Raw genomic sequence first — 245,084 nt, 5'->3', positions numbered from 1 at the left:
AAACCATTAGCTAGGTGTTAGTTAAGTGTTTTCAACTGCTTATTCTACGAAATATACCATAACCATACACTTCCAAATTTTGTTTAAACTTCTTCAATGTGAAAACAATTTAATCTCTTGGCCATCTTTAAATTGACTTGCCGGTCCTCACCTTTTTCACCAAGTTCTCAGGAAGTTTCTTAAAACAATGATGTTTTACCACCTGCCAAATCAATACTTACGTCAAGGTATCCATTGATAGTCCCCAAGGACTTCCAATGAATACAATATCCAAGTAGCATATTTATTCCCAGTTGCTAAATATTGTGATGAAATGTGATGAAAGATCTTTATTAAGAATATAAGAACGGCCATACTGGGACAGACCAATGGTCCACCTAGCTCATGATCCTTTCAACAGTGGCCAATACCAAGTGCTTCAGAGGGAACGAATAGTACAATCAAATGATCCATCCTAGTACCCATTCCCGGCATCTGACAATCAGCAAAATACTTTGGGTGAAGGATCTGTTTAGACCTTGAGCTCTATTAATGCAGTGAGAGAAACATGAGGGGGTGAGATTGTCACAAGTGTTCAGTGTTGGGCTACCTTGGTCCTGTGAAGTCCTGTTGACTTCAACCCAGCCAGCTGAACGCTTTCTAAGAACTCTCCTCGATGGCAGTTTTTACTGTTAAGGGGGATACTGAGTGGGGAGTAAGTGGGAAGGTTTTTTAATATTACTGTTTAACACCTGTGTGCAAGTAATGGAGGCAGACAACTCCCAATCCAGGATTGATGAACTAATTAACATTTTTTAAGTCTGCATGTGTAGTGGAGAAGAGAAACTTTCTCCCGATTTGAATTCCTTCATACCCTGACAATTTCCACCCCATTTCCAGCAGTCACACCCACATTGAAAGCAATGAGCCCACACTGAACAAAAGAGCTATCTGAGATCTGGTATCGACTAAATCCAAGAACAATGTGTATCATGAGAAAAAATTTGCCCCCTGTGGATGGAGGAGAGTGTTTTAAGGGTGAGGGCAGACGTGTTTTTGATGGAGCACGTTAACGAGATCAGAATCAGGAAACTCCTTTTTTTGATTAGTGGGCTCAAAAGCTGCAGTCCTCACTGCTTGGCTGCCTCGAAGCTGGTAGGAGATCTGCAGCTGTCTGCACTGGCCTATGGGCTGCTGGAGAAAGGAATGGCAGAGTGTTGGTGATATGACTGCCACAGAAAGGGATGGCTTTCTGGCTGATCCAAATATGCATTTAATCCTATACTCTTGGTCGCTGTTGGCATTTCATCTTCAGGTGCACCCTCCTCTGAAGGAAGTGTCTTGTACTTTTACTTGTCTCCTTCCCTCCCCACTAACCTAGTATTCTATGGAGGCAGCAACTGGTTCCAGGACTTGCTTTCTTCCTCTAGGACCAGCGATTATTACACTGCCAGCCACTAGCCTTTGATTTTGGATTACGCTTTCTTTAACCTGGAGTGTTGGGTTGGTTTGTAAAATGCCCCCAAAGTCTCCCTTCAGTTAAGGCCTCCATGCGTTCACTAGCTTCCATGCTGAGGTTGGGGAAACCTATTAACCAAAATGGTTCACAAACTCCACGCATTGGCCTTGCCAGGAGGTGACTGGACTCTAGGTACACCTTTCTCCATGTGAGCTGACATTTTTACTCCCTTGTGCTGTAGGAGGCAAGGTAACAGGCTCTGGTACCAGTGAATGCACACCACTCAGGCAGAGTATCTGCATAGGTTTTGTCCATGATGGCACTAAGGAGTCTGAGCAAAAAATAGTCTTGACCCAGGAAACTCTGAGGAATTTTGACTATTCTATGGCTTTGGGGTTTCCAATTGGTTTTGTTTTTCTTTTTAACAAGACCCAATTAACAATACAGGGTGAAGCTCTCAAGCCAGTGTCTTTTCAATGGGAGAGTAAGGGGTGTTTTTTTAATATTCTCATCCTAGGCACGTAGCTGTTCATCGTCTTTAATCTGAAAGAGACTTCTCCAGGGCCAGGAAGGCTCCCAAAATTGATCCAATTACTGGTTTGGTGAGACAGACTGGATGCTCAGGTGTAAGTCCAGTCTCTCAGCAGCTTTGGCTTTATGCTATCCTACAGGATAAATCTAAACATGCTCTCAGCCTTTAAGTTAAAGCCACTAGTTCAGAGGTTGCTAGGCGAATTGCCCTGCTAGCAAAGAGGATTACTGTTCCCACAGGGCTGAGAGACTGATGGAACGGCTGAATCTCCCGGCTTAAGTGTATTTTCTGGGGTTTCCACCAGCCTAAGGTTTACACAGTCCTGGCTTTAGTATATTGAGGACAGGAGAACTGACCCGTGAGGCCCCTTCCTGAATTTGAGCAGAGGGTTCTCTTTGTAGTATCACTTACCCTGTCACCGTTCCCATGGGACTGCCACAAATATTACAGCCTAAGGGCCAGAGACCTCTCAGGCTGCTTGTGTGGTGTTTTGCTGTGCACGTTAGTGATCGAGGATGGGGTGCCCTTGATCATAAAGTCCTGTGAGGGTGATTCTACTGAAGCCCTGCCACAGCATAAAGTACCCACCTATCACCACTAGGCCCACAGGCATTGACTGCTGTGCACGTCGTCAAAAACAGAGCCCATCCTCCCGCTCCCAGTGTTCACTTCATCATTTCCCTGCTCCAAGGGGCCCAGTAAAAGAAAGGGGAGGCCATGAAATGTTAGACCGAGGTCCTATCCTCCAAAAGACCAGCTCAGAAAAAGACCAATAATCCTAACCTGACCTAAAACAGGTTAACTCACATAGCTGAGTTCTTTCTTTCTTCCGGAAAGGTTTTTGCTTGTTAGCCATTCTATAGGCCTTCCTAACTTCTCCTGGCTACTGTAACGTGTACTGCTGTTCCACCCCCGGATGTTTCTTCACTACTTTTCTCTGGCCCATCATTGGCAAGTCAGAGCATTGCCCTTTGGGCTGGCTATAGGTCCTGTTCCTTTGGCTAAGGCAAGAGGTGTCCCAGGCCCTACAGAGGAAGGACCAGTTCATCTATACAGATCTAAACACTTGGGATTGGGTTTGGGCCTTCTTGGACGCCCATGTCTGGGCTGTAAGCCAACCCAAAATTCAGTCTCCTACTCTGGGGAACTCATCAACCCGGTGATCATAATTCCTATAATCACACCAACCACCATTTTGAATTCTGCCTGAGCAGTAACCTTGCTATCTAAGCAAGGCTTTCTAAGGGTTTAATTCACCAGGACAAATAGGGACACACGTATGGTTCCTGTCACATGATAGTTGTAGCATGCACGATGTGGGGTGTAGCCGCATAGAAAAAGGTGAAGGGAAGAAGCTCAGAAAGAAGCCAGGAGCAGATTGTAAATCACAAAAGGACTTGCAGTGTACATGGTACTGTAATAATCACTCCTATACGTACAGCGATTTGGATACTGCTAGTATCCGCTCCAGAACACACTGCGCAGACTGGACTGTCTGCTGCCCCCCTCCCCCCCCAAACACACACACACACACAAAACAGCATCCAACACAAACCCAGTGAGAGGCGATAGCACTATCTCGTGGTGGAGGTGATGGCGACATGCGTCCGCTAGTGAAATAAGCCTTTAAAATAGTAGCATGGAGGAGCCAAGGTGGCCTGCCATTCACTCAGGTGTCTCTGTGCATCTGCCGGCTCACGGTCTCTGTTTGGGCCTGGACCCCCGCCCCCTTGTAATGGGAGCCAGCGTCTCAGTGAGCACAGAAATCGTGTCCTTGGGATCAGGTCTGTGAGTTGTGAACAGACTGTCTGTTGATGACAGCAGTGTGTTTTGGGCCCGATGACACCCTGGCACTGCCTCCTCGCCCGCTGATCTCTCATGAACCACACAAACTGGCTGAGGTACCTCCAACTCCTCGCTGCTGCCCCCCTGGAATAGTTGTTGAACAGCCTCAGTGTCTCCCCGCCCGTGCTCTCAGTGACTCTTTCCACTAGTCCGTGAGGCACTACAAAGGGGTGAGCTCTTGCTTTTTGTACCAGCAGCTCTAAGTTGTTTAGTGTCGTAGTCATGGTGTAAGATTGCCCTCCAAAAAGAAGTGAGTCTATGATTCCCCCCCCCCCCCCCCCCCCCCCACACACACACACACACACACACACACACACACACTATTGTGTCCCATTGCATAACCACACCACTCGTCTTCCTGGTTGGACAGCATCTGTTGCCTTTCTTCATCAAATGTACACAATGCCCGGCAGTCTCCACACGTCTGAATGCACAGCCCTCAAAAACTTTTCCCCTCATCCTGGTGGCTCCCATGCCCTCTGCTGTTGCATGATACAGTATGCTGGGCTAAAGCGCAGCACTGCCCTTGTCCCCCGAGTTGCTTCTTACACCCCTGCTTGTCAGTAGACCTACGGTCTATTACTTTGGCAGTATCACTCGTCCTGCATCTAAACCCTTTTGGGACTAGCTGTAAATAGGATGTTTTCCTGTTCCCCATTTGGGCAGCTGTGGCCGATGCCAGGGTATGCCCCAGTCACTGGGCTTTGAGGCCTCTGTGTCAGCACAAAATCCAGCCACAGGAGCAACATGCATGACTTGTCTTAAGTGCCTGAGTAAGACTCACGTAAAAGCGTGGTGCCAAGTTTGTTGGGACTGTAAGCCAAAGACGAGCAGACGCGAGGCTGAACGTGTAGTTCTTCGCATGCGTGCTTATACCCATTCTACTTTAGGTGTGTGCACACTTCTGTGCATGGTTACCCGGAACATCTTTCCCCTTAGCAGACCCCCCCCCCCATAGGGCCAGCGCCGGTGCCCCCCAGGAGCCCCCCCCACATGCCATGGTATATGAGGCGCTGCCGGCTGTACCCCCCTCCCGCTCCCGCTCCAGTTGCTTCTCACTGCCCATGATGGTAGCTGGAACTAGCCTTGCTCGCATTGGAAGGACTAGTCCCGTTGTTTGGACTTGATTATTTCGTTTTGTAGTGTTAATAGAGTAGTTAGAGATAAGGCAAGTCCCAGCTGGGACTTCACGCGGCCAGGGCTTCAAGCTGTCTGCCTCCTGCGGGAAGGCCTTCCCGTTCAGCAACCCCCACGACAGCTGCCGTAGGTGTTTGGGGGAAGCCCACCACAAGGATAAATGTAAAATGTTCAAGGCGTTCAAACGGCAGACTAAAAGACAGAGAAAATGGGTTGAAAGCCTTTGCTTATGGAGGCAGCGCTCTGCCCGGCTGCCGAGCCGACCCGCTCTGGCTCGGTACCGAGTGTGCCGTCGGCACTATCCGGGACTCAGCACCGTGCCACTTCCCTGGTGCTGAGGATGAGGAAGAAGCAGCGCGCAGAACGCGGCCACTCCCCCACACCATTAGTACGGGTGGGGTTGAGGACTGAGCTGCACCGAGGTCGGCCCATGGAGCCCCTTTCTCTGGTGCCTGCATCTCTGGCTAGGGAGCCTCCTCCAACTCCTGAGAATGGGAGAGCCCCTCCATCTCTGCCAAGACCCTTGATGCCAGAAGCTTTTCAGGTGGCAAGAACCTTGCTGGCCTTGCCTCCGCCGCCTCCACCTGGCCCACCGCCGAGGGAGAAGGAGCTGGTGTTGCAGGGGAAACCCGCGTTGGGTTCCCCCGAATGGCGGAGGAGATCCCCAGTACGGGGAGCAGAAGCTCCTGCAGGACAGTCACCTAGGGTAGAGCACAGCCGCTCCCCTAGCAGTCGCTCCAGGGCGGAGTCGTCGCGCCAACCGGCTCCGATGTGGAATGTGGAGTCTCCCTCCCAGTGCCGACGTCAATCCCCGGCAACAGGAGAAGCTCACATTAGGAGACAGCACCAGTCGAGGTCCCCTGCCGGGCAATGCTCCAACAGCTCCTGTTCCCGCGCATCACCACCGATGAGTTCACCTGCAACGAGGCGGTGCAGAACCCGGTCATCGGAGTCTGGCTTGGTACCGAGGAATTCAAGGCGGCGCCAAACCCAGTCACCAAAAGCTGCTATGGAGCTGTGGGGCAAGCGGCGCCGGAAATCGTTGGTGCCAAGGCGACACTCTGATACTTCTAGCTCTTCGGAGTACGACCCCGCTGATCGGCACCATTCACAGTGATGAAGGCATTCCTCATCACCTTCTAGGTCAGAGGCGTTGAGGGGATGTTCTCCAGTAAGACCACGAGCCCATGACCTGGGGCACTGCGAACCAGCGGGATAGGCAGGGACAGCCCAGGTTGACGCCCAAGAACAAGGATAAGAAGAAGCTGGACTTGTTTGACAGAAAAATTTATTCAACTGCAAGCCTCCAGTTTAGACTTGCCAATCAGCAGGCTCTCCTGGGCAGGTATAATTTTAACCTGTGGGTCTTCCTGAGACACTTTGCTGAGGCCCTGCCCCAGGACTAGGCCATAGATTTTAACACTATTGTGGAGGAGGGTACCGCAATAGCTAGAGCAGCACTCCAGGCTGACTTGGCGGGCAGGGCTATAGCCTCCGCCATTTGCATGCAAAGCTGCTCGTGGCTCCAATCCTCCAGACTGGCCCAGGAGGTGCAGCCGTCCATCCAGGACCTTCCCTTTGACTGGTCGGCCTTGTTTTCGGAGCAGACCGATGCAAAGTGGCATGGTCTGAAGGAGTCAAGGGCCATGCTTTGCTCCCTGGGCCTTTACATGCCTCGGTCTTCGAGGCATCAGTCATGACCCCAGGCACAGCAGCAGTCAAAGTTTCAGCCTAGGCCATTCCAGGCCTATAGACAACAGGACAGAAACAGGGGTGTCTAGAAGACGAAATCAGCTCCCCCAGTTCATCCTCAGCCCTCCCAACAAAGGCCTCCCCCCAGGAGGTTGCACAACCAAAGGAGGCACTTTTGATGGTGTGCCCGAGAGTGATGCCCGGACTATTCTCCTGGATCCATCCCACCCCTTTTTAAATCGGATAGTGCCTGTCTATCCCGAGTGGGCCAAAATCACTTTGGGCCGCTGGGTCCTTGGGGTAGTCTTGGTCTACAGTTTACGTCTACCCGCCCCCTCCTCCCCCGCAACACCCCTTCTCCTTCCATTCCTCTTCAGGGACCCCTCGCACGAACAACTCCTCATACAGGAGGTGGACACCCTCCTCAGCCTGGGAGTGGTGGAAATGGTCCCTCAAGGCGGAAGGGGTTCTGTTTGAGGTACTTCCACATCCCCAAGGCCAAAGGGGGGGGGTCTAAGGTCCACATTAGATCTGCATCATCTAAACAAATATATCAAGAGACTCAAATTTTGCATGGTCTCCCCAGTCTCCATAATCCCTTCCTTGGAACCAGGAGACTGGTATGCCGCCCTCGACCTCAAGAACGCATACGTTCAGATATCGATCTTCCCTAGCCACAGGCGCTTCCTTTGCTTCATGTTGGCTGGCTCCCACCACCAGTTCACAGCCCTGCCCTTTGGCCTATCTTTGGCCCTGAGGATGTTTACCAAGTGCATGGTGGTAGTGGTTGCCCACCTGAGACAAAAGGGTGTACAAAGTTATCCTTACATGGACAAGTGGCTAATCAGAGGCAGGTCCATGTCCCAAATGGAGAACAGCGTGACCCTCACTTGCTCCAAGTGCCATAGGCTGGGGCCACTCATAAACGAACAGAAGTCCACACTAACCCCAGTGCAATGCATAGAATTCATTGGGGCTACCCTGGATGCTTCCCAGGCCAGACCCTTCCTGCCCCAGTCACGCTTTGAGGCGATGGTCTCCATCATCTCCCAGATGCACCGGTGCCCCACGACAACAGCCAGGCACTGCCTGCAGCTGTTAGGTCACATGGCGGCCTGCACATACGTAGTGAGACTCGCTCGTCTGAGACTCAGACTGCTTCAGGTATGACTGGCCTCGGTATATGTCCTGAGCAGACACCCACTGCACCGGGTGGTCACAGTTCCCCCACCTGTCCTAGCCTCCCTAGACTGGTGGCAGATTCCCAGGGCGGTGATGAAGGGCGTTCCGTTTGAGGACCTGGTCTCATCGGTTATCCTAATTTCCGATGCTTTGGACATAGGATTGGGGGGGGTCCCACATCAGCGCCAACCTAGGCACGCTGCTCGAGGGAGGAGAGGTACCTGCACATCAATGTGAAAGAGCTGCAGGCCATTCACCTAGCGTGCAAGGTGATCCTCTGATTCCTGACAGGCAGGGTGGTGCAGGTGCTGACGGACACCACCACAGCCATGTACAACATAAATGGTTGGGGGGGGCGGGGAGGCACACTCCTCAGCCCTCTGCAAGGAAGCTATCCATCTGTGGGACTTTGCCATGATTAGGGCGCTGACCTTGGAGCTCTCTTATAGTGTTTTATAGTGCACCCGGCTTTCTGCCCAAGGTGGTTTCCGAATTTCATTGTAATCAAGATATTTTTCTCCCTGTGTTTTTTTCCAAACTGCACGGTTCGGAAGAGGAGAGGAGATGGCATTCGCTGGATGTGAGACGAGCCCTGGCCTTCTACATCAAGTGTACAAAGTCGTTCCAGAAATCGATGCAGCTCTTCGTCGCAGTGGCTGACTGGATGAAAGGCTCACCTGACTCCACCCAGCGCATCTCCTCATGGATTACATCATGCATCAACTTCTGCTACGAGCCAGCGAGGTTGCCGCTTCCAGGAACCATCACAGCACACTCAACCAGAGCTCAAGCCTCATCTACAGTCTTCCTGGAGAGAGTGCCTCTGCAAGACAGCTGCAAAGCTGCCACCTGGTCATCGGTGCACACCTTCACGTCCCACTGCGCCATCGTCCAGCAGGCGAAAGAGGACGCGGGATTCGGCAGAGCGGTGCTGAGGGCAGCTCACTGGTAACTCCGACCCACCTCCAAGGTGTTGCTTGTTAGTCACCTAGAGTGGAATGGACATGAGCAAGCACTCGAAGAGGAAAACGAGGTTACTTACCAGTAACTGATGTTCTGTGAGTTGTGTTGCTCATGTCCATTCCACAACCCACCCGCGGCTGGAGTTGGCAGAAAGAAGGGACTGAGGGGGCGTAGGGCCGGCAGCGCCTCATATACCGCGGCATGTGCGCGGGGCTCCAGGAGGCATCAGAGCCGGCTCTATGAGTCCGCAGAGGGGAAAAAAGTTCCGGTAACCATGCACGAAGGCGTGCACTCACCTATATTGGAATGGACATGAGCAGCACATCTCACAGACCAGCAGTTACTGGTAAGTAACCTTGTTTTCCTGCTAGGGGAAGTGGCACTAAGACCACCCTAGAACTGTCCCGATCTGAGTTGATACTGTGTACTGCGGCATCAATCAGGAGCACACCTCCAAGCGTATCGGAGGCCCAGCACTGGTTTCCTTCACCAGCATCCAGAAAAGGCATAAACTTTTCAAAGGGGCCCCAAGACAAGGAAGATCTCGACCGCACAGGCTGGCTAGGCAGGGAGAAAAGGAGTTGAGGGCATTCCGCTTTGAAGCACTCCGTCATCAAGTTTGTGACGCTACGGACACTGTTGAAACTGGTGCTGGTACAGTCTGTCAAGTCCAACGCCAGATACAGTATTCTCAACGTCAGCAGCACCATGGCAATTGGCGATGATCTTGGTGCCAACTATACAAGAGGTGTTTGCTGTGATGAGAGACCTGTTGGTACTGATGGCTCCAGCAATACAGGAAATGGCTCGCCTGGTGCTGTCAGCTTGCCCGACACATTCTATACTGCACCATGCTTCAGCTTACTCGTCAGTACCATTGTGGGGATGGAAGCTAGCACTGATGGCATTTCTTCAGCAGTCACGCGCTTGGCACCAGTCGCTGTCCCTGACATGGTCGGCAGAAGGCGAGGCCTCTTCTTCGGGCTCTGAAGTGGGAGCACACAGCTCCCAGCCTCAGAGCAAGACTCGTCCCACCTTAGAGCCTCGGGTACCTCAGGAGCCTGTCTCAGGGCTTGCTGTGGAAATGTGGCCAGGAGGCCCTTTAGCAGTGGTCTTTTTGGAACCCCTGCAGATTTCCCTTAGCCTCCAGGTCATCCGCACAGTCCTTCCCACTCAGGGGCCTCATCCAGACAAAGTGACTCATAGCACTGAGTCAAACCTGCTCCTGAGGCCGGTGTGGGCACAGTACCAGCAGCTGGAAATGAGTCTTGACGAGCCTACATAGCAGCCTGAGGCAGAGATTCAGGCGCATCCTGAATCAGTTAACGTCAGTTGCATTCTCTTCCAGGCTAACATCACCCCTGCCTGATGGCTATATAAGCCATATCAGGAAATAGTAAAGAGGGGGGCTTTAGACATGGCCATTCAGGTTGAGGCATTGAGAAGCCCTCTCATCACCTCATTGATATTTTACCTACAGCGGATCCATCTCAGGTGGCCCTGCCAATCCATGAGGTGATTTTGGAGTCCTTTTGACAGACCCCATTGTTGTTGCCTCCCACATCAAAGCTTGCAGAGTGCAAATATGATGTGCCCTCACGGGGGTTTGACTACCTGTATGCCCTCGTCTAGAGTCACTAGTGACTGCAGCAGCTAACGAGTGGGAATGCCAGGGACATCAAGCTCCCACCCTGCAAATCCAAAGATGCAAAGAAGCTGGATTTACTTGGTAGAAAAGTTTATTTGGCTGGAAGGTTGCAAGTGAGAATTGTCCCAACAAGCCTTGTCGGTTGCTCTGATACAGTGTGTGGGTTTCTGTGGAGAAAGGTAAGGACCTGCTGCCTGAGAATGCGAGGCGGGTTCTCCTCACTAGTGACTGAAGGCGGGTTAGCGGTGAGGACTTTAGCTCCAGGCAGGGCTAACTGCGGCAGACTCAGTGGCTAGGTCTGTGGCGTGTGTTGTCCTTTTGAGAAGGTGCTCATGGCTGCAGTCTTGTGGTTTACCCCATGCAGTTCAGCAAACTACTTTGGATTTGCGCGTCACTGTTCTCAGAGCAAACAGATACCGCACTCCTTGGCCTCAAGGGCAAACGTTGGCTTGCATCTGTATGCCCTGGCCAGGCGGCGTAATCAGCCCCAACAGGGATACCAGTAGAAGGCTACAGCTCCTCGTCAGGACCTTGCAGGAAAGCAGGGCAGGGGTTTTAGGACTAGCTCTGCTTCTCCTGCAGCATCTGCATCAGCTCCTGGCCCTTCGAGAGACTCAGGGGCAGGCGACGCTAAGCAGACATTTTGATGGCTCGGTCCAGGATAGCATGCCGGGCGCCACCCTCCCACAGCCCGTTTCACCGGTCTTTGCAAACTGTCTCTCCCACTTCTCCAGGGCTTGGTCTGGAATTACTTCAGACCAATGGATCTTCAGCCTGTGGAAGGAGGCGACAGCCTCTAATTTGCTTCTACTTCTCCGTCCCACCCCTCCTCAGGGACAGCTCCCATGAGGCGCTCTTTCTTGAGGAAGTTCAATCTCCCCTTCAGATGGGGGCCGTAAAGGAAGTTCCACAAGGTCTCAGAGGGATAAGTTTTTATTCCTGCTACTTCCTAATTCTGAGAGCTTTGGGGGCGAGGAGGGGGGGGTGGGGCTCAGCCCCATCGCCTTTGCAACAGGTGCTTCAGAAGGCGAGCTTTGCATGGGCACTCGAGCTTCTATTAGCCCCTCCCTTTATCCTGGGGCCTGGTGCGCCACCCTGCTCGTGACAGACGCTTACGTCCATGCAGAGAGCAGTCAAGGGCACAGGCAGTAGCTCAGTTTTCCGGTAAATTAAAACCAGCTGGCTGTGCAGAGCAGTAAGAGCATTCAACGTGAACACACATGTCAGCTGGTCACCGCGGGGTAACAGCGGCATACTCAGAGGGAGGCAGGGGAGCGCCGTGCCCCTGGGCACCAGCCTGGGGGGAGGTCGCCGGCCAGGCCCGTCACAGGCAGCCAGGGGCTACCAGGCTTTAACATGGGCCTGCCAGCAGCCAAGGGCTCCCGCTCGTAGGGAGCAAATGTTCCCCCAGCCCCGCCACCCCCCACACTGGGGCACAAGGAGGGAGCTGCAGGCCCAGGCACCCAAAGGTGGGGTTCCAGGGCAGAGCCCATCTCGCGGCTCCCCTTCCCCACTGCTGGGCAGCCAGGGGCATCTTCCCCATCACTCCCACTGCCTGCCACACCCACCGCCCCGACAGTGGGGGGCGGAGTGGAGGAGAATGGGAAATGGGCCCGCAGACCCCCCCCCGCACCTGCCACTGACGAGGAGGGTGCAAATGTAAGTATTGGCCCCCCGGGCACCGGAGACCCACGGTACAACACTGCACGATAATGGACGTTTGGTAACTAGCAGGACCGTAGCAGTTAAAAGGGGAGAGGTAATGGGTTGCTAAACTATTCTAGTGTCCCACCACTATCTGGCGTCGTGTGTAACATGCCTTACTTAAGCTCTCCGGCGCCCTTCCTGGCAATGCATTCAGAGTCTCTGATGAACTCCCAGGGTCCTCACATCTTTCTCCCATACAGGAGATCAAATGGGGAAACCCCGTGGATTCTTGGAAAAATGCCCAATAAGCAAATAATAGCTAGGGTAACATTTCACTTCAGGTACTGGTCCTCTTGTTTGCATACATTCCCAGCCTAGATTTCAGTGACCCACTGACCTGCTCAACCATACCATTTGTCTCTGAGTGATATGGGGCAGCCCACAGATATTTTGCACTCCACATCTGCCTCAATTCACTGAGTAGCTGGGACATGAGATCTGACCCATGAGCTGACAAAAATCTTAGGAAAACCTAGTCAGCTGAAAATAGTGAAAAGGACCTTTGACACCAAATCAGCTCCTGTGTTAGTTATAGCAACTGCTTCTGGCTAGCTAGTGGCATACTCCAGCACCATTAAAACGTGTGTCTGTCTCATCTGGGTTGGCTGGGCCATAGGGCCCACACTAGCCATTGCCGCCTTAATAAAATGACTCCTGGATTTTAGGTAAGGGTTGGAGGGGAGCTTTGTGGGGCCCTCCTGGTCTCTTCTGCTTCTGATGTAAGTCACAAGCCCCACAGTCGCCTCCCACCCTGTTCTGAATATCTAGCCAGTAAACGTGCTTTTTTAATCCTTCGTAATTCCGCTGAGTCCCCATCTGACCTGCAAAAGCACAGCATGGGCTGACATCATTGCGTGCTACAATGCTTCTCGGGCAAAACCAGCTGCTTGTAAGGCTGGCCAGGATTTTCGTTTATGCCATAGGAGCATCTCTGTACATCCTTCTCCGCACACGCTTTCTAGCGACTAAAACTGAATGTTAGCATGGTACCAGCTTTGTCTAAGCTAGTTTCTTACTTACATGACGTTACCAGCATCTTTAGTTCTCCAGACTAGGAGTTTCAACTGTCACAGGCTCAGAGGATGCAGTACTGTGTCCCCTAAGTGATGGAGCACTAAAATGTCCTTTTTCTCTGCCTCAAGCACTGGGGTGAAGAGTCTGCCCAGCGTGATCACTAAACTGTCTTTGCCCCAGCTTGTTAGAAGGTAAATAAAGCCAAGTTATGTAAATGTACCTCCATTGTCCTCTGCCTAGAATCAAGCCAGTCAGAGAGGTAAATACACATTCCTTTGTCTAAGGCAGGCTGGGTTTATGCACTGCCCCCCAAAACACTTTTTAAGGACATATTCCCGGCACACATCTATAACTCTTTGTACACAACCCCCACACAATAGTTTTCAGAGCCAGTGTGTCACCAGTTTACATAAGATTGTTATATGACACCGCTCCGAGACATATTATGACAAAGGTGTAGTGAGCATGTCAGGACTGAGGCGAGTGAGTTACTATACGGTGTATCCTCTATCAGTTCATAGTGAGGGGCTACCAGAGACATGTGTGGATTGTCTCTCTGGGAAGAAAGCTCTGTAGCCAGTCCATATCTGGTACAGGAGCCTGACCTGCTAGTAGCAGCCCTGGAACCTACCGTATACAAAGAGTCTGGGTCCAATATCTTTTCCATGGCTGTTGTAAGGCTTGGACTTGTTTTCAGCTAACAAGTTGTGGGTTGAAACTCATGTAAATGGCTAGCGAGCATACCTGATCCTCAAGGACGATGGCTAGAGTAAATACTTGATAACTCAGAAGGCCAGATGCCCAATTAGTGATTCTGCCTCTCAATGAGAACAGCACATTCCTTACCTCGCCCCCTCCCCCCCCCCCCCGCCCGCAAGATGTACCCTCTTATCTGTAAGGAATCTCCCCCCCCAGAGTAGTCAAAGATCCTTTGATGTAATTACAGTGTCTCTGCATGTATGCTAAGTGATAAAAAAATCGTATATAAGTAACCTTTGCAACACCATGAATTTGAAGCTGATTTATCAGACATCCCAGTATCATGAATAAACCTCTTCAGTATTGTTTGTGCTGCCTAATTCTTGGAGAAAGAATCCTTTGTACTTTACAATTTGGCGCAGCGAGCAGGGTGCAACTGGGATTCTCGGAGTACTTCCCATGACCAAAGACAGAGGTGAGTATGCCCAATTAGTGATTCTGCCTCACAATGAGAACAGCACATTCTACTTTGAGTGTTTGCTCATGTCCATTCCAATATAGGTGAGTGCACGCCACCATGCACTGGTTCCCGGAACCTTTTTCCCCTTAGAGACTCTGTAGGGTTGGCTCAGGCGCCCCCTGGAGTACAGTGCTCATAGAATCATAGAGTTGGACGGGACCTCAGGAGGTGTCTAGGCCAACCCCCTGCTCAGAGCAGGACTAACCTCAGCTAAATAATCCCAGCCAGGATTTTGTCAAGCCGCAGCTTAAAAACCGCTAAAGATGGAGATTCCACCACCTCCCTAGGTAACCCATTCCAGTGCTTCCTAGTGAAAAACTTTTTCCTAATGTCCAACCTAGACCTCCCCAACTGCAACTTGAGACCATTGCTCCTTGTTCTGTCATCTGCCACCACCGAGAACAGCCTAGCCCCATCCTCCCTGGAACCCCCTTTCAGGTAGTTGAAGGCTGCTATCAAATCCCCCCTCACTCTTCTCTTCTGCAGACTAAACAAGCCTAGCTCCTTCAGCCTCTCCTCGTACATCTTGTGCTCCAGCCCCCTCATCATTTTTGTTGCCCTCCACTGGACTCTCTCCAATTCGTCCACATCCTTTTTGTAGTGGGGGGCCCAAAACTGGACACAATATTCTAAATGCGGCCTCACCAATGCCGAATAGAGGGGAATAATCACTTCCCGTGATCTGCTGGCAATGCTCCTCCTAATGCAGCCCAATATGCTATTAGCCTTCTTGGCAACCAGGGCACACTGCTGACTCATATCCAGCTTTTTATCCACTGTTACCCCCAGGTCCTTTTCTGCAGAACTGCTGCCTAGCTCGTCGGTCCCCAGTCTGTAGCTGTGCATGGGATTCTTCCGTCCTAAGTGGAGGACTCTGCACTTGGCCTTGTTGAACCGCATCAGATTTCTTTTGGCCCAATCCTCCAGTTTGTTTAGGTTCTTCTGTACCCTATCCCTACCTTCCAGGGTATCTACCACTCCCCCCAGCTTAGTGTCATCCGCAAACTTGCTGAGGGTGCAATCTACCCCATCCTCCAGATCATTAATGAAAATGTTGAACAAAACCGGCCCCAGGACCGACCCCTGGGGAACTCTGCTTGTGACCGGTTGCCAGCTAGACATGGAGCCATGATCACTACTCGTTGAGCCCTATGCTCTAGCCAGTTCTCCATCCATTTTATAGTCCATTCATCCGACCCATATCTCTTTAACTTTCTGTAGGGGCCATGATAGAAACGGGTTTGGGTGCCGCGACCGACCGGAATCTTCTGCGGCCCTCCCAGAAAGGGCCCTCTAAGGGTCCAAACTCCAAAAAACATTTTTGAGGGTGCGTCTGAGGGTGGCACTGATACCCTTCTCCTGGATCCATACCTCCCGTTTGCAGAGAGGCTCAGACCCTACTACACCGAGTGGCAAGCTATTACATCAGACCGTTGGGTCCTTGATGTAGTCTGCAGGGGATATGCCCTCCAATTTACGGCTTTTCCCCCACAGTCCCCCCCACCCCGTTCATCTTCAGAGACCCCCCCTCTCAAGAGCAACTCCTTTCGCAGGTGGTTGTTTCCCTCCTCCACCTCAGGGCGGTGGAAGCGGTTCCTCCACAGAAAATAGGGAGGGGATTTTACTCCAGGTATTTTCTCATTCCCAAAGCAAAAGGGGGCCTGAGACCCATATTAGATCTCCACCAACTAATCAAGTTCATCAGGCGTCTCAGGTTTCACATGGTCTCTTTAGCGTCCATTATCCCTGCTCTGGATCCAGGAGATTGGTATGTCATCCTCGACCTGAAGAATGTGTACTTCCACATTTCCATCCTTCCCAGCCACAGGCGCTTCCTCAGATTTATGGTAGCTGGCTGCCATTACCAGTTCTCGTCCGCCCCCAGGGTCTTTACAAAATGCATGGCGGTGGTAGTGGCCCACTTGCACCGCAGAGAGGGGCAGATCTTCCCCTACCTGGATAACTGGCTGATCTGGGGCAGGTCCAGGGCCCATGTTCGGAACAGCCTATCCCTCACCTGCGCTATATGCACCAGGCTGGGGCTGCTCATAAACGAGCAGAAGTCCACTCTCACCCCGGTGCAGCGCATAGATTTCATCGGGGCCACCCTGGCTGCCACTCAGGCCAGAGCCTTTCTCCCACAGCTTCACTTCGAGGCGATGGCCGCCATAATCGACCAACTCCACAGGTCCCCCACAACAACAGCCAGGCACTGCCTACAGCTGTTGGGACACATGGCGGCATATACGTACATGGTGAGGCTGGCTCGCCTGAAACTCAGGCCTCTCCAGGCATGGTTAGCCTCGGTGTATGCTCCAGCCCGCCATTCCTTAAACAGGGTGGTCATGGTTCCCCCACGGGTCCTGAGCTCCCTGAACTGGTGGAGGATCCCCGGGGAAGTACTGAGAGGGGTCCCGTTCCGGGATCTGGCCCCATCTGTCACCCTAATCACGGACGCTTCGGATGTAGGGTGGGGGGCCCACATCAGCACCGACCTGAGCACCAAGGGGCTCTGGTTGGAGGAGGAAAAGAGTCTCCATATCAACGTCCGGGAACTCAGGGCAGTACAGCTGGCCTGCAAAGTGTTCCTCAGGTTCTTGAGGGGCAGAATGGTGCAGGTCCTCACGGACAACACAGCGGCCATGTTCTATGTGAACAGGCGCTGGGGGGGGGTGGGCGGTGGGGGCGAGGCGGGCTCCTCGGCCCTTTGCCAGGAGGCCATTCGACTTTGGGACCTTGCGGTGAGGCTCGACTTTCATATATCTGCCTCTCACTTCCCGGGGGTCAGGAACGACGAGGCGGACCGCCTCAGCAATTCATTTCTACTCCGACACGACTGGTCGCTAAACCCGGAGGTGATAACCTTGATTTTCCGCAAGTGGGGTGTTTTCCAACTGGACCTGTTCACGTGCCCGAGGCTTTGCTCACTCCGAGGTCGCAAGCTGGGCTACATCTCCGACACGTTCCTTATACAATGGACGGGGACCCTGATGTATGCGTTTCCCCCCATTCTGCTGCCGCCCAAAGTCCTCTTGAAGGTCAAAAGGGACAAAACGGACATCATGCTGGTCTCCCCAGCATGGCCGAGACAGCACTGGTTCAGCATGTTGCTGGATATGTCCATCGTCCCGCCCGTGCCGCTCCCGAGGCATTACGACCTACTCTCCCAGGACCAGGGTTACCTGCTGCACCCGGACCTGGACTCCCTCCACCTGAATGGCCTGGTGATTCTGTGGCTGATGGAGGGAGAGAGGGCCTGCTCGGCACAGGTCTAACAGATTCTGCTGGGAAGCAGAAAACCTTCCATTCAGGTTGTGTACCAGGCCAAGTAGAAACGGTTTAACCTGTTGGGCAGAGTCCTGGGGCATCCCACCTAGCGGCTCACCTATACAGGCAATCCTGGAGTATCTGCTCCACCTGAAGCTCCAGGGTTTAGCACTGGCATCCCTGAGGGTGCACCTGGCGGCCATCTCGGCCTTCCACCAGCCAATGGAGGGACAGTCATTGTTTTCCCACCCTATGTCGGTGAGGGGCCTTAAAAGGGTGGAGAGGCTGTACCCACAGGTCTGTGACCCGGTGCCTCCCTGGGACTTGAACCTGGTCCTCGCCAGACTAATGGGACCCGCTTTCGAGCCCATGGCTACATGCCCGCTGCTCGTCCTCTCATGGAAGGTAGCCTTCCTGGTGGCCATTACATCGGCTAGGAGGGTCTCTGAGATTAGGGCTTTGACCTCGGAGCCCCCCCCATACCCTCTTTTATAAGGATAAAATGTGGTTGAGACCCTCATCCAGCTTTCCTCTCTAAGGTGGTCTCCCAGTTCCACTATAATCAAGATATCTTCCTCCCCATGTTCTTCCCAAAACCACACGGGTCGGAGGAGGAGCGGAGATGGCACTTGCTGGATGTGAGGCGGGCCCTGGCCTACTACATGGACAGGACAAAGCCATTCCGGATGTCTACGCAGCTGTTCGGATGAAGGGCTCACCTGTCTCCACCCAGCGCATCTCCACCTGGATCACCGCCTGCATCAGGACCTGTTACGAGCAGACGAATGTACCGCTTCCAGGGGCTGTTTCAGCACACTCAACCAGAGCCCAGGCCTCACCCGCAGGCTTGTGGAGAGGGTGCCCCTGCTGGACATCTGCAAAGCTGCTACCTGGTCGTCGGTACACACCTTCACGTCCCACTACACTATCGTGCAGCAGGCGAGAGAGGACGCGGGATTTGGACATGCCGTGCTGAGGACAGCTGACCGGTGACTCCTACCCGCCTCCAAGGTATGGCTGTGTAATCACCTGTATTGGAATGGACATGAGCAATCACTCCAAGTACAAAACAGGGTTACTTACCAGTAACTGATGTGCTTTGAGATGTGTTGCTCATATCCATTCCACACCCACCTTCCGTCCCCGCTGTGGGAGTCGGTAGAAAGAAGGGACTGAGGGTGTGCAGGGTCGGTGGTGCCTCATATACCGTGGCATGAGCACGGCACTCCAGGGGGCACCTGAGCAGGCCCTATGGGGGTCTGCTAAGGGGAAAAAAGTTCCGGGAACCAGTGCACGGTGGCATGCACTCACCTATATTGGAATGGACACGAGCAGCACATCTCGAAGAACAGCAGTTACTGGTAAGTAACTCTGTTTTCCATACTCTCCTCTCCCCCCTCACTCCCCTGATGTACCCTCTTACCTGTAAGGAATCTCCTTCTCCACCCATTTCCCCCCTCCCAAGTGTAGTCAAAGATCCTTTGCTGTAATTAAAGTGTCTCTGCATGTATGCTAAGTGATAAAAAAACTATATAAGTAACCTTTGCAACACCATGAATTTGAAGCTGATTTAATCAGACTTCCCGGTCTCGTGAATAAACCTCTTCAGTATTGTTTGTGCTGCCTGATTCTTGGAGAAAGAATCCTTTGTGCTTTACCCTGTCATCCCCTATCTGATGGTGCTGGTCAAGGCTCACGTGCGTCTGGTTTATGAAATGTCCTCTTCAGTGCAGGAGTGTACATCCCTAAGCAGTGGAGTGTTGCCCTGGAGTCCTGCAAAGAGCGTAATGACGTGGCCATCTTTTCACTGTGACTCAGTAGTTACCATCTCAGGGCAAGTCCTCAGCTGTAGCCTGAACAGCCCTGAAGGCTGAAGCAAGGACTCTCAGTGCTTGACAATAGCTGTCGCTACTAGTTGGCTGCATCAGCTGCAGTGAAAAGCACAGGCCACACCATTTACTTAAAGTAACTAGTTTACTTCTTTAATAAGGCAATTTTAGGTCACTATATTACCACCTTAATCCAGCATAAAGAATAAATAAAGCAGACAGAGCAGGATAGCGCAATGATCAGTCATCCAGTCCTGTTTCTATCATCATTAGATCCATGCTGGTTTGATCTGGCATGGTAGTTTGCATTTAAAAATTAAGTTTCCATAATTTAGACGTGTGTGTGACATCAAATCAGGGAATGGAGATGGTATTCTATGAGCAGAAGGCACAGTAGAGTGCTGCAGGCCCTGGTTCCTGAGTCTCCAGGATCACCTGCTTGGGTAAGGACTGATTTATTAAGATGTTTGTGCTGCAATTATTAATTAAAGGAGACAATGAACAGAAGCCTTGTAGTTTCATTAGTCTTGGTTTGATTGAACACAGAGGTGAATTGTTGCCACTTCATGTGAATCGGTATGTTGAACTTTTTCAGCTAGTTTGGTGATGGTGCTGGAATATTTTTCACCTTTGAGGGAAATTTTAAGGAATGCTTCTCGATTTTTTTTTTAAATGTAAAAAAACATGGTTGGGCCACTGAAGACCCCCTTATAGAGCTTTCTGAACTTTGGGAACTATAAACTTTCTACAACATGGGGGGAGGTACATTTCGGACATTTCTGGTAGAATTTGCCAACCATGTCTAGATAACTCGGTATTTCTGGAGGTGCTTCAAGGGGATGTTTTTGAGTTGTTTCTAAAAGACTTTGCAAAGGGTCCCAAAAACAATCCACAAAGAACTGGCCAGAGAAGGTTCCAGTCTTGTTGGAACATTTCAGAATGTTTTTCCACCTTGCAGGGGCAAGTTCAGTCCTAAATTTGGAAATACACATACCAGGAAACACTTATGCACCTGAGTGACTTTATATACATACACAAGCTGTTTAGTTAAATTCAATGAATGTTACCGCAAACGTTTGTAGGATGGGAGCCTTGAGATTTTTGGGACAAGAAACATATCTTGGTACATTCCCTGGGAAGGGCTTAGCACACTTTCAGGTAATAATATTCAGATTTTTTCAAATACTTGGGGGCATGACGAGACTTTTTTTGGACACTTCTGGGACTTCTCTCGGGGTTTCTTTGAGGACCATATCCAGATAGTCGGAACAACTCTGAGCTAGATTTTAGTCTGGTCTCGGAGTCCATTTCTAAAATAGTTTGGGTATTTCGGTGTTTGTTGTTTTTGAGGATTTTTTTGGCCTTCTCAAGCACAGTAGGGAACACACAGACATTTTTTCATACATTGCTGGAACAAATTTGGAACTATTTCCTGGCTTTTCTAGGATATTATACCAGCCATTGCTGTACCAATTATAGTCATTGTTGGGAAATTTTTGGATCATTTTCAGACTCTTCCAGGACATTTATATATTTATTTGGAGACATCTAATTTTTTTATATAAATATATATATAGAGAGGGCACCATTTTTGGTCATTTCTAGCACACACTGGATGTTTTTGCACCAAATGGACATTACTGGGGTACATGGAGGACAACCATTTTTCGAACTTTATTTATGGGCCTTTGCTTGGAATTTGACACTTTGAAACTTTTTGCACCTTCCCTGGGTTATCAGCCAATCTTTTTTGATACCTCAGGGACATCAGCTCACCAAAACACAACATCACGTCTTCTATTATGTTGCCCACAATTTGCTCCTTACTCCAAATCCCTGTTACAGTCTAAATTTTGGTAATTTCATTACAACCTCAGCTTTCTCTTCTGGCCTCCTCCTCGACCATCCCAAACTCTGCTGTTACAATCATTTCTCTTCCTTGAATGTCTGCACTGACATCTACTTTCCACATTAAATTCAAGCTTGTATTCACTGTCAATTCATTCCATCATTCTGCCTATGCTTATAGTTTTGACTTCATCACCAAATCTTCTCTTCAGGTCTCTGCTTTTTTTCTGGTTTTCTGGTATTTTTCTGCCTGCCCGTTAGCTCACTCCTCACTTTGTGCTTTTTTTCCTACTGCCTCACGTGGTTAAGCCATACTAACGTACACCAAGCCCCCTTTCCTTTCCTCTTAGCCCCTCTTCTGAAAATCTACCTGTTGTGTGAAGCATTCCAACTATGACTAATGACTACTTATCTCACTGCTTTGTATTTTACTGTGTAGTCCTGAGGGCCTGGACTTGTTAGCCAAAATTCCCCTCACCACACAAATATGGTATGAGATTCTGGAGGGTGGTGAGTACTAAAAATAAGGTCCCTGTGTGGTGGGACATAGGCCAGCTCTGAGACCCTGTAATGAGTATGTCTTAATTGGATTACATTTAATAATCTCAGTCTTAATCAAAAAATATATGGCACCACTAGCTTCTTGTTACAAAGGACAGTTTCAGATTCAACAAATGCACAATTTTAACACTAACCTGACTTTGTGCACTTTTTATAATACCGTAAAGTATAATACAGAAAAACAAGAGATAATCTTTTATATAAGCCTTTATTTACAACTTGTTTAACAACTGTACACTTTTTTTGTAGCCTTGGAAGCATTATTGTCTTTGACTGGGAAAAACATTATTAAAATGTTTTAATTCCTCTGACCATTATCTTGTATTTTTTGTCTATATACAGATATGTATATTAATACCACTACCGTGACACTCTGGTCATTACAGGACAAGAATTCATAGGTGAACTGAAAAGGGAAATTGATGTTTTGACACTCTAGAAATCCATTTGCTAACAGAAAACATATTACTGTTAATTTCACAAACAGTTATTTTGATAATTGGTCAACACCAATTAGGACAGTCAAACAAGCTGCCACTGAGAAAATAAAAGTCTCGTATGCATAACATAGCAGGTTAGTACACTGTAATCATGCTTGGGATCACTGCTAAGTGGCAACTGAAATTTGCAGTTACTGCAGGGGAGAGATGCTAGGATAACAATGAAAAGAAAGGCAGTCAGCACATTTACTTGAAGTGACCAGTTTACGCTGACATTTCTTGACTGCACTGAGTAGATTCAACAGTTATGTCAAGCTAAAAACTTTTCAGGAAGATACAAATGCCTTGGTTTCAGAACAGCTTGAATAGCAAGCTACTAATCTACACAGCCAGACTGGTGGCATGGAGAACAGCTCCAATACACCTAGAGCCACCACTCCAGAAGTTTGTGTGTCGAATCCCTCAACAGCTAAGTGGCAGTAGCAACCCACAACTACCAACTCTGGAGATTTCTATATCCAACATGGGCTGGGGAAGACTTTAATCATCGTCAGCTGCACTACAGAGCTGGAAAGCACAGCTCAAAGCCACACATCAAGTTCCCAGCAAGAAGAGAAGGCATGTTTACCCAGTATCTCTGAATACTTAGCAAGGGATCCATCGTTATTAAGACTTAGATGCCACATACCAGGCCCAGGACAGCAGAACATTCCTCTGGGAGGACAGCTGAGTGGCATTTCTGATGCCTCCTATACCCGGCCCTCCCCCGGAGGTAAAATCTGTGGCTGCACTGCCCCAGCATGCTGGGGGGTTGTTAGAGATGAGCCCCTGGCTCCCAGGTGGCAGACAGAGCACTTGGAGCCCATAAGGCTGCAGAACCTCCCACATGCCATTCAAGAGAGAGAACGTGGTGGAATGAGTCACCCTAGCCCAGAGAGTGGATAAGGAACACAGTTTGGGATTCCATCCTGGTCCTTATTTTCTCCCTACCTCCTGCAGAAACCCCCACTCCTCTCTCTCTTGGCCCCTGCAGAAGAGTCAGTGATTGCTGCAGGACACAGAGGGATGGGGCAGTGAGCAAGCTACATGCTCTCCTGAGTCACTCCTCACATCACTACCTCCAGATCAGGTGCAGATTCCCTTAGGGCTGATCATACCCAGTGTGTATTTGGCTGGGAGGGCTGCCTGGCACTTACACATGACAATTAAGGGCAGAGTGAGATCCCAGGCCCTAGCTTGATGGACCTCCCTCCAGGTTCTGAAGTGGCTGAGGAGGCTATGGGGGTCCAATATTCCTCCAGCCCTGTCCCACCCACCCCTGTGAACTGATGTGAAAGGAGGGTGCACAAAGCGGGCCTCTAACAAGCAAGGGATGTGCTGCCCTTACCCAGCCTTCTAAGTCCTTTGCAGGCACAAAGACAGAATCAATTTGCCTCTAAGGCCCTGATGCTGCAAAGCACAGAGATACTCAAGTTTGCTTATGAGTAAAGTTAAGGAGGTGCTTAAGTTTGTGCAGGATTGAGATCTAGGTAAGTGTGGAGTTTCTCTAGAACTGGACTTCTAATCAAACTGAACAAGGTACAGTACTAATGATTTCAGATTCTCTTGAGGCTTTTTAGCGAATACTATGGCTTAGAAGGTCTCACCTTTGCCCCAGCCGTTAAAATAACAGTATCTATACAATAAACACATTAACTCAGAATACTATAAAACAGCATTTCCTCATGTCTTGTGTCTTGCCAATACTTTCTGTCCAAGTACAAAATGAAAATACAGTAATACAAATGTGTGGATATTTAAGAATTTAAAATTTTAAATAAGCAGCTTTTTAAATTAGTCAATATAGGCAGCACCAAAGCATTCTGAGTTATACTGGCTACATACTGCAAATCTTATAGCAATACTTCATAATACAAAGAAACAGGCATGCTAGTGCAATTGAAAATGAAATAACTAAAACTGGAATAAGAAAAAGACAACGAAAATCGTACAAGTAAAATATAAACAAAAGCTGGCAAGGACATTTTGCATAATACTGTAAGTCAAGAAGTGTAGACTGCTTGTATACTAGTTATCTCCATTCATGTTCCTTTCTAGAATTGTTTAACATTTGTACAGAGAGAAAAAATTGTCACTGAAAAAAACTGACAAGGCAGCTAAATGTATAGAGAAAAAAGTAACAGTCACAAACTACTGTGTATATACATTTAAAGAAAGTAGGCAATGTTTGTAAATAAAATATTGCATGGTAGCTTGTCCAGGCTTGGAGTCTATCAGATGTATGTTGCTTATTTTTTAAGGAACATGGGATGGTCAAACAGCAATTCATAATCGTTTTCTGCTGCAAGAAAAGTTTCTTGGCTTCACTTTAAATATTAAACACCTGATCAAAACAGAGCCTTTAAAGGGTGCAGGTGCTTTAAAATATGAGTAATCAAAAAGGTACATTTATGACCTCATTAAGAATAGATGTTATCTTGCTTAGTAAATGAAAGTGTTGCAGAAGGTTGTGTGTTAATAATCAGAATGAAGACGTTAAAGTGGACAGACAGAAAGTAAAATGGAGCACTGAAAGGGAAATACGTTAATTTACCAAATGCCTTTTCTGGAATTCTGAGTACTGAGTTTTCCCCTTCCCCAATCTCATGGGGAGACTTTTTTGGAGGGAGGGAAAAGGTGGAAGAGGGAGATGATAAAGCCACTCCCCAAGATGGCAAGCTTCTTTTCAAGTGGATATCTCTCTTTGAAATCAGATGCCATGAGTCTGAAGTGGTAGAACTGGTTAAGTTTTGAGTTATGCAGTCTGGACAGAAAAGCAAGTCATGCATTGAACAATCCCTGCTTGATAAATAATGCTGCAGGTCATGCAACCACATCACTGCAAATAAAAAATAAAGAAGAAAGTTAAAAAGAAGCCAACATTTCATTACTGTTAAAAATGAAAACAGAACAGGTATTTTTCTAAGCAGTTTAGTAAAGCTGTGTCTAGTTACAGTTCAGCTAGGTCAAGTGGAAATGTTCTTGAAGGCTTCAACTGTTATTTTATTAAGGCGCCTAAAAGCATTCACAAGATGATTAATGTGCTAACGGCTGAATGGTGGAACCAAAGCTAGTCTTGATTTAGACCAGCGCTGCCACCTGGGGGGAGGAGGACTGTGAGGAGGGGTGCTTGCCCTTCCACTTTTCCTAAGGTTTTTGCACTTGATCAAAGATCCAGAAGCCACGGAGCTGGGCATGGCCATGGCCTGACCACTTTTAAACACTGGTCCTAAACTCAATCAGTACAGCTGCTGCCGGAGTAGGCCAGAGTTTTAACCACTGAAAAAGGCAATGGAGGTATACTTCCAACAACTGTCAGGTGTGAGAAATTCCACATACTGGTTACAAGATGAAATTTGAATAATTAAGAATTAATTTTGATTAGCTGCACCAAAGCAAGGCTGTGTGTGATGCCTAAAAAGCACATCAGTTTGTTGCGTTCATTTTACATTGACAAGCTTTAGTCATCTGATGTAAAATAAGTTTTTAATCAAAAGCAAATTTTAGGGACTACCGCAGAAATGTGCAGTATAGGAGAGACTTGTTTCCAATGTCTGCTCATGCTGTTTTTCAATAATTCCATCACAATGTAAACAGGAAATGCTTTCTTATGATGGAATACGTGCTCTGTGAATTTGTATTTTTCTTCCCTTTATAAACTGCCCTGATCAGTAGCTGATTCTGAAAATGCTTCCTGTGGCAAGAAAATCTGGATTGAATTTATTAGAGAAAACATTTGTATGACTAAATCTCAAGATATTTCTTTCAAAAGTTGTAACTACACTCCTGTACTGATGATTTAGTTCCGTGGAAGCCAAAAGAATTCAGTAACTCAAGTTTGCTGCACATAATACAAGTGCACTCTTTCAAATTTCTGTAACAACAAAATAGTCTTAGTGTGCTCCTCCATTCTCATCCTTGTTCCCCTACCGGAGTACTTTCTATTTAGGAAAGTCAGGAAGCACAAACATGGAGAGAACAGACTATAACAATTAAGTGAAATAAAATCAAGAATGCATTAAATGAACACATTCAAAGCAGAATCCTGATAAAGTGTGTTTTGAATAACATATCCCTTGGACGAAATGTATTGTTACCCACTCAAGCACTGCTAAATGAGCATGCAAGTGGTGTGTGGATGATTGGAAGAAATAAAATGAAAAATTAATTTTAGTAATGCCATAAAAAGTTAAAATGTTAAAAGCTATGTGAGATCCCATACAGTCTACTTGTTGAAATGAAAAATCCTGTTCTTTACTCTTATCAGAGTAAGATAATGCAAATCTGCTTGTACACCAGGACTAAGTGAAATATGAGGGTACCCAGCTAACACACATGAATAGAATGGAGGCAACAATGTACTCTTCCAGGTGTTGGAGATCTTCCAAAAAGAGGTGAAGTCTGGCCCACACTCCTTCAAGGATGTTACAGAACACCCCATAGGTCTACAGAAGGAAAGATGTTATTGCCCTTCCTGCTAGAATAGTGTATGTTTTATTATTAGAAAAGAATCTGCTAACAACTTCTCCTAGGAAACATTTCAACTGCAGCAATTTTTCAATCATTTTAACAGCAGCTTATTTTTGCAGCACCTTTTTATAGGACTGGAGAGATCCAAGATATACGGGCAGATCCTCAGTTGATGGAAAGTGTTATGGCTCCAGTGAGGAAGGACCTGTGATGGTTTCCAGCAGTTGAAGATGAGGAGGTTATTTACCTGTAGTTGGAGGTTCTTTGAGATGTATGATCCCCATCTGTATTCCATTGTGGGTTACACATGTGCACCACATGCCCAGAGTCGGACAATTTAATAGTAGTGTCCATTGGTCTGCACATATGCCCTGGCTTGCCTCGTGCTTCCGACTGAGTTGATGGGGTGGGTGGAGAGGGAGGTCGACTAACCACCTCTTCAGTTCCTTCTCCATGAATCAGATAGGATCTGAAGCAGAGGGTAAGGAGGGTGGGTAGTGGAATATGGAGGCACCAGACACCTCTAGTTACAGGTAAGTAACCTCCTCTTCTTCGAGTGATGGTCCCTATTGTATTTCCCTGTGGGTGATTGACAAGTAGTACCTAAGTAGGTGGAGGGTGCAAGGATGAAGATGGTGGAGTTGAGCCAAATGAGGCCTCAGCAGCTGATTCTTGTACCAGGGTGTAATGTCTTGCAAACATGTGGATGGAGCTCCTCGTGGCTGCTTTACAAAGGTTTAGGAGGGGTACGTCCTGAAGAGATGTTGCAGTCATAGCTTGGGCTCTTGCGGAATGCACTTGTACCCCCGTTGAGGGGGAGAGAGTTCGAGTGCTGATAAGGTAGAATGCAACTAGATATCCACCTGGAAAGTCTCTGGATGGCGATGCCATGTCCTCTGAGTCTCTTCACTATAGCAACAAACAGCTTCGGGGACTTTCTGAATGGATTTGTTTTCTGCCGGTAAATGGCCAAGGCTTCTTGACCCTCCGGTCTTCTGTAGATGCGTGTAGTTTCAGGAAGAATACAAGTAATGAATGGACTGGTGAAGCTGAAATTCCAAAACCACGTTAGGGATAAATTTGGAGTGTAGGTGTAAAGAAACTTTATCTTTGTGAAATACAATGTGTGGAGGGTCTGTCATCATTGCGCTAAGTTCGCCGACACTCCTAGCTGATGTGATGACTATGAGAAAGGCGACTTTCATGGAAAGGAGGGACATGGAACAAGTCACTAAAGGCTGAAAGGGGGGCAGTGTTAGAACTGAAAGGACAAGATTAACACCCCAGTGGGACTTGATCTTTTGAGGAGGTGGGAAAGTTCTTATCAGGCCTTTCCAGAATCAAGTGGTTAGCAGGTGTGCAAAAATAGAGTAGTCCTCCATCTGGGGATGGAACACACTGATAGCCTCCAAGTGGACTTGCAGGGAACTGAGGGATAGGCCCGATGTCTTTAATAATAGGATATAGTCTAGGATGAGTGGAATACCCATAGTTTCTAGTAGAATGCCTCTCTGCTGCGTCCTAGATGAGAAGTGTTTCCATTTAGATTGTTAACTTTTCCTAGATGAGTCCTTTCTACTGCCAGAGAGGATGTCTTACATGGCTGAGAAGCACACCCAATTTAGGGTTGAGGACCATTCAAATACCGTGCTCTGAGGTGATGTGGTAGTGTATTGGGCTGTTTGATCCTGCCACTGCACTGGCTCAGGCACAGAAGGTTGGGGAACCAAAACTCTGTGGGCCAGAAAGGGGCGATCAGGATAACTGTTGCCCTGCCCTGTTGGTTCTTGTGTAACACTCGTAGCAGAGGAAGGCATAGCTGAACTGGTCGGACCAGGGAAAGAGAGCATCACTGTGGGAGTGGTAACTGAGGGCTCCTCTGGAACAATATGTGGCACTTCTTGTTGGTCTGGTAAGCAAACAGATTCCTGTTCCCCTGATTGGGGTCCCCCATCACACAAAAATGTTATGAAGCACCATGTCATGAAGTTTGCACTTGTGGTCAATTGTGAAGTGTCTGCTGAGGGAGTCTGTGAGCGTGGTCTGCATCCCCAAAAGGTAGGTCTAGATAATGTGATTTGATTGCTGAGGCACCAGGTCCAGAGATTGACTGCTTCTGCACACAGGGAGGCAGAGCTCTCTCTTCTTGTTTGCTGATGTAGAAAACGGTTGTATTTTTGTCTGACATTATGAGGACATGGTGACAGTGGGTGAAAGGAAATAAGGAATCACAGTTTCTGTACCACCCGCAGAACCAGGACATTGATATGCATTCTGGACTCTCGAGATGTCCACATTCCCTGTGCCATGTGATTGCCCATATGGGCTCCCCACCTAGTAAAGATGCATCCGTAATAACGGTCTTGTCCAGTGGGAGGGGGATGCCACACATACATGATGAGGATTTGTCCATCATAGGAGGGAAGACAGTGCCTTGGTGGGAACTATCAGAGTAAGGTTCCTGGAATGGTGGCTTGGGGAGCAAACAGACTGTAGCCATACCTGAAGGCCACGCATTTGGAGTCTTGCAAATGGAGCAACGAAGCTGCACGAGGCCATGTGGCTGAGAAGGGACTGACATGTTTTGGCCTTTACCCTAGGAATGCTCGTTACATGAACTATGGTATCGTTCATGGTTTGGAACCTGTCTGTGGGCAAATACACCCCTGCAGAGATAGAATTCAAGGTGCCCTGAGGAAATTCAAAGATTGTGTGGGTGTAAGAACAGATTTTTCGATATTCACGCTGACCCCCAGTGAGAATAGGAGTTGGAGCATCATAGAGATTGATGTAAAGGCTTCCTGGCAAGATTTGGCAGCAAGGAGCCAATCATCGAGATAAGGGAAGATGAGGAAGCCATGATGTCTGATGTGAGCTACTAGCACAGAAAAAACCTTGGTAAAGACACTGGGGGCTGTGGCTATTCTGAAGGGGTAGAACTCGGTACTGGAAATGGTCAGAGCCTACTGTAAATCTGAGACATTGTCTGTGGGTTGGATGAACAATTTCAGCTAAAATAATGTTTTTCAGAATGATGTCAGAGCTGAAGGTTGCAGTGTCAAAGTGGAAGAATTAATGGCATGCTCTCCCTTTTGGCTTCTGTATCACATTGCAATTTGTCATCTATCACCCCTACACTATGCCTTTCCCAAGTATTTGCATCCAGTGAGTATCTGCTTTGGATATATTTTCTACAGATTTATTAGTTCGCATGTTTCCATGTTGAACCACCTTTCATTATCTTCTTTGTTCCTATTTCTAACAGTTTTTCCTTCCTCACTGGTGTTTCCATCACTTCCCCATTTAGTTCTCTACAAATGTATTAATAATACTTTGCATTTATATAGCTTCTTCATTTTGAGATACTTGATCATTTTATAAATAGTCTTGCCTCATGACACATTGTTCACATCTCGTCCTAGATTCTCACTAAAGTTGACAAATGAAGCCAGGCATAACCACAATCCCAATAAAACTCCACTGGACAGCTCCTGCCCTCCCCCAAAAATACATTGATCCACTTCCCATTGCTTACTAGCCCTTCAGCTTTAGGTTTAAAAAGACAGTACTCATACATGAACTGATTAGAACTGTTTAGTTAAGCGTTTCTGGAAAACTACATAAAATGTTTTAAGTCTAAGTAAAGTAAATTGAAATTCTGTTGCTTTCCTTGGATCATATTGTAATTTCATAAATACATTTTCTGGTTTCTTTGGGCTGATATCTTTTAAACCATGCTTGCTTATTGATCATGGAGCCACTGTGATCTCAGTGCTTTGTTCTTTTAAAATGTATGCCATTACTGGGTATTCAAATTACACTTGCAGGATAGCAATTTTCAGGCAAGTGCTTGCTTTCTTTTGAAAGCTCAGTGCCACATTTAGTTTACTCATCTTTTCTATTACTGTCTATCTGCATAATTATTTCTGTCACAGCAATTCAGATCTGTGGCATTTTCGTTACCATGCCATGTTATAATAGTGACAGGTTCTTAATAGTGCTGATAAATTAGCAAGACATGGAAACACAATGGCTGAATAATAAGCAGTTTCTGAACTGTGGGCAGCACTGATTCCTCCAGGGAGAGACCGCCTGAGGGATTGTGCTGTTCAGTTTCAAAATAGCTGCAATCTGTAAGTGGGTTTTCAATGGTGGCCCTGAAACTGGCACCAGAAGAACAAAAAACATTGTCATGAGGACCCACCGCTGGAAGTAAAGGTTGAAACTGCCACTTTTTAAAAGATGAAAATAGCCATTTCTCCCTAATGGAAACCAGAGCTTCAAACTTCAGCTCCTGTTCAAAACCTGTTCCAATGCCTAAATGCAAAACATGTCAGCACCCAGCAGTAAATAAGGCTGCCACCAAATATGAATGATTTCCTGGTTGTCCCATTTCTTCCCTTATAAGCGACATTTTCATTTTGTTTTGACAGTGCTTCAACCTCCTTTGAAATCTGAGGCAACAGAACAGCACTGAGAGAGAAATAGTGATATACTTTGAATTGTGGTATCAACACGTAATACTTCAGGCTATGCCTCGCCTCCTTTGTCAGTTCTCCAAGTGGCTTCACACACACAATGAACAGCAGCAGAGAAAATCTCTAATTCTCCGCTAGCACCTACCAATATACAGAACCACTTCAGAGCAACCTCATTACCCCACCAAGTCTCTTCACACAGAAAGTGAAAACCCAGGTCCACTGAGGTCAATGGCAAAACGCCCATTGATGTCAAAAGGATCAGCCTTTCACCTAGACTCCAAAGTAGTTGTCATGAACTGTTTCTGATTCATCAGCTGTTTTTAACATCAAACAATTAGTTTGGGAAGCTGCCTTGAATCCACTGTTAGATGTTAATTTCATGTCCTGTAGGATTGTGCAGTTTGGGAAATAATGTATATTGCTTTTAGCAGAGTTTTCTAGGGCTTTCTAGTCTACTTTTATTTGTTAAATGTCACCATCTGTCCAATTCAATGAGTGAGTTATTGTTAATATGACTCTCATGTCTCAATCTACAATGAAAACATTAAAGTCAAGAATGGAAAAACAAAAGCATTCAAACTCTCCAGGTATTGTGGTGGTGCTGGCTGCAGAGTGAATCTGCAGAGATCTATTGTGCCAGATGGGAAAAATCTGCGATTGGCACGGCTGAAAAGGAAAAAAAAGCCCTGTTCTAGAGTTTCTTGTTTAGTCAGCTCCAGCTCAAAATTAACTTAAACAAACCAGTGTCAAGGGCCCAGTTGTTCAGTATTCTGCTTCATGCAGTGCGCAAATTTGTATAGAAAATCCCACAAAGGAAAACACATTGCTCCTTGGAGTTTTTAATACTCAAACAGACCCTCTTGGAATAAGTGCTTGTGTCTTCCTCCTTTTTTTCAGCTGAGGAAAAAAATCCTCTTATTTTCACCTAGCATTGGCTGCAGTCACTAACAAGTTTCTGTTGCCTTCCTGACTTCCAAAAAGGGAAGAAATGTCACCTGCTCATGCCAGAGGAGTTCCACTGCCCAGGACCCATAAGACCAAACTAGGATCTCAACTCAGATTGCTGAGAAACCTTCTAATTCCCTGAAAGTGGCAGCCGGGGGCTATATATTCCAACACTTATTGCTTGTTTTAGGGGGTTAGTGTCTTCAGTAGACATGAGGTTGGATGTTTCTGGCTCAGTCAGGATTTGCCCCTGATGTGAAGTGCTCACACATCCAAGCACACCAGATCACACCAAATTTTATTTGTTTTTAATTAGAAAAGACACTAGGTAGGAGAAGTAATTTTATTCACAACAGTGAAGTGTGCTGGGAGAACTGTGCAGGGAAGTGTGCAATGCTTACCTAGAATCAGCCTGGTTCAAACCATTACTAATCTAATTCCTCAGTTTTCTGACCATTACATTCACCTTTTCAGTTTAAAGGGAAAAATCATTCACATGCAATCTTCTTCCAAGGCAATCGTTTTAAGGAAGGGTTTTTGAATGTCATTTTGCTATCAAGTGCAAGCGAGCTCATTTAGATCTTATTGAGAACATGCTTCACCAAGAGTAACCTAGTTCTCTGAAACACTGTAGATGACACCAATCACGTGTGACTGCCTACGTCTCACAACAAGAGGAAAAACAGTTTTATAAATTTTTCCTCTCTCTCGAGACTCATTTCCCTAATATTTTTAAATGTAATAATTGTATAGCTGCTGGGAAATCCATCCTATCTGATTAGCATATAATCATTTTGGGGATGCCTAATTATTTTAATGACACAGTTATTGCAAAACATAAGGGGCCAAATTCTGTTCAGTTTATACCCCTGAAAACCTATTTGAAGTCAGATTTAAGTACTTGGCCCTATGAATGCCAATGATTTTCCTGTAAATCATCTCCAAGAGTAAAAGTAGAAAGAAAAATTCTCAATCAAAGGAGTCAAATCCAGGTGTTGTGTTAAGTATGTTTCATAGAAAATGAAAAATCGGAAATACACATTCTGGGTATTCTTCCTCAGAGTCACTGTCTAAAGTGAGTGGTAAGACAAAGCATAATATAACTACTACACCAATGCTAAAGCATCAAAGCTAATAAAAAAGAACTATTACAAATCAACCAGAAAGTTGCCAAGGGAACAATTTGATGTAGAGTAAGATTGAAAAAAATGCAGAAATAATTTTAATTCATCAAAAAGCAGGGGCCTTCAAAGTTAAGTCCTATTTTAAAATTTTCTTAGCAACTTGCACATACTACTCAATGTTGAGGAGATAGTAGAAAATGACAGGTGCAGTATTTCTAAGTAGGATTTTAAAAATTTACCCTTTGATACATTAATGAATATAAAATTGCTAAGGCAACCTGTTGGAATAGAAAACTGCTAGCAATTTGAATGCAGAAATTACTTTAGTCATCTGCTGGTGACACCAGAATTGCAAAGGATTCTTATTTGCTTAATATCAAGATGGATACAGTGAAAAACTAATTGGTAGTCAATTTCCTATTTGTATTATTTTTCATTTTAAAATGCTTACAAATATGTATTTCTATCTTAGATTTCTCTTTTGTGCTACACTTTGGCTAACTGTTAACTTTAAAAGCAGTTTGTTACTCTTTACAAAGCACTTTAAAAATGTAAAGCATTACACAAGTGCTAAGTATTATTATCAGGAAAAAAACTGGACTTTTAATATTCTTCCTTATTATGTATCTAGTTCCATGTGCATGGCACTTTACAAGCTCGAATCTCCACATGTTCTTGAATATAAAAGAAGTTCTAACCGCTTGCCAGCTCTGTAAAGCAGTAGTCTCAGACTGGAAATCTTGTGGACTTGCTTGTGTATTAGACCATTTGCTTTTATTTTATTTAATACAAAGCTTGGAGAAAAAAGGGGCTGTCTGATATTGCCACAGTTAGGAACCCCAGAAGGGCCTCATATGGACTGCTCAGCTCTTCTGTCATTATCAGCTACAAGTCTTGCAGCCCAGAAGGAATGCAAATTAGTTCCCACATCAGGGCAGTAAAATTTTTAGGTGAGCAAGGCAGTGCTGTACATACATTTTATTTAGTACTGATTTCGGGTATTAGAAATAATCATGGTAGTTTTCATATAAAGAGTCTTTGGTGCCTCATAAAAATCTCTAAGTGGTTATTCTATTTAGAAAGAATTCTGCTTTCCAATTTTTGTCTTCCTTTGTATTCTTTTCTTACTGAAGAAATGAAAGAGATATTTGGTCAGGCATGGATGGATGAACTCCTAAAGAACACAGAACCAGTTTTCATGCAAATACCTATTACAATACAGAACATATGACATAACAGAACTGTATGAGTAGAAATGGTTCTAAATAGATTGCTTTAAAGAATTTTCCGACAGATCCCAGTAGACCTTTGGAAGTTTAAATTCAGTACAGAATATGGAGAATCCCAGATTTTCTACCAATTTTGACTCCCATATGGCACGACACAGGTATTTATTCTCCTCCTGGTAATTATCCTCAGCAGCAGCAAAATATAGACTCAATGTTAGTCTCTGCTTCTCCTACCTATACAATTTCCTCTGTAAAAGTAGCATAAAACTCAACAGGATGGTACAGATTTCACTCAGAGGCTCAGAAAGAACTATGGAAAGCAGCTCAGATAATGTTTGAACTTATGGGGCAAGGAAGAGAAAGGCCAAAATAAAAAGAGTGGGGGCTCCAAAAAAACAAACAAACAGTAGACCTCAGGAAAATGAGACAAAAACTCAACAGCAACAAGCGGGGTGAGTGGAGGGGGAGAGGAGGGGCGAAGGAGCCAGAAGAGAGGGAAAATTAAAAAACAAAAGCAAGTTGTTTAAATTTTGGGATGGAGATTGTATTTGAGTTTCTTTCGGATACACATCTAATTAACATTAATCTTAAACTGAATTAGAAGACAAACTTGGAGATACAGCCTTCCCATTAAAATTTGGGCAGGTGGTAGTGTAAAGGAAGAGCCTGACAGACAAAAACAACAAAAAAGGCCTTAAATATTCTTGGGTTCTCTCCTAGGGGCTGAAAAATGATGGATGTGCTTATTCAGGATCATTGACTAACACTTGCTCCTTTACGCACAAAGTACATACAAAAAAGGTTCCTAAAGTGACGAGCCTGAACTCCATAAAAGACGTGTGTCTGAGTAATCATATTGCTAGATGGTGCTTATGAAACTTGTCCCTTTAGCATTTTGTTTCTCAACAAAATACAGCCAGGCAAATATCAGTTTGCTGAGCTAGTGAAATACTCCTAAACTGCCTTTACATTGTTAGTTTTATGCAGAGTACAGGAAATATTTTTCCTACCTAACCTAATTTTAGGCATAATACAGAGTGCAGACAACAGCTATAAAGTCTTTTAAATCACTATTCTACATATAACACTACTGAACAATTATTTCTATGTGCTGGGAATAAAATACAAATGTATATTTTGCTCATGGACTTCAGAAGATGTTCTTTGTATTGCTGGGAAAATCAGGATCAAGACAAATTCTTTCAGCATATATTAAATGACCATTTTTAACATGGATTGCGTATGAACAGTTGGATGCACTCTGGAATAAAACAGCACTTGCAAATGTCATTGTCTTTGAATCCAGGTATATTGGTCCTTTAGGGTCCTTTGACCATTTTAAACCAAAAGGTTAGATTAAAATATATCTTGGGACGCTTAAAAAAGCAAGATGAGCTACTTTTGAAGGGATTTATAGGAAAGTCCTTCACTGGGCAAGAGATTAAAATAATTTTAAAAAATTTAAACAAACTAATTTGTATGCACAACATATTAGGAACAAGATTTATGTTGAAGATGATATCACAAAACATACACATACAAAGCTCTCCTACTAGTAAATCTGTAAAGGCCAATCCTAAGATGTGCTAGGCATCTTCAACTCTTTGAGAAGTTATTGGGAGTTTAGAGCATTCAGAACACTCAGAAATACATAGCACTTTGCAGGATCTGGTCCTAAATTAATATCTACAGTGGAACTACTCACTTGTCTCACCAACCAAAGGGAAAATGCAGCTAAGATGCTACATGTAAACGGACAGGTATGTGTTAAAAGAATTAGTACTACAAACAGCCAGTTTTCAATAAAGTAAGCAACAAACTTGCCTAAAGGCATGGGTACCATTAGTAAGGCAATTGATATAATCCTCCTCCTAATTAACATATTAAAAATAAGTCTTTTAGTGATGGATGACAATCTGAATACATTAACTTCAACAATATTCAGCTGGGCTTTGATCCCTGATGTATGGTTCATCCATAATTATAAATATTTAAAATAAATGCCTTCTTTTAAATCAATGATGATGTAGCACATTAAAGTGTTCCAAATATTTCTTGATCTTTCTTTTTGGATATACTTGACCATCCAGAGTCGGGCGAACTGAAACATTTCACCTCTGACAGCAAACAATAGACGATACCAGTGGATAAATAAAAGCAGATTTGAAGCCTTTTAAGGGAAAAAAAATAAAAGAATGGTCTCCAAATCATCCTGTTTCCCTATTAAATGCCAAGAACAGGCGCAACCTCTGCACATGAAAGAAGAAACTCATTTTTGTTCTGTGAACATTCAACATCAGGCGCTACAGGATTAGCACCTATCTTAATGTCTAGGGTGCGGGTTTTTTTTTTCTTTCAGGAAACATGTTTTATAACAATTTTATGCACCAGTTTTGCATTTCCTGTAAAGGAGTTTCAACTATTTTAAACATGGATTACTATATAGTAAAATGGAGACTAGTTCCCTTTCAACAAAGAGAGTCTTATAAAGGATAGTAACATAAGTAGGTACACGCATACCATTTGGGACAGAAAATTTACGTTTGTTACATAGCCTCAGACTTTTGGTAAGAGATGACAACTTCATACAAATTAAAAAAACTCCATTATAGGGCACAGCACTCATCTGGATGTTTTCAAAATTTTGGCACATTTAAAGAGAAAGGAAGAGATCATCATAAAACCCATTCCTGAAATGAGAAATAATAGTGGTAACAAGGAACAAAGATAGAGAAAGGATGCTAGTTACATTTCCTGAAACATTGTCACATGTACAACGTATGCCTGGATCACAGGGTCGTTTCCTGTCTAAAGGCAAGGCTTCTCTACCTTGCTGTAGCAGGTTGGACATGACCAGGGTAAGATCTCCTTGCGCTGGTGGCTTGCCTTTGTCTAGCCAGGAAGGACTGTCCTGAGCCTGTACTAGCCAGTCTGTCTTCTGCTGCTTTTTTATGCAGAGTCATTCCCTGTGAAAAAAGACAAATTCATAGTGAGCACTGATGTACACTTCTCAACAGCTTCTCCATCTGCCACTTGTCTGTGCAGTCTTGTCTGCATTATCAGCACTATCTGACCTGTCTGAGTCTTTACCATCCAGTGTTACATTTGCAAGTGTGCGGGCAAGACGTTTTGCCTGAGAATTATGTAATATGTTGATGAGTTCCAGAGGGGGAGCCGTGTTAAGTCTGTTTTCAGCAAAACAGCGAGAGTTCTGTGGCACCTTAAAGACTAACACATTTATTTGGGCGTAAGCTGTCGTGGGCAGAAACCCACTTCATAGGATGCTTTTATGTAATAATAATGCTTTTTATGTATCTTTGCAGGTGTAAAAAAGGTGCTTTACTTTCAAAGTTCATAGTAATCATGCAAAACCGTTTCAAACACAGTAAGTTATGCCCTCCCATATTTGAGCATGCTTTTCTGCATGCAACCATACATTGTCTGGGCACTCTTTTCTTTTCTTTTTTTTTTAAAGTTATCTTCAAAATGAAGGTGCATCTCTCAACTTTTAGAAATGCACTCCTCACACAGAAATATCAGCATATCATAAATGGCAGGAATTTGTTCTGAGGGAAAACACAAACAATATGTTTGCTATCAATGAATGCAGCAGGGGCTAATTTGCCATGCTGTTTCCTCATTGCTGATTGACCGGGAGAGATGAAAAATTAAAATTCCTGACAGCAGTAGGTCAGGCAGTCCAAACTGAGAGAAGCAGAAGAGAGAGGCACTGTCCTGGGCAGTGGAGAAGAGCAGAGGCCTAACCCGGAAGGAAGAAGCAGCTGAAGCTATAACTACCAGTCTGAACCTGTGGAATAGTCAGGCAGCTGAACTGGTAATACTCCCACTTGGGCCTTATCTATACCAGAATTTTTTACCCATAACTGATGTGTCTAAACTATTAAAATTATATATATATAAAATAGTTTAGATACATCAGTTATGGGTAAGAATAAACAAACGACTTCTCATCTCTCATATATATATATGGATAAGAATATATATGTGTGTGTGCGCATATATACATATGGGTAAGAATAAACAAATGAGTTCTCATTATTTTTACACACACACACACACACACACACACACACACACACACACACACACACACACACACACACACACACACACACACACACACACACACACACACACACACACACACACAAATTATGAATGCCTATACGACGAAGTGTTTTCAGGTTCATGTCACACAGAAGAGAAAATTCCTGTCACAATAACCGACTGATTATTTACAGGGACACCATCAACTAGGAGAAAAAAAAATCACAGACCTGCTTGAATATATTTTACTTAGCCCTGGTCTACACTACAGTCGATGGGAGCGGGACCGGCCTGAGCCATTCTTGCGCCCCGGGCAGACATTATAATTGCGCCCATACGCGTGCGCTCCTTCAATTTCTGCGGCAGCTTGTCGGTTTCACATTAGAATTTCCTGCTGCGTTTTACCATCACTGAAAAACTGTGCGGATACCTCAGCGACAGCTTGTCAGTTTCGCCTTTGGATTTCCCCTTGCCTCTTACCCACCGCCGAAACATCACGCTGAGCCTTGCATTTTGGCGGCGGAAGGTAAAAACATTTTGGCACCCCATGCAATCAGGCGCCCTGGGCTGTTGCCCGGTCAGACCGTAGCTCGGGTCGGCCCTGGACGGGAGTTATGCAAACTACACAGAGTAGCTTGCGTAACTCCCGTCGACTGCTGAGCTTCCCTTCTGTGTGCCTACACATTGAGTGGTCTACACTGACCACTCAATCGATCTAGAAAGATCGATCAGACGCTGCCCTCAGTATACATACCCTTAGTGCAGTCAGCAGTAACATCTAAGATAGCAAACTGAAAAAAAATACAGCCTTCTCCCTCCAGTCTGTTTATTTTGATCTGAGAGCATTTGACATGCAGAGCCTCTCACTGGTCAGCTGTACTGCACTGCGGGGAGTTCACATGCACATTCTTCCCCAGGCCCTGCAAATAGGGTGTTGATGAGTCAGGGAACAAGGCAAGAGGCAGCAGGCAGGCACATGCACAGAAAAGAAGGGGAGGTGAGTGGGCTCAAGGATGTTTGATGCTATTATTCTCTACAAGAGCCTTATGAATAGTGCAGGGGAGCAGAAAAATTCTTAAAACTATACTTCAAAGGAGATTTACAAAATATCACAGACCACACTATTTATAAGATGATCTGTCAGGGACTGGAATAACACCAAATGCTGCAATTTTAAATAATTAAAGTGATAACCTCCCTTTAAATGTAAATGAGATGTTGTATGTCCAAGTGAGTAGGCATAACATTATGAAATTGTGTAAGGTCATCTGAAATTGTTTTCCAATACCAAGAGTTCAAATGACCAAGCTGGAATGTGGAAGAGCATTGTTTTCCTCTTTCCTATTAATTAACACAAGACACAGAGCATATTGGCAGGAAGGCATCTGGGAAGGGATCTGGGAGGGACCTATGCTCCATTATGGGACATCAACACGCCAGAAGGGTCAGAAAATTCTGTCTATCAGGAAGGTGGTTCTGAAGTGGCCATGTGCTCTGTCTGGGTAACTCTGGTTCACTTAGGGTGAAATATACCTCTCGTGCCAAGGACTGGCAAAAGCATGTAGCACCACTTAAGTCATATTTATCCTGTACTTTGAGAACTTAAGCGGTCCATCAGCCTTGGCTGGCCCTCTGTATGTTCCCGCTCAGGTTCCTTTTATATTCTTCAGGGGACAGCTTCACGGACCATTATTGTATTGTAAGGAGAGAGTGTTGTTTTTACCAGTGTAACCACCATTATTGCTTTCTCTCTTGTATTCTGGTTACATTCCTCTTCAGTCTTCTCAAATATGGGTCTATCTGCTATACATGGAGAAACTGTCTGTACCATTTTTTATTAAAAAAAAATTAAATTATGTATAACTTGGCTAAGTGTCATGGTAGGGGGACATAACAGTCAATAACCAATGCCTAGAGCCACTTGCAGAGACATTTTAATGAAGTATAAATAAATACACTGAAGGCTGTGAGAAATCAAGGAGGGAGCACCACCTTGACTTTTATATTGTGAACTCATGTTTAATCTGATGTGTGAAACATGATCTCTTTCAGCATTTTCTATGTCTACTTTAAGTTATGGCAAGCATAAGTAGAAAGTACAGGTACCTGCTGCTTTTTTTTTGTTTTTTTGAAGTGTTGACTTGGTTATAGATTACTGAAGCAAATGCACTAATCTGTCTGTGTGTGCACAGGACAGTTTTTTTCCAAACAACTATATTTTAAATAAATGAAAAGGACTCATTATAAATGCCACACAAACAACAACAACAAAGACTGACAAGTGTAATCCTAATACAGTTTGGAGCATCTTACCATATTGTACCAGGCACTCACAATAAATTTCTCCTCCATCTCTCTTTGTGTCTTTGTTTTCTCATATTCTTTCTGGGAGGAAAAAAGAAGGAAAAAAAAAAGATGTATAGCTATATGATAAAAGTGGATAATATTATTAGAGAGAGACTGTCTAAACCCCAAATGCCTAGATTAATCGATTCCAAGGCCAGAAGGGAGCATTGTGATAAACTAGTCTGACCACCTGTCTGACACAAGTCAGAGAATCTCCCCAAAACAATTCCTAGAGCATATCTAGCAAACGTGGAAAAATATAGAAAACCTGGAACAGTTAAGGAGAAACTTGCAGATTGTTACCTCTAGCGAATGGAACATTCGGTCCCGTTCCTGCAGTTGATTTTTCAGAGCCTGAATCTCCGGAGCTGTGCCTTGGTTTTGTTTAGGATCTAAAGTACGAATAACCTGCAAGATGCAAACACAACAGTTCTAACAGTTAACTAAACACTACAAAGTGATCTCACCAAATGCATCTAGATAAAGTAAAAGGCACCAAGTGCCAAAGGCTTATAACCATCCAAGATAGGGCTTAAGAAACATGACAGTCCTTTAAAGTAACTACCTGTAACTATGAGGGATGGTTTTAAGAAATTTAACACAACACTGCGTGAGAAGAATACAATATTCTGAGGTGCTGTGTCCTTTAATCCAATCACATCTACACTGCTAGGGCAGTCAATGGTGGTGAACATCCTGCCACTGCCTGACTTCACCATGCAGTGTGATGTAAACTGAATCCCATTTGAGAGATGCCATAGCATCTGCTCTCTGCGGTCTTTTAAAGGACTCCATCAATACAAAGCTGCTGGCAGGAGAATGAGAAAGCTCAGAGGCTTGATGTCTTGGACTCAAAAACAGAGTCAGAGAGAACCAATTTTTCTCCAGTTTCCAGTGTGACAGAGTAAGGGTGAAGGGTCTCTCTCTCTCTGAAGCCCTTCTTGTCAGTGTAAGGAATACCTTAACGAAATATTTCCCTCAACTTTCCACCCTGCATTCAAAGACTCCCTCTCACTGGAAAAAAATTATAGAAGGTGACCATGATTCAGGGACTTGGAGCACCACTGTCAGTTTCTCCTGGTAGCTGTGCTGTAGCCAATAGCAGGAATCCAAGAGGAGTGAAGGGGAAATGAAGACTTCCCATTAAGTTTGGTGGGAAGATATCTATTTAGGTTCTTATGTGGCATCTACCACCGTAGCATCTGAACACATACAAAAATTGAACCAAAGCAAGAAAGAGTCCAACAAGTGGCTTAGATTTCTAATTCCATCCAAGAGGGTGGCTGAAAACTTTTAAACAGTAAATGTGCGTATGTGTATGTACATAGTCACTTCACTTCTTCCTCCTAACTTCTACCTACTTCAGAACTCTGCACAGATAAGGAGGAGGAAGTGATGTCAGATGCAGAAAGGTCAAACAGAATATGCTGGAACAAAATCATCATTTAAGGTTTAGTAAATCTCCTTTAGTGGATAATAGTCATGCAAGAATCCTAAAGGAAATAAATAATGAAGTGGCTGAGCTACTAAGAGATTGTATACTCAGTCATTAAATCTAGCCACTACAGTGGGTATCATCACTCTATTCGTTTTTTAAAAAGGTACAAGGAAAGAATCATGGAAATATCAGCAAGCCACAAAAAGCATAAATTAGCTGAAAAATAATTAAAGCCAATGTTATATAAAACTCTTAGATTAACATGATATGAACAGGACAAATCAGTACAGTTTATGCAAAGGGAAAATCACGCCTCTCTAACCTGTTAGAATGCTTTGAGAGAGTCAGTAACATAATGGATGAAGGAGAAGAGAAGTGAAGAATATAATTTATTTGTACTTGCAAAAAGCCTTTGAAAACCTTCACAAGAGGCTATTAAGCCACAAAAGAGGAGAGGTAAAGTTCTATTATGGACTGATGGGTTCTAAATTAATTCTTCTCACTGAGGAAAAAGAGCTAGGCATCACCAAGAACAGCTCAATGAAAACATCTGTCAGTGCATGCAAAAAAGCAAACAAGATGTTAGGGTGTATTCAGAATAGGAAAGAGAACAATAGTGAAAATACCAAACTGCCATTATAAAATGGATGGCATAGCCATGCCTTAACCATGGTGGCCGAGCAATTAAAGCGCTCAATCAAAAGTTGTGGGTCTATTTCACTTGATCTCACATTGAAAGGTTGCCTCCAGTTCACTCCGCTACAAAATGGGTATCTAATCTATAGGATTAGGGAAATAAAAGGGCACATAAATCCCTTGTGTACTGCTGGCTATGGAAGCTGACGTGCCGATAAAACTGTATCAACCGGATGAGCCATCAGTGGCTTGGGGCAGACTTTGAACTTTTTTTATATCAATTTTGGTCACCCCATCTCAAAAAGGATACAGCAGAACAGAAAAGGGGTAGAGAAGGGCAAAATAAGTGATTAGAAGCATGGAACAGCTTGCATACGAGGCTGTACTAAAAATTCTTAGAGACACTATAAAGGGGTATATAATATAATCAGTAGTATAGAAAATGTCAATTGGGTGCTCCTATTTGCCCTCTCAAATAAAGAACATGGGGAGATCAAAGAAATTAAAACCAACAAATTTAAAATTGATACATTATTTTTGACACCGTGCATGTGTAATTAACCCACAGAACTCACTGCCAGAAGATATTACTGAGGCAAAAAGCTTAACAGGATTAAAAAAAAGGAGAAGCCATTTATGAATAGTAAGAATATCATCTGCAGTTATAGTCGTTATAATAAACATTTAAAAGGGAAATTAACCTTTATACTTCAGACATAAACCAACCCACTATTGATAGAGATAGAAAGAACTTTCCCCATGAGGCAAGTTATCACATAATTGTTCCCTTACTAGATGTCACCTGGTACTGGTCACTATCAAGCACAAAATCTGGTCTGGGTGAAGCAGGCATGTGAATGAATATGGTGATTCCAATGGGGGGTGGGTGGTTGAATAAAATACAGATGCATAGGAGAGCAGGGGGAAGTTGGTTGTCACAAACGTGAATTTGAAGTAGTGGCTTCTGCAGGAAGAGAAACTTAATTCTATGTACCATATTGGTATCAAACTGAAAACTACAACAAAACCCATTAATTGCCTTCCTCTCCTGTGGCGATTAATATTGTTAGGTCTGTTTTATTTATTTTTATTGCCACGGGGAGGGAGCGAGCAATGTGATCCTCAGCTCAGAGCACTATGCACTTACACTCTTGGCCTTTTCCAAGTACTTTTTGTACCGTTCCTCCATTTGCTTCATTTCTTCCTCTTTTTTCCGTAAAGCTTCTTGTAATTCTTCAATTTTGAGTGCTTCATGAAGGTAGAAACACATTTAAGAAAAAAGGTCACATTAAGAATAAACATACTTTAATACAGAGTGTTTAAATATAAATTAAACCCATAGCTAGTGCTAATTTTTTTCAGTAAAGGGGGAGCACAAGGCAGGATAGCAAAATGTTCTACTAATTCAGCAGACACAGGGGTTAAGTACTCAACAGCTCAAATGCACATGTAGGGAGAAACAGTGTATTCTACTCCACTGTATACACGAGTTCAATAGTTAACCTGTAGACAACATGCCCATCCGAATTATGGGAAATTAAAGGTTAACTAGTCCCATATGCTAATGCCACTGTTGGCCAACTCATTGTTAATCCATAAAAGTGAGGTTTATCAATGCAGTACATGTTCCAAAACACTTTGGCAGTGTAATTCACCTAAACAAAATATATATTAAAGAAATCTACAGGAGGAAAACCCCTTGTACATATTTCCCAAAGATAACATTGAAGAAGTTCATAAAAAATGTGACATAAAAGTAACCAAACAATTATTTTCAACATTTTATAAACAGCTGTAACGCTCACTCCCATTTATTTTACTTGCAAAGTCCTCTCCAAGCACTGGGCTGACATTGAGAACGTGACCAGGCAAAGTAAGATCCATGACTAGAGGCAGAAAGGTTATATTATCTATTTTTAAAATTTTGTCCTCAATCTATCCAACAAGCCTAGATCTTTTCGGTTGTTTCCACTCATGTTCTTTAAGAGAACCCATAGCATCTAATTACAGCCACACAGTTTTTACTGTGACATTGCAGAGTAGGATAACTCTCAAAGTACAAAAACTTTAGGAAGTTCCATAAATCGCATTTAGACCTATCCAAATAAAAGGTTAGGCCAAGATTTTCAAAAGCTGCTAGTGATTTTGAGCACTCAACCTGAGACACCTTAAAGAGGCCTGATTTTTCCATAAATATTTCATAAAATGCCATGTATCTGCCCTCTAAGGCCCGTTTAAGGTGTCAGATACAACAAAACTGATGTTCAGCGAGTAGGAAATTTGCTGTATCCCATATTCATTATTTCCAGACATTCTATCATTTTTAAGGTATGGAATTTTTGTAAAGTATATTATTATTTTGTGGGGTTAACTAGACGCCTCTAAAAAATATTTTTAACTTTTAACCCTTTTTGAACAAAGTTTTTCTCTTGTGTGAATATACTAAATTTGTAATATTGAACAGTTCCCAGATTGGCTTTTACACTAGAAAATCAGAGAAAACAATCCAAAAATTGTTGCTGAAATGGCAGCTTGTCTTTTCTCCGTGTGTGCGCGCACGCATGTATATATGATGGATGGAACTGGAAGGGGAAGCGGTTTAAAAATGTCACTTCCTCCTTCAGCCCCTTACTCTCATCTGCCACTCACTCCCACAGCCTCTTTTCTCTCCCATCCCCACAGATGCATAAGTGTGCCCTTCCCATCAATGTTTCCCCTCTCAAACCCAGTGGGCATAAGGATTGCATGGGCTGACATTTTTCAAAGGCCTGACTAATCGATTGTACCACAACTTTGAATTATCAGAGTCCCTAGCCATAGTCTTTATAGTATAGAAGATAAAAAATAAGGAACAATATGTCCCACTCAAACTACTACAGAACAAAATAGTATGTAGATCTTACAGGACCCTTTCATGAATAAAGCTTGTATGACACCTTCAGACAGATGCTGGCATTGTGGTTTGAAAGATGATGAGATGGGGCACTTATTTTTTCCAATCTACTCAATGTAATGGCTGTATACATTTTCCTTTTTATTGGACTATGCCATTTAGTCCTTTACAACTGGGCCTTGGTATATGGTTGTGACATCCCAAACTGGTCTAACTGTCCAAAGCCACACTCTAGTGTCCAAAGATTCACTCTAACCATTTTTCTGGACCTCCAGTTCTGTCAGCACCATTCCAGTCTACAATCAGAACACCTGTCCAAGCAACATGTAGTACGTATCTCAGCATTTTGTGGGAGAGTTAATAAGCATGGAGGAATTTTTAATATAACAGATACCAGAAGACATGACCCTATCTCATATAATAGCAGTTTTGGATAACTGAGGTTAAGATGACCAATAATGAACTGCATTAACTTGACATTCTTGTGGGTATTCAAGATTTTAATATCCTGGAGGGTAAACAGTGACCTCTGCTTCCTCTCTATAAATATTAGCAGTATCTTTTGGGTCAGTGAATCTTGATGTTCTCCTCCACAAAAATTAATCTGTTTACCATTGTCACACTTCCCTATAATTTTGTATCAATAAAACACTTAACATTTTACAATCCATTTTTCTTAAATGTTTTACAGTTTTCTCTGTTAATTATTAAATACCCTCCTTACGTACAAGCAAGCTTTTTTTATTTAAAAGACTGTGTGGTGTTAATGGAGAAAAACTCACAACTGTTGTTATATCTTGGTTCCAAATCTTCAATAATAGCTCGTTTCCTCTGTATTTCATTGTTAGCCTCATGCAGCTTCTCACTGTTACAAATTGTAAAAATATACATTATTGTTCCAACAACCTTTTCCATCTCAACCGAAAATTAAGGAACAAAAAATGCCAGGTTCTACAGTTCTGGGAGATTATAACAAAGCTGACTTTTAGCTGCAAGGCACTAGGGCAAATGGTGAGTGATATCAATGAACAAAGGATGTAACTGTTTAAAAAACAGAAGAAAACACATTACTGTATATGCACAGTTATAACATCAGAAAGCTCTATCCTCATCCACGTCTACAATTACTTTATCATTGACAATAAACTGTATAAAGCCTGCTTGAAATAAATTATTTTGATAGCTATATTATTAAAGACTGGCTAACCCTCTCCAGATAGATGCTATACACTTCTTGTAAACCAGGAAGTCATCAAATGAGGAGGTTCTTTGAAATGTGTGGCCCCTGTTTGTATTCCATACATGGGTGCGCATGTGCGCCATGCGCCTGAGTCCGGATGTGTTTCCAGCAGTGTCCGTTAACCTGCATGTGTATAGGGCATCCCCTTGTGTTCGCAGCCGAGGGTATAATAGGTTGTTTGGGTCAATGCCTTTCCAGTGTCCCTCTTGCCAGCTGTGCAGTAAAGTCCACAGCATAGGGGATGGAGGACGGGTATCGGAATACAAACAGGAACCACACATCTCAAAGAACCTCCAATTACAATTAAGTAACCTCCTCCTCTCCTTCGAGTGATGGCCCCTACATATATTCCACACCGTGCTGTGTAGAGAGCAGTCATCAGTGTGGAGGTGGATGCCAGGATACGATGGGAAATGCAGTCTTCAGTATGACATGGCCCACATCAGCGTCCCTAGCCGCTGCTTGTGCAATGGTGTGGTGGGACGCGAACATATGAACGTAGCACCACGTTGCCACACGATGTCCATGCAGCAGGCTGATTTTACTGCTTGCACTCATGCAGAGTGTGCTGTGATTCCATCAGACAGTGGTATGTTGGATAGTGTGCAGCATTTGCAGAGACCCATGTGGAGCATTTGCACCCGGAGACCCATGTGGAGATTCACTGGGAGGAGAGGACTTGGCCCTGGAATTGGTCAGCAATGGCCACAAATAGTTTCAACAATAAGCAAAAGGCGCGAGCCCTGTGGAAGTAGAATGCCAGAACATGGTGGATGTCGAGGGAACCCTATCCGCATGGGAGGCGTGTGGTTTGGGCATAAAACAGGTAGGTGGATGCACTGATCTAGGTGGAAATCCAACTCTACTTTTGGGAGGAATAAGCCATAAGGAAACTTTATCCTTGAGGAATACGGGGGAGGAGGGGAATGGGGGAAAGGCATACTGGAGGTTGCCTGTCCAGCAGAGGAGAGGAGCGTACTGTGAATCCTCTCCCATGGCTCCTCTGCAACAATAAAGGGGCAGCTTTTCGTTCTTGCAAGTGGCAAAGAGATCTCATCACGGGGTGCCCCTTCTGCGGAAGAGGTATTGGAATGTGGTGTTGTGTAACTCCCACTCATGGTTGTGAGAGAGAGTCCTGCTGAGTCTGCTGGCCAGGGCATTTTGGGTGCCTGGGAGGTGCGTGGCTTGGAGCGTCATGTGGTTCTTGATCCACCAGTTCCAAAGGCGGATGCACTTGGACCAGAGAGAAGGAGACGTGGTGTCTCTCTGCTTGTTGATGTACACAACTGCTGTGATGTTATCAGAGACCAATTAAACATGGTGGGATCGGATGAGAGGAAGAAACACCCGGCATGCGAAACAGACTGCCCTGAGTTCTTGCACATTGATAGGCATGCTGGCTTTTTGTGGAGTCCAGACCCCCTGAGCTGTGTGATGGCTGAGATGGGCTCCCCAACAGATGCGTCCATTGTGATGATAGCCTGCTGGGTGGGAGGGATGAAGGATCGGTCCACCATGTGACAGAGGCCAGACCTGTGTGGGGAAAAACGACACTGGCCTCTATATGGGGTCTGTAGATGGAGAGGAGCCACATCTGGAGACAACGCATGCACAGACGTGTGTGGTGTCACAGAAGTACAGGCTGCCCTATGTCCAAGAAGAGAGACAGTGGCGGGCCATGGTGTGTCACTTGCAGCTCAGGTCTGCAACCATGGCTGTTAGCATTGCGAAGTGGTCTGTTGGGAGAAAGGCCCATATTGTTATGGAGTTGAGCCATCTGTGTAGCTATGAGCACCGACTTGTCCTCATTGAGGCAAATACCTAGAGACACCAGGAGAGTGAAGGGTGAGGATGGCGGAGGTGAGTTCTTGCCAGGATAGCGCAATGAGGAACCAGTCATCCAGGAAGGGGTATACCGAGTACCGAAACAGCGCATTTGTGCTGCTACCACAGTGAAGACTTGTGGAATAGTTGCTATGCTGAAAGGGAGGATCCAGAATTGGTAATGGTGCTGTCCTACCTGGAAATGGAGAAGTTTCCGGTGGGCCAGATGAATGTTGACGTGGAAATAGATATCCTTAATGTTGAGAGCTGCGAATCAGGTCCCCTGGGAGAAGGATGGGATAAAATCAATGCCAGCATTGCTAAAGGTGTTCAGTAGTCAAAGGTCAAGAATGGGGTGGCACCCTCTGCCCTTCTTCAGCATAAGGAAGTATGTGGAGTAGAAGCCTCATCGCATGTAGATAGGTGGGACCAGATCTATGGCTCCCTTCAGGAGTAGAATGTCTGTTTCTTGTTGGAGAATCCATTGATAGGAAGGGTCTCCTAGAGGTCTCCCAGGGAGTGGGGCTGATACAAGGGAAAAGAAAGAAATTCTATGGTGTATCCATGGTGGATGATCTCCAGTCCCAATGGTCATGGTGATCTTGCCCCAATTGTGGGTGAATAGGGCAAGATGGCCCTCAAAGACAAGATAGGCACCGCAGGTGGCATTGGGGAAGATTTGCAGGTCTCAAACAGCACGTCAAAATTGTGGCTTTGGTTATTGGTGAGAGAGGGTCAAGGAGGTGGCCGTGGCAGAGGTGGGGAAGTGTTGCTACTGGGAACAGAATTTTCGCCCCCTTAACCGGCACAAAATACCTCCTCTCCGTCCTCCTAGGTGTGGGGACACAAGAGGCAGAGCTGTGCCACACTGCCCACGCTGGGTGGAAGATGGTGTCATTGATAGGGAGCGCCACTCTTGAAGGCCCCTGAGGTTGGAGAATGTCCAGGAGCTGGAATTGCTGGTCCTGAACCTCCTCCAATGGTATCCGTAGGTTCACTGCCACCCTTTGGAACAAGTCCTGATATTGCCAGTGGTAGTCTGGCGTAGAAAGGAAGGGAGGAAGCAGCCGGGAGGACCGGCAGAGCTGGCGGCACTGGTTCAACATCTGCCTCTTCCTCTGAGACCGATGGTGCCACTGGAGGAACCTGGGCAGAATGATAGGATGCTTGGAAGGGTGGGTACTGTTGGTGGTAAGGGTCCCAGGGCACCCAGTACGGCCAAGGAAAACAGTCCTGCAGATGCGGTAGGCTTCGTGAGTACCTGTACCAGACCCTTGCTGCGGAATCATATGCTGGTAGACATGGTGGTCGGGGATGCAAGTCCAAGCTGTGCTGAGACATTGGAGAGGAGGGCTCTGGCTCCAAAAACTCCTCGAACTCAGTGAGGGAACTGGCGGAATGGGTTGGCTGCAGTGTGGTGGCAGGAGGGGCAGGAGTGGTTTGTCTGCCAGAATGGGGACCTTGAGGACAAGCAGGGCTCCAGAGAGGATAAGAGAAGATGGACAGGGGAATATGGGCTCTGCAGCTGAAAGGAGGGGCAGCTGAAAGGGAAGCTAGGACGCTGGTGTGGCTGGATCCATGTGCCATGGAGCAGGAAGCACTGCCCTTGGTAACAGTCAGTTGTGGACTGCTGTCATGCTCGTGAGAGTGCCACTTGTCTCATGTCTGGGCTTGTCCTTCACTGACAGTAGCGCTGGATCCCTGGCATGAGAAGTGTTGGGAGAGGTGCTCACCATCGGTGACAGCTTCTGTCCTGAGGTGGTCCAATGGTCTTGGATCCAGGTAGACACGCGGTCTCATTGCTTCCTCCATGAGAAATTTTACAGAGGCGGAGCTCCCGAGCCTCCTGGTTTGGGGCAGGAAGGATTTGCAAATCGAGTAACAAGCTGCAATGTGAGCCTTGCCAAGGCAGTAGAGGCACTTCTGGTGCTCATTGTTCATGGAGTATAAGTGCGGGAAGGAGAAAATTTTTAAACCCCAGAAAGTGGGACATAGTCCCTGGAGGAATGCGGGGGGGAGGGAACGGTCCCCAAACGGAGAGAAAACTACCACTAACTAACTCTACAACTACTATATAAACCTGTCTACACTATCTTACTAAACCCGACAAAGTCACTCTCTTAGTAAAACTAAGTGTGAAGGAACAGGGAATCTGACTCAGGCCATGCAGCAATAAGAGGGAACTAGAGAGGTGGTGGCCCACATGACCTATTATTTCCTTGGCTGCAAACATGAGAAGATGCACTACACATGTGTTGGTCAACAGACACTGCTGGAAACATTGCCAGACTCAGGCACATAGTGCACATGCACACCCACATATGGAATACAAACAGGGACCATCACTCAAGGAAGAATTTTAGGTAACAACTGCAGTTCAGAAAAATGTAAAATTAAGACAAATGCGTAAGTGGTAAGACAAAATGACGACATTCACTAAGATGCTATTATTCTGTTTGCAGTGTTGTCGTAGCCCTGTTGGTCTCAAGATATGGGAGAGGTAACGTAGGTGACCTAATACCTTTTATTGGACCAACTTATATTAGTGGAAGTACAAACTTTTGAGCTACAAAGAGCTGCTCTTCCGCTCTGGGGAAGGAAGCAGAGTGTTTGAGCTAAACAGAAGTTGAGACAGATTGTTAAAGCAGAAGGGGTAATGCATTTTGGAGGTGGTCACATGAAATGAAGTAGGCAATTGGGCGTTAGATTGTTATGCATAAAGGGCAAAAGGCAGTGTAGTGTGTTATAAACTGTTGTAATGAGCCATAAAATCACTGTCCCTGTTAAATTAATGGTTTTTGGTGTCTAGCAGAATTATGATTTTAAGTTCCCAGGCTCACCTTCTGAAGTTGTGCAGGTTTCCTTTGAAAGGACAAGTATTGAAAAATCAGATATGGAGTGATCACTTTGTGAAAAGTGTATACCCATGGGTATTTTGGGTGTTTTTGGTTTTTATCGTTTTCCCCATGTGAGTCCACTGGAGAGTGTAGTAGTCTGGTTTCATCCACATACTTATTGGGTATTTGATGCACTGGATGAGGTACACCACATGTTCTGATAAGCATGTATAGGATCCATGAATCTTGAAAGGTGTGATGTGATGGTGGGGGGAGGGTGTAGGGGAGTACTGATAATCATAGCAGTGGAGATATGTCTACAGGTTTTGCATCTCTTTTTCTGGCAGTGTCTGGAGCTGCTTTTAGTTGGTGTGTCCTGGTCTGTGGGGAGCTTGCTTCTGATGATGAGCTTGGTTAGGCTGGGGGTTGTTTGAAGGTCAGAAGAGGGGGTTCGGGAAAGATTTTTTTCGGGATGTGGTCCCTATCAAATATGGGTTGTAACTGTTTGAGGATATATCATATGAGTTCCAGTGTGTGGTGGTCGGTGACAACTAGGGGGGTGTAGTCAATGTTGGGTTTTTTTTTTGCTGTACTGAAATAGGTTCCTTTGGGGTATTTGGGTGGCCAATTGCATGATGTTCTCTGCTGGAGTGTACTTGTTTAGTGAAGGCAGTTTTTAGTGTCTTTAGGTGTGTAGCCCAGACTCTCTGGAGCAAAGTCTGATATATGAATGCCTGGCTGTAGATGATAAATTTTTTTGGTATGTCTGCATGGTTGCTGGATCTGTGGAAGTAAGTGTGATGATCGGTGAGCTTCTTGCATATAGTCATTTGTAGAGTTCCATTGTTAAAACTAATCGTGGTGTCCAGAAACTCAAGGCTGATGTAGGAGTGTTCTAGAGGGTGTTTGATGGCTGGGTGGTGGTTGTTGAAGTTGTGATGGAAATCTATGAGGGAGTTTAGGACTTCTGTCCAGATGATGGAAATAATCATCAGCGTATCTCAGGTATATCATTGATTTCATGGTGCATTTTTCCAGAAATTCTTCCTCAAAGTGGCCTATGAAGAGGGTGGCATATTGGGAAGCCATTGTAGTACCCATGACTGTTCCCATGGTTTGGACAAAGTGTTCATTATTAAATGTGGAGTTATTGTGGGTGAGGATGACATGGATGAGTTTGGTAATGTGTTCTGGGTGGATTTCTGAGTGCTGTCCATTATCTTGTATGTATCTGAGGCAGGCAGCGATGCCATCATTTGAGAGATGTTGGTGTATAGGGAGGTGACATCAATGATGTTCTGGGGGAAGTTGTTAACATGGAGTTTCTGAAGGAAGTTGTTAGTGTTTTGGAGGAAACTAGCCCTTTATGTGGTGAGTGGTTAAGGAAGGTTTCTATGAGTCCTGATATTCTTTCAGTAAGACTGTCATGGCCAGATACAATAGGTCTGACTGGGTCCCTTGCTTGTGTATCTTGAGAAGCATGTAGAATGTCCCTGAGGGTGGTTCGTGGTGGATGAGGTTATAGAGTTTTTCTTGAAGTGGTCTGGGGAACAAATTTGATGGTTTCTTTAAACTCCTGTGTGAATTGTAGTTTGGGGTCTTCTTTGAGTTCTTTATAGTAGGTAGTGTCAGAGTTGTCTGTTGTCTGCGTTGGTGTAGTCATCACGATTAAGAACTACAATAGCACCCCCTTTATTTGAAGGTTTAATCATTATCTGATGGCTGGATTTCAGTGACTTTATAACTATTCTCTCAGTGGTAGAGACTCTGATGGATGTAATGATTGTTGAGGACTTCAGAGTATTTTTTTCCTGGAGCAATTAATGTAATGATCCAGTGTGTGGCTTCCATCCACTGGGGGGGGGAGGTGTTCAGTCAGATTATTTTTTCTTATGACTCTTGGTGGGGCTGTGGTGGTTGTGGGTGGTGTCATCTTTGTTGTGAAAGAATTCCTTGAGGTGGAGTCCTGGAAGAATTCTTCTAGTTCTTCACATGTTAGTATGGTATCAGGTTCAGGGAGGAGGGCGGAGGGGGCAGAAGTTCAGTCTCTTGGAGAGTAAAGATACTTCAGTTCTGGCTGGGGGTAGTCTTGAAAGGTTGATGATGATGTGGTGTCGTGTAATGTCCATATGGTGGATGTCTTGGTTTCTCCCAGAGGTGGTGTTCTGTCGGCTGTGAAGCTGATGTAGTTGGTTCCACTTTCTGTTTTTGGGTTGGATGGCTATCATCAGGTTTTTTTATAGTTTTGGGTTTCCTGCATGATCTCTAGATTGATCTTTAAAAGAAACCTGCACAACACTTTCAAAAGATGAGCCTGGGAACTTACATTCATAATTCTGCTAGACACCAAAAACCACAGACTTGACATGAACACTGGTTTTATGGCTCATTACAACAATTTGTAACACACCACACTGCCTGCTACCCTTAATTGCCCAATTCAAACTCTTTATGCATAACAGTACATCCACCAGTTGCCTACTTCATTTCAAGTGCGCCTCCAACATGCATTCCCCTTGTGCTTATCCATCTGTCCCAAACTGTATTTAGCTCAGACACTCAGCTTCCTTCCCCAGACCTAAAGAAGAGAACTGTGCTCAAAAGCTTGTATCTTCCACCAACACAAGTTGGTCCAATAAAAGCTACCTTATCTTTTATTCTATAACACATGCTAAAAAGTGAACAGATAAATATTGTTTATATTAAAGTGGTTTTTTCCAGGCAACATGAACTATTCCTCTTGATTTAAGCTTAACAAAATTTTAAATGAAATTTTCTAATACAATAAAATGATGATTCTTGCTTAAATATTTTTATTTGGCAAAGACTTTCTCTACAAGATGTAAATAATGCTTGAATAATGGCTTCCTTAGTTATTCCTGGGCTGTCTACATTTCTGTTGCTTATATATCTTCCAAATCATTAATGAGTGGTTACCTTCCCGCTACTGGCTAAGTATTCTCTAATGTACAGAAAGTCAGTATTTTTATTTCACATTACAAAAACAATACAGGAAACTTTTATTACTTACAGATGTTCTTCAAGCTTCTTTTTCAGAATAATTGACTAAAATAGAAAGTTAAATGTGTTAATTATTTTAAAACACTGTGGAACTTTAGATTATATCAGTTATGGAGAAAAAAATTTCACATTTATACCAAAAATATATTTTCATTTCATTCTGTTTATACATTTACAGCAGTTCTCTATGGTACTGTAGTAATCATCCTTCCCTTGACAGTTATATGATCATACTGAAGTTACGATACTTTACAAACATTTCTCTGAAGTTGGATCAATACTGAATAGATCCATTTATTAGAAAAAAATTCTATTTAATTTGTTTTCTTTTCTCCATGCTTTGATATATTTGCAGGTTAATCCAAATTACTTTATGTGAAACTAAAAGACAGTGCAGCAAACTAAAAGACAGTGCAGTTGCACTACTAAAGCATTAAAGAAACATCAGATTAAAAAAAAAAATCAGTCTAAAATCCTGTCCCCATCAAAATTGATATAAATTTCGCCACTGACTTCAGTCTCAACTTTTTCTTTTCTTTTTTTCCTCTGTTCTTTGTTATCATCTTTATTGTTTGACTGCAGATGCAGATGAAAAATTTACTCATCTTGTGCAGTAACGATGGTTCTTCGAGATGTGTGTCCTTATGGGGGCTCCACTGTAGGTGTTTCCCTGTGCTGATGATTGGAGAACTTTGGTAGCAGCCTGTCCTGCCCGTGCATGCGCTGCTCTCCACCCGCCATGAGGCCAGCCGGCATGCACAGGCAAGCTCTCCTTCGTTCCTTCTCTATCGCAGAGTCAACTACTAGAACTCCGAAAAAGAGAGGAGGAGGTTGGGTTGAGGAGCACCCATAGGGGGACACATCTCAAAGAACCATTGTTACTGCACTGGGTGAGTAACTTCTTCTTTAAGTAGTGTCCCCATGAGTGCTTCACTGTAGGTGATGCCCTTGCAGTGCCCACACTGGAGGCTGGGACTTTGGAGTCGAATCTGATATGGATGATAGTACAGTGGCACCAAATTTGACATCTGAAGCTGAATCCCCCAGGATGGCATAATGTTCTGTGAAGGTGTGTGCAGATGCCTAGGTAGCTGCTCTGCAGAGTTCTGATACAGGGATACCCTTGAAGAAGGTGACGGGCAAGAAGACTGACCATATAGAATGTGTGCCTACTGAAGATGGGGGTGTTATGTTACACAATTAGTAACAGAGCTTAATATAGCCCAAAACCCACTTGGAGAGTCTCTGAGCAGAAATCGCTGTACCTTCTGACCTATCTGCAATGGAAAGGAAGAGTCTCGGAGATTTCCAGAAGGCTCTTGTCCTATCCAAATAGAAAGCCAAAGGCTCTCCTCATGTCGAGCATATGGAGGATGGCTTCCCTATTATTTTGGTGGAGGTCTGGTATAAAAGGCTGGAAGCTGAACAAGCTGATAAATGTGAAATGCAGAAGTCACCTTGGGGGTGAACTGTGGATGTGGTCTAAGCTTGACTTTGTCAGGGAAGAACACTGTGAAAGGGGGATGTGCCATCAGAGCTACTATTTCCACAATCCTTACAGAGTGATGGGGATGAGGAATGCCATCTTCATGGAAAGGTGAATTAATGAACAAGTGGCCTGGGTTCAAATGGTGGCCTAGTCTGACCTTTTTAATACTAGGTTCAGGTCTCATTGGGAAGTGGGGAGCGTAGGTTGTGGAAAGAGGTTTGCTATGCCCTTAAGAAACCGCTTCGTAGTCAGGTAGGAGAAGATTGAGTATCTTTCTACTTGCTCATGGAAGGTTGCAATTGCTGCTAAATGAACTTTCAGCTAACTGATAGAGTCCCAGTTTCTTGAGAGTCAACAGGTAGTGTAGGATCACCGATATGGTGGCTGTATTAGGGATGACACCTTTGGGCTGGCACCATATCTGAAATCGCTTCTGTTTCTGTAGATAGGTATGGCGAGTAGCTCCTTTCCTACTGTGCAATAACACTTTGCACATCTCTTCAGAGCAAGATGTCTCTATGTGCTGGAACCATGAAGAAACCAGGCTTTGAGCCATGGAATCCGTAGGTTGGAATGGAGAGTGCATCTTTTGTTCTGCAACAGAAGGTAAGGCATGACTGGAAGTGTCATCAGTGGACATAGTGCCAGCAGGTAAGGGTATCATGTCTGTCTGGGAATGGGTGGAAGGCATAAATGAGGCCCTTGTTGCATGGGAGGAGGTTAGTGTCTCCCATGGAGTGTTGTCCAATCCCCGCTCTGGAGCAGTACTGTGGACATTTCTTGTCCTGGTAAGTAGAGAATAGGTCTATGACTGATGTCCCCCATTATCGGAATATATTGTGGATTCTGTCTCCTATTCGTGGTCCTGTGGGAATCTGCGGTTGAGACTATCCACAGATGTGTTGTGTATTCCTGGCAAGTAGGTTGCTGATATTAGGATATTGTGGGAGATGCAACAGTTCCATAGTTTTAGTGCTTTTACTCATATGACGTGAGACCTGGCATCTCCCTGATGGTTTACATAATACATTCAGGGCATATTGTCTGTCATGACCCTCGTGTGCACGTCTTTGATCAGCGGAGTATTGTCAGCGGTACCGATATTGATAACCTTACAGGTGGAGCCTTCCCTGAGGCGGATCTTCTATGTTCCTCACGTCCCTAGGGTATCGATGCTTCTTTGCCTGCACCCATTGGGTCTTTTAGGCATTCCGACTTGTCCTGTTGGTTTGATACCGTGTGCATGCTATGCTTAGACAGCTATGGTGCCAATGGTACCAATGATACTGACCAAGCTGGGGATCATTTTTGGCTCAATCGGAGCATGTTATGGGGACTCACTGACCTTTTCTTAGAGGCCTTATGTGAGTGGCTCGCAGGTGTGTCTCTGAGTTCACCTCCCTTCGAAGCGGAGGGTTGCAGTGAGGGCTCCTGCCAGGATTCCGGAGGCTGAAGGGCTGACTCCATGAGTAGGAGTTTGAGCCTCAGTTCACTGTCTTTCCTGGATCTGGGCTTCCGTTGCTGGCACAAGCCACACTTCTGTGAAATTTGCTTCTCTCCTAGGCAGTGAATGCATTGCAAGTGTCCATCAGTCACTGGCATAGATTCCTTGCAACTGAGGTACTTTTTGAAGCCCAGGGAGCCGGGTATACCCTTGTCCAGAAGGGTCCCCTCCCATAGGGGGCTGATGGAAGACAAAGTAATGTAGGGTCTTCAAAAAAACAAATCAACCAAAAAACACCTAAAATGAGCAATTCTAAGATAATTAATTTGTGAACAGATAGCTCTATTCTGTCTCTAGCTAGTGGTGGTTGAGAAGGAACTGAGGAGGGATTGTCCGCGCACACCAGCTAGCCTCGTGGAAGGTGGGGGAACAGCGCATGTGCACGTGGAATGGGGACTCCTATCAAAGTTCTCTGATCAGCAGTGCAGGGATGCTGACAGACCTACAGTGCAGCACTCATAGGGACGCTACTCAAAGAAGAAATATTTTACACATCTGGCATCCTAAACTATACATTGTTGTTAAGTCACAGCTGGATAAACATTTTTTAAAAAGAGCTACAAAATAACTTTTCATTTGTGTCAAAACATAACTTTACATATTTAAGCACCTCATTTTTTTTTTAAATGAAAACCATAAATGCCTAAAAGGTGACACTGTTAAGGAAACAGAAAGCCATACTCACAATAGCCTTCAGCAGAAACCCATGCCAAGAGACAGAGATAACATATTAGTATGAAGCAAAAACAGCAGCCAAGAGAAGAAACTATTTAGTAACTCATGAACAGAAAAAGTTAAAACCATTCCTTTTTTTTGTTTTGGATATGCAGTTTTCCTTCCGTTCTGTACTTGGTAGTTTCATCATTCCATCTAATTTTCTGGAGACTTTACGAAAGCTAGCACAAATTATCCATACTGCATTCAAGTGTGTGAGTATGTTTACACTGCAGTTAGACACCCATGGCTGGCCTGTCCCAGCTGCAGCCTGAGCTGGAAGTCTACCTGCAGTGAAACAGCACCACACAGCCCAAGCCTGCAAGCCTGAGTCAGCTGTCACACGCCAGCTGTGGTTTTTATTTGCCGTCTAGACCTACCATATGAATGCTTTTCTACCTCCACACTAAAAATAAACAACATAAAAGTAGCAAAGAAGCAAATATGTGAATCAGCATACTCAAATGGGCATTTCATAGGAGAATGGTTGCTGGGTTTTTTTTTAAGAGTCATTTTGAAGCAGCACTCATGTTAGTGACAAAACAGTCATATGTAGTCTGTTGGAGGGACCTGTGGGCCATTATGTAGAAATACATTTATTTTTGGGGTCGGGGTGACTTTGAACAGGGCATCTCACCTCAGATTAATCTGCTTTACTATTTTCAATTCACATTATCATTAAATACAAGCCAAACAATGTAAGGTCTTTGGGCCATAGACCGTCTTTTGGTTTCGTTTGTACAGTGCCTAGCACAATAAGGTGCTGGCCCATGACTGGGGCTACTAGCCACCACTGCAATTCAAAGAAGAAGAATCAGCAAAGGTATGATGATGAAGTCACTGCTCTACCTCCAAATTCCCCTCAACCAGGGATTAACTACAAAGCCAAATACAGAGCATTTAAGTGCAGTCCAAGAAAAACACTCAGCTGAAGCCTAAGCATTTTAAAACGCTGTTTTTATGCTCACTGTCCTCCTTGTTTCTCAGGATAGGCTTTTTGATGATTTCAGAGTGGCATTTTCTTGTTATATTTCCTACTCTGGCAGAAGGTTATGGGCAAGATGCTCAGGTGGTATAAACTGGTGAAACTCCACTGACTTCAATGGAGCTACAGCAATTTACACCAACTAAGGATCTGACCCTGTGTGGTTTTTGGTCCCTGCATCCTCGGAATTTTTCCTTTCGCAGTCTCTGTACCAGCTGTAATGGAATAGAGGCACATGGCTCTTTTGAACAACTGTTACAAACTGTTGTGTACATCACCTGGCAAAGGAGGTGTAGTAGAGACACAAGGTATTTTATCCCTGGACACTTAGGACTCATTTATTCCCATTGACTTCAAAGAGGAAGGATCAAGCCATGAGTAGTGCCCAGTCTCCTGCACATCTTGGGAGTAGAAGACTAAACTCAGATTCAAATCTGGGTGTCCCCCTTAGTGCTCTGATCAGTTATGTACAGACCACAAGTGACTGAGTTGATTTGCCTCCATGCACTTGTTTTTATTTTTATTACTTTGAAAGATGTGAATTGTGCTTTAGAAACACAATTAAGATCGGTTCCTACCCTAAAGGACATGTAATCTGACTCGGACAGATACAGTATAAACAATTAAAAGAAGAGGCACGAAGATGAGAACTGGGAGTTATAGTTTATCAGTGATGGAAGATTAGGCAAAGGGCTGCATTATGCATCCTATGCACATATTCTGCACTGTCCTGTAGTCAAGCTGATATTTATATGGCATGTTTTACTCAGCCTAGATTGCTGCTTATACCTACAGCACTATATAAAGATTTTCAGGGACAGTAACAAAAATATTTGAGTTAAATAAGTGATGTGGCACAAAAATGTATAGAAAATCCTTGTAAAGGGCATTGCCAATGTGAAAACAGGGTTACTTACCAGTAACTGTTGTTCTTCGAGATGTGTTGCTCATGTCCATTCCAATACAGTTGAGTGCACGCCACTGTGCACAGGTTCCTGGAACTTCTTCCCCTTAGCAGACCCCGTAGGGTTGGCTCTGGTGCCCCCTGAAGTCCCGCGCGCATGCCGCGGTATACGAGGCACTGCCGACCCTACGTCCCCTCAAGTCCCTTCTTTCTGCCAACTCCGACAGCGGGGACGGAGGGTGGGTTGTGGAATGGACATGAGCAACACATCTCAAAGAACAACAGTTACTGGTAAGTAACCATGTTTTCCTCTTCGAGTGATTGCTCATGTCCATTCCAATATAGGTGATTAAAAGCAATACTTTGGAGGTGGGTAGGAGTTACCGGTGAGCTGCCCTCAGCACGGCTCTGCTGAATCCCGCATCCTCTCTCACCTGCGGCACGATGGTGTAGTGGGACGTGAAGGTGTGCCCCGACAACCAGGTGGCAGCTCTGCAGATGTCCTGCAGGGGCACTTGTTCCAGGAAGGCCGCAGAAGAGGCCTGAGCTCTGGTTAAGTGTGCTGTGATGACACCCGGAAGCAGCACCTTCACCTGCTCGTAGCAGAACTTGATGCAGGATGTGATCCATGCGGAGATGTGCTGGGTGGAGACAGGTGATCTTTTCATCCAGTCCGCCACCGCGATGAAGACCTGCATCGATTTCCGGATTGGCTTTGTCCTATCGATGTAGTAGGCCAGGGCTTGTCTCACGTCCAGTGAATGACATCTTCGCTCCTCCTCCGAACCGTGTGGTTTGGGAAAAACACGGGGAGAAAAATATCTTGGTTATAATGGAATTGGGAAACCACCTTGGGCAGGAAAGCTGGATGCGGCCTCAATTGCACCTTATCCTTATAGAATACAGTATAAGGGGGATCAGTGGTCAAGGCCCTAATCTCGGCTGAAGTAATGGCCACCAGGAAGGCTACCTTCCATGAAAGGATGAGCAAGGGGCATGAAGCCATAGGTTCAAAGGGGAGCCCCGAGAGTCTTGACAGGACTAGGCTGAGATCCCAGGAAGGCACTGGGTCACAGACCTGCAGATAAAGCCTCTCCACCCCCTTGAGAAACCTGACTGACATGGGATGGGAGAACAGGGATCTCCCCTCTAGCAGCTGGTGGAAGGCCAAAATGGCCACCAAGTGGACCCTCAGGGAGGTCAGCGCCAGGCCCTGTAACTTTAACTGGAGCAGGTACTCCAGGATCGCCTGGATAGGAGAGAGGCTCGGCGGGATACCTCGAGACTCCGCCCAGCACGACCTGTGTTGAAGGTTTTCTGCGTTGATCAGGCTCTCTCCCCCTCCGTCAGCCACAGAGCCTTCAGGCTGTGAGGTGCAAGGAGTCCAGGTCCGGGTGCAGCAGGCGGCTGTGGTCCTGGGACAGAAGGTCGTGTTGTCTCGGGAACTCCATCGGCAGAGCGATCGACAGGTCCATCAGCGTGCTGAACCAATGCTGTCTCGGCCAGGCCAGGGTAATGAGAATCACAGTCCGCTCTGTCCCTCTTGATTTTCAAGAGAACTTTGGGCAGGAGCGGGATGGGGGGAAACGCAAACATAAGGGTCCCTGTCCAGTCCATGAGGAACGCATCAGATATTGATCCCGGCTCACAACCCTGGAGCGAGCAGAACCTCGGGCACTTCCTGTTCCAGGATGACGTGAACAGGTCCAGTTGGGGAACATCCCACTTGTGGAAGATCAAGGCCACCACCTCTGGGTGCAACGACCAGTTGTGGCGGGGTAAAAACCATCTGCTGAGGCAATCCGCTTTGTCGTTCCTCACACTTGGGAGGTGAGAAGCATATAAGTGGAAATTGTGCCTCACAGCAAAGTCCCACAGTTGTATGGCCTCCTGACAGATGGCTGAGGATCGCGCTCCCCCCCCGCTTGTTTATATATGGCTGCGGTGCTGTCCGTCAGCACCTGCAACACCCTGCCCATCAGGAAACGGAGGAACATCTTGCACACTAATCGAATGGCCCTGAGCTCCTTTACATTAATGTGCAGGCGTTTTTCCTCCTCCACCCAGAGCTCCTGGGTGCTCAGGTTGGCACTGATGTGGGCTCCCCATACAACATTCGAGGCGTCTGATATCAGGGTGACTGAGGGAACCAGGTCTCTGAATGGGACGCCACTCATTACCACCTCAGGAGTCTGCCACCAGTTCAGAGAGGCTAGGACAAGCGGGGGAACCGTGACCACCCTGTCCAAGGGATGTCTGCTCAGCACGTATGCCGAGGCCAACCACTCCTGAGCCGAAGCCTCAGATGAGCTAGCCTCACTACATAAGTGCAGGCTGCCATGTTGCCTAACAGCTGTAGGCAGTGCCTGGCTGTTGTTGTAGGGCACTGGTGCAGCTGGGTGATGATCGAGGCCATGGCTTTGAATCGTGGTTGAGGGAGGAAGACTCTGGCTTGGGTAGCATCCAAGGTAGCCCCTATGAACTCTATTTGCTGCACCGGGGTTAGTGTGGACTTCTTCTTGTTTATGAGCAGTCCCAACCTACTGCACGTAGTGCAAGTGAGGGTGACGCTGTCCTGCACATGGGACCTGGACCTGCCCCTGATTAACCAGTCATCCGGGTAAGGGAAAATCTGTCCACCTTTGCGCCTCAGGTGGGCCGCCACTACCGTCATGCATTTGGTGAACACCCTGGGGGCTAACGAGAGGACAAAGGGCAGGGCTGTAAATTGGTAGTGGGAAGCAGCCACCATGAAGCGAAGAAAGCGCCTGTGGCTGGGGAGGATTGATACGTGGAAGTATGCATCCTTCAGGTCGAGGGCGGCATACCAGTCTCCTGGATCCAGAGAAGGAATGATGGAGGTTAGGGAGACCATGCGAAACCTGAGACATCTGATGTATTTGTTCAGGTGACGCAGGTCATAGAATCACAGAATATTAGAGTTGGAAGGGACCTCAGGAGGTCATCTAGTCCAACCCCCTGCTCAAAGCAGGACTAACCTCAGCTATATCATCCCAGCCAGGGCTTTGTCAAGCCTCAACTTAAAAACCTCTAAGGATGGAGATTCCACCACCTCCCTAGGTAACCCATTCCAGTGCTTCACCACCCTCCTAGTAAAAAACTTTTTCCTAATGTCCAACCTAGACCTCCCCCCCTGTAACTTGAGACCATTGCTCCTTGTTCTGTCATCTGCCATTATCGAGAACAGCCTAGCCCCATCCTCCCTGGAACTCCCTTTCAGGTAGTTAAAGGCCGCTATCAAATCCCCCCTCATTCTTCTCTTTTGCAGACTAAACAAGCCCAGTTCCCTCAGCCTCTCCTCATAAGTCTTGTGCTCCAGCCTCCTAATCATTTTTTTTGCCCTCCGCTGCACTCTCTCCAACTTGTCCACATCCTTTTTGTAGTGGGGGGCCCAAAACTGGACACAATATTCTAAATGCGGCCTCACCAATGCCGAATAGAGGGGAATAATCACTTCCCGTGACCTGCTGGCAATGCTCCTCCTAATGCAGCCCAATATGCTATTAGCCTTCTTGACAACCAGGGCACACTGCTGACTCATATCCAGCTTTTTATCCACTGTTACCCACAGGTCCTTTTCTGCAGAGCTGCTGCCTAGCTCGTTGGTCTCCAGTCTATAGCTGTGCATGAGATTCTTCCTTCCTAAGTGGAGCACTCTGCACTTTTCTTTGTTGAACCTCATTAGATTTCTTTTGGCCCAATCCTCCAGTTTTAGTATGGGCCTTGGGGACGAGAAAGTACCTCGAACAGAACCCCTTTCCCCGTTTGTCTTGGGGAACCATTTCCACTGCTCCCAGCTTGAGGAGGGTAACCACCTCCTCCTGCAAGAGGAATTGCTCGTTAGAGGGGTCCCTGAAGAGGGACGGAAGGGAAGGGTTGTTGGGGGGGTAGATGTAAATTGTAGGGCGTAGCCCCAAAGGACTATCCCGAGGACCCAGTGGTCCAACGTAATGTTTGCCCATTCGGAGTAGAAGGGCCTTAGTCTGTCCTGGAAGTGGCGGGGCGAATCCAGGGAAGTGGTACGGGTGACACCCTCGGGCGCACCATCAAAATAGACGCTTGCAATTAATGGGACCCTCCTGTTGGCAGATCGAGGACAAGCTAGAGGCCTGGTTCCACCTTCTAAACCCCCAGTTTCTGCCCCTGCCCCTGTGGGGCTGGACGGGCCTAGACGGGGGCCTCAGCTGCTGCTGTGCTGGGGGCCATGACTGTCGCTTGGAAGCCTGGGGCGTATACAGGCCCAGGGAGTGAAGACTTTGAGGCTGTGCAGTTTAGCATCTGTTTTGTCTGAAAACAGGCCTGCCCAGTCGAAGGGAAGGTCCTGGATAGACTGCTGCACGTCCTGCAACAGCCCTGAAGACTGCAGCCATGAGCAGCGCCTCATGGCGATGGTGGAAGCTATTGCCCTGCTTGTTGAGTCTGCGGCATTGCTGGACTTTTGCAGGGCCGCCCTAGCCACCGTGATCCCTTCCATCTAGGCCTGTGGCGAAGTCCATGGCCTGGTTTTGGGGCAGGGGCTTAGTGAAGCGCCTGAGGGAGTCCCATAAATTAAAATTGTACCTGCCGAGCAGGCCTGGTGGTTGGCAGTCCTAAACTGTAGGGCTGCCATGGAATAAACTTTCCTCCCAAACAAGTCCAGTTTCTTATTGTCCTTGTTTTTGGGTGTAGACTCTTGATGGCCTTGTCTGTCCCTTTGGTTGGCCGCATCCACCACCAGGGTTCCCAGGGCCGGATGGGTGAATAAGAACTCCAACCCTTTGGCCGGAACATAGTACTTTTTCTCAGCCCCCTTAGATGTAGCGGCAACCGAGGCAGGGGTTTGCCACAGGGCCGTAGCAATTTTAAGGACCCTGTCATGTACGGGAAGGGCCACTCTAGCTGGGGCATCTGCTCCCAGCACATTGAAGAGGGTATCCTCTTCTTCCTCTAGTTCCTTAATCTCCAGGTTTAGGTTAGAGGCCACCCTCTTGAGCAGCTCCTGGTGCGCCCTAAAGTCTCTCAGCGGCGCCATGTGGTCCCTGGAGGCTGCTTCGTCTGGGGAGGGGGAGGAGGACTGCCAAGGCGCAATCCGGGAATCCTGACTTTTCCAGGACCCCAAACCACTAGAGTGGTGGTGCTGAGCCCCTTTCCAGTCCTTGGTGTCGCTCCGTGCCGGAGATCGCCCTCTCGATGCCGACGCCGAGGATGCCGCCGAGGACCGCCTTCGTCTCTTTGACTGGTGCTGACGAGTCGATGCACGCTCCAAAGAGCTCGATGCCGATGACCGGCGTCTCAGCACCATCGACTTCTGGTGCCGCTTGCCCCTTGGGGAGTAGGAGAAGTGCCGCCGGGAGTTTCTCAGTACCGGGTTCAGCTCCAGCTCCTAGAAGGAGACTTGTTCTTGTGCCATGAGATCCACGATGCTGGGCTCTGCAACGGCGATTGGGCGCTACGCCACCTCCCTGTGCGTGACTTTATTGGTGCCGGGGACTGGGAACGGGAGCTGTCCCGGTGCCGCCTTCTGCGCGCCCCCTCCGGCGACGGGGACCGGTCTCGGTGCCGAAGGGAAGATCTCCTTGACGAGGGAACCTCGGAGCCGCTGCTGGGGGAGCATTCCCACTCTAACCCTGGTGGCCGTCCGGCAGGAGACTCTTCCACCCCAGCCGGGGGTCTCCACTGCCCTTTGGAGGCACCCATTGTGGGCTTGCCCCGGGACACCACCATCTCTCCCTCTGCGGGGGAGGCATGGGCAAGGCCATCAAGGCTCTTGCCGCCTGGAACACCCCCGGTGTCGATGGCACTGGCAGAGGCAGTACCCCACTACCTTGAGTCGGGGTAGGCTCTCTGCCCTGAGATGCAGGCACCGGAGAGAACTCAATGGGCTGTGGCTGGTGCATCTCCCCACTCAACCCTGCCCTTTCCGGAGGCACAGGTGAATGTCCGCGCACCGTGCGCTGCTGCTTCTTTTTCTTCTGCGCCGAGACGTCCCTCAGCGCCGGTCGCAGTCGGTGTTGGAGGTGCACTATGCACCGAGGATACGCTAGGAGCCAAGGTGGAGCTGGTTGGCTCGGAGGCCGGATGGAGTGCTGCCTCCATAAGCAGGGCTTTCAACCTGATATCTCTGTCCTTTTGAGTCCTAGGTTTGAAAGCCCTGCAGATTTTACATTTCTCCTTTCTATGCTGTTTCCCCAAACAGCAAAGGCAGCGGTCATGGGGGTCGCTGATCAGGAAAGCCTTCCCGCAGGAGACGCAAGGCTTAAAGCCAGGTGACCCAGGCATGGCCTGGCACCCTAAGCCCCTCAGGGCTTCTAATCTATCTCTAAACTAACACTACTTAATGACTACTTAACTATCTATGGGTAATAACCACACAGTTCAACAAAGGGGAATGGTACTTGCAAGAGCAAGAGTCATTCCAGCAACCGTCACGGGCGGAAAGAAGGAACTGAGGAGCCATAGGGTCAGCAGTGCCTCATATACCGCGGCATGCGCACGGGACTCCAGGGGGCACCAGAGCTGACCCCACGGGATCTGTTATGGGAAAAAGTTCCAGGAACCCATGCACAGTTGCGTGCACTCACCTATATTGGAATGGACATGAGCAATCACTCGAAGAGAAAAAATATATTTCTGTCTCAAAATTTTTACCTATTGTTGTGACACATAACCCCTAAGATTACTATACTGGATAAGAGGAAAAATGTATTTTTCTCCATTTAAAAATAATTGATGTTGACAGCATCCTCTTAATTTTCTTTGCCAGTGATTCCCTATATGTATAGAGGAACAAAGGAAAAAACTCCCAGGTAATTCTGTTTTTGCCTTGCACCCTCAAATAAAACTATTTCGGTCTCCATCTGGATCACCTGTTAGAAGTGCATGTACTTGGGTTTGCAGAAGTGCTGACTTCAGAAATAAACAATGCTTTTACTGCTTTAAAGGATATGCAATGAAACTACTTAAACTTACAGCAATAACAACTAAAATACATCACATATTTCCAGATGGATTACACTACTGATCTTCCAAATTTCCAGGTTAGTTGTACTTGCATTTTTGTAACTGTACAAGAAATAAAGATTTCAAAACTTGCAGAAAAGTAGCAAAATATCAAATCTGTTACAACTTTGCTGCATGAAAACATGCATGTAACAACTCTCACAATTTATGGAGCAATTATTATTAGACCTTCATTACCCCTTTTTCATGGTATTGAAAGAGCATTTTTCTTGTAAGGAAAATCACTCTCCTCTCTTTGTTCAGTAACAGTCTATACTCAAAAGCTATTAAAATAAGCCATCAATGGTGTACCCTATGAATGATAGATAATTTGTCCCTCAAGAAAAGTGCAGTTTTCGTGGCCTAGACTCTAAGTCACTCTCAAGATTATGGTCTCACCAAAGAGGAGAGAAGATTTAAAACTATATTAAATAAAAATGAATTAAACTGAATGATTATTTACAGGACTTCTCATGTCTGAGAATAATTTTCACCAACACACATTGCTTGAAAGCTTTATATATTCACTGCTGAAAGTACTAAAAGAAATACACTTTGTAAAAGGTGAAGTTAAAAAAAATCCAAAACTACTAAGTGAACCTTGTGACAAAAATGGCAACTTCATACAGGATCTCCCAAAAATATTGCAGGAAGTTTATGGTTCATGGGCCAGAGAATGCATTTAATTCGCTGGTGGAGGGTGAGAACAGCTCCTCCAGGAACTCAGAATAGTGGGGTATGGTTAGACAAATTCACTCAGGTTGTAACACCTCCAGAGAAGTACCACAGCCTAGGGAGGCTTGCCTATACCAGTTCAAACTGGATTATCCAGGGACCAACAGACAAAGAAAGTACCTCAGGATAAATAGCTGGAGTTTAAACTGACTCAAGGTTTCTTTCTGATGCAGCAAATGGACAGAATCTTCTGTCCAAGGAACGCCCCCAATTCTTTCTGGGAAGGGTTGGAATGACTTTGGTCTACTGAGGCTTCGTAAGACTGATGGGTGGCATCTGGTAAGCTTTTAGCAGGCATATCAGGAACTTTGATTGGTTTTTATAGGTTTTCTCTGTAATGCTTTTACCTTAAGGATAAATGTGCTTGCTTATAAAGGGCTGTGTGGTAACTTATAGCTGCTGGTGATTATGGTGTTCATAAGACTTAAGAGAGACAGCAAAGCAGAGATGTTGGTCTGTTTAGGTAGTCTGGCTTGCTGGGAGTAACAGTGTAAAGAGGGAACTGTATAGCCTGAAAAAACCCTGGATCAGGAGGGAGAGCCAAGTGGGTTTCTACCCAAGAGAGGTGACAGCAGAGGAGCCAGGAGTCTAGTGAATGCCCTTGAGGGTCCATAGAGGGAAAATACAGATGCAGTTGCTCTGAACTATGATAAATCTAAATAAGTGCATTTGGCTACATGTGTTTTTAAAACACCATCATACATTTCTGTATGACAGTAAATTAAATATATTAAGTTTAAAGTTAGCAAGCAAAATTGGAGATGCATATGAAGTTTGTGTATACTCACTAGTCTTTGGTTTGGGCATTTTTTGGTGTTTTTGTTGCCTATATAGGGCGAAATCCTGACCCCACTAAAGCGAAGGGGAGTTTTTCTATTGACTTCAGTGGACCAGGATTTGGGCAAATTTCACACTAAGAAAAAACTTTGCTCAACACCAGATAGCGTTACAAGGTGAATACCCATTTACACAAACTCTTAAAAGTATGGAAATGTCAAGTTAAGGTATCCTTTAACACACCTTAGCTCCCAACATATACATTCATCACTCACTGAGTGACCCCGTTCTCGATAAATAAGTCTTACACATATACACCTCCAATACATAGTCCCACAATACATACAACACATTCCTCACATCACGCTACAGTGAACTTAAATCTAACCCCAGCAACATCAACACACATGAGGCACCAGTGAATTGTATGAATTATTATTTTTCCATGGGGAAGCATGAGATTGGAGTTAAGATTTTGCATTATAGTGCTATCACAGGTATAAAGATTGTTCTTGGCCATAGCTACCTGATAATTTCCATCCACTATGCCAAAGTGAATGAATGATCAGGTCTCACTATCAAGGAAATCCAGTTTCTTTGATGATTCTTGAAGAAGAGTGCAGAAGGAGCTGCAAAGCTTTAGATAACTTTGATGCAGCTGAGAATTGGAGGCCCCAGGGAAGTATGGGTGATAATCAGAAAACTGCAGTGGTACTTGGTAAAGATGGTCATCAATTCTTGATGCAGGAGGGTCAAAGCAGGTATGGCCACACCTTTAGCTCTGGCTCTAAAAGTCCTATTTACAGGAAAGATGATCTTTCCCTTCTCTGATTTTCAGTATGTTAAAGAGTGTGTGTAATCCTTAATGATGGCACCAGAATATCAAGGGCCTGTGCCACATAAGCTAACAAGTGCTGGAATTTTTATAGGAAGCAGGAGGAAGGGTGAAGACTAGTGCTGGATCTGACTACCTGGCTCCCTGGAGTTCTTTGGATGCTGCAGTTCTGAGACAGCCCCAGATTGTCACTGGGGTCAGATTTTTCTCAGCCTTCAGGACACAACAAATAGATCCTGAGTCAACTGGTTGGGCTTTTAAAGGCTCCTCTACCAATAGATGTTAGAGCTGCTGCTCCCACACAGGGAGGCCCCTAGGGATCCTGCTAAACTGAGCTTCCATTTGGGGACTGCCTTCCCCCAGGCATCAAAAGCTCCTGGCATGTCAGTCTATGGTGAGCATTTTGTTGCCATACGGCATACATAATTTAAATTTGGATTTTTAATCCAGGTCCACCAAGAGCTTTGACCCATGTAACTGAGGAGACAAAGTAGTCTTGGAACCACATAATGGCATAGACCTACCTTCAAAATAAATTATCTACACTACTTATTTTTAAAAAATCATCTTCTATATGAAACCTATAATTTATTATAGGTAAATATGCTTTATTTTGGTGTAGTTTAAATGGGTAAAAAACTAGATTAAGCTAAATTAAAATAAGAAACTCAAAGCAAAATAAGCAGCTACATACAAACTTATACTGGTTTAACTAATTCTGCTTTAAAACAATAACAGTGAAGAAGAAAGCTTGAAGACTTGTTGCCCATGGGTTAGAAAGGAATATAAATTCAGATATGCAAGAGAGCATACACACAACCCCAAAGGTCACAGTTTTCTAGAGAGCTCCGGAGCTTGTGGCTTTTAAGGCATGTGTTCTCAAAACTGGGGATCTGCAAAAACAATTTTCAGTGGAGAATTTTATGTTATGGCTCCAAGCACCTGCACCTTTGCCATACTTTTCATTGAAAAAGGAATTAAAGGTATTAATGTAGACACGAAGGGACAATACTGCGTTAGTACGAAGGCTGATTGTTTGAATTTCTTGGCTCTGGCATTTGTAAAATCTCAGCCCTACATTGCACTACGCAGATACATTTATAACAGCAATTCCAGGGCTTCCTTTGGACGGGAAGGACTTGGCTTCAGGAAAATAACACAAAACGAACAAAATCCATGGTATATTTTACTAAATGGCATTGAGAGTGCTGAATGTACACAATGTGGCCTTAATTTTCTAAATCTCACTAATCAATAGAGTATAAATAGAATTGTAATTAATGAATTTACCAAAGGAACAGGGCCACTGAAGGTGACAACACAGAGAACGCATTTCACTACTTTTCTACAAATGGCAATTTGTTTACATTTATTTATTCTAGACAAGAAACTCATTTTACAAGGAGCAGGCATAGTTTAATTTTAGGTCACGTTGCTGAAATCTAAACTTGGGAGAATGAAAAACTGCCAGAAATCTGCATCTGGACTATTTCTTCATGATATAACATGTAGCTGGTATCACATAAAAGGTAAGTTAGAATAACAGTGGGTACTTGAATATAAGTATGATGTACACTTCCACTTACATCTTCAGCTTTTGAACCTTGCTCCTGCAAAGACTTCTGCAACTCTTCAACCTGTGACTGCACCTCCAGAAGTCTCTGATTTGCTAGCCTGGAAAACAGATACAAATTTTACTTTTCAAAGGGAGTGAATAATTCTGTGATTTTTGTCTCTCTTTTAGAGTTTATTTTTCCAGAGAGTTTATTTAATTTTAAATATACTGACAGTTCAATACATTCACAAGTCTGACACACACATTTTGTGTCCACCGGTATTGGCCGACTTACACAAGAGAGGAAAAGGCACATTAATGTATTCAAAGTCTACAACAGCCATTACAGAGATTATTGCCATACTCCTCTGCTGTTTCCTAGAACAGTGGTTCTCAACCTTTCCAGACTACTGTCCCCCTTTCAGAAGTTTGATTTATCTTGTGTACCCCAAGTTTCACTTCACATTTACAAAATCAGACATAAAAACACAAAAGTGTCACAGCACATGATTCCTGAAAAATGGCTTGCTTTCTCATTTTCAATATAGAATTATAAAATAAATCAGTGTGAATATAAATATTGTACTTCCATTTCAGTGTGATACTTGAGTCCGTTTTTCACTTGTGAATCTTGTCTGAAGCCTGAGCCCTGCCGCCTGGGACTGAAGCATGTAACTTAGTTTTGTGGGAGCTCCTATGACATGGGGCCCTAGGCAATTGCCACACTTGCCACTCCCTAATGCCAGCTCTACACTTGCAACCCACTCCACAATCCCCAGGTTGAGAAACACTGCCTTAGATGAGTTGAGTACCCTCTGGAAGACCTCTGCGTACCCCCAGGGATATGTGTGCCCCTGCTTGAGAAACACTGCCCATGATCAGGTATTTATCTATTCCAAACATCAGCACTATGCCTCATATGAGTTTCTTTTCAGCTGGGCATCATGGGAAGCTGTTAACACTTATTATATTGGGTCAAAGATGCTAGCTCTTTCTCTTATGAAGCCATACAGTGATGACTTGCCTTCTCTTTCCTAGCCCCCAAAAAGAATAGTTTTAAGCTTAGTGTTTCTTTTTTCTTTTTTTTAAAGAAGAAAATGAACCAGAAGATTAAAATAATTCTACCACTTAGCAATTATGCAGTATATTTGGTAACTTCATGTTAACTCATGATTATGAGTAATAGCTAAAAAAAACCCAAAAAAACCTAGAGTAACTAAAACAGTTGGTTTTTCAGTGAAATACTGTGAAACTTGTGGGTGAGCCATGACTGCATAATTTATATGTCAAAAGCGGTCTTATCTTTCGGACAAAACTAAACCCTTCCCTGTATCCTGCCAATTCTTTGTAGCTTATGGGGCTGAATCCTTAGGTAGAGCATCTACATAAAGACTCTTCAAATGAATGAAGTTATGGATCTAGCTCTCGTACAATCAGACTGGAGTTCCAGTTCCAGATGGTCTCAGGACATATTCCACATGGTCCATGGCTGCTTCTGCTGGCTTGGTCAGAGATGTATCTATAGAGGCTGCTGCAGGGGGAATCAATCCATACATTTATTAAGCACCACCCTCTCATTTCTAGGACTTGATCAGATGCCTGGTCGAAAGGGCAGTTAAGTTATACAGTCTTTACTCAAAATTACTCCTCAGGCCTCCTGCTGAAATGTAATACTACCTGCTAATCTCCAACAGTGGAGAGCTGCAGAGGTAGTTCATTAAGGAGAAATTTTAGTTACCTGTAAATGGACCTCTCCAGCTGTATTATTACCTCTGCTGACCTGTACTGATCCCTCTTCTTCAAATTCCTTTATAGGATACAATGAGGTAGAGAAGAACTGAGAATGGGTAAGAGAGCAGGATTGGGGAAGCCACCTACTGGCTTTAATGCTAGCATCAATTCCATGGTTCCTGTTGTGTGAATCCAAGATTACTCATGAATAGTAAGTGTGTCCAAATATAAGTAAAGAAAGATACGTCTGTAAAATGTCATAACCTACATAGAAAACATCAGTCTTTAGGATTCTCGTAACTTGGAATCTGAGCCAACTGTGTGGAGCAGATACCAGTTTGATCAAAGGTGTCTTGGCACAACTTTTGATTTACCTGCCTAATCTAGATTCTGACCTGGCCTGGCAACTACACTTTGATGTCCATTTCACTGAATGTCTGTTCTGAGCCGGAAAACTTACAATCTCTCAGTTTGGGATTTAAGGTGTAACTCACGAATGAACAAAATGCAACACATGCCTCATTATTTAAAACAAAAGAGTCTACATTTTCTGGCTACTAATGCAGGCCTGAATGACCAGATACAAGGAAATCCAAAGACTCCAGGAACTGCCAGAATTGCCCAGCTGCAACCTCCCCAATGACCTTTCCCAAAAAGGGGAGATGGCATACTGGTCAATAGTTAGACAGGGGTGTCAAACATACGGCCCGCGGGTTGCATTTGGCCCGCGAATCTTTTTTATGTGGCCCGCGAACCTCTTTGATCCCTGCCGCCGAAAGTTAGCAGTGGAGCCGCCAAAAGTCTGCATTGCCACTTTAAGAGATGGGGCCAGCGTCTTAAAGCGGCAATACCTTTCGCTCCTGCACCCTGCCGCCGAAAAGGGGAAGTCACCCTCGTTTTTTTCGGCGGCGGGTATCACTCCTAGAAATCTCTCAAAGTGGCAATGTCAGTGTCCCCACAGGGAAAGGTCAGCGCTGAAATCTACTGATGCTGTGCCGCCGAAAACGGGCAGAGTGGCTGAAATATTCGGCGGAGAGCATTGTATGGCCCCTTCAAAGTAGAGGTTCCGTGATTTTGGCCCCTCACTTTGATCGAGTTTGACAACCCTGAGTTAGCATGTTGCATAATACAGATTGGTTTCTTGAACAGGCCTCAACAACCGTTTAAGACTCACTGGTACCCATGTCCCCCCTGCAGTGAAACAATGATGATCTCTACCAACAGTGGTCCCAGTGCAGTACTCCTCCACTGACCCTCACTAGCTGGGAATGGACCTGGGTCTATCTCCCAGGTTGTAGCCCAAAACCGCCCAGCATTTCAAAAGCTTTAGTATGGAACATGGGCTGAAACTCAGGTAGCAAAGAAAACCTAGCATTTGTCCCCTCGAGATATTGTTCTGTTTCCACCTAATAAGCAATTCAGACTGGATCCCAGTGATTTTATCCTCAAAGTAACATGAAAATTCTCCACAATGAGAAAAACAGGACTGTGCTGCTGACTGGAGGTCGCTAGCATTTACCAAGCTATCAACTGCTCAGTACACTTCCACTTAGCAGCCCTTCTTTACCTCCTACATAACAGCAGCATATAGTCTTACAAATCTGTGTCAGTATCAGATTGACTCCACATCAGACTCTGGCAACCAGCACTCTAGCCACCTCCCTGTCTTCATCAATGAACCATGGTGACTACTGAGGACAAAACTGGGACAGAGAGCGTTAGAAGCGGCTGTATTGATAGTTGAGGACAAGAGATTATTATAAAATCCTTTGTCTACTAAACTATTGAGAGCATAATCAGTTGCTAGAACAGTATTCGTCCACAAAGTCATCAGGAAACTCACTGTTTCATCAACATTGAAGAGATCCCACATCTAACCTACACTTTTATGACAAGTGTACAACCTCATAGTGAAGGTGGAAAAGGTCAGTCCATGATACTAGCGTATATTGCAATGTTTGAGCTGCAAATACAGAAGGATAATAACCAAATTCTAATAATTTTACTGGAATTATTAAAAAATCCTCATGGAAACATTTTTATTGCTCTAAACTTATGTAAAATCTTCATTTTTACAGACCTAAATCAACTTGACAGAATCTCTGACAACTGGCAACAATATTTATCTGTCTTTTCTTTTCTTCCTTTTGGAGATACTTGTAATGTCTTCAGAAGAACAAAAAGACAAATGGAAGGAGGAGATGGAAGAGTGGGTGGGAAATGAACAGGGAAAAGGAAGGGTAGTAGCAAGGACACAGGATCATCTTTTATTCTGGTACTACTACAGAAGGTAGTACTGAAGCAATACTGGCTGCCCGTTCTGACCTTGCACATGTCAATATGCTGTATGCTCTACCAACCTACAGCTGTAATACAAAAAAGAGATGGAGGTTCCAAATTCTGGAAAGATTTAGATATATTCATGTGTGGATTGAGATGCTTTCTGATAAAAAATGACTAGATTCTTTGACATGGGTAGTGTAATGCCGACAACAGACTGCACAAGACTAAGGTGTATGAATATTTAGAAAAACAGTCATTAAAACAACGAACTGTATTTTCCTACCTGTTCTCTGTCTCCAGTTCATTCTTTCGTAGATTTGCATCATCTAGCAGGCTCTGCAACAAGGCAATTTTTTCATTGTCGGAACCTTCTTGGTTAAGCTTCAGCATCTTGTTCTCATGCTGAAGACGGATGAGTTTCTCCCTGGAGAAACAAAATAAAAACTGCTATAAAAATCTTTTAGATCGCTACAAGGAGCAAATTAATTCACCACAGGAAGTATGAATATTATGTACATATCATTTTCTCTTTACCAGTTTTAGAGATGGTTAAGAGATGAAGTAACGGTTACTCACTTGAACCACCAAAATAGTAACATATAATGGGATTACTGAATCTGTTTGGAACCTGAAGTTTTAAACAGAGATTAGGTCATTTTCAGAAAATAACTGCTTGGGATTTGATTCAGTATTCATCAGCATATATGATATCACTAACATACCTTAAAGACAAATATAATACACACATAAGAAAGTTACTCACCTGTAGCTGGCATTCCTTGAGTACCTTATTAGCACAGATCCATACTCATGGAACATGTCTGTATATTGCACCAAAACCTGCATCAGTGGGGAATGAGTGGACTTTGTTTTAAGCTATAAAATGCTCCAGGGAAAGCTATATAGAGAGATCTGGACCCTCGATGTCCCTTCATTTGCTTCCATCTCACTGGAATCAAACATAGATTCAAAAGAAATGGGGATAGAAAGTACGGATGTTGATCTGTACTCAATGTACTAAAAAATTCCAGGTATTGATGAGTAACTTGGGGCAAAGATGCAGCACCACATCCTCCTTACAGAAGACAGGGGTAAACAGATCAGCCACTGAAGCCTGGAGCTCACCATTGCTGCTGGATGATATAACGGGCACAAAAAGCTTAAGGCTCAATCATAAGACATATTCTGGCATGTAAATGGATCAGAAAGCTGATGTCTCTCCCCAGCTAGGCATTCCCCTTGTGAAGAAGAACACCGGGATGGTGTAAAGCTGGCATAGCAGCTCACACTACACTACCCCCTTTCATCATCATCGGCCATCACTCATGAATGAGTAAGATTGTCTTCCAGGAATCTCAGCAGTGGCTCTGCAGGTTGCTCCATAGCCCAATTTTAGATCCACATGTCTTGTCACAATAAGGACAGGTGTTTCCAGGAGGGATAGGCACAGTGTTGCTGCACTGAATGTTCTGATGTTCTTTCCGCCTGTTCCTCTTTTCCTCTTCTACCTGTCGACGAGCTGTTTCAAAGTGTTGAGATCCCTCTGACAGAGCCTTCCTCCATTTTGGATGGTCCTGAGTGAGGGTCTCCCAAGTATTGATGTCAATGTTGCACCTCTTCATATTTGCCTTCAAAGCGTTTTTGAAGCGCTTTCTTCGCCCTCCACAACTTCGCTGACCTTCTTTTAGCTGTGAGAAAAGGGTTCTTTTGGAGAGGCAGGAGTCAGGCATGCAAACAACATGATGATGTTTGTACGTCTATCCTTCCAGCTAATCCAAAGGATCTTGCGAAGGCACGGTTGATGGTACTTTTCCAAGCTCTTGAGATGTCTTCTGTATGTGGTCCAGGTTTCCAAGCCGTACAGCAGAGTTGGGATAACAATGGCATGGTGGATCAGGAGCTTCATTTCAGCAAGGATGGCATGATTTAAGAAGACTCTCTTACTCAGATGTCCAAAGGCACTGCTCGCACATTTCAAGTGGTGTATTTCCACATCAATGTCTGCCTTTGATGAAAGATAGCTTCCAAGATAGGCAAAATGATCCACATTCTCCAGCATTTCTCCTTTAATTTGAATGGGGGAGGGGTTATTTCTCCATTTGGAGCAGGTTGATAAAAACTTGTGTTTTCGTGATGTTTAAAGTTAGGCCAATACTCTTGTAAACTTCTGAAAATGCATTGAGAATGGTTTGGAGATCTGCATACTGGAGCTCCATTAGGAATGCAATTGTAGACTTGGTTTTGGACTTGAGTCTGTTGAAGTGAAAGAGCCTTCCGTCCATCCTATACGCAATTTCAATTCCAGGAGGGAGCTTTCTGTTGATGAGATACATTAGGATGGAGGTGAAGATGGAAAATAGTGTTGGAGCGATGATGCAGCCTTGCTTCACTCCAGTTTTCACCTCAAATGGTTCTGTTTGATTCCCATTGCTGACATGTTGTCATGGAGAAGTCTCAGAACACTGATGAACTTGTTTGGGCAGCCAATTCTAGACAGGATTTAAGCCCTTTAAGCCCCCAATGGATGGGGGTATATCAGAGAAGGATGTTCTGGCTACATTTGGCTGGAAGTTGAGGACTGCCCTTGATTCTGTCAGTCGTGGATTTTTAATTGCTAAAATAAGTTGACTTTTTACAACAGTCCAGTGAAGGAAAGAGCTGAGAGGACTTATCATATCTGAAAGGTGGTGTTTCTCCTGGAAGTTCATTGTTAAAGGAACAGTTTACCTAGAATTCATTCCTTCTTCTAACAACCTACCTCTGTGGCAGATGGCTCTTTGCTGTCAATCCTTGGTGGAACCACTATGGCTACATTTTACAGAGAAGAAGTGGTTCTCTAGGGCAGTGTTTCTCAACCTTTTAAGTAGCAAGTACCCCCTAACTTCTAAAATTTTAATAAATACTCCAACACTCAATTTTCCACTCTGAGAAATACAATCTTTTTCCCCTTTACCGCTGGATGACTGTATTTGTAGTAAAGCAGGAGAGTTCTGAGTTCTGCAGTGCTGTGTGGCTGTGGCAGATCACAAAATCCCCTGCTGTTTCTCCCCTCCTTCCTTCTCCCCTTCTTCCATATAGGAGCAAAGGTCAACACCAGCCAATCACTATGACCTGATGGCAGGGTCACCTGGTGTTCTCCTCACACAGGCAGGAACTTGTGAGGTCTGAGCAGACACTAGCGGCCCACCAGAGTGGAGAGCAGTGCTACCCATGGCTATCCCTAGGGGGGTGCGGGCCTGGGGCAAATCACACTGTGTGGGCCCCTCTTAAGATTTTTATACTGGTAAAATCTGGGGCTGTCATAGTTGCTTAGCTAAAGCAGTGAAATTGACAAGTAAACCTGTGGGAAAAGCCGGCTCCAGGACTGGGCAAGTCGCTGGGCTCTCCACCTGACTTTGAGCTGGGAAGGGGAGCTGCCACCTGGGCAAGTTGCAGGCAGCTGTCACCTGGCTGCCAGCCTGGGAGGTGGGCGACTGCCACCCAATCTGAACTGAGGCGGAGGAGGCTTCCACGCAAGCTGGGACCCGGGGATGTGGGCAGGCGGCAGGAACTGCTGCCAATCTTCAAGCCAGGGTGCTGGAGGCTGTCTCTCGGCTAAGAGCTGGGGCACAGGTGGCAGCCACCCCGCTGTGAGCCTAGCTTGCAAGGCACAGGAGGCTGCTGCCGGGCTTCCACCTGGGAGCTGGGACCGGGCAGGACATGGGCAGCTGCCACACAGCTTCCCAAAAAGCCAGCGGCTGCCACCCAAGCTGGCAGCTGCTGCCCAGCTTCCCAGGACTGGAGCTGCTGCCATCTACCTCCCAGCTAGGAGGTGGGACTGGGCGGGAAGCGGGCAGCTGCCGCCTGGCTTCCCCAGAAGTTGGTGGCTGCTGCCTGCCTCCCTTCACTGTGTTTTTCCGCCGTGTACCCCCTGCCTGTGTCTTGTGTACCCCCAGAGGTATGCGTACCACAGGTTGAGAAACTATGCTCTATGGAGTGATGCCGACCTCTGGGGCACTCTGCTTGTTACTGGCTGCCAGCTAGACATGGAGCCATTGATCACTACCCATTGAGCCCAAAGATCTAGCCAGCTCTCTCTCCATTTTATAGTCCATTCATTCAACCCATACTTCAACTTGCTGATAAGAATACTGTAGGAGACTGTATCAAAAGCTTTGCATGTACATGAACTCTTTAGAAAAATGAGATTCAATAGCAGGAACTCTTTAGAGAAGTGAGATCCAATTTAAGCACTTTTTAAAAACCAAAACCAAGTATGATACAGGCTGATGGCAAGTCAAATAAACTTCATCCCAAGTGTAAGATGAACTGCTTTGTAGAAATCCAAAAGAAGAGAAAAGAACTAGTGTGAATCTTAGTGATAAACTTTAAAATACTGGGAAAAAAATGACTAATTGTGTGCATACACATCCTAAGGTCTATGTAGACAAAAAGGATAATTGGACTTACTTGATTTCAGGAGTAACAATTTCTGCTGCTAGACTGTCTGAAGACTCCTGGCCTCCCAGTGGCATCAATCCTGTTTCAGACAAAAACAAAGAAAAGGATTAACAGAAAGTACAATCATTTTTGTTTTGAAAGGCCACGGATAAATATTGTTCTACAGGATTAAATTTTAAGAGAACATTTAAAACATTATGCTTCTTATGAGTATGAGAAATAATACAGTGTCATACTATAATAGAAGGGAAAATTAACATAATTCCATTTTGAAGAAGTTTCTGTTCTTATTTTCCTCTATTTTGGACAAAGGTTTTTTATAAGTTATGATTTATTGCTTTGTTTATGTAAAAATATGAATATTTGTATGATGTGATGTATGCGATATAAGTCAATGCATATGTACCATATGTACCACATAAGTTCAGGAAACTATGTTAGGACATTAATGCTAATTTTTTTTGGAGATGAGGGGGATAGTGAGTTGGTTTCTCACTGCCATTACTTAGAAATTAAACTCTCAAAACTTTTTTAAAGTATCACATTTTGGGAGAAACCAAGCACGGAAAATTTCAGCCAGAAGTTGAAAGCTTTATGAAGCTGTTCTGAACATCTGAAAATGTGATTATAGCACAATCTGTTTTGCAACCTCAACTTAGCAGATGTGACATTGGTTAACTATAAAACAAACCTGTCTACCCTGCATCTATGAAATCTCCTTGTACACTCTTTAGAAAAAAGGTAGCTTCGGCTTCTTTTTCTCCATTACCTGAGGTGGTGAGCTGTCCTTCTTGTGCTTGTACACATCGAAGTTCTTCGATAGTTTCTTTCAGGGAATCTCTTTCCGTTCTTAACCTCTGAATGATTGGAAGGACACTAGATATTGATCTCAGCTCTACAAATCCATCTTTAACTCTAGACACATCATTAGCACTTTAACAAACAAAGATGATTAAAATGTGCATTGCTAGATGTGTGTTTCATACTAAGGAATCCCAATGCACTCCATGGGCAAGATAAAAAAAAAAGGAGCAGCTACTCACCAGTAACTGTGGACTTTGACAGTCCTGGGATCAAGACACTTGTACAAAGAACTTCCAGAAATTTAGGAAGAGCAGTATCCCCATCAGGGCCATTCACCCTGTCCTTTCTTTCCCCTTGTGCAGGGTTTCCAGGTATCAAAAGGAAGGGGGCCAGCAGACCTTCAACTCATTCCTCTGATATTGGAATTCTTAATACCATTCATAAGAAGTCAGGTGGGGAATGTGGACATGCAGAAGCAAAACACTCGAAGAACAATCATTATTTGCAATGGTTACTTTCTTCTTCAAGGGCCTCTGCATACTTCCAGTGGTAGGAGTTTAGAGAGTAGCATAACCCCTAAGAAAGTCAATGGCCTTGACATTTAGTTGGTTGAGACTGGGACATGGATGAAAACTAAGTGCTTGTGGTTCAATCTAAGTAAGACTGAGATAATGTTGGTTAGGAGGTAAAATCAGAAAACATGGCAAGAATAGTATCTGTTCCTCAGTCTGTTTTTCATCTGTTGTTCAAATTTGCAACATTCAGGAGACTGTTTAGATTGCCAGCTTCTTGATCAGGGAACAGCAACACGTAGGTTGACATTTTATTTAACAGTTCTCTAGGACTGATCAGCCATCAAACATATTTTAAAGGTACTAAGCCCTATCTCTTCCAGATAAGTGGTGTATAAAAATACTAGACTCATTGTGTCAGTGAATACATTTTAAAAACTCTAACCATTTTACTTGTCAAGACATGGCACAAGATCCTCCAGCCTAACGCTTTTTCCCATTGGCCAGTGTCATTACCTGACAGCCCAGGTTTGCATGTGTTTAAAAATATTGATGCACTTCTCAGGGACCTGATATAGACTGTCTGCCATTTTCATGGGGGAAGAAATTAAAATGGGGATTACTGAGGCCCTCTCAAATACCAGGCCCAAATGCTCAATTAGATCAGAGGAAGGTTCAGTACAAAGGATGGGAGCTATTCGGGGTGTCTGGCCTCAAAACAGGTATCACTACAACAGAAACAGCACTGATTGTACTGGCCAATCCCAGACTCCAGGACCATGGGAACTGTGGACTCTTTGGCAGTGATAGTCCTGAATAGACTCCATACTAGAGTCACACAACAACCAGATCTGCAAGAATCCCCATCCTGGATTAAAAATTGAAGCTAGTTAGACCAGTAGGTCAGTAGCCCAGAAGGTCCCCAGAAGCCAGGATGACAGGTGGAGTAGAGGATGATCTAGGGTAAAAATCCAAGCTGCAGTTTGCCTCAGAAGAAAAGACGATTACTCACCTTGTAACAGTTGTTCTTCGAGATGTCTTGCTCATGTCCATTCCATTGTAGGTGTGTGCATGCCCCCATGCATGGTTACCGGAATTTTTTTCCCCTTAGCAGTATCCATAGGGTCGGTCTTGGCGCCCCCGAGCTCTGTGCACATGCCGCGGTACATTAGGTGCCGCCGGCTTACGCCCCCTCAGTTCCTTCTTGCCGTCGACTCTGACAGCAGGGATGGCAGGGGGGATCATGGAATGGACATGAGCAACACATCTTGAAGAACAACAGTTACAAGATTAGTGACAGTTTTTGTTTCTTTGAGTGCTTGCTCATGTCGATCCAATTGTAGGTGACTCACAAGCAGTACCTTGGAGGTGGGTTCGGAGTTCATAGATGAGCTGATTGTAGCACTGTTCTGCCGAAACTGGCATTGTTCCGTGCCTGCTGAATGATGGCATAGTGGAACGTAAAGATGTGCACCGACAACCACGTAGCAGCTTGCATATGTCCTGAATAGGCACTTGCGCTAGGAATGCCACAGAAGAGGCCTGCACTCTAGTGAGGGAGCTGTTATGCTTCCCGGAAGTGGAACCTTTGCCTGCTCGTAGCAGAACCAAACACGAGAGGTTATCCAAGAGGAGATCCACTGTGAAGAGACAGGTAAGTCCTTCATCCTGTCAGCCCCCACCACAAACAGCTGCGTGGACTTACGGAACGGTTTCGTCCTCTCGATGTAAAAAGCCAGGGGTCTGCGCACATCTAGTGTGTGCCACCTCTGTTCTTCCTCTGACGCATGCGGCTTCGGGAAGAACACCGGCAGGAAGATGTCCTGACTGGCATGGAACTGGGACACCACTTTGGGGCAAAAAGGTGGGGTGGGGCCTCATCTGGACCTTATCCCTATAAAAAACTGTGTAAAGCGGCTCTGAGGTAAGTGCCCTAATCTCAGATACCCTCCTAGCCGAGGTGATGGCCAACAAGAAGGTTACTTTCCAGGATAGCAGAAAAAGGGGTCAGGTGGCCAAAGGCTTGAACGGTGCCCCCATGAGCCTGGAGAGGACTAATTTTAGGTCCCGGGGGGGTAGCGGATCCCTAACCTGGGAGTAAAGCCTCTCTATACCCTTCAGGAACCTAACTGCTATGGCGTGGGAGAAAACTGACCTCCCTTGAATCGGAGGATGGAAGGCGGAAATAGCGGCTAGATGCACTTTCAACAAGGTAGTGGCTAGGCCCTGAAGTTTAAGGTGCAGCAGTTAGTCCAGCAGTGTCTGGATTGATGCTTGGTGAGGTGTGACCGCCTGGGCTGCGGCCCAGCATGTGAACCTTTTCCACATGGCTAAGGATGATGCCCTGGTGGAAGGTTTCCTGCTACTCATTAGTATTGCCTGCACTTGGGATGAGCAAGCCCGTTCCTCTAGCTTCAGCCACTCAGTCTCCACGCCGTCAGGTGCATGCACTCCAGGTCCGGGTGCAGAAGATGCCCCCAATCCTGGGAAAGCAGGTTGTGCCAACACGGTAGCTCCAGGGGGGAAGCAATGGACAGTTCCAAGAGTGTCATGAACCAGGGCTACCTGTGCTATAAGAATGACGTTTGCTATCTTTTGATTTTTAACAGGACCCTGTGAATCAATGGAATGGGAGGGGAGGCATACAGGAGCCTCCCCGACCACGAAAGTAGGAAGGTGTCTGCAAGCGCTCCCTCTTTGAGCCCACAAATGGAGCAAAACTGACTGCACTTCTTGTTGATATTGGAGGCAGAGAGATCCACTTGGGGAAACCCCCACTTCTGGAAAATCATATCGGCTACCGATGGGTAGAGAGACCACTCGTGGCAAGGCAAGAAGGTCCTGCTGAGTTGGTCCACTGTGGTCTTCTTGATGCCAGGGAGATGTGAAGCCACAAGGTGAATGTCGTGGCCTATCACCAGGTTCTACAGACTCACCACTTCCTCACACAGGTCTGTTCCCCCCACCCTGTCTGTTGACATAATACATTGTGGTGGTGTTGTTCATCAGAACCTGGACCACATTGCCTCTCAGAAAGGGAGGGAACAGTCCACATGCCAAGCGGATCACCCTGAGCTCCCTGATGTTCATGTGCAGCTCCTGGTCCTCCCTCGACCAAGTCCCTTGATTGCTGTGGCCCGAGCTGATATGTGCCTCCCACCCTAAGTCCAAAGCATCCGAAACCAGAGTTCCTGAGGAGGCCATACCTGCAAAGGGCATCCCTTCCATCACCGATGGGGGGATCTAACCACCAACCCAGGGAGGCTAAGACTTGCGGGGACATCGTAACCACTCTGTTCAAGGGGTGCCTGCTCGGCCAGAGTCTCAGACATGCATGACGCAGCATGTAGATGCATGCTGCCATATGGCCCAGCAACTGCAGGCAAGTTTGTGCCGTCATGAGGGGAGAGGCTTGTAAGTCCCTGATCAGGTTGGACATGGCCTCGAACCGAGCTTGTGGCAGAAACGCCCTGGCCCACATGGAGTCGAGATTAGCCCCAGTTAATTCTATTCTCTGTACTGGCATCAGAGTGGATTTTTGTTCATTCACTAGCAGGCCCAGATGGCCTGAATTAAGTCCAGAATGGCTTGAACCTGGGCCTGCGACACGCCTCTGATTAGCCAGTCATCGAGATATGGGTAAATCTGAGCCCCTCAGTGCCTGAGATACGCTGCCACCACCCCATGCATTTTGTAAATACCCTCGGGGCAGACGACAGGCCAAAGGGGAGGGCTGTAAACTGGTAGTGGGAGCCTCCCACCCAAACCGGAGGAAACAACTGTGTCTGGGGAATATTGAGATGTGAAAATATGCATCCTGCAAGTCAAGGGCAGCATGCCAATCTCCTGGCTCCAATGAGGGGATGATGGAGTCCAGGAAATGATGAAGTAGCGGGAATAGAAACCTCCTCCTCTCACGTACTTTTTCTCCACTCTCTTAGTGGTCGGTGGCAGAGAGGATGGCGTTTGCCACAGGGCCTTAACCAACTTAAGAACCCTTTTGTGGACTGGCAGGGCGACCCAGGCTGGCACCACAGCTGCCAGCACATTGAAGAGGTTGTCCGATTGCTCTTGAAGTTCCTCTGCTTCCAACCCCAAGTTTGAGGCCACCCTCTAAAGGAGCTCTTAATGGTCTCAAAAGTCATCTAGGGGACCTGATGGCCCCATTGTGACTGCCTCATCTGGGGTGGAGAAGGATGACTGTCCCGGCACCGAAGGTGACAGCATTTCCACTGGCTGCGGGGGAACCGCTCTTGAAGTCCCTTCCAGCACGTCCGATTCCGCCTCCAAGGCTGAGCTGCAGATCTCCACCGGGACTGCTGGGGCTGTGGATTGTTTCCTTGATGACCAAAGAGAATAGGGCCCCATGGCCACAAGGAACCCCCAGGGATTCCAGAATGGCCACTGCACCTGCCACTGTCCTTGAGGCCAACCTGGGGCGGTCAGACAGGGACCTTGCGCCAGACCCCCAGTTCGTTGGAGCTGACCTGGGTAGGCTGTTGAGGTTCTGTCCTCCCGGGAGGAACAGAACTTGCTCCCTGGCAACCAACGATGGCTCGTGTCAGACTCCTTTCCCGCAGGGTGGTGCTGTGGAGAGCAGGAGTGGTATCTGGCCCCCTGAGCCCACTGGTGCTCCGACAATCTGCTGCTGGATATGGGGAGTGTGATGCTGGTGACTGGTGGTACAGTTCCCTAAACTGGTGAGGACCTTCAGTGGAAGGAGCCGTGGGAATGTCACCGTGCCGCAAGGGAGTATCTCAGTGCCGATGATCGATGATGGAGCTGATCATCCCTGGCCGAGTGTCCAATGTCAGCAACCAGGTTCTGAGCCGCGAACTCACGGGCAAACTCATTGGTGCTGGGGATAATGATCGGCGCCAACTCCCCGATGGTGAGCGCCTGCTCGAACTGGAGAGGGACCGGTGCTGGCCTGACAGTGCCGAGCACCGCTGAACTCCTCCGGTATCGGTGCTCTGCCTCCGGTGATCTTTCCGGTGACAGGGTCTGTACCCTCGGGGATTGATGTCTCGAGGGAGGAGACCTTCTCCATGGTAACTTGGCCCGTGGAGAGGCATGAAGTGGCTCCAGAGAGCAGTGCAGCCACTGGGGGGTCTCATTGGGGGCTTCCCCTTCGATGTCAGTGCTTTTTCCACATGCTGCATCCAGAGTAAAGGCGTAGGAAGCAAGGGCAGGGCCATCAAGTCTCTTGCCACTCGAAATGCCTCAGGCATCGATGGCACCACAAGCTGCAGAGGCCCCCTTTTGTTCCCTTGTGGTGGTCCCACACTCGATCCCGCGTCCTTGGTCTTCTTTGGCACGGGGGAGTGGCCCCTCTCTGAGCGTTGTTTCTTCTGCTTCTTCAATGGCGAAAAAAAAGTTTGATGCCAGAGTGGCACCAAGAGCGAGCGGGACAGCTCTGAAGCCAGTCTCAGAGCAGACTCCATCAGAAGGGCCTTCAGATGGCTTTCCTGCTTCTTCTGAGTCCATGGTCTGAACGCCTTATGCATTACAGATTCAGCACTTGTCTTTCCTGTGCGACTCCCCCAGACACTTCAGGCAACTGTCGGGGGGGTCGCTAAGTGGGAAGGGCTTGCCACAAGACTTACAGGGCTTGAAACCTGGAGATCGGGGCATGCCCCGCTACCGGGTGGATGTCCCAAGGGGACTAACCTTAACTACTGAACTATTTACACCTATTAACTAAAAAATACACTAACTACTCGATTAACAACTATTTAAGGGAACACTTAACACTAAATTGCTAAGAGGCACTTGCGGTAGCAAACAAGACACAGTTCCAGTAACTGTCAGTGGCAGAAAGAAGGAACTGAGGGGGCATAGGGTCGGCGGCAACTAATATACTGCACCATGTGCACGGGACTCCAGGGGACACCAAGGCCGGCCCTACGGGTACTACTAAGGGGAAAAAATTCTGGTAACCGTGCACGAGGGTGCGCATGAGCCTACAATGAAATAGACATGAGCAAGCACTAGAAGAAGAACTAGGATGAGAGTCAAGTCACCAAGAAACATAGCACAGTCTTCAACCTCCATCCAGATACACAGCTAATGCTGGTGAGCAGCTCTTTGCAGCTGATCTTGATAAATATTCTCCACCATGCCTGATTGACCAAAGGGTATCTGGGAGTCTTAGCCACTTCGGCAAGCAGTTCTCTGCTGCACTTTTGGTGGTCAGAAAGTACTGAAGGACAGTTAAGGCTTCTGCCCATTTTATGCCCTCTGACACAAGACGACAGGATGGATGAGTGGCCACAGTTGAGACTGTTCTCTAAACGATTCCAAAAATTCGAAGCACAAGCACCTTGATCCCACAAATGGGACTATATAGAGGTTACAATGAAGTTTTTTTACTTTAAAAGAAAACTTCTGAGTTAAACTCCAAAGGAATATTCTGAAAGTTTGAAACCCAGTTTAAAATTAAATATACTTTATAATTATATTTGAGATTTCTGAGCCTTCCACTGCTGGATATGCAAAGCAAAAATTTGTGATACTGTTCACATGAGGGATCTATGTAGAAGATTGGATAAACACAGAATGGGGAGGAACAGGAGAAAAGGCTAATGAGAAGAAGAGAAACAAATACGTCTTTTTGGCTCTCCATTTTTAAAATCTACTGCACACATTTTAGTAGCTACCCTGAAACAGATGATAGGTTTGTCAAACTCCATAGTTATTACATTTATAAAATAACTTTATAAGACAACAGACCATTTAAAGTGAACAAAGAGATATAATTTGGCTAAACAGGTAATATTGATGAGCAGGTCCATGGTAATAAGGATTCAAATTTGTTTTCACCACCACCACCACCACCACCACCAAAAAAAGCAACATCTAGACACTTACATCTTTTTCTTTTTGGAGGCTGTCTACTTTTTCTTTCAGCAATTTGTATTCAAATTCTAATTTATCTGCTTTCTTTGATTCTTCAGATAATCTGTTTTGTAGTTCAACTACCTGTGAGACAAAAAAGAAATTGTTTATCTATCAGTGTTGAAACATAATATGAGTGAAATATAGTAATTAAATTACCCAGCAATGTGAGATTGGTTTTTAAATGAAAGGAATATTCATCTCTAGCACATTCTAAATGGTTGTTCACCAATCTATTGTTTCAATCATCAATATCATTGAAGGGATGAGAATAGTACCACTTCAGTGCAAGTGAAATCTGAGACAACAAAACTGTGAAGAAGATGCAAACTGTTCTCAGTTTACCAACTACCCAGCTAATTATACTTGAAATTTAAATTTGAGTACATAACAAATGAATCACTAGAATTGTACAATTGTATGGATCAGAGAGATGGATCTTCCTCAAAAGTGTGGGGAAAGAAATCAGTAAAAAATAAAACAAAACAAAAAACCAAAGAACACCAGAGAAAAAAATCAGAGGTGAATTCTCCCACTTTTCCTGTCTCTCTGGTTTCCAAGTTTCATTTTGAGAAGTCAAGCCCAAACTTATGTGAATAGGTAATTTTTTGCTCATTTGTAAATTTGTTTTCTCGTGGTTTTTTAATCTCCTAATCCGGAGATTCATCTCCAAGGAATGAAGACCCAACCCTCCAATTCCCAGGAAGAGAGGCACTTTTGATTATTTAACAAGAGGAAGTAATGAGATATCGAGGTTCAGCCAAGGTTCCCATGGATACTGCCATGTAGAAGATCAATGAACAGCTATTTATAACTAGAAGAGGAGAAAACTGAATAAATCTTACAGAATGAATCAGTGGACATACAAGATATGAAAAGCAATTCAGCAAAAAGTTGTCCATTCAAAGCTTTATACCTCCACTAACAAAGGCTCAGTCCTAGGAATGGAAAAGTAGCACATAACAGGAAGAGCTTGGATAGAAGTGCACTGAAGAAAGATCAGCCTGAATGGAGACTCTGATGAAGATATATCCACTTGCAGCTTCTTGTGAAGTAATTTATAAGGAACCAATGTCTGCTTTGTTTCAGAGTTAGAGAAAGGTATGTGTGGACATAAAAACATGTTTTACAACTATAGGCTGAACAGTAGCAATACCTAAAGTTAAGGATGCCTAATGCTTTCCATGTAACCTTTTGTTTCCAATTGTTTATATCTCTGGCATAAACAATGAGATTCCCTTTGTTGTCAGTTGGCTTGTGTGTGTGTGTGGTTTTTTTTCTATGTGCTGTCCAGCTCTGCGCAGATAGCTGTTTCAGCAGGCCTCAGTAGTACTATCCCGTGTGGTTAAGTGTTGAAGGCTGGAATGTCATTGCCTCAGTAACACACTGCTCAGGCTGCCCAGTGCTTCTGTCCTTGGAGCTCCAAACGTCATCACTACTAGCAGCAGATTAGGCAGCATGCTCATTCAGCAGACCTCAATGTTACTCAAAAAGAGAGGCCAGAGGCACAGTTCGGTGGTAAAGGCACTCAGCCAGATTTATTGTCAACGAAGCATGGTAGTAGCTCCCTGGAACAATGTCCACAGTTGCACTGAAGCATGTTTGCTCGTTACAACGGACTCAGCTCAGTCAGTGGTGGGACTTTTCACTTCCCCCTAGGCTGGACAAAGGGTTAAGGCAAGATACCTGACCTTTATAGACTGAGACAAACAACTGGGATAAGGAACCTACATAACACTATGCATATTTCATGACAACTATTTGTTACTTTCACTTGTTCCTAATATCTTGGACAAAACATCCCTATCATTATTTTGTCACATCATCTTATCTTGTACTAGATTGGGATGTATCTGTACTAGCTGGAATAGATTTATGTAAATATCTAGTGACTAGTACACTAGCAGCAACTTTGCCAAGTTCACACACTGGACAGTGAATTTGTAAGCAACTGTTTGAATACATGACCCGACTTTGGGTCACAGCCTCTGGTTCAGGCGTCAGCCCAGGCCCAGTGCTCCAGGTTCTCTTTCTATACTACACTCCTTTCAAACCTCCAGGGCTCACCCTATGTCAATGGTGGTACAGGTATGAACAGGTGCAGACACTAGTGCAGGTCAATATAGAGAAGAAGCACAAGTTGCCTCAGGGAGGTATGCACCTTCCTTCCTCCCATCTTGAAATAAAGCACTCCACGTCACTGCTGGTAAACTGGAAAATGGACATGCCCTTCATTTCAGAGTGTGCTGGTAACAAGAGGGATACTTAACACCTTCCAAGGCACATAGGATGAGAAATACACATCCTCTCTTCTCTAGGTAAACTTGCCAGGGCTGGCCCTTAGGGGAAATGAAAATCATCCCCCAAGAGTCCAAACAAGACAGACTCAGAACAAACACTGCATTGGGGCCTAGAAAAACCTGGCTCCAGCTAATGGCAGGCTCCCTATCATAAACAATGAGTTTGCCAAGGTATAATCCAGCTCAAGGGGATGGAAAGAGACAAATAACTGGAAAAGGGTCACCAGGTAGGGGAAGAATCTCAATAAATCTCCTCTTACCTTCTCTCTTCTTCCTTGTAGGAAAAGGAAAAGAGACAGAAAACGCAGGCAATGCAGAGAGCTGACCTGCTTGCTCCATTGAGCAACAGGACACTAAAGATTGAGCAGAAAAGAGGTGGAACCTGTGCAGAGCAAGAATTGACACAACTGCTACTGGAATATTGTGTCCTGCTCTGGTGACTGAACTTCAACAACATTGTTGAAAAACTGGTGAGGTTCCACAGAGCCATGAGAATGATTAAAGGCTTGGGAAACATGCCTTATAGTGAGAGATTGAGCTTCTTTAATTTATTGACCTTATAAAAGATAAAGTCAAAGGGTGATTAGATCACAGTCTAAAAAGTACCTACATGGGGGACAGAAATTTAATAACGGGCTCTTCAGTCTAGTGGACAAAATTATAACAAGATCCAATAGCTGGAAGTTGAAGCTAGACAAATTCAGACTAGAAACAAGGAGCACATTTTAAAGTGAGAGTAATTAACCACTGGACCAATTTAGCAAGGGTTATGGTGGATTCTCCAACACTGGAAATTTTTTAAATAAGACTGGATGTTTTTCTAAAAGATTTGCTCTAATTTAACCACAACTATTGGACTTGAAGCAAGAATTAATTCAGGTAAGTTCTACGCTTTGCAATATGCTGGAGGTCAGACTAGATGATCACAGAGATCCCTTGTGATCTTAAAAATCTATGAGTCTATGAATTTTGTCTATCCACGAGAGACAGCTCTTGTTGACTTTTTCTTTACCTAATAGGCGGACTTACAACAGCTCTATATAATGAGCTATAAGAGCTAGGGGGAGAGGGATATTTACAATAAAGCAGTTCCTTTACACAGACCATGAATGTGTTCTTTAACAAATTCATGAATTAATTCTTTAGGTATTACCCAAATTATTATTATTAACAGAAAAAGTTATGAAATCAACAAATCAATTGCAATAAGTATTTCTGTTCTCACCTGTCTCTTGTATGTTTCCAGCTGGCTACGCGCTGCATTGGCTTTCCTTAGTTCCTCCTCCAAGCTTACAGTGTTTTGCATGTACATAGTGTTCTTCTCCTCTAAGAGTTTCACTTGTCGCCGCAGATCGCCAAGATCTTCCAGCTTCTTTTTGTATGACTCTACCTGGCTTTCTAACTTAGCCACTTTATCAGAGGAATGCCTGGATGGTAACAGAGATGGAGATGCTGCATCAAATCTGTTTACATTGTAAACTCTTTGGGGTGTGGACCATCTTTTTGTTCTTTGTCTCTACAGTGCCTAGCACAACGGGGTCCTGGTGCATGGCTAGGACTCCTGGGCACTACGGTAATACAAATAATAGTCAGAATGTTAACGTAGTAAGCATTCTGACGTCTCCTCAGTGTTACATTCAGTACAGAAATGGTTCCCAGAGACCAGGAGGAACATAAGAAAGCAAACAACTTATCTTTACTGCTAAACCACTGCTACAATTCTTGGCTTTCTCTTTGCCAGCCTCTCTACTTTTCCCCTCACCACTCTTTCTAAAATGTTGTTGTTTCCAATGATATCACTCTTCCTGCTTGAATCCATTTCCTGTCTTCTGGTTTGTTTCCATACCAAGTTCTAACGATTTTCATGCCATCCTCTGCATCAGGTAATCTCTATCTCAGACTCCAAATCCAGCCTCAAAACTCACTTCTTTTAGGCAGTTTTTCAATACTATCCCTGTTTCTGCTCTTGTTTTCATGCCTGCCAAGTGATTAATTGTTTTAAAACAAAACAAAAATCAGGAAAATTTTAACTTCTTTACTGTTAGTGAAGGAAAATAGTGTCGAACACATGAAGAGCTGTTATACCTATTTACAGGGCAGCTTGTGACATCTCCACACAGAGTTCAGTGGCAGTTTAGTAGATTTGATTAAGAATTTTAGGAAGATGGATGCAGTTTATAATGCTCACATGTGGAAAAACAGCTCTCATTGCTGGATATCACAATTTAGAAATATGGCGAAAGATAATTTTACCAAAATTTCCAGAGAAATTCACCATTTGGTTAAGAACAAGCAAAAACATTTTAGCCCAAAGGATAATTTTTACAAAAAGCTGTAAATGCCTTAAAATAGGGGCTTATAATGAAGAAGGCCACTGCAACCATAACACTGATAGCATGACAATACCACATATACAGTGCTTAATGATGTGAGATCAGGTTGCTTGACGGGCAGAAAATTCCCAACCTTTTAATTTTGATGGTAACTGGATACACTTGGTGCTTGTTGATAAACTACTTTAATGTATACAAAATTTTAAAACTATACAAATGCTAATAGGGATGCATTGATTGCACCAACTTCATTCTAGGAATAAAAAGAAATATACACCCTAATGGTTAGAGGAATATAGTTTACCTGAGTACATCCATCTCATCCTTCAAAGACTGAGCCTCTTCTGCCAAAGTGGTTAGCTCTTCATTCTGCTGTCGCAATTCTGCAATTTCTTTTTCCAGCTCTTCACAACGTATTCGATAATCATCTTTGGCTGCCTCTAGCCTACAGAATTGAAATAAAACAGTAGATGAGAAAGGGTTTGCTCTAACCACAGGCCGCTGTTATCTTACTCCTTCATAGCAACTTTTAGGGACATTAGAAAAAATAGCCAAAGAACAACATCTTTTTGCCAGTATTTTTTACATTTTTAAGGATGTGGCAGTAGCTCCAGATTTATGGGTCTCCATGCTTCCAAGTCTATGTCAGAACAACTCTGCCTTGCAATGCAGCAAGGAGATGTATGCTTTCTATCAGCAGTTTTATTTGAAAGAAAGAGAAATCCTACGGCTTTCACTGTGCTACTGAAAACCTTTGCTAAAACACTCCTCTCAGAATCCCATGGGCACAAAAATATAATCTTTTTCTGGGGCACAAAAAGTTTGACATTAACTTTTTTACCCCAGCATAAGCAGGATTATGTACAATCGTCAACATTTCCAAATGTAGGTGCCTTAAACAACATACTCTGTCCATATTTAGGCAGCCAGATAAGTGGCAGTTTTTTTTAACGGAAGCTGTGGCTGTTCAGCACCTCCAAAAAATCCCATTTTGGATGACATACAAAATGTGCTGAACAAATAACAGAGTCTCTGCCCTAAGAAATTTTACCATAAATGCATAAGGTTCCAGGACTGACAGACCAAGGAAGGTGATGATGTCAAGGACAGAGGAGTGGAGAGGAGAAGTTTTGGGTGGGAAGAGAGCAGGTTTAGATATAACTGATGCACCTGGGCTGAATTCAGGGTATCAATGAGGTTGTACCCACATTAAATCTGGTCTACTAGAGTTTGCAATAGTAATATGTCACACAGGCTTGAGAATTAGACTTGAAAGATATAATGCAGAGAAGGGGACACGGAGGGCAGAGTCCTGGAGGACAGATGGAGAGGTGGCAGAGGAACATATCTCAGAAGAAGAATTCTTTAAGGACAGGTCAGCATGCGAAAGGGAGAACCAGCAGGGGTAGGATTACAGAAGCCTGAAGAGAAGTGTGCGGAGGAGAATGAAGTGATCAACAGAGTGAAAGGAAATGCAGAAATTGAAAGACAAAAAGAAGAAGCTGATCAACATAACTAGGTTGTGGTCATTAGTGAATGTGGTATGTACAATTTCAGCAGAATTAAGACAGTGATATCCAGATTTGAGAGAGTCAAAGGACTAATTAGAAGGAATATATGTTCACTACTCATACATAGTGTAGAAGTAAGCAGGGAAAGGGACACTAGTTGGAGTAACAGATGAGATATAGTGAATTTTTTTAGGATACTGGAAAATGAGAGCAGGTTTGAACACAGAAGGAAAAGAGCCAAAGACAGAGGGACAGAGGCTAAGAGAGATGAAACAATGGGAAAAGACTGGAACAAAGGTATTGTTTCTGAAGTAAGAAAAGGATAGAAAAAAAGACTTCAGAATCAGAGATGGGGCAAACATGGAAAAGGTGGAAGTCGGATGAGAGAAAGAGTAAGAGAGGGGGCTGTCAATTTTGCCCTTACTGAAAGTGGCACGATCTTGAGCAGAGATGGTAGAAGCAGAGAAAGGAGACAGGGCAGGAGGCTTATATAGTTAAACGTGGTGAAAAGTTGCCAGATGTTAGATGCACAGAACTAGGAGAGGGAAGAGAACGAATTATTTGGAAATGAATGAAGCAGAACTGAGGCAAGAAAGAGCAAACAGGTAATGGATGAAGTACAAGTGGGAGTGGAGCTCTCTCAAGGATGGGTTTTATCTTTGAGTAAATCACCTTTTCTTTTTTTCAAACTTAGCAGAGGAAACACTGTATTATTAAGGACTCTGTCCATACCAAACTTTCAACTGGGAAATTCTTGGCTTTGAGGTAACCTTGTTCCAGAACTGTGGTAGGAAGTATCTGAAAAAAGGGTAAGTATATCTATTTTATCCTCTCTGTACTAAAAAAAATGGCCGAAGGGATTATGTGCAAATTTTTAAACTACTACTTTGGGCAGAAAGCAAGCATGGAAAATTTAAGCCTAAAAAGTGAATGTTTATAAAGTCGGAGCTTATAAAAAGATGTATCCTAATGGCAACTTATTTGTAAACTTAACTACAGTGGTCATTATGGGCACCCAGTATAATAATTCAACATAACTGCCAATAGGGACAAAATGTTTTTTAGTTAAAAAGAAATATCTTCTTTCTGGATACTGCATATGGTGTTTGTCAGTTCTAAATGAAATTTACCAATCCTGAATTGCTTTACCTAAATGTTTCCTCCTGAAGCTGTTCTAACTGGGTCTGCAGTTGCAGGTGCCTACGCCCTGCAGGGCTATTGGGATCTTCTATAGAATCAGATTGGTTCAAACGTTCCATCAGAATCTGGTTCTCAGCTAGTAAACTACTTTTCTCCTCTTGAAGTGCTGCAACCTGTTATGACAAAAGTGCAAAATTGGAATAATGGAACTGTGAGTTTAAACAGCAAAACTTGTGTGCAAATGATGGAGCTGGTATAACCCATAACTGGTGACACATGGACTCGTAATAAAGTTATTTCAGAGCAATGTGTTTTAGCCTTAATATTTATCCAATTGCTATATATGTACCCAGATATTATAACAATGATGGCATAACATTAATTTTTAAAAATATAAATATTAGTGTTCTGAATTGTATTTACTGGAGACATCTAAACCCAAACACAATTTAGCCAGTTATCAGACAAAAAGACCTTAATGCACTAAAGTCTTAGTCTAGCTTTGAAACCAAAATTCTAGTGTCCTGTAAAAAGACTCATTAAATAATGAGTGGCTATACTTTGAGAGGTGACTTTGATAAAATGGCATTTCTGAGTTCCAGGTTTATTTTCTTCATGTGTTCCAGATCAAGTTTGCTCAATTTACTCAAAAAAGGTGATCTTTCTAAGACATGTTCTACACACAATTTTTGTATTGGTGGAACTATTTTCGTTAGAGGCATGACTCTCCCCTATTTAATCATACCTTTATACTGCAATCACACTCAGGAGGATTGTACTTCTTTAATTGAGCTGGTATATTTAAAGAGGTACAACTTCTGAGTATACTTATAAAAAGACCAGTCTCTGAGCTGCGTCCTTTCTTCAGATGCCTGAGAATCACCATGCCCCTTCCTCAATCTCACTCCACAGTTTCCATAAATTTATTGTGCACATGTAATAAACTACCTACCTGCATATCTAATTCATGGCACCTCTGAGCAATTTCTTCTTTTGTTGCTAAGGCTTCATTTAATTCTTCTGTAGTTTTCTTCAACTATTTAAAATCAATATAAACATTTTTATTTTCATAACAACATTAATAAAATATATTTAATTCTCTGTAACCATAAAGGATGTTGAATTATATCATAATTGTGAAATCTGTTTTTATGTTCATATAATATTGATTTTGAAAAAAGTTATTGACTATTCTACTTTTATAAGATGACAAAGGAGCACCCATTATCATTAAGAGCTCAAATAATTTATATGGGAGAGATGAACATAGCTGAAGGTAATGCTTTGTTCCAAAACAAAGTATTAAGGCAAGCATTTTCATTCTACATGTTGAACTCAAGAACCCACACAATCTGAATGTTGGAAAGAATACCGCCTCTGTACATTTAAAAACTTGTCAACACCACTTTTCTTTACAGATGCAAAGAGTGAGTAGTTTCAGTTTTAACTATTTTTGCAAATACACAACGGACTGGGAGATGGAATACAAGGAATAGACAATTAAGGTAAAACCTATCTAGCCACTGGATGCTATTTTTGCTGCATAAAAATTGTTGTGGAAGTGGAAAAGTCTAAATCTGAACAACATCATTTAATATATACAATGCTTAAATTTATTCAGTTATGTCTCGATAAAGGATTTTATAACAACTGAAAGATGTATGTCTTCCAAGTTTCTCTATGATTGTAAATTAAAGTAAATGCAAAAAAAACCAGACAACTGCAAGAAAATCAGTCTGAGAAATATGCACAAAAATAATCTGTATTTTTGGAATAAATGTGAAGAATTCTTAGAAGCCTTACAAGGGCTTCCTACTTCTCCCGAAGATCCAATCTATTGTAGCAAATGGCATCCTTTTCACTTTTCAGGTTTGCAAGGGATAGCTGACATTTAAAAATTAACTCCATCTTTTCCACAGAGATAACCTAAGATATAATGATTCAGTAAACGCAATACCATTCTCCAAATTTTATCCCTATCATCTTAGGGCCTGTGGTTGAGGCTGTAGAATCACAACATAAGTGACAGAATGTGCTCTCAAAATGTGCACGATAGCTGACTGTACATTTGGTCCAGCATTTTTCACAAATACTTCAGCCATTGAGGCATCTTCCCAAAATTTCTCAAGCTAGGAAATTCACAGCAGTTCCCAGGACTGCTGCAAACATTTTTGAGCCTGATCTGGCCCATTAAAGCTAAGTGATGTCTATCTATTATCTACAAAGGGAATGGGCCAGGGCAAAAAAGTTTTGTCTGCGATTAATAAATATTACTAAGTCTATTTAGTTTCTTCCTGATTATCCTGTGACTTGTGTGGATTTCACTTTTGCTGTCAGAAATAATTCCTGTTTTGAGCATGATAGCTACAAACTATTCATAATACTTATAAGGAATCTTATTGTTCAAAGAAATATTTTTGTTATGAACATGCATTATGAACAATCCAATTCAGAATTATACATACTAAAGCTCTTTTATTTACTCATTTATTTATTTAAATGCAGCACATGCTACTGATGGACAAATATATGTAATTGCGACTTTTGATTAACTGTCTTCCTTTAAAAAAGATGGTGCTTTAACAAAGAAAAAAATACTACATTTAAACTTCGACTGCTGTTCCTTTGTTTGGATTTTCCCAAAAGATTTTGAAAAAGAGAGAAGGTGATGAGGCAGCCTGCTTACAACATACGACATACCAGACTGACTGCACTCTGATTTCCTATGATTAAAGAAAAAGAAACATCTAGTCTTAGGTACCTGACGATCAAGGTCAACGTAAGCATCATTTCCAACAGAGACTGGAGATTCTTTACTCATCAACTGCAATTAGATTACACTGGATTAGAAAAAGCAAAAGATTTATTTGTATATTAAAAGCTAGGTTTTCATTGAAAAAACCCCAGGTCAATCTTAATTTTAAGAAAAGTTTGTCCTGACAGTAAGACCTTATGTTTTCATGTCACATTTTTATATATAGTGTATACAGAAAGAATTATAAATCTTCAGGATTTAAACAATTTAAAGGAATATGAAAATACATCTTATCTGGTACATTTTCCTCTGTAAAAGCATGCCTGCCTATCAACCATCATGAAAGGCTGGGGATGTTTTTTGTAGAATACTGGCAGTAAATATGGCAGTAAAGATCTGCTATGGAAATTACACTCTAACTGTAGTTCTCAACCTTTTTCATACTTCGACGCCACATAACACAAAAACAAAACATTTGGGGCCTCCTCTGCTCCTCCCATTTAATTATAAAGAAAGGGGAGTTGATCATGACTCCCCTCCTGACTTGTCTGCAATTCCTAGGTTAAGAGCCAATGCTCTAGAATGAACATTTTCAAAACTGAAACACTACAGCTTGCATGATCTATTAACTGAACTATATTCCTTGGAGAAAACATAAATCTGTGGATTTTTTAAGGTTGGTGGAAAGAGCAAATCATATCTTTCTTAGTTACAGCTTTCTAGGGAGGTTCCAAATTGATTGACATACTTCTCCAGAGGAAAAAATTAGCAGGTAAGAAAAATACATCCTTTCTCTGGACACACATCCAATCTGTTACAATATCAAAATGGCTACAGGTGAGTTCAAACATAAAAAAGTACACAAGGAAATTCCCACACCAAAACCCAAAACAAAATATGTTAAAATGGAAGTTAAAATTAAGAGTACATACTAGTAATTATAAAGGTAAAAAAAAATTAGTTATGTTGTAATTAACCCAAACACAAGTACTACAGGTTTGTACAGCTGGTTTTGGGAATTATTAAAACATTTCCATTTCTTGGTTTGTTTTTTCTATTACATGAATCATAGAAATTATAAATGAAAAAGACTACCCAATCTAACCATTCACGTGACCAACCTGATTCAAGTGCAAGACTGCTCCCTTCAGTGTAATTCCTTATGTTCATCCAACCTGGTTTTACAAATCTCTCCAGAGCCCACTTACACTAGATTCTGCGGCTGACCACCCTGTAGTTTTACATCTCATTGTCAACATTTCTTCTGCTATTTAGCATTCACAGTTTTCTTTTGCTTAAATGTTATCTCCTAACTTCTAGTTACATCACGAAGTACAGTAATAAATCTCTCAACATTCATGCCATTCACATATTTGTACACTTTTGCATCCCCACCTTCTAGCTGTTATTTAGCCAACCTATAACTATTTAAGCATAGCCAATCTTTTCTCAAAAGTCTCTCCAGCCCTTGACCATTTTTGTTGCTTTTCACTAAATTCCTCCCTTCCTTTCTTCTTAGTTTATCTACAACTTTTTGGTGAAAAGCTGCTCATAAATGAAATATTCCATCTACAGAGCCCAAATTCTTATGAAGAGGGATTATAAAATCCCTGTTCTATGATTTGATGCTTCTGCAAAGCTAAGTTAATGGCCTTTTTCATTGTCATAAACCGTAGTGTTGCAAACTCGTATCTAATTTATTGTTCTAGTTTTTTAAGTTGAGTATCATTTTGTAGTCCCCTGCCAATATTTGTAACTTTGCTAGGCCCCTTAGTATTATTTCTTTCTCTCATGGGTGTTCACACCACTTCCCAATCATCTGATTTTTTTAATGGCTGTTTATACCCTCTTCCAGATCATTAATGAAAATGTTAAGACCAAACTCAACACTGACCCCTGCGGTACCCACTTAACCATCTCCCCTCCCCAGATGTCATCTATCATAACCTTTTAACAGACAAGCCATTAATATCCAGTCTCACATGACAGCATCCCTAACCAAGCCAATAAGATTTGTATACGACTTCACAAGAAGCTATATAAAATGCTTTACTAAGAATTGCAGGATCAGAGCTTTAATTTCAATTCATCATTCATGATTCAGCTTAGAGAAATCTCTCATATATTCCCCCAAATTAACTTATTTTTTGTAAATGAGAAGTAACAGATACCTGGTCTAAAAAGCATAAGTGAAACAATATGGACTACAATTTATTTTCATCAGTTTATATTTTAATATTTTTAAAGAAAATAGCTGGCATTCCTTTTATTACTCTTATTATATATAATTACACCTTTTTCATGCCCACAGTTACGACAAGCAGCATTACAAAAATAATGCTAGCTGTATGTTATTAAAATCTTTATCCAATTTTAACTGGTTTGCTCATGAGGGCTGAGCTATTAGTGTTGTCATGGATACAGTACGATCATCATGAGATCTGTGTGCATGATGTCCTAGAAACGTGCACTTGATTCTTATCATACACATGACTTACTCTCTTTATTCTACAAACATAGTTTGCAGCTTATTTTATGTCATAACATGAAGATGTTTGATACTGCTGTTGCATTATATATAAGGTGCATGTTCACTTCATTCCCTTTTTCACACTAAAGTCTCTGTTTTCTGGAGATTTTTTATTTTCAAGATACCCAGTGGTATATTTAGCATCTTCTACACATTCTAATATGGTATGACTTTTTCCACCATTGCTGATTTTTCCATAAAACAGCATATACAAGGAATAGCTTTTAATGAAGACAAAATGAACCTTGAAAATAATTAGGCTGAAACACAGGAAAACTAATATTTTCTCTCTCTGTGAAAATAACATTTTTGGGACCAATGTAAGGAGCAAATCCTTCTTGTTATGCAACCTCAGACAGGTTTGAAACTGCATCAAGTACTTTGCACTAAAAGGCATGATCCTATTTTGATGGTCTGGTGGACATGCTTACTGAAGGGGAAAAGGAACTTCTTAGAAAGTTTCTAAGTTTAGTTATTAGGAAATGAAAGCGCTTTCTTATTTATTAGTAAAGAAGTCTCAGCCCTTCGAAATGACTAATTACCTATGGGGATTGGGAAAAGAACAGCATAATTTGCCAGATGCATTATGGGAATTGAAGCAATAGCAAAGCTGTTTTGTCACAGCAATAGATTTCACAGGAAAATGTTAAAGATCTGTTTGCCATGAAAAATAAATGTGAAATTGAAAAACTTTATACTAGTTTTTTGCTTGCTTTGAAAACCAAATACTTAGGCCCCCATCCTGCAAACTTGTAAATTCAACAGGATTACTTATGTGCATAAATGTTTGGAGGGGCCTTAGAATCTCAGTTGTGGAAGCACATGGAGTCAGCTCCACTGAAATGAACAGAATAGCAAGGCACTGTTTGATTTATATGAGCTTTATAAGGTATTTGAAATGTTTCAGAATCTACCTGAAGAAACAAAGAAATTCCATTAATTTTTTAGCTTGGAATTTTACTTAAAAAATTCTGATAATCAAAGTATACAGCTGTTCAAAAGCACAGGAAATTAAAATAAAATAAATATTCTTTTAAATTCATTTTCCTAAACAAAATTTCACAAGTGAAATTATCAATTTGCAGTGTGAAAAATGGCATTTTTTTTTCTGTGAAAAAAATACTGCTTTAGGTATAGGCTATTACAGGTGACAGATGGGCCATTTCTATTGTGGTGTGAAACATGTTTCCATGAGCAACATTAGTTATTATGTATAAATTAATAAAGTATCATCTATAAGTATTTGCATATATTTAACTGAAGTAGAAAAATAAACTATGTAATAAGGAGAAAGTTTTATTTAACAGGTCTTTTTATGTAGCTAATATTTAAGAGAGTATAACAGCATGGAAAGTGTTTTGCAATGCTTGGATGATGTAGGTATGTAATTCCCATACTTCTCACCTGTCTACATGGCCATCATATCAGCACTTCACTTTGGTGACTCCTCCACGTACTCGAGTCACTCAAATCCCTCTGCAGAGGTCTGCTCCAAGCAGCTCACCAGAGCATGAAAAAGATTTGAATGTTCTGGATCCAAGGAGGCCCTAAACCCTTTGAACTTTCTAGGATCCATAGAGGCTACCTGCTCTGAGGCACAGTAAGAACACAATTCTTTGGCACTAACTCTTTGCCCGATTTAAGAAGTCTGTTGCCTATCCAGCTCTGCACAGAAAGCTCCCAGGAGCTACGTTTTTTCCTCCAAAGATGCAGAATGCAGCTCTGATGACTTTCCTGGGATCTGAACTCTTCGCTCTGAGGAGGATCTGAAGATCTACGAATAAGCATCTCAGAACTGCCCATTTGGTTCTGAATTTCTAAGTCTTCTAAACTGTTTGAATGATGGAGTCAAGCCACTTGGATCTGGAGTATTACTTGAAGAGGAGCTCTTTTCTGATCCACTGAGTTTCAAAGACTCCTCCAAAGAGGAGCCCTCACCCAATGGTGTCACTTTTTTCCTGGCACAGGGTACAAATACTGAACAAGTTTCATAGCCTCTGGGCAAATGCCTCATTAAGCCATTAAACAGCAGGCATGGTTTTTAATATGGATATCTTATTAGATTAAGAACCACATCTCCTGAATAACAACTTATTTTTTGTCCACTGTAGCAGAATGGAAAGTGCTACTAAAAAAATCAGAGACCAATAAAAGACAGCTATCAAAAATTATATCAAAACAAATGGGGAAAGGGGATACAGAAAAGGAGACACGTGCACCAAAACTGGCAAAAAAACATGGCCAAGAAACCAGGAAATGACTCCTTGACAGCCCTGGCTTAGGGAAGGACAGCAAATGAAAGATAATCTAGGGAATGGATGTTTTTATGCTCATTTTCAGAATGCTAGATCTGAGAAGCATGTGTGCGTGCCCCCTACCAATTTTAGTACTCTAAATGGTTCCATGGTCATCAAACAGTGTACATGACTCCTAGAGTGTGGATTGCAGAGACAAGCCATGATGAAGAACTGAGGCACCTTTGGCTCTATAACATTTATTTCCCTTTATAGGGGACAGTAGGAAAAACACAGTGCCATTTCATATACTGAGTAGACAAAGCTGAATTTTTCATAATGAAGTCAGTGTAGTGTTCAATTGCTGATTTATCCAGATCTAAGTGGAATCAGACACTTAAAGATGGTGATTTTTGCTCACATGCACAGAATTACACTGATCACCAGTTATGGATTGGGAACGAAAGACATATTGGCAAAGACCTTAGTGAACTTTTGCCTTCTTGTGGCGCACGTGCCATGAAACCATTTGCTTTTGGAGGTCAGCGAAATCTCTGTTCCTTTTAGATTTCCTTTCTCTCTCATATTAATTTGTCCTGAGTTACAAACCATCCATGAAACCTGTTTCTGGCCACACGAGAGGCCATTCAGCTGCTTCAATGGCAGTGAAGTTGATTTACTGAAGTGGTTTGAAGGGAATTTGCTCCACATGAATCCAAAATCTAAGATAAAGTGCTTTATAATGTTGAGCCTCAGCAAAGGCACTATTAGCTAAAGCCCCCCAGCCAAGACCTAGAACTAAAGCACTGAAGTCCTATTGAGCTGAGTAGCCTTGTATTAGGCAGACACCTGTTTCAACAGCCAAAAATTGGAAGCAATAGCAGTCATTAACAACAGATTTCACTCTACTTGCTTCCCTTCTGCTATGGTTTCATCTAGTACCTCAGCATGACTCATCAGTTAAAGCAAGATTGTGAAATCATTCCTAGCTTTAAAAAAAACTGCCTATAGTAAACTCGCTAATCTACACATTGCTAAATTTACCAAAAAAGGTGGCCTTTCCCCACTTCTCTCAGCTTTAAGAACAAATGCTCTAGTAAGATCTCAAATTACTCAGATATTATTTTTACAAAATATACTACAGTACATTTATTGACTACTATGAAGTATTATCAGGAATAATTAAAACGAAAAAGTAGACTACAGCTAACAAAACAAAGTATATTTCGCAATGCGTTTTCCTTTTTTTATTGTATTTGTTCACTTACTTGTCCATTTACAAAGTTCAGTTATTCAGTGAGTCTCCCAGTTACAAATTAATGAAATTCTACAGTACTTGTTTTGCTACTTACACAACAAAGTATAATGTATTGTTAGGAGCCATAGGGAAAGGAAGGTAAAGGAAGGGGGACCCAGTATCAATATCTAGAAGTTTAGTCTTCTAGATTTAAAGAAAAGTGGGACATTTGCCTGATTCTATTATATAAATAAGGCTTGATTAGCAAAACTTTGTTTTCCCTAATCAAAAGAGGAAAACTTTTCTTATTCTAACTTTATAAATGTTAAATTCCATGCCCCTTCTATTAATTAAGTCTTCCTACTGAAGTTAACAAAACTGAGACAAAATGTATTCTGGTACTGAATTGAAAAGATGAATTGTTATATATTATGGATACTCCAGCATACCTCCTGAATGGCTGTCATGACAACATGTTGAACAGACTCCTCCATCATCATGATGGTTTGGATGTACTCTGAAAGCAAGAACATTCTCATATGTCATTATTTACACTTAAACTTAAGACAGTCAAACAGAACAAAGGTGTATATAGCCGCCTTTCTCTTGCAAACTGTGCAGGTGCCATTCATGGGTCTTGTGCCCAGTCAGTCTCCAGACCCCACCCCAACAAACCCAGGAGCACAGTAACAAAAAGGTGAACTTCCTAGTGATGATGCAAGGCTTAGTGGGACATTTCGGAAGGTCCACACATGCGTACCTACAATGGCAAGCCAAGTGAATGAGGCAAACATTTTCAAAAACTCTGATCATTTCAAGATCAAGAAATATATATTCTACTATTGATATTTAAGAAAAAGCATGACTGATGTACAAACTACTCCATTATAACACAAATAAGCTTGTAGGCCAATCATAGTATCAAAAACTGTAAATTATGTACAAGAACAGGAATAATGGAGTTATTCTCTTGCAAGTTTATCTTGTCTGGATATGCATTTTCCTTTCTATGTTCTTGCCAAGGGGTGGAGTATCTGTGGAAAGGTTGTAAGTAAGGGGGCCATCCAATATACTATTGTCCTGACTGATGCTGGCATTAGGCAATTGTGGTGAAATGACTTGGCTCAAAAGTAAACATCTTTGTCTTTATATGCACACTAAATAATTCCCACTGGAACTGTCCATCCTCCATTGTAGCTTCTCCCCCCTCCCTTTTTTGTCCCCTTAACTATTCAGACAGGAGGACAAAGACATGATACAAGAAAAGGTCCTGCCTTTCCATGATTTTCAGAATTCTCATCCTCCCTTTCAATAGTATACCTTGTGCATCTGATCAGAGACCCAATTCTTGTCTTTGTGCATTTTCATGAATATATGTGTTCTGTTTTTCCTCTTCCTGGATCTCATATTTGTAAACTCTGATATCAGTTGACTTTACAGTAAAAAGCTGCATACCTGCTAAGGGCTCATTTGTGGTTGGATGTGAGGTGTGAGACAGGCATGCTGGGAAACCATTCAGTGAGTACTAAATTCTCAAGTATACAAGGCCAGAGAGTTTTAAGTTATGTGCGCAAGGTGGGAGCAAGTGTCAGAACAGGGAACAGAATCCAAATCCTATATCATATGGCTCCCAAACCTATATCATAACCATTCTTTTTGTGTGCAATGTATATCATGTCTATGAATTTATAATTACCCAGATAAGAATCTGAACATAGCCTTCTCAAAGAAATTAATAACTAAAAGCTGAGCTTGGTAATTTTCATCTGTGAAGCCATTTTTCATTGCTATTCATGGAACCAAAAGGAAATATATACATCAGAAGCATACATAACCAGCTCCACAGTTCCAGCTGCAAACTCAGTGAAGCTTGTAATGTGATGGCAATTATCATCAATAAGATAAAATAAAGTCATGACCCATAGGAAAATAAATTGTGTCTCTAACAGCAATCCCAGAAACACCATTTTCCCCACATGATTTATGTAGCAAGTCTGACTTTGCATTAACTACCCGGAATATAAAATGAACATTCAAAATTGATTACCTTGTTTCTGCTCACAATTCACAGCACATCCCAAAATTAGTTGAAGCATTCTTCCAAGCTCTGCAACATCTGAGTGCTCTCCAATCAGGTTAACATCGGGCAGGGTAAAGTCATTAATCTGCTGCCCTAAAATCTGCACCAAGACACAACATACAGCATATACACATCAAAATATGGAGATAAGGCAAGAAGCCAGAAGAGAGAGCTCACCTTCCATCTCTGGCACAGTTTCAAAGCCAACGTTAAGGTCTCAACTGAAATAAATTGGATAATCTCCGCCCACTTACCTTTGCACAGGACTCTACAACCCAAATTCCTCCACATAATTCAATTCAACCAGCATTTCAGAAAGTCCAGAGAAGGCTGTCTCGACTAATATGAATAATGACTCACTACTCTCACCACTAGAGACCTATTCTTCCTGGTTGGGAAAGGTCAGTAACAAAGCCACTGAAAGAGGACAGCTAACTACAGTACCTGTCCAATGACAGTCCCTGTCAAAAGAGCTGACTACAGTACCTGTCCAATGGACTTTTAAAAATGAAGTTGTTTTCTACAACTCAAATGAAGAATTCTTTGGATATAAAAGCATCCCATCAGACATAATAATTTAATCGCATCTGGGAAATATACTGTAAATCACACAACTGGAAAGCTGGAATTCCAAATATTCCAATGATATAAAATGTGTCTCTAGCCCTGGTGGATGACAAAACATAAAACTGTAAAACTGTCATTAATCCCTTTGTCTAGCAGTTTTCCTGGCCCAATCCAAAGATATTTAGAAAGTCCCAGATGTAAGACAACTAATTTTCAGCCTGTGGAAACAGTCTGAAATAGTAGAACAAGACAAAATGAATAGCAGAAAGGTGATCATAAAAGGAAAAACTGATTAACATAGAAGCAGGGAGAAAGAAGCTGAAAGAGAAGAGAATCATATCTGACATACAATTATTATAAGCCAATTTACAATCTAGAAGGATTTACACACTAATGAGCATCAGTTGAGAGAATTAAGCAGTTCTGCTAGATCTTAAAAAAAAGCTTTGTAAGAATTGAAAATATTACTATGAAAAGTGGGATAAGTCAAACTTTTAGCACATAAATTGCAGCTAGGAAAAAAACAGTCAATTTAACAGATAAAAAATGCAAATGGAGAAACAGGAGAGAATGTGAAAGGAATGTATAATTTATTTGCTGTTTTTTAAGCCAGAAAACGGCTTTGGATAATATATTTACACAATAGTATCTAGTAAATGTATGTAAAGAATACCATATGACTGTCCTGCAAATCAAGTTGATCTTAAAAAAAAAACCAACAACAGAGAAGTCTTACCCAAATAATGGGCATTAACATGACTAATGCCCCAGTATACTATGTAGCAAACAGGACCTAAATTCTTCAGCAAGCCTCCCTGTTTTTTCTGGCACTCCAGAAAGCTATATGTGAAATCTGTAGCAGACCCAGGTAAATCAAATAATGAATATTTTTATTAAATAAAATATAAAATGAATAATCAATACAGTATTCCTTGAATGGTTAGTTTGATATCCAATTTTTACACTGCCCCAATATTTAAACTGTGATGCAGATTTTTATCTTAACAGTATGTAATTGCTTCATAGAAGCTGTTTGGGAAGCTGGGTAGGAGATATGTCATTTAGCACTATGAGGACATGGGATTGGGATTCTTAATAAACATGTTAGCTGAATATTTCTGATAAAATGATATGTTAAAATTAGGCTCCAGAATCAATACCTAATGAGATGAAAAATGAATGGGTTACAGCTATTTGAAGGTTTAGTAGTCTTGGGAAATCACCATCATGTTGGTTTGGACTCTCTTGACATCTGAAAAGTCTTTTTTGCACAAATACTAGAAACGTTAAGGAAAATAATGAAAGCTTAGATTTTAGAGCAGAATCCTGTGGGAAGATGAATTTTTATGTCAAATTCTGTGGGGATCACAGGATTCTGGACAGGGCCTTCAATTGTACTCCTGCAAAGTTGTAATAGTTCAGGATGCTATATTACAGCCATTAGAATCCTCTTGGACACACCATAAACTGTTGAGTTACTGTAAAATGAAACCAAAAAAAAGTGTCCTAACTTTCCAAGGGCTTTCGTCAATGCTAGGTAAAGACTAGCCTTTTCACACCTAGCTTGTGCAGAAGGACTTTGCCAGTATGGGCACTCAGATGAGAAAAATGTAGGCAGAACAACTGACACATTTAAGTGGATCTCCATCACCATGCACTTTTGGAAGCAATTTGGGATGTTTCACAGATGCGTCTTATCTTTAAAGAATTTAGCATTTGATGCTAAAAGCTTGAAGCTCAGACATTTTCTCCAATCAAGTCCTGACTTTCTACAATAATAAATTTTCTGTATCAGGAACTTAAACTCACACATACTTCGTGGCTTAAAAGGAGCTGCCATTATTTTGTAACGACAACACTGATATTCTAGGATATAAAGAACTTTACAGTGCATCAAGCTCTCATGAATCCAGGGACAGTGGAGAAACTGCTCTTCCTTTAACATGGCCGTGAAAGAAATATCTGCCAAATGAACTATGAGAGAAGATTCCTTTAAACCCAGATTGACAAGTGAAGGTAGCAAGCAGTGTGTGTGCAGAGCATGGAAAAAGATCCATATGGGTCTTTACACAGAAGATAAGCAATTCCCAAGAAAAATGTACGTATGTCCTTTGGACAGAATCATTCTGAGCAGCTAACAGGAGATGACAGATTTGGTCAGAAACACCAGAGTTCTCAATTCCTACCCCCATGAAACTTTGATGTGAGCTAACTTTAATGTGGAACTCAGAATTTTTGAAAATCAGTCTATCCATTAAGTTTGGACTTGGGAGTTTAACTTTAGACACACATTTCTGAAAAGGTTGCCCCCTCGACCCCGCTGCTCAAGAGCCTTAGCAAATGTTTTACTTTCCTCCTCTCCAGAATTTATGTGCAGATACTGTTTATAGAGATAACAAGTGCTTGGAGTATGGAGTCTCTCTATGTGAGTATCCCATACTGTGCCTGTTGCACTGTTTTCTTAATATACCAGCTACCTCAGTAGAAAGACCATACAGCAAGGAATAAATTCCAGAGGTGAGGATTCCCCATTGAAATATATCTTGTTATCCCTCCCATGGAGTGCAGACTTGGAGCCAAACAGCAAGTGCTTCTCCATAGAACACAAATGCCACAACAGTAGATCTCTAACAGTCGGAAATGAAAACTTTTAATGCACTCTTCTCTTCCCGCCTCAATTGAGCATTTTCCCCAGAGAAAAAAATGAAAGGCAGTTTTTATTAGGAACAGAGGAGAAAGTCAGACAGACAGGCTTTATTTTTTATGCACTCAACTGCAATACGGAGTCACCAAGGGCATCTACTATTTTCATGTCAAGATGCTTAAGATATCAGTGCTTTTATTTGCAACAGTTGGGAGGCTGGGTTTGTTCCTTAATGGAATATTTGATGAAACATGCAATGAAATTTTGGAAAGGTCTAGTACTCAAGGATAGCCCATGATGAGTTCATTTATTTTGGTAGGACAGGATTGAAGTGTGCTGAAGGATGGATAAGATACTGAATGACTATTTAGAAAAAAGAACAATTTTATTTCACAAGGTAAGGGTCAGATTTTTTTGAAAGAGCTCAGCTCTGATAGGAGCTGCTGGGTGCTGAGCACTTCTGCTATATGTGGACCTAATGCTAAACAAATCAATATTCTGTAGCACATGTTTAACAAGCATAATGAAATATTCAGCAAAAGGATAGGTCTGTATTAAGCACTGAGAAATAGTTCTTACCTCATGATTATAATCCAATATCCCTTTTAAAATTTTCTTCAGATTGCTTATCTGTTTGATGGAAGGGGGAAGAGAGAGAGATTAAAATATATAAAGCCACTGACTTTAAGATACAGTAGAACCTCTAATTTTACAAACTAATTGGGGATTGAAGTTCACAAAATTGTACATCTCAAAATTACAGTAGATACGGTGCATACAAATTGCAGTAAGGTGCACTGCATTGTTTTCTTCTTGTTCTTTAAACCACTACAAACATATTTCCTAGCCACTGAAGATATTTGAATGTGAAAAGATGTTGACTTTTTCATCTACATCCCTTTCATTATGTGATTTCCCCCCCCATCCGAAAAAATGGTTTATGTAACTGGTTGTTTGTAAGACTGGTTTTAGTAAAATTGAAGTTCTATTGTATTTATATAAATATATAAAAGAAACAATTGTTTGGGTATACAGCAAGCTAAGAAAATCACAAGTAATATTCAAAGCAGAATTATATATACAAATGTAAGTCTATTTGTATTTCTGGTGAAAAGTATCTTGCCGGAATCAATAATTCATTATGATCATAAAAAATATTATATATGATTGTACTGAGATGTGTGCCTGATCCAAAGCCCATCCCTGTCAATGAAGCACAATGAAGCGAATGACAGAAATTCCTACTGACTGGAATGGGCTATGACTCAGCCCACAGTGAAAAATTGTAAGGGTAAGACTGTTTAGGCTGTTTAAGCCAGTGCCATGAAACTGGGGTAAACTGGGGCTTCAAAGCGAGAGGCTGAACTATTTCCTGATCTCAGTGAATCGGAGACGGGAAGGCTCTTGGCTGGAAGGGGGGAAATGGCGTGGCCCAGAGAGTGAAGAAGAAAAGTAGATTTCTGATAAAGATGGTGCTGACCTCTGGGGGGAGGGTATTGTCAGTATTGAGAGTTTAGACATTAGAGTTAGTGCTAAGAGGACAGTATCAGAGAAGCAGTGACTTCCAACAATAGTTGGTCTGCCGGATCCATTAGGGCTTTGATTGCCAGTGCCAAGGAATCAGTAGCAGATGTAGGTACAGAGGCTGTTTTGGTACTGGGCCAGGAATCAATGCCATATCATTTGCCCCTGTGTTATAAAAGGACTTTTTGCCCAATTTCCAGAAGGAGACCAAAGGCAAATGTTCTTCTTAGGCTTCTGAGCATTTCCCTTTTTACATGAGGTAAAAGAACTGGTGCTAGGCACCATGATAAGTTCAGTGTTCTGATCTATTTTGCTTCTGCGTGGAGGTTACACCACAGTTCTTTGGTGCCGGAGCAGCCGTCAGTGACAAAGCTGACTTCGGGCAGTGATGGATGGCCTGCCAGTACAGTGTCAGCTGTTTTACTGGAACTGGCTTGAGGAGTCACCTCCTAGCTCACAAGAGTACTGACTGACTGGATTTGGAGGTACAAGGTCTCATCTTGCAGCCTGATACCTATTCTTCTGGATCCAAAGTGTCCCTCACAAACTGCTCCAAAAGAAATAATATTAGCCCAGGGTCTCCAGATTTTGACTAAGTAGAACAGACTATGGCTATCTCCATCTGAGAGGAGAATCTGTCATTTGTAAGATGGATAGGGTTTGAAGCCACCATGAAAGTGGTTGTGGTGGAGAGGCTGAATAATAAATAATGTTTGGGGAGGGCGGGGTTGTAGGTTTGCAAGAAAATTAGAAGAATTTCTTGAAGAGAATTAACCCAAGTTACCTAGCCAGAGTATTCCCTCTCTTTACTTGTTATAACCTAAGAGTTAGCAGTTGTACAGAGCCTGGTTCTGTCTCACTGCCAGAGGCAGTAAGAGAGAACTGAAGGATGGTTATGGCCATTCTGCTGACCTTTATGCCCTTATGGAGGGTGGGGACGAGGATTCACAGGATGCAGGCATGGCCCAATGGAGACAACTATTCAAAGATTCTCATCTCTCATCCTTGAGGGGCATGCACATCTAGAGTGGGATCCACATTGGCACATACTTGAAGAGCAAGAAATTTAAGTGGGGCAAAAGGAGAGAGAGAGAAAGCCTGGCTGTGGATTGAACATATACTGGAAGCTCTAGTGGACATGTTTTGAATACATCTCTAACTATACCAAACTAAAACCGCGTCCCTTCTTTTCTACATTTGTTGTAGCTTCTAGATGATCTCAACTCTGGAAGGCCCCTCAGCCCTGCCAAAAAAAGACCTCTCGACATAATTTTACTAACTAGGATGGACCTGGTTCTCACTCAAAGATAGAAGCTCCCTCAGTACTTCAGCAAGTTAGACTGGCCAACACTCCAACCAAAGAAGATTTTGCATCAACCCCCTGAAAGAGGTTAATCCTGTCCTAATCCTTTCAATTTGTTCGTGATGTAGCTATAAAACTATTCATGAGAAACTGCTTCTGATGTAGGCAGCTAGGATTCACCAACCTATGCACCACTCATAGCCATTTACAGATGTCATGGCTTTGTAGACACTATGGGCAGGGAAATAACCTTTAACGTCCATTAGAGAGATGGGAGAGGATCATAAACATACTCTATGCATAATCCAGTAAAGAGTACTCAGTGCCACAAGTCATCTGGATTCCAACAACACCTAAGAAGATAATGCAGGGAAAATTTAGGAACCATTATACTGTTGTTAAAGGATAAACTATGATGATCTATTTGACCAACCATAGAGTTAGCCAACATACTGGGCTCTAAAAGCCATTCAGCTCAATCATTCTCCATTGACTACACAATGAAGCAGGCCCTCCATCCCAAACAGCACAAATATGAGCCCCAAATTCAAACTGGAGGTGGGGATGGTCTGACTATTCCAATCATACCCTCCCATTCAACAATTTCAGTACAAAAACCAAGCTCTAAATTGTGACCACCTACACATATGGATCCAAAAACACTGGGATAGGCTCATGGGTGTCGTCATAATCATGAAATCTCCAATCAGACTAGAAAAGATGCTGTCCACTTGGATGTTTGAAATCTTGATCAGCCAAGATCAGAAACTGGAGATACTGCAGAGCAACCTGCACACTACAGTTGTTCCCAGCTTTCTAATGATGTGAGACTAAACAAAGAATTGTCGTTAATTACAGTTCTAAACCACAACTTGTCTGGTGTCAAAAGTCTCCTACCCAACTGCCACAGCATCCAGTCCCCACCACCTCTGGAAAAATGTTTCACAGCAGTTATGCTTTATCATTACAAAAATCTGCAGCAAATTTAAAATGTATGGGAAAGGTAAATTACTTGATTTTAATATCAAATCAAACACTACAAGGAATGCTGTACTGATTGTATTATTCATTTTCATATCTGATTCATTAGAAACCTCCAGTTCAGAATTTACCTGAGGCGGCCGCAGAATTTCCAGCATGACGCACCAAAGTGCCACAGAAATCAAGGGCCATGCAGCAGAATTAACTTCAGTTTACCGCAGAGTACATGAGGACCTTGAATATTTCCCAAAAGTGACAGAGAAATAAAATGAAAAATACTACCTTTCTCCCCACGCGCCCCATGTGAATCAAAATCCCCTATGCAAAAAGGAAGGGCTCAGCCTTCACCTCTTTTGGAGCAGGAGATCAGTGTGCACTTCCCAAATCACCTGCTACCAAGCCTAGGATGGTTAGAGAGCACCTAAGAGAGAGGCGAGTGAAAAGATACCCAACATATCATCACCATGACCCCATCTCTCTCACGCCAAAATAAGCAATACCCTGATACGTCCTCCCCAAGTGGTTGCTGCAACATTTGTGTATAACAAACACAACCAGCAATTGTAAGTCCCCACCACACTAAAAATAACTCCAATTTAGACTGATTTAACTCTAATCTTGAGTCCTGTAGGGAAGGGCCATTTTTAGTGGCTTACAGCACATACACTGGGGTATAGCTGCTGGTGGAAATCAGCATAGAAAATTAGTGCAACTGTTTTCTATTTGACATTTGACTCAGTAACAATAGTAATATCACTTTCCAGTCACAGGACAAATTTTTAAGAAGAAATTTAAATACAGAGAAATGAACATGTAAAACATTTATATCACAATAGGGAAGCAACGGAAGTGCTAAGAGCAACCGATTAATTTTTAAAAGTTAAATACCAGGACTGAGGTTTATTCAGGAAATTTTATTTTAAAAAATATTTAAAAAAGAACCAGGGAATATTTATATTGCTTAAGAGCTTTAGAAAACAAAGGGGCATTCAATCAAGCAATGCCAGAAGTAGAAGTAAGCAATTCCAAATACAAACTACATGCAGTGTACTGCTCTTTGCTGGATGGATTAAACATGCTCAAGTGTTTGTTACTAGACCTGACCTACAGAGAGGATACAAGTCCTACTATTACTTCTTTAATTCCTGTCCATCAGCTCAGCAGCGATGATGAGGCTGAATGAAGTCTTTCCATCATCTTTTCTTGTATCAACTTCACAGCTCTGCTCATCTTTAAAACATTTTGTTCTATGTCATTCTTCACTGTGTCTATCCAACGCACCCTTGGTCTTGCTTTATTTCTTTTTCCTTACACTCTGGTATGACTCACCATGTACAGTATCCTTTCCAGGTGCATCCCTTACACATGTCCAAACCCAATGCAGTCATCTTTCTTGAATCTTCTGTAACAGCATTACTTCTTGCCCTATCCATTTTCTTATCACTTCATTTATTATTTTCTGCAGTCTTAAAATTCTCAGTATGCACCTCGGCCAGTTCATTTCTGCAGTCAATATCTTTTGCTTATCAACCTTCCTCATATTCCAGCATTCCAACGTATATAGCAGTATTGGCATAACAATCATCTCATACATGCTGATTTTCATTTGTATCTGTCTTTAGCCTTAAAGATCTTGCAAGGTTTTCCAAATGTCGTAGTGGCTAACCTGATATTTCTTTTTATGCCATTTTCACAATTCCCATTCTTTGATACTAGTCCTCTAAGGTACACAAATTTTTCCCACTTGTTCTAGTTCTTTGTCCCTGGCTTTGATCTTACCTCTTCCTTTTGAATTTCAATTGCCATAAGTTTTGTTTTCTCCATGCCGATCTTCAGTCTGAATTTTCTGGTTTCCAGGTCTACCTTCTCAGTTATTCTCTGCAAATTCTCCTCGGTCAATGCTATGAGGTCAATATCATCTGTGAATCTAAGGCTATTGACTGTCCTCCCACATAACGTGTTCTCATGTTTCATCTCTCCATTACTGCTTCTAGCACCAAGCTGAACAAATCTGACAATAGCGTGTATCCTTGTCTCACTACTATAGTCATCCTGAACCTTTCTGTCAGCTTCTTGTCTACTCACACTGTACTCATTGACTTGCTGTAGATCTTTTCTATCTGCTTGATCAATTTCCCAGAGATGCCACACATCCTCAAGACTTGCCAAAACTGTTTCTGCCCAATGCTATCAAAAGCCTGTTTGAGGTCTATTAAGTTGTTCTAACAAGTTTCGGTTGCGTTCTATATACTTCTTCAATTTGTGTCTTATCACAAATAGCCCTACTACTGCTAATCATATAGGCCTCCTGCAAACATTAGAACAGGGGCCCTCATATGATTGCACTGACACTGGCTTTGCTCATTTTCCACGCTTAACCCTCTATCTGCCTGTTTGGAAAAGGTAGGTGCCTTCCCAGCATCTGAGGGAAGTGGTGGGGGGATATCATTTACTTCACTTAATACATAATTGAGGTTCAGTGTAAGAAACACCAGTCTCTATTTCTAATTAAATTTCTGCTTGTTAGAAGCACTCTCATCTAATTTTGGCCTCTCTTGCCAGTGGAAGATTCTGGATGTTGACTGCAGTATTGTCAATCATGATTAGTAAATGCATATTCTTAAATGTGTGAAAGACCCATGTCAATTAGTGTTAAGCTGACAGATATTTATTGAAAGTGATAGCTATGTCATTGATTTCCTGTTCACTTCATTTGCACTAGGTTACAAAACATACCGAATGGCCTATCAGCCCATTAAAATTCAAATCTTTGCAATCAGAATTCTCACCACTTCTACAAAGCTTTTGTCCTTTATCAAGCTGTGGGTCATGTGCCATTACTTTGGTGATCTGTTGATGTCTTCTGGTTCTGTATCAATACGGTTTTTTAAAGATTTTCTTTCTAGAAGCAGCCTATATCTTTCTATCAGGAGGAATAATAGGAAATAGGCCTTTTGTGTAACCAGATACTGGGGACTTGAGAAATATCTCTAAACTTAGTAAATCACTATGGTGGAGTGACATTTGGACAGTAATACAGCCATGGTTGTTTTAATCTTTTGTTATATCTCCTGCAATAGGAAAGCTTTTTCCTTCTTTGTGTTGAATACATCCCCATGAGCCACAAATTCAGGGAAATAGTAAGGTGACTTTTCCCAGTTTGTTACAAAGCCAAGATCCTGCAGGATCTTGATGGTTACACTAATGTTCTGGATCACCCTGCTATGGGAGATTGCCTGAATAATTAGGTTGATTGAAAAAGTTCTTAAGCATGCCTCTTTCCCTCGCTGAAGCTATGACTGTTAATGGTGTAATAGTACTAACAATAAATACCCTAAAAGATATTGCTAGACAGAAGGACAGAGACTTGTACTGATGGTGATCTTCCATGAAAGGAAACCTTAGGAACCTCAAGTGACTTGGTTTTATAGGGATAGGTGGATGTACCTCCCTGAGGTCAGTGGTCAACTGAAGACAAAAGTCACCCAGAAAGATGACTTCCAATATAGATAAATGGTTCCATCCTCATTTTGTAACAGCAGATGAGGAGGTTACTTACCTGTAAATGGAGGTTCTTGAGATGTGTGGTCTCTATTTGTACTCCACACGTGGGTGCGCATGTGCATCATGTCCCTGGATCCGGAAGGGTTTCCAACAGTGTCCATTGACCCACATGTGTGAAATATGTCTCTTGTGCTCTCGACTGAGGATGGAAGGGGCAGTGAAGGTCAATGCCACTGCAGTTTCCCCTCTTACTGCTATGCAAGAGAGTCCGAAACATAAGGCAAGGAGGTCGGGTAGTGGAATACAGATAGAGATAACACATCTCCAAGAACCTATAGTTACATGCAAGTGATCTCCTCTTTTTATTGAGTGATGTTCCCTATGTGTATTCTCATGTGAGTGACTTATGAGCAGTAATCAGTGAGGAGGTGGGTGCAAGAAAACTAATGGCAAAGCCGTCTACAACACAGTATTATACATGGCTGTATCTGCAGCTGCTGTGTGCGTTAGGGCATAGTGCGCAGTAAACATGTGGACTGAGTTCCATGTTGCGGCTTTGCAGCTGTTGTGTCACTGTACGTCCGCTAACAAGGCTAAAGAGGAAGCCTGGGGGCCTGGGAGAGGGGAGGTTGAAGTGTTTATAGCATTCCAGTATGCAGTCTGAGACCTACTTAGAGATGCTTTGGGAGGATACGGCTTGGCCCTTTGATCTCTCTGCAATGGCAATGAAGAGTCTCAGGGACTCCTGAAAAGGTCTATTCCTGTGCAAATAGAAAACCAGTGTGCATCTGATATTGAACGAGTGCAGGGTTCTGTTAATGAGGGAGACACATGGCTTTGGATGGAACACAGGCAAGTGGATGGATTGGTTGAGATGGAACTCAGACACCACCTTGGGAAGGAATTTGGGCTGTAGTCTCAACAAAACCCTGTCCCTGTAGAACACCATGTAGGGAGGTCCACAATCACGGCAGCAAGCTTGCTGACCCTGCTGGCCAAGGTGATGGTAACTAGGAATGCCACCTTCATGGAAAGGTGGGTCATGGTGCATGTTGCCATGGGTTCAAAGGGCAGTCTTGTGAGAGCGGAGAGAGCATGTTAAAGTCTCACTGAGGTGTGGGGTTAACGATCGGTGGAAAGGCTATGAGGAAGCCTTTCACGAAGCGCACCATCATAGGGTGTTTGAAGACAGAGTAGCCCTCCACAGGTGGAAGGAAGGCAATAAATGCCGCCAGGTGTACCCAGATAGAAGAAGCCCAATGTTTTGAGGGCGAGGAGGTAGGCCAGAATGGTCATCCTGTCCAGAAAGCAGTGGCAGCGGTGGGTCCACTCCAGGAAGCACCGTCACTTTGCCCACTAGCATGTTCTGGTGGACTCTTTCCTGCCTGGGATGAGGATTTGTCAGATTAAAGCGGAGCATGCACCGTCTATGTTCGATGCCCATCCAAATACCAGGCTGTGAGGTAAAAAGGGTGCAGGTTGGGATGCCAAAGTCTGCCCTGATATTGCATGAGATCTGGGAATATCTAGAGCCTCATCAGTGGTCAGGTAGAGAGCTTCAGGAGGTCGGTGAACCAGAACTGCCAGGGCCAGCAGGGCGATATGAGGATGATGGTGGCCCTGTCTCGGTGAATCCTGAGGAGAATTTAAGGCAGTAGGGGAATGGGGGGAAAGGCATAGCGGAGGTCACCAGTCCAAGAGAGGAAGAGAGCGTCTACCTGAGAATCTCTGCCTACAGTCCTCCAGAGCAATAAATGGGGACTTTTTTATTAATCTGAGAGGCAAAGAGGTCCCATCAAGGGGAACCCCATTTTGTGAAAAGGTCATTCAGGACCGTGCTGTGTAGTTCCCCTTTGTGGTCTATGTGAATGTGTCAGTCTTGCTGAATGTGTCGGCTAGAGATTTCTGGGTGCCTGGCAGGTACATGGCCTGTACAGACTCCTGGTTCCTGACGCACCAATTCCAAAGCCGAACCAACTTGGAACAGAGGAAGGGTAACCTGGCTCCTGCCTGCTGGTTGATGTAGACCACCACAGTGATGTTGTCTGAGAGGATTTTAATGTGAAGGGGACATATGAGTGGAAGGAAGGCTTTTCAGATGAGATGGAGAATCCTGAGTTCTAGGATGTTTATGTGTAACCTGGCTTCCCACGATGTCCACGCACCCTGCGCTATGTGCTGGTCTAAGTGGACACCCGCACCTCACCAGGGAGGCATATGTCAGGATGGTGGCTTGTGGCATGAGAGGGTAAAAGGGGGTGTTGATCATGATCTTGGATGGATTGGACCACCAGGTGAGAGAGGTCAGCACAACAGTGGGAAAGGTGACCCTGGAGTCGATGTGGTCCCTAGTCAGCTTGTAAGTGGAGTGAAGCAAAGTTTATAGGCATTGCAGGTGGAGTCATGCAGTGGGCATCACATAAGTGCAAGCTGCCATATGCCCCAAGAGGGAGAAGCATTGGCTGACTGTGATGCAGACCCTGTGGCAAATGCAAGTGATTAGAGTGTTCATTGCAGAGAAACGATCTGCCAGGAGAACGGCCAGCACAGCACTAAGTCCAGTCTTGCACCTATGAAGTTTATTATCTGTGTGAGTGTCAAAATGGACTTGTTTTCATTCACAAAGATATCTAGGAAGGCCAGGAGGTTTCAAAGATGTGGAGACATCTTGCCATGATTGTGCCACCAGGAGCCAGTCATCTAGGGAGGAGAATACTGTGTGTCCTAGGAGCCTGATATGGGCTGCTACCACCACAAATACCTTCGTGAACACTTGTGGTGCTGTGGCGATGCTGAATGGGAGGAGCGTAATTGGTAATGGTCATGTTCCTCCCTGAAGTGAAGGAACTTCCTGTGAACTGGGGGAATGTCCACAATGAAGTACGTGTCTTTCTTTTCAAGAGCCACAAACCATGCTCTGTGGTGGAGGGAATAACTTATGCCAGCGTTATCATGCAGAACTTTAACTTTCTAATGAACATATTCAGTAGCTGAAGATCTAGGATGGGCTGCTGTCTCCCATCCTGTTTCGGGATGAAGAAGTATGGCAAATAAAAGACTCTCCTTTGGTATTGGGGAGGGATTCACTCTATCACACCATTAAGGAGCAAGATGTTGGCTTCCTGTTGAAGAATCGGTTAATGGGAGTGATCCTCCAGAGGGGGTCAGTTGGGAAGTTGAGAAGAGGAGGAACTCTATGGAGTATCCGCAGTGGATGATCTCCAGTCCCCAGCTACCCGTGGTGATCTTGCCCCCATTTGTGGGCAAACAAGACAAGTTGGCCACTGCGGATGACAGATGGCGAGGTGGTTCGCAGTTCTTGATCTGCATGTAAAGAACGACCCTTGGCCTGCGGCTGGAAGAGAGCTGAGGAGGTGGCAGCGGCAGGGACTAGGAACTGGGGTCTCTGGGATGTCTCGTGCTTCTGCAGGGGCTCTGGTGGATACTGTTAATATGACAGGTAAGTCGTGTGAGGCTGCATTCGAAAGGGCTGTCTCTGGTGCTTGCATTAGGGAGCCAGATTGTAGATTCCCAGGGATCTCAGCATGAACCGTGAATCTCAGGGAATGCAGGGACTTGTCTGTCTGGACCAACCATGGAAAAGGTTGGTCTTGTCAAAAGGGAGCTCCTTGATGGTATTTTGGACCTACCTGGAGAAGCTGAAGGATTGCAGCCACGAGTCCCTGCGCATCATGAGGCTAGTGGCTAGTGAGCAGGAAGCAGAGTCAGCTGCGTCTACTGCAGCCTGGAGGGCTACCTTTGCCAATAACCATCCTTCATCCACGAAGGTCTGAAACTGTGCCTAGTCAACAGGTAGCTTGTCCTTGAACTCTGCTAGCCTGTTATAGGTGTTAACACCTGGGTAGCAGAGCCTGATAGTTCACAATGTGGAAATATGGTCCGGCTGACAAAAAGGCCTTCCTGCCCAAGTGGTCTAGCCTCTTGGAGGCCTTATCAAGCAGAGTGGACTTTTGGAGCTGCTGTCAAGCTCATTCCACAGTTGCCTGGACAACCAGGGAGTTGATGGCTGCATGTGTAAATAACAAAAATTGGCCCCTTCAGCTGGCACGAAGTATCATCTTTCGGCTCTTTGGTGTGGCGGCGCACAAAGCTGACACGTGCCACACTGTGCGGGCTGGTTCCAGGATGGCCTTGTTTATCAGGACAGCCACTCTGGAAGATCTTTGTATCTGGAAAAAGTCCAGGAGACGATGCTGTGGGTCCTGGACTTTTGCCAAGGGAATGTGTAGATCTGCAGGCACCCTCTGCAGCAGCAGATCCTGATACTGCCACTGATCATCAGTCAGAGAGAGTGCCTCATCCAGCAGTGAGAAGACTCCAATAGGGACCAGCAGTACCGACTCAACATCCTCATCTTTGTACACTGACGGTACAGGAAGGTGCACGGGGGAAGTATGGTAGGACCCTTGCGATGGCTCTGGTTGTCTCTGGTATAGGTGCCACAGGCTCCAATAGGGCCAGAACAAGGGTTCCACCAGTCTGGGCAGTCCCCACGGGAATTGGTACCAGGCTTCCCTGGGTGGGTCATAGGCAGAAGGGTAAGGGTACCAGGGCCATGTGTCTGGGCTCCTATGCAGCACTGGTGACCCTGCTGTGCCGCATCCAAGGACTCTTTGGAATCAGAAGATGGTTCTGTCAGAAGTGGTGGGTCCATTGGTACTGGAGGGCTGTGCAGCAGTGCACAGGAGAAGGGCCTCTCCTCCACCAGGAGCACAGGTTTGTCCTCAGGTGTGGGAACCTCACAGAGAAGGATCAGGCCTGAGGGAAGCAGAGACTGCAGATATAGCAGAATGACCTCCTCTGTGGTAAACAATGTCTCCTGCAGCCAAGGGTCTGTGGGCACCCATAGATACTCCGTAGGTGCCGGGTAGAGTTGTTGGTGTCAGTTGGTCTGGATGGTGGCAAGACAGCACCGGCAGAGTAGCCTGAGTCATACTCGCAATTGGGTGGTCTGACTCTTTCGGTACTGGGTCACTGTTGGTACCAACAGATCTCGCTTCCTCTTGGCTTTACCCTCCAGCCAAGGGGTCTTCGGCACTGGTCCTGCAAGTTCTGTGCATGGTTCGGGGAGCAGTCCACTATGGGGACCTGCTCTTGTGCCCGTGAGAGAAGGTGTTTCTTACTCTCATGATGAGGCTTGTCTTTAGGGTCTGCTGCCAATGGTTTCGCACCATGAATGGTGCTCGGAAGGGCACTCAGAGCCGGCAATGGCTGTTGTATAGCGGGGGCCTCCCTGGGCAGGATCTGAGATTGCTACATGAGGTACTTGTGGAAGCGAAGTTCACAGGCCTCTATTGTTCTGGGCAGGAAGGGCTCACAGATAGCACACTTTGCTGAGATTTGTGCCTAACCCAGACACTAGAGTCACCATTGGTGCTCATCACTCATGGAGAAGAAATGAGACAGGAGACAGTGTTTGAAGTCCGGGATCCTGCCCATAGTCCCCGGCGGGTGAGGGGATGACTCCCCCGACCAGGGAAGTTATATGCTACATTAATCTATACTATACAAACTTACTTAACTAATACTATAAGCTATGAAAAAACTACAAACCATATACAAGATATGGAACAATTCTCCTAGCACACTAAAAGCAAAGGAGCAGGAGTTCTGACTCAGGATATGCAGCGGTAAGAGGGAACAGGAGCGGCATTGACCCAGACTGCCCCTTATGCCCTCGGTCAAGAGCACAAGGAGACATCCCATGCATGTGCAGGTCAACAGACACTGCTTGGAGATACTTTCAGATTCAGACACATGGCACGCAGGGGCACCCACAGGTGGAATACGCACAGCACGGGTTCAGGAGCAGGGGCTCAGTAGAAACTGAACTCGTGTTAATCTCTGATCATCTTCTTGCCATGAAGATAAGTGTCTGTGTAGTCTCTTTCAGACCAACTGACAGGCTTTCATATGGATGATCATAAGGTTCTGCAGTCTTGCCTTCAGATCCTAGCAGGAGCAGTCAGATTTGCTTGAGGAGATTGTGTTCCTATCTATCCAAGAGAACTGAAAGGGTAGTTTGTAAGCAATCATTCCTCCCCTTATGCAGGATGGTAGGAGACCATGGAAAAGACTATAGTGAATGGTGATGGTACCCAGTTCTATGCTTATTATATCCAACCCAGCTGGTGTAGTTGAACAAACAACTCAATATCTACATGAGTTTAAGGATTGGAAGACAGCTCCAACTTATTTCTTGTAAGACAGAGTGTTGGTGGGATGGGACACATTTAATTGAGGGCCCTCAGTCACCATTTAAAAAAAAAACCCAAACTTTATTAGTGCTGCTGCACAAACAGGAAATTAAATAATTACAGTATCATGATTTGGTATAAAATTACATTATAACAAGTATCCAGAACTAGTTTTCAAGAGTCCAGGTTGGTTAGGTGGATTATAGTACTAAACAGTCAATATCATAATTTAATAGATTATTCCATTTTGCCTAAACTGTATCAAACTGAGAGCCATTCATCTTTGAAAACCACTTCCCACTGGACAAGACAATCTGTTCTAGTGGTAGAAAGTCTAACAGAAACCATCATTATAAGGTTGGACGTGTTACGCAATCTTTGAGCACAGAGTTTGCTAGTACTTATGGGGATAAAATACATTGTTTAACAGATGCTGCAATCTGATTGCCCAGGCAAATATCTGGGACAAAAAGCTTGGGATCAAACAGGAGATGTTGTTCAATCTTTCCCCAAAAGTTATGAATATCTGACCACTGCCGTACTGAATGAGAAAAAGAGGACATGATCCAATTTTTTCTTCCCATCCCCCATACATTCAGGGAAATATTCTGCACAGTCATAAAAATGTGATGAAATAAAACACCTATGGCCATTTGCATCTGACTCAAGTCATTACGCAGAGTAATGTTATCAATCTGCTTTCAAAAGTACATGACCAGCCCTCTTCAGTTACTGGTACTCCGATATCCTTTGACCACTGAAATAGCATAGTTTATGGCTCAGGGGAGTTCATAACTGGAAAGCCTTGGTAGCAGAATGAAATCAGTTACAATGATTGGCATCCTGTTTCCAAAATGTGTTTTAGTAGCAAGTCTCTGTTCTGCATGCCATCTAAAAAATAATTATGCAAAGTGGATTTCTTTTGCACTAAGCAAGGCAAGAGATAATTATCTTCTCATTTTGAGAGATTTTTACAAAATTTCATTCATTTCTTAAGCCAAAATTGGTAAGTTGGGTTGTTCATTCCAATGGAAAAAATGGATCACCAGGACTGTGGTTATCCAAAATTTTATACATGACATTTGGCATCGTTCCTTTATTCTGTTACATAGCAGTATAATGACATACACAGTGGCATTTAATATAATTAAAGACATTTGGTCCATTTTAAAATACAGTACGTTAGCTAGTTGAATGCATTCTGGTATATACTGCTCTGCCTGCACCTAGTACTATAATGTGTCCCTGATGGTCTTTTCCTACCCATTTTTTCTGTCTCTGAAGCCAAAAAGTATGCTCTACAACTGGGACTGTTAAGATCTCCCTGTGCAATTTATGTTCCTACAGAATTTGAGAAGATTCCTGAGTCTTCAATCATACAGATAAGTTTGCAACGGGCGTAGTAAGTGACATTTTTAATACAACCATTCTGTCCGTCATAATTATTAATAAGTTTGCCCAGTGATTCAAATCACTTTAAAACCGATTGAGTGAGAAGACTAATAATTCAATATTTAGATTGTAGACCAATTCAAAGGGATTAGGATGACCAGATACTTAATGCAATCATATGCTAATGTAGCACTGAGCCAGTTCCAATGCACAATCAAAACTCTGATTTAAGGTTTAATTTATAACCAGATAATTTAGTAAATTGCTCAATGACAATGGCGCCAGGATTAGGAGGATGTCGGTGGGGGGTCGCATCAAGAAAACAAGATCAGATGAAATTTTATTCTACCTCATCATCTATTCCCCATACTTGGATCCCTTCACTGGTTTGTACCTATAGTGCAAGTGTTCAACTACTACACCATGCAACACTGGAGATGGGGTAGTGAGAATACTCTTCTGTGCACAACAACAGAGCCTTGTGAGATAATATACAAAATGCTAACCCAATAATCAATTTTTTCACTCTGATCCTTAAAAAACATCAGGGAAAGACTATTAAGGATGTTCACAGATACATGCTACTGATACCTTGAATCTAGAGGTAAATCCTCAAAGTATACACACTGAAGATGTCCCCACTCACCACTTTTCAAATGACCAATGTATAGAGAGCTTAAACTAGTTATATATAGAGAGAAGACTTAAACTACTGTAACTGTGTTAATTGTCAGATATGCATTCTCCTTATATCGAGGGTTCCTGCAAGTGGTGAGGCTACAATGGAAGAGTTAAATATTTTGTTTGCACTCTTTATTGTTTTTTATTAAGGTCTCAAAGGTGCATTGTTCGGTTTTTTGTTTGTTTCCTTTAGAACATTCTTTGCATGAAAAATATTAGCTCAACTTCCTTATTTATAAAGTGGAGGACTGAGAAACTACTAGGATAATGACATCAACAGACAAATTTCAGCTGCTGCTTCATTTAGAAGGGGGAAAAGTTTACTGCAGCTGTTTTAAACTTTTCTGGAGGAGGTAAGGGGGGAGAAAAGGGGATGTTTGTGTCAAATTCAAACTCGTGACAAACCGGTAGGAGAAAGTTCCCTTCCCCCAATTTCAACTCAGAGCTGCAAAACTGCAGCTGAACTTTCACTTTATTGTGATGTTATGGGTAATGGTTCTCCAGTTGCTCAAGAAAAACAGCAAAGTCGAGGCTTGTTATTTCTAGGAGGAAAAACAAGCAAAAAACCATTTTTATGGAAAAAGGTGAAGAACACTAACGAGACACAAACAACTTTTTTGCAGCAGTTTACCTTTCGCATGTGATTCTACTCTGAAAAGGGAGTACAAAGATGGCATTGTAGATGTACAAAGTTGGCATGCACTTATGATTACATCTCAATGATCCTCAGATCAAATTTGTTCAATTTACTACTGAAGATATTTTTCCTCAAACCCACACTAGGATCTAAATGTCCAGTTGTGTTCTTTCTGGTTTGTGGAGGTCAAAAAGTACTCTACATTATAGCTGTGCAACCTCTATTTGAGGCTTTATAAAGGTGTAATTGAAGATATTATTACAAGGTGACTGCGTTGTCCAAGTGGCTGTGGAACTAGAACTTAATTAACAAATCTGATGATTATGCACAATCCAAACCAGAATAGTTTGCTCGCTCTTCCACAGCTTTATGGGGTCTGCTGAACTGACACTGTAGTAAATAGTAGCATAATTTTATCTTTTTTACTAAAGTAAATGACTGAATACACATAAGAAGCAGAGTAATAAACTGTCATTTTTCCAGAGTCACTTTTCAAAGAACTGCACTTAAGATTTTTTAGGTAATTTAATTATGCATTTCTATACTTAGCAATATTTTTTTTAAATTAAATTTTACCTTCATTCATATTTCTGACCTGTTCAAATGCTCTTTTAAAAAAAAATAACTTCCAAGTTCTTTTAAGTTTTATTTTTCTGATAAGTTTTCTCATAAGTTACTGAAATTTATATACAACGTTAACTATGATTTTTTGACATTCAATTAAAGTGTACAAGAGCCAACAACTTTAGATAATGAGAAATACTTAACTACATTTATTATAATTAGTTTGATATCTTCTACTGTGAGCTAATATTTTAACTTAAGTTAATACTGAAAACAAAACAAAAATATTTTATTAAGAACTAAAATGCTGACAGTAGGAAAGCAAAGCAAAGCATAAAGAAAATACCTTTAGCCTCCAATTGTCTCCTACTTCTGTTTTGATTCTGTTTAACCAGTTTTCATCAAAATACGTTGGATCTCTGAAAATACATAAAATTAGCATATCTGTTAAAAACGCCAATTTCTAGTACTAACAAGCTAGAGATTACAGATGAATCCTGTATTGATGTGTATAGGCATTTAAATTAACACATATATATTATTTAATATAGCCCAGTATCCTGCTTCTATTTATATATCTAAATATTTATATCGTGCTCATCATAGTGTTATCCAAATGCCTCCAATACTTACCTAGTACTTTTGAAACAGATGTAACACTCTTTTAATAACCCCACCACACATTAAGCGTGTCTGACTTGCTGGAAAAGTCTCTTTGAGGTATGGGATTTTCCGTTGCACTGGCGGACCAGGCCCAGCATAGGGACACTGACTCATTCCCCCACCAATGACCAAATAGAGAGGGGACTCTAGATGCAGGAAAACCTTCTTTTACCTGGAGCTGGCAGAGCAGCACCCACCCTCCCACTCATGAGAGTGAATTAGTAGATATTATCAGGATCTGCTGCTGGCATTACACGCTAGTTGTTCCTGTCTCGTGGGGGCTGGAAAGGAATTTTTCCCTCGCCATCTGATTGGCCAAGGTGAAGTGGGGGGTTTTCAACCTTCCCCACAGCGGGTTCAAAGGGGGCTTAGTTAGGGTGAACATGAAACGGAAGTTAGGCTATGATGTTGCAACTCATCATATAAATGTGGGGCAGATGTCCAGTGAAGGTTCTCTGTAGGGAAGGGACATAGTGGCCAGATAAAATGGATGGGTAAAGGATTGAAAGGAGATATTCTTTAAAGGAGTGGAAACAAGAAGGATTTGGGATTCCTATGACTGGTATGGCAGGGAGCCAACTCCCTCCCTCCTTTGTAGCCCCTCACAACCCTCATTTGAGAGGATCGGATGGTGAGGTCCCAGCAGTGGGTTGACTGGGGACAAGGATGGATAAGGTGGGGAGAGCTGACAGAGGCCCCCCAGATATATACTGAAATGCCCTGTACACTTTTGTCTGCTGGGTACTCCCAGACATTTGAGAATAAAGTTGCGGCCTAATTAAACCACATACAATGTTTCCTGTCCTTCTTCCAGCATAATTGGAAAAAGCACCTACTCAATTCGTACCATGTTCTGCAAATGGAAAATTTTCTTTCCAAACATGACAAGCAATCACTTGATGCCTGGAATCATGAAGTTTGAATGCTCTTACAATACCAGATTTAGCTTGCATACTTGTATGTGTTATTATTGATACAATTAATAGATTTTTTAAATCCAGCCACATGTACTCATTATGAATTCCAGGAGCAGTGAGTTCACACATGCTAACTGTAAATATTCCTTTAAAAATGTAATTCCTTCAATTTCAACCAAAAGAACCAAAGAAAGTCATTTTCCTACTGTGAAAAAGTTGAAAAGGAGCACTTAGTTAATATTTACCTCTGAGCATCTGCTTAACTGTTTTCCCTTCTATCCTAAAAAATACTGTATTCCAGCATTTTAAAAGTATTCTCCTTGTAAGTCCCATCAAACTTTTAACTGTTTTTTTTTTACAGTCACTCTTCTTTCAAGTTTTTTCCGACTTATGCGCCAAGATAGAACACAGTTCTCTATGATGATGGCACACTATGGTTTTGTATAATCTGTCATTATATTTTCTATCCCTCAGACAGACTTCTTCCCTGAGCTATCTATGACAAGTGCTAGGGTTTTCTCCTCAGGGTTCAGAGACTAGATAAGAAGAGATAATGTTTCTTACTGGTAACTGTTAATTCAAAGTCACATTTTCCATTCTACAACATAGAATTTTGACAGTGTTATGTTTCCATCTACAAAGAGGCCAGGAGATAAAAGTAACAGTCAGTTCCTGTAAAAAAGTATCCAAGATCACACTTTTTTTTTTTTTAAACCAGCTTCCAAGGCCAGGAAAGAAAAGAAAGCTTCTATGCTCTCTCGCTCTCATACACACACAGACACAGAGTTCATCCCTCAGAATAAAGCAGAGAGCCAAAACAGAAGGAATAAAAGACAAAGGAAATAATTTAAAAAATTAGTGATTTAGTAGGTGACAAATCCCTATCTTAATCGGTATTAAAGCAATGCCCCCAGCATAGTATCAGGGAGCCCTTTGCTATAGGGAGCCCCATATTTTTTATGATAAAATCAAAATCTGGCCAGCAGTAAGAAAACTGATGGCACTTTTTGAAAAAGAGTAAGGCTATTAGGATCTACTGTTTTAGTGAATCTCCAAAATGGGTAAACATCCAGGCAGTTTCAAGAAGAAAACGTATTCTTAAATGGCTGACTTAAAAAGTTGTGTTGCCACTCTGCACTATTATTGCTTTGTTCTATCCAATGGTGTTGAAGTGAACCCTATATGGAAAAAGTATATCCGTTTATTAAGTCTAAGCCATTTTGAGATCTTTTGGGATGAAAGGTTCTAAATAAATGGATTTAAAGCAATAATGTGCCTTGTGGTCCAAATGAAGCCCAAAACCCAGATACAGCTGGCCAACCATCAGATTAGTGATTTTAAGGCTAGAGCATACACATTTTTGTTGTCCTTGACTTCTAGTAGACTAGCTCCCAGGTATCCCCTTTCTCCACAATGTCTTTAGAGGTTATCAGAGTTTACAAATGGTCTGTGATAGATTATATGGCAAAGAAGACATGACTGTGAAACTGTCTCAACAACTCAACAGATTCCAGGTGCTATTTTACGCATTGCTCTACAGAGATTGAGGTGAACACTAAGGTTTATTTCTTTTTTTCTAATATAACATCTGCAAACATGTAATTGGAAGAATGATTTTAAGAACTAAGCAATCTTATGACTCCAGATTGCTCCCATTCAGAGACAGAGCTCAGATCCATGACTATGGACATGAGTACAAAAGCATGAAACAGCAAACACAACATATTTGGTAAAGTTTCATCTGGTTTTGCTAACAGAGCTCACTAGGTGTGTGAAATAGACTTTGTCGAGTTAGCTGTGAAATGAATCCTGGCCCCTCACGAACAGGTAAACCCAGGAAGGAAAGGTTGGTTTCACTACTGACAAAGATTGTTATTGACTATGTGAAAGCATCATGCCGGCCTCTTTTAAAGTAAGTAGGGTTCCTTGCACAAGAAACCATCCTTTGTTTTACTTAGGATGACCAGATGTTCTGATTTTATAGGGACAGTCCCAATATTCAGGGCTTTTTCTTATACAGGCGTTTATTACCCCTCACCCTCTGTCCCGATTTTTCACATTTGCTAACTGGTCATCCTAGTTTTACTCTCTTTTTCTTTCAATCACAAGCCTCCCTATTCTGGAAATTAGTGAGAAAATAACAGCTGGACAACTGTAGTATATGGATTCCACTGGCTTCAGACCTGGAAACCTCAAAAACTGCACCAATATCTTTGGTTGATCTCAGCAATGAACAAAAATCAGCTGTCCAAGTTGATCTTTTCATATCTTTCAGCAGACTTACTGACCATGCAGTACTGGCTCATATGAGTGACTGTGAATGCTCACCTGTGCCTTGCTATCAAGGAAGCTGCAGAGTACTCTGCTGTTTTTTGCCACAAGGTTTTCCTCCTACCACTACAGTTATGTAATGGTTATGGGAGGCCACTTAATGAATATCTTCAATCATATCAGGCTGCACAGCCATCAGTATGCTCACAGCTAGCTTTACATTCTCGTTTGAGACAGCTGGTTTGAAACTGAAGCCAGAAAAGAATGAGATAATGTTCAAGAGCAGGGGAAAATGACTTTGAGGAGCTTGCTGAATAACATTGCATGATAATTATGAAACAAGTATGCCAGCCACTAGGGAAAAGGTGCAAAATCTGGGTGTCAATCTCACCTCAGCCTGGAGGATCATATTCTGACAGTGATCAAGAATAGCTATCCATGTATGCCTTCCTCAGACACCACAGCAACAAGTGTGGCATGAGTACCTAACAGACAACTACCTTCACTGTCTTCTGTGGGGGAACTGGGGTGAAAATCACAGGATGCCCACACCTCATATTTGGCCATCTTTGCATCATTGCACTTCAGTCAAATGTATCATGCTTCATTTTAGGGGGAGAATCCACAAATGAGTGAACCTTCTTCCACAGCTCCCATTTGTACTTGCCTATGAAGGAGACTTCACTCCCAGTGAGTGTTCCAAGCACTGTAGGCTGGTAAACTCACCATTCAAAACGTACCCTAGAATCTGATGATGATGATCACAGAATGCCAACCATGAGTTTGGCTCTAGCACCCTCCAGTACCAGGCTACTATCGCAGAAATAGCCAGCATTGTCCCAAGGCAGAAAATATTGGCTTTGTTTTGCCTCTCTAGTTCTACTGTAATCTGCCCTGATGAACACCTGGTGAGTCCTTTCCACCAAAGCAGGGGTTGATAAATTCATTCGGAAACAGATATCATTGTGTTCAGAACTTTCAGCATCATAAGCTACAGTAAGAAGAATTGCCAGTCTTATCTTCATATGGAGATTGGACCACATCACTACAGTGATGCAGAAAACTAGCATGCCCCAACATCTTTAGATTTGTATCCAATGCTCTGTCTAATCCAATGAGTTGTGTTCTTGCTGACTGCATTTTGGTTACTCATGAAAAACTGACTTCCTGTCAGGAGTCTAATATCACCCTCAGTGGAAATTTTCTCCGAGGACATTAGACTGCTTTCTTGATGCTCTTATACAAAATGGATTGATTTCTCTTGATGCCATCTAGACATGGATATAGTTCTCTCTTTTTTCCCTAAAGAGGTAAGATATTGATGATCAGGATCATAGTGAACACACATGAGCAGAAGGCACACTCAGATACAGGATCATATACTGGAGGCAGTTGTGTAGAGCAACCCTCAAAATTTCAGATAGGGAGAGTATAGTTTACCATTTTCAAAGAGAGTGATATAATGAAATAATCTAAGTCACCTGATTGACTTCAGTTCTCCATTCTAATAAGGTGCACTTCTTGAGATATCTTCACATCAAAATCCCACAACCCTTCAAGTCTTCTTGGGAATTACTGAAGATGACTAGAGTAAGCACCATACAGCATGTCTGTGGTACTGGCTCTACAGCACCTATTGGCAGTAAGTGATCTATTCTTCTGAGGTGAATTTGCTCTTCACTGAATTCAAGAACGTTGCTGGAGTGCTCAAAGCTTTGTTTTAACTTTACTGAACTTCTGAATAACTTCTAGCACCCACCTGTCTCCTGTCGTGCATTTCTACTCCTGCGACAGGTCCCCCCATTAGTTGGTTGTCTTGGGACAGGAGTGGGGGTCATGCTGCAGCCCTGGACTCCCCCTCCTTTGCTTGAACAGTCCCGCCTGTCTCTGGACTAAGAACCCTTTCTGTGGTACCTGTTTAAATTGAAGGAGCAAAAGGAAAACTTCACTGGCTGTTTCAAATTGTATAGATATATATTTTTAAATAGCTGATGGGAGCCAATGTTTTTCCTTTGTATTTTCTAAAATGGCTTTGCCTAACAATTCCCGATCAACTTACCAACTAAGTACCTAGCTGTGGTCATAACGTGTTTGACTTATGTGCAAGCTTTCTGAGACACAGGTGATCACTGGCTAATATGTATATTGCCATAGATATCTGAGAACCTGAAAGAATCCATCGAGGTGTCCACATTACAAAAGAAGAAGTGACTGTAATTTTCTTTTTAAATGATTTAATACCTGATGACTTCTCTGAAAGAATTCAAAATCCGCTGTCATTACAACATCTCTTGCTCCAAAGCATTTCACAACAGTAACACATTCAAAATTACTGTGAAACCTATACACGTATATCAGTAACTATAAATTTGCCACCAGGCATGCCTGTACAATGAAGTTCAATTAACAGGAGCTCAGAAAGCCGCAAAACCTATTTCGGTGGGCCCAAATTATTGTATGGGGTTTATCACCTGAACTTACAAATTGCTTGGCTGATCTTTATTACAAACCATTGGTTGCATGGGAAAAGTGAGTTCAAGCTAACATTCACTGAAGCTGGAAAAAAAAAGTGATAACAATAGCGATCACTAAAGCATCATTCCATTTCAAATGCTGCTATGGAAACACAAATTTTATACTGTACACAGCTCACCTATTATGGATTCACACAATAAACAAATATCCCTCTGTCAATTGGAAACAGTAAATCAGGGTTGATTTTCTTGGGACATTGACCATGGAAGTGTGCAAGATACAAATCACAATAAAAGGTTAAAAATATGATCAATGAGCCTACAGAGCTTTTCCTCCCCATGTCATCCAAGAGTTTTATTTTTGGTATATAAAAGGCATAATTCCTACAGATCCCTATTATGAACTATGGACACCAGTGAGCCACATGTGTTGGCCAACAGATGGATACAGAAAATAATTCTATCAACTGCTGATTAGTAATGAAGTTATGGGAAGTATACAGTATGAAGCAGATGCATCACTACATAGTTAATGAATATCCAAAATATATAATGTAACTATTTCTGTGTCAGAAGGAATGTCTTCACAGTTTACTTATCTGTGGTTGATATATTTGTTACTATTACAGTAAAAACACTGAGATACACATGACTTTTAGGAAAATCTCCATGAAATCTGTTTTTTTAATCGCACTTTGAAGCAGCATTTCTAGTCTATTGGGCTTATTTGTGGTATATTTGTTACTTAAATTATATTTCTAAAATTATATTATACAATTTCCTCCAGAGAAGCTATACGGCATAGGGCCTTCTTAGAAGTTGCAAGAAGTAGAGAAATATTTTCTGCATTTTTAAACCATCAGGATTATCGTCTTCAGTTCCTAATATATTCTCCTACATATTAAGTCCTCTTACAAAACATTTTAAGCATTGCTCAAAATAGTAAACAACCTCTGAGTTTCTTTCCACTTTCTCCCGTGTACTGCAGGCAGACTGCTCCTCCTTCCTCTGTAGAACAAGGGAATGCTGATGAAAATCTAATACCTATTTTTATTCTTTTTGCTTTCCTAATATTCCTTTTGGAAGATCTGTACAGAAAACTTTACTTTTAGATGTTTGTTTTTGTCCAGCAATTATTTTAGTTATGTTCTGTACCCTCTCCATATTAAGGAATAAAATTGGTCCCCAGACTCCTTATAAGAATGTAAAAATTGTCATATTGAATCAGACCTATTGTCCATATTAACTGGACCCAAGGCTGGACTGGGGTAGGGTGTGACTCAGTAACCACCTTCCCCATTTGTGGAAGAACTGGGTTGACGTGCTGGCCCTGGGACTAAGTTGTCAAGCCACCTGGGTTGATATGCTGGCCAGAATTCTTTCCAGATGGGAATTCCCCCCAAATGTATCCCAGAGGGTATCAGGTTCACTGGCAAGAGAAGCCACAGAGGAAGACCCTCTTCAGCTGCAGTAAAGTAGGAGACAAACACCTACTATGTCTTTAGTTCCAGCTTCAAATTAACTGCATATGAGATGCTTATCCTTAGTCTCAAAACAGAAGCAGAAATCTCTCTATAAAGGATAGGTAAGTATGATGCACTTGAAAATAAGCACTGAAAACAAACCTCATCTACCAGCAAACTATAGTGATGCACTCTCAATCAGTGTAGACAGCATCTTAATCTATATTTGGCTCCATCAAAGGTCTATTACCAAAATTCATGACAATCCCAAGTACAGAGAGGTTTTCCCCCAACTTAATCTTTTAAGAATTGAATGTCCTTGAAGGGTGCTAAATTGGCAGTATTTGAAACAGACCCTCTCTGTTTACCACAGAACTTGTATTACGTGAGCATTAAGTTTCTCTACATGGCCTTGCCCGTTTGACTCAGCCATAACCTGGAGGGATTCACTCCAGCAGATAAAGCAGTAATTAATTACCCATGTCTGTTCAATTTCTGAACTCTCCACTCACGCTACTAAAAAGGATGGCAATATGGCAAATTATTAAAAAAAACTTTTTGACTGTTATAGCATCCTCAAGATTTATCACTACAACATATTGTAATGTATGATATAGTACGTGTTATTAGTTTTCATAACTGTCCTAAACTAATAAGCTATTTTGCATTATTATTCACGTTAAAATCAAACTTTTTAATAAAGGCGTAAAAGGTATTGTTCTTAAGTTTCAATAATTTTATTTCTTAATAAGGATGAAACTTCATACACAAACTCTTTGACAGGTACTTCTTTTGCCTTAAAATGAACTGTACTTTTTGGATGCTTTTCTCAACTTTCAAATAACTGTTAGTTATGCTTTAGGTGAAATCACAAACTAAAGTTTAGCAGGTAGAGTCCTTATTGGATACTCATTCATTTTGAATTAAGAAAACATACTTACATTTAGATAATTGGGCACATTTACAAATGATCTATTCTGCATTCAAAATCCACAAACCATTAAACAATCTGTTCTTACATCTTTTGAAGCACCTGGGCCATCACAACCCCATTCGTTAAATCTTCCACAGTCTGGCATGGTGCTTCAACATTAAATGTCTGGATCTGAAGGGAAAAAAATGAAATTTTGTTAGTAGTCCGCTTTTACCATTTCTTACTAACTCAAAGAGTTTTCAAAAGTAACACAACAGCATTGTTACCAAACAGCATCAAATGAGAGAGAGGAAAAAAAGAACACAAGGGTACACAAGTATAAATGTATCAGTGGGAAGAAATGCAAGTGCTAGATTTCATTCAATGATTCACAGCACTGAGGTTCACCTTGTTGTAGAGCAGTGGATACAGCTGCATAGATACGATTGCAACCAAAGTTCTATTACAAGCTCTGACCAAGATTTCAAAACATGAGCGATTAGAATTATGTTTCTAAGGGAGGGATTTGCAAAAGCATCTAATAATTTAGGAACACAAATCCCCTGAATGTCAATGGAGTTTTTAAGTCACTCAAGCACCATCTTAAATCCCTATCCAAGCACATCCATAAGAAGCCTAATTTTAAAAAATGCTGATCACCAAGACCACACACACACACACACACACACACACACACACACACACACACACACACACACACACACACACACACACACACACACACAGAGTGTGGGAGGACAGTGAGATCCCTGCTAGTACTAGCAGGTTTGTTCCTGCCAGTGTTAGTTTGCTATTAATTGTAAGGTATTCAATTACTATGATAGATTCGGTAAAAAAAAAAAATCTAGACAGAGAAAAGACTGATATAAATATAGAGATTAAGATGCAAGGTGCTGGCATCTGACTTAGAACTGGAGGATGGGATTCGGCTGAGTCGATAGTGCCATCCGTGAGGGTGAGTGGTGGTTCCCAGCCCATAACAGAAATGTATCTGATATGAGGTGGATGGTAACGGAGACATTTGGTCAACAGGCTGTGACTAGATACACATACTGGAGCAAGGTTTCATTTCTGAACATGCAGTATAATCATATACAATTGAACATTTGGGTAAGAGATTGCAAGAAATTGTAGGGAATTTAAATATTTGACTATTTTTCCTTACATGTTTTCTACCATATTTTGTAACAGTTCTCAGTCTAATTTATAACTAATTTATGGCTGCTATTTAACATTATTATTTGTATTACCATCTACAGTTTATCCCATTTGGAAGACCATGAGAGTATCTAGCCAGTCCTTTTTCTACTGTTGTTTGTATTATGACAACGCCCAGAGGACCCATTGAGAATGGGATCTCCACTGCACTGGACACTGTACAAACATGTAGAAAGAAAATCCCTGAAAAGAGAACTTAAAACCTAAGGCAATGTTTACATCAGATAAATTAAGCATTCTAACAGAACCAGTTGGACAGAACAAGTTTAAGCAAAGTGGTTTGGTGTCTTATTCTCATTACCAGTCAGTGAAGTTTTGTCCTGTGTCTACCCTTGCACTGCTCTCTGGATACCTATCCCACAAGCCCTAGCACAATTCCCAGAAGCAGTGAGAAATTTTGCAAGCCCTCATGAGATACCTGAGGAAGCCCTGGAGAACTGTGGGCATTATAGTCAAACTCTCATTCCCCTGGGAAATGCCTGTAGGTTCCCTGGTGACAGCACCATTTATAAACTCTTTTTGAAAAACACAGGCCAAGGTGAACTCTGAGCTTGTGCTTCTTGCTCAGCAAGAAAGGTTTCTAGTGCACCTTTTGGAAAAGCCTGAGTGAAAAGGTGTGTCAGTACCTGCAAAGAGCCCAAGATGAGCATCTCTCAGAACGTATCAGGCAACTAAGTAGGCACTCATCACAGTTGGGTGAGCAAACAGGCAAGTGCTGTGCACTTCATGCATGAACACATGGTGGCATGTTGTTTTTGAGTCCAGATCACAGACACAAACTAAAATGGTTCTCAAAACCTGGACCAGGCAGCAGTGGCTACAGAACTTCAGGATCAAAGGAGACTTTCCTGGAACTTTGCACTGAGCTTCCCCTGACACAGCAGTACCAGATGACTGGGATGAGAGATCGCCTTCACTATGGAAAAGGAGCAGCCATCACACTACAGAAGTTGACTAATCTAATTTTCTACTGTCCAGATGAGAACCCAGTTGGAAAGTCCATTGTGAATGCTGTTGTGCTGACGGCTTACACTGTAATAACCTGTGTGTGCATGAGTCACAGGGATATGTGATCAAGATTGGTAATGTGTCAGAGACTGAGTAATTTAAGTGGCTGGGCTCCCCAAACTGTGTTGGAGCCATTAATAGAATCCACATGCCCACTCTGTGCCTGAGCACAACAAGCCTAGAAAGACATTACAGAAAAGAAATTGTCTCCATGCTGATGCAATCTACAGTGTATCTCCATCGGAAGCCCTGGGCATTAACACAGAGTACTATGGAAAGGTGTGTGATGCCAGGATTTAAAAACAAAAACAGAACCAAACAAAACCCCACACAGCTCTGAACTTTTCAAAAAACGAAAAGTGAAAAAACTATTCCCACTGAGTAATATTGACATTCTGGATGTTTCCATCCCCACTGTAATCCCAGATGATCCTGTCTACCCAATAGGACTGCCTTGGCTCATTAAACACTCCCCAACTACATAAACAAAGGTAGAAGATTCCACTATACATTGAGCCAATGCAAGGTAGTTATGAAGTGTGCTTCTGGGATGCTGAAAGCAAGATGTAGATTGTCTGTTGATTGTTCCATGACTAATATTACCATGATCATATCTGCTTGCTGCATTTTACATAACGTAAGTGAAAGCAAAGAAAAGGTGTTCAGGAACTAAAATGGCTCTCAGACAGCCTGCCTTCTACTTATTCACAGTCAGACAATCATGTGGATGTAACCCTACTTGTAGTGAGCATGCTGCTGTACAGATCTAAAATGAAGGCGTAGAGACGAATGCTTTGTCTCTTTGTATAACTATTTGTAAATACTTTTTTTTTGTACAGTGAGGAAGAAAGGACTAGATAGCACAACATTGTTGTTATTAATGTAGCAAATTTATGCTTGTACATTTTTATCGATTTGTTGGAGACAGCATATCACTTTTATTAAGTATCACCGACATTCAAAAACACAATGCTTTTTCTCCAAAAATAAAACTTCATTTTAATAAAGGAGTCCAGTGCAGAAACAGCCTTCTTTCCTTGTGTCAGAAATATAGACTGAATGGCTGCGAGAGAGCCAAAGAGTAGATCCCAATCCAAAAAGCTGTATTCTCTGCTTTCTGGTGGGCATGGTAGTAGGCAGCACATGGCAGTGCAGGAGAAGATTTTAGCTGTGGGGACAGAACAACAGGCAGTTTCTTTTGTGCCTATAAACAGTTATTAAATAATGGCTGCTGAAATTCTGCCTCCCTGTGCATTTCTGCTGTATATATTTTTGCACGAGTTCTCTGTCCTCCTGCCGGAACTGTTCCTGCCTTTCAGGTGTGTTCAGGGCAGCCCTCATCTTTCACTTCTCAAAGTGGTAAATGCATTCTAATTCTCTGGGTACATCCCCTTGTGGCTTGATGAATTGGTCCTTTCAGCTTTTTGACTCCCTGTGCCACCAGCATGGAGTCTGGACGATATGTACAGCTGGACAGCAAGCCCTGAAAGTGAAAACAAGATACGACTGAATTAACACCAAAAGCGATCCCTCACACAGCCCAGGAAATGTCAACAAATGATACAAAAATAACTTTCTTTGCACTTTCAAATTCCAATAACTAATCCAGAGTCATTTGACTCAGAATGTTAAAGACATGCATTCTCAATTCTCACACATCTCTTAAAGATATGGAGAGATGTGCTACTACTTTAGTTCAGGGGAAGGGAGATATGTAGTGCAAAATGCCAATGATGTAAAAAAGTTACTTATTACAGAAAACTAGGGTCTTGGAAAATCTGAAGATTTTCTTTGCAGGTTATATCCAATGAGTAACTCTGTGACTGGTGAGGCTTGGTTAACTATGTTGGTGATATGCCTTATTAAAAAGAAAAAATCTTTGGAGAAGTTGCCATACAAATAGTTCTCCAGTACAGGAACTACAGAGTGGGGTAAAATAAGGAGTAGAATGAATGGGTTTTTCTGGGTATATCTTCACTGATGGCAGCAAATTCGCCACCGTCAGATCGATCTATCCAGATCAATTGAGTGGTCAGTGAAGACCTGCTCAATCGATCCGGAAGTCGATGCATTAAAATCACCCCCTCAAGAGGTGTAGCGCTGCGTCGACAGGAACACATTTCCCATCGATGCAGCACAGTGAAGACGCTGCATAGAAAAGGAGCTACTCTGTGTAACTTGTGTAACTCCTGTCGACTGCCACTGAATTTCCAGGTAAGTGTAGACCTGGCTACTACTAGACTGTCCGTCACAACACAAAGCACGCAGTTTGTTACTTTCACAATTACATTCCAAATTTGTACTTTATATAATTCTAGTAAAGAAGTATAAACAAGCATTTCATGCGTTCATTAGAAAGACAAACTCTAATGTGATTGCAGATAAACAAGTTGTTCCTGATGTATAGAAATGGCTGGAGACCATATGGGCCAGCCAATACAATGTAAGGTAAATGCTTTGGCAAGTTCCCAATAATTAATTTATTACGGTAAAAAGGCTCCAGCTATTTTTATTTTTCCATTGGTGTTTCATAGGACCTTTTAAATATAATCCCCATTACGTGCCTGCCATTTTGGATGTGGGGAGATGGTGTAGCACAGTGGTTCTCAACCAGGGGTACACGTGCCCCTGAGGGTACACAGAAGTCTTCCAGGGTACATCAACTCATCTAGATATTTGCCTAGTTTTAAAACAGGCTACATAAAAAGCACTAGCAAAGTCAGTACACACTAAAATTTCATACAGACAAGGACTTGTTTTTACTGCTCTATATGATATACATAGAAATGTAAGTACAATATTTATATTCTAATTGATCTATTTTCTAATTATATGGTAAAAAAGAGAAAGTAAGCAATTTTTCAGTAATAGTGGCCTGTGAGACTTTTTTATTTTTATGTCTGATTTTGTAAGCAAGTAGATTTTAAGTGAGGTGAAACTTGGGGGTACGCAAGACAAATCAGACTCCTGAAAAGGGTTACAGTAGTCTAGAAAGGTTGACAGCCACTGGTATAGCACAACCAGCTGTCACAAAATGCCGAGCCAAGCACTTCCTCTCTTACCAAAACTGGCAGGCCATGCAGCTGAAAAGGGGACCATAAGTGAAGGGAATGAAGGGATGGCTCCAAGACAGACCAGTTATTGGAGGATAACTGATTTGAGTGGACTGTTGAGGGGCTGTTAATTGTATTATGGGAAAGAAAATGAAGATTGAGGGAGTGGGGACCGGCAGAGGACAGAGAGAGGTGAGGTAAACACTTCCATCTTCACATAAGGCTGTATCTTCCCATTCACAAATATTAAGGGTGGCATTCATAAGAACCCAGAAAAATGTCTCCCAGCTCTCAAATCTGAAAAAGAACCAGTCTCCATTAGTACTTTTCATGATAATAAGCTGCATACCTGATGAAAAGTTGCTCATCGCCAGATGCCACTTCCTCATGCTGAACCAGCTCAGTCATCTCAGAATCTGGGCTCCCATCCTACAAATGGATCTCCTAATCTGGGCAACTCCTAGTTAAGTTTCCTGACTCCCATTCCTTCTGTTTGGCAGTGGTGTTCTCTTCTCCTCTGAATAATCATGCTACAAGGTACTTTTTTATGATGTCCGAGAGTATCTCAGGCTGAGTAGAGGAGTGAGTCATCAGGCTCCTTGCCAGATCCTTATAGAAGTGAAAAATTCTATACCAGGACTTGATTCTTCTGATGTCGTCACTGACCTCATGCTGTACTTCAGGATTTTGATTTTATCCCAACGTTGCTTACAAGCCCAGGTTATACCGAGCACCCAGATGACCAGTTGTACATTAGAGCATTTAACATCACTGGCCAGCTGCTTCTGGATTTTCTCCTCATCCCATTCTGAGATCTGGGCTCAAATATCTGAGCCAGTCAGCAACACAGTAAATAACAGTTCTCTTTTAAGACATCCCAGTAATGCCTGCAATGTTCACAATCAAAGAAGCTTGCAAGTCACAAAAGAAATTGCTTGCAGTACAAGCTGTTTGCACTGAGCTCTGTGGTGTTTTGTGGTGCTATTATACAGATAGATGGCTTCTGGTCAAGCAGACTGTGCAGAAAGTAGACCAGAGAAACGATCTCAACAGTGACTGGAGCACTGTGGAACTTGAGTGGGAGGACAACATGAATCAGTTTATTACTACATTGGCTGCATACCGCCAATAAATTGCTGCAGCATGAACCAATATGTAGATCTGCAGAACACAAATCTATTTGGAATACATTAAACCATATGGAGAATGTGTATGCAAGGTGCTTGGCAAGCATGCTGGGGAACAGGCAAATGCTTTTTAGAGTAGTAGATTTCTCTAGCGTAGAGAAGGCCCTTAAAGAGACGGAAAACCAAAGGCTGAGGAAAAGGGATTCAACATGCAAGCAAAGTGATCAGTGATGAGAGGCATGCATCTTACTAGTTCAACTTTTCTCATGTTTAATATTTAACTTATAAATTACCAGTGCCTGTTCTAATATTCCAATTCTGAACTTATGCCTATTTGCTTTAATTATATTTTATTGTATTATTTGCCCTTGCCTACTCCTTTTTTCTTTTGACCGTTCTTTATTTTTTATTTTTCATAAACCTGCAGTTCTTCTGGAGTGTTGCCTGTGCACGTTCACATGCAGCCACCCTCAACCCTCCTTCTCCCAGTGCCACTGAGCTTCAGGATCCTTCTAGAAAAGGATTGCCAATTAGGACCACATAAGTGCCCTCTCCTGGCACCAAATATTCAGGGTAGAAATTTTCAGTGAACCACCTGAGTTTCTTCTGCAGAACCTCAAAATCCTTAAGACTACAACTCTGAGCAAGTGGAGATGATCAGGCCATGTGAATATACAAAGGAAACATTCCTGAACAACTATAGGTACTGCTAAATAATCGCTCTCCTTCTACAAGGCAGCCTCTGCATACTCACTTATGGAAATCCATTTACCAGAACAACCCCAACAAAGGTGAGCTGAGAAGTTTTAATTCAACAAGGACTATAGAACAGCTCTTCATAGCAAACATCAGATCTAGATTATAAACAAAGAGAGCAGTGCTCAGTAAACCTCTGGAGAGAACCTAGCTAGCAGCCCTGAAGAATGTAACGTTTCCAACACAGCAGAGATAACTTATTGGAAAACTGAGTAACCCTGGAGTTTGGGCCCCAAGATCTCAAGTACTTACAAGGTAGACAAAGCACACATCAGAGCATAATTTAATCTATTTTGACAGTCACTCAGCACTCCCTGTATACTGATCCACTATGGCAACAAAAAAATCTAGGCAATTTCCAAAATGTCTTTGCACAGGACAAAGCTCAAAGCACTTAAACTTCTAGGATACGGAAACTAGGGTTTAGTGGGGAAAAAAACTCAACCCCCCTCCCCGCCCAAAACTTATAAGACTAATAGCCTGTGTTCAGGTAGAATTCAAACATTACTTTAGAGAAAAAAACGGATACGCTTGCATGATAAGGGTGTCTTTAGGGAACACTATAAAGGGAGGATCAGTTATTAACGGCTGCAACTCACTCACTCCTCTCTTGCAGCTGTAACGGTGATGAAAATGCTGCCTAAATTTAGTGGAATAAAAAACACTCTTCCAAAGGTTCAGAAGGTTAATTTGTGAGCACTACATTGAGATGCCATATCAGTGCAAGTTGTCTCCCCAGTGTAAAGCCAACAACCAATCCTTCAAAGAATCTCATGACAGTAGGATAGCTTTTCAGTTTTAACTAGAAGCTAGTATTTAAAGATAGCAGACAGACACATTTTCATCAATGACAAGGACAGGATGAGAAACCTCAGGAATAATAAATAGTCCAAAATTGATGACATAGGTGCAAGGGCATGGGGTCGGGTTATCAGATGCCCATAGTGAAAACCTTGTCCATTTCTGGAAGTTATATTACTGTGTGAACAGCTTCTTGAATTGCATCAAGAGACTGTGAACATATGCTTCGTGCTTCCCCAGAAGTAGTCATGGTCCCATGAGTCAAACAATGAGGTAAAGTGTCTCTGAGTTTGGATGCAGGAAGAAATGTATTCTTGGGTTATCCATGTAACAATATTGCCTGACCCAAGCTGGAATGATCAGGATGACCTTGACCCTGGGTCTTGTCCTATTTTCCTGATCAACAGAAGCAATGGAATCATTGAGAAAGCATAGTCTCTGCTCCAATCCAACAGGACCACATCTTATTGAGTTTCTGCCTGCTCCTGTCCTGAAATAAAACTGTGGACCCTTTCCATTGATGTTTGTGGCATAAAGATCTATGAAAGGACAACCCAACCTCCTGAACAACAGCTCTACCATCAACTTGTTTCAGAAACCATTTCCTCTGGTCCTAGGTTCTACGATTTTTCTCATCTGTCAATACATTTTCTTTGCCAACCAGTTGGAGGTACACCATGTAAATTCAATGAGCCAGACACTAGTTACAGAGACAAGCACCTTCCTTCTTACTGAAGTAGAACTTTGCTGTTTTGTCTTGCACTTTATATTATGCAGCCATGGAGAAGAGGCAAAAGACTGAAAAGTCCAGCTGATGCTTTCCAGTTCTATAATATAGGTATGTGGAATCTACTTTTCCAGATCTTACAATGACCATGAACTGTCAAGCCAATTTTCCTGGTATAGACACACACATGTACATCATGATGCCTGAAGTATGCTATCACTTAACGAGACACTTAACACTCTCAGTGCTCAGATGCAAGAACTCTGTATTGGTCATGATTGTTTCCATACAAAAGCACAATTACTTTCAGGCCAATCAAAGCTACATGAAAATATGTATCTTCTATGTTGAGAGACCCAAAGCAATATCACAGGGATATAGATAGGAATAACAGAAGGACAGGGATAATAGATAAAATCAGCGTGTAAAATTTGAACTCTTTAATGTAACTTTAATTTTCTCAAGTACATGATGAAATAAAGACAATTTTTTGCATTTTGTTCTTATAAATGAGAACATAAGAACGGCCATATTAGATTAGACCAATGGTCCATCTAGCCCAGTATAGTGTCTTCTGACAGTAGTCAATGCCAGGTGCTTCACAGGGAATGAACAGAGCAGGAAATCATTGACAGATCCATTCCCTGTTGTCCACTCCCAGCTTCTTGCAGTCAGAGGCTAGGGATCCCAGAGCATGGGGTTCCATCCCTGACCATCTTGGCTAATAGCCATGGATGGCCCTAATCTCCATAAATTTATCTATTTTTTTTCTGTACAGTTATACTTTGGGACTTAAGGATATCCCTGGCAGTGAGTTCCACAAGTTGACTGTGTGTTGTGTGAAGAAGTACTCCCTTTTGTCTGTTTTAAACCTGCTGCTTAGTAATTCCATTGAGTGACCCCACGTTCTTGTGTTACATGAAGGAATAAACAACACTTTATTCACTTTCTCCACACCATTCATGATTTTATAGACACCATCATATCTCCCCTTAGTCATCTCTTTTCTGAGATAAACAGTCTGTCTTTCTAATCTCTTCTCAGATGGAAGCTGTTCCATACCCCTAATCATTTTGTTGCCCTTCTCAGTACCTTTTCCAGTTCTAATATATCTTTTTTCAGATAGGGCGACCAGACTTGCCAGAATTTACACTCCTTTTTATTTTCCTCAGCAGGATTTAACTTCCAATTTTTAAAGGTTGCCTTTTTACCTTTAACAGCTTCTTTTACTTTGTTGTTTAGCCATGGCAGCACTTTTTGGTCCTCTTGCTATGTTTTTTAATTTGGAGTATACATTTAATTTTAGCCTCTATTATGGTGTTTTTAAGACGTTTCCATGCAGCTTGCAGTCACTGTCGTGACTGTAACTTTAACTGTCATTTAACTAGCCTCCTCATTTTTCTGTAGTCCCCTTTCTGAAGTTAACTACTACTGTGGTGGGCTTCTTTGGTATTTCCCCTGACAGCAAGGATGTTAATTTTATTATGATTGCTATTACCAAACAGTTCACCTCTTAGACCGGAGCCTGTGCTCCACTTAGGACTAAGTCAAGAATTGCCTCTCCATTTGTGGGTTCTAGGAAATAAATCAAGAAAATGTCTTTCCCTCTATACTGCTTTGATGTTTCTTTTCAGGTTCCCAAATTCTCAGCAAGAAATCCACTTCTGCTCTGAGCAATGTATCTTGCGCTAGAAACCCATGAAAAGAAATGAGGAAGCAGGATTGGGAAGCAACACAGAGAAAAATTAGACCACATATACACAGTGAGATTATCTCCATCACCCAATAATTTATAATAATTCCACGGCAAAGAAATGAGCCAAATGATCTCCAAAGGGAGATGGGAAGAAGTGCAGGGTAACAAAAATAGAGTCTTGGGCTAAACTGTCAGGCAACCCATAAAATCTGAGGCTCAAAGAGTGCCCAGAATGAATGTTCATCAGAAGAACGAAATCTCTGCTTTTAACATCTCCCTTCATCTTATTGTTTTAGCTACTTACATGCACATGCCTCTGGAACCTAAAAGACAGGAGAAGAAACCCTGCTGCTTTTAGACTAGGTTGGGTCAACCGCAATGATCAAGCAGCAAAGCTAATCTCATCTTCTCCAACACATCACTGACTTTTGCTATTGAACAATCCTCAAAGGGAAGGACTTCCACCTTGTCTTGAGCCCTTAGCGAAGAGGCTGGATGACTTAAGCCAAGAATACCTACTGGCCGAAAGTGATGCCAAATGCCACAGACCTCACCAATGGCATGTTTAGAAATAAAGCAGACCTTGATGACAGTATCTTTCACCATTTTACTTTGCTCCTTGACGAGATGGTAAAGCAAAGGAAGTTTCTGATACCAAACTTGGAATTTGCGAGGCCATAGTAACCATATAATTGGTGACACTGATTCCTAATTTATCCAACTACATCTCTGTCCAGGAAATCAATCTTTCAGGTATCTTTGTTGGATAGGGCAGAACAACGGGCTCTTAGCCGTCTCACTCAAAGACAACTAGAGCAGGGATGGGACACTGGCAGCCCAGCAGTCACATCTGGACCATTTTATTGGCTTACCAACAGTTAAGAGATTATTTATCGTGCCATGACATTTCTTATTTCTCAACCTTTTTTTACTTTGCCTGTGCTAAACATACTGTGAGTATAAAGTGCTTCTGATCGCTAGAGAGAGTGGTTGTGCACTTCTTTGGGTTGCATGTATGCTGAACACGAGATTCAATACCCTGAAATGTCAGGACTATATCTGCTGTGCTATGAGTGAGGCAGCAAACAGCTCATTGACAAAGCAGTGGCTGATTCTTCTGCATTTACAATTTATCATGAGTAAAAGAAAGAGAGAGAACACTCAGTCTCCCATGCACAGTGGGAGTGTGAATATCTTTTTACTGAAAATGGAGGTAAGCCATTGTTGCTTATCTAAAAGGCAAAGTTTTAAGGCAGCAGAGCTGTTTTGCCAGAGCTACTCCAGTACAAACTTTTGAGTCTCAGTACATCATATCTTGTTACTCTTGAGCTGGCATGGGCTAGAAAGTCACTGAGTGACAGTGAAAGAGTGAAACAATGTGCAATGCAAATGGTAAAGGTGTTTGGTGATGACAAAATGGCAAAAAAATTCAAAACAATATCTCTTTCTCCACGTACAGTTTCATGAAGATTTTCACATATCCATGAACATGTGGAAGTTAACAAAAATCATGCCTGATAGTTTCATCTTTGGCATTAGGTGACAGTACAGCTGTGTCGAATGTAAGTCAGCTATTGATATACACATATGAACAATTGACAGTAATTTTATCATGCATGTCATGAAGAACTTATGAAATTAGGTTCATTACACAGAACAACAAAGGGTTCAGATATTTTTGGTGTACTTCAAGAAGCTGCTGCAGGTTTTGGATATTTCAAAAAGTTGTTGGTTGTTGTAACAGATGAAGCACCAGCTATGCATGGCTCAAGGGTTGGATTTGCAGGTTCACTGAGGCACTGCCCAACACTGCCCTGCATTATTCACCATTGCTGTGTGGAAAATCACTTAACTTTGATCACATCATGAATGTGGTCATGAAAGTTACAAACATGTTACAAGGTGCAAACAGATCACTGAATCATTGCAAATTAGTAGCTCTTCTTGATGAAGTGGATGCAGAGTAGGAAGATTTGGAGCTATACAGAGAAGTGCAATGGATGAGTCATCAAAATGCCTCACGAGATGTTTTGCAATGAAAAGCACTATGAGTGTCACTTTTCTGAAAGACACTGAGTTCTGCTACTAAGGAGTTTCAGGAAAAACTGGAAAATTCAGTTTTTCTGTGCAATATAGCATTTTTGGGTGACAATCTTACATCTGAATTGTTTGAATCTGCAACTGCAAAGCATGGACTAGACCGTGTCAGCTTCGCTGCTCACATGGATGGGTTCCGAAGCAAACTTACACTTATTAACACTCACCTGCTGCATTGGAATTTTGCCCACTTTACAACATGTGATGCACATGTATCAGAACTGCAAAAATGCGAGTCAGAGTTTAGCAGGTGTGCTATTGATAGTGAAATGCTGCTGCTCAATTTCAATGAACATTTTAAGAATTTTGAAAGTTTTCAACCTCATCTGATGCTTTTTAATGATCCACTTGCAGCTGTTGTCAACAACCAGCCTTCTGAACCCAGAACTAGAACTGTGCAATCTGCAGACCCTTTCTTTGTTGCAAAGAAGAATAAAAAGGACATGGTTTTGGAAACTGCTTCCTGAATCCCAAAACTGTACCCTCTATTTGGGAGCACACATATTTGTGAAAGTAATTTCTCCAGATTGATTCATTTGAAATCAAAGGAAAGGAACCAACAGAAAGAGGAAGCACTGTTCCATCTTATGCAGATGGGATGCACTAAAATTGATACACATACGCCCCTCAGTTTGCACACAGGCTCTCGCCCTTAAGTTTCACACTGACTGGCAAGATTCTGTAACAATAAAAAACAGCAGAAAAAAATGTTAAAGAAAGATGGGTTTAGGTTGGGTTTATTTTTGTTTGTTTGTTTTTTATTTTCATTTACTAAACCACTATGCTTCTGCACACTGAATAAAAGGTTAGTGAAAAATGTGTTTAAACTGTTGTGGGGTTTTGTTGTTTGTTTTCTTATTATTATTTAAAGGTTGAGCTATATGGCATTTTTCTATTTAAGACCACTTCAAATTTTACATTGTTAATGCACCATTAATTGTGTGTTAACATGCTGTACTGTAACAAACATTTCTGAGTTATGCAATATATATCCTCTAAAAGAAAACACTTGGCCTGGCAGAGGCTTTAGGGGATTTCGTGGACCTCTACTACCTCAAAGTTACCCATCTCTGCACTACAGAACCAGGATGCAGGAATGAGAATACCTGCTTGGGGCTTGGTTCAAGCTATCTGCCCCTTTAGTGACAGCAGGCACAGATGCTGGAATCCACCAAATACCTTGACCAGTGTTCAACAAACCTTAACTGACAGTCAAGATCACTTTTCCTTTTCCCTTAAACTACAATATATCAAAAGATAAGTCTTTTGTTGGCTATTGTTGTGTCCAGCTCTAAAGTGTCACTCAGCCCAACCAGTAACTCCCAAAATTTTCTGTTGTCATCAGGGGGTGAAAGATGTAGATCATCCAGAGAAACAGAAAACACTGCAACTTTGTGGTCAAAGGACTGATTCTTATCACCTACTGGTAAGTCATTATGGATGTTGGCCAGCAATAACTAATTCCAAAATGGGAGATAACCTAGATGGTGGTGGTTGTCCTTAGCCCTGTTGGGAGGGGCAGAAAAGTGTGTTTAAAGAAGCTGGCTTCTCAGCTGGCCTCTTCTGGTATGTCTACATTGCAGCTGAGCGCACGCCCTCCAGCCTGGGAAGACAGACATGCAGTAGCTCTGCCAGAGCTAGCATGCTAAAAACAACCATGTGGATGTTGTGGCATGGGGGTTGCATGGGCTAGCTGCTCAAGTACAAACTCACTCAACCCCCTGGGTCCATACTCAGACAGTTAGACCATGCCACCACGTGTGCCACAATGTCTACACCAGTATTTTTATGCACTAGCTCAAGCAAAGCTAACGTGTCTGTCTACCTGAGTTGGGACACTCAGTCTCCGCTGTAGTGCAGACATACCCTTACAGTCCTCTGATGCCCAGGAAGTTGAAAGAGGTCCTTACCAAACTAAGTTAAATGGGGGAAAGCATATAGATCAAGCAGTGCTGTGTAAAAACCAAGGAGTTAATGGGGTGCCTGGGAGGGGAAAGCAGCTTCACCAGTAAGCTCTAGCAGCTTTGACTACCTTCAGAAATGGAGTCTACATAAAATTACCCCAAGAGGCCTGAGCAACCCTGAAGAACTAGCTTTTAGTGGAACCCAAGTGAACAAGATGGAGGAACTAAAGTCCCTATCTCTCAGGAGCTGCACAGATGAACCTCGACGCTCATCCCATTCAGCCCCAAGACTGATCTGGACAGTCCAATCCATGTGGAAGACAGAGAGCATCTGCATGGGGGGAGGAGGGGAAACCACACCATCTACAAAAGAGGGAGACCCAAACTGAATACTAAGAATTTAGACCAGAAAAAGGGCCAGAGGAAAGGAATACAGAGATAATAGATCTGCAGCAATGCCTGCAGAACATACATATCACAGATATGTGTAAAGCTACCACTGAGGTTATAAACACTCAACTCCTCTAACCATTCCTTAAGGTCCTCTCTACCTACAGAAACACTATTTGTATCTGAGCTACACGGCAGAGGGAAGGAAAGAGGGTAAAGTATCTCTCTTGGAGGCAATATATTGGCAGACCAAGAGCTACCATTAGCAACTCCTTTTTCTCTGTCATGACATCTCCACATAGATTCACTAAAGACGACTAACTAGCACTGACCTTTCTGAGGACAGAAACAATGGGTATATCTACACTGCAGAGTGAAGTCGATTTATTTTAAATTGACTTTCACCCACCAAATTTTAGAAGTCAGAGGAGCGTGATCGCACCATGCTCATTGTGTCGGGGAATTGCATCCCTACTAGCTGTGCTTGGGTCGACAATGAAAGCAGTGCACCGTGGGTAGCTATCCCACAGTGCAACTAGCCGCAGAGGCTTTTGGGAAGGTTGTCGCCCTCCCATGATGCAACGTACTCCCTCCCCCGCTCTTGAACCAGTCCAAAACAGACAATCTTCTTTTTGCACCATTTTCTTCAAACCCTACAGTCTCTGCTGCGCACTCACCACTGCCTGAGAGAAATGGAGCCTGCTCAGCTCTGCACTATTATTGTGAGCATCACAAACACCTCACAACTTATTCTGCAGTATTTTCAGGGGTGAGACAGAAGCCACAGCACTGAAATTGAGATCTTATAGAGGCCGCCTTGCTACAAACCATAGAACAAAACAATTCCCGTTTGCTGCAGGCTGTCATGCACCATCTGCAGTTGGTGGAGTGCCACTTCTAGTCCCAGGAAAAAAGCAGTGACTGGTTGGATCGCATCGTTATGAAGGTGTGGGATGATGAGCAGTGGCTGCAGAACTTTCGAATGCAAAAGGTCACTTTCTTTGAACTTTGCAGAGAGCTCTCCCCAGCCCTGAAACGCATGAATACTCGCTTGAGACAATGGAGAAGCGAGTGGCCATTGCTCTGTGGAAGCTAGCAACGCCGGACTGCTACTGGTCAGTTCGGAATCAATTTGGAGTGGGTAAATCCACCGTGGGAGCAGCTGTAATTCAAGTTAATAGACTTCTAAGAAGGGTAATGACTTTGGGAAATGTGGGGGACATAGTGGAAGGCTTTTCCACAATAGGGTTCCCAAACTGTGGGGGGGACAATAGATGGCACGTACATCCCTATTTTACCCCCAGACCACCTTGCCACAGAGTACATAAACTGAAAGGGATACTTCTCAATGGTGTTGCAGGCCCTTGTAGATCACAGGGGATGCTTCACCGAAATCACTGTGGGATGGTCTGGAAAGGTGCATGACGCATGCATCTTGAGGAACTCAGGTCTATTCAAAAAGATGCAGGCGGGCACTTTCTTCCCTGATCAAAAAATAAATATTGGCGATGTTGAAATGCCAATAGTGAACCTGGGTGATCCTGCCTACCCCTTGCTCTCCTGGCTAATGAAGCCCTATACCAGTCACCTGGACAGCAAGAAGGAACGTTTTAATAATAGGCTCAGCAAGTTCAGAATGCTGGTGGAATGTGCATTTGGACGTTTAAAAGCGTGTTGACGAAGTCTGCTCACTAGGTTAGTCATCCCAATAATTATCTCTGCCTGCTGTGTGCTCCATAATGTCTGTGAGACAAAGGGGGAGAAGTTCCAATTGGGTTGTGGAAGCAGATAGGCTGGCCACAAATTTTGAGCAGCCAGATGCCACTGCAACGCTGAGAGCCCATCGTGGAGCGTTGCGTCTCAGGGAAGCATTGAAAAGCCACTTTTGTAATGAGACACAACAGCAATGTGCATTGTTTATCTGTGCTGTGCTTTCACTTCTCATGCCTTACTCATCCCCCATGAAGTCAGTTCCCCCTCTTTCCCTCACCCACCATTCCAGTCCCCCTTCCTTCCCCCTCCCTTTACTCCTTTCTTATCAATAAACAAACAGTAATGAAATGTGAAGCAGTTTTCCCCCCCAACTTCCCCCCCCCCACTTCCTCCTCCCTTTATTCCCTTTTTATCAATAAATAAAGAGTAATGAATTGTAAAGCAGTACTTTCTTTATTGATGATCCTTCACAGAGGGGGGAAATGGAAGAAAATGGAATGTTCCGCATAAAAGAGCACATTTTGGCTGTGCACACACGAAAGAATCACACATCCCCACTCCTGAAAGGGCCATTGCCTCTTTATGCTTGCCTCAACTGGCGAGGAGTGCAGCACGTACTGCACCCTGCTCAACCTCCTGCTAGACCGCTTTGGGGTGAGGACTAGGAAAGAATGCATTAGCTCAGAGTTTTGCAGGGGCTACAGAGGGAGTCTGTCTTTCCACTGAGCTTCCTGAAGCTCAACCAGATTCCTCAACATGTCTGACTGATTACGCATTATACACAGCATCTCTTCTTGTGTTGAATGCTCATACTCCTTTGTTGCCTTCCTGTTGTCCATGTCCATGTCCAGTTTGTCAGATGCTCTTAGCTTTGGGTCAGCAGCCAGAGGAGTTCATTAGCTCATTAAACGTGTCATCCCGGGTTTTTTTTTCCACTTTCTTATCTGCAACAGGCGCTCTGCAGGAGTATGAGACAGTGGTGTGTTGAAGGCCATGTTGCCCACTGTGAGGGACACAAAGCACAAGGCACCCATTGTTAACTCATCCCATGAACGAAAAGCAACATTACAATGTAAAAATAAGTCCCCTGAACATTCCCAAGGGAAGGCTACAACCACAGACCATTGTCTGACTATTGCAGGCGTCGGAGTGCCGTTCCAGACATGGTAAATAAGAGGCGAGTGCACCTATGTTAGAGAAATCCCTGGGGCTCATGTTGCACAAGTCTATGCTCTCTAGAACAGCATGGATATAGGGCTCCCAACTGATTAGGCTTTTAACAGGCAGTAGAAAGGGTGAGAAGTGGGTACAGGTTAACCGTCTCTGGAGTAAAAAAATGGGAACCCATTTGTGGATACTCAAGGGCCATAGTAACAATGTCCTGCTTAGGAACTTGCGTGTGCTGAACCAAGAAACCATCCCCAGCTGTGCAATAACACACACTTTAAAAAACTTTCTTGGTCAGCTACTATAAATATGCACCATCTTCCCTAGGTAACCATGAGTGATATCAGCCTGCTGAGGGTCACAGAGGCGGAAAGGGAGGATTTGATGCAAGCATCTGGCTACAGGCCTGGTCCTTATGCTGCTATACTGTATTCCGCGATGATGCCTGCACAATTAATAACACAGTGGAGGGGGAAAGTATCCTATCGCAGTGGAAGAAATAAGGCTGCCCTCTCAAGAAACCTTCGCCAAAGGATTGCAGAGAACCTGCATGAAAGCTTCCTGGAGATATGCATAGAGGATTCTCGGAGCATCCCTGTGCACATAATTAATCTTTTCCAGGGTGAGCCCAATGCTTAAGCACACCAAATACAAGGAAGCACAGCCTCATTGCCACAGACACCACTTTTTCCCCACTGGTACAAGATTCTGGACTGGGGATATAACCAAAGACATGCAATTTGCAGTACATACTCACCAGATGTGCCTTCCCTGGCATCCCGGTCAGTCACAGTTTCCTACATCTGGGTGGGCTGCTCCTGTGTTGCAAACAGCTCCTTGCTTTCAGGAAGAAGGGATACCACACTCGCCTGCACCCTGTTCTCCTCATCATCTTCCTCCTCCTCCATGGACTCATCCTCATTCATCCTGGACTTGGATTCCCCTGAGGCATCAGTGCTGCATGGTGGCATAGTGGTGGAGTCTCCACCAAGAACTGCATGCAGTTCCTCCTAAAAGCAGCATGTTTTGGGTGACGAGCCAGAATGGCTGTTAGCTTCCCTAGTTTTCTGATAAACCTGACTCAGCTCTTTGATCTTAATGTGGCATTGTTGCACGTCCCTGTTGTGCCCTTTTTCCAACATACTGTGAAATATCTTCTCGTAGATATACAAATTTCTTTTGTTTGCTCGAAGCTGAGCCAAAACAGACTCTTCACCCCACAGACCAATGAGATCCAAGACTTCAGGGTGACTCCAGGATTGAGTGCGTTTGGGGTGTGCAGTCACCATGATGAGCTGTGCTGGCAAGCTCTTTCCACACTGACCAAACAGGAAATGAGAATTCAAAATTTCCCAGGACATATGGGGAGGAGTTATTTCCTGTTTACGTGGCCACAGTGCAGCCGATTGCAAACGTGCAGAGCGATCAGAACAGAGCATTATGGGATACCTCCCAGAGGCCAATGATGTCGATTTACGTTGCGCTCTGTCTACACCGATACTCATTTGACCCACAGAATTCGACTTCAGCGCTATGCCACTTGCGGAGGTGCTTTTATTAAGTCGAATTTTACCACAATTTAGGTCGGCGGAACTGACATGCCAGTGAAAATGCATACTTTAGGTGGTCAACATAAGCCACATTATGTCCACCTCCATTGTCAGTGTAGATAACACCAGTGACTACAGCACTGCCTTCCCAGCGTCTAGTCTTGATACCATATTGAGAAAATGGCGGTTTAGCAAGTCGTGCAATGAACAATATGTAGCAGCCCTAAAAATTTCAGATAAGGACACTCTGGACATACGTTACACTGAAATTGAGTCTATGTGGTTAAGAGCACACCAAGGAGTTCAGACAAACTTTAATATTATTAATTATATTTATTATGGTAGTGCCTAAGGGCCAACAAAGAACAGGGCCCTATAATGCTCAGCACTGTACAAACACCGAGTAGTAGATGGCTCTTGCCCCAATCTACATAGACAAGACAGACACGGGGGGGAGGAAGGGGTATAACACACAACTCTCAACAAGAACATCTGACAGTGCTCTCAAATGGAGATAAACAAAACCTGAGAACTATGTCCCAGTTTAGAACAGACCCCCGAAGTCTGATGGCAGGTCAGGCTGTAATAGGGAATCCCACGGAAATTTTCAAAGCAGCAAAATTACAGGTAAATAACTTTAAAGATTCCACAACTGAGATCCCTGTTTGTGAGATAAGTAAAAGACTCAGGGGATGTCCCATTATGAAACATAATATAGACAAGTCTGGGGGGCTAGCAGTGGGCGGAGCAGTTTTGGGTTGCCTGCATCCATATTAGCAGATTATCAATGTAGATTGAACAGATTCTCAAACTTGAAATCCAAGTCTACTCCAAGTGCTCCTCAGAACACCAGAAAACTGGCTGAAGCACTTCAGTGTAGGAGGTCAAACAAGTTCTTAGAACAGTCAATTTCTGTAGCGTAAAAACACCGTAGTCTTCTCTAAGAAGCTAATAATAGTTCTTTTGACAACCAAGATGAGCAACCTTACTTCCCAAAAAATGAAAAAAGTCAGGCCATCATAGAATCGTAGGACTGGAAGGCATCTAGAAAGGTCATTTAGTCCTGTCCCCTGCACTTATGGCATGATTGACTGAAAGACTCCTAAAAAATTGTTTCACCAGGGGATCAGCAAACTCCCTGGTCTCTTTTGTAAACCTTCTCTTACACTGGGTAAGTTTCCCCTAAAATTCTGTTTTTTTAAACCAGTTCAACTAAACATATTTTAAAACCAGTTGGGGCCATAATGTAGACTAGGAACTCTGAACCCTGAGCCACTTTCTAAAACCCCTTGATACAAAAATATTAAAACTGATAAACACCATAGAAAACCACACAACCGAGAATTACAAATATAAACCAATGTTTTGACTAACTCACATGCCATTTAAGAACTATTTACAAATATTTCTGCTAACACAACCAAAAAAGGGAAAAGTGGGTTTTGTGACTGCTGCAGCAGAGATATTTATACACTTGGTCCATGGAACAAGCTTGGCTTGCAGAATACTGTGTTCTCTCTAGGCATGGCCCCTTCATACAATGGAGGTTAAAGGTCCACTTGCATGGCTGGAGTTGTAGGATCAAGGATTCTGACTGACTACTGTTGCCCAAAAACAGTCCTATAGCCACATGACTCCCATAGGGGTCAAATATGTTGGTGGGGAATTAACAGTTCTCAAACATTTTCATTCTAAAAGGTTTTTAGTTGCTTGTAACTTTTTCTAACTTCCACATTTCAGGCTCAAATTTTCCAGGTAATTTCTTTGTTCCAGTGTGATTTTTTTTTAATTGAGCAAAATGGTTCATCAATGTGCAGAGTGAAAATAAATATTTTAAAGGTAACAAAAGTTTGACACCTTCTACTGAATATGCCTAGTGCCTCAGTGAGAAGGGATACAAACTTGACAGGTAGTAGGAACAGTTCTAGTTGAAATATTTGCCTTTCTGCGGTGGTGATGGCAAAATCTACTTTAATTTTTGACACATAATAGTTTAAAAACATACTTCACCCATATTCACCAGTCCTCATTCCAGTGCAACTTTTTTTAAAACTCTTCCAATGTTCCATTGATACCAGACATGCGTATGTAAGTTAAGTGAAACAGTTCATCACTGGAAGTGCATACAGACCATTTTTCCATATGATGTTCAAAAGCCTGCATGGAGAAGCCCTGAGTCATGAAGGAACTTACTAAGTGCGAGTTTTGTGAATTCTACTGTTATCTAGTTATGAAATTTCTTTGATTTACTATTCTTTTTTAAAACCTAGGACATTTCATGTTACTTAGTTCATGAGTTAAAATTAAATTTAAAGTGTATACTTTCAGACATTTAGCACCGTCAGACTTTTTTAGTCCCAAATTCTCTTAAAAACGGAATAATGCAGACTGTGGTGCAGAGACTACATTTTAAGAAAATACATAGTACATAAGCGGAATGTATAACAATTGTATCACCACGCATCCTGGTAGCACTCCCAGGGCAGCTGAAGCAGCAGCGCAGGGGAGTCCTTAAAGCACAGACACACTCAGGGCATGTCTACACCGCAGACTGACATCCCCATACAGTGAACTACTGCGGGCTTTCATGTCCACACTATCCTGCTGCCGCGATGGTGCGACTCCTCAACAGGAGCACTTGCACTGACTTGAGGGGTCGTGGGGACAGAGCGGGGGACCCGAGAGCCCTGGCACGGCCGGACTCCAAGTGGTTAGCTACCCGGGGAGCTGCGAGCCCCGGACCCGGCCGGGGAGAGAGCCCGAACGCTGCCAGCCCCCCGCCGACCAGCCCTCCCTGTCAACTTCATGGCGGCCTCCGGCTCGGCGCAGCAGCCCCCGGGCCGCCGGAGCTGTGCGACTGACAGAAAAGGGTGGTAGGCTCGCTGCCCTGAAACCCGGAGAGGGGAGGGGAGGAGAAGAGAAGAGAAGAGAGGGGCCCGGCCCGGCCCGGCCGCCCCTCGGGGTGGGGAGAGCCGAGCAGAGCCGGGCACGGAGGGCGCAGGGGGCAGAGCCGGGCGCGGACGCCCCACGGGGGGCGCTGGCAGCCGGGTGTGGGGCTGGGGCCCGGAGCAGTGCCCCTGAGGGCGGTGCCGCAGGCCGCGGCTGCCCGAGGCTCGCCGGGCCGGGCTCGCCGGCACTCACCCAGGTGAGCAGACTCTCCCCGAGCTCGGCCCGCTCCAGGCTCTCCACGTTGAACATGATGCGCAGGCTCCGTGCCGGGGCGCGGCCGCCCGCCGCTGCTGCCGGGGCCGAGTCGCTAGCGCCGCTTCCCCTGGGCCGGGCCCGGCCGGGCTGTCTGTGGCGCAGACACGTCACCGGGCCGCCGGCACAGCCAGCGCGCATGCGTCCCGAGCGCGTCACATCGCGCGGACCGGACGGGGCCGCTTCGAGTCCGCGCAGGGAGGCCTCGCCTGAGGCGGGACGGGCGCGGACTGAGGTAGCGAGCCCCGCGCGCGCCGCGGGTGGGGGGGGGCGGACCCTGCTCCCCTGGGGCGCCTGGTGCCTGGTTCGAGCCCGGCCACACCGCTCAACCCCCCCGCAGGGGCGAGCCCAACCCCCCAACACACACCCCCCTTGGGCACCTGGTCGCAGGGGTGAGCCCGCCCCAGGGGCGAGCCCAACACCCCCCTGTGCACCCCGCCCCAGGGGCGAGCCCAACCCCCCCAACCCCTCCCTCTTGTGCAGCCTGCCTGGGGCGAGCCCAACCTCCTCAACACTCCCCCCTTGGGCACCCCACTCCAGGGGCGAGCCCAACCCCCCAACACACACACCCCCCCTTGGGCGCCTGGCCCCAGGAGCAAATCTGCCTACCCTCTCAGCCCCCGAACCCACACACACACCTGGTGGGCACCTGGACCTCAGGGGTGAATCTGGCCAACCTCGGCCTCCCCTTGGCCCCCCCATGGTGAGCCCCGCCGCACGCACACCCCCATTGCCTGCTTAGGTTCCTGACTCCTGATGTGAGTTCAGTCACAACTCTCCCCACTGTGGGCACCTGGCTCCTGTGAGCCTGGTCTTTATCGCCATCATGTTTACTTGCCCAACGCCACCTATTCTGTTCATTGCCCTCCCCAGTATGCACTGTATCGTCCTGCTCCCATCTGACCTCTTTTCCCTGCTTCTGAATGACATTTGGATCTAAATACGGCCTTTCGTCGTTTCTTGAAAAGGAAAATGTGATCTGTGTGATTCTGTGTTTTGATCTCTCAGTCCAATTGATAAAAAATTATTCAGAGTGCGCTGATCTCTAAAATGGTACAGTTCAGAGCTCCAGCATGGATGATTTTAGATGTCAGCTCTTCTGAGAATACTAGGTTCACAGCCAGTGGTGCTCAAAGCTCTGCAGAAAGAAGCAGGGTCCTTGCTCCCGCTCAGCTTTTGACATTGACAGGGATACAACCACTTCTGGCTCTTTGCCTTTAGCCTGTGTATTTCAGTTGAGTTCAATGCAGCTACAGTAACAGTTGTGCTAACCACTATGTTGGTAGTGTCTGCCGGTTTTGGCTCATAGTTTGTTAAACCAAAGAGATGCCTGACATTTGTATGCATTTATATAGTCTTTGTGTGCTCCTTTCAATAGAGAAATGTTTTCAAAACGTGGAAGTAATATGTTTACATAAATTATCTTAACTGCTTACTTCCAGTATTTAATGCTGAGACTAGATGTTTATTTCAGGGAGGCTGAGTTAGTTCCTTTTCCATTAAGTATCAGTGAAGACAGTCTCGCTTGGAAGAAAATTAGGTTATTCTCTAAAAATATTGCCTCCACAGAGAAACACCCACCCTCCCTACTTCTTTGCTTCTCCATAGCATCTGTGTTAGGCAGGGAAATGGGAACTGAGGGATTCAGTTTGTGATCCTTAGGCAATGAGCCACCCCAGCTTGGCTTACTGCTTCAATTGCTCCAAGTTTCTCACAGCACAGTTTGTGGATTTGTGGGACAGTCTAGTCACAGAAATTATTACTAGTAAATAATATAGTTCGGGAATGTGGGAACGGCTTTTAAAAGGAAGAATTTGTCAGATAATTTTCTCATTCTTAAAACTGCTTCAGCTCCTCTTGATAAAGTATTGTTTATGCACAGTGAATTCCTGTTTACCCACAGAACAGGCAGTGACAGTGTGCTGCCCTGCCCTGCCTAGCCAACATGCTTCAACTCTGCACTGGCGGGGAATATGTAGGGGAGTGAGTGGGAAGTTCAGTCTCAGTAACCAGTTGAATCATTGGCCTCTCTGCTGAGATAGCCAACAAGGATGTCAATTTGATAGTTTGTGCAGTGTGGACAACCTGGTAGCTAGGAACTGGACTGAAGCTGGTTTTATCTACTTCTGCTGCAAACTATCTACGTGGTCTCAGCTACACAATGAGAGAGAGGTCTTTCCGTTCTAACAAAATGATTTAATTCTGTAGCATCTTTCCTTAGAGATTGAGTGTGAATCCCTGAGTGGTAAGTGACTCTGAAACTCTTCTTGGAGAGGAAGGGGTTTTTTTGTACCCTGCAGCATTTTCACCCTCTGAAGTATCTCCTCTCCCCCAGCAGGAGAGTAATTCCTACTTTCTTTTTGGTCCTTTAGGAAAAGATGTTCCCCAGAAGGTACTGACCCCAGATTTCCCAGAGATCTGCTTCAGCAGGTAAGTGTATGGAATTGTCAGTCCCAAGGGCTTTTACATGGAAGTGAAGGACACTTTTCCAATGTAACTGCTCTTGCACAGCTGAAGAACCTCAGCTTTTGGGGAAAATTTCAACCTTACTGGAAAGCTGCCAGGACTGTAGAGATTTCTTTCACAAATATGCTGAGTTCAGGGGTCAGTGGAAATCTGAGACTGGTAGAGTTAAGAACAGTTGCTCATCCCTTGAGTGAGCATTTCACATGGATCATGGTGGCAGCAGAGGTGTCCGTGACACCAGGAGTGCTGTGTATTGATTTGACTGCACCAGCTGAGATGACATGTATTACTGTAATGAGAGAAGTATTGTAGCTGTATCTCTAAAGTAGTTACGCAGTAATATTGATACTATTAATATTCACTGCTTGAACCATTAACAACACACCTTCTATATAAGCAGTATTCTTTTGTTTTATTCTTCCCACAGAATTTATCTCAGCAATTAATAAATTACTCTTACTTTAAAAATTACTCTCTTGTTGCTTGTGCTGTTCAGATGTTGTCCTTCCTCCTTTTAGTTTGACTTCCTGCAGTTTTTATTAAGTGTAATACAAATTAACAAAAAGTCTTTAATATTGATGCTTATTTATATTCTTTTTACTTAAATATGTAAACATGTGCCTTGTATGCAAACATCTCATCATGTTTACATAATCAAAATCAACAAATACTACTGTCTACAATAGGCCTCATCCCTTAACAGCCCTCCATTCTCTAAAGATGCCATCTGTCATGGCTTTTAACTCCTAGGCTTGATACCAGCAACACTTCCTCAGCTCTTAAAGCATGTTTGCCCCTGAAGGAAGTGGTAGAGTGTGAGCCCAGGGGTATTAGGTAGTGTAGGGACATATTGTGAACTTTGGAAGGTAGATAGTGTCTCTGCAGCCCTTTGGCGTCAGGTTCATGGAAGGCTTGATACTTTTAAAATTTCTCATTAGAAAGCCCCCTGTGTCATGCAGTCTTAATGTAATCTTGACAAACTGATGAAAGTTCCTTTTAAATCATTCCTTTCTGTGAATTTAAATCTCTAACATGGAAATTCCTCTGGTAGTAGTGATACCAGGTTGTAAAGTTTCAGGTCTTAATGATCGATCCATCTGACACCAGATTGTAAAAGCAATAAATGGTCCTCTGCTCTGAGAATCCTCTGCAAGGTGGTGCTGGAGTTCCTGTCCTGCCAATGTTTCTCTTGTGCCCATTTGCTCATCCCAGTGAGGCCCTTCTCTATGCATTCATTGTTGTGAGGTCCCTTGGATTCTGCATGGAGCAGGCTAAAGGAACACAGAAATTGACTGACTGGATCAGACCAATGGTCTGTCTAGTATCCTACTTCTGACTGTGGTCAGTGCTTCATAGGAAGAAACCTCCAGTAGGAAGATATGGGATAATTTGGCCCCAAGTAAAGTATCCATCTGTCTCCCAATATTTAGAGGGTAGTTTATGTTCCTAAAGCTTGAGGGCTTGTGTACATGGTACAAGAAACCAACATAACTCCATCAATTGCAAGTCACATCTTTACTTGTATCATGTGTGGATGCTCTTATTTTGGAAGAAAAAATGACTTAATGATTTATATGAAAATAGGGCTTTCATTCTTATTAGAAAATAAAAGTATCCATGCACAGACTTGCACTGATAAGTAATTATAGTTGTAACTTGAACCTTATTTTTGTTCCATTTACCATTTAGATAAATCCTGTGTGATTATATTCCTTCCAAAACTCTTGTTTATTTTTTAATCTTTACTTCTATAACTCTTGTTGTCCTCATAAAGGTCCAGTTCTTTTTTTGTTTACTCAATATTGCCATTATCCTGATACATTTTTCTTTCGGGCATATATTTTTAGTCATGATAAATCATTTTGAATTGGCTTATCCTGGGAGTTTCATCTCCTTTGCAACCAAAGAAACTGACTAGCATGTTTAGAAGACAACATTTATACCAGCAGGAGTTGGCACGAAACAGCCATTAGGGGCCTTGGGTTGCGAGCTGCCCAGCTACTGCTGCCCTCACTTATGTACATTGTTTAGATCAGAGCTAAGGGTATTCCACCAGTCTTGCACTAAGAAGCAAAAGCTCAGGAGCAAGAATCCTGTCAGAATATTATCTTCCGAGAAACAGAATTTCAGGTAAATAATTTCCCCTTATTCACCCTCAACAAATCCTTAAAAGGACTGTCTCATATCAAATCCATCTTTAAGTAAGGGGGTTGAGCAAACTGATAAGCCCTGTACCATGCCCTGAAAGTCAACAAATGTATGTGACCTTCTAATTTCTTGGTTTCTCATTATTTTTCTTGGCCATTATCTCAATTTGTTTGTCATTTCTAGACCACCCTGCAGAGCCATAATAAGGTTCTTCCTTTTTCCTACACCTATGTGACCTGTGTGTCCGAGATTTTTGTAATCTGTTGGGAGTATAATAGCACATAATATACATCACTGGTGAGGTAGGAAGCATTCACATATATGGAAAATTTTAGAAAATAATGGATATTGTGGTTTAACTAGCCAGCAACAATTATTTCACGTACTGTGGCAAGCACTGGTTCATTTTTAGTATCCTTCTAAATGACGGTATGTGGCATTGTTCTAGCTGTGCCATGTGAAACAGAATCTTTATAGTATTTCTCTTGTTAGCTGGCAGTTGAGAAGCATGATGAGGTAATATATCTGCATTAACATGCTCCTTTGTGCCCCTAAATTTCAATGTCCTCTGTGTGTGCTTCCAAGAATAAAAGCCACTGTTATAATCGAGAGGCTATTGTTTGTGGTATTCCTTTCTTGGGAAAGGAGCAATAGAGATTAAGTAGATGACTTGTAACCAGTGTGAATTTTTAGTCTGACAGTAATTAAATCAGCATTGAAAATTTCTACTTGCCTAAGGCAAGCAATACTTTGTTGACAAGAGAGTAAATTATCATTGGTTTTACTATCATCAACCGGCAGTCACCATGATAAAGAGCAGGCAAGAAGATTTTGTGCCTGGGCTGATAAATTGTAATGACAGTGTTGCCCAGATAAATTAAATTTATTTATACCTTCTACCACTCTCAATTCCTACCAATCTGTCTGTGTATAGTTCCATTCCACAGTCATCGAGGATCATGATGCAAATACATACGGTATCTGCTTGTCTGCTATTTAACCAAGTCTAGATAAAAGCAGTTGTGACATAGTTGGGTCATAGTGGAAAAGATAAGGTAATTCCTTCTTTTCTTCTCACTGGAGAGTCTTGATATTTTGTATTAGAAGTACCAGGAGATTAAAGATGACTGGCAATTGAAAATTTGATTAGTGTCCTTTTTACTTCTTTTTTGATATACAAAGAGTGATTGAAAATTTTTGCTATTTTTAAAAAAAAACAACCTTGCTTTTTTTTGTCTTTTGTAAGTTGGTTTTGCTGAAGGATTGTGAGCTTTCTCATCCCTTGATTGAAAGGCAGAGTGGGAATGAATCTTTATTAAAGAGTATCTCCCAACTAATTTTTTTTTTCTTGACAAACATTCAGCTGAATAATCAGTTCTTAAAAGTCTGAGTAAAAGTTACTTTCCCTCTGAATTAATACGGTTTTACTTTCTTGGTTTTTTTTTCTGAAGTCATTTTACCAGTCATCCATAGTTTTTCATGAAAACTAGTGTAAAGAAGAACTTGAATTTCTAGTGCAAAAGAGAAGGAACAATTTTTTTTAAATTCTATCTTGCTTTATACATCATAAAGAAATGAGTACAAATCTTTAACACAGAGAAGGAAGAATGCCTTTTAAATGGATTATTTTAGCAAACACATAGTCCTGCAGTTAGGTTGATTCAACTAAAATTGTTAAGCTGAAAATGCTAGTTAAATATAATTTAAAAAAAATTTTTTTTTGCATAAATAATGGAGCAAGGCAAGAATTGCATAAAGTAGTTGAATACAAACCTTATTTATTTATGTCAATTCACTGCTGCCTCTTTAGGAGAGCCCTGAGACACTTCAGTAAAAATAAGTTAGTAGAGAGACAGAAATCCAAATGTATTTGTCTCCTACATACTCCTAACTCTTAACCACATCCATCACCCATAACATATATACTTCCACCTCCAAACAACATGTGTCAGTTTTAATTTGGACCAAGTGGAGTGGTTAGAAATATTTGTTTCATAGTCCACTTCGTGTCAGATAGTCTTCACAATGGGCAAAGCTCATCTGTATGGCAACTGTAGGCAACCAAGATCTTTGCTCTGAGCCTGGATTTAAGGATGTCCCGCAGGAAGATCTCCCCAGTATTTTCTCCCTCTTAGTAGCACACACAGCAGAGTTCAAGTGTCCCTTTGCAGTGGAGCTTTCACAAGATTTTAAAGCGTTCTTAAATAAACATTACTATTTCTTCAGTGGTGTCAAGGTTTTTCTTCTCAAAACAGCTGAACTTAGAAAATTGTTCATTCAGAGGGGGGTTTGAAGGACCTAATCTCTCCTCCCTTCCGCCCTGAGAAATGGCAGAGGAAACAGCAGGCCACAAAAACCCAGCTCCCTGTTGCTGTGGGCAAACTCCACAGCAAGACAGTTGAGCAGGCTGCAGTGAAGCTTCTTTCCCTGACACCTGGCTGGAATCAATGACATGGAACTAGGATTAAGTTTTACAAAGCCTCCCTGCTACTCCCCCAGGCATGGGACCCTGAATCCCACAGCTTTTAGAGCAAGTAGGAAAGTTTCACGGGAGCCTCCTGAATCTTGGGAGAAGGAATGGTTACCCCTCGTAGCAACCAGGACGAAGAAATTCCTGCTCCCAGCCAAGGTGTAGGTAAGGTCCATGCTGATGTTGTTGAGAAGGCTGCAAAAGAAGCCCATCCCACAAGCCGTTTTACCTGCTAGGCCACAGCTGCCATGGAAGGTGCTAGCTACTGCCACCTTTCTCATGCCAGGGAGTCACCAGTGGCTGCCGCTCAATACTTATTCTGTGCAATCGGTCCCCACTCAGTCCAGACTCAGGAGCAGGGAGCATGGAGTGAAGTAATTCAGATCCTTTTCCCTGTGAGATGAACCTACCTCCTCTCCTCTTCCAGCTTCTCAGGGGCGCACGAGGTCATAAAGTAGCTACTGTTTTCCTTAGGGACATATGTGGGATAAATGCCTGCAGACTGTCCTTTTCATTCTGGTCCTTTCACACATTCCCTCATTTTTCTCTTGGGGTTTTGACCTAGGAACTGGTGTTAGAGACAACAGAAAATCTTAAAGCTTCTCATGAGTGAGTCTCCTCTCTAGATTCTCAAAAGAGAAGGAGAAGTCTCTAAAGCTAGGTCTTTGAGCAAGATACCTCATGTTCTCAACTAAGTTTCCAAGAGCTATGCACAAAATAGGGGCTCTAATTTCTCAGGTGCTTATGTTTTCAGAAAATTAACAACAAAAACCTTGCAAAATTGAAGAGCCTTGTAATTCTTCTCACCCAGTTTTTGAAGGTGTGATTAAGGTAACGTTGGAATACCCCATCAAGAGTCACTTGTACATAAAGACTAAAAGATCTTCATTAATCTGCCTAAGGTGGAGCCTGCTGCGGGAGTGTCCCTGCCAACCCATATGCAGTAGAATAAGCTAATTACTTAAATTAAACTTGGATACAGCAGCCTCAGCCCCATGAGTATTGGCTGCAGTCTTATTGTGTGGGTCTGTGAGGTCATTGTGAGCATACGCACACACATGCAAAAGGCAAAGTAAATCCTACATAGAACTACTTTAAACCTGATTTCCTTAGCAGCTTTTCCAGGGCTGTTGTTTCACCTGACTCTGATTTTCTGTATGTTCAGAACTTCCAAAGACATGGCCAAAGGCAACTATGACACCACGTGAAGAAATTGGAATTGCAGGTTAGCATCTGATATCCTTCTAAAGATTTTGCTGGTAAGCTCTTTAGGAAGCATAGAGACAAAGCAATCACTGAAGCTTTAGTCAAGGGGAATAAGTTTCTCCCTTCTTCCAGTGAAAATTCTCTAATCAAACTATCTCACCCCAGCAGGTGTTCCCTTTGAAGTTGCTACTCTTCCAGGTTTCAGCATAGAGATTACATGTTAGGAGAAGGCCATTGCTGCCTTTCCTGAGTGTGGGAAGATCAAGTGTTGGATTTGCTGGAAAACCATCAAATCCACAAAACTTGCCTTGATTTTTGGGTTTCCCAAGTCTGAGTATATCCCAGCCCTTCTATCGGAGTAGAGGGGGCCTTATCTGGGAGTGAGCCAACTCAAAAAATGGTTGCTTGAGAAAATCAGGGGGTGGACATATAATTGAACTCGCTCATTATTACAGGGATAAGTTTATCCTTTCCCCAAAGTAAATTAAAATAAAGCAGAGCTATCAGCCCGATCCTCCATAACACCAGAAGATGAAAGGTGATTAGCGGGCTGGAGCACAAGACTTATGAGGAGAGGCTGAAGGAACTAGGCTTGTTCAGTCTACAGAAGAGAAGAATGAGGGGGATTTGATAGCAGCCTTTAACTACCTGAAAGGGGGTTCCAGGGAGGATGGAGCTAGGCTGTTCTCAGTGGTGGCAGATGACAGAACAAGGAGCAACGGTCTCAAGTTGCAGGGGGGAAGTCTAGGTTGAACATTAGGAAAAGGTTTTTCACTAGGAGGGTGGTGAAGCACTGGAATGGGTTACCTAGGGAGGTGGTGGAATCTCCATCTTTAGAGGTTTTTAAGCTGCGGCTTGACAAAATCCTTGCTGGGATTATTTAGCTGAGGTTAGTCCTGCTCTGAGCAGGGGGTTGGACTAGATGACCTCCTGAAGTCCCTTCCAACTCTATGATTCTATGAGCCCATCTCTTACACATTGGAACAATAGAACCAGTTCCATGGAAAGAGGGAGATTTTGAAAATATCATGAGATTCTTTGTGGTACTAAGACATAGGCTATGTCTACACTGCCATGTTAATTTGACTTTGTTTAATTCAACTTTCAGCAGCCAATTTTTAGAAATTGCAGCAGAGTATACACGCTACACTGTTTGTGCTGGTCTCTTGCGTTCACACTGGCCAGCCTTAATTTGAATTAGAAAGCAGTGCAATGTGGGTAGCTATCCCACAGTGCAACTAGCCATGGTGGCTGTTGGGATGAGTGTCATTGTCCCAGGATGCAGCGCTGCTTCCAACCCCCCCTCCCCAAGCAAACAGGAAAAGGATTTTTGCGCCATTTTTTTACTCCCCGCTATCGCCGTTGCTGCAGAAATATGGAGCCAGCTCAACTCTGCACTATAATTGTGAGCGTTACAAGTACATCACGGCTCATCATGGAGTACTTTAGAAATAGAGCAAGAAGATGAAGCAGATACTACACCTATGCCACCGAGGCTGCCCTGCTACAAGACATCGAGCAGAACAATTCCCAATTGCTGCAGGCTGTAACGTGTTATCTGCAGTCCGTGGAACGCAGGTTCTGATGCAGGGAAACCAGCACAGACTGGTGGGACCGCATCATTATGCAGCTGTGGGGTGATGATCAGTGGCTGCAAAACTTTCGTGTGCAAAAGGCAACTTTCCTCGAACTTTGCTCAGAGCTGGCACCGTCCCTGAAGCGCATGAACACTCGCTTGAGACAAGCTATGACGGTGGAGAAGAGAGTCGCCATCGCTCTCTAGAAGCTGGCAACCCCCGACTGTTACTGCTCGGCTGGGAATCAATTTGGAGTCAGTAAATCTACAGTAGGCATAGCCGTGAATCAAGTGTGCAGTGACATCAATAGACTTCTGTTACGAAGGGTAGTGACTTTGGGAAATGTGCGGGACATAGTGGAGAGGTTTGCCACGATGGGCTTCCCAAACTGCGGGGGGGCCATTGATGGGACGCACATCCCCATCTTAGCACCTGCACACCTAGCGACCAAGTACATAAACCGCAAGGGGTACTTTTCCATGGTCCTGCAGGGGCTTGTGGATCACAGGGGTCGTTTCACAGACATCAGTGTGGGGTGTTCTGGGAAGGTGCATGACGCTTGTGTATTTCGTAACTCGGGGCTGTTCTCTAAGATGCAGCCGGGCACTTTCTTCCCTGACCAAAAAATTCACATCGGGGTGTGGAAATTCCCATAGTGATCCTGGGGGATTCTGCTTACCCCTTGCTCCCTTGGCTAATGAAGCCGTACACCGGTCACCTTGACAGTGACAAGGAGTGTTTTAATAAGAGGTTAAGCAGTTCCAGAATGGTTGTAGAATGTGTCTTTGGGTGTTTAAAGGATAAATGGAGGAGTCTGCTCACTAGGCTGGACATGAGTGAGAAGAACCTCCCTTTCCCCGGAGTCCTCTTCATTGATCATGGACTGTGAACTAGCGGAGGTATCGATGCTGCAGCACAGTAGTGGGATTGCCCCCGAGAACTGCACGCATCTCATCATAGAACCCGCATGTTTTGGGAGAGGAGCCAGAGTGGCTGTTAGCTTCCCTGGTTTTCTGATACGACTGGCACAGCTCCTTGATCTTCACTCAGCACTGCTGAGCATCCCTCTGGTGTCCCTTCGCCAGCATGCCCTGTGATATCATCCCATAAATGTCCAGATTCCTTTTGCTGGCTCCGAGCTGAGCCAAAACGGACTCCTTTCCCCACAGCCCGATGAGGTCTAAGACCTCTGGTCGACTCCATGCTGGAGCGCGTTTGGGCTTTCCAATAGATATGAGGACAACAGTGGCAAAGCTCTCTCCATGCTGGCAGCAAGCACAGGAAATGGAAATTCAAATCTTCCCGGGGCTTGAGGGGAGGAGACTTTTCCTGCTACCGTGACCACAGAGCAGCTCAGCGCGACTGTCCAGAGCAGTCAGAATAGGAAATTGTGGGATACATTCCAGAGGTCAATTAATTCGAATTAAGTTCCTTTACGTCTACACTGACACTAAGTCGACTTAACAAATTTGAATTAGGCGCTACACTACTTGCAGAGGTGGTCTTAAGTCGACTTTACAGGCACCTTAATTTGAATTAAGAGTGGTGCCAGTGTAGACGCGGGTGTTAAGTCGACTTAAGTGACGTTATGTTGACCTAAGTCGCCAGTGTAGACCAGGCCATAATGCATACATGCCATAAACAATGGCGTACAATCTATTTCAGATCTCATGTGTCTTATTAAGTCCGTAAGGAACTCAATATTTCAGGTGGAAATACTGAAAATCTAGCATTAAAGTGTTATGTTCCCAAAGTTTAGAATATGAAAATAAAACTCCTGGAGGTCTACTGAAAATGTGTTTGTGGAGAATTACCCAGAGATATTTTAGCTTCTGTTCTAAAAAGCAGCATTTTATATAGAGTGCTCCCTTTCTGGACTCATAACTTCTAGATGAGTGTTCACAAATGCCTCCTTTCAAGTATCATCCATCCTTTCAAGTGAAAGGGATACCTGTCTGCCCTGTCAGGATGACCTCATCATGATACGTAGGGCCCAGAAGCAATTTCTAAAAGCCTTCAGAAACATGGCTTGAGCAAACAAGTGGATGGCCCACACCAAACTCCAGCATCTAAGTTATCATGAAAGAGAATCTTTATTTCAGAAGATAGAAAAAGGTAGAGTCAGACGTGCCAAACATTAGCACACCTTTCCTAAGACAAGATCTCTGACTCAGCTTCTGGGCTAGTTGGTCTCATTTGAAGAATATGAAGAGCATCTAGCAAAAGTCTCAGAAACTAACAGCAAAAAAATTAAATACATGAGAGGTATGATGGAGCCACTGGACAATGGAGATGTTAAAAGAGCATTCAAGGAAGACAAGGCCATTGCCGAGGACCTAAATAAATTCTTTGCATCGGTCTTCATTGCAGAGGATGTGAGGGAGATTCCCACACCTGAGCCAGTTGTAGGTGACAAATCTGAGGAACTGTCCCAGACTGAGGTGTCAGTAGAGGAGGTTTTGGAACAAATTGATAAATCAAACAATAAGACGTCACCAGGGCCAGATGGTATTCCCCCATGTGTTCTGAAAGAACTCAGATTTGAAATTGCAGAACTGCTGTGTGTGGTATGTAAACTATCACTTAAATCAGCTTCTGTACCAGATGACTGGAGCATATCTAATGTGATGTCAATTTTTAAAAGAGGCTCCAGAAGTGATTCTGGCAGTTACAGGCTAGTAAACTTAATTTCAGTACGGGCAAATTAGTTGAAATGATATTAAAGAACAGAATTATCTGACACATAGACGATCACCTTTTGTTGGGGAAGAGTCAACACAGCTTTTGTAAAGGGAAATCATGCTGCCCCATCTATTAGAATTCTTTGAGGGGGTCAACAAACGTGGACAACGGTGATGCAGTGGATATATTGTACTTGTACTTTCAGAAAGCCTTTGACAAGATCCATCACCAAAGGCTCTAAAGCAAAATAAGTAGTCATGGGATAGAAGGGAAGGTACTGTCATGGATCAATAACTGGTTGAAAGACAGGAAACAAAGGCCAAGAATAAATGGTCAGTTTTCAAAATGGAGAGAGATAAATAGGAGGGTCTGCAAGGGATCTGTACTGGGACCAGTGCTGTTCAAGATATCATACATGATCTGGAAAAAGAGGTAAATAGTGAGGTGGCAAATTTTGGAGGTTACAAAATTATTCAAGATAGCTAAGTCCAAAGCAGACTGTGAAGAATTACAAAGGGATCTCACAAAACTGGGTGACTGGGCAACAAAATGGCAGATGAAATGTCGATAAATGCAAAGTAATGCATATTGAAAAGCATAACCCCAACTGTGCAGACAAAATGCCACAGCTAAATTAGCAGTTAGCACTCAAGAAAGAGATCTTGGAGTCATGGATAGTCTGAAAATATCTGCTCAGTGTGAGCAGCAGTCTGAAAAGCTAACAGAATTAGGAAAAGGCTAGATAATAAGACAGAAAATATCATAATGTCACTATATAAATCCATGCTATCTGCACACTTTGAAAGCTGCAAAAAAGTTCTGGTTGCCCCATCTCAAAAAAGACCTATTAGAATTGGAAAAGGTACAGAGAAGGACAACAAAAATGATTAAGGTATGGAGAGATTAAAAAGGAGAATGTTCAGCTTAGGAAAGAGACAACTAAGGGGTGATATGATAGAGGTCTATAAAATCATGAGTGGTGTGGAGAAAGTGAATAAGAAAGTGTTTTTTACCCCTTCACATAACACAAGAACCAGGGGGTCACCCAATGAAATTAACAGGCAACAGGTATAAAACAAACAAAAGGAAGTACTTCTTCACACAATGCACAGTCTAGCTGTGGAATTTGGTGGCTGAGGATGTTGTGAAATCCACAAGTATAACTGGGTTCAAAAAAGAATTAGATAAGTTTATAGAGGATAGGTTCATCAGTAACTATGTAGATGCAACCCCATGCTCTGGGTGTCCCCAAGCCTCTGACTGCCAGGTACTGGAACTGGACCACGGGATGGATCACTTGATAATTGCCCTGTTCTGTTCATTCCTTTTGAAGCATCTGGCATTGGCCAGTGTTGGAAGACAGGATGCTGGGCTAGGTGGACCATTGGTCTGATCAATATGGCCGTTCTTATGATACCCCATACAATTCTTGTTTCACTTCTAGCTAACAATTGCAGCAAATCAGTATAGAAAAATCTTGATCCAGATCCAGTGCTAGTACCTCCTGGTGAATTCGTTCTTAATATTATTTAACAGCTACATGATATCATACCTAGAGAAGCTGCTCATCAGTGCAGTTACCATATTCTATGAAGACGGAACATATCTGGACTCCTTTATGACTTGCGAAGCGGAGCGGGATTGTGGCCAAGGGGGTGACATTGAGTATAACCTGTCCTATGCCATGGAATGACAAGCTCACCCCGCCATTTCCAGCAGATGATTCTTCAGAAATATGATGTGTCTATAAGTGCTAAGAAGACAGATCTTGGGCTGTGCAAGCAGCCCAGCATAGATGGGAACCCAGTCCCTCAGCCCCAAGGCAGCAGTGCTTGAAAGACTTCCTTAGCACTGCAATCTCAGTGTTTGTCTACACAGGAGGTTATACAGATATAATTATGCTAATATAGTTAACTCCCTATAGTTTATATCACTCTAACTCTCCATGTGGACATTCTTATTTTGGAATAAGAGTGCATTTTTTCAGTTTAACTTAACTCTTTTTCTGATTTAGCTTATGTTGCTTTAAAAGGCACTCATACTGGAACAAGTGTGTCCATACAGGGAGTTACACTGCTATAATTATAGAACTTTACATTCACACCCTACTTTATACTTTCCACATATTCCCTTGACCAGTACTGTCCTCCTTTATTAGTCCTTTCCTGAAGTCATTATCAAATGGTGGTTGGGGCTGCAAGACAATTAAGCCAAAGACACCATAGTCTGCTGAAAGTATTATTTTACGTGTTGTAGGACCCAGGACATGGACCTATCCATAAATAAAGACCTCAGTTCTTTTGCGAGTATATGTGAAATCTATTGTGTGCATTCTAACTTTACTTTAATTGTGATTCTCAGAGAGTTCTGGTATGCTACCACTTGAAAAGATGTTCTGTAAAAATTTAAACAGACTGTGGCACAATTGTTTGGGGAAAATTATAATTAGTACAAATTATAGACTCATTGAAATGTAGGAGTAGAAAGGACCTCAAAAGGTCATCTTGTCTGTTCCCCTGGCACTGAGTCAGGATCAAATATAAATTTTTTCTTAATATTTCACCTAAATCTCTCTTGGTGCAGATTCAACTTCTTGTCTTACCTTCAGTGAACATGGAGAACAATTGATCACCAATCTCTTTACAGCAGTCCTGAGTATATTTGAAGACTGTTATCAGGTCCCCTCAGTCATCTTTTCTCAAGACTAAACATGTTCAGTTTTTTTTAAGCTTTCCTCATAAATCCAATTTTCCAGACCTTTTATCATTTTTGTTGCTCCCTTCTGGACTGTCTCCAAATTGTCCACAACTTTCTTGAAGTGTGGTGCTCAGAACTGGTTACACTACTCCAGTTGAGGCCTCACCAGTTCTAAGTATTGCTGGGGAACTATTACAATCAGTTACAGACGTAATGGTCTCTGTTCAGGTTGAGGCATATTTTAGGACTATTTAGAAACCATTGTTTCACTTACTTCATGTATGCTTTGTTGCTTTTGGTTTTTCATTGTGGAAGGCCAGTATATAGGAACACTGAAAGGAATCTACCCATCATTCTTCGTAAATTTTCCACATTCTTACAGTCCTTAAAAAATAATATCACTCATCCTCTTACTCGGATGGCAGAATACATTGGTTTCTCTTTCTTCACTACTGCAGAGAAACTGAAGTAGGTAGCTCCCACAAATATAATGGAGGCTAGCATGTAAATTCCACACACTGATGGAAAAACAGACTTTCATGGTCCACGTTAAGCTTTGGTGAAAATGTGTTTTTTCAGACCATCACTGGTAAACTGACGGAAGTTTTGTCAGAATAATAGATATGCTCTCCTCTAAGTGTAATGATACCATTACTGGCATGCACTACTCTCCATTACTTTGGTGTACTTTCTTTCCATGTGTATTTAGGGCTAATTAATAACTTCCTTGCTGACATTTTTCAGATGTTAAGGGCCAAATTCAGAAATGATGTATTGTATAAGGAGGTGTAAATTACATGGTGGTAAATGCATATGAATCTCTTGGAGGTCTAAAATGGTGGTATATGTACTGAGGGAGGTGGAGAGAGAGGTAGAAAATTATATAAATTATACCAGTTTAGATTCATCTCAGAATTTTGCTGCAAGAGTTCATATGTACCATATAGGAAAAATATTTTTATAACTTAAATTGTGATGGAACTGAGCTCCAGCAGAATATTTTGTAAATAGTCTCTCCTTTCCCAAAGCCAACTTAATTTTCTCTTGTTAATTTCATAATGTTCACACCTGTAGTTCAGAGCCCTTCTTGATTGCCACAGGAGTGATTTAACAGCTTGTTGCAGCCAATTTTATTGTGTTTATATCTCCAGCTGTAGTTTAGTGAATGCTGTCTGTAGAAGACAAGTCACTCTGATCTTTGAAGCTGTGATGTTAATACAAAAAAAACCAAATGGTATGCTAAGGGTTAGAACAAGAATTAGCCTGAAAATGACCTCTTCCTTCAAGAGGTTTCCAATCTGTGCTCTAGGGCACACTTGCTGTTTGTTTGAGGAAAGTGGCTGGGTGTGCTGTGCTAAAGCTCCATGTTTCCAGTGGATGGAAATGGAACATGTAGGAAGAGTAGATAAAATGAAGAGCAAGAGCAGATGGCATGATTACTTCACCCCCACCTCTCCTTAATATTTCTTAAGTATTCTTCAGTGTAAATAAATGATATACTGCAGTGATTCTCAGTCTTTCCAGACTACCGTACCCCTTTCAGGAGGCTGGTTTGTCTTGCATACCCCAACTTTCACTTCACTTAAAAACTACTTGCTCACAAAATCAGACAAAAATACAAAAGTGTCCCAAGCACACTATTACTGAACAATTGCTTTCTTTCTCCTTTTTACCACGTAAATATAAAATAAATAGACTGGAAATAAATATTGTACTTCCATTTCAGTGTGATACTACAGCCTGTTTTTCACTTGTGAGCCTTGTCTGAAGCCGAGCCCCAAGCGGTGGGCCTGAAGCCAGAACCCCATCATCAGGGGCTGAACCCCAAGCCCCACCGCCCAGGGCTGACACATATAAACTTAGCTTTGTGGAGGCCTGTGGCAGTTGCTCAGCTGGCTACCCCCTAATGAGAGCCCTGCATTTGTGACCCCCTCTAAACCTCTCCCGTGACCCCCCCCCCTCGGGGCTGCAATCCCCAGCTTGAGAAACACTGATCTAGATGTGTTGAGTACCCCCCAGAAGACCTCTGTGTACCCCCAAGGGTACATGTACCCTTGGTTGAGAACCACTGTGTTGTAGGTTGGATTTCTCAAAAACTTCCATTGACTTCAGTAGTAGCAAAATTAGTCCAACATTTATAGCTTATGAAAATCCCACCCATAGTTGCCATAGATTGGGGATGGTCCAAAAGGCAGTGTCTGTTAAGATTTGGTCTACACTATGAAGAAGTTTGAGAACCCCTGGCTCACCCTAGCACTGCAGACCATGGATGCATACTCAAAGTAGGTAGACAGTATTTGGAACACATGTCAAATCAAGCAGTCTCTCCTGCCAAGGATCGCCAGGTAATATATCTGGCAGATTCAAAAAAAATCTTGTTTAATTTTAACACTTCTGGCAGAAGCCAATTATTTAAAACTTTTGAGGGTATTATAATGGTGTTAGTTCAAACCCCAACAGCAAGCTGTGTACATATGGTCAAAATCAATATCTTTTTCCCACTTTACTTTTTTGGGAATATATTCCAAGCAATGAATAATATATAGCTTCATGAGTTTTGTGTGTGTGTATATATGTATTATATATAAATATATTCTTTTTGCATTTTAGACCTGGAATGGCCAGTCAAGAAGCAGAAGTTCAGAGTTTGAAACTAGATAATGATTCGGTCATAGAAGGAATAAGTGACCAGGTATTGGTGGCTGTTGTGCTCAGTTTCTCTTTCGTTGCTGCTTTGGTGTATATGCTTTTAAGGTGAGAAAATGTTGATAGGAATTGATCAATACATGCATTCCACCATTACAGTGAAATTTTAACTTTTCTATTAAATTGAGTAGTTGCATTAAGATGCCAAGTAATTATGATTCCATGATGTTGAGATAAATTGTTGACATCCCAGTCTAGATACTTTGTTATTTAACTGAAGATTGCTTGACACAGTTTGATGTTTAATCCAAAACCATAGTGTGATGACAAGTTTTCCAGGGATAATGTCAAATTCCTTTCCTGATCTTCAGCTCGTCAAACTGAATAGGGTCCAAGATTCCCTGTGAATGAAATTACTAAATTTCTGGCCTGCATAGCTACTAATATCACAATCACTTGCTAATTATAGAGATGTTAGTGAATCCATAGTTAGGATTGCAGTTACACTTCTGGTATAAATCCTAGCTTTAATCCCTTTGAATTTTTGACTGGATTGACTGATTTGTTTGTAAATAGGTATGCTTCAAATACTGTAGCATAGGAGGAGACTTTTTTTTTTAAAAAAAAGAAAAGGTATCAGTAAGTTTAGGATTAAAGAATTTTATATGCTGGGTAATCAAAATATATCTAGATTTTCAAAATTGCTCTATTCAAAGTAATGAAGTTGCTGTTGATTCTTCAGCAAATTAATGGTCTAAGCTTCAAATTACATGCCATTATGCAGATTTGTAGACATTTGAGCCTAGCAGATGTTTCACAGCCAGGGCATGTAGGAGAAAAATTTTAAAGAAACTTCATCATGGATTGGATTTTCATCATTGAATTCTGCATGAAAAGGTACGCATGCTGGCAAGGGAAGCTGTCTGAGGGGCTTGACTGGAGGTGGGGACAACTATGGAGCAAGCCTTAGTGGAACCTGGAGGAATTAAGGGAGTAAACTAAATGGTAGGGCTTATAAGCAGTTCTGAAGTAGCACGTGGGGTAGAACAAACACTGCCCAGTCTCTTGTATCAAAGCAATCTCAGAGGAGGAGTGCATTTTAGCTCTCTGTCCCTCCTGCAAAGGTGAGCTCTGGTTCCTTAGACCCCTGCACGACTCCCTCTTGTCTTCATTCTATGTCTCGTCAGTCTCCTTTTCCCCAATCCTTCAGGCCTTTTCTCTGACTTGCCCCATTCAAGTTTTTATTTTTGTAAATTAAATGTAGATTAAAAAATTAAATGTTTTGGGGATTTTTTTATTTCAGTGTTTTTAGCAATTTTTGTGTTTGATGCCAAAATTGACGTTTTTTCTGGGCTTTCTCTTTATGTATACTGTAATGAAGTAATGACTCATTACTGTAGTAAATACTGTAATTACTAATCTCTTTGTAATGTTCCTTAGTGTGCTTTCACATAGTACTGTTTCAAACAGCACTACACTAAAACCTTTAGTGTGCACCAGCAGGGTCTACATGAACCAATTAATGTGCAGTTTTTAGTGTGATTTAAAAGTCACATCTCCATAGCCTGCATTACTGCTTCATGTGAACAAGCCCTTAGATACAAGTAACTGTTTCCTATATTTACTGGGTAAACACCAACTTATTTATGTATTTATTTATTGTGTGTTTACTGGGTGTTTTATCAACATTTATTGGTTAAAACCGAAAATCAGAAGTCCTACTTACAAATAAATATTTAAATGTTTAACATCTAACATGTTTATATTTAATAAATTAAACATTTTGATAAGTTTAATTTGGAAATGTTTTAATTTTAAAAAGGAAGGTAATAGAGGTATGAAGGAGAAAAGAAGATTGGAAGCATAAAGAGGCATGCACGGAATATGGGATTTGATGAGCAATATTGAAGCAGGTAGAGTTTGCTTGGAGTTAGAGCTTCAGGGATACATGGCAGCAATTAGGGTTGCTGATGACCTGGGTAAAGGAGCTAGTCAGTTTGATACCTTGTACAGTGCAGTGAGCTATGTACACAACACACATTGCAGATCCTTCTTCATGCCCTAAATGGTTATTTGCTGTAGAAGCAAACTGGATTTAAACACAGAGCAGTTTAGTGCTTCTGTGCCTAAGGTTGTCTTTAAGTCCGTTTATTTCTATAAAGCATAACGCTTTAAAGGGCTAAGCAGCATCCGTGGCTGTTTCAGCTCCTGAACTTGAAGGGTAGTAGGCTTCCTGACTCCCTTACCCAGACTCCAGCATTGTCCCCACCTCAGTCTGTAAACCTCTTGTTTACGTCTCTCCTTATCTACCAAACATTGCAGGGGAGGAGGAGCCATGAGCCTCATCTTCTTCCATGTCATGTGTTTCAGCCCCACACCCTTCCATGCTGCCATACATACATCTGTTCCCCTCCCCTCCAATCTCCTTCCCACCTATAATTCTGTCTCCTGCATCTGTCCAGTTTTAAATATTTTATTTTAAAATGTTTAAAATTGGGTACAGGCAGGTGGCAAGAGGAGACTTGGAGTGGGGTTCACGACTGTGTTAGAGGGGTACCAGGGAAGGAAAGGACAGCACACAATAGGAACAATATAGAATGGGGAGAACAGTGCATTTGAGTGGGGGTTTGAGGGCAGAAGTAGAATGTGGAGGGTCTATTGAAAAATCAGTTTAGAATCAATATATGAATTCCAAGTCCGAACTGTTGATGAAGAAGCTATTAACTGTAAAAGAAAAAAATTGTTTAAAATCTTCCAAGAGTTGGAGCTATTTAATTCAATCATTATAATGACACTTTCGTTAAGTCAGTTTGCCTTTATAAGTAACTAAGTCTTGACAAATTACAGTCAGCTTGCTGCCATCATCTCTAAAAGCTGTGAGTTAGTTGTCACAATAGACAGAGCTGAGATGGTGAAATCTTAGCTCTTCTAAAAGGTTAAAAGAAGCCAAACAATTGAGAGTATTATATCAGAAACCACCTAATTGTCCCTACTGACTTATCCGACCTGCTCTGCAGTATCTTCGTTATCTCGTCCATGGCACATCAGTAATCTAGTCCATTGCAGTTTTCCCTCTTACAGGCACATCAGTATTTCCAAAAGAGGTGAAATCTGCAAGGAGATTAACTTTTTAACGTTGGAGATCAATGTTACTATATTAGTTAGTAAATTAGGTTCCATACGAGCATTGTCTCTTTTTCATTGGAGGAAAGTGCACATTGACTGAAGCAGGAGTTCTTCTCTCTTTTAGAGCCCCACTTTATTTTGTGAGCCATGACATTGGGTGGTGGCTATTGAATCATTCCAGATTATGAGATTATTTTGAAACAAACAAAATAAGGTTAAAGTTGTATGGTTAGGCACTCAAAATTTAGGACATTTCACAGTAAGTATAATTTCTTATCTATTCCAATATAATAGACATGGTTTTTCCTGCCATTTTATAAGGTACACTGGGAACAAAGAAGGTCCCTTCAGGAGCTCTTGGTGTATTTTCTGTGGATATTGCACAGTGAACGACATTTTGCTTATTCACTGAGCATCTTGTGCATAAGGGACAGTAGGCTATATATGTATATCTAGTGTTGTAAAACAATACATTATTGTATATTACCAAGCACGCAAAAACTGCAAACCATTTTCATTTGTTTCTGAAAGAATAGGTAAGATGTTAAATGCTAAAAGCACTAATACGGTGTTAAAATTGCAAAGTCAGGTAGCGCAAAACTTTGCAAAAGAAATAGGCAGTTTAAAGAAATATAAATAAAGATTAGAGTTTCAGAATGAGCGCTGCATGGTATTGCCTGAATATTTTGTGGTGTATAATTATGTTGTAAATGATTCATAGATTCCAAGGCCAGAAGGGACCATTGCGATAATCTAGTCTGACTGCCTGCATAACACAGGCCATAGAACTTCCTCAAAATAAATCCTACCACATATATTTTAGAAAAACATCCAATCTTGATTTTAATATAGTCAGTGATGGAGAATCCACCACAACCCTTAGGAAATTGTTCCAATGGTTAATTGCCCTTGCTGTTAAGAATGTATGTCTTATTTCTGATCTGAATTTGTCTAGCTTCAACTTCCAGCCATTGGTTCATGCTATAGCTTTCTCTGCTAGATTGAAGAGCCCATTATCAAATATTTGTTCCCCATGTAGATATTTATCGATTGTAATCATGTCACCTTAATCTTCTCTTTATTAACCTAATTATATTGAGCTCTTTGAGTCTTATCACGATACGGCATGTTCTCTAATCCTTTAATCATTTTCGTGGCTCTTCTCTAAACCTTCTCCAATTTATCTACATCCTTCTTGAATTGTGGGCACCAGAACTGGACACGCTACTCCAGCAGCAGTCACACCAGTAACAAATATAGAGGAAAAATAATCCCTCCTCCTACTCAAGATTGCCCTGCTTATACGTCCCAGGAATGCATTAGCTCTTTTAGCCAGAGTCATACTGGGAGCTCCTATTCAGCTGATTATCCACAACCCCCAAATCTTTTTCAGAATCACTGCTGCCCAAGATAGAGTCCCCTATCCTGTAAGTATGGCCTGCATTCTTTGTTCCTAGATGTAGACATTTACTGTTCACTATAATAAAATGGATATTGTTTGCTTGTGCCCAGTTTACCAAGCAATTCAAGTTACTTTGAATCAGCGTCCTGTTCTCTTCATTATTTACCACTCCCCCAATTTTTGTGTTATCTGCAAACTTTATCAGTGATGATTTTATGTTTCCTTTCAGGTCATTGATAAAAATGTTAAATATCATAGGGCTAAGAACCTGTCTCTTTGGGACCACACTGGAAACAAACCTGCTCGATAGCTATTCCCCATTTACTTAATAAAATGTTAAGTCATCCATAAACACCTTTTCGGAAAATACTATAAATGTGTAATTAAGCAAAGTTAATTTTGCTCCTGGTGTATCCTACATTTTTGCATTTCCTGACTCTACATTTCACTATACAAGCTTAATTACTGGAATTACTATGTTTTTACCTATATATATATATATATATATATTTTAAAGACGAGTGTTTGGTTGAGTTACTATGTAAATGGTCTTTAGGTCTTTTTTGAGCATTTTGCTCTGTCTGAGTGGGACATTTGAGTGGTATGTCTCCCACATACCAACTGTCCCAGCAGTAATCATTGGATGGTATGACAGTCCAGCCCATTTTTCAGGGAGAACAGCAGTTCCTATGAATGCCAGGCACCTTGGCAGGGTGAATGTGCACTGAGGTGTCAGAGATGGAGTAGCTCTTCGTTAGACTCAGCTAAAAATCTTAGCAAATTCCCATATAGCATGCTCACTAGCAATATTTCAGTTGCTTAGATTTTATTTTGCTTTTATTTTTAATTTTTCTCCAAAACCAAGCAAAGGCTCTTTTAAAATGGGGAAGTGTGGTGTTTTACAACATGGCTAAACTTTAAAAAACAAAAAAACCCAAAAAACTGAAAGGATTTTGCTCAAACTTTCTGAAAAACTCACCTTTGAGTAAATACCAAACATGGCAATTTCATCCCAAAAGGTAAATATTTTAGCAGATATTGAGCAAATGAAAATTTAATACTGAAAATTTGGTTATCTCTTGTATAAGTGTTTAGACCCTAAGATTTTTAACTGAGCTTGATGTCAGCACATTGATACAGTGAGATATTTCCATGAGGCCTGTTCAAGTCTAGGAAAAAGTGATGAATGTTTATCTCCACCCATTTTACATCATCCTCAGTGCAACCCTTTCTTCTGATTTTCCTTTTAAGGAATCTGTCTTTTTATCATCTCTCATCTCTACTCTTGTTGCTACTGGGGCCCTCAAAGGTTTCCTTTATATTTTTATTGCTGGGAGTAAATTCTATAAGACCAGGGTTCAAAAACAAAGGAAGAGCCTGCCCTTTCTTCTCTTGAGTGTTATTTCGTAATCCTTCAAATAGCAAATAAAATAGATATTTAAAAAAAAATACTTCAACACAACAATAAGTGAATATATGCATAATTACATCATAATTATGTTTCCAGTAACAAAGGAGTTATCAATGGAAAGAAAAAATATTTTAACTCTTATTTCTGAGATGACTAACATAAATTTACAATTAACTTGATTTTCTACACAGTAATGATTTTGTTTTCATTTATTAAAACTGATAATTTTTAGCTGGAGCAGTTCTTGAATATTGGTCATAAGGAGAGAGTTTTCTTTTGACGACAGGTCACAGTGCCATATGACTTAGACTATCCAGTGAAATCCTTTGAAATGCATTGATCATGCAGCTTCCTTAATTACACTAGAATTTTCTTTAAAATCCTGGACACTTAGAGTGAATGATTTTTCATCCCTCAGTTTCAAGTTTTGTTTTTTAAATCACTTTGTTTTTAAAGCTTTTTTTTCCAGTCTTCTGTCAGTCATTGTTCTTTCACTTTTTGTCCCTCACACAGAAATGAACACCAGAACATTCATCCAGACAATCAAGAGCTAGTGAGGGCACTTCGGCAGCAGCTTCAAACAGAACAGGTACCATGCTAGACGTTGGAAGTGTCCATCCATGTAACAATGTGGGGTGTAGATCTGTTACTCCTTTACTGCTAAAGTTTAAAAAATATTTGAAACAAGTCACTCTAGAAAAAGAAAATGTGTTCCTGTCCATTGCATAAACTCCATTTGCTGTAGATAGACTTATCAAAACTAACTGCAGCTATTTCTGAAGTGACACATTTTTATATGGATTTTATAATAACCCTTTACAATTTTAGGTCATGGATAAATTTGAAAAGGACCTGTCAAAGATCTATTCCCATGTTTCTCAAACTGGAATCCAGAATCTTTCAGAAGAGCCTTAATGAAACATAAAGAAGTTCCAGTTTTCCCCACAAGGGAGAATGAGTTAGATTCCAAGTGCATGCTCCCTGTACAGTAACATAGACCCTGGCAGTAGGAGGTCGGGAAGTGAAATCTGGAGTCTAATTTGCAGCTGTGGAGCAGGGACCAGAAGCATTTAGACAAACAAACTAAGCTTCCTGGAAAACAGCACAGCGGCCAAGGCCTCATGAGATGGGGTGATGAGCCACTCAGGCCAGCTAAAGTCATTGTCCTGGTACATATGAGTACAGGAGATTCTAGGCTGGGATGCCCAGACTGCATTTCTAGGGACAAGTCCTAAGGAGTGAAAGCCAGACTTTGTGGACAGCATAGCAGGAAAAAGTCATCCTGGAAAATAATCTGTTCAGGACTAGGGATGGAAATTTTGTTTTAAAAAGGTAACCATTTAAACTATTAAAATTATACTGGTTAACTATTTAACTGATATAATTTTGTGTGTGTCCGTCCGTCCGTGTCCTCCTCCTCCCCTCCCCGCAAACCTCATCCTCTCCCCTCAGCCCACGGTAGTGCCCCCAGCCCAGCTTTATGGGGGACACCCTCGTCTTGGACCCATGGTCCCCGGTGTTCTGCAGTGGGGCCCTCCACAGCACATGCACCAGAGCCTTGGCCTTCCCGGGCAGAAGCAGCGCAGCCATGGCCCAGTGCCATCAGACCGAGAGCCTGTGCCACCAGTTAACTGATCAGTATTAGTCTTAATGGTAAGACTAATACTGATCAGTTAACTGTTTAATATCTTACATCCCTATTCAGGACAGCCATGGCCCAGTGCCATCAGACCGAGAGCCTGTGCCACCAGTTAACTGATCAGTATTAGTCTTAATGGTAAGACTAATACTGATCAGTTAACTGTTTAATATCTTACGTCCCTATTCAGGACAAGCATTCCTGTGTTCCTCTACAGGATTCATGGTGCTTCTTTAGTGACAAAACACTGGAAGGAATCCAAGGATTAGCCAAGCGATCATCAACATGCTGAAATTGTTGAAGTTCAAAGTTAACTATCCAGTGTCTGAGCTTGTCAACAAGAGATACATAGGTTACTTCTACACTAAGGTCTGGGGCCAAAATTTCTCATTGCTAATGCTGATGCTCTGCCAGTCGCCTAGTGTAGACAAGGCTCTTGTGGATAGTGAATTGAAAGCTGGTGTTTTGAGTGCCAGTCACACTTCAGGGACCTGAACTAAAGGGTTCTTTTTGGTAAATATAGGCTCTATATATAGGCTGTATTTTCATGGTCTGTAATTAGATTGAAGTGTATGCTGTATAGAACAGATGGAAGAAAATAATGTGCTTGTTACAGTAGCACCTGCTTGCTGAATTAATTTTTCTATTTAAATGTTGTTCTATTCCTGAGCTAATTTAGTTTTAAGTTGAGTCATCTGTGTCTGACTTCTAGCAAGTGAAGAATATATTCTGGGTTTTTTAAAAATTCAAGTGGTCTTCCCTGAAAAATTTGTATCTCTCGTTTGTCCCAACAGGATGCATCTGCTGGCGATAGACATCATTTCTATACTGACATGTCCTGTCCAGTCTGTTTACAGCAGGCAACATTTCCCATTGAAACAAACTGTGGACATCTTTTCTGTGGTAAGTAAAAATGATTAGCAAAGAAATGAACAATTCTGACATTTACACTACCATTACACTACACACTAGGTTAGCGCGTTAACATCCCATTGAAGTGAGCGGGGTAGCTCACAGCCCTCCCCTTCCTGCATCACTGTAAAGCCCCTGAGTAAATGTTTTGGTCATGGAAGCTAAAGACTTGTCTACATGGATGTTTAGGATATATCTACACTTCAAGTGCTACAGCGGCACAGCTGCAGCGTCGACTCTTGCTACAGTGCAGAAAGTTTCCCCATAGCTGTGGTAAATCCACCCCTGAGAGGTGGTAGCTAGGCTGATGGAAGAATTCTACAGTGGGGGTTAGGTCAACCTTACTACATCACACAGGGTGTGAGATTTTTCATAGTGCTGAGCAACGTAGCAAGGTCGACCTAAGTTTTAAGTGTTGACCAGCTCTTAGTCCACAGCGAACAGGGATGTGAATCTATCCAGCATTAGTGTGCCACATGCTGTCCATCTGGTCACTGCTGCTGTGCACTAAGAGTTCCCGATGTGCATCGACCTACCTCCATCTCACACCAGGATAGGTCAAAGACCCTAGGACGTTGTTAGTGCGTGGCAGCGACAGACAGACAGACAGACAGACATTTCGTGCGCAGCATGCGAGTGCAGGATAGATTTACGCAAACTAAGTGTCCATGTAGACAAGCCCTAAGGCTTTGTTTTGAATGGGAGAAATAGTCAAGTTTAGGTACCCAGAACTGGATACATTATTCCAGCTGCGCTCTTATCTGAGCCATATAGGACTGGTCTACTCCAAAAACGTAGGTTGATCTAGCTATGTTGCTCATGGTTTTGAAAAATTTCACACTCTGTGCAACGTAGTTAGGTCAGCCTAACCCCCTTGATAGATGCAGCTAGTTGAATCGAAGAATCCCTTCCGTCACTGTCGTAAGTGTCTGTGGTGCAGCGGCAGAGCTGCAGTGCTTGTGGACATGCACATACAGAGGAACTACCACCATCTTCCTGTGCAGCTTGAGGTCTTTGTGTAGATGTACGTGTATAGCACAGACATATTCGCACTTTTCCACCTTAGCACATTGCAAACTCCTATCTGATTTGTCAGTGGCCTTGCTTAGTTATAGACAGGTAGAAGGAAAGACATAGCGGGGAAGGATAATACAGTGACTATACCCATATGTAGTGCTCCAAAAGTTCATGTAAATTACTCTCCAGATGACTTATTTCTGAAGAATATTTGTAAACTGAGGGTCTTGGATAGGAGTGTAGTGCATGAAGCTCTCTTGTTTACCTTAGTTTTTATTGGAATCCTTCTAGAAAGAGATTTTGATTGAGATTTTATTTGACATGCTTTAAAAGGTTTTATTGGCCCTGACTGTCTCTTCTGAATGGCCTCAGAATCTAGGGATTCTTCTTCGATTTGTGTCCCTATGAGTTCTCCTCTTTAGGTGCGCTGGCACCACCTGCACCTTTGTTTGGTGATTTCGCATAGCAGTGTCTGGTCAGCCCATGCATGCATGCTATTCAGACTTGTGCCATTGTCAGTGCACAGGCAACCTGCCCTCAGTTCCTTCTTAACCACCTCAGCCAAAGACATTCACGTCTGGATGAAACTATTATTCATGCTCCTCCTTCCTTGGCAAATGATTTTAAGCAGTTCCAGGATCTGGTCAAAAGAATTGCTGCCTCCTTGCAGATCCCTCTCAAGGAGATTAAAGAACCTCATAAGCTGCTTGATATCCTTCATTCCCCCTCATCTGCCCGCATAGCTTTGCATGTCAATGAAGCCCTTCTGGATCCAGCGAAGATCATCTGGCACAGTCCAGCTACTATCCTGCCTACATGCAAGAGAAAGGGTAAGAAATGCTACTCACAAGACTCACAATTTTTATTTTCTTATCCCTCCCCTAATTCCTTTTAATCGACACAGTTTACGAACATGGAAGGCGGCACCTCTCTAAAACCATGCCCCTTGAAACAGACCATACTTTGGAGAAAATCTTGTTCGTCAACCTCCTTATAAATTAGAATGTCAATTACCAGGCATTAATGGCAAAATATAATCCTGTAAATCAGTGGTTCTCAACCAGGGGTAAGTGTACTCAACCCTGGGGACATGCAGTGATCTTCCAGGGGGGTATAGCAACGTATCCCAGGACTGGGTTCAGTCAGCACTGCCTTCTGGAGGCTCGAGCTCTGGGCTCTCAACAGCCCTGTGATTTCTGGTGCTCCTGATCCCCAAGTTGAGAAGCACTGCACCTGCCATCAGACAAGTAAATACAAGATTATTCTACACACAACCACTACCTTTAAACGGTGTGCTATGTTATATATGGTAACATAACCAGCATATACGCACTGTATTAGACAGGCATTTTATGTCATTTCCTGATGCGTGCAAGCACATTGCTGAGGTTGAAGTTGCATGGTGTATATGTGGTTGTGATATAAGAATGGTTAGATTATTAAAAAGAGCTGGAAGCAGTGGTAGTAGCAACAGTGAAAATTCTAAGAAATTGAAAATGACTGGAAAAAAAATAGTCAGTTCTGCAAGGAATATATTGCTTTTGGATTCACTTCTACAAATAGCAATCCACCTGCTGCTTTGTGTTTCCTTTGCGGAGAAACCCTATCAAATAACGGTATGAACCTGGCACATTTGCAAAGACATTGGAAGACGAATCACCCTGTGCATGCGAGTAAGCCGGTAGAATTTTTTCAAAGAAAGCTTTGAGTTCCAAACTTGCCATCTTAAAATGAAAAAAGCTTAATCTATTTTTACAAAAGCACTCAAAGCTTCATATGCTGTCTCCCTTCTTGTAGCAAAATCAAAGAAGCCATATACAATTGCAGAAGATCTAATTCTGCCTTCTGCTGTGGCACTTGATTTTTTTAAAAAGCAGCTGATTCTTTCAAGGAAGTACCCTTATCAAATGACACTGTGTGTCGTAAAATGGAAGAAATGGCTGAAGATATTGTCTCTCAACTTGTAGAGAAACTTAAAATGGCAAAAACATTTGCCCTTTCACTTGATGAGTCCAAGGATATTAGTGAAGAAGCTCAGCTGATTGTTTATATTCGATACCCTGAAGCCACTGATATCAATGAGCACATCCTGTTTTGCAAAAAATTTAACCAGAGAGGATGTTTTTAAACTGACTTTTTTTTCTTCCTGAACACAATTTGAGTTGGAATTTATGCAAATTCATCTGCACTGATGGGGCCACTACAATGACCGGGAGAGTAAACTAACTTGTAGCTAGGATTGGGGAAGAATATCCTTCCTTCCAATGAATAACTGTATCATACACAGAGAGGCACTTGCTTCAAAAAGATGAGTTCTGAGCTGCGTGAAGTTTTAAGAGAGTCTGTCAAAATTGTCAATTTTATCAAGTCCAGGCCACTCAATGCTTGCCTGGTTTTGCATTCTCTGCAAACTGATGCTTCACACAGAGGTTCGCTGGCTTTCAAGATCGAAAGTACTGGACAGACTGTTTGAATTATGCACAGAAGTTCATTCGTTTCTTTCTGATCATTCATCCCCTCTTGCCTCTGAGTGACAATACTGTGTGACTAGCTCAACTTGCCTACCTTGCAGATATATTTAGCAAACTGAATGATCTAAATTTTTCCATGCAAAGCCATGACACTAAAATTCTGAATCTCCATGACAAAGTGAATGCTTTTATCAAGAAGACAATTCTGGAAGTCCAAATGTGGAGATAGAGACTACCTGTTTTTCACTGCTTTATGCATATGTCACTGATGTCTGCACAGGGGAAATTGAGCAGAGCAAAATTAAAGAAATAACAGTAGATCATTTTGCACACTTGACATCTGATTTCAGGTTATATTTCCACAAAATTGAACACAACTCAGCTCTACTTGACTAGGTAAGAAACCCATTCATTTTGTCAGATGTTAGCATCTGTAACCTTTCTGCCAGTCAGCAAGAAAATCATCTTGAGCGTCCTCAGACCGGGGTCTGCAAATGAAGTTTAATGACTCCTCACTAATCCAGTTCTGGTGTTTAGTACAGAAAGAGTACACTGATCTTGGGAACCATGCTTTGGATGTTCTGTTACGTTTTGGGACAACATATCTTTGTGAAGTCTCATTTTCTGCTGTGACTGTCATCAAGACAAAGAGTAGGAATAGACTCAATGTGGAGGAAAACTTAATTGATGCTGTCGCTTCACTGCCTCCCAGAATGATGAGGTTCAGAAAGTCCTGCTTTGAGCAGGGGGTTGGACTAGATGACCTCCTGACATCCCTTCCAATCCTAATCTTCTATGATTCTATGAAAAACAGGCTCTAGTATCACACTGAAATGTAAGTACAATATTTATATTCGTGTCAATTTATTTTATAATTATATGGTAAAAATAAGAAAGTAAGCAATTTTTCAGTAATAGCATGCTGTGACACTTTTGTATTTTTATGTCTGATTTTGTAAGTAAGAAGTTTCTAAGTGAGGTGAAACTTGCGGTATGCAAGACAAATCAGACTCCTGAAAGGGTACAATAATCTGGAAAGGTTGAGAACCACTGATGTAAATTATACCAAACAGAACTCTTTTATTGACCACCTATTGGCAGAGCATAGGGCGCAATTCCAGGCAATTATTGCATAGGGTCAACTACTTGACAGAACATCTCTACAAGCCTCCTTCGAAACCATTGATATTGCCACCTGTTCGATCACTACAGCAGTAGTTATGAGAAGGGCTTCTTGGCTCCAACTCTCCGGGGCTCCAAAAGAGGTCCAGAATATGGTGGAGGAACTTCTTTTGGATGGATCTAAATTGTTTGCAGACAGCACAGGTGAATCTCTCTGAATGTTAAAGGACTCTAGGGCTACCCTATGTTCCTTGGTATCTATACACCTGCCTACAAGAAAAAGCTCAATAAGTCCTGTACAACTCAGAGATTCCATCCTGTCCAATTCCTGACCTCCCGGAGGCCACATAAACCACATCAAAAGAGACAGAGATTCCAGAGAAAGAGTCCTCCCCCAATGGTCATCATAACGACAGTCACCTCTCTACCAAGGTGGGAAGCACATCTGGATGCTCACACGGCCTACTGCAAGTTGACATCGTAAGACACCAAGCTACACCTCAACATCCTGGAACTCAGAGTGGTCAGATACGTTTGTCTCCAGTTTTTGCCACTAATCAGGGGCAACCACATAAAGGTCATAGAATCATAGGATTCGAAGGGATAGCAAGGGTCATCTAGTCTAACTCCCAGCCAGAATGCAGTATTTGTTCAGACTACATATCATGCATGTTTTATATCAATTGCAAGAAGGAGCAAGGGCCTCCTCCCGCTGTGTCAAGGCTGTTAAGCTTCAGAATTGGTGCATACACAACCAGGCGTTCATCACAGCAGCCTATCTCCCAGGGATTCAGAATATGACTGTGGATGCACTCAGCAGGCACTTCTTCCAAGACCACAAGTAGGAAATAGGCCCCAGCATATTACACCACATATTCCGCCAATGGGGCATCTCTCAGGTAGACTTATCCGCCACAGAGTTAAACAAGAAATGCGCTCAGTTTTATTCGAGAGGTGGACTGGGTCACTGATCTCTGGGGATGCTTTTCACTTTCATTGGTCATATGATCTCCTGTATGCATTCCCACTGACTCCTCTAATAGCCAAAGTTCTCCTCAAATTAAAAAAAGACCAAGCAAAAGTTATCCTACTAGTTCCAACCTGACCTAGATGAACATGGTTTCCTTACCTGATACAGCTGGCCATTTGCTCTCCAATCACTCTTCATGCTGCCCTTCGTCTTCTCTCCCAGGAAGGCTAGAAGATCCTTCACCCTAGTCACCCAGTGCTTTGTCTCAAAGCATGGTTGGTTGATGGTTCATGGGATTAGAGAGAACTTACTCAGAGGAAGTAAAAAGAATTCTGTAACACAACTGTCTGCTCGCTGCACATACTTTCAAAAATGGACAAGATGTGTTTCTTGGTATGACCTCAGCCATATTCCACCAATGATCTCATTGCTGTCAGATATATGGGAAACATCCTAACACTAAAAAATTTGGGACTATCACTGAGCTCCATTAAAATCTATCTGGCAGCCATCACGGCTTTCCACTCTCCAGTACAGGGTTATTCTGTTTTTCTCCATCCCACGACAGCAAGGTTCCTCAGGGGACTGGGAAATCTCTATTTGCCAGTCAAGCACCGTACTCCTGTTTGGGACCTCAATCTGGTCCTTACATGTCTCGCAAGTTCACTGTGTGAACAGATGGCTACCTGCTCACTCTGTTTATAAATGAAAGTGGCATTCCTGATAGCCATCAGGCCAGTGCAGAGGGTTAGGGAAATAGGCATGACCCTCTTTCACCCTTATGGCATGACCCTCTTTCACAGTATTTTTTTAAACACAAGGTCATGCTGTGACCCCATCCAACATTTTTACCTAGTTTTTTTCCGAATTCCATATTAACCAACCCTTTCACTTGCCAGTCTTCCACCCTGAACCTCACCTAGATAATCAAGCACCATTGTTGCACACCCTTGACATTACGAGAACCCTGGCCTTCTGTCTGGTTAGGACTAAACCTTCGAGAAAGACCCCCAAGTTGTTTGTCTCAGGTGCAGATAGATCAAAGTGGTCTGCAGTCTCTAATCAAAGACTTTGCAAGTGGATATCCAGCTGCCATAATTCTTGCTACGAATCCTGTAATATTCAAACACCTTTGAACATGTATACTCAGTCTGTGCAAGGTCCATTTTCATCTCTACAGCATTCCCCAAAAACATGCCCATTATTGAAATATGTAAGGCGCTACTTAGATGTCTATACATAGATTCATCGAACACTACACATTAACATACAACTCTGCTTCTGATACTGTGTTTGGCTTGGCTGTACTTTCTTTGGTGCTGAACTCGACTCTGAAGCCCTTCCCCCTTGTTTTCCCAGCTAAACTTTGCCTTGGTAAAGACTTTTAAAATTAATCATTTTCCAATTAAAGTGATGCAGAAACTTTGACTTCTCAATTAATATAGATATTCTTGAACAGGTTGGACTGATTTAAATCAGTGCAGTTTAAATCACCCAGCTTAATCATAATTTCAATTAGTAAACTGAAAACCTTGATTTAAATAATTGATTCTAATCGTGTTCTGCATTTGTACAGTACTTTTAGTTATTTTCCTAAAGAAAAGTTGATTTTTACTGGTTGTTAGCTTTTAAAACATGTTGATTTTTCAACTAACTATAGCCTTTACACTAAATTTGGTGCTTCTTTTTGCTAACCAGGAGGATATAGTATATCTATACACATTTATTTGAGCAGTTATATATCTTAACTTACATTTATTCAGATTCTTAATTTTTACATGTTTTATGATGTTAGAAAAGGGTGACTGATGCATTTCTGATTTAATAGATGATTAGTTTTTTTACTTGTGATTTGTGTCAGACTCTTTGGATAGAAATTTGAATTCAATTAAAAATGCACAAAAACAACATTTTAATTTTTTATTAAATAAAACTACCTTAATATGAGGGGGAAAGGAATCCAAGAGAACTGGGTGTATTTTAAAGAAACCTTATTGAGGGCGCAGGAATAAACCATCCCGATGTGCAGAAAGAATAGCAAATATGGTAGTCGCCCAGCTTGGCTTAACAAAGAAGTCTTTGGTGAGCTTAAACACAAAAAAGACGCTTACAAGAAGTGGAAGCTTGGTCAGATGGCTAGGGAGGATTATAAAAATACTGCTCGAACATGCAGGAATGAAATCAGGAAGGCCAAAGCGCAATTGGAATTGCAGCTAGCAAGGGACGTGAAGGGGAACAAGAAGGGTTTCTACTGGTATGTTACCAACAAGAGAAAGATTAGGGAAAGTGTAGGCCCCTTACAGAATGTGGGAGGCAACCTAGTGACAGAGGATGTGTAGAAAGCTGAGGTACTCAATGCCTTTTTTGCCTCTGTCTTCACAGACAAGGTCAGCTCCCAGACTACTGCACTGGGCAGCACAGAATGGGGAGGAGGTGAACATCCCTCAGTGCTGAAGGAACAGGTCTAAGACTATTTAGAAAGATTGGACATACACAAGTTCATGGGGCCGGATGCAATGCATCCTAGGGTGCGGAGGGAGTTAGCTGATGTGATTTCAGAGCCATTGGCTATTATCTTTGAAAGCTTGTGGCAATTGGGGGAGGTCCCTGACAATTGGAAAAAGGCAATATAGTGCCCATCTTCAAAAAAGGGAAGAAAGAGGATCCAGGGAACTACAGACCCATCAGCGTCACCTTAATCCCTGGAAAAATCATGGAGCAGGTCCTCAAGGAATCCATTTTAAGGCACTTGGAAGAGAGGGAGGTGATCAGGAACAGTCAACATGGATTCAACAAGGGCAAGTCATGCCTGACCAACCTGATTGCCTTCTGTGAAGAGGTGACTGGCTCTGTGGATATGGGGAAAGCAGTGGACGTGATATACTTTGACTTCAGCAAAGCATTTGATAAAATCTCCCACAGTATTCTTATCAGCAAGTTAAAGAAGTATAGGTTGGATGAATGGACTATAAAATGGATAGAGAACTGGCTAGAGCATAGGGCTCAATGGTTCGTGATCAATGGCTCAAGGACTAGCTGGCAGCCGGTCACAAGCGGAGTGCCCTAGGGGTCGGTCCTGGGCCGATTTTCTTCAACATCTTCATTAATGATCTGGAGGATGGGGTAGATTGCACCCTCAGCAAGTTTGCAGATGACACTAAGCTAGGGGGAGTGGTAAATATCCTGGAAGGTAGGGATAGGATACAGAGGGACCTAGACAAATTGGAGAATTGGGCCAAAAGAAATCTGATGAGGTTCAACAAGGACAAGTGCAAAGTCCTCCTCTTAGGATCGAAGAATCCCATGCACAGGTACAGACTGGGGACCAACGAGCTAGGCAGCAGTTCTGCAGAAAAGGACCTGGGGGTTACAGTAGATAGGAAGCTGGATATGAGTGAGCAGTGAGCCCTGGTTGCCAAGATGGCTAATAGTATATTGGGCTGCATTAGTAGGAGCATTGCCAGCAGATCGAGGGAAGTGATTATTCCCCTCTATTTGGCATTGGTGAGGCCGCATTTGGAGTAGTGTGTCCAGTTTTGGGCCCCCCCACTACAAAAAGGATGTGGACAAGTTGGAGAGAGTCCAGCGAAGGCAACAAAAATGATTAGGAGGCTGGAGACTTATGAAGAGAGGCTGAGGGAACTAGGTTTGTTTAGTCTGCAAATGAGAAGAATGAGGGGGATTTGATAACAGCCTTTAACTACCTGAAAGGGGGTTCCAGGGAGGATGGAGCTAGGTTGTTCTCAATAGTGGTAGATGACAGAACAAGGAGCAATGGTCTCAAGTTGCAGTGGGGGAGGTCTAGTTTGGATATTAGGAAAAAGTTTTTCCCTAGGAGGGTGGTGAAGCACTGGAATGGGTTATCCAGGGAGGTGGTGGAATCTCCATCTTTAGCGGTTTTTAAGGCCCGGCTTGACAAAGCCTGGCTGGGATGATTTAGCTGAGGTTAGTCCTGCTTGAGCAGGGGGTTGGACTAGATGACCTCCTGAGGTCCCTTCCAACTCTAATATTCTGTGATTCTATGAAATGTGCTGGATACAGAAGAATAAAAACATCAAAAACTTATCAAAGCATGCTTTACATTTAAAATTAACTGATTTTATTAAACAAAAGAAGTATTGAATTGAACGGATTGTTTCTGGTCCTTTGAGGTTTTAGAACCAGTGGATCTCATTCTCTTGCTCCTAGTTTTTATACATAGATTGGAAGAGGAAAACAAACTTTCCTGCTTTTTCAACTCCCAGTTGGTGTCTTTGAATGAACTAGTCATTGAACTGAATTAGTTGAATAAACTGAAATGAAGAAAATATTCTCATTGTACCTGCAGAGAAAGCTATTGCTGTCAATATTGGTTTAGCACTTCAACAAACTGTGGTTCCATGTGCTTTCCCGGTGACTTCCATTGTTCTGTGGTTTTACATAATGCTTAATTTTTTTGTTTATTTTAAATTATTTTTAAAAGTTTGGAATTGTCAGTTACGTTTGAAACTTTAAATAGGTTTATTTTTAAAATATAAACCTGTATTTAGTTTCAGTTAAAAAAATCCAATTTTTTAATTGATTTGTTTGTCCATCCTGCTCTTGAAGCTAATGTTGAAATTGAATTGGATCAGAATTTATTAATTAATTGCATCTGGAATTTGGATAAATTTGGTTTTAGTATCTACAGTTAATATTATATAAAATGAACCAATTATGCAGAAAATATTGAGCCCACTATTTTAATGTTGTTACTCTTTTTCTTGATGCCTAATTTTTTTTCTTGCTGAAATAATTGTTTGAAATCAAAAATGTCTAACAATGTAAAATTTAAATCATCACGGCTTTTGATATTTACTTCCATTAGGTGCATGTATTATTGCATACTGGAGGTATGGCTCATGGCTGGGTGCCATCCAGTGCCCCATCTGCAGACAAACGGTAACACTTTATATTATTAAAGACCAAATAGTTCTGTAGGCCTGTATTCTGAAAACAGTCACTTTCATGCTTACCTTTAAAAATGTCAGGGGAGCAAAGAGAGAAAGGGTGAGGGGTAAGGCACTGTAAGGGGGAAAAGAGAGGGATAGGTGGGCAGGTAGAGGGAGATTGTGTGTAGGGCAAAAAGCTGAGTGGGGAAATGACAGGGAGACTGGGAGGAGAGAGAGAGAGACAGAATAGCAATAAGGACGACAACATATATCTAAAGTTGTACCACGTTTGTACTTAAATTGTGAGGTTTTGCACAGCATTACTACTGTTTCACTTAGGAATTTGCAATTTCACATTCGCAAGAAGTGTCAGGTCTAAAGTGATTTCTTGCTGTTGTGCACAGGTAACATTGTTTTTACCACTCTTTGGTGAAGACCAGCAGGATGCAGCACAAGTGCTTCAAGATGTTAATGATTACAATCGAAGATTCTCAGGACAGCCCAGATCTGTGAGTAAGGTGGCAGGGAGGGGTTCAATAAACTAGGGGTAGACTAACATTGTTTTATAGTGTGTGGTTTTCTTGCAGATTTTTTTTTCTGTTCCTAATACATGGGAGCTAGAGAGGTTTTGTTTGGTAAATACAAATTCCTGCAGCTTAAGCATAGAAACATTTATTTTTAACTATTCATTGTATAACCTTGCATTTCTGTTGTAATGACATGGTACTTATTATAGCCCTGATTCAGAAGAGCATTCTTTATTCAGGAAGGCTGCTTAAACAAGAACTTAAGCACTTTCCTGATTCGGGGCCTAAATTATTCACAATGAACAAGTAAAGAACATTAAAAGAAATATGTGGACTGTAATGAAAAATATTTCCCTCTTTGCTCTCATTATATAAAGACCCAGAACGGATCAGGAGAATTTAGCTTTGTTTTCTTCTGTGTTGATATAGCTGCCTTTTTTTGTACATGTGTTTTGTGTTTTATGCTCCCTTGATTTCCTAGTAGGTTATAAATTGAGGTTTGGTTCTCTAAACTTCTCTCTTCGAGAGTGTTATTTCTTTAACTGAGTGTCATTAGAGCTGTAAGAACTTCAGAATGTGCAGTTTGCAAGCTACTGTTGTCACATTTGCTAGGCATAGTTCTGACGTGTGGTCCCTGATCCTATAAATGAGATGTGTCCAGGCAGATCCCAGTTATTTTGGTGGGGTTCTGCCTGCGCACATCTCATAATCTCTTACCAGGGACCCTGCCCCAAAGAGTTTACAATCTAAATAAACAAACAGACAATGTGGGAGAAAGGAAGTATTATCCCCATTTTACAGGCATGGATCTGAGGCATAGAGATTGAGGACCTGGTCCAAAGCCCATTGAAATTAAGGAAGAGACTCCCATTAACTTCAGTGGTTTGTTATTCGGCCCTCAGTGACTTGCCCAAGGTCACACTGGAAGTCTATGGCAGACCCAGTAATTGAACCTATACATCCTGCCCTAGTGTTGAACACAGTCCATTGCCTTAATCATAAGACTACCCTTCCTCTCTAAAGTGTTTTTTAAGATTAATCCATGTCTCCTTTTAATCTTCTATTCTGTGGCTCTGTCTACTTTGGGAAAGGAGCCATTATTGAAACAATGCTAAAATTAAAAAATGGCTCCCACTGAACCATGGCTAACTAGTGTGGATGAAGCTACAGAATAAAAAATAAGAGGGAGCCATGGCTGGTTTTATTTTGTTTTCTAATCTGAAAACAGATTAGATTGGGCAGTCCCTTGAAAAGCTGCATTAGCCCCAACTTGTATATTGCATGGTTCTTTTTCAGAGGAATTGGAGTCTGTTCCAATTTGATTATGGTTACTCATAGGAATCCCCAGATTTCTTCCATATTCTTAGATTTCCCATACTTTCTTCCATTGCATCCTTCTCCCTAGATTAACATTTTGCTTTCCTGAAATCTGTTTTTGTTGATTTACCTTTTCTTAAGTACATACCGCTGCATTCTGTGAACCTTCTCTTTTCTATAATGAATTAAAGCCCCTTTCTTTATTGTACTGAACTAATATAACTTGTGGTCATTGATTCCAAACTTCTGTCCTATCGTCGTATTCTTACTCCTGGGGGAATTCTGTGCCAAAAAATAAAAAATTCTGCATACACTATTTTAAAATTTTGCAAAATTCTGCCTGTTTTATTTGTCAAAATCACACATATGATCATGCCAGTTTCAATTATTTTGGTAATATATTTCAAAATACCTGTCAGCAAATACGTCTGTAACAAAACAGACAACAAAAGAGACTCAGGAAATGTTTCTTGACAAATAGATTCCTTACTAGGCGTATTAATACAGAACTTTGAGTAATAATTCATTTAAACTACAGTACACATACGTATTTCCCACTCCCCTTAGAAGCAGGGCAAAGGCTTGGGGAAGTCAGGGATAACAGAGGAGCTGAGGGAGAGGGAAGTAATTCCTGGGAAGGAGCCTGGGAGTGAACGTGGAGGGTTGTTGGGAGAAGTATGGAACAGGTTTGGGGGGGGAGGGAGGATTGTTAGGGTGTTGGGGAGTCTCTCCCATGAAGACCCTGGCTGACCCCTAGCCTCTCCCATTCAGTCAAGCACATCTGCCTCCGTCCCTGTGTGTACCTGCATCCCCACTCAGCTACCCTCTGTCCCTATGTGTCTGTGCATCCCCCCATCCCCATGTGTCCCTGCACCTCCCCCATCTCCACGTGGCTCTGCACCCCACTGTCATTCAGCCCTACCTCAATGTCATCCTCCCATTAGCTCCTGTGTCCCCGCCCCAGTCTGTCCCCCTTACTAGCCCTTCTGAACCTCACTCTAAATTACCCCCCGACAGCTGTATGTGCCCCGCTCTGTCCACACCCCTCATATCCTGTGCCTCCTCACCTGGCCCTGTGGGCAAGGTGCTATGAGGAAAGCATCTTCTCCTCCCTCTCTGTGCTAGCTGCTCAGGCGCGGAGCCAGCTGCCTTCTCTTCTGGTGTCACAGCAGCTCCTGGCAGGTGAAAGCTGTAATTGCAGCACCTCCCCAGCAGAATGTATTTTTTGTAGAGGGAAAAAAAAAATCTACAGGAAACATGAATTCTGTGCATGTGCAGTGGCACAGAATTCCCCAGGAGTATATTCTCAATCAGTTACTACTTATCAGTAAGAACTGGATCCAGAATGGTTACTCCACTCCTTGCTCTTGCTATTTGGTAAGTCATAAATTGCCTTTTGTGTAAATTAGGAACCTCTTTGATGCAAATTTGGCTGGTTCTCTTATCCAATAGGTGTCTGGGTAATTAAAATCTTTCATGAATTCATTATACTGTGGTTTCAAGTACCAGATCTAGAAACTTTCAGTCTTCTGACCAAAATGGGTGGGGGTTGGGGTGGGGGTATCAGTGTTGTATCAAAGTATTTACTTTGGCATTTTGTACGATGCTGCAAAAGATTAATTTCCTTCTATTTTGTTTGTTCGTAGATTATGGAAAGAATTATGGATTTGCCCACTTTACTGCGGCATGCTTTCCGGGAGATGTTTACCGTAGGGGGCCTTTTCTGGATGTTCCGTATCAGAATATTCCTCTGTCTGCTAGGAGCTTTGCTCTATCTGGCTTCACCTCTGGATTTTCTTCCTGAAGCCCTCTTTGGAATTCTGGGATTTTTAGATGATTTCTTTGTCATCTTTCTGCTGCTGATTTACATCTCTATCATGTATCGAGAAGTGGTAACGCAGAGACTGAATAGATAGTGTGAGTGGAAACAACCATGATGCAGATGTTTGTGTGGAATGCTGAGCAAAGGGGGCCGTGCCACGGTATGACGTATTAAAGCACCTGTGTAAACTTTCAGTTTTTGCAGTTAAATAGCTTATAGCCAATCATTTTATGACAATGTGAGGTGTTAAAATGTGGTGATGCTTACCTGGAATCTTTAATTTGTGTGTTGCATACGCTTAAATATTGAAGAGGTTAGATGTATGATGTAATAAATGACCTACATCTGCTTACACCCGATGAGCAATTGTACGTAGTGCAAGATAATGCTAGTTATAAAACACCTCTTCAAGTGTGTAATTTGGGAAAGGGAAGTTCTATTAAAGTGATGTCAGGACTTCAAACAAAGAATTCAGATTAGCTTGATGTGTGTTAAGACACTTCAATATATAGTTTAGTTTATCAAATTGCTTAATGTCTCATTTGGTGGGTTAAAGTATTTTTTAAATAACAATAGTTTTTCATATCTCTCTATGCAAGAAGAAACCCAAAGACAGCATTACAATTGATGCAGTGAATTTTACTGCTGTACACAATTCATATTGCACAAATAGAGGAAAAAAACTTCAGTATTGCTTTAACTGCACTATGTACAATGCCATGTATTTCCAACAGTTTTTCTATTCAGTTTTGGAAAAGAGGCTTTCCAAGATGAAGAAACCATGAATAATAGCATGCACACCAACTCAATCAACACTCTGGTGACTGACACAGAGTAATATTTTTTCATATCAGTTTTGTGTACATTAGGAGTATTTGTTTGAACATCAGGTATGTTGCACTAATGTAAGCCCTGCTTTATACCCGAGCAACACATCTAAACTGAGGATCTGTATCAATACGGCTACATCAAAGGAATTCACCACTGCAAAAAAACCCTTTTATTTTTAGTAAAGATGTGGTTAAAAGTGGGAATCCAAAGTGTATGTCATTAACTGGATAATTTTTATACTTACAATTTTACCTGAATATGGATGGTGATTAATAAGGTAATTAAAGTATTTAGATTAAACCAATAACTTAATTCTTTCTCACAAGTTTGTACCAATAAATTAAAAAAGAAACAAAACAGGTAACATGGGACCATAGAAATCTTCTGGAAAATTAAAAATGTGTGAGTTTTTTTTTTTGTTTGTTTTTTTTTACTTCAAATGTTTGGAATTTGTGGGTATTTTTAGCTACAGGATGAATGATTTGAAAATATTTTCATTTTATGAAATCATTGCTGCTAGAAAACTCATTCTGTGAGACTTCAGTACTTTCTAGCTGGAGGAAAGAGAAACATTTTTGAAGCAAAATAGCAAACATTCTAACTTTCTGCATACTTGAAAATAAAAACGTATAGAATAGGTGAGCCTTTGTCTGTTTACCTAATGTGGGTTGGGACATATTTTTAAAAGGCCTCCATTAAGATGGTCTCTATTTTTTGCTCATGCATATACAATTTTGAGTGCTCATGCATGCGTGATGGAATTTATTCATTCATTTATTCATTGAATGCTTTTAGATAATGGGTTTTGCAGCTTCTGTCCTTTGTGTGTTCCAGTGTCAGTGTTTAAAGTACACATAACTGGTTTTGCCTTTATAAATATAAGCCATTTTTTTAAAATTTGCCCTTGAATATCCAAAGTCATGTTATGATTGAACTGGATCATTGAACCTTTCTTTGCACCTATCCTCTATTTGAGATGGGTGAAAAGAGAAAAGGGAGGATATAAAACCAAAAATTAAAAAAAAAAAAAAAAGACATTTTAGTAAGTAAATGCGACTGGCTTTGGCTGCCTTTCATGTTTTTTAGCAACTCAGCTTTTCCCTTCATTTTGTCATCACTAATATATGATGAGCACCTGTTGGCTACCTCAGTTACATTTGAACATGATGGTACTATATGAATCTTCCTTGATATTCAAGGAACTTAAATCCTGCCTGATATATGCACCTTTAAGGTGACAAAGCAAGGAATTATGGAGCCTCGGGGCACAGGGTCTGTGCATTGCTGCTGTATGTAGAGCTCTCCTTCAAGAGTCCCACCTGCTTCTTTTAGATGGTGGCAATATTGAAAAGATGCTTGTAAGGACTGATCAACTTATCCTCGGACATCTTTTGGGGCTAGACCATGAGTCCTGTGCTCACAAATAACTTCCGCTTAACTTGCTGAGAGAACAGTACAGACTAGTCCCTAGAATCCTTTCTTAAACATATTATCCCATTGATCTGGTTTTCCCATAGATGGTTTCACATTTTTGCCCTTGCCACCCTTTACACCTGGAATGACCTCCCTGAGCTGGTCCACAAGGTGCTCCTTGAATCTCCTCATTCAGAGCCCTCCTTAGACCCACTTCTGCCTTGATGCCTATGCAAATTCAGCATACTGGTTGCTGAAGAGCGGCACCAGAGAGGAGATTCTCGCCCATGTCAACACCACGTTGTGTTTGCTTGCCCGTCTGGGACTCATTTTAAATATTGCAAGGTCAACCTTGGCTCCCACGCAAAAAATAGAGTTTATTGGGGCCCTGCTAGATTCCACAAGGTCGAGAGTGTTCCCACTGACCGATCACTTCTAGGCAATTCAACAGCTGTGCCTAAGTCTTCAATTTCAGCTATCCGTGACATTAGGCATGTGTCTGAGCCACATGTCCACTTGCACGCAGGTGGTCCAGTTGGCCAGGTTGCATCTTCTCCCTCTTGGATGTGGCTGAGGACAGTATACTGTCCTGCATTCTCTGGATAGGTTGGTTCGCCTTCCTTCTCCAGTCCGAGATTCCTTGCGCTGGTGGGAGTCCCCATGCAATGTGCGCCTAGGAGTCCCCTTTCCTCAGCCCTCTCCAACCAAGTTAGTGATTACCGACGCTTCCCTTCTGGGTTAGGGCCACATCTGGACTCACTGACAGTGCAGGGCCTGTGGTCGGAAATGGAAGCCTCACTACATATCAGTGTATTGGAACTTCGGGCCACCCCCAGGGGTAGTGCCAGAGCCATAAAGCGCAAGCGCCGCCCCTCCCCAGGTCCCCTAGGCAAGTCTCCTGCTCCAGTGCACTGGGCACGCACACGCCTAACTGGAATACATGTCTGTGTAACATCTCAAAGAGCCACAGTTAGTTTCTTTCAGAACAACCATCAGGAGCCCATCAGTAGAGGGGAGTCTTTTTGTGAAGGATGGCCATGACCCAGCATGACCAGAGCCCTCACCCCCAAGGAAAGGGATGCACTGTTAGCATTATTCATAGGGATTTTTCTCCCAAAGAGTCCTGGGCCCATGGAGCCCAGATAAACATTGGAAAGACTCAGACAGCAGCAAAGTGCTAGTGGAAAAAATGATACCCCCTGAAGCTTTCCAGTAAGCCATGAACATAACAAGGGAACAGCCAAAACAATGTGTCCTAGCTCCCACCAAATATCCCACGGCATCCTTAGGCCTCACAATGACCTTCTCACAACTACTGTATAGAATGGGCTGTTGCCGAGTTGATTATGACTTGCAGCACTGACGTCATTGATAACAAGAGACGGGGCTAAAAGTTGGGATAAGAGTATTGCCAACAGCTGTTCAGGGCTAGGGTCTGCATGCTACCCTAGACCCTCTAACGCAGAAGCAATTCTAAGCTGTTTGATTCTTACTGATAATAAATCACTGTTAAACAAGGTCTCCTTGCTAATTTGTTTTTACTGGTTTTCTAGGTTGGGCTCTGTTCTGTTCTTTCCCCTCAAATTTGGTTGCAGACACTTTTCTTTAAAATACAATATTTCAGCAGTGTCCCTACCAGATCTTAGCTCCTTAGGAAAGATGGCTGGAGCTTGCTCAGCTGTTAGTGGCAGGTATGGGTGTGTGTGCGTGTGTGTGTTGGAGGGCGGCGGGAAGGGCAGTAGTAGTAGGGTGAAAGGTGAACCAGGTCCCCTGCAGGGTCACCCTCACGAGTCCTAAATGCTGCCCTCTGCATGTTCCAGCCAGTTTCTTCCATCGCACAGGAAGCGAAAATCCAAGAATAAACCAATACAGAGTTATCGCCCCCTTCCCCTTCAAAAATGCCCAAAGTAAGCTGTGAAGAAGGTGCTTGCATTAAACACCGTAATAAAAGAAAATCCTCCAACTTGGCAGGCAGGTGGGTGGTGAGAATCCTGTTGAGTGAGTCAGACGTTGTGTCATAGTTTTTGTAGGGGGGTCAAGCAAAGGTGTGATTGTACCAGGCTGCAACCATTTTCCGCTTGGACTTGTAAGTCTTGCTGGATGGTTTCTGAGGTTCCGGGAAGACATGAACAACCTGCCCAGAGATACCAGGCCTATGACTCCGTACCCTGTCAGGAGCTCCGAGGCTGGGACTGAGTGAGATGTCCTGCTTACAGCACCCACCCAGAATGTGGGAGACCGGTTCCAATTCTCAAGTTTCGGGTATAAGCCAACCTCTGGCTATTGGGGGGGATAGAAAGAAACTTTCCCTGAGGCCAATTCTCTCATAGCTGCTACTGCAGGGTTTCTTACACTTTCCTCCAAAGCATCTGGTCCTGGCTACTGTCAGAGATGTAATCCTGGAATAGATGGGTTCTGGTTTGACCCAGTTCCTTATTTCCTATGTTTCTAATCCATTTTAATGCTATGCACTAGTCACTTTTCCTGACTTGCTTCCCTCTCTCCAGCATTTTAAAGAGATAGCTAAACTTAAAAAAATACATCGTTAACTTTTTCAGGGCATCTTAATGATTATTTACAATGTATTCCATTTTATTACAAAACTTCAGTGTTTGTCCCTTGTTTTCCAAGATGATTTGTTTCTCATGATTAACAGATGCTTAATTGGTAGGAGGAAAGAGTAGCAAGTGACAATATTAAGCCAATTGCTCATTGTTGGCAGGTGACTAATGAGGAGCAGTGGGTATATCAGGTGTTACTAATAATTTGGCTAGAATATGCGGTGCAGAAAGCTGTTCAGCTTCACACTGACATATGTTCTGCTTCAGATTCAAAATCTTATTTTTTTTCCCCTCTCTGGAAATGTACTTGCTATGTTTGTAATGGGGAAGCTAGGAAGGGCTTACATTTCAACATGTACATTGTCACGTTTTATATACTGGGGAGTAACTTGACACTTAATACAAGTCCTCTGGGTAAACAGCTTTTGGCCGTAGAAGCGGCTCCTGTGTAACTTCAGGATATGCTCCCATTGGTGGTAGTTCAAAATCGTGCCCGCCCCCATCCAGTTTGACTACTAGAATTTAGTAGGGCACTGCCAAAATCTGTTGCATTTGTTCCCCACATCGTATAGAAAATGTGTGAGATTTTAATGTGGATTTACTCAAAAAACATATGAAAAACACCTAAAAAACTCTGGTGACACATATACTTTGCTAATGAGCAGTTTTAAATCAAATGGATAATGGGTTTTTTTCATATAACTTTTTTTTATAACATCCTCCTCAACCAACCTGAAATCTTTCAATTCTCCACTTAGATGTTTTCCCCAAAGACCTTCCTATTCTGCTGTTTCTCTCACCCCTTCCCTAGGCTGAGTACGATGCTGAGGACCAAAAAAATAAATAAAATTCACAACCTTGATAGGCTAGTTGGATATTTACATCTTTTTGAAATTTTCAGCCTTATTCCAGGGGAACATCTTTTCCAGTAAATCCAATTGCCCTCGATAAGCTGGAAGTGTCCGTAAAGAGAAGCAGCAGTTAAGTAATGTTGCCAGCTAAATTATCAAATCACTGATACTAAGGGGATGTCTTCACTGATGGTGGCAAATTCGCCGCCGTCAGATTGATCTATCTGGATTGATTAAGCAGTCAGTGAAGACCTGCTCAGTCGATCTGGAAGTCGGTGCATTCAAACCATCCCCTCAAGTGGTGTAGCGCTGCGTCGACGGGACCGCATTTCCCATCAGCGTGGCGCAGTGAAGACGCCGCATAGAAAAGAAGCTACTCTGTGTAGCTTGCGTAACTTCCTTCGACTGCCGCCGAATTTCCAGGTAAGTGTAAACCTGGCCTGAGTCTTGGAAAATCCCAGTCAGGATAGCCTTCAGATTGGGGTCTGCCAGGCAAACCCTGCTCTGGCCTGAAACCTCTTCTGACTCACTTCATTCTGAGTGCTAGCAAGAAGCCAGTGAATCACTAATGATGACACTGTCGATGTGAGGAGGTAGAAGTGCACGTGCAGGAAGTGAGTAACCTCACTGGTTTGTTTCTAGCCCTGGTCATGCCTGGCCGCCTGCTCCCCTGCCGTTTGTGAACCCTGCTCATTTAGGGAGGCAGCTCTTTGGGGTGTGGACAGTGTCTTTCTCTTTGCACTGCAAGAGCCCAATATTCAAAAGAGCTCAGTCTTCGTCCTCAATAGGAGCTGCTGGGTGCTGAGCTATTTTGAAAATCTGACCTCCTGGCATGCTTTTGAGTGCCGTACAAGTCATTCCTAATAGTAAGAGGTGAGTACTTCATGGAGGACAGGTCCAGCAATGGCTATTAGCCTGTATGGGCAGAGATGCGACCTCATGCTCTGGGTGTCCCCAAACCTCCGACTTCCAAAAGCTGGGACTGGACAACGGGTTGGATCACTCGATAATTGCCCTGCTATGTTCATTCCTTCTGAAGCACCTGGCCACTGTCGGAAGACAGGTTACTTAGCTAGATGGACCATTGGTCTGACCCAGCATGGCCGTTCTTATGAGCATGAGACCAAGGTGGGTGAGAGGGGAGCTGTGTTGGAGCAAAGGAGCTGAGACACAAGTTAACGCTACAGATCTTTGAATGACCTTCCTTTATTCCTGGTCAGACTCTGCTCTGAGACTCAGTTTAAATCTGGAATAAATCTATTTATGTCAGAGCTCTTATTCCTGAATGATACTCGTGTACCTGAGAACAAAATTTGGCGCTTAATGATAAATACTGGAGTAGTAAGAAATTAATTGAAATGTCATTGATGATGTCTGTTGCGCAGTTGGTGGTTTATCAACAAGGATAATTCTAAGTAATCCATGAATAACTTATAGCTACAGCTAGTCAAACATTTGCTGATGAAGGTGTTTAGTTGGAAACTAAGGTGCAGTTGAAAATGAATATTTGTGTGGAAAAATGATTTTTGAACAACTGCCATTTCCCATATCTTTTTAAAACAATACATTTTTGGACAAAGAACAGTTTTTTTCCTAAATGTAAAAATTTGTGGGGGAAACCTGAAAATTTTCAGAATGTTTGAAAAAATTAATTTCAAAGCTGTGGGTTTCCCTGCCACTATCTGACCGTTTCTCAACTGGTAAATGTTGGATAATAGTGAGAAAGTGTGGAGAAATCTACTTTTTCCAATTTCCTCACTTTTTTTTCCCAGTTGGGAAACAGGAACAAAGTATTGAAAGTATAACTTTCGGAAGAAAATAACAATACTTTAAAGTGGAAGGGTTATTTTTAACAGTGAAACATGAGGGGGAGGAACCACTTTCCCACTGCTTTGAAATTTCCCACAGGAAATTTGGCATTTGCCAACAGAAAAAATTTAAAAGGGGATTTTTTTTTCCATGAAAATTCGAATGGGATAAATTGGAGTTTTTCAGCCAGTTCTATGTAAAATTAGAAAAAGAAAATTACCATAGTGAACCCCAAAAGGACATTGCTATCTTTCCAGCACTGCAGCAACTTTGAAACTGGACAGAGCGTGCTGCCTTCCTCCCAGGCAATTGGATTGCTCATAAAGTGAAGCTATTGGAAGTGGCCATCTCCTATGGGCAGGAGGGAGAAGGTCTCTAGCTCTGGAAGGAGACAGGGAGGCCCTGGGCATCCAGCCCAGGTTAGGAAAGGCCTGAATAAATAGTACTGTGTCAGGAGTCCTTGGCTTGAGAGGGGCAGTAAGAAAGAGCCCAGGAGAAGGAGCCTGAAAGGAAGTCTCTGGGGAATCCTGCTAAGGGTCAGAAGTGGCTAGGGAGCTGGGATAAGGCTTGGGCTCAAGATGGTTTGGTGATGAGTCCAAGCCCTGAAGCCGCAACCTGGGGAATGAGTTCCAACCTATACAGAGAGATCAAATTGCCGACAGCCTGAGAGCAGGGAGTTGGAATGACAAGGATCACAGTGGAGAGATGCCTGCCCACCCAGACAAGACCCAGGAGCTTTAGAATTCCATATGGCATCATCAAAGGTTGGAAAAGCAGGCAAGTCCCAGGATCATGGCTTGTTGCAAGCAATGGTGAGGTGCAGGATTAGATCTGCTAGTTGTGTGAGTAGCACCTAACTGCATTTTGAAAAGGGAAATTATGCCTCACCAATCTAGTTGAATTTTTCGAGGGGTCAACAAACATGTGGACAAGGGTGATCCAGTGGATCTACTGTACTTAGATTTGCAGAAAGCCTTTGACAAGGTCCCTCACCAAAAGCTCTTAAGCAAAGTAAGCAATCATGGGATAAGATGCTCTCCTGGATCCTCTCCTGGATCAGTAACTGGTTAAAAGATAGGAAAAAAAGAGTAGGAATAAATGGTCAGTTTTCAGAATGGAGAGAGGTAAATAGTGATGTCCCCCAGGGGTCTGTACTGGGACCAGTACTGTTCAATATATTTATAAATGATCTGGGAAAAGGGATAAACAGTGAGTGGCAAAATTTGCAGATGAAACAAAACTAGTCAAGGTAGTTAAGTCCAAAGCAGACTGTGAAGAGTTACAAAAGGATCTCACAAAACTGGTTGACTGGGCAACAAAATGGCAGATGAAATTAAAAGTTGATAAATGAAAAGTAATGCATATTGGAAAACATAATCTCAATCATATATATAAAATGATGGGGTCTAAATTAGAGGTTGTTAAGCTGCGGCTTGACAAAACCCTCGCTGGGATTATTTAGCTGAGGTTAGTCCTGCTTTGAGCAGGGGGTTGGACTAGATGACCTCCTGAGGTCCCTTCCATCTCTATGATTCTATGAAATTAGCTATTACCACTCAAGAAAGAGATCTTGGAGTCATCGTTAGATAGTTCTCTGAAAACATCCACTCAGTGTGCAGCAGCAGTCAAAAAAACTAACAGAATGTTGGGAATCATTAGAAAAGGGATACATAACATATCATATTGCCTCGATATGAATCCATGGTACGCCCATATCTTGAATGCTGCATGCAGATCTGGTCGCCCCATTTCAAAAAAGATATATTGGAATTGGAAGAGGTACAGAAAAGGGCAACAAAAATGATTAGGGGCATGGAACAGCTTCTGTATGAGAAGAGATTAATAAGACTGGAACTTTTCAGCTTGGAAAAGAGACAATTAAGGGGGGAAATGAACAAGGTCTATAAAATCTTGACTGGTGTGGAGAAAGTAAATCAGGAAGTGTTATTTACTATTTCTCAACACAAGAATCCAGGGTCACCCAATTAAATTACTAGGCAGCAGGTTTGAAATGAACAAAAGGAAGTATTTCTTCACACAACGCACAGTCGACGTGTGGAACTCTTTGCCAGAGGATGTTGTGAAGGCCAAGACTATACCAGGGTTCAAAAAAGATGCAAAACCATGCTCTGAAGTGTCCATGGCTTCTGTTGGGAATGGGCACCAGGGGATGGCTCACTTGATGATTACCTGTTCTGTTAATTCCCTCTGAAGCACCTGGCATTGGCACTGTTGGAAGACAGGATGCTGGACTAGATGGACCATTGGTCTGAGCCAGTATGGCTGTTCTTATGTTCTTCATTATCCCACATTTTCACCTGCCAGCTAGGTTGTCCAGAATTTGAGAGGACTGTCTCGGGCTGTCATCCTTGCCTCTAAGCACCATCCTGCAGGGGAGCCACCGAATATTGGACACCTGCCACACTTGCTCACAGGATTTTGGTGCAGGGCCTTAGCTACCTGCTTTCCCACATTCCTGTGCACCACAGCTGCATGGACCCAAGCCTACTTTGGATGAGAGGGAGCTTGTTCCATGACTCTTCATCCCGATAGTGGTGTTTGGCATCAGGTTTATGACGTTCCTCTCACACTGTCAAGCTTTCTGGGTCATTCTATACTGGGTTCTCCTTGGCAGAATCATTTCTGGATGTGAAGATTTTTGACATGAAAACCTGCTGAGAAGAATTACCCTGCCCTATTCACTGCCACATCTGGAAACATGTAACTGATCAGACAAGAATGGTGAGTTCACCAATCAGCAATGCACAACGTTTCCAGTGTAAGTTATTTTCCTTAGGATTCATCATTTCTTTGGCATTTTCTACTATTCTTTTACGCATTATGCGTATGTGTGTTTACTCTGTCCAGGGTTATTATAACAAAATTATTTGTCTTTGGAAGCAATGATAGAAAAAACATGGTTATCAGATAACAAGAATTCCTACACTTGTGTTATATTGCCCTTTGCTTTGGGCAATATATCAGAACCTTATGAATTCTTTGTACATTGGGGCAATATTTTTGGTACTGCCTGAGAGCCAGCCAGTGTATCAGGTATCAGTGTATTATATGCCCAGTACATAGTCTGCAAATAGTTAAACTGAATTAGATACCAAAATCTGGTGAAAATAAAGTGCTCCGAATAGGAAAGGTGAATCAATTCAGGATTAGTCACCGCTGAGTAGGATTTACAGAGGAGTAAAACCAGTGTGAAAATGTAAACTAGCTTTGCATCCACCCACCATGCCATCAGTAAAGAGAGATGTTTGCTTGCTAGGAAACATAACGCAAAAACTAATAGGCAAATCACCAGATTTATTGCAGTGAAGGTCAACAGGTTAGATTTAGCTAATGAACATGAATACGGATTCTCAGCCTTCAAATCAGACCAGTTCGAGCTGGGAAAGTCTTATTAAATAGCTAGTCCTTCACTGGTCCACCAACCACTACATTATATAATGTTTGGCCCACTCTACTGTTAAATATCACAAGTGTTAGGATTCACAGGCACATTCCCTGGGGAGATTATCCTGGAGTCTAATGCAGCTCACTATCAAATATTTTCCTGATATACAGCCTAAACATATGTACCCTTCATTTCATCCCAGTATTCTTGTTCATACATTCTTGCACCTCTATAATGCTTTCATCCATTGTTGTTATTTGTATTACAGTCACACCCAGCGTGTCCAGACAGGATCAGGACCCCCCATAGTGCTAGGCACTGTACATACGCATAAGGCATGTCTGCACTATGGCGTTAACTCTGGATCCAGCTCAGGTGTTTCCCCTAAACCCTTCTCACATCCACACACAAAAACCTTGCACGCAACTTTGGTGGTATTTTCAGCCCGAGCTAGCTGGCCCGGCTGGGGGTGTGTGGGTTACAGTCCATGTGCTAAATCACTCATGTGCTGCCAGCCCTGCAATTCCTTCCCACAAGCCCTCAGGGGCCCAGGAGAACAGACCTACTCACGGGGAGGGAATCCCAGGATGCTGAGGACACTGCAGCATGAAGGATGGCGGGATGTGCCCCAGACGTCCCAGCGACGCACACGGGGCAATGCAGCACCTGTGAAGAGGAGGACAGAGTTTTGCAGCGTGGCTGCTCACCGAGCATGTGTTAACTCTGCAGCGAAGACGTACTCATAGTGAGAGGAAAGTCCTTCACAAAGGAGCTTTCAATGTAAATGAACTAGATGAAGGGGAATCGTAGGCACAGAGGTGAAAGGTCCTGCCCAGGGTCTCCCAGATGGGCAGTGGCAGTGATGGGAGGCTAAAGTCTCCTGAGTTCCTGTACATTGGGTCACACTGCCTCTCTTCCTTCCTGTTCATGCCTTCAGGGACCTGGTTGAGTCTGTGCCCTCGAAGCAGGAGCTGCAGCTCAAGCGGAGAGGAGACAGCCACGTCAGAAACTGACAGGTTTGAGGTGTTTTAAATTAATCTGTACATGGACACACCTGCGAGCCAACCCGAAAACCTGGGCCAGCACAGAGACCCACAAATAAACCTCCAATGTGTGTGAGACTTTGCTGGAGCTTTATCTTCCTCTTCAATCCTTTTAATCTCCCACTTTCATTCTTTTTCTCCCTCCAGCTTCTTGCTGTCTACTGTCATAGACTCTGTTCTCTTCCTCTGTCTCGCCCTGGAGACACATATTAGCCTCCCTTCTCAGGGTCCCCTTGCATTTCTTGGACTCCCAGCCCCGGGTTCTTCCCCTCCCTCCCCTCTCCCCATTCCCCTACACTCCCTCTCACCTTCCTCCCCCTACTGGGGCTTTCCTGACCCAGCAAACTGGGACCCAGCTGCTTTCTTCTCCTGTCTCTCTCTGTTCGGGGCTTCCCTTCCTCGCTAAGCCGCTTGTGGCCTGGTCTCCACCACAGGGACGAGCCCCATGGTTTCCCTCACTCAGGCAGTAGAAAAGCAGCTTGCGCCTCTACCCAGAAGTGCTTCTGTTGGCCGCTGGGGGTGGCAACAGTCGTCCCGACATCCCCCCCCAGTTGTACAGCGTATGGGCAGGCCAACCTGAACCGGTGCAGGCTGGGTAGATTGGGGCCTGGTGCACACAGCCACACAGCCCATGCACTGTCGCCCACGCCAGGCGTCAGACCCGATAGCTCCCTCAGCTCAGAACTGCCTCAGGCCTGGGCCACGCTGCCGGCGGCTTTCAGCGGCAGGCGCCAGGAGATACGCACGCAATGCAGAGTAGCTTGCATATCTCCCAACGACTTCCTAACTTCTACTTACCGCAGCGTCCCCCTGCCTTGTGCCACGGTCGACACAGCACTACTCGTCTGGTGGGGGTGGATTAACGGCGTCGCCTTCCGGGTCTCACTGCCGCTCAATGGATCCCGCACTGCCGCCGGCAGCGCAGACATAGCCTTCGCTCACTCACTGAAAGTCCTCGCTCACCGAGCCCCCGCTCTGCTACCCCTACCCCCATCTTCATCCTGCAGCACACAGGCCTTGCGTTTCCCCTCTGCACAGGGGCGACTTTCACCTCCAACTCTGTGTGTGTCTGCCTCACGCCCTGACTGTCAAATGTCTTTAGCTTTCTTGCAGCTAGTCATGAGCCAGTCTCTCCAGCCAGTCTCGAGCCAGTGTTAATTTCATCCCCATCCCTTTATGAAAGGGCCTAAATGTCGTCTTAGCACATCAGCAGCACCAGCTCCTGGGATTTTATTGCAGTTTTCACAGTATTTGATTTCGTACTGGAACGCCCCAGTGCTTGGAGTCCTGTGATTATGTAAGAATCCCAGTTTTTATTTAAAATAGAGCCAGTTTCTACCCTTGTGGCTATGGAGAAAAGCTTGACACTGTGATGTGAGCGTGATGTTAAAAGGCAAAGAAAAGAAGCCATCATTTATTATTAGGTGTTGAGCCTCGTGATTTTAAAGCAGACTCATGATGTTGTGGGAGCTGAGACACAATTCGTAAAGATTTGGTGTCTCCCACCCCTACTGGTCCAGCTCATAGCTGTGCCCCGCTTATTCCCGATAGCCCTGTGGCTAGCAGTACACAATTCCTGAAGATTTGGTGTCTCCCCCCACTGCCGGTCCAGCTCTTAGCTGTACCCTGCTTATTCTCCATAGCCCTGTGGCTAGCAGTACATAGTTTTGCTTTGCCATTGCCTTTGTCTATATTTTCCTGTGCGCCTCAGCTGAGCTGTAGTTTGTGATGGGGCGAGAGCCCCACACTAGCCCTACAGAGCAGAATTGGGCCAGGTGGGCCCAATCAGCTAATTAGGCTGCAAACGGGAGCGTTTGGTGGGAGGCAGCTAATTACAGAGAAGCTCACCAGCAAGCGACAGGCAGGGCCTAGCCAGCTAGGAAGCTGGCTACAGACTGGAGCTGCTGGGAAGAAGGAGGAAGCTTTTGAGGTAGTACACCCAGAGGGGGACCTGGCCCGGCCCGGCCCGGCCCGGCCCTGGCCTGGCCCCGCCCCAGCCTCGGCCAGTCAGAAGCAGGCCAGGGAAGGAGCAGTGAGGGCAGAGAGAGGAAGCCCAGGACTGCTGATCTGAGGGTCCCTGGACTGGAAGCTGGAGGTGACCCTGCCAGTCCCTGAGGGCATGGCACCATTGGGGCAGTGAATGGGAAACATGCCTAGGCCTGCTGCTGGGCTGAACCCCCCAAAGGGGACTGTTGAGTGACCCAGCTGGAGGGCTAAGTCATGACATGGAGGACTTCCCTCCATAAAGCGGAGCTACGGCCTAGCGACAGAGTGACGGCGTGCAGAGCGTGGAAGGGGGTGTCAATCCCCAGTGTGACCAGGAGGAGGTGCCAGCAGAGGGGTGAGTGGTGCGCCCCGCGACAGAGTATCTTGTTTGGTTGCCAAAATTCTGTTTTTGCCAGTCCTTACTCAGCCAGCAGGGGTGGGTTGCGTAAAGACAGCAGCACTGGGTCCCAGAAGAGTATAACTGTGGGCCCGGGGAAATAATGTTTTTATTTTAAAAAATAATTATGCCAAGCCATCTGTGGCTAATGTAAAAAAAGATGTAACGAGCTGATGCACAGTGTACAGTATGTCACATGAGCACTCCATCTGCCATGGGGAACGGCAGCATTCTTCATCAACAACTCTGGGTACCGAAGAGTAATCTGTGGTCTAGAGCAGCGTTCCCAAGACTCTTGTAAACACTGGGCACCGCTTTGGGAAAACATAGCCAGTTGTACCTCCCTTTGGTTCTCTGCTGCCCTGTGTTGTTAAAGACTTACCCCAAATGAACGGCCCTGTAGAATCAAGGGCATAGATTTCCACATGATGATGCTTCCTCTCCTTTCTGACCTGCTTTGAAGAGCAATGGCATAGTTAACAGTGTTGATACTTAGCACCCATTGAGATGTACAGGATAATTCATGTCTTAGAGCTCTTGTTTCAGGCTCTCTGCAAAGTCAGGCAGACATCACTGCATTGGTTACACTTGGGTTATGTTTTCAAGGTTTTCTTTGCAAACGTATCAGCTAGAAACCTCTTAAATTTTGCTGAAAGCTGAGAAAATGGAGAACAATTGAGAGGCCTGTCTGCTTTCCCTCCTTCCCCATCTACACTCCCTTTGTTTAGGGACGTGCTCATAGACTGAGGAGGGGGCTGTCACTCCATGCAGGCACACAGCCCTGCCCACACAGGGACAGAGTGTAGCCCACCTGGGCTATTCTGTTGTGAGAGAAGTGGGCCTGCACAGAGGCGCGATAGGGCAGCTGTTGCTCCTGCTGTGAGAAGCAGATGAAAGTGCAGCCCAGGCCTGGGGCTCAGGAATGGCCCAGGCAAGGGGCAGGGGCATGGCCGGATTACCACCAGGACCTGGTGATGCAGAAGAGACTGAGACCACTCCAAGGGTACACCCCATCTACGCACCATTGCTTAATGCAAAGAGTGAGAGGTACCGAGTTTGGGGACTAAGGTCTGGGCGGGGGGGTCTATGGACTCTTGGTTAGGCTGCTGTGTACATGTGAGTGTTGGGGATTCCGTCTGTTGTCCTATTGCTGTGCTTCTAGCCACGACTCCTGGTAGGGGCCCCAGGATCATCCCTTGCACTCTACAGAGTCATGTCAGCGCATGTAAAATCACTGGTGCCGTACCTGAGTGATGTTATTTCTGGAGTTCATGCCTGCCTTGCCACACCTTGTGGAAGGGAAGCAAGGGGTTTGGGCCTGGTGGGAGGCAAGCGGGGCTCTCCACCGGCCGGGCATGGGAATTACAATGTGGGGACCACACTGCTAGTCGTGGAGGGGGCACCATGGATTGAAGGGTTACGGAACATTGGGATGGGTAGTGACAGGGCTACCAGAACAAGCCACAGCAGGGTGCCAATCATAGGCTGCTAATGCGCCCCTTCTATGCGGTGGTAGTCACCCCATAAAGGCCTCGGGAGCCTGTCCTGCCCGTGCCTGGCCCAGCCCGGCTCAGTGTCTAATTAAACGTGTCCTTTGACAGAACAAGGATGAGACGCTGCCCTGTGGTGAGTTCTGTGGCAATCGGCCTGGGTAGGAGGTGATTTAAAATGAAGTAAATCGGAAGCTCACTTTATAAAAGAGAGAGAACTGAAAGTAGCCAGTAGCTCCAAGCTGCCACAAATTCATGGAGAGCTCCACACTGCTGCTTCCTCTCCTCCTCCGGCCAGTTCAGCTGGCTTTTTCCATCCTCCTCTTCCCCGCCCCACCCCTAAGTATCTGTTCCGAGTGCAGACAGCTTCCTTAAAAGTAATTAGCTGAGGTGAAAGGCTACATTGGGATCTCAGAACCAACTGCCAACTCCGCCCGTTCAGGGAGGGTGATTAGACACTTTTCAGGAGCACTAAAGAGCCTTTTCCTTGGATGTGGTGCCTGGAGTCGGGTCATCAGTGCTCCTGAAGGGAAATGCCATTTGTCCTTGTAGTCTGGCCGTAGTGCTAACGACAGCCTAAGGGGGGGAGGGACTAAAAGGGAGGTTTCTGCCCTGTTTTGCTCCTTAGAATTGTAGATGATGAGGGCTGGAAGGGACCTCAGGCGGTGTCTAGTCCAACCCCCTGCTCACAGCAGGACCAACCTCAGCTAAACCATCCCAGCCAGGGCTTTGTCAAGCCGGGCCTTAAAACCTCTAAGGATGGAGATTCCACCACCTCCCTAGGGAACCCATTCCAGTGCTTCACCACCATCCTAGTGAAAAACTTTTTCCTAATGTCCAACCTAGACCTCCCCCCCTGCAACTTGAGACCATTGCTCCTTGTTCTGTCATCTGCCACCACTGAGAACAGCCTAGCCCCATCCTCCCTGGAACCCCCTTTCAGGTAGTTGAAGGCTGCTGTCAAATCCCCCCTCATTCTTCTCTTCTGCAGACTAAACCAGCCTAGTTCCCCAGCCTCTCCTCATAAGTCCTGTGCTCCAGCCCCCTCATCATTTTTGTTGCCCTCCGCTGTACTCTCTCCAATTTGTCCACATCCTTCCTGTAGTGGGGGGCCAAAACTGGACACAATACTCCAAATGCGGCCTAACCAGTGCCAAATAGAGGGGAATAATCACTTCTCTTGATCTCCTGGCACTGCTCCTACTAATACAGCCCAAGGTGTTATTAGCCTTCTTGATAACCAGGGCACACTGCTGACTCGTGTCTAGCTTCTTATCCACGGTAACCCCCAGGTCCTTTTCTGCAGAACTGCTGCCCAGCTCGTCGGTCCCCAGTCTGTAGCTGTGCATGGGATTCTTCCTTCCTAAGTGCAGGACTCTGCACTTGTCCTTGTTGAACCTCATCAGATTTCTTTTCGCCCAACCCTCCAATTTGTCTAGGTCACTCTGTATCCTATCCTTACCTTCCAGGGCATCTAGCACTCCACCCAGCTTGGTGTTCTCTGCAAACATGCTGAGGATGCAATCTACCCCATCCTCCTGATCATTAATGAAGATGCTGAACAAAACTGGCGCCTGGGACACTCTGCTTGATACTGGCTGGCAACTAGACATCAAGCCATTGATCACTATTCCTTCATTTTGTATATAAAGAAGATCTGAGAAGGTTAAAGAAAAAAGTGTGTAGATTCTGCTTGTTTTACATTTGAAATTCAGAGCCTGTCAAAAGACTCTCTGGCCTTGTCTACACTATAGAAATTACCCAGTGCTAGCAACAGCTGAACACAGTTGAGCTGTAAAGGTAGACCAGGACAAACCATGTTCAATGCTGTTTCAGGAACCTTCGTTAAAACCTGTTCCAGTTTTAAACCCAATTTCTGAAACCGTGCCAAACATGATTCATCCTTGCCTATGCTGCACTTGGTGCTGGCACCCACTGTCAGCAGTGGGTAACTTCTGTAGTGCAGACAAGTCCTTTAATGTCTGGAGAACTAATAAAATGGGGACCTCACAAAAGCCTGGAAAAAACTGAACAAGTGTGAGGAGAGAGGATATTGAGGGATAATGCTTAAATCTCATTTTGCTAATATTGATTTAACTCCAAGTCCTAACTAATACATTGGATAAATGAAGCTTTTCTTAAAGGTTCTACAGCCCTGCCTTTCCATCAAGATTTTAGAGCTCCATATGCATCTCTGGTCCGCCCCAGAGCACCTCCAACAAAAGAAAGTGAGACCTGATTTGACATTCCTAATACTGCACTTCTAAGAGCTCGTCTACAGTTGAAACTTAATGTGGGTTGAGTGGGTGTGAATTTAAAGCACAGGAGCTATTCTTGAGTAACCCCACGTGTCAGCAAGTCCTAAGGTTACAAAATAAGCAGGGAAAAAGTGGCTAAAAATGATTTCAGGGTTTCTTTACTAAACTTAAATCAGCAAAAAAGGGCACATGCCGTTCCTTTAATACCTTTTGGCAGTCACCGCACAGAAGAGCTGAGCAGGAACATCGTAACTAAGAGGAGTACTTTAAAGGATCACAGCTGGCAGACTGTCAGTGGTTCTCATCCAGGGGTACGCGTACCTCTGGGGAACGCAGAGGTCTTCCGGGGGGGGGGATGTCAACTCATCGAGATATTGGCCTAGTATTACAATAGGCTACATAAAAAGCACGAGCAACCTCAGCACAAACTAAAATATGTCCAGCCAGAGAGTGCAAGAAACTTCCCTCCTGATATCAGGTATATTTCATTCCGTCCCTAAACTCTCCCGGGCACAGAGATCGATCCCTCCTAGCACGCCTGGGGATAGAGCCTACGCTAACGGAGGGAGGCAGAAAAGGGGCCATTTCCTCCCCCGCCAGCAGAGCAGAGCAGAGAAGGAAGCCCCCCTGCAACATCTTGTGACATGCAGCCTGCGCACACGTCCCACGGCAGGCATGGGAGCGCCTGTGGCACAGTCCCTTCAGGACTTCCCAGCTGCCTTGCATAGCGTTGCACTGTGCTCTGAGCCCTGCACCAGCGCCTCTCACGCCCACGAGAGCACACTGGGTTCAGATTGGTATGTATTTTTGTCACGCTGGTGTCCATCCGTCCGTGCGGTGACCGTATGTCAGCACAACATAATTAGGGTTTCTGTTTTGGGCAGTTTGTTTGTTTAATTTTTGTGGGTTTGTTTGTAGGAATTTTTTAGTTTTATCTAGCTGTCCAAAAACCCGTGGTTTCGGGGGCTTTCTCTTTGTATGTCATGTAAGGAGTAATCTCCTTGTATGCGCCCTAGGGTGCTTTCCAAGCATTAGGGGCACGTCTTCCTTTACTGCTCCGAAGTATTAACCTGCAATGGCTGCACATGAGCTGACTGCTCCCCCTGTTCAGTGTGCGACTGCTGGCTGCAGGCACAGCTGCAGCACAGCTGTTGGTTGGTCTCTGTGCCATCCTTTGCTAGCTCGATGGCTAAGCAGGCGCTGGAGCTTACGGATCAGCAAGAGTGGCCCAAAGGCCGCTCTGTCACGCTGGCAAAAACTTCATTATCTGCTTCCCAAAGGAGAAACTCTGCATTTACACGGGGTGACCGAGAGCAAAACCTGGCCCCAGAAGCCCCCTGACAAGAGCATGTATCACAGTCTTTGTGCGGGAGCTAGTGGGGAACCTTGCCTGGCAGACGGCAGCGCGACGGCTCAACTACTTGATAGGAAGGCCCGGTTGTGTGTGAAGTTGTGTGCGGAAAGGCCCCACGTACATTCTCTTCAGTTACGGCTGTCTGAGGTGGTGGTTGTTATATAATTACGTAGTGTCCAACGTCAGAGACAGCACACCTCCTTCCAGCTGGGGACTCAGATGAGTGGGTGTGTCCTTGTGCACTAGCCGTGTTATAAAGGACCCGCACCTCACTTGGGCCCTAGTTCAGGAAAGCATTTACACACACTTAAGGCCATGCATATGCAGGACAACATTTAAGCACATGCTTGAATCCTGTTGGTTTCAATAGGACTTAGCCAAGTGCTTAAATATAACAATAAGTAGGTGCTTAAATGCGGTCCTGAATAGGGACCTTCGTCTGCCATATCCTGTATCCATGCTGGCTTATCACGTGTACTGAAGAAATCACTCGTTTCTGAGCACTGCAGCCCAGTAATACGGTTTTAGATCCAGTCACCAGACCTGCCCCTCTTCCATAAGACTGTACCTTTTGCCAAGCTGGAGAACTTGCAGGTCTAAAGGACAGGGTGGTAAGAGTTCGGTGCAGCTTGATTTCTAGATGGTTCTGAAAAACCTAGAAGAAAGCACCAGAAATAAATATAGAAACGTGGCTGGGTAAGACCTTGGGAAATCTAGTCTTCTGAAAGTCTAGAACCAAGAGGAAGAGCCTGGCTCTAGGCTTTCCTAGAACCAGGAGGGAAGGTGTGTGAGAACAGGAAGTGAGAACACCAGCTACTGGTGTCAGAGGACCACAGTCTGAGTTGTCTGGCCGGGCGCAGGGGAGGGGATCCAGAACAGCAGCATGGAGATGGAGAGAGGGGAGGGCCTGACGGAGTGTAGTTCAAAGGCTTGTGGCAAGGGGCGTGGGAGAGCAGCCTGGAACCCTCGCCACGGTATTTGAAGGCTTTCCCGGGGGGAGACAAGGCCCCGGTGGTGTTGGAGGGAGGCAGGATGAGAAATACTCGCTTTGCCATGAGCTAATTGGGTTGCAAGGAGGGGAAATATTGTTTTACGAGTCACTACCTAGCCCCACCCTTCCATGCTTTTGTTTTAACCTGCATCTTTTGTCATGGAGCTGACTCCATAATTGGGCTGAGTTTTGCACTGGAAGCAGGTATTCAACCATTCAGTGCCTTTGTTATTCCCATAGATCAGAACTATGGTGAGAGAGAGTCAAGGTGGATAGTGTAGGTCAGAAAGGTCAGGGTAACAACATCACGGGGAATGTTGTGATTCTCTCAAATACGCACTACACACCAGGCACTTCAGAACTCAGGTAAAACGTGACAAGGTCTGGAAATGCACCGTTAGTGCACCCACACAGACTTAATGCCTCCCTGGGGTGACGCTGAGCAGTAAACACACAATTATGATTAGTGACTCTGTGTGAGATCCAGATGAAACTGACTTAAAACCATTTCTTCCCACACTTGTTTTCCTCTTGGTATCACCAGAGGGCAGAGTTAAGGTTTGGGAGGAGGGCAAGAGCTATCGCAGAAGAAGACACTGGAGGAGTCTAGGGGAATAAATATTGTCTTGCTCATGGCCCTTTGCTTTCAAGTGTCCCAGTTTTCACTTTGGAAGTGTGATCAGCCTACAGATAGTCACTGTGCCTTACCTGTGCGCTCCCACCCTTTAGCTGGCTTCCTGCCTATTTTCACCTGACCTGCCAATTTGCTGGGCTTGTAGTGGTGTGTGTGGTTTTTTTTTTTTTTTTTTTTTCCGGGGCGGGGGGATACTTTACACGTCCATGTAATGTTTGATCCTTGCCTTTGACCATGTCTACACGAGAGAGCTTACAGTGGTGCAGCTATACCAATGCAGCAGCACCGCTGTACGATCTCTAGTGTAGCTGCTCTAAGCCGACGGGAGAGCGATCTCCCTTCAACATAATTAATCCACACCCAATGAGCGGCGGTAGATATGTCAGTGGGAGAAGTTCTCCTGCTACCATAGTGCTGTCCATGCCGGTGTTTTGTCACTCACAGGGCGGAGGTAGGGGGTAGAATATTCACACCCCTGAGCGACACAAGTTTTGCCAACATTGGTGGTGTAGACATGGCCTTACTGGAGTGTACTCTCTCCTCCATGAAGATGTTTCTGGGGGAGGGAATAGATGCATATAATTAATCTTAAGATGCTAATGGCTTGTCCGTTATTTGACCATTGACACACAAGCACCCAGCGTGGAACTTGATAAGAAGAGCTCTGTGGGACTCACACCCAGAGAGTCGTAAGGGTATGGTGGGAGCACACCTCTTTGCTCAGGCCTCTAGCCTTTTCCAACCTTCTTTTTGTGTGGACCAAAAGGAGGGTGGCTGCCCAGGATTACCTTGCCAGGCCATGGATGAGGGTTTTCCCAGCTGAAAAGTGCAGGGACTGAGGGAGGAAAAGCGGCACAGAGTTTGTTATGCAACCAGACTTGTGTGAAGGCCTGGAGAGAGACCAAGGCAAAAGGCAGCTGCTTCTGCAGATAAGGCAGCTGTGCCTGACCTGAGGTTTCTGTCAGAGGGAGTTATGTACATGCCTTTGTCACCACCCCTGCCCTAGGACTGGGGACGTGGGCACCTTTCCGAAACGCACAAATTACACTAAGAAAATACCCCGAGTGCACATCGCTGATTTGAGCTCCAAATGGGAAACTGCCCTGAAGGGCCCCAAATTCTGCTACCACTCAGCAGAGGGACAGGATAGTAAGTTGCCTTCTCTTTTTGTCTGAGTCCCTAATGTGACGTTATGTCTGACTTATTCCATCTAATACAAGGGAAGGTTGCAGCCCCAAGTTGAGACCCCCATAAATGGCAGAGAGGTTCCCAGCTAGCCAGGATGGAGGGCTCTGTCTGGAAGATATTGAGACCCACTGGTCTAATATGATCGCCTTAAGCACACAAATGCACCGGCATGCTTCATTTCAACCAATATGATTTTGGGGGCTGAGGAGAGAAGGGAGAGTGTGACTTGCATCTGACGTCACAATCCCAGCCCTTGGCAATGTGTTCTTTGTGTAGCGACAAAGAGAGGAGGAGAAGCAAGGAAGTTTCCTCTGCTGCCACAATCCTATGACCTTTCCGAAGTATGTCGACAATAAACAGCTGGCGTAAGGATATCTGCTGTGTGAGAGGAGCACACCTGTATTCTTAGGGTGACAAGACACAAGTAGTTCCCAGTGCTCTGATTAGCTAAGGGACGGTTCTATCGTGTTCTGAAAGAACTCCTTTTTGCAAAGGATTTTTGCAATATTGGGTTAATCCTCTGCGCTGGGATGAGCAAACAGGCTGTGACTTGCCTCCTGTGGACTCCTTCTCCACCCTCTTTTGGCTGCCTTTCGATTATCTGCTTGGCAGACAAATATTTGTTCTGTGGTCTCAGACACTACCTCATGCCTGTTTGTCCAGGCTCTTAATGTCGTACTTTGAATATTGTGCTTATTCCATTCTCACCCGGAGGTGGAAATAAAGTTACAGCAGTGCAGACCTCACTGTCTATGTAGCTTTCCATGTTCTCACTGCAGGTTGTCTTTGCAGAGGTGGGGGAGTCAGTGAAAGGAAGGGGCAGGAGGCGAGGGCTGAGCCATGTGCCCTGGCTAGGTTAGGAGGTACTTCGGTTTAACTGAGTTTAGGGGGGTGAAAAAAATCAAACAAGTGCAGCCTTGTCTGAAAAATTCAGACCACTCAACAGCATGAGATACAGCACTAAGCTGCCTCTGTTGAAGAAGATGGATGCACAGGCTCTGCTTATTCTGAGGCTCTGTGCGGATAGGACCCCGAACTTGCTTCAGTCCAATTCCCTGAGGCGTCATGCTGCCAGCAGCCAATGACAACTAATTTTGTCCCTGTAGCTGGAGATGGGTCCCCATCCTGTCTGTGTGGTTTCAGAGGACGGCTTTTAATGATGTGGTTGGTTCTAGCCCATTGTGTACTGCCCTGTGAGGAGCTGCTAGCTAAAATTGTTAGTTACCTACAAGGAGTAAGTGCCGCACCTGCCCTGGAGTAGTGTGCGAGCCACTTCTCCTCGGCTCAGCAGAGAACTCCAGAAGGAAGTGGGGCGGGGGATTAGCCAAACTGGTTCAGTTTTGCCAACTTTTGTGACTTTTAGTGCAAGTTTGGTCCTAGCTGGAGGAGCAGAAGGGGCGTTCTCTTGGAGGCAGCGTGCAGGGTGTGAAGAGCAGACCCTGCTGTTCCTTCAGCACTTGCCTGGGGAGAAGGAAAGAGCAGAACCACCAAAAAGATACGCTCCAGCTCCATTGACACTGCTTTCAGTGAGACGCCTTCACTAGGAACAGGGATTGGTGCATGATCCACACTTTGGGAAACCAGCACTGTGGCCGGAAAGACTCTGTACCAGACATCGGCACAAAGCGGTAAACATTAGGCAAGAGTCCACAGCCAGGAGTTTGACATCAGCCTCCATGAAGGCACAGATCCAGCTATATCAACAAGGGATGTGTTTGTGAAGGCAGGAGCGGCATCTGGCAGGGTTGCTGGCAAAGCATATGGGTGGAGTGCTGCAAGTGGGGGATTAAGCTGTATGGTTTAATAAAGCAGACCCGGCATGCATTTGACTTGTTATAACACACGTCACTTCATCATTTCTCTTTCTAATCCAGCTCCTTCATGGCATGGATTTTTTTGCTAGAAAATCAGGAAGGGTTTCAAGGTCTCAGCTGTAAAATGTATTTATGACGATGCATTTTAAAAGTAGAAGATAAAGATATGTGCAGCATTTTAGCCAAAGAGAGAGCTGCATAGTTATCCCTTCCTTGCTGCTTAGGGCAGACCCCCACTGGTCTGCACCCTGTAGCTAAAAACCACCAATATCATTAATACACAGCAAGGCAAATTCCTCCACTGCCTTTATTAGTGACCCACCAGCCAGTTTCAGGACTCTTACCGTACATATTCCAATAATCAAGCATCATATGCTTGTCATAAAACAGCACAGACTTGGCTCAAATCCACCCCAGCTGCTTCCTCCTTTAGGGCACACCGGTAGGATGCACATGGGAAGAGCACCCATCTGGGCTCTTTTGTCAGCCCCAAAAGTTGTGGGGTTGAAACTGGGCTCAAGTCCTGCCGCTTACCATCATTTGTAGAAATGAGAAGGTGAGTCACGTTGCCTTGTTTAAAGACCGTGACAGGATTAAGCGTGTAAGCTTTTGGAAGAAGCTTGGCGTGAGTCACTTGGAAAGGGGACACAAACAAGACATAAAAACAGTCTTAAGAACAGGTTTATTGTGCATCACGAGGAGGGTGGTGAAGCACTGGGATGGGTTACCTAGGGAGGGGGTGGAATCTCCATCCTTGGATTTTTAAGGTGTGGCTTCACAAAGCCCTGGCTGGGATGATTTAGTTGAGGTTGGTCCTGCTTTGAGCAGGGGATGGGACTAGATACCTTCTGAGGTCCCTTCCAACCCTACTCGTCTTACGGAGTTTGGTTCCTCTCTTGCAGAGATACTCCCCCGGAGTGACTATGCCCTACTCCCAGTGGGCATTCTCAGTCAGGCTGGCAAACCGGAGTTCCCCCCTGCAGTACAGTGATAATCTTGGGCATGTTTGGCAAGGCAAAGATTTCAAAGTAATGGCTGCCACATGCTAGGGACAACCTGCAGCAAAACCGAGTTAGGCTGGGGGCTTGAGAGTTCCAGGTCTCATAAGAGCCAGCCAGCCAGGCAGTGTCTGGACTTTAGTCTCCATCTCGTTCCCGGAAATAATGCGCTGAAGTTAAAAAAAATTAGATACCACTTTTTTTTTTTTTTTTTAAAGTTTGCTCAAGGATGACAAACACTGAAATGTCTCACTATGGTTATTGTCTGGCATTGCCACGGGGCAGAGTGAAGGTAGTTTGTGCCTGAACAGTGGATTTCCATATCCTAACCCATCTGGATTGCTTAAGTTTAACCTTCACTTTGAAAGTTCCTGCTTTGCAATGCATGGTTTGGGATAATTACCACTCTCTCTTTAAGTGACGGATATAATACTCTCCAATTGAAGTTCAGCTGAATGTCGCTGTCTATCTGAGAATGTCCCTAGCTTTGTGTAACTAGTAAATTCATACCTGAACACTAAACAAAGCCCAAAGAGAATGTGTCCATGTGATCTCTCCCATGAGTTGAACAGCTGTAGTATTGGCCTACAATCATTTAAAAACCCAGTTTTTACAGCCACATTCACCAGCATTATCCAGCTGCTTTATACCACTCTTGGGCAGCACTGAGGAGCCAGGATGCACTGAACAGCTAGGCTAGGTTTGCATAGCTGCTTGGCGTCATTGGAGTAGTGGGAGGTGGCAGAGACTTACTGGTAAACTGGTGACTGACTTACTGTTTAGATATCTAGGACTCATGGTAATTTTTAAATGGTAACTTAAAAAAGAGGTGGGTAAACAAGTTGCTATGTAGGGTGGAAAGCCCCTCCCCCTGATGTGGCAGACTGGACTCACCAAAGAGGAGAGCAGAGGGGTGTGGACAGTGGGAGATGCAGATGGGGGACAAAGAAGGGGACCACATACCAGGGTAAGGAAGACGCACCAGGAGTTGTGGAGGGTGCCAGCTGCAGCGGGAGGGAGCAGATGGGGGAGTCGTATTAGGTCAGGAGAATGGTGAGTTACAGATTGTAGTGGGAGGGTTTGAAAGAAAAACTTAAAAAAAAAAAAAAAAAAAAAAAAAAAAAAAAGCAAAGAGGGAACAGTGGGGGGGGGGGGGGGTGAGAGGGAGGGACGTAAGGAAACAACCCAAGGGAGACAGCAAGTTACTCTTTATGTATGACAGTGAAATACACACTACTCAGCGTGTATCCAGTTATCAACACGATGGAGCATTGTCTTGTACACGAAATGTGGCAAAAGTGTAGGGCAAGGTGCTGCTAGAGGCTGCTGGGGAGAGGGGGAGAGAGCGTGGCGGCAGAGCTGCTGTGTGGAACTAGCTTTTTCCCCTGCCTGCCTCTCAGATTTTAGGGTAGAATTACAGTACTGGTCTCTGCCCTCAGCACCCCGTCCGATGGGGACTAGTCGCAACAGACAGTGCTTTACAGGTGCAAGTAGGAATGTTCACTTCACTTTCAGTTGTCTTTGTAAGCCTGCTATCTGCTTAAGGCTGAGTAAAATATAGTCACGCAAGATGTAAAGTCTTCTGCAAATTCGCTTTCAGTATCGTTAGATGCCGAAGCGACCGGCGCTAAAGAAACTGAATTGAGCAGTTTTTTTTCTACAGATCCAACACCGCCAGGTACAGCTCTGTAGTGCCACGCTTAGCTGCAAGATATTTTTCAGCCTTTATAGCCCTCATAATCGTGTTGTTCTGGGGCAGTAAGAATTGCCACAGCAGATCAAGCCAGGGGGCCTGTGGAGCCCACTACGCTGTCTCTGCCGGCAGCCAGCGCCAGTAGGCAGTTGTGGGATAATCTGTCCTCTATCTGAGAGCAGAATGAGACCCTGATAGACTGGCTTAGCCCTGAAGCTTTTAGATCCCTTCCAAAACTGTTAACTGAACATTCCCATCTTCTGTGAACATTCAGTCCCTGACTTTTGACAAGAGAGCGGGAAGTTCAACGTGGTAGGTCTCAAGAACTGAAATTTGACCTTGTGAACTGGAGTCTATTACTAATCAGGACCTGGCCGATGGCGCTTTGAAATGGGGTCATCACCACACTTACACTACGGCTACACTGACGGTGGCAAAGTCGCTGCCGTCAGATTGATCTCTCTGGATTGACTGAGCGGTCAGTGCAAACCCGCTCAGTCGATCCAGCAATCGACGTACTAAGACCAGCCACACAAGTAGCGTAGCGCTGCGTCGACGGGCGCAGCGCAGCGCAGACAGAGCACAGAAGAGAAGCTCAGCAGTCAACGGGAGTTACACAAGTTTTTTGCGTACTTTGCGTAACTCCCGTTGACTGCCCCCGAATCTCAGAGGTAAGTGTAGACAGGGCCTTAGTTCTGACACCTCCATGAATTAACAATCCACTAAGAGAAAAACATCTCTTTGCCATGGTCCCTCTGGCACTGAAGATTTGCTAGCTCTGAAGACAAACTATAAATGTCATCAGTTTCAGGCTCATGTGGCGCTGATCTCTGAGATTCTGTTGTGTACTTCCCCACCTGATGTGCGTGTGGCATGGAGAACATGGTTACAGCTTCAGCATCCTATACTGGATTCCACCTTGGAGTACAGAGAGCAGCTTCTTAGAAAAATAAACATGGACCCGGTTAGCAATTTAGTTTCAAAATGTATCTTTTCTCTCCCAAAAAGATACTGGTGGGCAGGTAACTAACACAGGCCCATGCACTCGGGACAGGCTTTGTACACACCCTCCAGGTCACGGTCTCCTGCGAACCGGTAACAGTGCCCCTTAGAGCAGAGACCCAGAGCACCATGTCACATTCCACAGTGGCCACATGCTGGGCTCCCCCAGCAGACCTGGAAGAAGGCTGTTACCCAAGGCTCCTTGCTTAGCAGACTCACCTCTGTTCACACTGTGGGAATAGTATCGAGCTGCCATTGGAAAAATTACTTCCTTTCACCAGCCTCTATTCCCTGCCCCAGTGAAAGCAGCAGCTCTGTGAAACGTACCTCAGCAAGCTGACGAGGTGTTACCCTCATGTGACAAGCTAGTGACATTCTACTGCCGGACAAGACCAGTCTGCCGTTTTAAATGCATGGTAGCATTAAGCACTGTCTGTATAAACGTAGTGGCCCAGAAACTGGGAGCACAGGTGGGGCACAAGGCTCGACTTGGTAATGTGATTGATTCCGGGTGGGGGGGGGGCATCTTTTAAAGAGGCTGCCAGCTGGGGGAATGTTTGGTTCTTAGAAAGGACATCACTTAACTAGGAAACAGTCCCCACTTGGAGGTGGGAGTGAGAGGTGACTCACCCGCCATGATGTGAGCTGCTGGGGATTAGGCCAAGAAGAACGTGTGATCTGTCACCCTTCCAGAGGGATCTGATGAGGATCCTACGGAACCACTGATGGGAGCCTTTGGGATGGAAAAAGTTGTGCCCCTTCAGAATCAAGACCCATTTGACATTAGCTGGGACAGGCAGCCAACCCCCACAGTAAATATGAGGCTATTGTTCTTGGGATCGGCAGAGAGACTGGGACAGGTTGGAAGAGGCACATGTAGATACTAAACCTTCGTTTTCCCGGAGGATAGTTACCCTTCTCGCCTAAATGCCTTCTAATGACAGTGAATGGTACCTATACAGTGCGGCTCTCAGAGATGGAGCTTGTCCCAATCCCTATCATTAAGGTTGCCCAACACTTTGAATTAGACTCTGCTTTCAGTTGTAAAACTTGGCAAAAATTCAACTATTTGGGCAGAAACTTCCCAGCGTAGGTGCTGTCTGCAAGCTGAATTTCTGGATAAAGCTGTAGTTAAAATGGTTGAGCTCTTTCTAAGAACAAGATTAAGGAAAACATTGTTCCGCCTATTAAAATTCTCAACTGTTAGTTGAATAGTTCTTGATCCCTAGTATTCTAGATCAGGGACTTGACCGCTGGTGGCTTGGTCAGCTGGTGTGAGGGATGTGCTTTTGTGGCATCCTTGTGAAAGTTTGCCCAAATCTGGCTAAATTCGAAGCTTCTCAAAGATAATCTCAATCCAGCCGTGCTCAATAGACTCGTTCTGGAGCGAAGTTCTCTGGAGATTCCATCTACACTGATAGATGCTCCAGCCTGGACTGAGGTGCTTTCAGTGCACTCACTGCCCCTGGCAGCCGGCGTGGGGGGGTGCTATGGTGCCGCACACCCAGCCTGACTGCTGGTGACTATGGAGGGAGGAAGCAGCAGCCACACTGGAATGCAAAGCCGGGAGGGGTATGTGTCTGGGGGGAGGCAGGGAACGGGGGGTTGCAGCTACTCGAGGGTGAGGGGCAGCAGGAGGGGAGGGGAGCAGGCATTGGTGTCAATGCGGGGGATATACAGGCACAAAGGGGATAAACAGGTGAGGGCGGGGGGCTAACCACTTCCCTCCAGAGCCTGGAACAAAAAGCATCCCCACTTCCAGGGGCAGGCCCACAGAGAGGATTGCCACCCATTTTTAATGGTGAATAGTTTTTAAAAAGTTAATACATGCCCATGAGAAATCCATGTGCTGAGAGCACATTTGCACTTACACTTTCTCTCCGACCTCCTGAAGATTCATTTTCCATTACATGCATGTGAGATTGTTTGTTGAGAACCCTCCAAGTACCTGTGAATCAAAAGACCTAGTATTTGAGGCGTCTATATTTACCTTAAAGCCATGTTGTTAGCATTGCTAACGGCTTTGACACTTTTTGATTCTCCTAGCATCTTAATTCAGGGGAGAGCCAGGCAGTGGGGGGAGGGGGAAAGGGGTTGGTTACAACAGAAGTTGTCCCAGTGGGACTTTTGAACGTCTGTCTTAACTGATGAGCTTTCCTGTGAAAGCACTGAGCTCTTTCCAAGCACTTCTAACCAGCACCCAACAAGTGAAGAAGTGGCTGAGTGACTGACCACTTGACATGCTACTATAGCCACTCACTGACTACAAGATAGAGCTGGCTGGGAATTTTTCAAAACTGTTGAATGCATCTAAGCTGCATGTTTCTAATAAAAACAAACTTTTCATGGCAAGTTCAGACCCACCAAGGTGGAGTTTCTGGTCAAAACCAGTGATAAAACCCCCTTGGAATTAGTGAAGCCTGGTGGGCAGGGCACTCTCCTGGAAAATGGGAAACGCGGGTTCAATAAGGCAGAGCAGGGACTTGAACAAAGATTCCCCCACATCCCAGGTGTGCGTGCTAACCCCACGGTTATTAGCCATTCTGGGATGGATTGGTCGTGTCTTTCACCCCAATGCAAAATGGGAATTTCTGAAATCAAGACTTTCAGAGGGTGGGAAAACCATATTGTGCCCATCTCTTCTATATGGCACATGTATTGTTCAGTACGACATTTCTAAACTATTACATTCCACCCCGTATTAAAATATAGTTCATGGTCAGAAGAGGGACTATGGAAAAAAAGTTGCTTTATTCAGCAGACCTGCGTCACTGGCATCTTCAGATCAGACTAAGTGATGAGTTTTTACTACAGTCAGCTCTGAGACAATACAAACCTTAATGGAGTGAGCTGGATTTCAATCCACTATTGTCAGCTCTAGTCTGAGACTCTGATTCACAATATTTGTTCAGATTCCAAGATAGAGCACTTAAGTTAAAGAAGGGCTGGAACTCTTTAAGAAGAGTCCTGTTCTGAGTTCCAGAGGGGGAGCCATGTTAATCTGTATACAGCAAAAACAACGAGACTAACAATTTGTTGTCTTTAAAGTGCTACAGGACTCTCGTTGTTTTTGCTGTTAATTGAGAAGTTATTTAAAGAGAATCACAGAATTCACTTTTTTTTTTAATTTTACAAGTTACTTTTCCCAACTAGAACTAATTTGGAATGCTAAGAGAAGAAGAACAAAGTAAGTGGCTATTGTTGGAAGAAGGAAGAACTAACAAGTACCAAGTAGAAGTGCAACATATTTAATACAGCAGATCACGCTAGGCTTTTGTGTTAGGAATACAGACTACAAAGGCAACTCCAAATGCGTTTAGTTAACCATTTCAATTTAAGTTTCTGAATTATGTGAAATCAAGTATGAATTCAAAGCAATTTTATTTTTCAGATATTTGTCAAAGAAATAATACTCGTGGCCAAGTACTGTACATACAGTATCTTCCTTATAAACGCTTCTTAGTTTAAAATGCATGTTCAAAAATGTACATTGCCGATTACAAAATCAAATATGTAATCTTTGCATGTAAACAATTTCAGCACAAGGATAAATGTTATACATTCCAAAATGTCTAACCCTCTATGTAAAAAAACCCAAACAAACTGCAATCTCCATCTAGGCTCTAGTATTACAAACTGATCAGTATATTTCTAAATTACGTATGACACACTGGAGCATGAAACAGATCACAAGGCAAGTCGCCTTTTTGTCATAAGCACATAAAACAGACTTGGAATCCGATCTTGCTCCTGTTTGAGTCCCTAACAAGACTCCTATTGTCTTCAGTGGCAGCAGGATTGGGACCACTATTCCAAAATAGCCCATTGCAGTATGTTTTTAATTTCCCTTTTAAAAAAAAGAAAATTGGCTACCATCAATCAGTAAGAACCAGGAGCATACTCGTAAACATGGATTTACCATTCGAGTCAATTAACAAAGGTACAGTATCTCCTACACAAAACTAAATTAAGAAATTGTTTCACATTTAATAAAGTGCAAATTACCAACCAATATTTTCCACTTTCAATAATAATTTTCATTCTAATACTACATAGTCTAACAGCAATGTAAAAAATCCACTACTAGACAATCCCTGATGCATTTTTTATTAAGCCCTGTAGTCTCCAGATTAAATACAGAATTTTACCAGGTTAGAAAGCCAAACCATCAAATTTTCTTGGAAAGTCTGTTCTGACCAAAAGAGAGAATTTGGAGTCAGGATGCAATTAATCAATCAATTAACCCCATTCCAGTAGGATGCACTAGCCAGATCAGAAACTTACACAGATACACAGAATTCCAAAACTCCACTAGAAACAGAAACCCTGAAGTATTTCTGAATCCAAGCAAATTAGTTTTTACAATGTGAACAGGCTCTATTTTTAGGAATAAGGAAGTCCCACATTTTTCATTCAACCAACTCCAAAAAAGTAACTGCTCAAATTTCAAAATCCCTTCTGACAGAGGTTCAGGAAGTTGCCTTTTCTTAACTCGTTAGTTTAATGAGGCAAAGTAGGGAAGTACAAATAAACCCAATTTAGAATAATTGGGAAAAATCTACCACCATCCACTGATGGCAGAACTTACATTGCTGGAACAGCAAAGCAGAATCTGAGATGAATTGCTTCGGTTTACTAGCTACTCTTCTTTGTAAGGTATTGAATGTATAGACTCAGGACGGTGGTTCTAGAAGAATAGAGTTTGTTAGGTATTGAATGCATGGACTCAGGATGGTGGTTCTAGTTGTGTCTGAAATCCCTGGAAGAATAGAGTTTGGGATTCTAGTTTCTAACTGACTGATTTTTGTATACACTTTTACTTTTCAACACGGCGGTGGGGCAGCTAGTGCCTATACAGTGGGGGTGACAGTTGTTACTTCTCCCTTCCACCCTTATTTGCTTGCAGGTAAAGCGGTGCTGCTCCTTGGAATGGAGACCTGGACCCACAGAACAAGTGCTGGTTAACAAAGCTCCAAGTAGACAAGTTGAAAAGTTTGAGGCTAACAATAGGTTTGTTTTTCCATACTACAAAGAAATGTAATGAGAACGAAGTGGTAACAAACACAGCTGAGAACTTTCAGAACACCAGCCAGTCTCCCATCACTTCTAGTGCAGGTGGCCGGCCCAAAGGCTATGCTGCCTTCCAGGTGTAAGCAGCCACACACAACCCAAGTATCTCTCCCCTGCATCCCCAGAACTGGGAATTTACAAGTGTTATTGGTATGTGCCTGCCCAAACCTGCTTTTTTCCCTGGAGTCACAGACTCCACCCAGCTCAGCCGCAGTAGTACCGACGCTTGGGACGACAGCAGGGACACCACATTCTAACACAAGATCATTTCTCAGTCCAGGAAGACATTTCAGAGAACACAACCACCACCAGCCTTGGACTGACACCTCCAAAAACAAGTTGGCCAGGAAAAGCAGCTGATTCCTTGCCCCCTCACCCTCCTCCACCCCCACAAAAAAACCAACAAAAACCCGCAGAGAGGGGAGAGCTCCCCCTCCAACAAACTGGTGGAGTCAAGTTGTCACTTGATGAACCTGGATGGGGAGTTCAGAAAGCTCTAGCAATGGAGAAGATGGAAGAGCTCAGACCCCAGAGAGTTGCACTGCAGCTATAATTGAGCAGAAGGTTCCCTTACGTAAGAGCTTCATCCCCATGCTGCCCTACAATTCCCTACCAGGGAATTCTTTCTCCCCTCCCTTTCTGGCTTCAAAGCTGAGGCATTGGGTGTGGTTGCAGGCACAGAATTTCAGCTGAATAGTACCCTTAAATTTCATCTGACATCACATTCTACAAACTTGCTGCTTTTTAAACAGGACACATGAAAGCCAACAATTTCACTAACACTACACTGGACCTTTAAAAAAAAACAAAAAAAACCCAAGTTATTCTCACCCCCCCCCCTCCCAAAATCACAGTAGTCCAAGAACACGACTGTGATAAAGCTATTCCAGTGTAAATATAATTCTTAGTAAGAGAGAGTACATTGAAACTGGTTGTGTATATGCCAGGACTACCCTAAACATGTCTTCATAATACACAATATTTGCAACTAAGTAGCGCTGTTCCCCAGAGCTGATCTTTCTGTACTATAAAGAAATGTAATAAATTTAATAGTAGTATTAAGCCAAATACCTCTAATCTTTTAAATACAAGGGAACACCCAAGGAATCAGCAAAAACTTGTTTCTCTTTAGAGCCAACTCAACTGGAGATCTGCTTTATTTATATATATAAATAAAAAGAGTCTGGAAAGTAGCAGCCTTTTGGAGTTTGTCCTTACTGCAGATTTCGCTTAATTACAGAGCGAAACTCTACATCATCCATTTTGCATTCGAACTGAGAAATCGTGATTAAAGTGCAGTGGTGACGGTTACCATGGCTTTAGATAAAGAGATTGTGAAGTAACCAGTCACCAGGCTGGGCAGGGCAGAATTTCCAGAGAGAACAAAGTTGGGAAACTTAAGTGACCAGCGCAATTTGACTAAAGTTTTTATAAAGTTTGTATTCAGAATAGAGGAAAAACCTTTTACTAAATTTGTCAAATGGATCCAGGAAAGGAAATAATCTGACCCATTTATTTTAAGGCTACTGGTTTACAGACTCTTCCCTTCCCCAAATGGATTTAAAAACAAATGCTAGGATAGGTGGCACCATATTGCTTACCACAGGCATACAGGCTTCTTGTTGCAACCTCATATATCCAGCCAGGTCAAGTTTTGGGAGACCAGGACTCCCAGGTGCTACAGAAGTAGTAATAATGATTCAGGAACTGGCACACAATGTTCTGAGTTAGTACTGATCTAATGCCCCAGCAGCATTTGAGGGTGCTGTACTGATGCAATATTATTGGACTTTACAAAAAATTATCCCTTGTTCAAGACTGGATATTGCTCATGCTGGGCCTCAAGGCTAAAGGTGACTTTTTTAGGGGGGAGAGGGGATGGGGATCCACATAATTCTGTAAAGTCTCAACTGCTGGCTGCTGAATATCTGAAAAATTGGGCCAGTCAGAGATGAGCTCTATTGAAAAATCTGGCCTGTAACATCATATAGCTCCAGTGTTTCCCATGTGTAAGACAGAGACCCTTTACCAGTACCTGCCTCCACTGCGCTGTTGGGAAGCTTATAAACTGAATGTTTGTTTAAAAAGAGTTAAGATGCTCAGTGGAAAGATTGTGAAGTTGCATATAGAACTCTTTACCTTAAGTTCACTCGAGTTAGGGAAAGGTGAGCAAGGTAATCAAGAATTTTAAAGAGACCATCTTAAATATTTTGTTTTGCTCAGCTTTAGAGATTTGACAAATAGCCATTCAGCCAGATATCAGGGTGCATCCACTTAGCAAGTCACTTTGCACAGGTAGGCTGTGCAAATTTCTCCATCTTTTAAAGACTTATCCGTGCTACACAGTAAACCATAATGCTAAAGCATATATCTATTGCAACCCTAGACTTCTCCAGAGAAGCTATTTTAAAAGTGTGTGTACTAATTGTTTGTTTTAGCTACTTTCCACATGCAACAACCTGCAGTACTAGTACAAGATACAAACCGCTATTGGTTGTGAATTCACAACTCTGCATGCTGTGAATATGGATGTTTTTTTTTTGTAGTTTAAAAAAAAGCAAACTCTGGGAGGCAATGACTTCAGTGCTAATTCATAGCAATTATTTACTATAACCTTCCATTCAGTTTGCAGCACATACAGCCACGAACTGTAATACTTAGAATGTATTAGTGGTAAGTAGCATGCTAAAATAAACCATCCACTCTGCATCTTCAGTACTGAACTGTCTCTTAGAATTTTTGCCAGACGGCATTTCTTCCAAGTGACCTTGCAATCACAGCAAGATCTGACATAACTGTGTTGGGCTTCCACCCTACTATGATTGCTGGAATATGGAATGCACAATTGTTACATACTTTGGCTTCACATTCACTTCAGTTGAGGTAAATGCAGTTCCTTTAATTGTGTGTCCCTGGACAGGTAGGTTAGATAAAGGGAAATACTGGTTCTTGCTTTGAATTCAGAGATTTGCATGCTCTGTCTAATAGGATTTGTTCAGCAAAGCTTTGATTTATTGGCTACTCTGACACTGATCTATGGCATCTGAGCTGAAAGGATAGTACTTAAATGCACATATTTGGCACAAGAAACCTTAGAACTCATTATTGCTGGAACCATAAGACAACAAAATTCAGTATTTCTGCATTCATAGTATTTATACTTTAGTCAACAACTTAATGCATAGGTCTATTTTCAAAGGACATATCTAGTACCAAAACAGATGTCAATTTGGGTTGCTTCCAATGGTTCCAGTATACTAATTCTCATTAGCAGTAACCCACTGTAAAGCCGGGGGGGAATGTAGCATTTCAATTTCTTGGCACAGATGCACACAACCTGCTCGTATGAGATGTTTCATCATTAAAATGGCGTTCTATTTTCGGCCTCCTTTTCTGTATGCAGTGAACTTCAGAAGTAGCCCACAAAGAGCTTCTAGCCAGTAGCCATGATGTCAAACGGGGACCAGTGGCTAAACAAGGTCAATCCAAAGTTGTTTTGGAAACAGTCCAAACTGTAAAATGTCAGCTAAAGCTTTTTTTGTCCCTCCCATTAGCACACAGGAGATCTTGTGCACGTTTCCTAAAACCCATTAGCAGCATTTGCCATAGAAGGTCCCACAGTGCAAAAGTAAATTATGTTCCTGCTCTGAGCCAACATCTCTTCTTTGTCTGATAAGTTTAACAACATGAACACATTGCAAATCATTTCACAGTAGAGATGCAGGACATGATAAAAAACGTGAGTGGCACAAGATTGCTTAGCCGCTTGACACTTTGTCCTCCATAATAGAAGATGGTTTCCATATTAAGTGCCACATTCTCACCCAGAGCATTGAGACTCCATAAACTCTGCTGCCATTGACAACCTTCTTCTAAGAGGCAATTGGAACAAAATTTGTTGAAATACTCTAGTTTACCGAAGATGTCATTAAACTCAAGGTTTGTTCAGTACGTCACAGGAGTAGTTGTCATGCAAGTGGTACCATGTAGTCAGGTACAGCTGTGATACAGCAAGATATTGTGACTTTGCACTCCGCATTTCCAGGATTACCTTCACATGCAGTGAAAGCTGCTCTTCCTACAGGCTTTTAAAATAGATGGAATCTGGCAGGAAGCCTCCATCTGAATAACAAATCCTGCCACTGTCCTCAACATTGACATACATACTCTCATCCTTGGTGATCAGATTAACAGACCGATGATTATTTGTTTTTGGTCACATTGCCATTTTCTTAATGTTTTTATTTGGTTATGTGGTAACGTTACTACACAATCAAATCTGGTGTTTGTCAAATGTGTATTTAACTTCAATGAAAAAAGGATAGGAGAAGGAAATCTGAAAACCCTGTGAAGGAAACAGTGAAATTGCTAGAAACTGTAGTTGGAGTCGTAAACAAAGATGATGAAAAAGTATGACAAAGCAGATTTATATAAATCTAACTCTGCAGGTCCTGACAAAATGCCATGAAGAAAGAGTAGAAGTTTCAGGAACTCTGAAAATAATCTTCAAGAAAAAGTTAATTTGCCACTCTAAGAGTAGGAAGGAAAAACAAAGAAACTATTAGCTTATTAGGAAGGCATCTATAATACAAAGAATACATTCAGGCAGGAATAGTATATAAAATTTAGTTACATCATGGCAATCGAGCTGCAGTGCGACTGATGATTAGGACATAAAGGGGATGTCACGTATATTTGACTATTAGCACCACAGAATAATCTTCTAGGATAACTGAATAGACAACATTAGTTCAAATTCTCATACCATGGGTTACAATTTGGTTGCTAAATAAGAGAAGTAGCTGTTAATGGCAAGATCGATATGTTGACCACTGTCATGTGGGATAATTCTGGGTTTAATATTGGGACCTATTCAAATACCACTTTATAATGAGACAAGAGCATTTAATCAAAACTATAAATGTGATATTTAGCGACTACTCCACCCAAACACTGAAATTCATCCACCAGAGGTAAAATGACAGCTGTTGTAGCATTGCTCTTCTCTAGTCAATGTTGGTGTATGACAGAATATTCTGTATCTCCTTGAAAATGGAGTAGGAAGGTTAAGAATGCAGAATGAATTACAGCACCTGTGTCTTGACAAAACACACCCATCCTCTTGAAACCTGCCATGAGGCCTTCAATGATCTAGGCCATGTTTATGCTACAGTGACTACAGTGCGGCACAGCTACAGCTCTGAAGCCATGCTGGCATAACCCTGGATGGTAGATGGAGCCTACAGCGCTGAAACGGGTTTTTCCTGTTGCTTTAGGAACTCCACCTACGTGAGTGATGGTAGCTAGGTCAATAGAAGCATTCTTTCATCAACCTAGCTGCGTCTACACCAGTAGTTAGGCTGGCATAACTATGGTGCTCAGGAGTGTGGACTTTTCACACCCATCAGCACCATAGCTATGCCACCTAAATTTTAAGTACAGCCCCGGCCATATTCCAGACTTTGTCTTTATACCTCTTCTGGAAGACAGGACCTCCAACCAAACAATACGTCCCAACATGCTGTGACATTCGTTCAGTACTGAACTAGAGAGAAGAGTGCCACCTACTTATTTACCAGCATCACAATTCAGTTAGTCTTCTCACTACTTCCTTTAAATAAAGGATGGGAGAAACAGAATTGGGACAAAACGAGCATCTTACTTTCCCAAAAAACACATTTATTAGAATATCAGTGGTGTCTGGATTTTGGATTCCACATCTAAGCTTCACACAATTTCTACCCAAAAGTGGAGGGGGAGGGCGGGACGCATTTTGGGAACCCTGTAACAACCATGCGAATGTGTCAGGCTAGTTTATGAAACGGGGAGATGTCATTACCCATTCTGAGGGAGGAGTGAATTAGACAGCTTTTCCAGTAATGGAATCGCCTTTTAGTAACGTTCCACTGCTAGTAATTTAGGTGGTTCCATGTTTCCCATACTCCGAGTCAGTGTGGGCAGTAGATCAGTTACCCATAGCTCCCACCTCTGCCCCAGGCTAGGAGGCTTGAACAGGAATGCCTAACCACAAACATTCCTCTCACCATACAAGGGACGTTGGGTTCAACACTAAGTCAGAAGAATAAATGTCATTACTGAATCAGCACCACTTCCTGTAGCACCTAGACACAGACACTCCAGTCTTAAGTACTGATATGGACCAATGCCTTTTAGTGCACAGTAATATTTTTATATTCTAGATCTAAAGAAAGGTGTGACTTGAACTGCAATCAAATTTGCTGATGAGAAACGCAAAAGAGTAGCACAGAGGGAGAGTGACAGAGATTAGAACTGTGTCTGGAAAACAGTGCAAGCCTGACCTGGCAGAGATGATAAATTGCAGATATGAGAATCTTTTGCTTGAATAGCCAGAATCAAGAATGAGTGTGAAGAGATCAGATATAAGACTAGGAGGAAAGGTAAAATTTTCAGTCCTAAAGTCTCATTTAAAGTCAACTGACTTTTAATGAGAGTTTGGCTTCTAAGTGCCTGTCACTTATGAAAATAGGATGTAGACACCAAAGTCACTTAAGGAGTTCAGAAAATCTTTACTTGATCTCAGTGTCTAAAATGGTCTAATGAGAGAGTACTTGGTGCATTGTGTACTTTATTAGTTCTGAAAATTCAGGAAAAGAAGAAAAAACTTGGAGAAATACAAAAATGATACAAGGCTCAGATAAGACCTGGAACACCGAGGAAGCTATATATAATCTAAGAAATATTCCAGGGAAATAAACATGGTATTACAGTATAACATTTTAAAAGATGGTAGGACAAGCAGCAATGGACTGAAGTAAAAGCTTAGGTTTAATATTACAAGCTAACAAGAATGGTAGAACAACAGACTTAAGGAGGTAGTCAAAAAAATCAACAATGCAGACATTCAAGATGAGGTTGAATAAGACTGAGAATAACATGTCATGTAGCTCCACAAATTGCAAAGGTAAGACTGGAGAAACCAAGTGATGTTTTGGAGCCCTATATTATAATTGGCCCAATATTATAATTCTGCCACGAGAATTGTTGGAAGCAAGATTGTGGTGAGTTCCCTGCACAGAGCTCACCCCCTTCTCTAGATACTGACAGACAGACTATCCTTCTCAGAAGTGATGTACGGTACCTTTTAAATACTCCTGAGGAGTAAAGAGCACCTACAGAATGGACCAGCTGGCAGCAAGTGTTGGGTATTTAAGAACCTTTTCCTTGGGTACTGCTTGAAGGTCTTCACCCCATCCCCACTTACATTTGAAACTACAGAAGTTGACCACTTTGCTGTATCATCAATATACTTAGTACATTTTCCATTAATGAAGTAGGAACATTGCCAGTGCAAAGGACTTAATGCATGTTTAACAAGTAGCATTGCCTCCTTCCTTCATTATGTAATGCTTATGTTTAAGTGTGGAAAATTAATTAATAGACTCTCTAGTTCAGTACCATCTTCTTTGCAAATACATGCATGGCTTTTCACGTACTAAGCATTGGTTCATTTTCAACACATTTGCCAGCTATGGCACATTACTACTGGTTGAATTCTACTAGTGTGGTGAAATGGAGAATGGTCTTTTGCTAAGCCTTTAATGTTGTATTTGTTTTGTAAGAATTAAGTGGCATTGCATTTGTTCACTAGTATTTCTAGTACACAATTCTTAGGGCAGAAGGGATTTTTTAGACTCTACCATTGAAATCATTTGTTTTGGCTCTATACTACAATTTTATTCAGTTTTTAAATGATTAACGTGGTTTGCATCTACACTACACTACTCATTTAAGTCATTGCACATGTGTGCTAACTGTGTGTGAGGCTTCCACACACACTCAAGATAAAATAGCGTAGCTGTAAATGCAGACTCTCATGCCTCTTTTTACAAGCAAAAAACACTGTATGGGTATCTATTCCCTTTCATCCATTTCAAAGCATCTCTCAAGTGGCTTTCAGAAGACGACAGGGATGATGTAAAACAGTTACTGAACTGGTTTAACTGACCATGCTTCTAAAACAAACTATATGTAAGACATTTTCAAAGACTACGGTGGGCCCTATCCTGCAGCTGGATCTGCACATGCTGAGCCCTACTGACTTCAACGGGTCAGAGTATGGGCAGATCCAGCATCAGGCCCTTAGTGCAGACAGGGTTTCTTGTTGTGTGGACCTTTTAGAATTCATGCTGAAAGGAAAAATGTAGTTGTACCAAGCCACAGGACTAAATAAAACTTGATTTGCAGAATTATTCAAAACATGCATATCAAAGCGTAATAAAAAAAGCAAAACTGGTCCATAACATGGTGTTTGCTATTGATCCAGAGCATCCCCAAAAGCAAGGATTAAGTCTAAGCAGAGGAACCATTCCTTTTCTATTCCTTATAAGTAAAATCTAGGCAAATATAAATAAATCACACTGGACTCTTCCACCCAGGAATTCATTTCACATCCTGACTTTTGACTCTTTTCCCCTCCCTAGATAACTAGAAAAATGTCTTTAGAATAAAATAGAAGAAAATATTATTTACACATTTCTTCTGAAAAAATAAATCTAGTTCTCCCTTATGTTTCTATGATTTATTCAAACATAATAAAATGGAGTTACCGTAATAACTGTTAGAGCTAAAAAATCTGAGCCCTTTTCTGTATAGTATTGACTTGTTACTATACCCCATAAAGAGCCAGCAGAAGTGGAATGTACACAGTGAAAGAAAAGGCATAAATGAAACTCTTCTGCCAAACTAACTTCTTCCACTACTCTGCATTTGCTATAAAAATAAGGTTTAGGTGACATCCAAAAAGTTTCAATAAATAAATATATATATATATATATCAATGCCCCAAGTTTGCACTGGCACAAGAAATAAGATGGAGCTACTAATCTGAGTATTTTCTTACAAATTTAACTGTAAGTAAATACGGTTCATTCTAGGCTAAGTAATGTGGCAGATTCTCTCTCAGCTAAGCCCAGATTTTAAAACTAGACCTATTCAAGTGCTTTGCTGGCATGTCTTGACTGTCAGCTGCTCGTGAAAAGCTTCTCTGCAGCAAAACAATCTTTTAAAAAAACATTCGTCTCCCTACCAAGAAAAAAAATACAGTGCCACATTTTGTTTTATATACACATGCTTTTTTAAAAAAAGTTATGATTCTGGCTTTTCCAAGCTCTGAATAAGTGTATGAATAATCAATCACCACACCCTTTATTAAGGTGCAGTAGGAAAGATGCTGTTTGCAGGAAAACAGAGTTGGCTTTTTGTAAACCGGGATTATTGTAGTTCTGAAATCTTTACAGATCTCTCTCTTTACTAGAACTCTGAAAAACAACCCCCAAAGATCCTTAACTCCGACGTGCAGCAACTTCTCCTGCAATCAGCCTGACAAGTTAAATACCCCATATAAAACTATTTTGTACTCAGTGCGACATAAATAGAAGACATTTAAATACCCAACTTCTGCACTTTTACTTCCTTTCCAGGCATCAATAAATAAAGAGACCGTCTCCCCTGCTCAGTCACCTCTCACTGTCGGATCTCTACTGGTCCCTGCAATGTCCCCGCGCTTCCCCCGCCATCGCGTCCCCGCACAACTCGGGAATGGCTCAGGACGACTCTCGGGGACCCCGCAGGTCTTCCAGCAGCCGCAGCACACGCGGGTCGGCAGCGGAGACCCGGCAGCGAGCGGCTGTGCGGAGCGACTCCTTCCCCCGGCCTCGGCGGGCGGGCAGACATGGGTGAGCGAGACTCTGAGGTGTTTTCAGACCGGAGCGGAGCGGGGCAGGGCCCGACCCCGACCCCGGCCGCAGGTGTCTGAGGCGCGGGGCCGCCCCCTTCTCCCGGCCGGGCCCCTCGCCCTCCGTCCGAATCGGGCCTGCGCTTCTCCCGGGGAGGCCTCAGCAGGCGCCGGTCTCGGGCGCGGCGGCCTCGGCGGGGCCCTCTGGCGGCGGCGGGGCGGCCGGGCCCGGCGGCGCGCTGAGGTGGCAGCCGCTGGAGAGGTGGCTGCGCACGCGGCCCTGCAGCTGGCTGACCTGGGCCCGCAGCAGGCTGGCGGTGGCGGCCAGCTCGGCGTTCTGCCCCTTCAGCGCCTTCACCTTCTCCTCCAGCCGCGCGATGCGCTCCAGCTTCCGCCGCCGGCACTTGGAGGCCGCGATGCGGTTGCGCAGCCGCTTGCGCTCGGCCTTCAGCCGCTCCTGGCTCTCGGCGTCCAGCGGCGACAGCGAGGGCGGCGTGGGGGCGCCGCTGCCCGCCTCGGCCGGCGGAGGCGCCTCGGGCACGGTCTGCGGCTCCTCCAGGGCCCTGGCGGCGCCCGGAGCGGGGAGGCGGCCGCTGCCCAGGCCCGGCGGCGGCGGCGGGGCGGCGGCGAAGGCCAGGCCCGGCGGCGCGGCGGAGTAGGCGGCGCCCACGGGGCTGAGCGGCCCGGCCGGGTGGAAGGCGCTGAGGGTGGTGTAGACGGCGGGCGGCTCGTCGGCGGGCGGCGCGGGCCGGGCCGAGCAGCGCGGCGCCGGGGAGAGCGGCGCGCCCAGCAGCTGGTTCTGCTTGTGCAGGTCGGCCAGGGCCTTGACGAAGCCGTCGGCGAAGCCCTCCTGCTCCTGCGTCACCGGCTGGCGGTAGAGGAAGGGCCCGGCGGCGGCGGGCGGCGGCGGGGCGGCGGCGCAGGGGCTGGCGGGGCCCAGCCCCGGGCTGCCCTGGATCAGCAGCTGCTCCAAGTCGGCCGCGGGCGGCAGCTTCAGCAGCGGCAGCTCGGCGGGGGCCCCGGCCGCCAAGAGAGCCGCCTCCGGGCCGCCCCTGCCGCCGGCTCCTCCCCCCGCTGCCGAGCCCGGGGGCGCCGCCGCGGGGATGGGGATGAGCCTGAGCGCCGCTGCCGCGCTCCGGGTGCCGCCGGGCGGCCGCAGCGAGAAGGAGCCCGGCAGCGCCGAGGGGGAGGCGGCCGCCCCCAGCTCCAGCTCCCGCTTCTTGCCGGCCCCGAGCAGCAGCTTATGCCCGGCCGCCTCCGCCCCTGCGCCGGGGCCGGCGCCGCCGCCGAAGCCGGGCAGCGGCACGAAGTCGGGCAGCAGCTCCAGCCCCTCCTCGGGGTAGAACGGGGCCTCCATCTTCACCGCCGCCCGGCCGCTGCGGCCGCCGCTCATCCTGCGCTGCCGGCCGGCCGGCCAGGGGGCCCGCCCCGCCTCCGGCCGGAGCGGGAGCAAGGGGACCCCCCGCTGCAGCCGCGGGGACGCTGCGCCCGCCTGGGATGGGATGGGGGGCCCCGCCCGCCTGCCTCAGCCGGGCACCCAGGGGAAGGAGACCCAGCGCCGCATGCACGGCGGGCAGGGAGGGCGGCTCGCCGCGCCGCGCCCGGCCCCGGGCTCCGCTCCGCGGGGGCTGGGCTCACCCCTCGCAGGCGGCTGGGCTCCCCGCGGGGTCAGCAGCTGCAGCAGCCTCCTCCGCCGCCCGGGGCTCCGCGCCTCCGGCGTGTGGCATGGAGCGAAACTCCTACAGGGGAACTGATGTCAAACCCCCGCCCAGCGCCGCCTCCGCGCCCGCTCTCCCCGCCCCTCCGGCGGCCGCGGCGCTCCCCGCCCGCCTCCCGCCCGGGCATGGGGCTGAGCGCGGCGCGCACGCCTCCGCGCCGGCCGCTGCCCACGCGCCCTCCTCCGCCGCCGGCCGAGCAGCTGTGGCCGTGGGGAAGGCGACCTGGTCGGAGCGCGGCCCCTGGCTGCAGCTGTGGGCGTGCGTGCGCGGGGCTCGTGTGCTAGCGGCGGCTCTTCGTCAGCTGCTCTGCCTAGCGCGCAGCTGCCCGGCTCTGGCTGCCTCCTGAGCTCTGTGCAGACAGCCCGAGGGAGAGGCGCAGTTACAGGCCGGCCCGAGCCCCGCGGGGGGGGACTGTGTGTGTGTGGTGGGGAGTTGTATAGGGCAGCACAAGGGATGAACTCCCCAGCTCAGGAAGCTGGCTTTCTCTGTGCAGGCCGTTTTGCAGAAGGTATGAAGGCAGGCGAAGGTAAAGCACAGGTTGCATAATTAAGCCTTGAAACATCCGGAAGCACCGGATTGAAAGTTCTGCATACAACTCTCACTGTCCCTCCTTTCCGTGTCCTTAATGACCAGATAACACAGCCATAACATCACTACAGGTCTCTGGTGACCTTGTCAAGGGCATCTTGGAAGATGTGTAGTGAACAAGGCAGCGCTGTGCAGCTGCCCTCCCCTAGTTTATGTCTCAGGCGTGCAGTAAAAAGGCTAGGGCTTTGCAGAACGCCTGGCCTGAGTGAATGTGTACCTTGTATGCAACTGACTCGTGAATTCTTTATCTACTACTGCTACAACAAAATAGTAGGACATGCTAAATGTGTGTTCAGGACTGTCGGGGAGGAATTATGTATTGTAATTGTGAGCTGTAAGAACTGTGCCTTCCGTTAACAGGACGGTGGAACTTAACATTTTTTAAAATCTCCATTTAAAATTCCTTGGGTTGGGGTATTAATGTGGCCCTGACCAAGATGATGGCATTTTCTTTTGAGCCACTCAGTGCTTGCATCTTCAGTTTGCTGAATGAATGAATGAACTTCAGGCCTCAGTGACCCCTGTGATCTACTAGTTTCCTCCCCTCCCGCTCCCCAGGAATCCTTCCTTCCCTGCTCCCCATCACACTTCATCTATTCATTTTGTGTCCCAGCACATTTCAGTGCTTCTGTCTCTGTACCTCCCAACCAAGCTCCTTTTCCCTCAGGGCCTAAAGGACAGGAGCCTGTTCAGCTTCTCCCATGCCACATGGCTTACACGTCCAGGAGCACTGCTCTCAGGTGATTGGCGATGCTGCTGTACCTCCACTCTCACTATTCTGCTCTGAAAAACAGCAGGAGTGGGAGAAGCTGAGGGGCAGGAAGCAGCCCTTGGTGGGAAGGAGTCCTTGCCTGCCTGATGTTTCCCACCTCACCCAGCAGCAGCTAGAGATTTGTTGCTGAAACCTAAAAGCCGTGGACAATGGTTCCATCACCCCTGCTGAGCAGGTTGTAAAACCACCTGAGAGACTGGATCTAGGAGCACTTGTTCTTTCTACAGGGATTATTAGGTAATCAGCAAACCTACTGTGAGAAGGGAGGTGATGTTGGAGGTCGCAGGACGGTGCCATTGCAGAAGTTCTGCTTGACTGAATGAGTAAGCAGGTAGGTCCCTGAGAAATGCTAATTGTTAGCAGTGATGCAGTTCTTGTAGAAGCTAGGTCTATTGCTACTAAAATTAATTCACTCCCCCCCCCCCCCAAAAAAAAAAAAAAAAAGAAGGCAGTTAGGAGAGCAGCCCTTAGTAGCTACAGGGGACAGAGTCCAGGGGAAAATATTTTGGCCAGTTGTCAGAAGACCAAAGGCAGTAGAGAGCGGGACTCAGCAGATGAAGGGAAAAGCAGAGTCTCCAGCCAAAACCTGGAGAGTAGGCAGATCTGAGCCTGTTTCAGCCATGATGAGCATAAATATGAGGAGGGAAGGGAGATGTGTTCCCCCATCCAACTTTCAGCAGGAGAGTGGTGGTGGAAGAAAGACTTGCATTTGTTCTCTTGACTTTTGACAGAGGCAAGGAGGCAACAGAGAACAGGATACAACTCCTGCATTGAGTAGCAATGCTGAGCCAACTCCCCTGTCTCCTTCCCTTGCTGACTGACTACCAGCTGTTTGTTTGGCTCAGCAAATCTCAGGGCAGCCTCTGCCATCTGGGCTACCCTCTCTCACTGCTAAGCTGGCAGGTGGCTGTGTATATCCTTTCTGCAGCCACCTAATCTTTCTCCCTACCTTGGCCCATTCCCTGCCAGAACAGGAGAAGGACAGAAGCCTGGCTGGGCAGGAAGGAGCCCCCAGCCTCCCATCCAGCAAGAGCTTTGCTCTTTCTTCCCCTTCTGAGATAGGTACAAGAAGGACAGGAACTTTGGGGAGGGCGGGGGGAATTTCAGGGTGTTCATCCTTGCTAGGGTCAGAGAGAGAACTTTGTTGGGGGTCCTTGTTCAGAGGAACCTGAAATGGGCACAGGGGAAACCCGGTTCAGTAGGATAAAGGGTAAGAATTCTGGGAAGATTGGGGTGGGGGGGGGCATTGGGACAAGAAATCTTCGTGGAGAGGAGGGACTTTGTGCAAGACAGGGAACTTTGGGAAATAGGAGACCCTGGGTAGCTGGGGTGGAGAAACAGGTGTAAAGGGAGTCTGGGAGAGGACAAGGTAACTGAGGGGGACTTATGAGTACATGGGAGAGCTGAGAGGGGGCAAGTATATGAGGGAGCTTGTAGAGTGGGGGCAGGCACATGGAGGACATTGGGGACAGAAGAAGTATGAGGAAACCTCGGGAAGCCAGAAAGGGAGCCCTAGTGAGGATTTGAGGAAGGGGGAAGTAGAAGAGGCAGAGGAGAAGAAGATAAGGGACCTGAGAGATGGAGAGGGGAAAATGTCAGAAGGATTAAGAGATAAGTGAGAT

At 43.6% G+C, this 245,084-nt stretch overlaps 3 protein-coding genes across 9 annotated transcripts; 1 reads left to right on the top strand and 2 right to left on the bottom strand.

Annotated features, from left to right (window-relative positions):
* Nucleotides 1-22,073: 22,073 nt before the first annotated feature.
* HOOK3 (hook microtubule tethering protein 3) lies at nt 22,074-157,423 on the bottom strand. 4 transcript variants are annotated; one of them, XM_067553427.1, is made up of 23 exons: nt 157,283-157,423; nt 135,020-135,105; nt 126,559-126,631; nt 109,988-110,038; nt 106,165-106,297; nt 104,567-104,634; nt 98,123-98,185; nt 96,314-96,397; nt 95,371-95,534; nt 93,015-93,155; nt 91,603-91,804; nt 88,051-88,161; nt 80,634-80,721; nt 79,874-79,943; nt 75,708-75,848; nt 71,442-71,529; nt 54,924-54,958; nt 46,774-46,856; nt 44,246-44,346; nt 41,328-41,432; nt 40,992-41,063; nt 37,440-37,576; nt 22,074-34,508 (listed from the first exon to the last, which is right to left on the bottom strand). In XM_067553427.1, exons 1-23 carry the CDS (start codon nt 157,337-157,339, stop codon nt 34,457-34,459), a joined length of 2,205 nt encoding a protein of 734 aa, XP_067409528.1. In that variant the 5' UTR covers nt 157,340-157,423; the 3' UTR covers nt 22,074-34,456. The 4 variants fall into 4 exon arrangements, with proteins under 4 accessions (XP_067409528.1, XP_067409529.1, XP_067409531.1 ...); XM_067553428.1 differs by having other exon boundaries at nt 22,074-25,200; XM_067553430.1 differs by lacking the exon at nt 157,283-157,423 and adding an exon at nt 156,147-156,161.
* A 62-nt stretch (nt 157,424-157,485) lies between these two features.
* RNF170 (ring finger protein 170) lies at nt 157,486-201,643 on the top strand. Of its 4 annotated transcripts, XM_067553423.1 has the most exons (8): nt 157,486-157,577; nt 159,715-159,772; nt 175,199-175,342; nt 181,687-181,762; nt 183,607-183,715; nt 194,151-194,224; nt 194,619-194,723; nt 197,705-201,643. In XM_067553423.1, exons 3-8 carry the CDS (start codon nt 175,206-175,208, stop codon nt 197,972-197,974), a joined length of 771 nt encoding a protein of 256 aa, XP_067409524.1. In that variant the 5' UTR covers nt 157,486-157,577; nt 159,715-159,772; nt 175,199-175,205; the 3' UTR covers nt 197,975-201,643. The 4 variants fall into 4 exon arrangements, with proteins under 4 accessions (XP_067409524.1, XP_067409527.1, XP_067409525.1 ...); XM_067553426.1 differs by lacking the exons at nt 157,486-157,577; nt 159,715-159,772 and having other exon boundaries at nt 175,218-175,280; XM_067553424.1 differs by lacking the exons at nt 157,486-157,577; nt 159,715-159,772; nt 175,199-175,342 and adding an exon at nt 183,003-183,181.
* A 38,849-nt stretch (nt 201,644-240,492) lies between these two features.
* On the bottom strand, nt 240,493-242,439 carry LOC137156596 (transcription factor JunD-like). The gene has a single exon (XM_067553478.1). It carries the CDS (start codon nt 241,775-241,777, stop codon nt 240,545-240,547), a length of 1,233 nt encoding a protein of 410 aa, XP_067409579.1. The 5' UTR covers nt 241,778-242,439; the 3' UTR covers nt 240,493-240,544.
* Between the last annotated feature and the right edge of the window lie 2,645 nt (nt 242,440-245,084).

Source organism: Emydura macquarii, unplaced genomic scaffold (assembly GCF_026122565.2).
Source record: "Emydura macquarii macquarii isolate MOO-44397 ecotype Brisbane River unplaced genomic scaffold, CSIRO-AGI_Emac_v2 contig_1451, whole genome shotgun sequence".
Lineage (NCBI taxonomy): Eukaryota > Metazoa > Chordata > Testudines > Chelidae > Emydura > Emydura macquarii.
This window is presented reverse-complemented; position numbering and strand designations above follow the sequence as displayed.

Bases quoted from the DNA above. Each gene is read 5' to 3' on its own strand.
- HOOK3 (XM_067553427.1), bottom strand. From the start codon at position 157,339: ATGTTCAACGTGGAGAGCCTGGAGCGGGCCGAGCTCGGGGAGAGTCTG. The intron at 79,944-80,633 runs GTAATGGAGAAA...TGTCTGAAACAG, and splicing joins AGGACAGCTCACCACCTCAG to GATTGATGCCACTGGGAGGC. The intron at 41,433-44,245 runs GTAAGTGCATAG...TGCATCTTGCAG, and splicing joins ACTTGGAAAAGGCCAAGAGT to GTTATTCGTACTTTAGATCC.
- RNF170 (XM_067553423.1), top strand. From the start codon at position 175,206: ATGGCCAGTCAAGAAGCAGAAGTTCAGAGTTTGAAACTAGATAATGAT. The intron at 181,763-183,606 runs GTACCATGCTAG...TTGTCCCAACAG, and splicing joins AGCAGCTTCAAACAGAACAG to GATGCATCTGCTGGCGATAG. The intron at 194,225-194,618 runs GTAACACTTTAT...TGTTGTGCACAG, and splicing joins GCCCCATCTGCAGACAAACG to GTAACATTGTTTTTACCACT.
- LOC137156596 (XM_067553478.1), bottom strand. From the start codon at position 241,777: ATGAGCGGCGGCCGCAGCGGCCGGGCGGCGGTGAAGATGGAGGCCCCG.